Here is a 255,533-nt window from a genome sequence, read left to right as displayed (position 1 = left end):
GCGGTGGACTATTTTATTCCCGATCCTGCGGACAGAATGGAAAGCAGTCGACGTCGCCCAAAACACGTCATCTCGGATCCTCCCGATCCACTAACGGTGCTTCTAGGTACTTCAAGCACTGGTCACCGTTCTCGTCGAACCCGTCGCTTGCGACGAAGGGCTCGACGAGTAAATTAACTCTCAGACACAGCCCACTGAGTTTCTCGCCGGATCTTCTCAGTGGGTCGCGTTTCCGATCCGGTGGCAGATTCTGCGAAGCACGGCTCTTGCTAGGGTTCGTGTTAGCAACGTCGTCAGGTTTGAGCCCCGTGAGCTCATTTACTCGCCCGGTAACGCTGATATGATCTCTCAAGACCATCAGCTTAGATAGGAAAAAAAAAATAATGCTACCTGTAGGTATATGTACGCATTTTAAATTGAAGAAGAGTCCATACTTAAAATAACAAAACGCACTAAAACAAAAAAAACACATTCTATAACATTTGTCAAATTATGTGTTCGACTTTCCGAGGGATGATTATTAAAATAAACTTGGATTAGAAAAACTTGTATATTAAAGTAAAAAATCAATAATCTAGGATACAGTGTCACTTATGACAAGGGTATCATGACAACGGATTTGCGTATTACAGCGCTCTCTAGTGACGGTTTTAGGAGTGGGAAAAAACAGGGTGAACATTCCGCCCACCATGAACTACAAAAGTTCATAGCCAACAATGAGGCCATCAAATTTTACATGTACAATTAACATCTCCATGAAACCGTAACATCTTAATCTAATAGTAATCAATAAAGAACTGCTCAACATGAACTAAATATAAACTTACACATTAAAGAAACCATAATAACGACAAAGTTCAGTCAAGGGTTGCTTTTAAACAGTTCGTACTTACTTACAACTAAACAATAACAAAATACTTAATAGCTGATGCATCCAAAGATACATTTAAATTACATACATTGCATGAAATATCTACAGTTATTCAGGTAAGTAATGTTTAAAAGCGATAGGCAAAATGCAAAGTTTGGAGACTGGTCTTACAATTTTAGATTTCTTACATTTGATAGTACCCTTGTGACATTATCTGGAAGTCAGTATGCTCTGGTACGACCTTGACCATTCGATACATCTTAACTATGTCCGCTGCGAAACATATAGGATAAGTACGCCATTTCATAATTATGTGTCGTAACTCTGGTTGAAGCCTTGGACCTACCAATAAATCATTGTTCAATGACTTGCCGCTGGTACCCTTACACGAAGCGTCGAAAACAACGCCGACCTTCGTTGTACTTTTGTCCTCGCGAACAACCAACTGCATGATGAGGTAGATAAACGCATCCTGGCTTAGCAGCTTCTTGTTTGTCATTAATTACTTCTATATGATTCATAGCCAGGTGGCTACATTTATTACCTTGGATTATTCTTGCTTCAAGAATGGATTATTTTCAAGTTTCTTCTTGAGCAAGTGGATTGTTGTCGCGAAAAGGAAGACCTACAACATAACGACCCAAACTGTCCCTAGTTGTAGTGGATTCAAAGTATCTTTCACAGGATTCTTCTTCCTTGGATAAAAGTGGATGATGCTAGTCAGTTTCAATCTCCCAGAACTGACGCAGCAAATCATTGATTGAGTTGTCAAGGGTATGTGCGCTAATAATGTAAGGAGTATCCCCACTAACTTAAACTCGTCCCGACAGGATCCATCCCAGCTGTGTATTTTGAGCTGTCAAGGTTCCAGGTGGATTTCTCAATATGCCTTCTGACAAAACCTGACCATACACATCAGCGCCCAGTAGAAGATCTATATTGCTTGGTGTACCATATCCTGGATCAGCCATCTGCAATTGCAACAATTCCGGCCAATCCTGTAATTGAATTTTCTGTGAAGGAAGAGTGGATGTTAGGCAGTTTAAAACATAGGCTTGAACGGGATAGCTAAAAGAGTTATATGTGGACTGTACTTTAAATTGAACCATATGTTTTACTGAAATACTAGATTTTTCTCCTCCTAAACCAGATATGGTACTTAGAACTGGCAACCTTCAAAGCTGCAAAAGTTGAACTGCGTGTTCACTAATAAACGAGGCTTGAGAGCCCTGATCCAACAATGCCCTAAGTGTGTGATACATACCCTTGTTGGATACATAAACTAATGCGCTAGCTAACATTACTTGACTACTTGATCTCATTTCACTGTTAGAAAAATGGCTGACAACACGCTCCACGTGATCCGCTGCCTGCGGTTCTTGTGCTGGCTCCCGCTGTTGATTAGTGGGCTGACTAGGACCCGCCAGGGTCGGATTGTGAGTGCCGCCTTCCTGGTGCAGCAGCGAGTGATGACGTTGGCCACAGCACCGACAAGCCGTGCGTCGTTTGCACTGTGTTACCGAATGGTTAGCTCCGAAGCAATTGAAACACAGTTTTCTCTTCTGGATGAAGTCCCGGCGATTCCCGATGGCTTCTTGTACAAATTTCTTGCATTGATAAAGCAAGTGATGTCCCGAACAGAATGGGCAGGATACAGACGTCGTCACGCTGAACACCTTCGGTTTATCCGCTGCATCTTTGCCTCTAAACTCTCTTCTTTGGTTTGGTTCTAAAAACTCGAGTGCTCGATATCTTGATTCCAGGAATGATTGGAACTCGCTTAGTGTAGGCAATCGATCAGCCTGTTCGCTTAGTTTTTGTTCCCATTGTTTCTGGGATTCATTACCCAATTTTATTGTGATGAGATATATAATCAGGATGTCCCATGTCGATACAGGTATACCAAGGTTAGATAAAGCGTGCAAGCAATCATTTGTCGTATCGAGTATTTGTTTAACACCGTTGGATGACTCTGAAGATAAAGCCCTTTGGCCCACCAGCCTGGCCAGAATGCTGTTCGCGATGTAACGTTTGTTATTGTACCTTTTGTTTAATAGCTATATTCGTTATTTTCGCATCCCAATATAACATTCTGGTGATTTTCTTCAAACTAACCAGTGTTGTTCCAATAATTGCAATCTCGTTTCGATATATTCCCTTGTTATTCTAGACGCAGGTGACTTTTTGAAATTAATCTTTGCCTTAAATATCTTATTTTGAATATCGGTTTTTTAATATAACTGTCCGGGCCCATTCTTCACATTCACTAGTACTTAGCAACGAAATAGTTTTGTGTTAATTACGGTTTGTAACATTCTTTGCACTTAAAATTGTTGTTTATCATTAGTTGTTTTCTTATCTGGCTCGTATTGGACCATGTTCGACTTTCCGAGGGATGATTATTAAAATAAACTTGGATTAGAAAAACTTGTATATTAAAGTAAAAAATCAATAATCTAGGATACAGTGTCACTTATGACAAGGGTATCATGACAACGGATTTGCGTATTACAGCGCTCTCTAGTGACGGTTTTAGGAGTGGGAAAAAACAGGGTGAACATTATGATTGAGCCGACATTTTGAAGTGTGAGTCAATATTTTCTTTACTTTTTAAGGTTCGTCGCTTGATGTGCAATAATAGCACATTCTAAATCGAACTTAAAGTCTATTTTCGCTTGCAAGTAAAGCTGTAAATCCGAAATTCTTTGTGCACGTGAGGCATTCCTCTTTTGTAATCATATTTCACGACACAGATTAAAATTAAAGCAGCTAGTGAGATATTTGTAAAAACAAGGCTTGAACTTCGATGGCATGAAACTAGCTGAAAATATATTAAACAAAACTCCACAAACCGTAACAGCAGAATATACAGTCCAGTGAGATACAGTGATACCGCTAGACTCTGATAACATGAATATTCGTTTTTATTCCGTTAGTAGGAAACCGTAGCTTATGGCGTACCTGAAGCTAAGCGGTAGCTGAAACCACCAATCGTAAAGGAGGTCCTCGAGCAACTTCGTATAGAAACGAGACTGTCGACGATTTGCTACCAGAAGGTTCTTAGTTACTTTGGTCACATTGCTCGGCGGCCACCAGACAACCTTGAAAGATTGATTGTGGTGGGCAAGGTAGAAGGGAAAAGACCCGCCGGCCGGCCACCAAGCCGTTGGTCGGATCAGATAACTGCGCTCACTGGACTCTCTGTTGCGAACGCCCTGAGAGAAGCCGAAAACCAAAGCAAATGGAAGCTGATGGTACAAAGAGCCACGAAGGGCTTTCAGGGACACGACCTTCAGCAATGAAGTATTCGACTAAGAAGAAGAAGAAGACGTTTCAATAATGCAGACAGATTCAAATATACAGGAAGAAGTGTAATAAACTAAAACAAAATTCACAATCTGTTCACAAATGTGGAAATTGTATGCGTTTCAATGTAGATAGAGAGCGCACTATCTTATATAATAACGTCAGAGTTCAAGAGCGCGATAACAATTATATAACAATACGTGTAGCAGAAAATTGTAAACCGCAGAATGTTTTTCGGCAATATCAAATACGCACATTACACAATACAGAAGTGGGATCAATTAATGACGTCTTAATCGCCCTAAACAAATGCTTTCGGAGCCTCTGAATACACTCTCAGCGCTTTTAGGAATCTAATTACTGGTCACTGTCAAGAATTCGACGTGTAGTTTAATCAATGGATACAAGCTACTAAGTTTTTCGCCGGATCTTCTTGGTCGGTCGCGATTCCGATCCAGTAGTAGATTCAGCGAAGCACTGCTCTCGATAGGGCAAACTCTTTTAGGCTGAGCCTCCTGAGATCGCCTCCTAGTTAAATTAAACCCAGAATAGCTACTGGCAGGTAAGTAGGCAAAAAAAGTGATTGATTACATTCCTCAGTAAGCTTGAAAGACACTGAAAGAATGTAAACTAGTCCTGAAGCTGATATAAAAAATAAAATATTACTAAAAAGAGAACAAAAAATACTTTGCATTTACTGAGTCGTGCAAAAATACTTGACGATTAGGTTTCGTTAGCCTTAAAGATAGCAAGCAGTCAGTCATATCCCCGTCAGTTGATCTTTAATTGATGTTCCATTACGTGCATCGCAAGTAAAAAGATGGTTGTGTTTTTATAATGATTTTTATGCAATGATATCTTTTTTGAATCACATCTTAAATGCCCCTGTTTCCTACGATAGGACGCGTATATAACATTTTAGAATAATAATGAACATACTGCCATATAATTCAACTGTGTCGATAAAGGAGAAAAAGAAGCGTCACATTCCTGGAGTGATTTAAAACTTTTTTGTGTCGACCAAAACGTATTTCATAATTACTTTCTTTGGTGCGAGTCGCAAACATAAATCGTGGTCGTGACTTCGATGTGGAACAAAATCGTTAAGATGCTTCATTTTCTATAATAGAAATCTAAAATACTAATAATATAAAATCATTTGTTAATTAATAAGTTAAAATGACGAATTAAACGCATGATGGGTTTGTGATAACGCCTATTTAACGCGGACGTGCGAGAGATATGGACCTATAGCTCTCTTGCAGTCTTCTATGCTAAGAAACATACATACGCGCGAAGCTGGAATAGTCCTTTAGGCCACCAGCATGGAGTTAATAAGTTAAAATATGCACTAACTCTATGGCCACCAGCGAAACGGTAGGGAAAAAACAAAAAAGAAACAAACATAACATCGATCGTAGGTACCTTGTGTTTTTTCTACTTATTCGCTCTTAGCCTATGGGGCTATTCCAGCTACGCCCTGACGGGTAGATGAGTTCACGGGCTCAGCCTAAAAGAGTTCGGTAGCCCTAGCAAGAGCAGTGCTTTGTAATACCAGATCGGAATCGCGACCCACTGAGAAGCTCCGGCGAGAAACTTACTGGGATGTGTCTGTGGGTTAACTTACTCGCCGAGTCCTTCGTCGCTAACGACGGGTTCAACAAGAAACTACATCTTCTTGATTTGTTGAAGAAAAATAATTTAATAATATGAATTATGAGAGACAGCATCACGCTCCATGTTTTGATCAAACAGGGTGAGTTCTCAACTTAGTAGGATAATAAACGAAAGGTCATACACATACGTCGTCAAGAAACGGCGCAGGTCAAGGTGATCGACCCAAAACGCGATAAGCAAAACTAGGTCTTCTGTAAACTTTCATAAAGGTTAACTCCGCCTGTATTCAACCCCCCTATTTACTTGGCAACTTTGTTGATCGTATGTTTATTTATTTTTTACGAACTGTAGGAAATGTTTTGACATGAAAGTTTATATAACACCGTGACTTGATCCGGTCATCATTCTCGTCGAACCCGGTGTCGCGGTGTGAAGATTCCGCGAGAAACTCAACGGGCTCGTGCTACGTGTTAGGTTTCACGTCGTACTCTTTGACGAGTTCGACGAGTACATATATATAAGTATAAGAAAGAATGAGATATAGATATCCAGGTGCCAAAATGATAATCTTATCGTTGCCGCCGCTGACTACTCCCCGAATCCTGATCACACAGGAGCCAGTAACTGTCGACGCCCTAGACACGTTCTTACGGATCCATCAGATCCAATAACCCTTGCATCAGATACCTTTAGCTCTAACACTAGGAGTAGATATCCCGGTAACCGTACTCGTCGAACATGACGAAGAGTTCGTCGTGCAACCCTAAACATCAGCCTAAGCTCAGCGAGTCGCGATTCCGATCCGTTAGTAGATTCATTCGCGGAGCAGCTACTCTTGAGTTGTTAGGTCTCCATTGGAGGCGCTCAGGTAACTGTTAGCAAATCCCACCCCTCCTGGTTGAACCCTTGCTCGCCCACCTGTCCTGGTAAAACTGGAAAGGCCTCCGGGCCACCAGTAATCTCTCAAACATAAAAAAGTACCAAAAAAATATTAACTAGCTCGTTTTCTAAAAATCACGAAGAGTAGAGAGAATAGATCGTATGTTATTGCGCATTCTCGAAGTAGCTGCCCTTGAGTTGTCAGGTTTCCTTCGGAGGCGCTCGGGCCACATTGTTGACAAATTTTACCCTTCCTGGCTGAACCTTAGCTCGCCCAACTGTCTTGCTGAAACTAGAAAAGCCTTCGAACCACCAGTAATCCTTCCCTAATCTACACTAATATATAAATCTACAGTGGTTTTTACGGATGTTACGTTATGACTACTGAACCATGCATCCGATTGACTTGAAACTTGGTATCCATGTAGAAAATACATATACTTAATGGATAGGCTAATATTTATATGAGTGTTGGACTCCCTAATAATAATAACAATAAATTATAATGTTAATTTTAAATGCCCAGCGAAGCGGGCGAGTACGGCTAGTAAATAAATAAAACTTTTATTTTAGTATCGGCCTCGATTTTTGCGAGTTGCCAATTAAAGCCACTTTGATGGTTTAATTTCGCGTTTATTATTTGTGCCTTTCTTTGATTGCTTAGGCGCGAGCGACAATACGGCCTATTACCAGGTGCTAAATAGTTACCGGAGCTCATGGACATCTACGAGATAAAGGTCGCCACAGATAGAAAAATGATGAAAAGAAAATTACATATTACGACGTGGTTATTTGAGGTAATTTTACTCAGAGCAATTAAAAATTAAGATACTCAAACAAAAAATAAAATAAAAATACAATATTATAACCTTTTTTTTTAACAAATTTATTTTGATTTGTTAAGATTATTGACATAATTATTGACATGGTAAAACGAACTAATTGTACGTAAAAATAAAAATTATAACAGTTATTATTAACGTTCAATAACGCATGAGATTAAGTTGTTTTCCACAGCGTCAAGTGAATTTCCAAGTTTCGGAACACACTCGTGAATTGAGGTCGCTTTCACTGGACACACATTGCTTGTGCAAGCCGCATTTTAAAATAACCATTATATCTTGAGCTCTCCCTCTTGTGACTTTTATAGTATTCTGATGCTACATAAACTTGGATGAGCCTTAAAGTTTATAGAAAATAATAGTTTATGAAATTATACGTAAATCATGTCCTTTCATTAATGAGTTGATAATATTTTATTTTATTTAATTTAGCACCAACATGAAGCATTGTAGAATTCAACAATTTTATCTCAGTTATTATGAACTGGCTGATATGCACATCAATTACGTGAATAAGCAAAATTCTTAGAAAATCGAAAATGTTAATTGTTCCAAAAGTAAAAAAACACAAAAAAAATCGTATTAAATTTCTATATATATTTTGTTGTAGTACGTAGTAAGACTTCACAACTCGGAGTCTGCTATCCATCTGGGGGTATGATGTCAAAGTCTCAATAAAATGGTATAGCCGCTTTCCCACCTTTCAAATCGGAAGTCATGCCTGCTCCAGACCTAAAATATACATATTAACAACAGCTAAAAAAAATCAGTACAGTGAAACATAAGAAAAATGTTTCCATCAATAATTTATAATCTAACACGCGAAAACCAATGGTAATGAATGCGTGCTAAGAGCATTGTTAGAAGTATTTATTATCTTTAAGTACAGCAGAATTCGTAAGCAATTCTTTGTCTTCGAGATCAACAACGGTTTCATACTCATAGGCGCGAAGAATGAAAGACGAATTCTAATTGTCTTCTGCTTAGTGTTAGACAGATAAGATAACATGCTTTACTCATTGGTCGGATTATAACAGTATTTTCTCGGTTTTGGCGAGTCGTAGACATAATTAAAACTAGTTGTAGTGTTTTATTTCGCTTTTTTTAAAGATCATATTATTTCAGACGTCCGAATACTTTATAGTTTTTGTGGTAGTAGGCTTAATAGTAAAATATAAGTTTTAAATATGATCGGTTGATGTCACTGTATAGCCCACTCGTCGTGGCCGCCGGTAACTACATACCCGATCTTGCAGACCGAATGGTAAACAGTCACGTCGTTCTAAGCACATCATTTCGGATCCTCCCGATCCACTAACGTTGCTTCTAGGTACCTCAAGCACTGGTCAGTGTTCTCGTCGAAGCCGTCGCTTGCGACGAAGGGCTCGGAGAGTAAATTAACCTACTGAGTTTCTCGCCGGATCTTCTCAGTGGGTCGCGTTTCAGATACGGTGGTAGATTCTGGGAAGCACTGCTCCTGCTAGGGCTAGTGTTAGCAACGTCTCAGGTCAGAGCTCCGTGAGCTCATCTACTCTCTTGGTGAATTTAGTATGACCCCTGGAGATCACTAGAATAGGGACGGAAAAAAAAGCACTGTTGTCAGTAATTGTTATCGTTAAGTTAAAAAGTCCGGTGATAAAACTAAAGCTTAATCGAAAAGCCCTTAATATTATTCGTTGTTCGAATTAAAAACAAAACTTAGTAACTTCAACATGAAATAAAAAATCAGTAGCGGGTAGATATAGATTTATCTATTCACAGAGTTTGAATCTTAGTAAATGACCACCATTTTACTGAGATTATATTTCATCTCATGTCATCTCATTTAATTTCATCCCAGTTGATTAATGTCTCGAATTAATCATCTTCATTTCATTTCACTCCATAATATCATTTTTCATAAAAATATGAATATACATTAAAATAAGACATGACCTAAAGGTCTCAGTTACCACGTCATAAAATTCCTTAAAAAAAATCACAGAGTTTGATACAAAACGACAGCTGTTGATTTTGAGCAGCCATTTTGAAAAAAAAGTTCGTGATCTTTTAAAGACCGAAATAATTCAATTGTAATTAAAATGACGAGTTTATCATTAGTGACCGCTTAACTATTTGATTTTAGTTTAAACTCTAATCGATATGACGAACCTTATCAATGCATGGCTCCCATGATCCGCTTGAAAAAATGACGAAATGTTTTCCTTTACGAATATGTACACATCTTGGTATATTTTTCGTACATTTTGAATCGAATCCTCACTCACTGTGGCTCACTTTCATTCAAGTAAGACTTTTGCAATACGCGTAATGACTAACCATTTTGTCTTGGCCCATCCTTCTTGGGTTTTATTAAATCGCTTATGTTACAACTTGCCTTAACCGAAAAAGAAATAGGAAGATATTTTACGTCCACCCGTTGTTAATTAGGTAAAATATTGAATAAATAAATACCAGAAATATTGTTATTTAGAGGGAAGTTAACTGGTTTATTGATGTAAGTCCTCTAGAATATCGATACGTTGATGACACATAATAATGTATTTAATTTTAGTCTTACATCCTAACACTGAGAATCTCATATTCCCAACTCATTTTAATTTAAAAAGTTGTACGGTGCAGTTTTTTTTGCATGTGTGTACCCAGAAGTTCAGGGCATGTTGGTTTTTTTAATGTATTGTTTAATATGTTTAAAAGGATTTTAAATATATTGTTTATTATGGAATCCAAAGCATCGATAGATTTCTTAATGTTGATCATCTTCACGGGCGTTAGGTACGTATTTATGGACATTGTTTTTAAGAAAAACTGAGGTTGATGGAATATCCGTCCTAACTGAAGACACAGTGACCACAGATAATACACTTTATATATAGAGCAGTGATACATCTTGAAGTGTTTTTATTATTGGCATCGGTGGCATAGGGATATATGACCATATGGTTCATCTGATGGTGGTCAAAAACACAGCATATTATCAAAGGTACTAAAAACTTTGTGGATATAGTAACTAACGACCAAAACCATAAATAGATTGAAGTAAATATTTTATAAATATGCTCAACGCATCGACGACGCGCGCTATCAATGGAGGTCATCATAAACTGGACCTTGCATACAATCGTTGGTTGGGTTTTACCAGACGTATGGTTTATAAAGCATGTTTTGTTATTGATAGCGTTTTGTGCTGAATACAAATATGTGATTTTGCGGTTTTCTACTGAATCTGCGGTCGCGATGAGGCCCCGAGACTGAACGAATGAACATTTGTCTCATGTGTGTTTGCAAACAGAAGTTGTTCGAGATTCAGTTAGTCCTGATCGCACAAATCGTTTTTTTCAATTTCCATAGAGTTATTGTTTGAATTCGGAACGTCATAAGTGTCAACGAGCGACGTCCGTCATGACACTTCCCCCTTTTCAATTACAGCCGCCAAGGGCGACACATCGATTTCATATTTCTTAAAAATCATATATCTTTAATTTGTCACCTATGGACTAATAAATATACCAAAACAAATAAAATATACAGTCCACTCTCATCTACCACAATGCAACAGTTATAAAGGGAGCTAGCTACTTGTAAGCCACACGGCACACAACCAACGGTATCATTTGTACAGGGTTTTTATCTTTTCCTAATTCGAGCATGTACTTATAATGGGCAAGCCGAAATTCAAATCCTGGAATCGTGTATTAATTTGAAAATAAATGTTCACGATTGACTTCCGCGCTGAAATAATAAATAACATCGTGTAATAAAAATCAAACCCGCAAAATTATAATTTGCGCAATTACTGATGGTAGGACCTCTTGTGAGTCTACACGGGTAGGGACCACCATCCCGCCTATTTCTGCCGTGAAGCAGTAATGCGTTTCGGCTTGAAAGGTGGGGCAGCCTTTGTAACTATACTCAGACATTAGAACTTCATCTCAAGGTGGGTGGCACATTAACGTTATAAATGTCTATGGGCTCTCCAGTAACCATTTGGCACCAGGTGCGCTGTGAGCTCGTCCACGCATTTATGCAATAACAAAAAAAAAATTACCGAAGTTAATATTTCGGTACCGAAAAACGAAAGACGTGCTCACGAACGTTTGCGAAATTTATAAGTTTTGCGTGATTAGATACCTACTTGCTATGCGCGGAATTGGACACGCTTTCAGACAACACCAAAGTGCGCCACGTTTGTAGTCAGTAATCAGGAATAGGCAGGAAACGCTAAATAGTCATGCGTATCAATTTGGGTCTAAACAATCAAAACATGGAATTTATGTCTCAGGGTGAATATCGTTGCGTTATCCATTGGCTCATCAAGTGTTTTAAACAAATGAACATAATGATGAGAAGGTTGAGGATAGGGCAATAAAAATGACGGAAATGTCAATTAGAGAAATGCTAATTGTGAAGTGCGGAGTATGCAGACGGAATATTATTACTATAATTATCATTGTTTCCTATTGATAAATCAAATGAACTATCAATGAATTATTTGATTTTTTAAAATAGCTGAACGAAAACCAATCTTTGATGGGTGTTCAAGCTCACGGCCCCCCAGGGGTTACCAGGACCTATCGACGTCAATAACATAAATCTCGCCACTCTCCTCGAGACACGAGTTCTAAATCTCAGTTTTTATAGTACAACGGCTGCACAACCTTTCCGACTGGAACGCATTACTGCTTCACGGCAGAAATAGGCAGGGCGGTGGTTACTCGTAGAGGCTCACAGGAGGCCGATGCACCAGCTAGACCAGTAAGGTCTTGCGGTGTTTTGAACCGTTACGCCATATATGTGATATCATATACAAAGAGCGCTTTAAAGTAAAAATAGAAGAGTTTTCCATATAGAGAGTATCGCAGGGTGACAGGCGCCGCGGCGCCGGGAGTGTCGCGTCGACGTGGCGCCTCCGCCCTCGGTCTGGAGCGACCCCTACCACGGGACGGCGACTCGACAAAAATACTTTCATAACTCGAAAAAGATTCAATAGAAACACAGGCTGTATTAGAATTGCACCCGAAACCACAACGCCTATAACGTTACTACGCCAATATGCTGTTTAGAGCGTGGACTATTTTTGTGTGCTAGCTTCAATAAAAACTAGATTCAGAGCGAAGGATTTTTATTTCTTAATCTACAACACGTGCGCTTACGACCAGATTTTTTATGCAACTGCAACTAACTCTGTTGCCATACTTATTAGTGTGTTCCCACATTTAAAAACAATCAAATAAAATTTTATGTTTAGGATTGCCCTAAACACGCTTATTATTTTCGTTTAGAATGCATACTATTACTGCTAGTGTTAACAAGTCCTTCTAGGCTTAACCCTGTGAGCTCATCTATCAAAGCGCACGTAGTTGGACCCTTAACGCGGCTACCAACGATTAGATAGGAAAACAAAAAACTTACAAATTCTCCTGTATAAATGAGTACCATCATCATGATCACACTTTTAACAAAGACCTCATGGGATGCCTTTAAGCAATATTCAAATTACTGGGGGCAGCGCCTTGGAGTGGTTCAGCCATGCTCCTGTCGTTGCTCACGCCCATGAGCATTAGTAATAACTTACCGCGTGGCCGCCTTCTAAGGCAATAAAAACTAGTAGAGTACAATTCGCAAACAATACAGAAAGTTATTCTACAGAAAACACAAAAGAGACATAAATTCATACCTATATTTTTAGAAGGCTGCCGCAGACCTCCCCTTTGCCTGATACATTGGTTCCCACGCTCATGTTTAATTAAGTATAGTTGCACGAAATACAAACTCATTAACCCTTAAATGGGGAACGGGGCTTAATAAAAATCATAACAATTCTACTTTGATATAGTTTAGCAATATAAAATATAAAAATAAAAAAGAACATAAACTGACTAATTGATTTGGTGGTCCTGCAGTAAACGCCTTTTACTGTTGCACTGAGGGTCGTGGGTTCGATTCCCACATCGGACTTAAAACCAAAAATCAAAATCAAAAAAAATTTATTCAACATAAATGAAAGTATATACTTGTTGAACGTCAAAAAGAACTACCGCCAGTTCACAAAAACTAGCCTCCGTCCTGAGAAGAACAAACTCAGCGGGCATGTCTTTTTTTTATATATTACATTTTTTTTAAATATTCATTTCACTCACAAGAGGTCCTGCCACCAGTAAGAAACGTATCTAACTATGTTTGTCAGTTTCTGGTACCTTTATCACAGGAAATCCTAATTCGGGCCCAGATGACCGTGCGTGATTTGTTGCCATTTCTTTATTATTATTTATTTAAAAACAATTAACCCTCTTAATATTAAAAATATTAAAAATTACTTCATACAACGAGTTTTCGTGAAGCACGTCCAGTTGTTATTTTGAAAGCGATAGTACATCATGTCTTTTTCAAAACACAGATCGCTTGATTGTTTTGTGGTATATTGTGGTTTATATAATTTATTTTATTTGATATATGTATTTTTTGTCTATGTATTTTGTATGTATGTATGTCTATCTATGTACTTATTTTGGTAATGTAATTATAACCTAGTGTTTATTTTCACTCATATCTACTATAATTCTTTATATTATCGCCATGTATTAACAGTATCACAGCTACGCATTTCTTGAATCTTTCACTTCATCAACGAGAGTTAACTGGAAGAGAATGCTTGCATGGCGTTAATTTCGCCTTTGTATAATGTTTTTGTGCAATAAAGAATTTACAATCAATCAAACAATACGTTAGTCGAAGATAAATTTCAAAAATTATAATTTTTCATTAGTAATCCGAATTCATGCATATAGTAGGGGAACAACCCTCTTGGAACCTATAACACTTTTATTGGGAACATTACATACATGCAGGGCAACGCAAAATCGATAAAATTAACATTTTTTTCCAACGCAACCGATGCGGGTTATAGTTGTCTGCCGTGTAGTAAGATTCGTGTTATTTATTAATCAAAATCAACGACACCATTTATAATATCTAGGTCAGATAATTTAATGACGTTATGACTTTTACTTCAAGGTTTCGTTTTCTTATTTTTTTTCAGTATGGCAATCGGGTTCGTTGTTGCCATTGTTGCCAGCTGCGATGTTAAATCAATGAAGTAGGAAACCTATGGAAATGAAACGTCAACCAAAATTTCGTGCCACTGTGACGTCATCTGGCCACAAAACATGGCGGCTTTAGTGCTGTACAAAAGATTTCAATGTTATCAGGTTTTATCGATAAACGTTCTTGGCTCATTTTATTTTAAATATTGTTGAGTATTATTTATTTGTAGAATTTATACTTATAGGGAAGTAAGTAGGTATATTGTTATGTGCAAATATGATATGATTTAGATGGGTGAAATCTAAGACAAGTTCGTCCTTCGAATTTGCCAAGTAAACGATATGATGATTTTTAAAAGTTGCTACACTGATTTTATAAAGTTGTCGTTTGTCGCAAAACAAAGATATGGCGTAGTTCAAAGCCATCAGCCCATTTCTAGCATGCTAAATGTTATCGTATTTTGAGTACGTGTTTTTCTTAGACTATTACAATCTATTTTAATTGTTTTGCTGACTCTAAAGTCCGTAACATACTACCGCAGCGCACCCCAAGGAAGGTGCGCCGCACCATTTGAATCACTTTCGCTTGAGAGTGATTCAAATTTTAAACTTATCAAGGGACCGCGTGAAAAAAAAAACACCTACAGAACATTTATTCATTAATTACAAACGTCATTCCTTGTGACTTCCTCTCTAAAATCACTTAATTATTAAATATTTAACAAATTTACAATAGTGTTTTACTCACTGCGGAATAAAACTATTTTATTTAAATAGTTCCGAAGAGATTTTGTCGGTAGCCTTTTTCCCGAAATATCTAAACAGAATGTCTAAATATGTTTTGATGACATATTTTAAAGTGGTATATTTATGATTAGTGTCATGATCAATAGATTCCGACCGAAAAATGGATTTTTCGGATGAGGGCTCCATAATGAATTTAAATACATATAGATAATAGTTTTAGGGCATCGACTTTCTTGAGATCCTATAAAATACGTTTTAATTATTATTTTTGTATGTTTTAAGCATGATAAATTATGAAATTTTATTTAATCAATCATATTAAATCGATATCAAAGTCAATAAATAATGTACAACCCAAAACAGACGGCCGAACTGACGTGACAATGACATTTGGCGCGCTAAACATGGCGGATTTTCGGCCTCATTAGACGGAGACGGAGATATTTACGTATATTCATGTTTCATTTTATGTACGCACTGAAATACTGTTATATTGTTTTCCTGCGAGTTAAAGTGCTGAGTAAGAACGAGATAGATATATGTTTATGTATGTGCCTTCAAAATGGGTGCTATTTATATAAGCAATTGTACGTATAGAACAATATGTCGTGTCCCTACTATATAGGTCTATGTGTTAAATAAATTGAATATTTCTCAAAATAAACATATCGAAGGGTGAAAGGATATTTGGGTTAAGCGACATTTTGCTTAATACCCGACATTTCTTTTTGTAATTAAAAGTGCGTTTTATTTGGCATTAGCATCAACAGTTCGGTGTTTCTAATTGAAATTCAATTAAGTTTATTGCATTCAAAATGGCTGAAGAAGTTTTTGTGAAGTGTTATAATATTTTTTCCAAAGTTTAAACTTTAAATGGTCTCTTCTGTAAGTTTGCAAAAAATGGTTGAAACAGAACGGAATAGAATCGAATTATTATAAATATTAATTCTCTATTGCAATTAAATCGAATGATATCTATTTAAATGAAACAAGATCAGACGGTATGAAATAATGTCCCAGTAAAAGTCAGTGGACTCTTTGAAACCGAGAAGTGGTGGTTTATTTTCCCACACTTATGGGCGTGGGTGGGTTCCACAGGTGTTGAACGGTTAATACCACCACCGTTATTAATTACAGTAAACGAAGTAAAGCCTGAAGATGCTTTAAACTAACGAAATCAAACAGTTCGCACAACTTGGCAACCCGCTTTTTTCCCCCTACCTATTCGCTGGTAGCCTAACGCCCGAAATTAATAAGCTATCTCAATCCCTTTTTAGCTATCTAAGATTGAAAACGCAATCCTATTTTCGTTAAAACTGTGCCAATAACCAATCCACAGATCGAGATTGCAATCTTGCAACATGTTCAATCTTTGGGAGGACCGATCCCAGATTGCGGATTGCCTTCGGTACGTAAATGACAGTTAGGGTGTGTTAATAATCGATCTTTCCATTTTGACGTTTGTTTCGATCGGGCGAACAATCTGTTTTGCAATCCAAGAAATTGCTATCCCAGCTACGCTTGGACAGGTAGTTAAGCTCACGGGCTCTGTTGGAAGGTCGTGATGCTGTCCACATATACTTGTCTATGATGCACTGCATTTGAATTTGTATTATTTTCTTTTACTTTTGATGTGCGGCGTCATTCTGTATTATATTTTCTCATAAACAGTAAACACAATGTTTTCAAGTATTATTTACGTTTTAATTAATTGCTATAGCCGCTAGTCCACCTTATCAGGCTCGATCTGAGAGAATTTGCTAACACTAGCCCTAGCAAGAGCAGCGCTTCGCAGAATCTACCACCGGATCAGAATCGCGACCCACTGAGAAGATCCGACGAGATACTCAGTGGGAGATCCGACGAGAAACTCAATGGGTCGCAATCCGCGTTCGCTGCCGTTGCAATGTACCTAATTGATACTTCGACCAAAAATACATTAGACAGATTACTTAAAATTACGTTTCAGATATGGTAAGGGGAATGCTGGACGTTGTCTGTGTGTAGTAGTTTTTCAGGAAAGACGAAACAATTGCTTGATTCACTCTATGGTCCATAAACGACCAGTCGATTTGAAAATTCGTCTACGTCTATCAGGGGACCGGCTGTCCGCGACAGTCGGGGTATCTCCCGTCGACGTAAACCCGAAACATCCATCGACTATCCAAAGGTCCGACTATCCGACTATCCGACCACGACGTGGACATCAACGCGTGCCACTCTCATATATCCTTGAAACGCAAAGGACTTCGATATACGGAGCGCTAAAAACGTTTTCATCCTAATTTTTTTTTGTTGCTTAGATACACTCAACACTGCAATTTTATGGGTTATCTGTATCTATGGGTTAATTTATTCGTAAAGCCTTTCGTCGCGAGCGACGGGTTCGCCGAGGACGACGACTGGTGCTTGAGGTACTTAAAAGCACCGTTAATGGATCGGGAGGATCCATAATGACGTGTTTAGGGCGACGTCGACTGTTTACCATTCGGTCCACAGGATCGGGTATGATTTAACGCTGATCACGCTCTAGTGTGTTGAATGATTGAAGTGCATTAATATCGGGGAGTGCTACTTCAGGAGGTTTCTCGGTATCTTTCAAGATATGGTCAACACACCAACTTACGTCGAGGCCACACACTCCGCGTCGCATCCACAATCAAGAAGTGACAACGGATTGTACAATTTTAGACCAAACATGAGTCACCCGCAGCGGTGATTCTGCTTCGATAGCGCGTTAATAGAATTAGCACTCTACAGCGCTTTAAAGCGTAAACGATACGAATATAGATGAAAAATCGGTCGACTTAATACACTGTACGACTGGTGTGTATCAAAAAGTTCGCTAGGGTTACAATTCTAGCAGTTTTTTGATATAAGTATGTGATCTCAGGGCTGTGTGCTGATCTGTCTAATATCTTTTCAAAGTTAGTCACGACTATTTATATATCCAAGCTACGCGTTATAAAGGAAACAAAGATAGATTATGTACCGGAAGATCATTTAGCGTCATTTCTGTTTAAAATAATTATATAGTACCAGTATTCTTATCAGAAGATATTTTTTTTGCAAACGCCGTTTGATACTACTGCAATCATATAATTAACATTATTGTATCATTTGAATATTCTAAATATATGCAATTAATTAGGAACAAATTTTTTTTTTAATGCTAGATGGGTGGACGAGCTCACAGCCCACCTGGTGTTAAGTGGTTATTGGAACCCGTAGACATCTACAACGTAAATACGCCACCTACCTTGAGATATAAGTTCTAAGGTCTCAGTATAGTTACAACGGCTGCCCCAGCCTTCAAAACGAAACGCATTACTGCTTCACAGCAGAAATAGACAGGGTGGTGGTACCTACCCGTGCGGACTCACAAGAGGTCCTACCACCAGTAATTCACTAACTAATTCAATCCAATAACCAAATTCACACTTTTACTTGGTGACTTATCAAAACGTTAGCTGTTGTTCCCCTGAAAAATAAGGATGGCGTAATTAATGCGTTCGTTTTTTGATTGATTGATTGATTTAATTTAATTGATTCTGGAACATTGAGGGCGACGGTGTGAGATATCGATTTAAAGATGGTCCTAGCTAATCCCAGCGCATGCGACGTCCCGCACTGACTCATCAAGAACTGGCGCCAAACGATTTAATGTTCGTTTTGTGAACGAAGCAGTTTCTCTGAGGCATTAATTACTGAAAACGCTTTCGTAAATTTCTTACAGTGCCCACTGTCAAACGTTGGAGACGATGTGAGTCAGCTTTCAAGAAATATACTTACTTTAAACAAACAACAATAGTAGTATTTTAAAACTTACAACTATTATATGTATTCAGGCTGCTTGTGATGCTAATGATAATACAGAGATTTAGTAATATCATATCTATATTACTTTGATTATGACGTGTATACAATCAAAGCTATATTAATATATATAAATCTACAGTGGTTTTTACGGATGTTCCGTTATAACTACTGAACTATGCATCCTATTGGCTTTGAAACTTGGTATCCATGTAAAAACTACATGTACCAACTTAATGGATAGGCTAATATTGATATGAGTGTTGGACTGCCTACACCAGTCGCGGGGCGTTAATGATGAGAATCTTTGTGGGGGTGAGTAATAATAATGTTAATTTTAAATGCCCAACGAAGCGGACGGGTACAGCTAGTTATTAATAAAAACTTTGTTTTCATGTAAATGAAACTTAAAAATACTTTTGGAAGTAATAACGAAGGGAAGATCTTCCATCGAGCTGGTGTAATTTCGCGCGACGGTTCGAATGTTGTTGTTCAGAACTTGTATAAAATAATGTGCAAGCTTATCTTGAAAATGTCGTAAGCGATATTCAGGCATCTGTCAAATATCTTGTGTTGTATGATAGCTATCGATCACCACACACTGTTTCAGAATATCCCTCATCTTGAACCATTCTCGTATTATACACAATTTCCCGCTTAGCTTCTCACCGGATCTTCTCACTAGGTCGCAATTCCAATCGGGCGGTAGATTCAACGATTTGCTGAGGCAAGTCCTATCATCCAAGCCCCGTGAGCCCGAAGCTCCCGGCAGATAGGTAAAGAGTAATGACAGATAGGCCAACAAACATTGAAGTATTAAAATAAAATGAATGATTCATAAACCGAAAAACAATATTTTTCTCAGAACGTTGTTTTTCGAAGTTCTTGAACGTAATTAAAAAAAAAAAACATATCCCCACACAAAGCACAGGTGTACAAATAATGAACAGCATTCACAGAAATACAATAATTATTTGGCATCAGGGAAACGTTTTACAAGAAACCTGGTAATTAGGTCTTGCGATTTGTCGCGTCGTTGCTTACGAGGTGATTCATTCATGTTTACAAACGTTATACAATACTAGCTGCTCATAAAACTTTCTAACTACTATGAAAATGTTACATCAGTCCTACGATTAACAATAGTGCCAATAATAAATATACAAGCAAGCACTCAAAACGGTACTTAAAATATTACACTAGCAGCAAGGTGTTGCTGTTTTATTTTCCTATCTATGTTGATATCCTTGAGAGGCTATTTCAGCTTCGCTCTAACATGTAAGTGAGCTCACGGGGCTCAAACCGGGGTGTTGCTAACACTGGCCCTAGCAAGAGCAGTGCTTCGCAGAATCTACCACCGGATCGGAGTGGCCTCCCGTAACGCGCGAAAGAACGTGGTTTTAACTGCCGCACCAGAGAACAGTTCGGCATGACGCCTTTTAAGCCGCATAACGCAGTCAACGTGTCAATTTAATTTCAAAAAAACGCGTTCATACACATTTATCTTGCTTTTCGTCTTTCTTACGGAAACTTGAGGCTATTATTGAAGATTTAAAGGAAATAGTACTAGGGCAATCAAAAAGTAGTGAGAATGAGATACAATAATAATATAATAACTATTGATAACTTAATCGCAACATTTTCTTGAGTGACTAACCTTGATGGACGGCTGCAACGATGTTCGTCTTCCGTGCTCGTTCTCCCTACTCGAAATTGACAAGGCCCACCTTGCGACAGTGGACTTTTTTAAACAGAGTTATTTAATAAAGGCTCGCACTTCGTTTTTCTCCATTTTCGAGAACACGCTCCGACACGAAACAAACAAATGACTACATTCAGAAAAAAACAAAAGAGAATCGAAGGTTTTTTTATTAATATTACAAATATGTATCTGAGCTATGCCTGCCAGTTTTTTTTTCATCCAAGAAGTATGTCGTTCTTACTACTTTTTGATATCCATCCTCGTATACCGAACCGCTTACTTAAAAAAGGTAATGCACATTTCTTAACCCTCAGACACAGCCCACTGAGTTTCTCGCCGGATCTTCTCACTGGACCGCGTTTCCGATCCGGTAGTAGATTCTGCGAAGCACGGCTCTTGCTAGGGTTCGTGTTAGCAACGTTGTCAGGTTTGAGCCCCGTGAGCTCACCTACTAGTTAAGGTTCCGCTGATATAGCCTCTCAAGGCTATCAGCTTAGGTAGGAAAAAAAAGCGCATTTAGACTAGTATCGTCTCTAGGTGCGTTCCGAAATAGATTCAATTAATAGTTGTTAGACGATCGAGTTTCTAATGATTCATTCGCACATCAACATCCGACCTTGTACCTTTAACTTCAAGGTGCTATTTTCAGGTCAACCGTTCTGGGTTCTCAATAATCGTTCCTTTTTTTTCCCACCTGAGCTGATAGCCTTGCGAGGCTATTTCAGCTTCTCCTTGACGTGTAGGTGAGCTCACGGGGCTCAAACCTGACGACGTCGCTAACACGAAACCTAGCAAGAGCAGTGCTTCGCAGAATCTACCACCGGAACGGAAACGCGACCCACTGAGAAGATCCGGCGAGAAACTCAGTGGGCTGTGTCTGAGGGTTAATTTACTCGTCTAGCCCTTCGTCGCAAGCGACGGGTTCGACGAGAAAGATGACCGGTGCTTGAGGTAACTAAAAGCACTGTTAGTGGATCGGGAGGATCCGAAACGACGTGTTTTGGGCGACATCGACTGCTTTCCATCTTGTACGCAGGATCGGGAATGAACCTTTCCAGTTGTTAATCGAAGGAACTCGTGTGTTGTAGCCCCGGACGAGCTCAAGCTAGTCTTAAATATTGATAGATAATTTGTGGATGCTAATGCCCCGTTCATTTCTTCCGCGAAACGGCCTTCGGACATCCGTGGCACCAATGCGATTGAAGCTTCAATCTTATTTTTCAAGGACAACAGGACATTCACCTCTAAAGTAATCATTTACCACAGCCGTTGTACAAAAGAAACATCGACCTCATGTCTTAAGATGGGTGGTGGTCGTGCCTCTATCAGCTCCGGTAACCATTTAAAAACAGGGCAACCGTGAGCTCGTTCACCGAACGAAGCATTTAAAAAATTAATAATAGTTTAAAAAAACTAACATAATACGCTTTTATAGAAAATCCAACAAAATAAAATTTCGCTTAAAACATATAGCCTGTCACCCCTAGAAGTATATAATATGCATATTTGTAACGAAACCAATGTGATAGCGAGCTTACCGAGCCAGTGACCGGAGGTCGACATGTCCAAAACAATGTCAAGGCGGATAACCTGAACCGATAACACATGCTCCACACTACACAAATTATCTTACATAGTTTAACGAAATTAAATACATTTTATTCTAGATTTGGGCTTATTGAATGCGTCATTGCTATTTTTTTAGCATAACGATATTGGTTTTTCAAAGTTTCAATTAATTGTGTTAAGTACGTTTAAAGCTTAACAGTCCACCGAGTTCCTCGCCGGATCTTCTCAGCGGGTCGCGTTTCCGATCCGGCGTGAGCTCACCTACACGTTAGGGTGAAGCTGAAATAGCCTCTCAAGGCTATCAGCATAGGTAGGAAAAAAAAGGGAAAGCTTAACACGTTTTAAAGCTTAATATTAGCTTCCATCGTTTTATCGGTTCTTTTGAAGTATGTGGGCGTGTCCACGTATAAATTAGCCATTACATATTAATGTGGAAACAAGGAGACGGATTACTTAATGTTAAGTTGTTACCTGTTTTTTTTTTCTTTCTTTTTTTCTTGGATGGGTGGACGAGCTCACAGCCCACCTGGTGTTAAGTGGTTACTGGAGCCCATAGACATCTACAACGTAAATGTGCCACCCACCTTGAGATATAAGTTCTAAGGTTTCAGTATAGTTACAACAGCTGTCCCACCCTTCAAGCCGAAACGTATTACTGCTTCACGGCAGAAATAGACGGGGTAGTGGTACCTACCCGTGCGGACTCACTAGTGGTCTTACCACCAGTAGGTATGAAGGATGAAAACCAAAATGTAGGTATGTACATAGCAGCTTCGAACCCGATCGGAATTTAGTCTTTAAGTACAAAGTAATTGAATATACAATTAGTAAACGGTATAAATAAAATATGTATTCCCTACAATACCGACATCACTGGTGGTAGGACCTCTTGGGAGTCCGCACGGGTAGGTACCACCACCCCGCCTATTTCCGCCGTGAAGCAATAATGCGTTTCGGTTCGAAGGGTGGGGTAGGCGTTGTAACTATACTGAGACCTTAGAACTTATATCTCGAGGTGGGTGGCGCATTTACATTGTAGATGTCTATGGGCTCCAGTAACCACTTAACACCAGGTGGGCTGTGAGCTCGTCCATCCATCTAAGCAATAAAAATAAAAACATCTAAATACTTTTATTTACATTTTTTAATATTGACAGAATTCGTCTATAAATAATACATGTGCTGACATCTGTTGTCAAGTTTGTTTGATGCAAAGAGCTTTAAAATATATTATACAATTTAAGTTTAAAAAGTGCTAGCTGAATTAATTTGGAAATGATAATAGCATTTAATAAATTTAATTAAAATCAATTTTAGTTTGCTACGTGTTGAAAATATTTTGTAAATACAAATTACGAAACAAATTACAATTTACAAACATTATTACACTCTTTTTTTGCTAGGCGTGTAATAAATAAAGGAAATATAACTTTAGTTCACCCCCAATTGCTCAAACGTGAGCATCTCGCCGTGACAAATCAGAAAAATAGTTTTCTAGATTGTTCCACAGGGCCGTTGCGTCATATTTATTCATTCGAGTTGTTTTCATAAGTTTTCACGAAACGCTGGCATCTGTCCCAGTGGTTACGAAGTTGTATAATATTAAACCTAAAAACAGAGACATAAAGCTGAAATTACGAATTGGTTCGTTGGAACATCCAATCGAATCTTGCATAACATTTTACTCAGAAATCTGGGAGCAAGAAATACTTTATAAAGAATGGATATTCACTGTACGACAGATTATTTTGTGAAGGTGTCAATTTATCGAATAGTAATTCGACAAGATTATAAATTGTACACCTAGTAAGGAAGAATTCGAACTAAGCCATAGACACAACCCACTAGTTTCTTGCCGGATTTTCTCAGTGAGTCGCGATTTCGATCTGCTGGTAGATTCAGCGAAGCTCTGTTCTCGCTAGTTTGTGTTAAGTAAAAAAATTAAAAAAATTACAAGATACTAGTGACACATGGTCACGATACGCTGTGACTATTTATTGCTAGCTCTATGAAAATATCGTGTATTTAAAATGAACAAATTTTTATCAAAATATGGGCAGGTTTTTTTTCCAATAAACATACAATTAAATAATGTAAAACATGTAATTAAACAACAATACATCAAAGCTATTATCTTATGCACAAAAAGTTCTTGTATGAACAAGGGAGTCTGGAAGATTTCGCTTTGAGCAGTAAGGTCGCACATTTTAAAACTGTTGTCCACTTTAAGCACTAACTTACACCAATGTTAGCAGTGCGCTACAGAGAGTTATCTATTACATTCTAAAATGAAGAATGAAATAAAACATACAACATAAAGTCATAAACTTTAACGGCTTAGAATAATCGAGAAAAGTAATCCACTATTGAACAGCATCCTTTACTATTCATTCACTACATGTCAATCGGTTGTTTCATTCAAAGACTCCGCTTAAAAATGTCAAATTATGTGTGACAAGGACGTTGCGATGATAAAACGTGCAGCTCGCGATGCGGTAGGTGAAATATTCGTGGAAATTTCGACATTATCAGATAATGATCGTGGCTTTTTTATGCGAAGACGGCCGAGCTGGCTCAAGGTCTTACCGGAGCCCGCAAACTCCCCGACCCTAATCCAGATAACGTCAGGTTTTCGGGAAATAGAAGATTGATTTTTAAGATTAAGCCGATGATCTAGATATTTAGCTTTAGCCTTTATTTCTGCAACCCATTCGTTTGGAGCCTCTGGGTCTGCGGAGGGACTTCGGTTCCCTCTGTGTTTTGTACCGTATGTTCCATGGGGAGTGCTCTGAGGAATTGTTCGAGATGATACCATTATCTCGTTTTTACCATCGCACCGCCCGCCACTGGAGTAGAGTTCATCCATACTACCTGGAGCCACTGCGTTCATCGACAGTGCGTTTCCAAAGATCTTTTTTGCCACGTACCATCCGGCTTTGGAATGAGCTCCTCTCCACGGTGTTTCCCGAGCGATATGACATATCCTTCTCCAAACGAGGCTTGTGGAGAATACTTTACCGTAGGCAGCGGCTTGGCTCTACCCCTGGCATTGCTGAAGTCCATGGGCGACGGTAACCACTCACCATCAGGTGGGCCTTATACTCGTTTGCCTCAAAGGCAATAAAAAAAATTTAAAAAAACTCGCTTACGACCCTCCCCTGCACTAAGCACTGTCAAGTTTCAACAATCACTAAGAGCTTTCTCAGAGTCAAATCTTTTCTACTACCATAAGCATTGTCTTTAGTTTATAGCTAACAATTTAATGTATGCGTTTTTTCCTATTTCGGTTTTGAACATTCTAAGATTATGCTGCTTATTTTTTATATGTTGCTGTCTTATTTTTTATGGTTGAAGGATTACTGGTGCTCCGGAGGCCTTCCCAGTTTCGCCAGGACAGGTGGGCGAGCAAAGGCTCAGCCAGGAGGGGTGGGATTTGCTAACAGCTGCCCGAGCACCTCCGAAGGAGACCTAACAGCTCAAGAGTAGCTGCTTCGCGAATGAATCTACTACCGGATCGGAATCGCGACCCGCTGAGAAGATCCGGCGAGAAACTCAGCAGGCTGATGGATGGGTTAGGTTGCACGTCGAACTTTTTGTCGAGTTCTACGAGCACGGTTACCGGTGTTACTGTCTGTAGGGCTTACGTTCCGTGATGTTTTACGGCATCGTGCGGTTAGATTTGGTTGTTATTATAGGCTATGATTTTGTGGTTATAGTTTATAGAGGCTTACATAAGGCATACATACGGTGGATTGCCATTACTGTTTCGGTTTGAAGGGCGGGGCAGCCGTTGTAACTATACTGAGACCGTAGAACTTATATCTCAAGGTGGGTGACGCCTTTACGTTGTAGATGGTCTATGGGCTACAGTAAACACTTAACACCAGATGGGCTGTGAGCTCGTTCACGCATCTAAGCAATAAAAAAAATAAAAAAGTCAGCAATGCAAGAACCAAGGGCAATGGGCAGAATCAAGTCGCTGCCTACCTGCTACTGTTGTTCATACGGGTTCTTTTTTTATTTGCTTTTTATTAAAATAGTAGACATACATACTTGTTGTAGGTTGATTGTACGAGCGTCGTTTATCCGATGAAGTTGATTGTTAATATCGTTGTTATTATCAGGAAAAATATTTTTTTTAATTCCAGCAAAAGACGATGAGTTAGGCGCTTCTACTGGGAAATTTTCATACATTGGGCTATGTATATATTTTCGTATATTCACGAGCTTCGTTCGTTAGAAGCAAAAAAAATATTAAATTTAACAGCGAATCCGCGCTAATAGATGTATGGCTCTAATAAAGAATGTAAAAAATAAAAAAATAAAAAGCAGCGTATCTTCGTGAATCACATACGAGATACGTAGGTAAACGTCAAACTAAAAGTTTTTAGTTCACTGTCAGCCTGCCAACATTCAGTTTCTCATTACTGGAACATATCTTAATGAATTATAATCTTACTAGATTGTAATGACTAAATGTGCTTTTAATTCATCTTTAATTTAATTTTTTTTCCAGAGTTTTTTTTTTAATTCCTATCAAGGATTCGTTTTTTTTTCTCTCCACCTAATCGTTAGTAGCCATTTAAACTAGAGATGAAACGGATAGTGGTTTAGCCGGATACCGGATACCGAATATTGGGCAAGCTGCGAGATATTCGGCCCTTTTGGAAATATTCGTGCTCGTTCGCGTGTTGTCGCACGTAACGGAGATCGCGACGACGATTTGGTATTCATTCACCACAATTTGCCACTTGTTAATTTTGAGTATTAAACAGACTAATTAATCAAACAATCACTTTTGACGTGCGATTATAAAAATAAAAAGCTGTCTATAACCTATAGTGGTATTATTTGCCTTTTGTATAACCATGAGATTTTCTTAAATTTTACTATACGAAATCCGGCAGGATAGTGAAAACATGGCCTGATAGGCCGGATACCGGATAGTTACAGGATATCCGTTTCATCTCTAATTGAAACCAATGCACCACATTAGGCTTAAAATCTAGGGAGGGGATATAGTATAACTATTTTACATGATCCCTATATCGTAGGTATATACCTTTAGAAAAGGACTTTTTCCTGTGAAGTTGATTCTAATTATTTGAATATTTAAAAACTAGTTTTTATGAACACGACGGAATGAATGTGTTAAGAGGAAATCTGAAAGTGGCCCCTGTGACAGAGAAGTTGAGAAGCGCTTGTTTGGGATGGTACAGGAGCAATGAGAAACCAATAACAAGCCATCTAGTGGCCGACGCCCGTAAACAGGACGCGTATAGGAGAACGACTTAGCTCGCTTTATCCATTTCCTCTCTCTATGGTCGAGTGGTTCGGGAGAGACTGTAAATTTTTTCCGCCTCGCTTTTTCTAAATTAGACAGTTAACAGATTGTAAACAGCCTAGTTGCTACGTGGAGGAACTCTTTATTCCAGGACCACTCTGTCCGGTAAACGGTCTACGGTATGCGTAAAATACGTCTCCGACACCATATTTCTAATGCCTCGATAATGGATCTATCTCTCTTTAGTGTCATCTAGAATTCGACCCAATAGAGGAAGATTGAAGAAACCGGTTTATGCACCAGCCTCAGTTTTGTGTTACGGGACATGGTGCATAATGTTTTACTGGTGGTACGGCTTTTTGTGAGCCTCCAAAAGTAGGTATTAATTACCATTCTGCCTATTTCTGCCGCGAATTAGTCTCGCGTTCCAGTTTAAAAATCAGTTTAAGCTGCTGTCATATTATATAATACTTCTTTCTCATATCCGAAGATAGATATTGCTAAGTACTGACTGAAGAGACAATTGTACCGTGATATTATTCATCCATCATTATTCTTCATTCATTCATTCGGCGCAACATGTTTTCTCCTTCCATACTCCTCTATCATATACCGTTTCTTCGCTCACTCCCTTCTTACACATATCGTCTTTCACGCATTCCATCTATTTCTTCTCAGGTCTACCTCTTCCTCTATATCCTTCCACATTCATAGTTAACACTCTCTTACCAACCTTATTTTCATTTTGTCTCATCACATGTCCATACCATCCCAAACGCGCACTTCTCAACTTTTCTGTCACAGGTGCCACTTTCAGACTTCCTCTAACATATTCGTTCCGTATTCTATCCATTCTCGTTACTTCACACATCCATCGCAACATTCGCATCTCTGCGTGCAATCGCCTTTCATCCTGTATTATTTATCCCTCCATCTGTACATAAAACACATTTTCCACTTTCGTAGATTTGAAGACGATTAATATTTGAAGTGAAGAACAATGTTGGGTTTTGTAAAAAGGTAAGGCTTGGATCCAACCCTCCGAACAGCACCGCTAGTTTACAATATACTATAAATATATAATTCGGAAATGGTTCCTAGGTTGAAGTTGTGTTGGACTGCTGGCGTTAGGCCAATACTACACCTATACGTTTTGGGGTTCTTTATAATCGAAAAATACACTTTTAATTTATACTAAGCCTAAGCTCCCATCGTCAACTAGTCGTGAAATTGTCGTTTGTGAGATGCTATAGGGAATCAAACCGTTCTTATTCTGAATGTTATTCTAATAGCTGTTTCATAGTTGTTTTACAAACAATATCATCTTAACTTAATGATTTTTCGTATGTCATATCACTCTTGTCAGAGCGGTCGTGGTCGTCATCCAGCATCATTGCTGTGGGCAGATATGCGCCTCACGAGCAATCGCCACTCCTCCCGGTTTACGGTGAGTCTGGTACACTCATGCAAACAGCCGCCAACTGCCGACTTGATCTGGTCGGTCCATCGCATGGGCAACCTTCCACGCGGTCTGGTGACTTCTACTTTGCCCTGAACGACAAGGCGCTCTATGAAGTCATTTCCTCGCCGGGAGACATATCCAAAAAATGACAGTATGTAAAATTCATTGAACCCTACAATAAGTCAAGGAATTCCGATGTATTAAGCAATGCCATAGGCAAGTAACCATTTCTAAGGTAGCTCGCATATTCACGAACGAACTCCACGATGAAGGGATAATAACATCGCGTAATAAAAATCGAAACTCATAAGCATTTAGAAAAAACATTCCAATCCTAATTTAACATGACCGTGCTTGGTGCTTGCTAATTAAAAAATGCTTAGATCGAAGAATAGATTCAATTTGTAGTGGAACCTATCATAGTACAGAAGATATTTTACAGAAACTTGAATCGTGATTTACAGGATAATATAAGTAGGTACTCACAGAGGCGAGCTCAAAACAAGTTTTAGAACTGCCGATCTACCGTGCAATGACTTACGCTCGGCAGAACTTCGGCAGATCTCATTTCTTTCATAACTTTATTCATTATATTCATCACTGTTTGGAAATCGGCATTTCGATATTGTCAATGAAATTTCACGATGCTGGTACTGATTTAACCTTTTAAGATCCAGAGTTCACATGTATTGGACTTTTGTTTTTTTACTGACAATTCCACAGTCCACAGCGTCTATAAATTCACTAAATTAGCTAGGACTGTTGCATATGTTACAAACTTTTTTATAAAAAGTCTTAGGACCGCAAAGGGTTAAAACAAAAGTCCTTGGGTTTTCGAAGTGGAAGTCACAATATATACTCGGTGTAATACGATACTGCGATGATATAATAACAGAATATATACGGAACACAAGAAAATTTCAATTTCGGACTCAACTTGTTTTTTTTTTTTTTTAATAATCCTGTGTTGCTACACTGCTTTGGGTTTGTTGATTCATGCGGCATTGAAAACTTTGAGAGTTCATTTGTTTTCTTACTATACTATAAATGTGACGTTTATCGTTTCTCAGCTAAACGACAATCAGTTTATTCGATATTATTAAGTTGCAGTAGAATGGCCTCGAGCAGGGAGAGATGGCGCGACATCGTGAGACGCATCAAGTCTGCCCCTTCCAACACTACATGACGATCACGACCACTCTGTCAAGAGTGACACGACTGAGAAAAAGAAGAAATTATGTTGCTCATTAATAACTCATCTCATAATACAAAATGTGGAGAGCCAGTAAACTGTAGCCACAAATCTCACAATCTACAGCAGACGGCAGTGATGCTGCGGAAAAATAGCTGCTTCATTATACCAGACTTCAAAGTCTCAAGTTGGGCAACTGGGGTGAAAGCCCCGGGGTCACAAATTCAAGCAAACACAAGTGCACACTAGTAAATATATTTTCCTTTTCCTTCGATATTCCTTTTTTTTTGCTGTTTTACTTAACGTTAACGTTAACTACTACACTAAAATTTAATTTCAGTTCATTCTTGTCTCCAATTCTATTATTATTTATGTACGAGTGTGTTTGTTAAATACTAAAAAAATCTACGTGGTTTCACAATAAATTATTGATTGGAAAACTCGACTGAAAAAAATTGTTCATTTTATTTGGAAAATAGTTTGAGGCGAGGGGGCCTCCGCTCCTCTGTTATTGCCCCGAGGCCTCCAGACCTCTAAATTCGTCCGTCTGGTAACACAAGGTGGGCGACGAAACAGAGCCACAAAACAGAACTGTTAAATAAATATGATACGATAATTACAAAAATGTTGATTGAATTTATTAATTAAATGATTATTTGTGTGAATTTGAAAGAAATTTGCGGTTGGTTAATCTCCAAATAAACGTAATATTATGTAATTCATTGCTACCTTTAAGAAATTCGAAACCTGAAAACTTGCGATTTCACTAAATGCAATTAATGTAGGCAATCCTTTATATCGAAGGGTGAAACGCGATTTAGTTTAGGCGACATTTCGTTTAATACGTGACATTTAGGTATATTTGTAATTAAAGATCCTTTTTATTTGGTACTAGCTTTTGCCCACGACTTCGTCCGCGTGGAATAGTTCACAAATAAATATGAAAAATTAAATGTATATTTTTCAATATTTGTGAGAGATTTTCTTAATATTTGTTTCCGTAAGAACCTTGTACAGAGTATTAGAAAACTACAAAAAAAAAATAAGCCAAATCGGTCAAGCCGTTTTCATGTTATGTCGTGACAACGGAAAACGGGTTTCATTTTTATATATATAGATTAGCAACCACAATTCGATGTTTTTAATTGAACTTCAATAAAGTTTACCGAATTCAAATAGCTGAAAAATTTTTTTTTGTTATTAATTTTTTTTTTTAACAAGTTTTAAACTTTCAATGGCTCTCTTGTAAAGTTTCAAAAATATCGCTTAAACGAAATACCCTTTCACCCCTCAATATTTATTTTAAAATATCTATTAATACGATGCTTATTCCACCTTGTCCGCATGTACAAAGATTTTAGGAATTACTACACATTTGTTAAGTTCCGAATTTTCCTGAGAATCAGTGACCTCAAACTTTTGCTTCAGAAACCTTTTTTATTGCTTCGAAGGGTGGACGAGCTACCAGAAACCAACGCCATCAACAACGTCGTCAACAACACGCCACCACTCATCTTGAGACATGAATCCTAAGTTTCAGTTTCATAATACAACAGCTGCTCCACCCTTCAAACTGAAACGTATTACTGTTTCAACAGAAATAGGCGAGGTGGTGGTACCTACTCGTGCGGACTCACAAGACGTCCTACCACCACTATGTAGATAAATGTCACTATAGACATATGAAGTTAGTGAAACAGTGAGCCGAAATGATCGAGTCTACATATCTTTTGGATTTTAATGTGAACTAGAGGTCCCGCAGTAGTCGAAATTCGACTATAATTAATTGAAATTGTAAGTTTGTACACTATTATGATTGTATTTTATACTTCTATAATTTCAAATTTCGCCACTATAAAAAATATTAACAAAGATAAACAATATTAATCTATTCTCAATTTGACAAAACACGCCAAGAACAAAAGTTTGACAATAAATAGTATGCATACGTGTGTGCGTCAAATACATGGTATGTAGTGTGTGTAATGTTTTCTTTATTGATTTAATGTATCTTTTATGCCTTATTTAAAAAAAATATTAGCATTGTGCACTTCTTCTCTATATTCTCTATAAGTGTGGAAAATTTCATACTCCTCCGTCCGCACAATTTTCGTAAAAAGGGACATAAAGTTTTTGCTTCACGTATTAATATATAGATTGTGTTTTAATACGAGCTAGAAACTTAACTGAGACATTTTAACTGTGGCTGTGAACTTTGAAATATGAAAAACTACGTGTATTTTAATTAAATTTCATCTTTCATACGAAATTTATTTATTTTAATAGTTATACCAACAAAGTTCGTCAATTCAGAACATTAGCGAATTGATTTGGTAACACTAGGGCAAGGCAAGCAAGGATAGTAGTGCTTTGCAGAATTTACCCCTGGATTGGAATCACGAGCCACTGAGAAGATCCGCCGAGAAACTCAAGATGGAAATCTGAGTAGAACAACAATTAGTAATTTCCAATTGCAAATATGAGAATGCCATGCTAAAATTCCAAAATCCAATTATCAAAGTAGGTACTTGCTTCACTGATATTTAAAGTATTTATTATCATTTAAATTATTTATATATAAAGTACATATTATATTTAAAAAGAAAACAATTTTTTTCTACAATATTTAGTAATACGTATCTTGTAATAACAAAACGTTATGTGAAGGAAGTCAATAATGTCCATGACCTTGAGCTCACCCCTCAGATAACATTCAGGGTTGACCGATACAAACTTTACTGGCGCAAAAATTAAAATCAATATATTCACCAGATTATAGTATACATGTGTATCGCCCTATCCGAATCGAGTGCATGATTTCTTCTCGACAAAATATGACAGGATTGTGGTACTAATGGTAAGTGGAGAAATTCGGAGGTCAATGATGAAGTGAAATTAGTGGTATGACGAGATAGCCAGGGCCACATAATACATTTCTTGTATAGCTACATATGTAACATTGTCGTGGCCTATAGGATAAGACGTCGAACGACGTGTTCGAATGCCAGGCGGGTACCAATTTTTCTAATGAAATACGAACTCAGGAAATGTTCACGATTGACTTCCGAGGTGTAGGAATAACATTGTGTAATAAAAATCAAAATTATAATTTGCGTAATTACTGATGGTAGGATCTCTTGTGAATCCGCACGGGTAGGTACCACCACCTCGCCTATTTATGCCGTGAAGCAGTAATGCGTTTTGGTTTGAAGTGTGGGGCAGCCGTTGTACCTACTGTAAACAGCTGAGATTTAGATTCACGCCTTAATATGGGTGGCGGCATTTACGTTTTTAATGTCGATGGTTAATCACTTAACACAGAAGTCGGCAAAGTGCGGCTCTTTGACCTCTTGAGAGTGGGTCTGGCACAAATATCCTACGGGCTTACCCGGCCTCTAATATTATCCGGCTATGGACGAAAAAGCCGGTTAATAGTATGTACCCCTGATGTCGATTATTATAATATATTACCTAATCGAAGCAGTATATAATATAGCATTTATTTTATGATTTGCAATAATAATTTCATGTAAAAAAATGCATTATTTCAAAAAAAAAATCTTTTTAATATTAAATAATTCTTATGCATTATTATAAATGAAATGTTAACACAAAAAATATATTTATATTGATAAAATTTACTACATTTACAAACAGATTTGGCTCTCAATTTTTTTAAATCGTTTTAATTTGCGTCTTTGTCTCTGGCTAATAAGTTCGCCGACCACTTAACACTAGGTGGGTCGTGGGCTCGTCCAACCATTTAAGCAATTAAAAACTACAGTCAAATTTCGATTGAATGGGCTATCGGTATTTTGTCTAATACATTAAATTCTATAACACAAAAATACATTTATGTTGATATTAAGCGGCGCCGCGGCGCTTGTAAACTGCTACCATACGGATGTTTTGTTCAGTATGTGGTGGAGAAACGAATAATTTAATTATATAATTATTTCGTTAATTTCTAATTTCAGGCTTTTAAAATGAATTATTAACGTATATGTTTTAAATTTCGTTTTTTTACCATTAAAACCGAGTACTACATACCATCTATATTTTTGGTCATTTATTTGAATCACACTTAGCAAGAGATGTTATATATATTTATTTATTTGTAATTAAAAAAAGGTACTAATATTTATGTTTAGATAATTCACGAAACAATGGAGTGCTCACTAAAGTGAATAGCGAATATCCACTCATTAGATTACCTAAAACGGGACTAATTTTATTGCAACAAGAAAATCATACAATTTGTACAAGCCCTGTTCTTACATTTGCCACCCTTATCGATAGCAATCAAAATACTCCCCAACCCAACCCTCTAAATTTGCCCTCATTCTGAATTCCAGTGAAGACCAGACAGTAAAATTCAAATTAATATGTAATAACAAAACACAATTAAATGCTTATGTTCATTGTAGTTTTTCATTAATTGTTAGCTATTTTTTTAATTATATTTGCAATAAAAAATTACATCGAAAAGTATAAAAATCATCTAGCATCTCAAATATTGAGTATATGATCTAGTACATGATGAATATATTAAGTGTATAATCTATGTACCTACATGATTAAGCTGAGTGTTTTTATTAAAATGTGATAATTTTGGAGTGTAGCGGCATCTATCAACAATGAGTCAATGTTAGACATTCTACTAGACAATAGGTGGCGCTCATATAGACTAAATAAAAAAATGGGTTAAATAAATTGTGAAGATTTAATCTACCTGAAAATGACACCAACAAACCAATCAAGTCAAATTATTTTGCATTATAATAACATAGACCTTTATAGTAGACTGTCCCAGCTGATGGGGAGGTGTTTAAATTACTAAAAAGCAGTCAAACCCGACAGGCAAAGGCACATCCTTACAACCAAATCTTTTGTAATAAAAGTGGGGCGTGTGCTATAAAAAGTTTAATCGAAAATGAAATGAATAAGAAATAAACAAGAAAAATGAATATTTTTTAAAAAATTGTGGAAATTTACTGATAGCTTATTGAACTTTTTAGTCGAGTCATGGAAACCATATTCAACAATTTCGGTGCATATTCGTAAATTATCTACTTTACCACATACAAAATAAATAATTAGTCATGATTTTTACACGTTTAAGACTAAAAAAACAGTAGCAAAAATATTACCTTAATAAATAACGGGAAAGCCAGGAACAAAGTTGTACGAATTGTTATATTTTGTCAATTTTTTTTTTTTACTAATTTTCTTTTTGCACAAGACTACAGAGGTGGACTAAAAGCTTAAAACCTTTTCTACCAGTCACCCAAAGTTGGTAAAGAGAGTACTTTGAAAGATGCATTGCTTTTACTGAAAAAACCTAATTCATAAAATATATAACGCATACATATACACAGGTCATACAGCACTACATATATACATCCATACATTCCACATATATTCAATATTTATAATATATTTATGACAAAAAAATTATACAAAGTAAGTTTACTTATTAGATATTCCTGCCAATTCATTAAGCAAAAGTTGCCGAACCCTTCATTTGAGAGATATGTACGTGATCAGTGATCATCTTGACATTGAGAGGAAGTAAAATTCAAATTAGAGATGTAGGTGGGACAGTCAAGTAATAGATTATTAGAAGAACGCAGAATATAATATGCGAAAAATGTAAATTTTTAAAGTACCGTACTTACTGTGCATGTACGTCAATATCGCTGACGTAAAGCGAGAAAATTTATTTTTAAGCGTTAAGTACAGACGTGGTCATCCTTGCGGAGATTTAAAATGAATCAAAAGCAGCTATTATGAAGGCGGTCGGGTTTTTAAAAAAGGTTTTTCATGTCAAAATAAGAAGGATCAAAACTTGATGATGATAACGATAATCTAATAACCATTTTACTGATATTTTATTTCACATCATTTTTTTTTTTTTTATTGCTTAGATAGGTGGACGAGCTCACAGCCCGCCTGCTATTAAGTGGTTACTGGAGCCCCTAGACATCTACAACGTAAATGCGCCACCCACCTCGAGATATAAGTTCTACGGTCTCAGTATTGTTACAACGGCTACCCCACCCTTCGAATCGAAACGCATTACTGCTTCACGGCGGAAATAGGCGGGGTGGTGGTACCTACCCGTGTGGACTCCCAAGAGGTCCTACCACCAGTGATAACCAAGAGGTCCTACCACCAGTGATATTCATTTCCATCTACATAGTTTGATTGAATATTCTATCAATTGATTATAGTCTCAATTCAATCAGCTTGAATTCAGAAGATCAAGTTAGGCCACAAAACACCAAACAAATTGTTATTCAGCCAAATCTGTTACGCGTCATAGTATTCAAAAAGATTACTAACAGACAATCTCGAAAATCGACTAATGCTCAATCACTCGTGTTGACATCTCGGAGTAAGCGTTTCATACTTCAGTGGTCTGGCAGCATTATATGTTGTCTATGACTCTTTTTATTTGACGTCGACCTGCGACATCCGGCCCTCGCAAGGGTCCTTTTTCAAAGCGTACGCCATTGCTGGCGTATGGTAGTTGGTTTAATAGAACAAAATCATAAACCATCTAAAATGGTGAGTAAGGAAATCAGTTTTAGTGACCAGTAATGTATCCCGGTGAATGTTTTCATACGTTTCACGTGCATATTTTATTAATTTGACGGAATAGTTACTGTAAAAGTTCTGCTTTGTTCGGGTCAGGTCTTTGTGAATTGGATGACGTTTTCAAGTGATGTGGTGCTCAAAGTGTTCGTACCGAGACTTCAACAATCACTCATCTCAAATATAATTAAACATCCTAAACCTTTACAATATCATAAGTGTATCTAAGTGCTAAATGTCTAAAATCTAACATCTGTGTTGTGTCAGCATGATGAGCTATTATTTCGTATGTGCAGGTGAATTTCACGGTAGACGAGATCCGTGGGATGATGGACAAGAAGCGGAATATCCGCAACATGTCTGTGATCGCCCACGTCGATCACGGCAAGTCGACCCTCACGGACTCGTTGGTTTCCAAGGCCGGTATCATTGCTGGCGCGAGAGCTGGAGAGACTCGTTTCACTGACACGCGTAAGGACGAACAAGACCGTTGCATCACCATTAAATCTACGTAAGTAGCTTCAAAAATACATATTGCCACATGGTGCACCGAACGTCATTGCCCTTGAACTTTTATGAGGTTAAGTTAACGAAAAATCTCGTTATAAACAAATTATTATTGCTTTAATGCAAAAGACCACATGAGTACCAGCTACGTCGTTTTAAATAACATATAACGTGCTTTTATAGTAGCTGATGTGTAGAAAAAGATTTCTTAGAAATGGTTTTTATTTACGAAATTTGCAAAGGAAACCGACAAAGTTAGACTACACTGTTAGGTTAAGTTAGAATGGTTTTAGTTATCACATGAAATACACCACGATAGAATCAGGTCAGTCATTTTCTTACTTTGGGGTTGCAAAAGTGATTAAATTTCATAAAATTTTAATAATGTGTAGTAATTAAGTAACATTTTACCAACTAATCATGTTTAAGGAAAAGACAAATAATAATACATTAGTAATGTTTTGTTCAACACTTGGATTTAATTTAATAGCAAGTTTACTGAAAATTCTCGGATCTAAATGATGAATGTTCTTTACCATTAAAAGACTGATATGAATATTGAAGATCTTTTAGAACGGCCATCTGATGAATCATAAAAAACTAAATTTGGGAATATTAAAAAGTACCATGAGTTTAATATCACGCAATTTATTACCAGGGCCATCTCTATGTTCTTCGAGCTTGAAGAGAAAGATTTAGTATTCATCACAAATCCTGACCAGCGTGAAAAGAGCGAGAAAGGTTTCTTGATCAACTTGATTGACTCACCTGGACACGTTGATTTCTCTTCTGAAGTAACAGCTGCACTCCGTGTCACTGATGGAGCCCTTGTTGTTGTTGACTGTGTATCTGGTAAGTTGAATATTTATTTTAAAAAAATAAAAAAATATTGAATTCTTTCTTATTGATTTGTTAATGACCAGTAATAGAAGAGTCCTTTATGCTATTTCCATTAAGATTTGAATATGACTTAATATGAAATTACTTAGAGCTTCCTTGAAATGCTTGAAAAATCTGATTCAATAGATATAGTCGTCAGAAACTCAAGAGGTCAGTTTTCAATTAACATAAATTATTCTACTCAAAAAGGCACTCATTGTAAGCTGAAAGCTCAAAAAGTTGTATCAAAATTTGTCTAGTCAGTTTTGCAGAGTCTAACAAAAAAACTTAGTAATGTTAAAATATTATAATGCAATTTAATTTTGTGTAAACCAGGCGTGTGTGTACAAACCGAAACAGTACTGCGTCAGGCTATTGCCGAGCGCATCAAGCCTATTCTGTTCATGAACAAAATGGACCGTGCTCTTCTTGAGCTCCAACTTGAAGCTGAAGAACTATACCAGACCTTCCAGCGTATTGTAGAAAATGTTAACGTCATCATAGCCACATATAACGATGATGGTGGTCCCATGGGTGAGTACTTAAAATAATAACTTCCTATAAAATTTTCTGCAATAAGCACAAGATCCTGTACAGTTTCCTTGAGTTTGTTCTGGCATTTTCGGGAGTTTCTATAAATTTCAAATAACAAACTGTTGATGGTCACAACTTTTGTTGGACAACATTGAATCTTTTGATATCATGTTTTGGACACGTGACAAGACGCGCGATAGACGCTAGCGTGTAGCCATCAAGGTCATAAACGGACGCACCTGTTATCTCTACAATTTATATTATGTAGCCATTAAACTTACATTTCACTTTTTAATTTTATTAGAATTATAGAAACAATGCATTTGTGCACAGAAGTAGGTTGTAAAAATTATGTTTTATTTGTAATCCAAAATTATAAACTAATAAGTTGAAGTTTATAAATAATAACTAGAATTAAACTCAATAAAAAATATACTGACATATGTGAATCCATAATGAATGGCATTTAAAGAAAGTTATGGGCTTTAAAGGCAGTGTCTTATCAGGCTATTATGTTGATGTTCCAAAAGGTGGGTAATTTCAAAGCAAATACATGCTTATAGCATGCACTATCAGATTCCACAATAAGGGGGATCATAAAGTAATAAAATAAACCTGTGAAGTAATAAATTTTGCATAAATATGGATGATAGGATGTGTATTGTAAGCTTACATATGTGCATATAGACCCTATTTAATGAATTGTCTTTGGGTTTGTAAACTTTTCCACCAGGGACTCCATTATATAATGCCATTGAAACTTTGACTTCATGTCTCGTTTTTCAATGACACACAAACGCATTCACAATTTGATGTCGTTGCCTGGTGGATTTAACACCAGATGGGTCCTATCAATGCATTAAAAATATTTAAAAAGTTTTCTTCAACAATATTCTTGTTACGTTTGAAAGACAGATCCTACCTAATTGTATCTCAGTATACTCAAATTTGCAAACCAGGACAGCCAAGCCAAAATTCACAAAAGCTCTGCGTCAAGAATGGGAATATAAAATTAAAATGCATTTTGTCTAAATCAGGTGAGGTGCGTGTCGACCCTAGCAAGGGCTCTGTTGGTTTCGGGTCTGGTCTTCATGGGTGGGCTTTCACCCTCAAACAATTCTCTGAGATGTATGCTGACAAATTCAAGATTGACCTTGTCAAGCTTATGAACAGGTGAGGTTTTACTTAAGTAAATATCATTGTACTGACAATCATAAACTGGGTGTATGTAATACAACAAATGCCCGCTGAGTTTCTTGCCAATTCTTCTCAGGACAGAGGCTAGTTTTTGTGAATTGGTGGTAGTTCTTTTGACATTCATCAAGTATGTACTTTCATTTATGTTGAATAATTTTTTTTTTATTTGATTTGATTTCATAATGATTCTAGAATTCGAGATGGTAATTTGGATTTTTTCCTATTAATTGAATGCTAGATTCTGTTAAAAAATATTAAAGGGTCCTTAATCTGTTGTCACAAAAATTAAATAACTGGAAATTGAAAAAATGGAAAAACTGTATTTGCTCTATAAAACTTGCAAGAAAGCAGCTAAACACTGTGACGTAGTTGAAGGCGGATGACGTCATCATCCAAGCACGACTACTGTATTGCAATATTTATGTAATTTGGAAATGTAATTCCACTTTTCAACTATTTCAAGTAAAGTTCACAAACTTCTGCACGCTGTTTTTTAAGTTATATTATTATGTAACAACAAAACATAACAATTTAAATGTTTTGACAGAGACCTATCATTTTTTTAAAACAAATCATATGCTTTGAATCCAATTTATTACTAAAACAAACTGTAAATTCGAACCACAACATCCACACATCTTTGCAATAAAAAATAATGAAATAAAGAGCTGTAAATCTCTAAAATAACAATAAACAATCTTACAAGTATCAGCACCTGCTGCTTAGAACAGCAATATTTTCCAGAAAATCTTCTGCAAAGAACTTTCAAACCTAAAGGGCAGTTGTTTTTAATGTAGAACAAATAAATGTTTAATAAAATGAATGAAATTTACATACCGAAAATAATTAAACTTATACCTAAACTAGTATAATACTCGTTATTATTAGTATGATATTGTCCCATTGATACTGGGTACTGTATTTGATACTATACACCAGCGGCAGACCGGGACAAACATCAAACTCTCCACATAGATTGGTATATTGTTCTAAATGAACTATTATGCGATGAGAGTTGAGACACACAAATAATTATTATTGTTAAAATTATCAGAATACGAAAGTTAATCCAAAACTTTAATGATCAGTCAATGTAGTCATGTCAGTGCTTCTGCTCTAAACAAATTGCACTATAAATTTTGTAAAATAAAATATCGACTGGAAAGTCCTAATAAAGAGGATTCTTATTCAAGCATGATTATACAAATAATAATAGACAAATTTAAATAGGTTATGGGGAGAAAACTTTTTCAACCCTCAAACGAAGAAGTGGTCAAAACAAAAGGATGATGACAACAAACGTTCATTTTGCATGTACGTTTTGGATCCTATCTACAAGGTGTTCGATGCCATCATGAAATTTAAGAAAGAGGAGATTGATGATCTCCTTAAGAAGATTGGGGTCACAATCAAGCATGAGGATTCTGACAAAGATGGCAAAGCTTTGCTGAAGGTAATGCATCCAAAACTGTTGACAAACATATTTGATACATCTTGATGGAATAGATATCATATTGTTTTGTAATTGTAAAATAAATACAGCTTAGTCCCAAGTGTTGCCAGTTGCTATGTGTATCAGCTTCTGGGTGTCAAAGTGGACTGACATTATTATAATTCTTTCAGGAATTGGTTGCTAGTTACATTAACTTGTGACCCCATGACAGAAAGAAACAACAATTTTAAACATTTTATTTTCGCCAAATAAGTGCATAACACAATTAGCTTACATAAGTAAAGTCATTTTTAGAAACAAGCATTTTTTTTTTAAATGTATGTATTACTATCTTCGTATTTATATTGTAGGTTGTGATGCGCTCTTGGTTGCCCGCTGGTGAAGCTCTGCTTCAGATGATTGCCATTCATTTACCATCACCTGTAGTGGCCCAGAAATATCGTATGGAGATGTTATACGAGGGACCCCACGATGATGAAGCTGCCATTGGTATCAAGGTAAGATATAATTCAAGTTTTCTGAATTTGATTTTTATTATGCTAAAATTTTATTTTCATCAAAAAAGGATACTGTTAGATAATCACCATTTTCTTTGCAACAGAGCTGTGATCCTGAAGCCCCACTGATGATGTACGTGAGCAAGATGGTGCCGACCTCCGACAAGGGTCGTTTCTACGCCTTTGGACGCGTTTTCTCTGGCAAGGTTGTTACCGGACAAAAAGCTCGCATCATGGGACCAAACTTTACACCTGGAAAGAAAGAGGTATGTATATTTCGAAACAAAGAACCATATACGTTTTAAATATTGAACATTTAGTCAGTCACCTATGCTTCTGCCTAAACGTGCCGCACTATAGTACGAATACATGTATTTGTATTTGCACAATGAGAGTGTTGGCGGACGGTGGAAGTAGAGAAATAAATCAAAAGTGTCTAAACGCTACATAGGACCTCTATCTTTATGTCCAAGGACTGTATGCTACGGCACTAATGATACAATTTTTACAATACAAAATAAAGTCAATTGAACCATTGAACTGAATTTTCTCAATCTTGTTAATCTTTTGCACAGGACTTGTATGAGAAGACTATCCAGCGTACAATCCTTATGATGGGACGTTATGTTGAAGCTATTGAGGATGTGCCCTCTGGTAACATCTGTGGTCTCGTTGGAGTCGATCAGTTCTTAGTCAAGACTGGTACCATCACCACTTTCAAGAATGCCCACAACATGAAGGTTTGGAACATTAATTTTGTTATCAATTATATATAATACGTCTTCATAGTATAATATATAAGTATAGATAGATAAGTAAACAAAACCATCCAACACTATTTATACATACATAGATTTGAAGTAATATGAATTGTTCAATTTTAGTCTTTTAGATTATTCTAAATCTGTTTTTTTATATAGGTGATGAAATTCAGTGTATCACCAGTCGTGCGTGTCGCTGTTGAGCCCAAAAACCCTGCTGATCTGCCCAAGCTAGTAGAAGGTCTTAAACGTCTGGCTAAATCTGACCCCATGGTGCAGTGTATTAATGAAGAATCAGGAGAACACATTGTCGCTGGTGCTGGAGAACTCCATCTTGAGATCTGTCTTAAGGTAATAAAATTTTAAAAAGTAATAAATTAGGATATCAATGATGAAAAATGTCTTAGATTTGATTACACATTCATTGCTCTCATATAATGTATTTGAAGATATTTTCCAAATTTAAATGTTCTGGTTCTGATTTATAAAATATATGATACATTGAAGCAAATGTTTTACAGGATCTTGAGGAGGACCATGCTTGCATTCCAATCAAAAAGTCTGACCCTGTCGTGTCGTACCGTGAGACCGTAGCTGAGGAATCGGACCAGCTCTGTCTCTCAAAGTCGCCCAACAAGCACAACCGTCTGTTCATGAAGGCTCAGCCCATGCCTGATGGTCTGCCAGAGGACATTGATGAGGTTAGTAATTTTTTGAGCATTTGGTTGAGAAAATTTAAGTATAGTGACAATCTATTAAAAATTCTACAATAGAAGAGCCAAATGAAGAAAAACAATATTATTTGGTTTTAATACAATAATTATGTTCTATTTCTTATTCAGGGTCGCGTAAATCCCCGCGATGACTTCAAGACTCGCGCTCGGTATCTTACAGAAAAGTACGAATACGATGTTACCGAAGCCCGTAAGATTTGGTGCTTTGGCCCCGAGGGTACCGGCCCCAACATCCTGGTGGATTGCTCCAAAGGAGTTCAGTACCTCAATGAAATTAAGGACTCTGTTGTGGCTGGATTCCAGTGGGCCGCTAAGGAAGGAGTTATGGCTGAAGAGAATTTGCGTGGTGTTAGATTCAACATCTATGATGTAACACTCCATACTGATGCCATCCATAGGTGAGACAGCTTAACATATAAATTAATTAAATTCTTAAGGAGGGGTGGGTGTAATTTCTTGATAAAACAAAATATTTATGATATAGAAGTAGATAAGATAACAATTTTTAATATACTGATTATATAATGCAAGATAAGAGTTTCGTATCAATATTTTTTCACTTTGTTGTTAAATAATTAATAATAATAATTTATGAAATTTGCAGAGGTGGTGGCCAAATCATTCCAACAACTAGAAGATGCTTGTACGCATGTCTGCTAACTGCTCAGCCCCGTCTCATGGAGCCTGTATATCTTTGTGAAATTCAGGTATGTTTCAAAAGATAATTTCGTATCTAAGAACAATTTCCACGTCATATCCTAAGCGGGTTGTGTTTTCAACAGCAAATCCGCCTTTCCGTAACGTGGTAGAGTAATAGTTCTTTGTTTTGGTGTTGTTGGTTTCAAGTTCACAGTGCCTGAATAGGGGATCTGACATTTAACATTAAATTGTAACAAATTCTAGTATTGACTTAGATCCTTTGACTTTGCTATGATAACTATTTTATTGAGTCTAGAAATGATACAACCCATTCTGTTTGCAGTGTCCTGAAGTAGCTGTGGGTGGTATCTACGGTGTGCTGAACAGACGTCGTGGTCACGTTTTCGAAGAGTCCCAGGTGGCAGGTACACCTATGTTCATTGTGAAGGCCTACCTACCTGTCAATGAGTCGTTCGGTTTTACTGCCGATTTGCGTTCCAACACCGGCGGACAGGCCTTCCCGCAGTGCGTATTCGACCATTGGCAGGTCCTCCCTGGAGACCCATGCGAACCTCAGAGCAAGCCCTACAACGTTGTACAGGTAAATGTTATTCACAACTTATAAACATTTACATTACAAAAACTGCATATGATGACTGTTTGAACATAAAAGAGCAATTGTTAGTGTTGACTTGTTTTTGTGAATTTGTTTAAAATCTTCATAACCTTTAAAAACTGCCAGACATGGACCTTTTCTTTATATCTAAGAACTGTATGCTATGGTGCGACTGATATAGTCAAAATTCAGTTTGATCTAAATTTTCTAAATAAATATATACAAGTAGAAAATATATAATAGAATATCTATCAACTAAGTATTGTTTGTTACAGGAAACGAGAAAGAGGAAAGGATTGAAGGAAGGTCTCCCAGACTTAACTCAATATTTGGACAAATTGTAAACTACATAGTTAAAGCAAATTAAAAAACGTATCTATACGGAAAGCGCTTCACGCATGTTTATTTTCAACAACACATGTTCCGCATCATGTTAAAGCAGACGCGCAAGTGAGACAACAGCTAAATATGTCACATTCAACTAAATAAATTATAAACCAAACTATATCGTTTTTTTGGTATGACATTGTTATGTAGATGCACATGATCTACTTGTACTGTAATTATTATTTTAAATTATATTTTTTTTCTATTGTAAAATTCTTTTTGTATTTGATCTATTTGACTGTTACGGTCACTGGAGATGAGGTAAGTTTATATAATTTTGTGCCATTTCTGTCAATAAATATTGTTTTTTATTGATAAGTTCAAAACTGCTAACTTAAGTGGCACGGATCTAGAATGGTAATCTTGATGTGTCCAAAATTGAATTTGATTTACTATTTTAATAGTAAGCTATGTTTTTTTATACTTAAAAAATCACTACAGCGATAAATTTATTTTAATCCTAAGATTGGCGTGGGGCAAAATTGAAATGACTAATTTCATTGAAATATTGACAGAAATGGTATTTTTTAATTTAATGTATTTTTCCAAAATATTAATATTCTATTCTTTCTAATACAGGATTTCGGAGATTAAAGGCGAAACGAAAATGAGAAAAGTAAGTTCAGAACTTTATTCTTTCTGTTTGCTTTATTGTACCTATTTTAGTAAACACCCATATAGTATATCATAATATCCAATTATTATTTTGTGAACACTCATTGCACGGTACTGTTCAAAGATACAGAGTTAAGACCTTCCAAAAAGGAAATGTTATTAAATCACTAAAATAATTGTAAAATTTCAAAAAAGATTCAACCGAGAATTCCACTAGTCCATTTTATGAACTTAAATTTTATTTCAATTACTATTAAATGGCAGGCAATTTAATTTTTAAAATTGTTAAATTGCTGCTTTTCTCTTTTTGAAATTTAAACAAAATTAATAATTTGTCACATATAGGAATGTTAACTGTGTTTTTTTTTTAATTCCGTTTTTGAAGTTAGTTTCAAAATAATTTCTATGATGAAAATTTTTCACAGACCTGTTCTGAATTTTTGTGTGGAAAACAAATTTATATTGCTGATTTTTATAAATTTTAAGCAAATTGTATGTGTGTAAACAAATATACTAATTTAATTTATTTTTTTATTTCAGTTTGTCATTTTGTCATCATATCCACATGGCACGGGGAAGGTAAATAGAAGTTCATAAATTTATATATATTTACTTATAAAAGAAGTTACATTGACGAAAATACTATTATGATGATAAACTTAACTTGATGCCATTGTGAGAGTTATTTACAAGCTCAACAGGACTGAAATTTATTCCACTTCTAACAGACTAATAAAAAGCAACATGATGTTATTAAATGTCTTTTTTTTTTACAGACTCCAATAGATGTCCAATCTTTCAAGAGCACCGATACAAGGTAATTCACTCCTAATTACATTGTACGTAGACTGAAAGCCAATTAGCCAACTACCTATTTGAAAGCTTAAACAAGGTAAATGTTGTTACCCCATCAGAAATGACATGGGTGCCCCATGATAGGGAGTTTGCACCGTCGCCGATTAGCTCCACCAATGCCAGGGGCACGTATGCTAATAGTGCTAGTAGTCTTGGCCGTCATTTAGTTTCCAATCTTTCTAACTGCATACCTACAAATTTGAGTTAACTTTTACGCTATAGAGAACGTTACGATCCGCACTAAGCACACAAATCTAGTGTTTCGTTCGAGTCAATGATGATAAAACTACGCCTTAATGTCACCGTGACGGTTATTACAAGCTCAACAGGACTGAATAAAGATTTTTTTACAAGAGTTAGAAATTTTTAATTTCACCATCTAATAAAGTTTCATTTTTTGCAGTTCTTTATTTGAAGAGACCAGTCTGTCTTCGTATAATGTCATTTTCAGGTAAGAACGTTAAATATAATGTAGTCGAATTTAATTAAAAGAAATAAATTGTTAATGATGAGAATAATCACAGACCTGTTCTGAATTGTTGTGAGGAAAATTAAAATTAAAATTCTGAAACTGACGATTCAGTAAAATTGTCACTTATGAATGAAAACAAAATCTCAAATTGTTCTTTCTCTCGTTTCAGGTTGATTGCCGTTAATAAAACAATCTTAAATGTATGTACTGGAAGTTAAATAAAAAAACATCAAGCATTTTTTTTTGTTTTTTATTGTCCCAACACTGCAGCAAGTAACAAGCTGGTATCGCTCCGTGGCTTCTCAAACCAGAGCTTTCGTAGACTGCGTTTTAAGGATTTTTAGAGCTTTCGAAGACAGGTCGACAATACTGTTAGGTAGGTAACTGTTGCTCATGGATATTGAAAATAACTACTATCTGTCAAAGGAATGCATCCTAGGTATTATTTAAAGAAAAGACAATATTGCTAAGTTCCGATCTTACTATTTAGTAATTTGGTTTTTAAACAATTTATTTAAATCTATTTCATTAAGCCCCCCAATGAGTTTTACCGAGATCAAAGAATGATTTTTTCGTACTGAAACCGCCGGTGTTTCAAACCGGTGTGGAGGAGTGAAGTTATATGATTTGTTTTACTTTGCCTATTTAGTGTTTTTTCAGGTTTAAATGTGTAATAACGGTGGTTTATTAACTGCTTAGTATTTGAAAGTTCACAAATGTGGGAAAATCAAACAAAGCCGCTGTACGTAACTTCTCAGTATCCTCCAAGTCTACTGAAAAAGTCTCCGTAAATGACCACCACTTTACTGAGACTGTTTAATAGGTGGTACCTATCATTTTTTATTGCTTAGATGGGTGGACGAGCTCACAGCCTACTTGGTGTTAAGTGGATACTGGAGCCTATAGACATCTACAACCGAAACGCATTACTGCTTCACGGCAGAAATAGGCAGGGTAGTGGTACCTAGGTACCAGTGCGGACTCACAAGTGGTCCTACTACCAGTAAAAAATACCATATATCATTTCTCTTCATATTATTTTTCATAAAAATTAGAATATAAGACGACCTAAAGATCTTAGTTCCCAGACCATAAAATCCCTTAAAAATCTCTCCTCTGAAGGCTTCGTCGGCCGGGCTTCCTCTGGTTGGCGCCGCGAGTCTGGTTGTAGTGTTAACCGCGGAAAACCCCTTGCGGACCCCGGGTGGAGATCGGATGTCGGGTCTGAGAGTGCAGGGGTCTTTTAGTGCGTTAGGGCTCTAAAAATATTCTTGGGCCCGCGGTTCGCAGTCACGGACCACTCCTACATACCCCGCGCGCCTCTTAGGGCAGAGACTTCGTAGGAGGATCAGCGCCTGGCCTGAAAAAAAGAATCTTCGAGAAAGCTGCGCGACACTATACCCTATAACTCTTATCGTGGCCACCTCTGTCTATATTCGGACCAGGCGGATGAGCACCACTGAGACCAAAACAAGTAGTCTGATCCTTCCGATCCATTCGGTGCTATTAGGCTTTTCCGAGTACCGGTCATCTCTCGTCGAATACAACGAAGAGTTCGAGGTGCACCTAGACCACAGACACAATCCACTGAGTTTCTCGCCGAATCTTCTCAGCAGGTCGCGCCTCCGATTCAGTGTTAGATTCAGCAAAGCACTGCTGTTGGAAGGGTCAGTGTTAGTAATTCCTTCAGGTTGATCTCGTGAGCTGACTTACTCGTTCTCGTGTAGTTAGTATGGCCTCTTAGGCTAACAATGATTAAGTACGAGCAAAAAATAATATGTACATTATATAAAAATAATATTTTGAAAATAAATTTTAATTACGTTGATTTTTAAATGAATGCATGTTAAATTAACTCTGTTAGGATTATCTAAGCATATTATTTCAAGCAAATATACTTTTCGTTAGATTGATTGATAGTACCTCACCACAAATAGCAGCATTTTCATAGGGTAAAGTCGTTGCAGCTAACACGCACAATTTTGTTTTATTATTAAATGTATATTTGTTCCGACTTTAACTAATGGCGGCTCATTGACCGTTTGTTCTGTGTAAGTGCATATATTTTGAGAACTGTAATTAAATCGATCATCTTTTCCCAAATACTTAGGGAAGTCTTACTTTAGTCACTCACGTTACTGATAGTAATTTATTTATTTGCATTGTATTTCATTTCATTTGACTTTTACCTAAAACACATCTTGGTCTTTATTCAAACCTATATTCCCTTTGCCAATGAAATCAATTGTCACGCTGACAAATCATAAAAAATGAAGTATTTAGAATACGTCAAAGACATTCAAGGTCGCGACTTTGCGCATGTTTTATAAAAGCTTTTGAAAATCCGCAATCTAAATTAGTCCCGTCGATTAATGTTGAATAGCGTGTTGCGGCAGAGCTCGCGCTACATTAACAAAATGGTGCCTCAAGTAGTCTTCGTGTTGGGAGCTCCTGGCTCTGGTAAAGGTACACAGTGCTCAATGATTTCCAAAGAATATGATTATGTCCATTTGAGTGCAGGCGATTTACTCCGAGAAGAACGCCAGAGGCCTGGTTCAGAATACGGAGAAATGATTGAAGAAAAAATTCGTAACGGTGAGATAGTTCCGGTGGAGGTTACTTGCTCCTTATTACACAAGGCCATGCAGAAATCCGGTAAAGAACGTTTCCTCATAGATGGCTTTCCGCGTAATCAAGATAATATGGATGGCTGGGAGCGCGTCATGTCCGACAAAACCAAGCTACTTTTCGTTTTGTTCTTCGAATGTTCGCGTGAGATATGTACCGAAAGATGCTTGAGACGCGGCGCTGCAGGCAGTGGACGAAGCGACGACAACATAGAGAGCTTAAAGAAAAGATTCAACACATATCTGAATGATACAATGCCAATCATCAATTATTACGATAAATTAGGTCTTGTCCGCAGGATCAATGCTGAAGAAGAACCTGATCAGGTGTTTGACAAAGTTAAAGTAGCATTTGACGAGATTAAGCTGAAATGAAGCAATTTGTAACTATAATCTGTATATTAGATCAATTGCCCTGCAAAGGGTTTGTATTAAATTAGTTATTTATGTATTTATTTGAAATTAATCATTAAGCTATCTAGCTATTTAGCTATCAAATGTTATGAAGTTGAAAATCATATCAAAATATAAACAGCTATGTAACCAAGCTGATCAAAGTTAATTGCATTAAATAAAGGCCATCCACAAATTAGATTATTTGTATTGATATATGAGTCGTCTATTATCAAAGGTGGCAATCTGTGCATTTCGACAAAAAATTTTTATTGATATTTCAATACAGATTGATTTGAATATAATCGTCTCCTTCAAAGAATACGGTTCAAAACCTGCATTAAATAAAGGTTAATACTTAACCTGTTATTTATCTAAGATGTCGTTCAGAAGAGTTTTGTGACTGCCAATGGTATACAAAGTCAATAATTCGTTTTTCTGATTTACCAATAATTATCCAAAAGTCACATTGCCGGCTTTGATAATAGTCGACTCATATGACAATGACCATATTACAAAATTAGAACTATTAAGAAATCATTTGTAGAATGTTGTTCTTTTAAAAATATGTAATAATAATCAAACTAATAATTTTTATAGTTTGTGGTAAAGAGCAAGGTCCTTGTGGTTAACCTTGCCTAATTTATTTACATTTACATTTTCATATGTTTAATTTGACACCGACCACATCTGTGACAACAGAAGAAACAGCACTGAACATGTAATTAGCATGCAGTTTTTTAGTTATATTTGTTATATAAGCATTTTATCTAGGTGACTCAGCATTACAATTTTATATAAAAAATCTTAGTGCAATTGTGTAGTCATTTTTTTTCTACCTATGCTGGTAGCCTTAGGGGGCTATGCCAGTGTCTCTGAATGAGTAGGTGAGCTCACAGGGATCTAACCTGAGGATGTTGCTAACACTAGCCCTAGTAAGAGCAGTGCTTCGCAGAAACTACCGATGGATCAGAAACGCGACCCACTGAGAAGATATGGCGAGAAACTCAGTGGGCTGTCTGTGGGTTAATTAATTCGCCGAACCTCGAAGGCGACGAATCGTAAAGGACGGGTTCGATGAGAACGCTGACTGGTACTTAAGGTACCTAAAAGCACCGTTAGTGGTTCAGGAGGATTCGAAATGACGTGTATACAGTCACCAAAGATATAGTGGAACATCTATTTAAATTCCATAAGAAAAAAGTATAAAATAAATTCAAGAAACACTGAATTTTGTACTCAACTTTGTTTGTAAGGAACAAAATTGTTAGAATTTTTTAATTTTTAAAGAAATAGATTAAGTTAAATTTATAAAAAACTGTTGTTTATGTTATCTGTGTGTATAATTTTTCTTATTACCCAGAAAATTATTTAAAAAAATTACTACTACCCAGAAAATTATATATCAGGATTTGAAAAAATGATGGATAAATACATAAATAAATGGATAAAACCATACAATGAAAAAAAAGGGAGATTTGTCTTAAGGTTAGCCGGTTGAAAAGGAGTTCCTTTTGTTACATCTGTTTTGTGTTTGTATTAAGTAATGATTAAATAAAAAATAAAGAATCAATATAAAATGATGAAACGAATCATTAATAAATTTTTTATTGCCCCTGTGTAGGCAGACGAGCATACGGTCCATCTATTGGTGAGTGGTTATCATTGTTACTGGACCATAGATTATACACTTAATATATTTGAGATACTGGACGTCAGCCATGCTAGGGGGAGAGCCAAGCCGCTGTCTACCGAAAAATGTGAATAAAATTAATATTGCAGATACATTTTTGAAATATTAGTATAGAAAATATATCACTATTGTATTGTTTATTGGAAGTACATATGTATATAATTATTTTTTACATTCTTATTATAAACAAAACATTTGTTGTCAGTTTTTTGCCTCTTTTTTCATTAAAACACTTTTTCAGTCTAGTCTTTTAGCCCGCAAACAAAATGTGCGTTAAGGAACTCTGTTCTAAAAAATTCAAAATGGATCAACGACGAACATTCATTGTAAAAAAACTTAAGCTATGCATTTTTTTCATACTTTAGTTACATAAGTGTATTTGTATAGGATTTCATTTTAAATCAGTAAGCCATTAATTATTAAGTAATTCTTAAAACTTGATTTTCAGTGTGCTGTTTTTAAGATATTCTGTTATATTAATATTTAAAAATAAAATCATTAGAACTACTATTAGAGTTTGTTACCGCCAACGTTCTCCGTAAAATACAGTTTCGTGGTCACAATTCTCAGAAGCCTTATTAGTCGACATTTGATTATTGTATTATATTTACTACTGTGTTAATTTCTATAAATCAAACCGTAAAAGTAGTTTTAATTAATTCTTCGATTAAATATGTAAATTTAATTAAAATTCTAATAAAAAATGTATTCCTGGTCTGTTGTCATCATATTATGTAGTAGGTCAATGTGATGTTTCTATGAACCACACATTCAAATAGTTTCGAGATGTCGTATGATTAGAATGTCTCAATATTTAAATTTTCAACCACTACAATCTGAATTAACAATTGGTACGACACACAGGTTATGATAATTTTACACAGAATTTCCGAAAATGGTTCATTTTTATCATCGCATATTCTAAGATTTAGAATCTGCATCTTATACCTACTTACTTGTGCACGTAATGTAATTTATTGTTGAAAATAAAACTTAGTGATGAATATATTCCTGTGTACTTATTTTTTTTTTATTACCTACAAGTGCTTCCATTCTTAATACAGTACTTAAATCATTTTAGTTTTAAAGAGTCCGTTGAAGAGTTAATATTACCTACCTACTGAGTTTGCTATGATTCCCACTCTCTTTTCTACTGTTTAACATAAAATTTTCCTTTCGTAATCAACGACTGAACTCTGATTATCTTCTTAAGCAGGATTAATTTTGAGATAATTCAAGGAATAAGAGCAGTCTTATTGTTAATAGACGGGTAAACGAACGTTTTTAACGTTCTCGATAGCGTTAAAGTTAACTCAAATTTGTATGGAGTTGGAACGTATGTCTACGTTTGCCGCTAAGGTTTGTTCCAGCTGCATATAAATTTGACATAACTTTTACGCTATCGAGAACGTTAAAAAACTCGCACTAAGCATACAGGTCTCAGTTTCATTTCCATATCAACGGCAGTGTCAACTTTTTCACGCCGGAGGCGATCACTGCTTAGCGATAAGAACGAATAGGCAGGGTGACGATATTGTATAATTATTTTGCATATGTTTCTCATCAAACGTAAGCTTAGCCTAATTAAATGTGTGACAAGTAATACAGTCGGATAAAAGTATAAATGTATTTAGTTATTTTTTTACTCCGTTATAACCGTAAAGTTTTGAAAAGAGTATTACTCATCTCACCTAATTATACCATTAAAGATACTAAATATCTATTTAAGAACCTAGGAAGGTAGGCTAGCATTTTTGGCCTCACGTCATATTTTGGATCTCAACTTCTATAAATAGTAATGTTGGCTGGTTATTTTGTTTTATTTCTTAAAACGCTAATAGCTTAAAAGTCTTCATGGTGATAGTCGAAAAAAGTACATAGTTAAATTGCGTTAAAAAAAAAACAATTAAGAATGAAATTTTTTTAATGACAAACCTGTTGTCGGTACTGCCTACTGTAAAAATCAAATTGTCGCGTCATCGGAGGAGATTAAGTAACAGTTCGAGTCACCTTTTTAAAATACGTACACAATGACGAGCAATTTCCTCTATCATCTAATCAATCTAGTTCTATTGAAACAATAATTAAACTAAATGTTCTTTAAAAAACTGAACACGACAATTACAAAGTATATACAGTCGGCATCGCTGCGCCATTTTGAGAAGGCGACACGACATGAGAACCCTCTCATCGTGGCCGCTGGAAACTACATACTCGACCCAGTAGACCGAATGGTAAACCGTCAACGGCGCCCAAAGTACGTCATTACGGATCCTCCTGATCCATTAACGGTGCTTTTAGGCACCACAAGCACCGGTCACCGTCCTCGTCGAACCCGTCGCTTGCGACGAAGGGCTCGACGAGCGAATTAACCCACAGACACAGCCCACTGAGTTTCTCGCCGGATCTTCTCAGTGGGTCGCGTTTCCGATCCGGTGGTAGATTCTGCGAAGCACTGCTCTTGCTAGGGTCAGTGTTAGCAACTCTCCGGTCTGAGCCCCGTGAGCTCACCTACAAACGTTAGAGCGAAGCTGAAATAGCCTCTCAAGGCTATCAGCATAGGTAGGAACAAAAAAACAATTACAATAATTAATTGTTAGAAAACTAGTTAAGACGTTGAGCGCCATATGTAAAATCGAGTATTTTCATTCAGGCCGCGGTATTCACCGGTGAGCCTAGTCTTACTGAACCGTTAGGGCCATGAAGGTCACTCGTGAGCCACGTGAGGGTGTCCAACGTAAACGCTTCCTACAAGCCACTGATTGCAGCTATCATACTTAGAAATAAGGTGACACTACAAAACTTGCTTGCGAAGGGCTCGACGAGTAAATTAACCCTCAGACACAACCCACTGAATTTCTCGTCGGACTCCGACTCTTCTCAGTGGGTCGCGTTTCCGATCCAGTGATAGATTCTGCGAAGCACGGCTCTTGCTAGGGTTCGCGTTAGCAACGTCGTCAGGCTTGGGCCCCGTGAGCTCACCTACTAGTTAAGGTTACGCTGATAAAGCCTCAACGCTCTCGCTTAGGTAGGAAAAAAAGCTTACAAACAAAATGCGTATGGAAGTGAGCCGCGGGCCGAACCCTTTGTTTTCAAAACGAATACAAAGTTGTAGTTTTTATCAAGATTAAGTATTGCCTTTTAAAATATCTTAAAAACTCGACGGTAAAAGTCGCTAATTTTTACCTTCCGTGCAAATTATCGCATTTTATAAATTTTAGAATGAGCATGTCAATTTGATAAAAAATACTGATTCCCTGATTATGGCTTGGCTTGAAAGGTATAATACTACGTTAGGCCCACCTGTGGGCCGCATGGCGTTCAACGTGTTTAGGTTCGACATGCTTACGGCCCAAAAAATACATATTAATAAAATGACAGGCTATGTTTGTCATTTCGTTCCTTAAACTTTTTCATATAATATATAATTAAATGTGTGTATTATGGATGCAGGCAGCGCAGGACCGGTCTTTGTGGCGACGGTTGGGGGAGGCCTATGTCCAGCCGTCCAGCAGTAGACGTCTGTGGGCTAATAAGAAGAAGAAGAATATTATAAAATTGATTTTTTTATAAATTCGACTTTGACAACAATGGCATCGCTAGAAACTAATTCACATACAAGATAGCTGATCAACAGTTGCCGGAAACACTTCCAGAAATTATTTAACATATTATGTAAAAAAAATGCATACATAAAACACGTTTCCATCGTACATTTAAGTTAAGATTATTCATTCGGATCCGCGACCGTGTCGTGCCGGCCCTCAACGCTGGGGTGCGCAAACTAAACGCGATCGGGGGCTGTGATCGGCGCTGCTTCATCAGATCCGAAATGTCAGAAATAATATAATGAAAATAATAAACGAAACGTAAAAGTAGTCATATTTTTAAGTAATACTAGACGACCCGGCAGACTCCGTAGTTATTCATTCGGATCCGCGACCGTGTTGTGCCGGCCCTCAACGCTGGGGTGCGCAAACTAAACGCGATCGGGGGCTGTGATCGGCGCTGCTTCATCAGATCCGAAATGTCAGAAATAATATAATGAAAATAATAAACGAAACGTAAAAGTAGTCATATTTTTAAGTAATACTAGCCGACCCGGCAGACTCCGTAGTTATTCATTCGGATCCGCGACCGTGTCGTGCCGGCCCTCAACGCTGGGGTGCGCAAACTAAACGCGGTCGGGGGCTGTGATCGGCGCTGCTTCATCAGATCCGAAATGTCAGAAATAATATAATGAAAATAATAAACGAAACGTAAAAGCAGTCATATTTTTAAGTAATACTAGCCGACCCGGCAGACTCCGTAGTTATTCATTCGGATCCGCGACCGTGTCGTGCCGGCCCTCAACGCTGGGGTGCGCAAACTAAACGCGGTCGGGGGCTGTGATCGGCGCTGCTTCATCAGATCCGAAATGTCAGAAATAATATAATGAAAATAATAAACGAAACGTAAAAGTAGTCATATTTTTAAGTAATACTAGCCGACCCGGCAGACTCCGTAGTTATTCATTCGGATCCGCGACCGTGTCGTGCCGGCCCTCAACGCTGGGGTGCGCAAACTAAACGCGGTCGGGGGCTGTGATCGGCGCTGCTTCATCAGATCCGAAATGTCAGAAATAATATAATGAAAATAATAAACGAAACGTAAAAGTAGTCATATTTTTATGTAAAACTAGCTGACCCGGCAGACTCCGTAGTGCCTCGATCGATAAATAAAAGACCTAAACTTTTGTATAAAATAAACTTTAACAAAAACAAAAGGAATCCGTCAGACGGGGGACACATCAAAGAAAAAACAAAATTGTTTGTTTTTATATAATTCCGAGCATTTTCATATTTTTTCACATTTTAAACCTTCTCTAGACTTCCACGAATAATTCAAGACGAAAATTAACCAAATCGGTCCAGCCATTCTCGAGTTTTAGCGAGACTAACCAATAGCAATTCATTTATAAATTATTATACATATAGATTTGTGACTCACGTAAAACCGATGAAAATACTATAAAGTTCGACCTTGCCTGTTTCCGCCATGCTTTTTGGTTCAAATGGTTATAGCCGCTCCATCATCCCGATTATGATTTCAACCACATGTTTCAATGCGGGTGATGGAAATCATGTTTGGATTCCTATGGTCCCTGGTCATTTATTACTGGGCTGCGAGTCTATCTGACAATCTTATGGAAAGAGGAATTTAGTCGAACATCTTAGTATGCGATTTAATTTATAGAAAGCTACTGATGTATATTAATATTTTATTTATTTATTGCTTAGATGCTTAGATGGGTGGACGAGCTCACAGCCCACCTAGTGTTAAGTGGTTACTGGAGCCCATAGACATCTACAACGTAAATGCGCCACCCACCTTGAGATATAAGTTCTAAGGTCTCAGTATATATAAATATTTATAAATGTTTCCTTTTAAGTTTGTTCTTATATTTTTCTAAACCTTTGTGATGAAACTTGGTAGTTTTTCTTCGTCCTTCAGGGGTTTCTTGGCTTGTGACAGGTGGTACCTACGCGTATGTAATGAAAACGTGGCTAAAATAGTAAATAATAAAGCAACATATTTCTAGTGCGAATTTATTTCCAATAAACAAGATAAATGCAGTCTTTTACACATTTAGATACAAAAGTAAGTACAATGGACATTTTTATTTAATGTGAAAAATATATTAAAAAAAACGATACATTAAACAAAGGAAAAATAATAATTTAATCAAAGATTATTCTATGCGCATATAGGTGTTTGTTCTTAAAACAACATTTTGTGAGAACACATTGTGAGCACCATTGTTTTATTGAAAAAAAAAAAACAATGTTATTTGTTCATCTGAGATGAAAGATTACTAGTATCATGTCAGTTTTTTGATACGTCAGAACGTCCACAATTTTACGCGGGATTTCTACAATAATAAATGAAGTCTTAATTCCGTCCGACAAACATCTTAAATTCGAATAGCACGTTAAAAACCAAGTACTTTTTAATTTACTTGTTCAAAAACTTTGGTAAAAAGCGTTACTGTTAATTTTATATAGGTGATTTTTAAGGTCGATTTTTTTAATGAAAATATGTATGCAGTAAGTAGCATTTTGTGTGATTGTGAGTGGATTCACCTGTTTGAACTATGAGTGGATGTCTACAATCGTAGTCTAGCTTCTGTCAGTCTTGTAATGAATGGATTACTTTGTTTACTTTTCACTGTTTTACTTGTTTGTGCTATTTTAATAGATCACATATCGGCACTGATTAACTAATTCCAGTTTTACAAAAAATAGTTTATAGGGTATAATTCCATCCCCTTCAATCCCACTACTGTAAATCTTATGGCCAGGATCTCCAGCGTACACCACGCGAAAGCATTAAGCAATGAGGTTCAGGTACTCCGAAAGAAAACTCATATTGTGTTTAGTCAGAACCTGAGAACTACCATATACTAAGAAGCGTTTAGAATTGGGCTTAAGAGCGTCCAAGCTGTTCAATTTTTATATTATCATCAATATACCAAAAACACGGGAGTTTCCACCATAGTCCCTAGATTTGTACATCAAATCATAGCGGATTCGACGCTTAAAGAATCTCACGTCCATTTCGATCGGTTTAGAACTTGTGAAAATTTAAATATATATAACTATAACATAACATATAAAAAGTAAAATTAAGAAACTTCTCAGATATTATGTGCGAAACATCAAAAGCATAAAAATTGCAAGCATCTAAAATTGACAATTTACCAAACCAATAACGTACTCTGTATTTGTATTACTTTAATTATATAATTATTATACTATAATTAATTATTGGCGTTATTAAAGTATGACGCGGGTTATGGAATGTTTTTAAAACAACTTTTCCTATTTGTTCGACTAATCTGTGCACTAATATAATTGACACAGATTTCGTTCTAAAGCTTACATATACATAAATAGTTATAAAGTTCATTTAGGAAAGTCGATACAAAAGCAATACCGCTTCAGTATCCAGGAGGGTAGTTTTCGTTTGTATCACATTGCGCGCGAAACAGCTCAGCTATTATATTTAAAGGCGCGTATCAGGAACATGTAGCTGTCTCTTTCGCACTCCCAAGACTAGATAGATTTCAAATTTTCTATCTTACTCAAATTTAAATTACTTCAAGTAATCATAATATTAGAGGAAAAACTTTTTAAAACCTAACACACCAAATTGTAGTATTTTGAACGTGGCGATGCTATAGTATAACAGTATTTATGTTTAATATGCGTTTTAAATAATATTGTGCATAGACCTGCGCCATATTGTGACGTCATAGCTGTCAAATCGAAAAAAGTAGGTAAAGTCAGTAAAAAGGTAGGCATTTTTAAATATTAATTTATAATCTAAATGTTCGAGTTTGCCAATTCCACTCATGCCACTGCTTGAGTAATTATGATCATCGTCGCCCATCCTTAGATTATAGTGCCCCGACAGTATTGCTTTTTCATGTTTAATTTACCTCGACCAGTACTCAATATATCAAGAAAATTCTAAGATGTGTATGGTTCAGTAAGACAAACATATTAATAGTCTTAATAATTAAGGAAAAAAATCCCAAAAAAATAGAAGATTTTTTTTTGTTGTTGTCCATACTTTTTTATCGAACTTTGACAGATCAAGGTCATTGACGTGCACATTCTTATTTGAAACTCACTATATATAGTTGTACATAACTACATTTCAATTTTAGTATATACATAATACCAAATTAAATAATTACTACTGGGAGGCAAAATACATCATTATTACTTTGATTAATATAGGCAAATTCCTTATCCCTAAAAATTACTACATTACATGTCATTGTATATATTAATGTTATTATCACATTAGTGAATTATCCGGTAATGTAAATGTTACAAAATATTCAGAGAACGCAAGTTTTTTTATCTCTTAAAAAAAAAAGATTTTATTATAATAGAATAGGCACTTTTCTTTTGAATTTTATTTAATAATTAATATATTTAATAAAGACAAAAATTTTGGAATGCGTAGTTTTTTATGTTTCTGTATCTTGCAGCGATGGGGACAAGTTCAGTTTACAGTAAATACAAGGTACTAAGGGTAATTAATACTTTGGTTAAGTGTAAGAGTGTCATTATTATATCGAGGGGTGGAAGGTTATTTGGTTTTTAACGACATTTTGGCATCTTTATTGGAGAGCCATTTAAAGTTTTAAACTTTGGAAAACCAATTTGGAAAATATATCATAAAAAAAAAAAAACTTCAGATCTTTCAATGGAGTAAATACAATTCATTATTAGCAATTTCATTAGCAATTTTTTTTTAACAATCACTCCACCTCTGGTTCCGTCCTAAGTTCGTAAAGAACTTGTGTTACAGGTATCAGGTAACGGAAATAAATGTAAGATTTTTATTATACACATACATATATTTAATATACATCCATAACCCTGGGAAAGACATTTTTATATTTATATTTATCATACAAATATCTTTCCTTGGCGGGATTCGAACCCGCAACCCCCTTGTGTAGTGACCATGTCACTTACCACTATACCAGACGGTCGTTAAATTGAAGTTCCATTAAAAACATCGAACTGTTGATGCTAATATCAAATAAAATGCACCTTTAATTACAAAACGTCGCTTAAACGAAATAGCTTTTCACCTCTTGATATATTTAAACCGTGAAGACGCAATGGAAAGCGCAGACCGCCTCACATGACACACGAGGTCGTTGACTTCTGACGTCATCCGATTTCAGATTTCATTGCGTGTTTTGAGAATGTTTTGAGATCGGCTCAAAACAACCGAATTGTATTATAAAGCGCTTTAAATTATTGACCCCTATACGGACATGCCCGCTGCTGCTGCATAGAACACGGTACAACACACAGACTGCTAGTGTGTCTAATATTAAATATTTATTTTATTATATTCCTAGGTTATAAGGTTTTTGGCAATGCCGGCTAATGACTTCCGTAACAGCCTCATGAAACCTACCAAGACGCTTGTACATTGTTATACACAGTGTGAATTACTGAGTACATTACATACTTATATTATTTATCAGCCCTGTAATTATAATAAAATTAAGTATAATATCTAATCTGTAGCTTTTTCTTGACTCAACAAATACATATGTAGTGATAAATAGCCTCAGGTTTGAAAAAAATTAAAATTCAAATTAAGTTTACAAAAAAAAGAGCATACAAACATCACACGTTACCTGAATGCAGATTTATACCAATGTAATATTTTAATTACTTTATTTCGAGTTGTCAATAACATGTTATAGCGTTGTGTGATATAAAAATAGCTTCATTAAATCACACGAAATCTCTAACATTGTATAATTGTAAATGTTATTAAAATCAATGAAAAATATTATGTGATGTTATGTTAAATATGCGTAAATACTGAATAAGTCTGTGGTAAAATAAATTAAGGTATTATTATATAAGAAAGAAAAAAAAAAACACAATTCTTTAAGTGTGTGCTCAACACGTTACACATATTAAATCAGAGTTTTCGACATTAAACTATGTTTAATAATTTTTTATTTATTTTTATTTGACAAATTAATACTCTTTTCAGAGTGGTAAATATTTAAAGCAGACATAGCAGAGCCATATTTACAGCACGCTATCGACACATAACGAAAAGCGCATACCTAGCTGTTTTGCTTTTAATTTAATATTTAAAAGAATGTATTTATTGTGGTCATATAATTTATATATCGACGCTTGAAAGGCAAACGTGACTAAGCGACAATAACTGCTTTGTACATAAATGATAGGCAATACCCATATTCGATGGGAACAAAACATATATTTCTAGGTCTATTAAAATCATTTCAATCCAACAGCTACTAGCTAGATCCTACTACAGCTAGATTCGTTAAAATAAATTTTGTTTTCAGGTATTTCAACTTTAAATTAGTCTACGGTAAAGTTCACGCATTGTCGCTTAGTCACGTTTGCCTTTCAAGCGTCGATATGTAGTTTACGGGTATATTGTGTCTGCGATGGATACTATATACATTATTCATACAAAAGCCGTAATATTAGCTTATTTTACGGAAGGATAGCATATAGCACACGCTATTCAACTACATTACAACGATAAGCAGCTTAAAACTGTAATAACGGTGGTTTATTAATGTTAAAAGTATGTGGGTAGATAATATATATGTATATATTTTATTCTTTTAGGAATCGTGGTAAATTACTTTAAAAATTTGAATCTGTTAGCGATGGTGATCTCGATGATGATTGGATCGGATCTAGACTGCCATTGCATCTTCTTCTTAACGAAAGCGTTAGAAGAGGATAGACGATAATCTTGTGTCTCTGAGGTACACGAACACATCATATGTGACATAGGGGGAACGCGAGGAGTGAAATTAAGTGATTTGTTCTATTTTGTCTATTTAGTGTTTCTTCAGGTTGCAATGTGTAATAATAACTGTTTAATATCTGTGCAAAGTGCACTAATGTGGGAAAATGAAACAAAAGCCGCCGGACGTAGCTCCTCGGGATCCTCTAAAAAGTCAACTGAAAAAGTCTTAGTAAATAACCACCATTATACTGAGATTATATTTCATCCCATCCCATACCATCTCATTTCATTTAATTTCATCCCAGTTGATTAATGTCTCAAATTAATCATCTTCATTTCATTTCACTCCATATTAACGTTTTTCATAAAAATAAGAATATGAATTTAATATGAGAGATGACTTAAAGGTCTTAGTTACCAAGTCACAAAAGCCCTTAAAAAAAGCCGGTAATGAGCTATTTAAATCGAGGCTAGTTCATACGGATGCGGGTTCATTTTGTTCTTTGGCGAAAGACAGGAACACCTCTTCCAGGGTGGTCTCCGTGACCGAATAGTCCTCCACGAGCCCGGGGAAGTTGGCCTTTAGTTCCTCGAGCTGAGCGAAGAGTTCCGAATATTTCATTGTTTCGTTTATATGATAGTGCAGCATCGTCTGTGGGCAAAATAGAGCATTTAACATTTGATTTTAGTTACATGCAATCGCGCAATTACTTGACACACTTTTACTACTACTACTACTACTACTGCTACTACTGCTACTACTGCTACTACTGCTACTACTGCTACTACTGCTACTACTGCTACTACTGCTACTACTGCTACTACTGCTACTACTGCTACTACTGCTACTACTGCTACTACTGCTACTACTGCTACTACTGCTACTACTGCTACTACTGCTACTACTGCTACTACTACTGCTACTACTGCTACTACTACTGCTACTACTGCTACTACTGCTACTACTGCTACTACTGCTACTACTGCTACTACTGCTACTACTGCTACTACTGCTACTACTGCTACTACTGCTACTACTGCTACTACTGCTACTACTGCTACTACTGCTACTACTGCTACTGCTACTACTGCTACTACTGCTACTACTGCTACTACTGCTACTACTGCTACTACTGCTACTACTGCTACTACTGCTACTACTGCTACTACTGCTACTACTGCTACTACTGCTACTACTGCTACTGCTACTACTACTGCTACTACTGCTACTACTGCTACTACTGCTACTACTGCTACTACTGCTACTACTGCTACTACTGCTACTACTGCTACTACTGCTACTACTACTACTACTACTACTACTACTACTGCACTGTTATTAACATTAAAGCTAGTAGTAGTAGTAGTGTTACTTCGATTGCTACTTGTACTACTGCTTTTAGGAGAACGGTGGTCAAATCAAATCACGTGGACATTAAATTTATTGAAACGCGTCAAAATATGAAAACAGGGAAGGCGAGTCGTGGAAAAAGACATTCGCAAACTTCCAATTAGTTCGCAAATGTATCCTATGCAATTGTTTCAGAGGAACACCACCCCACCTTGTGCTCGTCCTTGAGGGTGCAGTCGAAGGACTGGTGCAGCACGCCCTTCAGCCGGTCGAGTTCACCCTTGGCACCGTCCACTTCTGAAACACAAAATTATAGCTTCGTAAAATTTCAAGTTAACAGTATACCGAACATTGGATCAACTCCCAATTATTCGATAAAAATGTCAACCTTGTTTAACGATGAAAAAATTATTAAAAAAATTATATTTTTATTTTATTTATTGCTTACATGGGTGGACAAGCTCACAGCCCACCCGGTATTAAGTGGTTACTGGAGCCCATGGAAACCTACAACGTAAATGTGCCACCCAACTTGAGATATAAGCTAGATTATAAGGTCTCAAGTTACAACGGCTGTTCCACCCTTCAAGTCGAAACGCATTACTGCTTCACGGTAGAAATAGCCAAGCCACGCTATTTTACAATAAATCATTTTTTCTTACACTATTTTTAATTCAAATTTATTAAAGTTAATTTTTTATTTTTGAATTGGTTTTTCTATAAAAGCGTATTTTGTTACATTTTTTTAAAACTATTATTTATTTTTGATATATATAGTATAGTGTAATGGCGGCGTGCGTGCTGACCGTCTGCGGCTGGTGCGTGCGCGATCTTGAGCAGCAGCGCGTGTCCGGCGGCGTGCGCGGCGCGCAGTGCGGCGCCCGAGCCCAGCGCGCGCACGCCGCCCGCCGACAGGATGGCTATCGACGAGCACAGCGCGTCCATCTCGTCCATGCTGCAAGCGCGCAACAATATATATTTTACTTTTTACATTTTCTTTACAATTTTTTTTACAGATATAACCAGTGGTCGGAGTAGGTGGATTGATTTTATATACTTGCGTCAAGATATTATAATATTGACATGCTATTTTATCTATAAAGATTATTTTTTAAATTGAAAAAAAAAAAAAATTATCCTCATCTGATACAATTTCTATATTTATGAGATAAAGTAACAAAAAGCCCTGTCTAAGTTTTGTCTCATACTGACAAGCGTCATTTCTAATTCAACAGAAAGGGACAAAATACGGAGTAAATATTGCAAGGCGTTTTAGTATAAAATAAAATACTGATTTCTTTCACCATTAGCTAGCACTGGTAGCGTAGATTAATATTATTAATACGTTTTTCACCTTAAACACAGATGCATGCTAATTTAGAAATTCCGGAACAAATATCACAATAAATACGAATTTCCGGTATTTTGGAGGTATATCCATATTATCCTTTACGTTTGACGTCAACGACCTTAAATCAATCTACCTACTCCGACCTCTAAATATCACTTAAATTAAAAAGCAATTTTTTACAGACCTCAAAAAATCAGACCATGTATCTAATCTTATTTATTTTAAATTGAACATTATTAATTTATTCGGTATTAACACAAATACATCATAATAAAGACTTGTTCACTAATGCCTTTGACATAAGAGCTCGAATGAGGTTTTCCAAAATTAATATTATTATTATTCAATTTTATTAATAATTATGACATTACTAGCCGTACTCGCCCGCTTCGCTAGGCATTTAAAATTAACATAAATATTTATTTTCATTATTATTATTTAAAAAAATATATATTAGGGAGTCAAACACCCATATAAATATTAGCCTATCCATTAGGTACATGTATTTTCTACATGGATACCAAGTTTTAAGTCAATCGGATTTTGGTTCAGTAGTTATAACGGAACATCTGTAAAAACCAGTCTAGATTTATATATTAGTATCTATAAAAGTATAGATTACATAGTTTAATTTATCGTAAGTGTTTATTGTCGAGGAAATAATAAATGGAATATCTTTTTTAATTTTTTTTATTGCCCTTGTAGACAGACGGGCATACGGCTCTCCTGATAGTGAGTGGCTACCGTCGCCCATGGACTTCAGCAATACCAGCTATGCCTATCGTTAATACATAGTTGGCATTATTTAAGTAAGGAGTAAAGTTGTCGGGTGGCATGTGACCTGTGCGAGGAGATGACGACGGCGCGTCCCCGGTGCAGCGCGCGGCGCAGCGCGGCCCACACGCGGCGGCGCGCGGCCACGTCCACGCCCGCGGTGGGCTCGTCCAGCAGCGTGACGGCCGCGCCCGCCGCCAGCGCCGCGCCCGCCGCCAGCCGCCGCTTGCAGCCGCCGCTGTAGCCCGACACGGGCCGGTGCATGTACTTCTCCAGCCCTACCCAACATATGTATATTAGTAGTCGCCCACTTATAAGTTTGAACACTATTAGGGTTCTATTGTCAAAGCTACAATAATCACAGATTTCGCCAAAACCATACTATAGACCGGGGGCGCCCAAACTTTTTTCGTCTACTGCCCACTTTGAGAATAAATTATTTTGTAGCGCCTCCATATTTTCAACTACTTAAAACCGCTATAGCGAGAACTCAGTCGGTGTCTAAAAGTCCTCCTAAATGAAATTACAATTCGCCACCAAAACCTCTACACAACGGCCCCATTTTTTTCTGGGTCTCTTACAGCCCCCCTTTAGGCCTGCAACGCCCACAAGGAGGCGCTATCGCCCACTTTAGGAAAGGCTGCTATAGACAAATAATATTGAAGACAAACATTAAATCTATTCTCAATTGGACCATAGACTTTAACAATAAACAAAAGAATATATATCCGTGTGTATGTGTGTCAATTAAATGGTAATGTGTGTAATGTTTTATTTATTTCTTTATTGTATTTTTAATGCATAATTAAAAAAATATTAACATTGTGCACTTCTTCTCTATATTGTCTATAAGTGTGGGAAATCTCATATTCCTCCATCCGCGCAATTTTCGTAAAAAGAGGTAAAATTTTTTTTCCTCATGTATTAATATATATTGATTATCCATATGTTCGATAACGAAAATGGATTAAAAATCTAGAATTAACCATAGCCTTAAATAAATAAATAAAAATTAATTAAAGCGAACCATAATTTGTAAAATTGGGTCAATTAGAATAATTAGCGTAAGAATAAAAAAGATCAATTTTTATTCTCACACTTTCACCTAAGGGGTTAATCCAACTACGTTTACTGGTGGTGGGACCTCTTGTGAGTCCGCACGGGTAGGTACTACCACCCCGCCTATTTCCGCCGTGAAGCAGTAATGCGTTTCGGTTCGAAGGGTGGGGCAGCCGTTGTAACTATACTGAGACCTTAGAACTTATATCTCAAGGTGGGTGGCGCATTTACGTTGTAGATGTCTATGGGCTCCAGTAACCACTTAACACCAGGTGGGCTGTGAACTCGTACACCCATCTAAGCAATAAAAAAAATAAAAAAAAAGATGTCTCCTAACTACGTTTGTTTTGAACAACAGATTTGTAGGATACGATTTAGTGGTGGTAGGACCTCTTGTGAGTCCGCGCGGGTAGGTACCATCGCCCCGCCTATTTCTGCCGTGAATGCAGTAATGCGAGTGAAGTAATGCGTTTCGGTCTGAAGGGTAAAGCAGCCGTTGTAACAATATTGAGATCTTAGAACTTATATCTCAGGGTGGGTGGCGCATTTACGTTGTAGATGTCTATGGGCTCCAGTGACCATTTAACACCAGGTGGGCTATGAGTTCGTCCACCCATCTAAGCAATAAAAAAAATAACGAACATACGACAGTTTCTCTGACGCTACTGACCTACGATCTGTATCCAGGACGCGACCTCGGCGTTCACGTCGACGACGTCGAGTCCGCGCAGGGTCAGCAGCAAGGCCAGGTTCTGGGCGCCGGTCAGGAAGTCGTCCAGCCCGAAGAATTGTGGGCAGTAGCCGAGGGAACGGAGGTACTGTTGGCAAGAACAACAATTGGAATTATCGTATGCTCGATCGAGTGCTCTGAGGAATTGTTCAAGATGATTCCGTCATCTCGTTTTTACCATCGTACCACCCGCCAGTAGAGCCCAACCGTAGAGTTCATTCATACTACCTCATCCTACACATTTTTGTATTTGTGTCTCTTACCTATCGTTTTTTTCCGTTGCATCCGGTTTGACATCACAACGATTCTAAAGAAGTTTTCACTTCAATAATTTGACACCACAAGGACGACGCACGGCGCCTCAACGTATTGACGTAGGTATGTACAAACCGTCGGCGCCGTGCCGCCGCCGTCGAGCCGGGGTTCGGAGGAGGGCGTTTGTCCAGCTCCAGCCCCTATGAGGAGGCAGTCTCCTCCCGGTGATGGTCACGGGGCGACCTAAGGGGGTTGAGGCTGCGCCGCACGCTACCGTCACTCTAGCGCGCTGGCACCAGGAGGACGGGACGGCGCGTCGGCGGCTGCGGACTGCGATGCGGTCCGCATTTTCGTCGTCGCTGTCGTCGCCGAACATACTGTTGAAGAGCAACCCGGTCGGCGGTGTATCGCGTTCCGACCCGGCAGGCTGGTTCTGGCCCAGCGGGGTATCCCGGAACACCAGCGTCACCGCCCGGGCGGCCTGGTAGGGCCGCCGTACCGCGGAGACCGACGTCGTTGGTCGTCGACTATCGCCTCGACGACCCGTCGGTCGGGCGTCCTCGGGGTGGCGCCGCGTGTCTGGTTGTAGTGTTGACCGCGGGAACCCCCCTACTCTGAACGGGTTCTGACCCCGGACGGAGATCGGACGTCGGGTGTAAGAGTGCAGGGGAGTCGTTTAGTGGGTGGGCCCTAAAATCCTTGGGCCCGCGATCTGCTCTCAACACCTGCAGATCGTTGAGTCTCACATACCCCGCGCGCCCCCTAGGCGCGGGGACCTCGTAGGAGGTTCGGCCCCCGGCCCGAGAAAAAAAAAAAAAAAAAAAAAAGGTATGTACAAACCGTACAGTAATTTTACATAATTTTGAAATATACATGAAAATGTCCTTAATTATTTTTTTTTGGCATTTGTATGCAGACGGTCATAATCTGATGGCGAGCGGTTCCTGTAGCTCATGGACATCAGTAACACCAGGGACGCATTCATGTTAGCCTACAGCTGAATACTCTGTCTCCACAGATCACGTTTAAAAAGAGACATGTCACCGCGCTCGGTAAGCACCGCAGAGCAGGGTCCATTCTTAAGCCGAATGGTACGTGGGAAATAAGATAACTGGAAACATAAGCGTGGATGAAAGTAGCAGTACCATAAGGGTATGGATGAACTCTGCTCCAGTGAAGGGGGCGGTACGATAAAGAGATCATCGGGAATCGGATCATCAAAAAGAGAGACAGAAAGAAAGAGAGAGAACCGAAGTCTCTCAATAGCCCCAGAGCTTACAATGCTCAAAGTAGGCATTACATTTTATGCAAGTAAGACATTTCTATAGATGGCAGCATTGCGGCATGATATGTTTTATTGAAACGGCAACACTGACCGGTCCGACGCTGCGCTTCAGGTGGTAGCCGTTCGCGAAGATGTTGCCTCGAGTGGCGCACTCCTCGGCCGTCAGCATCTTGAAGGTGGTAGACTTGCCGGCTCCGTTCACGCCGAGGAGGCCAAAGCATTCCCCTGAAACCACACCCCGATATTGTAAGTATTTCCGTTGGGGATCCTTTTTTTCCGATAGTGGACCGAACCTCATGCGAGGCTTCTGCGCCTAGGGGATGCGCAGGGTATGTGGTAATTGATGGTTTGCTTAAGTTGAAGCAGACCGCGGGTCCAAGGATGTTTTAGGGCCCTACGCACCAAACGACTCCCCTGCACTCTTCCACACAACATCCGATCTCCCGTCCGAGGTCAGAACTCGGTCAGAATAGGAGGGGTCCCGCGGTCAATACTATAACCAGACTCCCGGTACTACCTCCAGGACGCCCAACCGACGAGTCGTCGAGGCGAACCGTTGGTTATCCTGGAATCAAAATACAGATACGCGTTCCTTATTAATGCGCACCTTTCTTAACCGAGAAACTGACTCCTTTGACGGCGTTGCAGGACTTGCCGAAGATCTTGGGGTACCTCTTGTGCAGGTTGTCCGCTAACAGAACGTCCTTGATTTGATTGCTTGCTGCGCACAAAACAAAATGAAAAATTAGAACTTCTCTCGTAGAAAACTTTAAGCAACCGGGCCCCGGTAACAAAATGTATAATATATATAACTAGTCAGGTCATAAGTATTGTCACACAGTAAAAACTTTTCTTTTAGAATGCTGGCCACAAAAAAGTTTATTGAATTCGAATTTCGAATTCTTCATGAAAATAAAAATAGTATACATTTAGAATTTTACTCATTTTTAAATATGGAGTGGACGCTTAAAGAAGACCGTGTTGCAGTTATTGCGTTGCATCGTTGCGGTTACGCGCCAATTCAAATTTTTAACATACTAAAAATTTGAATATAACCAAAAGATTCATTTATCGTACCATCAAACGATACAATGAAGACTCTAGTGTAGATGACAGGTCAAGAAATGGTCGCCCTCGGTCTGTTAGGACTCCAGCAGTGATAAAAGCTGTGAAGGCGCGAATTCAAAGAAATCCCAAACGTAAGCAGAAACTGTTGGCCCTTCAGATGGGGTTAAGCAGAACCACGGTGAAAAGGGTGTTAAATGAAGACTTAGGGCTTCGGGCATATCGAAGAAAAACAGGACATCGTTTGAATGCTCGTCTAATGGACCTGAGACTGAAGAGATGCCGCGCTTTGTTGAAGCGGTACGCGGGAAAAAAATATCGGGAAATTATTATTTCGGATGAAAAAATTTACCGTAGAAGAGAGCTACAACAAACAAAATGATAAGGTGTACGCACACAGTAGTGAAGAAGCGAGCAACCGTATTCCGCGTGTCCAACGAGGTCATTTTCCATCCTCGCTCATGGTATGGTTGGGAGTTTCTTATTGGGGCTTAACAGAGGTACATTTTTGTGAGAAAGGTGTAAAAACGAATGCAGTTGTGAACCTTGTGGAACCTGTTTCTCATACCATGTTCAATAACAGGCACTGGGTATTGCAACAAGATTCGGCGCCAGCTCATAGAGCGAAGAGCACACAAGACTGGCTGGCGGCGCGTGAAATCGACTTCATCCGGCACGAAGACTGGCCCTCCTCCAGTCCAGATTTGAATCCGTTAGATTACAAGATATGGCAACACTTGGAGGAAAAGGCGTGCTCAAAGCCTCATCCCAATTTGGAGTCACTCAAGACATCCTTGATTAAGGCAGCCGCCGATATTGACATGGACCTCGTTCGTGCTGCGATAGACGACTGACCGCGCAGATTGAAGGCCTGTATTCAAAATCACGGAGGTCATTTTGAATAAACTTTAGTGCCATAAGAATCTATGTTTTGTTAAGTTCATTTTGGTATATGAATGGTTACATAATGAATAAACTTGTTTCAATTATTTTACATTAAACATGTGACAGAATTTATGACCTGACTAGGTATAATAACTTATTCGATTACATATGACCCTACTATAACAAGGTACTTCTACAACATAATAAAGAGATTCTTACAATATATTATGGGAATAACTGGTGGGAATAACTTTTACTGGTGGTAGGACTTTTTGTGAACCCGCACGGGTAGGTACCACCACCCTGCCTATTTCTGCCGTGAAGCAGTAATCCGTTTCGGTTTGAAGGGTGGGGCAGCCATTGTAACTATACTGAGACCTTAGAGCTTATATCTCAAGGTGGGTGGCGCATTTACGTTGTAGATGTCTATGGGCTCCAGTAACCACTTAACACCAGGTGGGCTGCGAGCTCGTCCACCCATCTAGCAATAAAAAAATAAATAAAACGTACGCAGTGTGATCGCCTTGCTGACGTAAGCGGCCTCGGCGCGCACGAGGTCAGAGGGGGAGGCGGCGGGGGGCGCGGCGGGGTAGGCGCGGTTCATGAGTGCGTCGAAGCAGCCGTTCAGCCAGCCCCGCTCCGAAAGGAGCACCAGGCTCTGCCGACGTCATTTTCGTATCGATATGGTAGGTGGCAGCACTAGATATTATTGAAGCGGCACTTCTTTGTGCACCGGAGCAAATATGTAGGTCGAATTTGTCCGATTTGTCGAAAAAGCGGAAATATAGATCTCTCTACCCTATCTCTTAAGTTGGACCCAACTATACACAGTATAGTAAGTCTCATTAATATCGGTTCATTAGTTCAAAATTTCATCACAGACAAACAACGATACCCGGATTTTTACGTATAGAGATCGATTACGTTTTTATTTTCAAAGCATTGGTAATTTAAATGTAATAGTTGGTATCGGAAACCATCATAATATGAATGAGTTATTGGGGAGTGCGGTCGACATGATAAGACTGTTTATGAACATTAAAAAACTTACCATTAAAAAGGCGAACTGAACGAACAGCATTATAACGTAGCGTGTGGGAGCGATGTCGTTGAAGCATAGGTAGCACGTCGGATCCAGATCCTTTGAAACTGTTTTAATGAATATTCTTTTAATGTGTTTGATAAGGATTAAAACAGGAATAGAAGTGGCACTTCTTTGGGTGCTACGAAAATTTTCAAGGTCAAAGCGATTATCACATTTTAATGTCGATTTATTTATCTCAAAAAGCATGGAAAATATATCTATTATAGTATAAAAGAAGAAGTTCCACTTCTGGTGGTTGTCTATGTAATATAATTTTTTTAGTGCAAGTCTTCGAACTATTACCTCCCACATTTGAGTATAACATTACCTTGAAACTTCCAACTACTGAGTTTAACGCTAACCATATTATATATAGTTTAAACTCACGTACAAACATAACAAATATACGTTAAGCTTTGTGACGTGCTGCCCTATTTGAAACAGAATCGCAGAATCCCGGGATGGCGGCGTCTCCTTAGTGCAGCCCTGTACATCTCGCCACTCAAACGAATGTACAGTGAATGCTGCGGTTACCGAAGCCGGTCGCCAGTCGAGGCAACAACACCGAGACGAACGCATGTCGCTCTGCGCTCCGCCTATATTCAACACGATTCAACACGATATAACCGACCAGCACCTATAACTTCATTAACACAGTACCGGTGGTCATCTGTCTCCCGATGGCGATGGAACAGAACTCCGAGTCCAGTTTGCACATGGCGTTGTTCACGGCCCGCATGCCCGCCAGCACGCTCGCCATCATCACGGTGTGCGGCGGGACCACGTAGTTGATCACCGAGAACACGTAGTAGGTGACACCCTTCGCATCATCGAAGATCGTGTAGTAGACGCTCACTGAGGGCGTGAAGATGCCTGAAGAAAAACGAAAAAGAAAGTCAAACAAGAGATATAGTTAATACGCTTTTATTAGCTTCAGACGTATGTATGGTAGTATGTATGTAACTGTAGGTAACAAATCACCGAATCACCAAATATCACCGAACTGTAACGGAATCTTTGAACATGATTTTGACCCCCTTCAAAACATCGGATAAACTCGAAATTTGGCATACTTATTGACCGACAAGCAGTCCGCTCCGGTTCCGTTCGGGTCTTTAACAAATATTTCAACGATATTTGACGTTGTTTTATTTTTTTAAATAATAATTACACTTATTGCGGCTTAACTATAATAGTTAGACATATGCTGTCGCGACGATTTTTGTAAATAATAATGTGTTCTACAAAGTCGTAGTACATTATTTTATGCTATCATGAATAGTTTTCGCAGGGCACGCGATTTAAAGAATATTTTAGGTAATTTTTTTACACCTTGGGTTATACTATTACAGTTTTAGCAAGGATTCCTAATTAAAAAAAAAAAGATTATAGCCTATGTCACTCCGGAATAGTGTAGCTTCCAAACAGTGAAAGAATTCCAAATCGGTTCAATAGTTTCGGAGCCTATTCAAAAACAAACAAACAAATCTTTCCTCTTTATAATATTATTAGTATAGATGATAATTCAATATTTTAAATAGTTCGATCCGTTATCCTTACTAGGATAATCAGTATTAGGACAAACTTCTACTCGTCCCCAAATTTTATCTGATCAGCGATAGATGTCGCTGAATCCAAAACACAGAAGCTCTGAAGCTTGACTGCCCCCATATGAACAATATAAAAGCTTGTGTTCAATGGTTAACTTACGGTCCTATTTATAATAGAGTTATAGGAGTGTTATAAGTCTGTTGTGTGTATACTGTCAAAGGATTGTTATTGGTAATGGTCTGATAGAGTTAAACCACTCAATAACAGTTCGATTTAGAATTAGCAAGGCCCCTTTGTGACATCGAATGATATGTTAGTATACATATATCGGTTTGAAGCGGGGATTCCCAAGCCATTTCGGACAAGAGATCCCAAAATGAACTTATACCTCAGTCGAATTACTTTAAAAATTCTATCTCTAGTTTTTTCTCTATTGAATACAGAATATTTACTAATTTAAAAACATTGTGTTTGGTTAAGTGAGGACACTTAAAATTATTTTCTCACAAATAAATTAACAATAAATAGAGAGAAAATTCAGTGAGTAAAAATACAACAATGGTCTGTGCCACGGAAAGGGGAATGCCCACTCTCCATAGTGTCCTAGGCCCAAGATGGACATCAAATATTACTATAAAAATGTACTGATTCAAATTCTTAAATGTATTGGATATCTAAAAAATATATTGAAATTGATGCCACTATTATAAAAAATATAATAAAAATAAAAACTCGTTTTGAGGTTAATTTTCTATATAAATAAGTGTCGGATTGTGAGATACTTCAAGAACTTTTCTTTTTCCTAATTTTCCTAATGTATTTTTATCCAATAGGGTATAAAAAACAAACTTAATTCTTTAAATATCTATATTTTCTTCATCTTCATACACAATTAGTATCATCTAAAAATAGCAAAAGAGAGCATATACACGGTTTTAAATCTCGGTCAGGGTAAAACCACAATTCACACAACGTTTTTTAGTCGTAGTATGAAACGTTATTGATAAAAGTAAAATAAATCGAAGAAAAATCAAAACACATCCATTTTCTACGCAAGCACAACACCACGAGCACCAAGCGAAGTGTCAGTCAGTCAGATTAAATTCAGTGTTGTCAGTATAAAGAAAAATAATTACATGAAATTCATATATCGATTTTTTTTTTAAATAACCGATAATTGATTTATATCTTAATCTTTTTTTTACGAGTAAACATTATTTTTTATGTTTTTGTTTTAGTTGTACATATTTCAATAACAATACTAGTAAAGTTTTTTTTATCGCTTAGATGGGTAGACGAGCTCACAGCCACCCTGGTGTTGCTAAGTGGTTACTCGAGCCCACATACATCTACAACGTAAATGCGCCACCCACCTTGAGATATAAGTTCTAAGGTCTCAAGTATAGTTACAAGTTAAAGTCCAATGGGTATGTCTTCGATGTTATTTTATGTGCATAAAATCCATTAAAATCGATTGATTAATGATAATACTTAAAATGATTTATTTATATGTTTTATTTATGTACTCAAAATATTTACTTTATACGTAAAAGGTTTTGAAGCTGGCAATATTTTTCCCGCAAAAATAAAAATCCTTGTTTTTTCAATAGAGTTACTTTTTTTAAACTACTTATTGCTTCGATCAATAATACTACTAGATTCGCGATTAGCGCTTCAAAAACGGCCCGAAAAATAAGACCACAAATAAATTTGTGGTCTTATTTCAAATTAGTATGGTCCAATCATAGCCAACACTAAGACGTCAAAACGCTGCAATGCGCGTTCAAAAACTGAGTAAAAAACCACCGTAACACCAAGGTTTTGGAAGGAATATCTTTTTTTGGTAAATTTATATTATTAAGTGTTTTTCATAAAATAAGAAACACAACTATATTGTAAATAAAACACAATTTACGAATATTGTAATTGTTTGGCCAATGTTTGCAACAAGGCACCAACTATTGTAACAAACATCACCTATTCTTGGACAGGGAATGCATAGAGTAGTTTTGTTATTTTATAATGTTATTTTTGTTTGTAGATTTCCTAGTAGCCCCTTGTCGCTGTGCACAATGGATATATATTGTCGCGAAAGAAAGAGAAGAAATATAGAACCCTTATAAAAATTCTAGAATTGTTCAATGGTGGTGGCAAATCAATGCAAAAAAGTATTAAAAAAACTTTATATGTATGTGTAAATGTTTTAAGCGTATATGCTGAAAAGGACTTGTTTTCTGGGGGAAACGAACACAGCCATAAAATAAGCCTAAATTAAACTGATTATAGAAAAATTCATTGATATAAGATTACATTATATTTGTAAAAAAGAAACCGCTCATATAAAAATGACTTCTAAAAGACAGCTTTATAACAAACTGAATCTGTTTAAAGGTAATTAAACCTACATTATTGTTTTAATTACTTCTGTATAAAGAATACGTGGAAAACATGTTTCGTGTTTCCTTTCATTTTTTTTTTACTTTATTCAATTTTATTTTTTATCACCTATTTGTTGTAATAGCGGCAATGTAAAATATTATCTACTACTTTTTTCAATCGGTCAAAAATAGTTGCGACCATACAAAACAAACCTAAAACAAATATGTATATTCTGCAACTCTATGTCTTTCAATACTTACTGTGTTCTGAGCATTGAAATGTAATACCAAGAACCACATCTAGTTCCACAATACAATAAGCACGAAATTTTAAACAAATATTTTTAACCTTATAAATTAGGCTTTAAGTATCATTTTAGAATAAATATTTTTGTACTGATGACTTTTTATGTTCAAGTGACATTTTAAATTTATTCCATAATATTCTTTTTCTGACGAAAGGACCTAAATACATATATTTTGCAATGGTAATTAAACTTTATGTTTAAGTATTAAGGTTTATAATAAACTGAAGTCGTTAACATTATTAAACTTTTTTCTAAGAAATGAAGATGTTTTCGTGTCGGCAAACGTGGCCACTGGAGCGTCTTATTTTTGTTCCTGATCCTTAATCTAGTACTATTATTGATCGAAGACTTATTGTAAACTATAGTGGCGCTTATTTGCAAGAAAGTAAATGCATATTTATTTATGACAAAATCAATGCACTAAGTATTTTTTCTATAATCTATTGTCCGCTTTGGGCCTAAAATGGGCATTCCCCTTTTAGTCATTCTTATAACTATACTTATAACTAAGTTGGTACAAATAAGAAAATCTATACAGTATCTTGAGAGTTTTAAATAAGAGAATGTGTTAATTAATAGGGGTCTATTTTTACTAGATCTTGCCGAACCCTTAATATCAGTTTACAATAATGTCGACCACTTTGAGAATCCTTTGTTCCAACCATTGATAAGTATGTATTATTACGAATACTAAATATGTTTGTGTATTATTTCGTTTCAGCGTATCATAAACACCGGCCATAGCCAATTAAGTCGATGATCTGGTGATTTAATTAAAATTGAAAAGCATTGTGTTTCTTGTCACTATATAGATTATAGACTGTATAGCTCTGTGTGACTATATAGCGTAGTAGCGTAAGAGCCCGGTCACCGTCCTCGTCGAACCCGTTGCTTGTGACGAAGGGTTCGGCGAGTAAATTAACCCATGGACCTTCTTCTCAGTGGGTCGCGTTTCCGATCCGGTGGTAGATTTTTTTAATTTATTTTTTTATTGCTTAGTTGGGTGGACGAGCTCACAGCCCATCTGGTGTTAAGTAGTCACTGGAGCCCATAGACATCCACAACGCAAATGCGCCACCCATCTTGAAATATAAGTTCTAAGGTCTCAAGTATAGTTACAACGGCTACCCTACCCTTCAAACTGAACCGCATCACGAACCGCATCACTGCTTCACGGCAGAAATAGGCAGGGTGGTGGTACCCACCCGCGCGGACTCACAAGAGGTCCTACCACCAGTAATTACGCAAATTATAATTTTGAGGGTTTAATTTTTATTACATGATGTTATTTCTTCACCGTGGAAGTCAATCGTGAACATTTGTTGAGTATGTATTTCATTAGAAAAATTGGTACCCGCCTGAGATTCGAACACCGGTGCATCGCTCAACACGAATGCACCGGACGTCTTATCCGTTAGGCCACGACGACTTCAAAATTTTGATTTGACGAAGGACTGCTCCTGTTAGGGCCAGTGCTAGCAACACTCCCTGTTTGAGCCTCGTGAGCTCACCTACACGTCAAGGAGAAGCTGAGATACCCTTTCAAGGCTATAAGCATAGGTAGGAAAAAAAAGCGTAACAGCACCCTTAGCGGCAAACGTAGGCAGACGTTCCAACTGCATACAAATTTGAGTTAACTTTTACGCCATCGAGATTTCAAAAAACTAACTAGGCATACATGTCACGAACCACACTCACCGAATATAATAACGATGGCGGATAGCACGATAGTGGCCGACGTCTCGTTGAAGTGGAAGCTCACTAAATATATTAACGCGAAGAAAGCCATAGCGCCGAGCTCCAAGATTATGAAGAACGTTACTGAAAATAAATATATTTATATATGTATATGATACGGCATTATTTTATATTATATATATATAATGCTACGTGAAACAAAACAAAACGGTGCACGTGCAACTTGGTATACGCGAAAGAAGTGAAACTTCTCCTTCGATGTGTATGTACTATTGTGGTTTTCTTCATTTTTCATCCTTAAATCAGATTGCTCTTGTAATAGGGAAGGCTGTGTATAAGAGATGTGACATCTTCAATATTTATATTACATATATTTAAAATAGAATAAAAAATACTTAAAATAGAAATATAAATACTCGTTGCCAACGCTCGCGCTGGCCTGTAACAGATATATTATGCATATGCGTTCGAGTGCCACACATTCACTCTCGCTCTGTCTGTTTCTATTCCCTCTCCTCAGGAGCGTTAAACGTTTAAACCAACCTTGTTGGAAGTTGCATTAGAAGTTTCACTTCAAAAAACTTCATTTCACGCTTCAGTAATAATATTAATAAAATCATTTATTACTCTTTCCAGTACTCCCAAGAGGTTCAAGATCCCGAGGTAGGCCCAAGAAACGCTGGTTGGATATGGTTAGGGAGGATATGGAGGAGAATAACTTCAGTCAGAAGGATGCCGAAAACCGGGCAAAGCGGAGGAGTTTAAGTAGGAAAGCGGATCGTGGCATTAGACCGGGAAAACGTTAGGAAGAAGATTACGTTTTCTAGTACTAGATCCTTTTGGTTATTCATGCTAAAAAATAAGATAAAGTCAGATAAAGGCAGATAAAGTCATGGCCTCTCTGACGTGATGTAACCCATTAACAACACTTCCTTCAAGCGGCATAACAGCAATCCCACTATCCAAACTATAAGGGAGAGTTGCCTCGCGTCTAATTCAAATAAGAATAGGAACTAGAGGGAGAATACCGCAGGACTTGCAAGTCGTACTTACACAAATTTTTTTTTTGAAGGGGTTTTATAACCTCGTAATACAAGACTTTTAAGTCATGTCTTATTTTAATTTATATTCTTATTTTTATGAAAAATAATAATACGGAGTAATATAAAATGAAATGAGATGATATGGGATAAAATATAATCTCAGTAAAATGGTTGCCATTTACTGAAATGGTTTTCAGTGGAGTTTCTGGAGGATTCCGAGAAGTTAGGTCCAGTGGCTTTGTTTCATTTTCACACATTTATGCACTCTCACAAATATTAAACAGTTAATAAATCACCGTTATTACACATTTAAACCTGAAAAAAACACTAAATAGACAAAATAAAACAAATTACACAACTTCACCCCTCGCGTTTCAGCCAAAAATTTGTACTCACGCAAGAAGCCAGGCTGGTTGATGGTCTGGTCTCGTTCGACGGTGGCCGCGATGACCAGCGTGGGGACGACCAGCGCCGCGGTGCAGACGGCCAGGTGGAACAGCAGCGTGGAGGCCCAGTGCAGCTCCGGCGGGCAGCCCGACATGACGTGCGTGTGCCGCGCGCCCGACTCCCGCTCCGCACACGGCAGCGACACCGCGTTTATGGTCGTCGATAGAATCGCTGGGGAGTCGAGTGTTTATTGTTAGAAGCTGATGATGACACTGGAGACGTGGCCTAAGTGACGTCAATGATGGTGTGATGTCGGGAAGGCGCGTGGCGTGATGTTGTTGGGGGGGGGGTCTGGGCTCGAGGCGTGTTGGCACAAGACATCGTTCTCTTTTGCTTGCGGCAGTCGGGACGGACGGACGTTCACATCGTTGCACAATCGTTGTATTTTATTACTGTCGAAGTTATTATTGTCAAAGTTTAGTTGTTGTCAAGATTTTGTTGCATTCTGTTAAATTTAGTTAATTTACGTTGTTAGTTATAATTAAAGTGATTTCTGTCTAGGTTATATACTTTTTTTTTTTAATAATAAAATTAGGGTGCTTATAATATTATTTTTTTATTTATACTTTATGCACAAAACAAAAGTCGTACACAGGCGGACTTAATGTATGACTTAATGAGTCTTTGCCGAGTATAAATATTCAAAATAATTTGCATAACGATGCATTCGTGTTGAGCGATGCACCGGTGCTCGAATCTCAGGCGGGTACCAATTTTTCTAATGAAATACATACTCAACAAATGTTCACGATTGACTTCCACGGTGAAGGAATAACATCGTGTAATAAAAATGAAACCCGCAAAATTATAATTTGCGTAATTACTGGTGGTAGGACCTCTTGTGAGTCCGCGCGGGTAGATACCACCGCCCTGCCTATTTCTACGTAAAGCAGTAATGCGTTTCGGTTTGAAGGGTGGGGCAGCCGTTGTAACTATACTGAGACCTTAGAACTTATATCTCAAGGTGGGTGGCGGATTTACGTTGTGGATGTCTATGGGCTCCAGTAACCATTTAACACCAGGTGGGCTGTGAGCTCGTCCACCCATCTAAGCAATAAAAAAAAACTGTACTATTGCAAGTGCCATAATTACAGGTAGACTGAAGTCCGATAATCTTTTTTTTAAGGGATTTTATGACCTGGTAACTAAGACCTTTAGGTCATGTCTTATTTTAATTTATTTATATTCTTAATATTATGAAAAATGATAATATGGAATGAATAAAGATGATTAATTTGAGATATTATTCAACTGGGATGAAATGAAATCATATGAGATGAGATGATATGATATGAAATATAATCTATTCTCAGTAAAATGGTGGTCATTTACAGAGTTTTTTTTCAGTGGACTTTTTGGAGGATCCCGTGTAGTTACGTCCAGCGGCTTTGTTCCATTTCCCCACATTTGTGCACTTTCACAGATATTAAACAGTTAATAAACCACCGTTATTACACATTTAAACCTGAAGAAACACTGAATTGACAAAATAAAACAAGTAATTCAACTTCACTCCTCGCGTTCCCGCCAAAAAGACAGTCCGATAATCTGAGCAGAAAAATCTGTCTACCCTCTACCTAGATAGTTTTTGTAATATGAAGATAAATGAAAATGGTACTCACTGAAAACCACTAAAAATATCCAAAGGAGGACGACGAAGACTTGTTTAGTGTCCTTGGCGGAGTGCGCGGAGGAGGGTGCGGCCGCCAGCTCCGCGCGCACGGGCTCGTTGAGGGCGGTGAGCGTGCGCGCGCCCGCCGCCGGCGCGTGCAGCGTCGCCAGCAGGTTCGTCAGGACGTTCACCGATATCGGAGCGGCGTGCCGGATTGTCGTCGTGTACAATGCCTTCAACGACGAAAACGTATATGAAATCTTGGGTATAGCCTTTTTTATTACTGTAAACTGGGAGACTATACGTTGTAGATGTCTATGGGCTCCAGTAACCACTTAATACCAGGTGGGCTGTGAGCTCGTCCATCCATCTAAGCAATAAAAAAAATAAAAAAAAGACTAGCAAGCGGTTCATCTGTTAATACCAATGTCGTGGCGTGCAACCTCTTTGACAGGGCATAAGACCTACAACGACGGTCCATCTGCTAATACCGAGGTCGTGGCGTTCGACCTTTTTTACAAGAAATAAGACCAACAACGACCAGACATATACTAAGAAAGACACAAGGACTCGAAAAGAAACAAAAGAAAGAAATGGAGCGAGGGCGGACGTGACTACTGGAAGGCAGTACTTTTACTGCCTTCCTAAAAGACGGACACGAAAATGTCCGCTGTGCATAATGCTGTCCCACCCTTCGAGCCAGCACGAATGACTAACAGTATGTACTCCTGTGCCTACTTATAAAGACGTGGTAAAATATTATAAAGCAGAGGAATGTGAAGTTCTTATTTTTTATTTTTACAAATTAGCATTTTTAAAATTCGATGGAGTGAATATGTGTGCTGGTACAAAGGTAAATCTTTAACAAAAAAAAGCACTGAACACTGGGTAATTTTCCATCAACTCGGTTTATACTCGACGATGGTCCTTCAACAGAAATCGAATCACAAAATGTAACACATAATCTTACTTAGTTTAATTTTGAAATTAAATTCTGGCAATACTGGCTAGGCAGGAAGCCGATTGCCATACTAAAAAGAATATAATATATATCTTAATTAAATACCTTTGCATGTGTGGAATTAAGTTCAACGCCGAGAACGTATTTAATGTACTTCATTGGATCATCCTTGGCGTAGCCCAGTGTTGCTGGAAATAAAGAAGAAAAAAGTTGTGTTTCATTAAAGTTTTTCACTGTTATCGATTCTCAACGCGTATGCCAACATGCCTAGCTTGACAAACAAGTTCGAAGTCTAGTCGGGGTCAAGGAGCCGATGTGATTCTTTTATCGCGAAAATTGAGCACGAGTAATTTACTTAACGGTAGGCAGCGGCTTGGCTCTGCCCCTGGCATTGCTGAAGTCCATGGGCGACGGTAACCACTCACCATCAGGTGGGCCGTATGCTCGTCTGCCTACAAGGGCAATAAAAAAGGGTTTATTAAAGATATTGATGATGTGTATGGGCATCCGTCCACACGTGTTCTACCACCAATAGTAATTTTTTACTGTTGGTAGGACCTCTGGTGAGTCCGCACGGGTAGGTACCACCACCCTGCCTATTTCTGCCGTGAAGCAGTAATGCGTTTTGGTTTAACTATACTGAGACCTTAGAACTTATATTTCAATGTGGGTGGCATTTAAGTTGTAGCTATGAGCTCCGGTAACCACTTAACATCAGGTAGTACGTGAGCTCATGCACCCGTCTAAGCAATAAACCAAATAAATTAGTAATACTTGTATGTCTACATCAAAGTCACTTACTATTGACGATGTCTGTATTTTCCTCAAACTTGACGTGCGGGTAGGCGTCAGTGATCGCTTTGAAGTTGACTCCCTCTTGGTTCACGTTGTACAAAGCTTTGAGGCCGTCGATGTCCTTGTACAGGTCGAGGGTCATGGGCGCGCTGACGTCGGCCCGAGTGGACCCGTAGTCGTGGTTCACGGACTCCGTGACCAGGCCGATCACTAGCATAGGTATCAGGACTTGCTGAAATTGAACGTGATATATCACAGGTCTAGAAGCGACTGATTGTCACGAGTGAAATTGGACGTGGCGACTTGAGACACGTGGTCGAGAGTCGATTGGGTTTGAATAGTAGAATAGTAGTTATATAATAGAATCGAGATATCGACCTGAAATAGTGGCCTAAAAGATAAGCCGCCCGGAGTGCTCGTATTCGACGGTGTCGGGGTTCGAATCCCGCGGGCGGGTAGGTACCAATTTTTTAGGAAAATACGTATTACGTATTGCGCTGAACTAATTTTAAGGGAAATAGATTTTTTTTTTTTATTGTCTCACAACTTACAGGAAAAATCTGACGCGGATCATTTCCCAATTAAATATAAATTAATCTTAAGCAATCAATCAAATGTAATCAGATCTTAGTAATATAATTTTTTTTATTTTTGTTGTTAATGCACTGTCGATTGCACCTATAATTGAGGTGACATCTGCCATGAACTTTTGTCAATTGGTCAATGTTTTGTATTGATGATCACTTTGTTGGTGCACTTAATAAATAAATAAATACATTTGCGTCTTTACATATTATTGCGTATTTTTATGGTAGTGCGTACAGTAAGCCCGCACAGGTAAGAACCGCCATTTACCTAGTTCTGTCGCGAAGCAGTAGTGCGTTCTCGTTTGAAAGTGTAACAGCCGGTATACAATCGTTAGTCTCAAGGTGGGTGGCGGCATTTACTTTGTGATATTTATGGAAGTTTAAATACAAGTGGATCATGCATTCGCCTAGTGTGGGTCGGTGTTGACTGTTGGAACCGATGCGACCGAGTCGAACGTCAGGGTGACATTGACGTGGTCTATTAAAAAGCACTCACCAGTAAGAAAAATGAGAGTTTCTTGGACATTATGTAGTTGAACTGCCTTTTCATTAGGACATTGAATTGTCTGAGGTACAGGGGGAAGCCGGTCAGCCTCTTACTCTGCGGCTCCTGGTAGTCTGGGAACAAAACGAGGAATTTTTTTTCCTACCTATGCTGATAGCCTTGAGAGGCTATTTCAGCTTCGTCCTAACGTGCACGTGAGCTCACAGGGCTCAAGCCGGAGAGTTGCTAACACTGGCCCTATCAAGATCAGTGCTTCGCAGAATCTACCACCGGATCGGAAACGCGATCCACTGAGAAGATCCGGCGAGAAACGGCTATGTCTGTGAGTTAATTTACTCGTCGAGCCCTTCGTCGCAAGGGGTTCGGCGAGGACGGTGACCGGCATCATTTCAGATGTATAATATTATAATGAACAAAGATACGAACGGTCCGCAGTTTCGCTGGTGTCGCCGTTGGCATCGGCGAAGGTCGTGTCGACATCGCTGCAAAGTCTGAAACAAGATCAATCAAAATTTCACAAGCCGGTAATCAATTAACATCAGGTGGACTATGAACTTATCCAACGATCTTAGAAATAAAAAATAAAAAAAAACATAAGTTTACTGTATCCAAATAGCTGAACATGTTTTTTTGTAGCGATATTTTTTCATATTTTAAACTTTAAATGGCTCTTCTGTACATTTGGAAAAATGTTGCCTAAATCAAATAGCCTTTCACCCCTCGATATGTTCTTATGAGAAAATAAATATATTTTAAACCTAAGACCGATGGTACAGGTCTGAACCAACTGATTATTGATACTTTGTGTATGTTTCAGTAAATTTTGAGTGCATATTTTATTTTATCATGTGAGATATCAAACCAATTCCTAAACGCATTCAACACCTGTCATTCTATAATAAAATGTAGCTATCTCGCTCTTTACCCAACTTCCTTCTTGTCTTTTTCTTATGTATTCGGTTAAGTGTGCGCTCATATTAAATAATGCTTATTAATTAAGTGTTTTAATCCATATATGAAACTTTGTTATCAAATAGATTAGAAGATTTTTAAAATCCGAATTCAATTTTTTGAAGTGAAACTTCTTTAGAATCGTTGTGATTTCAAACTAGATGAAACGAAAAAATAAGTCCATAGAGACACAAACACATAAATGTATAGGATTCAGCCGGCGAGAGAATGAGATAGAACACATTAGACGTTCTCGGTGTCCTCTTTGTGCAACTCTTCGTAACATCCCCACTATTGACTAATAAACATTGTCCATATGTATGCTTCTGTATAGTCAGTATATCTATATCGATATATATAAAAATGAATTGCTGTTCGTTAGTCTCGCTAAAACTCGAGAACGGCTGGACCGATTTGGCTAATTTTATTCTTGAATTATTTGTGGAGGTCCAGAGAAAGTTTAAAAGGTAGATAAATGAATGAAAATGCACGGAATTAAATAAAAATAACAATTTTGTTTATCCTTTGATGTGTCCCCCGTCGGACGGATTGCTTTTGTTTGTTTTAAGTTTATTTTATACAAAAGTTTAGGTCTTTTATTTATCGATTGAGGCATTACGAAGTCTGCTGGGTCAGCTAGTCTTATTTATAAATTTCACTTCTACCGTGTGTGACGTGCACACACATATACTTTTTTTTCCCTATCAAATCTAAGAACTCACTTCAGGAATACTTCCTCCAGCGTAGAGATGCCCACGCCAATGGAGTCGATGCCCCATTTAGATCGGTTCGACTCTAACGTCAGGAAGAGGTCCGGGAACCTGTGGGCGTGCGCGGCCGGCAGACTGTACGCGAGCGTGTTCAGCGACTTCTCCTTGAGGGTCACTTCGGGGACCAGCGACGCGACGGCCGCGGTGATGGCCGCCTCGTTGGGCAGCCCGATCGTCGTGAACGACAGCCGATATCCCGTACCTGGAAATATATTTTTGTTTAATTAAGTTAGGCACTGAATGGACAGACTGGAAAGGCCTACAGTCAGCAGTGGACAATGGACAGGCTGAGATGATGATGATGATAATTAAGTATAACTAATAAAAGGACTGGACATTAATCAGAGAGGCCTATGTTCAGCAATGGACAGGCTGAGATGATGATGATAATTAAGTTTACTATAGATTAGTAATTAAATAAAAGGAATTATTCTTACAAGTGGTCCCACAGTAGTCGAAATTCGACTATAATTCTGTCTATAATATAGATCTGTCTATAATATACTATAATATATGTATAGGTTGTGTTATTTGTACCGACTTGTTATAAGAATGACTAATATTTTTATGTGGTAACGGACCATTATTGTATTTTTATTCACTGAATTTTCTGTCTATTTATTGTTAAATTTTTATGAGAAAACGATTTCAAGTGTCCTCACTTAACCAAACGCAACGTTTTTAAATTAGTAAGTATTCTGTATTCAATAGGCATAAAACTAGAGATAGAATTTTTAAAGTAAGTAGTGGACGTTTCAGTGGTCGAAATTCGACTATAATAATAATTGAAATTATAAGTTTGAGCATTATCATGGTCCTATTGTCAGAGGTTTATTATATTTCTATAATCACAGATTACGTCAAGACTACACTATAGGCAAGTAGTATTGAAGATAAAAAATATTAATCTATTCCATAGTGTGTGAAATATTTTTTTATATTTTGATTTAAGGCTTCGTCAAACAGAAAGCGTAATTAGCGCGCGTCAGACCGCTAAACCGACGCCGCGCTATGACGCCGAGATGTGCTGTACTACTATGGTAACATACCGTCAAACAGAGCCCCAGCGCTATAAGTACGCAGCGCTATGTCGCGGCGTTAGGACGCTTTGACGTCAGGCGTTGTAATTTTTTACAAATTTTATTTTAGCGTCGGAGTTAATGTGTATTAAAATACTAGATAATGTCCGAAAAAATTATATAAATAGTTAGAAAATATCCATGCTTATACAATGCCACATCTGAATCACTCGATTTCTTAATAGTTTTAAATTTTCACACTGCTATCGAAAGGCACTATGATTTGGCGAATGCGTTGCGTCAAGGAGCGTTGGGCTCATCTAGTCCATTTGTGTGACATGAAAAGAGCGCGACGTTAAGTACGCGACGCTAAATACGCGTTCTGTTTGACGAAGGCTTTAATGTATTATTAACGCATAATTAAAAAGAAAATTAGTATTATGCACTCCTTCTCTATATTCCCTACAAGTGTGGGTAATTCCATATTCTTCCGTCCGCGCAATTTTCGTAAAAAGGGGTACAAAGTTTTTGCTTTACGTATTAATATATAGATTTAGTTACAAGTTAATTATTACATGGGCAGAGTTTCTAATCGGTTTGTGAACCCTTATTTGATAAGCAGCGTGAGTGAGCATAGACAAAAAAGCATACCGATGGCCTTCTTGAGGTACATGGTGGAGGCGTGGCAGCGCAGCCGGCCGTGGTGCAGCGCGGCGGCGCGGTGGCCCAGCGCGTCCGCCTCCTCCATGAAGTGCGTGGACAGCAGCACGGTGCGCGACCCTCGCACGCTCTGTGGGACAACGCAAGATACAGTCGCCACAGAGCACGTGGCGCGCGGAGACCTAGTCGTTAGTGAACAAATGGCTGGAGACGAGGGTCCCTTTCTATGCACTAATAATATCGTTACGCCGGTAAGGAAATACAAATCGAACATACTCGACTTGTAAGGAATGTTTTCGACAATTCTAGGGATGTCGTCTCGACTATAAAAGCGTTGCAGAAATGGCACGTAGTCAGTTAGTAATCTGAGCTATTGGATAATCGGATCACCTGAAGCGAAGCGGAAGAAGTGAATTAAGAATTTTAAAGTGTTCTAAGTGCTAATACAGTTTTAATTCGTACGATGGTAGAATTTTTATTTATCCCGAAACCCGGCGCGTAACAATATCGATATTTGGTCAAGTTCGCTTAAAATGGTTTCTTTTTTTTATTGCCCGTGCAGGCAGACGAGCATACGGCCCCCCCGATGGTAAGTGGTCACCGTCGCTCGTGGACTTTAGCAATGCCAGGGGCAGAGTCAAGCCACTCTGCCTATCGCTTAATACTCTCCACAAGCCTCGTTTGAAGAAGGAGCTCCTTCTGCTAAGCGAATTATTTTGTCCGAGTCCATTATTATGTGATCCCTCAGAGGAATATATTGTACAAGACTAGTCAAACAGTGCACTCACAAGCAACAGGTCCCACAGGTTCCTCCTGGTCTCCACGTCCAGCCCCGACGTGGGCTCGTCCAGGATGAGGACGTCGGCGTCGCCGGCGAGCGCGCACGCCAGCTGCAGCCTCCTCATCATGCCGCCGGACAGCTCGGAGCTGTTGCTGTTCGCTTTATTCGCGATACCCAACTGTTCGAGAAGAGCTTTCGAAGACGCTTTCGCTTCTTTGAAGGATGTTCCCCTGAGCTAAACGAAAAAAATAATAATTGCAAAGTTATTTATGTATATGTATGTGTACATATATATATGCATATGTATTTCACTGGATTGGTACACCGCGCGTAGTTCGTTTCCAAATAATTCTTGTCTGGAAGAGATCTCTCTGCTCTTAGCGATAAGACCGCCAATTGTACTTTTTGTGTTTAATGTATCGCACTGTTTATTTGTTTTTTGGTGTACAATAAAGAATACTCTCTCTCTCTCAAAGTTAACTACTGTCAAGTAACGAATTTCTTACATAAAGCCTTTGTACGATAAGGAGTTGGATGGCGTGCTTTAACCGCCTTACTGCAATCCTTATCCTCCCTGAGTCGCATTCTTCATGTCTCAGGGTTGTCCCATTATCCTTCCATCTCCATTTCCTCCCATTATCTTTCTCCGAGATGGGTGGACGAGCTCACAGCCCACCCGGTGCCAAGCGGCTACTGAAGCCCATAGACATCTACAACGTAAATGCGCCACCTACCTCTGGATATAAGTTCTAAGGTCTCAGTATAGCTACAACGGCTGCCCTACCCTTCAAACCGAAACGCATTACTGCTTCACGGCAGAAATAGGCAGGGCGGTGGTACCTACCCCAGCGGACTCACAAGAGGTCCTACCACCAGTAAAACGTTTCGCCATCTTCCTCTGTTCTCGGCGCTGTATATGGCATCGTAGACGGTGGTATCCAGAGTAGTGCAGATTTTGTCGGACCAGCGCATTGGCTTGCGGCCACGAGATCTCTTGCCTATAATGTTGCCATCCATCAATTTTTCAAGTTTGTCAGCGCTCTTTCTGGCAACGTGACCGAAGAACTCATATATCTTCTTGAGGCAGATGGTAGAGAGCCTGGTTTGGATATTAAGCTGTCTTAATATGGATGTGTTATTCCGTTAAGCTGTCCACGGGTTTCGTAGCGCCTTCCTCCAGTACCACATCTCGAAGGCATCAATGCGGTGGCCATCAGCTGATTTCAGAGTCCACGTCTCAACACCATAGAGAAGGATTGAGAGCATCAGAGTTCGGACAAGTCTTTTTTTGGTTTTAAGAGATATTTTTCCTGTTCTATGGAGTTGAGACATGGCGCTCTTTGCTATGCCTATGCATAATAGACATAATTAGAATTAGTAGAAGAATCCAGAATGATCTAGAGCGATACAACAACTAAAGATAGTTACCATAGAGAAGAACATGACGTGTTCGAGCACGGTGAGGTCCGGGAAGAACAGGTTGTGCTGGGGGCAGAGCCCGAGGTGCTTCCGCACTTCCCTCTGCTGGGAGGCAGTCTCCGTGCCGTTCACGTACACCTTACCCTCGGTCGCGCTCATCATACCTGCTCATTCCATTTAGGTTTATCATCGCTAGAGAATGTGCGAAGCCAAAAATGTGATGCACCGGTGTTCGAATCCCAGGCGGGTACCAATTATTTCTAATGAAATACGTACTCAACAAATGTTCTCGATTGACTTCCTCGGTGAAGGAATAACATCGTGTAATAAAAATCAAACCCGCAAAATTTTAATTTACGTAATTACTGGTGGTAGGACCTCTTGTGAGTCGGCGCGGGTAGGTACCACCGCTCTGCCTATTTTTGCCGTGAAGCAGTAATGCGTTTCGGTTTGAAGGGTGGGGCAGCCGTTGTAACTATACTGAGACCTTAGAACTTATATCTCAAGGTGGGTGGCGTATTTGCGTGATGTCTATGGGCTCCAGTAACCACTTAACACCAGGTGGGCTATGAGCTCGTCCACCCATCTAAGCAATAAAAATAAAATAAAAAAAGGGGCGCGTCGCGACACCACAGAGCAATGACCTCGCGCGTTGGCTGACATTATTGTATGTAATATGAAATCTAGTATACATCAGTTATTAGTATCTATAAAAAGTGGCATGTGGCATGCTCATACTATCAATACGCATAGCTTTGAGGATCGAAGAAACTTACTTATAACTTAACCTAGGCAGACACGACCCACTTGATGGTGAGGCAGCAATGCCTAGTTACTGCCTACCATTGAGTACTCTCCGCATACTTTATTTGAGAAGGACATGTCACAGCGCTAGGGGAACATCATGGAGATCATTCCAGAGCCGGATGCTACGTGGCTCACAACTGTTCCCGAGAGTGTTGCGGAGAGAGCGCGGCAGATGGCGCCACTCACCGGTTATGATGGACATGAGGGTGGTCTTGCCGGCGCCGTTGTGTCCCAGCAGCACGGTGATCTCGCCCTTGTACACATCCAGCGACACGTTGTCGAGGGCTTTCTGATTCTGGAACACCTGCTCGAAAACAACAATCATTACCTACCAATACACGGAGGGTTCTGCATTAGCAAAGGTATTACTGATGGTAGGACCTCTTGTGAGTCCGCACAGGTAGATACCACGACCCTGCCTATTTCTGCCGTGAAGCAGTAATGCGTTTCGGTTTGAAAGGCGGGGCAGCCGTTGTAACTATACTGAGATCTTAGAACTTATATCTCAAGGCGGGTGGCGGCATTTATGTTGTAGACATCTGTGGGCTCCGGTAACCACTTAACATCAGGTGGACCGTGAGCTCGTTCACCCATCTAAGCAATAAAAAAAGGTGTCTCTACCATAGCGCCCTCTAGTAAGCGCGCTGTTATGATACCCTCCGGTTCCCAGCTTTGCTTCCATCACTTTTCCCGAATAGCATCAGCACTCATGATCCTGCATTCGAGAACAATCCCCTTCTATCCAGTCAGTCCTATTCCAAATTCCAGACGGCACGGTTTCCGATCATTGTCGTCGTAATTCTTTATACTTTTATCTTATTACTAGCTGTACCGGTCCGCTTCGTTGGGCATTTAAAATTATCATTATTATTTCTCACCCCCACAAAGATTCTCATCATTAACGCCCCCGCAACTGGTATAGGGAGTCCAACACTCATATAAATATAATCCTGTCCATTAAGTACATGGATACCAAGTTTCAAGTCAATCAGATGCACGGTTCAGTAGTTATAACGGAACATCTGTAAAAACCACTGTAGATTTCAGGTTTGGTCGCCTGTGCATTAGCTACAGGCCTGAGTCTCGAGGTGGAGCGTCCAACTCCCCCCCCCCCCCGATCCGGGACAGAGAGGGCCTCACCTTGGACACGTTGCAGATCCTGATGCCGACCTCGGCGTTCTGCGGCGGCTCCTCGAAGAACTTCTTGTCGTTGACTATCGGCACCTGCTCCTCGGCGTCCGAGTCGACCTTGGGCCCTATTTCGTTCTTCGTCCAGTATTGTTTCTGTTGTGGATCAATAAGTAAGTATATAAATAATATTTTAATAAGCAAATTAAAGGAGACGGCTCATTTCTGCCCCAAGTCGTTTCAAGTTTATGTACTTAATTACACCCGGAGACCTAAAATAGTTATTTCATTAAGATAGCATATCACTACATAGTATAAATGAAAGTCGCTTTCTCTGTCCCTATATCCCTATGTATGCTTAAATCTTTAAAATTACGCAACGGATTTTGATGCGGTTTATTTTAATGGATAGAGTGATTGAAGAGGAAGGTTTATATGTATAATAACATCCATTAAATAGTGGAGAAATACTGTTATTTTTGAGGTTTCTAATGTGATGTCGTAAATCAGTGATTCTCAACCTTTTTTTGTTGCGGCACATATTTAACGATTTCAAAATTTGGCGGCACACAAAAAAAAAGATAAAAATTATTTACTTACCACAACACTCTGCATAAATAGTATATCAAAAAAATTTAATATACGAAATAAACTAAAATATACTATAATATTTTTTTTGTGGATTTAAACGACGGATTTGACGGCGTTAACGATATTTATGTTATATAGCACGTGCAGTAGGAGTGACTCACACAAGCCAGGTGCGCCGGCCGTGTCGTTCCACTCGTAAACAACAGCTGCAACAGAAGTGACTCATAAGCCAGCTGCGCCGGCTAGTATAAAAAGGCGGAACGTGCCTTGAAATGAACATTCGTTCGACTGCGTTTGCCCGGTGCACTTACTACGTTGTTACGTTGTGTGATTCAGTGACTGTTGTACGTACTGGTTAAAGATTGGATAAGTGAAAGTGAATTAAGTTATCATATTGTTGATTAAATCAGGAATCAAAAAGTGACCTCCTTTTACTTGGTGTTTAACAAAATAATGTCTACCCTCAAGCTTACATATATATTTATGTTTAAAATATTTTTCTTTTAAAATGATATAATTTAATAATATTAACATTACATATTATATATTCGCAAAATTTGGCGGCACACAAAAGTGGCGCGAACAGTGGTTGAGAATCACTGTCGTAAATAATCAATAATAAAGTTTCATGTTTCCGAAGCGAAGCGAGGGCGGGTCGCTAGTCATAAATAAGTATATAAATAACAGTTTAATAAGCAAATTAAATTTCGTTTTTATTTATTTCTTCATTAGGCACATGAGTGTATTATCTATCCGTTTGCTGAAGTTATGATAGACCATACACAATCCCCAATCCCTTCAAATAACTCATCATCATATAAACCCTTGATCCAATAGTATTCAGCTAACATTATTAATCAATCAATCAATCAATAAAAATTTTTTTTTTTTTTTTTTATTGCCTAGATGTGTGGACGAGCTCACAGCCCACCTGATGTTAAGTGGTTACTGGAGCCCATAGACATCTACAACGTAAACGCGCCACCCACCTTGAGATATAAGTTCTGAGGTCTCAGTATAGTTACAACGGCTACCCCACCCTTCGAATCGAAACGCATTACTGCTTCACGGCGGAAATAGGCGGAGCGGTGGTACCTACCCGTGCGGACTCCCAAGAGGTCCTACCACCAGTGAACATAAATGAAAGTACACACTTGTTGAACGTCAAAAAGAACTACCGCCAGTTCACAAAAACTAGCCTCCGTCCTGAGAAGAACTGGCAACAAACTCAGCGGGCATGTCTTCTTTTTTAAATATTCATTATTAGCAAAGTTTTGTTACTAAAATATTAAAATGTTATCGGTGCCTCTGTTATTACAATTTAAAAATTACACCGAAAGCTATAAGATGTTATATAACTCGATCATGATTGATTATGGTTTATTCTACTATATATTAATGCTTACCTTAAACAAGAAGTTCCAGGGTAAAGCTTGTCCGTACTTTCCGGGTCTGACCAGAGACAGATACCAGTTCAGGAAGAAGAATATGAGGATCTGGGCCAGCATCATCAGATAGCTGACGAACACGGAGTAGCTGACGGCCGTGTGAGACTTCATTATCGACGACACTGTGATCGACTCACCTGTATGAAAAATATGTGGAAAATTAACATATCAACAGATTCTTTTTATCCTACCTATGCTGATAGCCTTGGGAGGCTATTTTAGCTTCACCTTGAGGTGTAGGTAAGCTCACGGGGTTCAAGCCGGGAGTGTTGCTAACACTATACACCGACGCGGTGTATCGTATCTCGGCCGGCCGACCCGGCAGGCCGGTTCTGGTCCAGCGGGGTATTCCGGGTCAACAGCGGCGTCGTCTGGGCGACCTGACGGGCTGCCGTACCGAGACGGCCGACGTTTCAGAGCCTTCGATTCCCCTCGAAGGCACCGTCGGCCGGGCGCCCTTGGGGTGAGCCGCGCCGTCTGGTTGTAGTGTTGACCGCGGTACCTTCCCTTACCTCATCCGGGTACCTACCCTTACCTCATCCGGGTTCTGACCTCGGAGGGGATCGGACGTTTTATTAGCCAAACCTACACCAAGTATTAATTGTAATTTATGTTGTTACTGTTTGATATTTTTATTACCTGCCCTGCAGTGGACAAAAAAAAGCTTAAGTAGTTTATCATTTTTAAAGTATTGGTACATTACATATTGTTATTTGATAAAACCTAATCAGTTTACATGGCAGTGGGGCCCCATTTTTTAATTTGCCCCAGGGCCCTTGGTTACCTAGCTAAGCCACTGGCTTCACCCCCGCAACCCTGGGTGTCCCGATGGATATTTATTCTTAGTTTTGAAGATAGCCTTGCATTATATTTGAAAATATGAACCAAGTAATCTGTGATAAATTTACTATCAAACAATCAATTTCATACCAAAGCCGTTTATATATTTCACAAAATCAGTCACTAAATGAAAAATGTTAATTTTTTTCTTATTTATCTGATTGAGATGAGAAAATTAACTAATCTAAAAAAAAAGACACTAGAAAAGTAAAAACTGAAATATCATTTTAAACATGTATTTACATTTATGGTCTTTTTAAAGATACTAGTGGTCCCGCAGTAGTCAAAATTCGACTATAATAAAATGGAATTGTAAGTTTGTACACTATTATGATTGTATTTTATACTTCTATAATCACAAATTTCGCCAAGACTACAATATAAAAAATATTAACAAAGACAAACAATATTTAATCTATTCTCAATTTGACCACAGACGTCAAGAACAAAAGTTTGATAATAAATAGTATGCATGCGTGTGTGCGTCAAATACATGGTATGTAGTGTGTGTAATGTTTTCTTTATAAATTTAATGTATCTTTTATGCATTATTTAAAAAAAAAATTAGCATTGTGCACTTCTTCTCTATATTCTCTATAAGTGTGGAAAATTTCATACTCCTCCGTCCGCGCAATTTTCGTAAAAAGGGATACAAAGTTTTTGCTTCGCGTATTAGATATAGATTATAGGGATGGGAAATTATATAACCAACTTTATTTGCTTCATACATAACAATATACATTTTTTTGTAGGTACACTTACCATAAATCATTGTGATATTTAATTTCAGCAAACACAATAACATCCAAAATGTTATTATACTCACCTTGGAGTATTATATAAATAATTCATATCGAAGTTTACAAGATTTGAACGACTTCTTGGAGGGAGCGCTAAGAGTGAAGTTGTGTGATTTGTTTTATTTTGTCTATTTTGTGTTTTATCGGGTTTAAATGTGTAATAACGGTATTTATTAACTGTTTAATATCTGTAAAAGTGCACAAATGTGGGAAAATGAAACAAAGCCGCTGGATGTAGCTACTGAAAAAGTCTCAGTAAATGACCACCATTTTACTGAGATTATATTTCATCCCATATCATCTCATGTCATTTCATTTCATGTTTTATATTTCATAATATATATATATAAGATTAGGCTGTATGGTATGGATACCTTTGCCTTTCCATTTGGAAAAATAAAACTACTAATAGCAACCGTTTCCGTCCAAGACGCTCAGCTCGTCCAGCAGCCAGGCGAGCGGCACGTGCGGCAGCAGCCCCGTCAGCAGCCTCAGCGCACCGGGCATGGTCAACCCCCGCAGCGCGTGCATCGGGTATGCCAGCACCCCGTACGCGATCACCGACACCGACGCCACGTATTGTGCTGAAATAAACGAGGGTAAGAGCGGAGTGAGCGAAGAAATGGTATATGATTGAACGGTCGGTTCGTTATTTTGTTGTCTATTTTAATGTGTGAAAATTAAAAGAAAAATTCGGGTGGCAGCGTTTTGTGGTTGTAGCCGGTGGCCTGTGTGCGGTAATCCTAAATAAACCACATTCAAGCAGTTCCTTTAAATAGTATTTGCTAAATATACTTTACAGATCTCAAAATGTTAATATATTATTTGATAAGTTAGGGGGGGTTTGTCCGACTCAGAGGGGTCGCCGGTCCTACGTATACCGGGCGGACGCCGGACGATCGCACGAAGAGTGCAGGGTGGTCCTTCAGTAGGACCCATTGCCAGTCTCCCTTTTTTTTTCTCCTACCTGAGCTGATGGTCTAGAGAGACTATATCAGCGTAACCTTAACTAGTAGGTGAGCTCACGGGGCTCAAACCTGACGATGTTGCTAACACGAACTCTAGCAAGAGCCATGCTTCGCAGAATCTACTACCGGATCGGAAACGCGACCCACTGAGAAGATCCGACGAGAAACTGAGGCTGTGACTGTGGGTTAATTTACTCGTCGAACGACAACGATGACTGGTGCCAGTCTCTCACCGATCGCGGTCTTCAAGGTCACACAGTCAGTCGACAACGCAACGTGACGTCACAAATGTCACGTCATTATCTCGGACACTCACTGCTTCTGACGATGTAGCTGCAGACGAAGGCGGCCCCGACGACGCTGACGAAGTGCAGCAGCAGGCCGACGCACAGCAGGGCGGCGGCCGCGCGCGTCTCGAACAGCGCCACGTCCGCCGTGAGCACGCCGCACACCACGCCCGCGTACAGCACGCCGCCCGCCAGCACGTTCAGGAAGTGCGACGCGGTCAGGCTGCTCGACGACACTCCGACCATTTTCATTAGTTCCTGAGGATTTATTGCTTAGATAGGTGGACGGGCTCACAGCCCACCTGTCTGGTCTGCCCCTGGCATTGCTGAAGTCCATGGACGACGGTAACCACTCACCATCAGGTCGGCCCGATGCTCGTCTGCCTACAAGGGCAATAAATAAAAAGAAAAAAAGACCTGGTTAAGTGGTTATTGGGGCCCATCTACAACGTAAATGCGCCGCCCACCTTGAGATATAAGTTCTAAGGTCTCAGTATAGTTACAACGGCTGCCTCGCCCTTCAAACCGAAAGGCATTACTGCTTCACGGCAGAAATAGGCGGGGTGGTGGTACCTAACCGTGTGGGCTCACAAGAGGTCCTACCACCAGTAACCACCACCTTACGGACCGCAAACACTACATGGTGAATCGGTGGTCGAATCGGTTTAAAGGCCGAGTGAAACTGACTTTACCCAAACGAGAACTGGCATGTTGAAGGCAATTGTTTACATGATTGAAGTGTCACTGGTGGCCCGGAGGCCTTTCCAATTTCACCAGGATAAATGGGCGAGCAAAAGCTCAGCAAGGAAGAGTGGGATTAGCGGCCCGCTAAGAAGATCCGGCGAGAAACTCAGCGGGATGATGCATGGTTTAGTTGCACGGTTGCTGGGGTTCCTAAGTCTGCTCCTAGAGTTAAGAGCTGAAGGCGTCTAATACAAGATCTGATGGATCCGCGAGGACGTGAGCGCGTGTTTTAGACTGTTTCTGATACTCAAATATCTTTTTAAACAGCGCTCCTTTCGTCACCAGAGCCATTCTATAATCCGGCAGTTTGCATTTTAAGAGGAATTATATTCACGGTGAACTGCTTCGGCAAGAATCACACGGTGATTTTGCAGCGTTGTGACGTCACTTCAAGTTTGAAGCCTAAGCAGTGCAATTGTTTTTTTAAGGGATTTTATGACCTGGTAACTAAGAAAGACCTTTAAGTCATGTCTTATTTTAATTTATATTCTTATTTTTATGAAAAAAATGATAATAAGGAGTGAAATGAAATGAGATGAAGATGATTAATTTGAGACATCAATCAATTGGGATGAAATAAAATGAGATGAGATGAAATATAATCTCAGTAAAATGGTGGTCATTTACTGAGACTTTTTTAGTGGACTTTTTGGAGGATCCCGAGACGTTACGTCCCTGCGGCTTTGTTTCATTTTCCCACATTTGTGCACTTTCACAGACATGAAACAGTTAACAAACCACCGTTATTACACATTTAAACCTGAAGAAACACTAAATAGTAGACAGAATAAAACAAATCACACAACTTCACACCTCGCGTTCCCGCCCAAAAAGTCCTCCAGTGCAACGGTCGAAGGTCAGTGTGGCGAGTGCACTTACCTGTATGCCGGTCGCTCGCTCGTTCAAAAGTCTCGACATGAGGAACACGAACACCAGCAGCAGAGACAGCTGACAGATGCTTGCTATGCCCGTCGTTATATTCGGGTCGTTGTTCTTCCGCGAATAATACGGGAACTCTTGCATGGACATGTCCTGTCGAAACGGTGGATGCTTATAGACATTTAATACTGGTTGGGGTCAGTATCTTGGCTAAATAAGTTTTTTCTTTTTTATTGCTTAGATGGGTGGACGAGCTCACAGCCCACCTGATATTAAGTGGTTACTGGAGCCCATAGACATCTACAACGAAATGCGCCACCCACCTTGAGATATAAGTTCTAAGGTCTCAGTATAGTTACAACGGCTACCTCACCCTGCAAACCGAAACGTATTACTGCTTCACGGTAGAAACAGGCAGGGCGGTGATACCTACCCGTGGTTTTCGTGTTAGATAGCCTATTTATTGAGGAAGGCTATATGCTATATAACATCACGCTAAGACTAATACAAGCGGAGCACCAATAAATAATGTTTCAAAATCGGGGTTTTTTCCCCTTTTGAGAGCTTCCACTGCGTGCGCTGCAGAAGCGGTTAAAGTTTCGCTAAAATAATGTATTATAGAATTGTTCCCCTTTAAAAGATTTAAAAAAAAAGTATGTGACAGCATATGTTTATATGTTAAGGTTGGCTCACTATAACATTTTTTATGTTATCCAAATTTGTTCTGAAATAAAGCATTATTTGTGAACTATTTCACGCGAAGTCGCAGGTAAAAGCTAGTTCTTAAAGTTCTAAAAGCTAGTTTCAGAAGTCGTCGTGGCCTAAGCGATAAGACGTCCGGTGCATTCGTGTTGAGCGATGTACCGGTGTTCAAATCTCAGGCGGGTACCAATTTTTCTAATGAAATACGTACTTAACAAATGTTCACGATTGACTTCCACGGTGAAGGAATAACATCGTGTAATAAAAATCAAACCCGCAAAATTATAATTTGCGTAATCACTGGTGGTAGGACCTATTGTGAGTCCGCACGGGTAGGTACCACCGCCCTGCCTATTTCTGCCGTGAAGCAGTAATGCGTTTCGGTTTGAAGGGTGGGGTAGCCGTTGTAACTATACTGAGACCTTAGAACTTATATCTCAAGGTGGGTGGCGCATTTACGTTGTAGATGTCTATGGGCTCCAGTAACCACTTAACACCAGGTGGGCTGTGAGCTCGTCCACCAATCTAAGCAATAAAAAAAAAAAAAAAAAAACTGGCCAGTTCTAGTGTAGACACACAATACGTATTGTTCCGCTGTGACTAATCGACGCCCGTTTGAAGCCAACAAAGCAGCAAGGCTTTTTGAATTTCAAATGATTTCAACCATGACCTATATGTGTATGTCATATTACAATTTGGTCATGTATTTGATGACTTTTGAGAATAAAAACAAAAATAACCACTGTAACTTGATTATATTTCAACAGTATTTTATTTTTTCAGGGCATAAACAGGTAAAGCGATTTCACGGCCTACATGTCATTAAGTACCCTAGTCATCACAACGTGTCTGTCACCACTGACCATCAGCATTGAGATCTCTATCTCAATTGTATAGTAATTAGGCAAATTTCTATATTTTTTCGGGTTCGATTTTTATTATACGCTATTTATCCTTCATCTTGGAAAGCATTTGTGAACGAGAATCAAGTACGTACTTCATTAGAAAAATTCATACCCGATTGTCAGAAGTACGTCATACAAGAACATTAGCCATTCTCACATTGTGTACGCTAAACATTACATCCGCTCTGACATATCGTATTACGTACGCGTTATCGTTCAGTGAATACAATAACGACTATTTTGCTTTATCCAAAACATTGGCGTGTAGAAGTTCTGCTAAATAGAAATTCGATACTACTTTGTTCATTTGAAAACGAATAAAAGTAATGGAAGACATCATTATTTTAGTTACATATTTTAATATAGTATTGTAGATTGAATACCGAATATCCCATATCATCAGCACGGTCTGTCATCAGTAATTACGATAGTTAATTTAGTGCGGGCTTCATTTTTATTACACGATGTTATCAGTCATGAATTTACGCCTAGGCCCGTGAGGCTCGGGCGTGATTTGAGGGGCGGCAAAATTATATTGTTTTTATAAAACTTATAAAGTTATTTTAAATTTACAATAGAAATGTTGGTACAAGATTTTAAAAAAAATCTAAGATTACGGATGGCCTTTTTTTTTTTTTGTCAGGAGGAAATCGCCGGACTTCCGCCCTTCACTGGGGATGGAGGGCGGGGCATGTCGGAGTCGAACCGACTAAAACCTCCTGTCTCTCAACAACCAACGTCCAAACCTCGCATGAGACAAAACTCATGAAAAGGCAAAGGGGGGAAAGTGAAGCGTTTAGTGCGGAGCACATCTCTCCCATCACCCTCCCCCTCGGGACGCCGGACTGGCGGTCGTCGGCGCCACGACCACCAGCCCTCTCGGTCGGCAGGCTATCCGAAGCCCGCCTAGATGGCGCCGGTTAGAATGGTTTATCCTACGGAATACCCCGCTGGGTCAGAACCAGCGTGGGTTGAGGATAGCCGGCCTTCCATCACCCGGATGCTCATGCATAAAACGCGTGCAGAGCAGCTTGCACGTCGTCTTCTTAGGCCCCCTTCGCCGGTCCCCAGGCCGACATGTGAGGGGACCCGAAACACTTAGAGGGCCAGGGCTTGGGCGATATCCGCCTCCCTGGCCCCCGCTCGACGGCGGCGGGCCTGTGCGTCTCTCACACGCCCCGCCGCCTCCTTCTGCGAGATGGTGCACTCGCAGAAGTCGAGCATCGCCTTCCACGACTCGTCGTCACCGAGCATCGATGCCACAACACTCGGCAACGACAAGTCGTTAAGATTACGGATGGCCTAAATCCATCACATTGAGATTCTATTTCTTCATAGTGAGAGTCACTGAGAGTCATACGTTAAGATTTGTTCAGTACGTATTTAATTATATACATTTTTTGCCTGCCTGCGGGATTCGAACACCGGCACGGTCGCATCGCTCGATAAGAGCTCACCGAGCAGCTTATCCTTTAGGCCACAACGATTTAAATAACAATGTTATCACAAATTTTATCTATATATTATTAATACGTGAAGCATAAACGTTGTACACTTTTTTACGAAAATTGCTCGGACGGAGGAGTATGAAATTTCCCACACTTACAGAGAATATCGAGAAGGAGCGCAGAATGAAATTTTATTTTACATAATAATATATACTCTTTTATTTATTAAAATCTGTTGTCAAATTGAAAAAAAGATTAATATTATTTGTCTATAATATTATTTTTCATAGTGCAGCCTTGGGGAAATCTGTAATCATACGTAGTACATAATATCTCGATGGTGATCATAGAAGAAAATATAAAGTCTATGACAATAGAAGTGCAATAAAATTCAAACTTATAATTTAAATTAATTACAGTCGAATTTCGATTGCTGCGGGGCCACTAATATAAGTAGTAAGATTAGATTTTATATTGTATGTATTTAATATTATTTATCTAAAGTGTAGTCTTGGCGAAATCTGTGATTATAGAAGTAAGTATTTCACAATAGGACCATAATAGTGTACAAACTTATAATTTCTATAAATAATTATGGTCCAATTTCGACCGCTGAGCGACCACTAGTCTCAATAAAAGTCCATTGACAAGTAAAAGCATGAAAAGCATCGATTTCTAGTAATAAGTCGCGCACAGCTTTTCATCGCGTCGATCGCCTCGGAAACCTTGCAACTGGATAAATAGTTTGGAAACGAATAGAAGACAAAAACATACAAACGACCATTCATTTTTATTTATATAGAGGACGGTAAGACCTGAGATTGAGATATAGCCGCGTCATTTAAGCTCCAAACGGCATACTTAGTAAAGTTGCAGATAGATGACTGCAAATTAGATGCAATTCAGAAGAACTTACTATATTAATGTCTTTCCCGGTCAGCACCTCTATGTAACTGGTGTCGATCGTCCACTGTAAAGCGGTGAATTGTCTGTATTCAGAGCCTGGTGAACAGAAATGTGAAATTGGTGAAATTAATTTCAAATAAAAATTAGTTTTAAAACATTCAACTAGCATATGCAATAAAAAAATTCAATAAAAAAAAATTCAATTTAAAATCCACCTTATGTAAGTAGCCGCACTAAAAAGCGGAAAATATTTGATTATGTACGGTTTTTTTTTTCTTTTTCTTTTCCTACCAATTCTAGTGACCTCGACGGTTATACTAGATTCAGAGAACGAGTATGTGAGCTCACGGGCCTCAAACCTGATGTTGTTGCTAACACAAGCCCTAGCAAGAGCAGAGCTTAGCAGATTCTACCACCGGATCTGAAACATGATCCACCAAGAAGATCCGACCAGAAACTCAGTGGGCTGTGTCTATGGATTAATCTACTCGCAGAGTCCTTCGTTGCAAGCGACGGTTTCGACAGGAAAGTAGGATTCGCTAAAATTTGCCGCTGTAACTATACTTGAGACCTTAGAACTTATATCTCAAGGTGGGTGGCGCATTTGCGTTGTGGATGTCTATGGGCTCAAGTAACCACTTAACACAAGGTGTGCTGTGAGCTCGTCCACCCAACTAAGCAATAAGAAAAAAAAAACTAGTTAAGTTTGACTGGTTTATCAAATTTAAGTTTTGTAATAGAAAATATGAATAGAGTTATCAATTAAGTAGGTAAATTATTCGTAAAAAAATGATTTTGTTTTTATTAAATTAATAATAATTGGTGACTATACACAATTTCTTAATACAATTTGTCTTTGATAAGTGTGATAAATTACCGATTTTATCCAACATTTTGAAGTGGACGAAAATCATAGTTATATACGAAAGTAACTAAATAAATAATTAATCATATAAATCATACACATACACGCGGGGATAATAAAAGCGTCTGACAAATAGTTGTGATTTTTCCGCAAAAACGAGTGCCGAATTCGTAAGGATTTATGATTTTAGCATTACAACTCTATACAGTAAGCTGTCGTAAGACATTCAACCGTAGTTTTGATAAAAATAATTTCGGCGGTGCATGCACAATGTCCATATCAATTAATCTACTTAATCTACAGTAGATCTAGTAGATCTTGAGGCACTCTTCTTCTGAGTCTTCTTGTAGTCATTAGGTTGTCCATTAAAGCATGACAACTGTACGCTTATTTTCAATTTTATTTGTGAACTGTTCATTAACAAAACAGTTTCCGTAACAATTACGCTCGATGATAATGATTCGAATCATTTTTAAATATAATCGTAATTAGGAGGGCCAGTTGTCATTGGTTTTCGTCAGAATATCTTGAGATCGCGTGAGCGGTCGTGATGTAACTTTGCCCTGTTATATAACCACAAGGATCAAATACCATTTCAATTAAACATTCCTATCATAAGCTCACCATTCTTGCGACGTGAATTAGTATTATGATAAAAATGAGTAATAACAATAAAAATGAGTAAAAACAATAAAAATGAGTAATAACAATTTGTAATAACAATAACAATTTGTAATAACAATAAAAATGAATAATAAAAATATAAATAATGTACTTACTAAAAGCCGAATGCGGGATCAGTCTGCCGTCCTTAGGATATATGAGGTCCGTGTCAAATTCCCTTTTCATGCGTATTGTATAGACAAGATTCTTCGGCCACTCGTCTGATGACATGTCCTTGACAAAAAAAATCAATATATATGTATAAATGCTTCCAAATTTACAATACATAAGCTCCAATACTTTAGGTGTAACCTTCACTTGAGTAGGTCTCGTTAGTAAATCATACAAGTTGGAAAATAAATACTTTTTAAATTAATTTTGTTTTCTTGTTTCTACCTAATCGTTGATAGCCTAAGGGTATATTATATACTACAGGTAAATTAAATGACCCATTTTTCTGAATTATGAATAATCCTAAATTAGCACACTTGAAATTTATTGATTTCTACAGATTAGCTATAAGCATAATTTGATTTTTTTAACCAATAGCTTCTATCAGATTTGACTATGAAACCATTAAATTTGTTATATTTTTCTAAATTAGTCAATTATTTTATATTATTATATATTTTTTGCTTGGACAGCCCCACTGGTGTTAGGGTGTCACCAGACCTCATAGATATCACAAGGTAATTTCCACCACCCATCTTCATGACGTTTAAGTTTCAATGTTTTTATTTTTTTTATTGCTTTTATGGGTGGACGAGCTCACAGCCCACTTGGTGTTAACTGGTTACTGGAGCCCTTAGACATCTACAACGTAAATGCGCCACCCACCTTGAGATATAAGTTCTAAGATCTCAGTATAGTTACAACGGCTGTCCTACCCTTCAAACCGAAACGCATTACTGCTTCACAGCAGAAGTAGGCAGGGTGGTGGTACCTACCCGCGCGGACTCACAAGAGGTCCTACCACCTGTAAAAAATATGTATAAATAGTAGTATAGTAAAAATCAATGTATAGTATAACGGCTCTGCAACCAACACATAGCTGGTTTGCTTTAATTTTTTCAACCATCACTTACATAACATAATTTGGGGGTTAAAGGTTATTTGATTTAAGCAACACTTATCTTTCTAATTAAAAGTCCGTTTTATTTGGTATTAGCATAAAAAATTCCATGTTTTTAATTGAACTTCAATTATGCTTACCCCATCCCATGTTTTTTTATCATGATATTTTTTCAAAAATGTTTAACTGTATATGACTCTAGTTGCAAAAATGTCGCAAAACCAAATAAACTTTCACTACTCTATATTACTTTGATTTTGGGTTGCATATATTTTAAAATTTGATTATTCTTTCTCATAAGTAAAAATATCAATAGCCATAAAATGACATAATAAAGATAACACATAAAATTAATATTTTTGTACTTACTTTGAAAATGACGACTGCATCTTTGTATGGGAGGGAATAAGCCATCTGTTTGAAGAAAGACTCATTTTGTATCGGACAGTAACCCCGATTGAAACCACCTTAAAAATATTAAAAAGATCTATAAGATCCTGAATAAAGAAACTCGTTTTCAAAAGCCATAGATATAATTAAATCAATTTTTTTACAGCATAAATCTAATGATATCAATCAAAGAAAAGAACCATAAAGAAAATTAATGTTGAGGTTTAAGGTCCAATGAATTAATGAATATATATTTAACTAGCTGACCCGGCAAACGTTGTGTTGCCTTAGATAAGATTTCTAGGGAAATTCTAGTCTAATATATAAAATTCTCAAAAACCTCATTCAACCACATAATATAGTAAGCAGCACGTAACTTGGCAAAGTTTTGGTGCAGTGGGGGTAATGTCGCGCATAGTGTACATTGCAACAAAAAAATGGTCACTTTTATTGCCCGCTTATAATATATTATTATGTTAATTTTATTTTATTAAATTTTTTATTTGCCATAATTTATTTTTAAGCCTGTGTGCTTAGAAGAAAGTTAAAGAAAAGAGAGGAATTCGTGAAGTGTATTAGGTGTTATAAATAAAATACAATTAAAAGTTAAAAAGTTTATTTAACAAAATATACTTAATACAGGGTGGCCCATAAGTCCTTTGAAAAGTAAAATTTGAATAAAACGAACAGGGCGCGCGTGAGCGGTGCAGGGGAAGCGGGGGGAGTAACTTCGGTTTCTGGGAATTTAGTCGCGATGGAGCGTTTTACCGGAGCGGACCGTGCGTTTTGTGTGCGCGAGTTTTATAAAAACGACAATTCGGCAACCGTTGCGCGGCGTAAATTTCGAGAACACAAAGGTTTACACAACTTTGACGACACTCCAACTCTTCAAACGATTAAGAACTGGGTTGCTAAGTTCGAGGAGACCGGTTCGACGTTAGATAAACCGCGGTTGGGTCGCCCAAGGACGTCACGTACGGAACAAAACATAGACACAGTGACACAGTCTATTCGCGAAAATCCGACACAGTCAACTCGTAAGCGCGCCAGAGCATTAAACGTATCCAGGACATCGTTACAACGGATTTTGAAGAAAGATTTACATATGCACCCTTACAAAATTCAGTTGGTTCAAGAATTAAAGGAAACTGACGGTATTCAAAGACAAAATTATGCGAATGAAATGTTGAATCGGTTTACTTCCTTCAATAACATAATGTTCTCTGACGAGGCTCATTTCCATCTTAACGGGCATGTTAGTAAACAAAATTGCCGCTATTGGAGCCCCATCAATCCAAAACTTAAGCATCAGAAGCCCTTACATAGTCCGAAAGTGACTGTTTGGGCCGCTATGTCAGCCCATGGTATCCTAGGGCCTTACTTCTTTGAGGATGGCAGAGGGCGCGCAGTTACTGTTACGTCGGAGCGATATGTGGCTATGATCGAAGAGTTTTTCATACCAGAATTACAAAACTTTTCAGGCTTTAATGCCAGGACGTGGTTTCAACAGGATGGGGCCACTTCTCACACCTCTAACACTGCTATGCCCGTTATCCGTCAACTTTTTCCTGGCAAAGTTATCTCTAAGAGAGGAGACATTTCCTGGCCTCCACGTAGTCCAGATCTGACCCCGATGGATTTTTTTTGTGGGGCTACCTTAAGGCTAAAGTATACGACACAAACCCGCGGTCAATTGAGGCCCTAAAAGAAAACATCCGCAGAGAAATGACAAGCATTTCAGCAGTGACGTGCCGCGCAGTCATCGACAATTTTAGACGTCGTTTGCAAGAGTGCCGTGATCGCAACGGATTACATTTAGGAGATGTTATTTTCAAAAAATAATTCCCGTTTTTTAAGCTTTTTATGTAAATAAAAATTTAATTCATAATGTAATTAGTTTTATTTTAATAAATTTTTTTTCATATCAAAGGACTTATGGGCCACCCTGTATTAAAAATTATGTGTCGCCGTCGTCACTATCATTTTCTAATAGTGCTACCCCTTGGATTAAATTTATGGTAGGACCTGAGCTGATGGAAGGAGTTGGCTCCTCATCGTCGACATAACGAAGAGTCGCTGTCGTCACTGGCGTAAATAATAAAACGCTCAGTGACCGAATCGACTATAATTATGGTCATTGGTATTTGGTCCTGGCATTGCAAACAAATTTAAAACAATAACACTCGTAACAAAAACTACATTTAAAATAATAATAACAACTCGTAACAAAAACTCAATATAAACAAAGGGTTCTTACAACTTTAGTAGGCACATGTGTAACCGGGAGCGAACGGAACGTGGACGCGGTACGGGAGGGGAGAGTCGACTGACTCACCAATCGCGCGCTCGGAACGGTGCTACGTCTTTCCCCGCGTCCCGCTTGACAACCAAAGAGACCTAAAAAACGACTTCTGCGCATCTAGCGACTCTTGCCAAGTTACGTGCTGGGGACTATAACTCATTATAACAAAAAAAAAAATTATAAAAAAAAAATGTTTGGGGTGAACAACCCTTATCACTTAGGGGTATGAAATATAGATAGTAGCCGATTCTCAGACCTACTGAACATACTATTGATACACAAATAAAACTAAAGAAACATGGCTGAAAAATGTATAGATTGTAAGACAGGAGACCGGCTTCGTCCTCATCCCTACTACGTGATGTTTGCTGGATGAGTGGTGACACCTGGCGGGGATAACTGATCGATTGATAGTTGATCAGTAGTCGACCAGCGAGGGCAGGAAATCAAATTGAATTAAAAAAAAAACATAATTAAAGGAACTTGAAATTATAAACTCTGAATAAGAATTTATCATACTACAATTATAATATTTGATTGCCATCTTGCAACCTTATTGCGGATCTGTGCATAGAAAATAAAAAATAAAAATCGGGATGGAAAAATAGGGGTTGATCGTATAAGAGTGAAAATTGAGAGTAATATATATTTTTTATTTAAGTCATGACAAAATAAAAAATAAAATCTTGCCAAAAAATTTAAAATTTATAATTAACAAATAAAAAATAGGGGTTGATCGTGGAGGGGTGAAAATTTCAGAGTAATATGAATTTTTTTATTCTAAGTCATGACAAAATAAAAACAAAATTCTTGCAAAAAAATTTCGTTTTTAATTAGCAAATAAAAAATAAGGGTTGATCGTAGAGGGGTGAAAATTTAGAGTTGTATGTATTTTTGTATGCTGTATCATAAAAAAATAGAAATTAAAAATTTTGTCTAAAAAATAAAAAATAAAATTTAGGGGTGGACTACCCCTAACATTTAGGGGGATGAAAAATAGATGTTGGCCGATTCTCATAGATACCGGATAAGCACAAAAAATTTCATCAAAATCGGTCGAGCCGTTTCGGAGGAGTATGGCAACGAAAACTGTGACACGAGAATTTTATATATTAGACTAGCGACCCGCCCTCGCTTCGCTTCGGTAACATTAAAACACACAAGAAACCAAAAAAAAAATTTTTTTAAAAATTAAAAAAAAGTAGCCTATGTTCATCAGGGACAATGTCGGCTTCTAATGGAAAAAGAATTTTTCAAATCGGTCCAGTAGTTTCGGAGCCTATTCGAAACAAACAAACAAACAAATCTTTCCTCTTTATAATATTAGTATAGATTAGCAGTGACGGTTTTAAATTATTCAGAAATTTGGTACAGCTCTGTCTTAGTGGAATTCTTCTGACTTTTTAAGCACTATCTATTTACACTAGTGTTATGCTTGCATATTTTCCTACTTCAAGTAGACTCAGCGGCATTCACATTGTGAGGTCATGAGCTTCAGTAACCTATTAATATAAGGTGGGCCGTGAATGTGTGGGTTGCCTACCCATCTAGTGAAATAAAAAATAATCTTTATTAAAGCTATTCATAAACTTTTATATAATTTGGTTTGTCTAATTTAATGAATAATAAGTAACTTACCTGAGCAAATTATTTTCTCTATGTGGAATTTCTTGGCAACTTGGTCCATGAGTGTTTTTGTAAGGTTCGTTTCTGGATAATAATGAATGCAGTTTGGACGTTCAACATTCTTAGAATGATATTCTTGCTGTAAAATAAAAGTTTGCACCTTTTTGCATGAAATAAAATTTAAGTGCTACAATTTTATTTGTGTTTTTTTGCCATTGCAGGCAGCCGAGCATACAGTCTATCTGATGGTAAGTAATTACCACTACTTAATAAATGTTAGTAATTTCTGGGGCACAGACAAGCCGCTGCCCACTGCTGAGGATTCTCCATAATCCTCATTTGCAGAAGGAAATATCATAGAGCTCAGGAAACACTGTTCATTCCAGAGTCAGTTGGTAAGTGGCAGAAAAAATCACTGCAAATGCAGTGTGGATAAATGCAGCAGTCCAGAGAGTATGGATGAACTCTACTCTGATGGCGTAGTACATAAAAAAATTGTACTAGGCTGAAGTACAATATAAATAAATTGAAAAGTAGTACAGCTGCATTAATTAAATCATTGAGTTGGTTCATTCTTGTTTTGAGTCTGATTTACAAACATACAGTAAAGCACACTTGCTAATTGGCTTAACGTATGTTTTAATATTGTAGTATATATATATCTTAACATCGTTCTTCAGCATTAATGCTGACTAGTTTTCTCCCAAGTCTGACAAAATAACTGCTAATCTCGTCAGGCTGTAACTAAATCTAAATGCTTTTCTTATTTTAAAAGTTTGCGTAGTATAGAATACTTACGTTGTATTGAGCTGATGACACAACATGATCGGGAGGTGTCTTAACAATATTTAGAGCACTGAATAGCAAAATCAATGCTATTGGCGACAGAAGCTCTACAGGGGTGTGAAAGTACCTCCTCATACGCACCGTGAGGTGTTTCCACATTAATACCTTAACGGAATGGCAATCCATCCTGTTAGACACTTAGTTTTTCGAATACACGAAGTCCGCAGAAATCCTATGTGGTCCTTAGTAAATCATTATTATTGTCCTATAAGTTCTAAGAATGAGTGATCAACTGCTGAATTTATTATTTTTATCTTCTTCCTATGAACATACTTATTAACTCTTGTTTTAGAACATTATTCACGATTGAAAATTTTAACGACACTTGCGAATTGTGTTACTCAGTATTACCGACTGACGTTGGAAAAGAAAACTTAATGGTATCCAAGATAAAATTTAGTTTTATTTCTTGGAATTTTGGCAAACATCGGTCACTGTCCAGTGTCCGCGTACTGTCACTTGAACTCGTTATTGATTCGTCTATCACACAGTCAAAGGGAATGTACCCCATAAAGCCTAATTTTAGTCACACAGCCAGAAGCCATATGTGTTGTTTAGTAATATTACGTTCCGTATAAGAAAAGTAGGTACTTTGCATAAATAAAATAAATGTATTGTAGTATGTAAAGAAATGGAATTAAATGAAGTGAGATAAGGCAGCTTTGTGTTTAGCATCAAGCTGGCAACGGGTCATAAATGTGATTATTGCAGCTATTGTTCATTTTAAGCGTATGCATTCCTTTCAACGGCCTCTTTTAAATGACGAACCTATCAGAGATACCTATCAGATTAATGAAACGCTTGTTAAGTTTAAAAAATGTTGTATTTGTATCTATAATCCCTCAAATAATCTTTTATATCTCTTTAAAATCTCTTAACATTTTTAAATACATTGTAAAAGAAATAGGCAGGATGGTGATACTAACCTGTGCAGACATACAATACGCTCTATTATCAATAAATACCCATGGGCGATGGCATAGTAGGATACTCATAAAATGCTCCTGTCTATATTTCATATAACACTAATTGGGGGCGCGGTTGGATTAAGAGAAAAATTGTGTTTTAAATATTTGTAAAAACAACAATGAAGACAAATGTTTTTATTTAAAATGCTTACAACGGAAATTGGTTACAATGCACGTTTTAATTACATTTTCTAGATTGGAATCCGGTATCGTAGATTTCGGGATCCATTTCACAACCAAATATTGGGGGATTCATGCAACTCTGCTCGCAGCGAAGTTTCTCTGAAAAGTTATTTTGGTTTTCGCCGCAGCCGCTGTATATGAACTTCACGCATTCGTTACGAAACGGGTTAAACGCCCACCTGTTTAAATGAAGAAGGTTAGTAAGGGTGGAACCTACTAGAATTAAACAGTTCTTCAATTTATTTATTTTTAGCATTGTGCACTTCTTCTCTATATAAATCTTTTAAAACTTTATTAAATTATTAAAAAAAAGAACACCTAACCTAAAATCAATTGCATAAAGCTAATATTACTGTTGTCAGTACACAGTTTGGCGTTGATAAAAAACAAAATATCACATTTGAATTTAGAATTGGTTGTTCTCGTATGTATTTTCAGTGTGCTATCTTCATCACACCCATAGATCAAACTTCAAAACTCTTTTTTGAGAGTACGCTCTAGACTCTAGATGTTATGATTATTTAGTTAAGAGTACCAAAATCATTTTATATTCACAGTTATGAATTTTCTCATGGAGAAAGTTTCGATCGAATAACTGGCTGCAACGTTCAGTAGATTGTACTAACGCTAATTGACAAAATTTTGAATAAGATTCATGTTTTTTTAAATTTTAGTCGGTTAGAAACTAAATAATGCGATAAAATAACAAAAAATAGCTCTAATTATGGAATGTTTACCATTTTTTTTGAGTCTTCACTCTGATATATCACCAGTAAATGTGTCATCGACCTTAATTTTTTTTTCCAACCTCTTCTTGTAACCTCGAGGGGTCAACCTAGATTCGACCCTAATACGAAAAAGAAGCAACGTTAAGCTTACAAATTATTACGCATGTTAAGTTATTACCTGGTTATGTTTTTTTCACAATACCCTCGTTCTGGTATTTCATAGCAGTAGTCGGGTAGGCCGATATTACGGGGGGCGTAGGACCATGGTGGAGCTAAATCAGAACTACCAGGACCCAAATCTAAACAAAAACATAAAGCATCTATTTTGGGTTTGTTTTAGACGACGACGAAGATGACGCCCTTTTTTTTTAAATTTAGCTATTTTACGTTTAACGTGTTCTAATACAAAGATGTTCAATCGAAAATATGTATTTCCCTCAAATCAACGACAGATTAACTCAATGCTCTGACCGTCTGGGTCAAGAGGCGGGCGAAATGCCAACTTTTTTTTTCCTTCAAAATTGGTATAGTGTTTGTATTCAATGTATTTTGAAGACAGACACCCAGTTTCTAATCGATTCTTCTCGGTGTTGAAATTGTATTACAAATCGGCGGAAAGGTTACGATCATTTGAAAGCGCCGGCAAAGTCATACTTGAAATTAAGCATTTTGATTTTGCTCTAGTGCTGGTCGGTGCAATGGTAGAAAAGAGAAAACACGATCACTTTAAACCTAATAGTGCAACAATCTAATTCATCACGACAGGATTACCTAACGATAAAACGTGTCTTCTAAATATGTTTCCCTTCACTGCCCTAGTGAGTTTTAAAAAGCTTGCACTACATTTGGTTCGGTTTGAAAGTATTGAAAAACATTTTTGAAGAAACGTTTAAAAGTAGTATATAGCGTTAATATCCTAGTTGTGCTGATGTTATGCACGACGGTAACTTACGAAAGAGACCTTTGTCTGTTGTCTTTAAAATGTTTAACAATTATTAAACCTTTCCAAAGACTGGACCCGCCGGCCTCTGGGTCGTACACGTCTTCTTTCCCTTTCGTTGAGTTCAGTGTCTTCTTGTAGTTGTCTAGCCACTCAGCCCACTGCTTCTGAACGACAGGCGACGGAGTCCAACCGCCCCAACCATACACAACATTTCTATTGAGTGGATCTTTAATATACTTTTTCGGCAAGTTCCCTGTAAGCATCAAAATCTACATCTAGTTGTTATTAACATTGTAAATAGGTCTATTTTACACAGAGCATAGTTTCTGGAATTACTGAAGAGATTCTAAAAATCGGTAGTAGTCAATAACATTTTATTTACTGCATGAAGTTTTTATTGTAGAAGTTATTCTTAAATTATCTGTAATAAAGCGACGCTATTTGAATTTAACACTGAAGTAGGAAAATGGAATTTAATAGCTGTGTTTGACAGCTGAAAAAATAATAAAGAGCACCTATACAGGGTAGAGGTAAGGAAAGTGCTGTTTGGTAAGTAAGCAGTTGCAAGTTATTGTTGGAAGACTCACCGAAATAGCGCTAGTGTAGGAAGTGGAAATGATATGCGGATAAAGCAGTTTTAAACAGAGTGTAGTGTGCTCGATTGAAGTGAAGTGTGGTAATTTATGACGCTGTTTTTTAAATCTTTCCATTTGCTACTACAGCGCCACCTTAATTTGCTCCATTTCGGCAATCCATTTTTAATACTCTGAGATGGTGCTCTTAACTTTTTTACTTCATTTCCCTCTTTATGATAACTATATTGTACATAGATAATACACTTAATAGTTAAGAACATTGTATACTGGTTGTTGTAAAACCATTAATATTAAATAATAAATAATCGTAAACCTGATTGAAATTACTAATATATACACACCAAGGAGTTCAGTGTGCTTAGTGTGAGTTTCTTAATGTTCTCGATAGCGTAAAAGTTAACCCAATTTTGTATGCAGTTGGAACAGCGCCCCTAGCGGCAAACGTACGCAAACGATCCCATTCCATACAAATATTTTGGGAGTTTACTCCCCAAATATGAGCTAACTTTTACGCTATCGAGAACGTTAAAAAACTCTCACTAAGCACACAGGACCTGTTTTGAAAATATAATACCAAGCAATACGAGTGTTATTAGTAGGTATTTATATTTACATATTATTATATAGTAATAGGTTTTTATTTTATTGATTAGATGGGTGGACGAGCTCACAGCCCACCTGATGTTAAGTGGTTACTGGAGCCCATAGACATCTACAACGTAAATGCGCCACCCACCTTGAGATATAAGTTCTAAGGTTTAGTATAGTTACAACGGCTGCCCCGCCCTTCAAACCGAAACGCATTACTGCTTCACGGCAGAAATAGGCAAGGCGGTGGTACCTACCCGTCCGGACTCACAAGAGGTCCTACCACCAGTAATTACGCAAATTATAATTTTGCGGGTTTGATTTTTATTACACGATGTTATTCCTTCACCGTGAAAGTCAATCGTGAACATTTGTCAAGTACGTATTTCATTAGAAAAATTGGTACCCGCCTGCGGGATTCGAGCATCGGTGCATCGCTAGATACGAATGCACCGGCATCTTATCCTTTAGGCCACGACGACTTATGTAAGAAGACGAAGGTATGTAAGAAGTATCTTATGAGAATAAGAATCGATGCTAATTTTACGGTACGTCGTACGAATTGAACGTAAGTAGGTTAAGGTTCAAAATTACGATTCGATGAAATCGAAAAAGTCAAGTTAAACGGTAGTTTTTTTTTAATGCTTAGGACGAGCTCACAGCCCACCTGATGTTAAGTGGTTACTGGAGCCCATAGACATCTACAACGTAAATGCGCCACCCATCTTGAGATATAAGTTCTAAGGTCTCAAGTATAGTTACAAAGGCTACCCCACCCTTCGAACCGAAACGCATTACTACTTCACGGCGGAAATGGGCGGGGTGGTGGTACCTACCCGTGCGGACTCCCAAGAGGTCCTACCACCAGTGATTACGCAAATTATAATTTTGCAGGTTTGATTTTTATTACACGATGTTATTCCTTCACCGTGGAAGACAATCGTGAACATTTGTTGAGTACGTATTTCATTAGAAAAATTGGTACCCGCCTGCGGGATTCGAACACTGGTGCATCGCTACATACGAATGAACCGGACGTTTTATCCTTTAGGCCACGACGACTTAAATACTAAATAGGAAAAATATATATTAAAGTTTCATTCCTGTTAAATGTGCTTTTATCTGACGAAATAAGCTTTTTTTCCTTTTAGGTTGATGATGAGTGGTTATCGTCACGGACCTCAGCAATGCCAGGGGCACAGCTAAGTCGCTGCCTACCGCTGAGAACTATTCGTAAACAACCCTTGGGAATTACCGAGGAGATGAGTTCCTTCCAAAGCCGAATGGTACTTGGTATAAAACTATGAAAACACACTGTTGGTAAACGCAGTGGTTCTAGGTAGTATGGATGAACTCTGCTCTGATTGCGTGCGATAGTAAATACGACTTGATGGGATCATCCCAAACAATTCGACAGAGAAGTACTTATGGAACACACGGAACAAAAGAGAGAGAGAAGCGAAGTCCTTGCGTAGATCAATAAGTTCCAAACTATCCGTGAAAATGTTATCGACAATTCGAATGGGATGCCAATACTAGTAGCGTCATCTGTCGTCTTATAGTAAAAAACGGATATTGAAACAACTAGTACCTACTATCGGGAATGTTTCGGGAAATTGTAGACATAGTCGACACGAATATACCGTGACTATAGGTGATCGAAGTACTATTTGAGATGAAGCGACAGTCAGATATCTTGTGCCCAGTTCGTAACACAAAAAAAAAACAAAAACTTAAATGAATTATAACATGAACTTATAAAGAGTTTGTGCAGCTCCGATAGATTCCTTATTGAAATTATTATAACGAGGGGAGGCGAAATTTTTATAACTTTACAGGAGAGCCATTTACAGTTTAAAATGTGGATAAAACATATAAAAAGAAAAAAACTTATTCAGCTATTTCAATGGAGTAAGCTTAATTGGAATGCAATTAAAAACATCGAACTGTTGATGCTAATACCGAATAAAACGCACCTTTAATTACAAAGATAAATGTCGCGTATTGAGCGAAATTTTGCTTTTAAACTAAATAGCCTTTCACCTCTTGATACATAATATTGAAGAAATAGAAAAGTGCCAACGAAATAGAATAATAAAAAAAATAAGAAATAAGAATATTTTGTATAGTTGGAAATTTATTACAAAAAAAATTACTCCACCCGGTCCCCCGATTCCAGACGGCCTGCTGGATCCAGCCGCTCCTTCAAATCCGCCAGTTCCCCACGGACCTGAAGCTCCACTCGGTCTACTGATTCCACCCCAAGCACCAGTGCCTCCCGAACCACTAGCTCCTCCCGGTTCTGTTGTTTCATCCGCTCCTGCAGAACTACCCGGATCGCCAGCTTCACCCGGACCAAAGCCACCTGGTATATTGGCTTCATCCGAACTTCCAGCGCTACTTGATCCAAAAATTCCACCAGCCGTTTCACTAGGTGCATTTGTTCCTGGAGATCCACCTGATCCGCTGGCTTCACCCGGTCCCGTTATTCCACTCGTTCCTCCAGAGCCTTTGGATTCACCCGTCCCTCCAGAACCACTTACTCCGCCAGATACCCCTGGTCCAGTAATTCCACCTATCCCACCAGAACCACTTGATCCACCAGGTAAGCCCGAACCAGTATTTCCATCAGATCCACCCAAACCACCAGGCTCATCTGGTCCACTAACTCCAGGTTTTTCACCTGCCCCTACAGAGCCACTCGGTCTACCAGTTCCACCCGGACCTGTAACTTCACCTTGTCCAGGTTTTCCACCTGCTCCTACAGAACCACTCGGTCTACCAGTTCCACCCGGACCTGCAATCCCACCCGGCACAGGTTTTCCATCTGCTCCTACAGAACCAGTAGGTCTACCAGTTCCACCCGGACCTGCAACTCCACCCAGTCCAGGTTTTCCACCAGCACCTACAGAACCACTCGGTCTACCAGTTCCACTCGGACCTCCAATCCCACCCAGTCCAGGTTTTCCATTTGCTCCAGCAGAACCAGTAGGTCTGCCAGTTCCACCCGGACCTGCAATCCCACCCGGCACAGGTTTTCCATCTGCTCCTACAGAACCAGTAGGTCTACCAGTTCCACCCGGACCTGCAACTCCACCCAGTCCAGGTTTTCCACCAGCACCTACAGAACCACTCGGTCTACCAGTTCCACTCGGACCTCCAATCCCACCCAGTCCAGGTTTTCCATTTGCTCCAGCAGAACCAGTAGGTCTGCCAGTTCCACCCGGACCTGCAATCCCACCCAGTCCAGGTTTTCCATCTGCTCCTACAGAACCACTAGGTCTGCCAGTTCCACCCGGACCTGCAATCCCACCCAGTCCAGGTTTTCCACCTGCTCCTACAGAACCACTCGGTCCACCAGTTCCACCCGGACCTGCAATCCCACTCAGTCCAGGTTTTCCATCTGCTCCTACAGAACCACTAGGTCTGCCAGTTCCACCCGGACCAGGCTTTCCAGGTCTATGTTTAGTAGTCGCACCCGGTCTGGGGGGACGTGTTGTAGTAGTTCCGCCACTACCACAGCATTCCGTACATCCAAAGGATAACAACACAATGGTAACAGTTATCAGAATGAACATTTTATGTGAAACTTATCCTTATTTTAAAAGGTATCCTGTAAATTTATCTAATTCCAAACACATTCCACAGTGATTCCATAAAACAATAATTAAGTAATGTTACTAATACGACGCCCTTAATTAATATTTGAAAACAATCAAACATTTTACGATGCAGGCTTATTTCAACTGTAGCAACAAACTCTAATTAAAACGCCAGTCACTAATAACATAGGTTAATAATCGTATTACCGATTTTCCGAAAAATATTTCAAACTTTCTTCCTCTCAAACCTGAAAACCTTTCACAAGAGTAGTTGTAAAGGATCTGATGAATTCTTCGAATCTCTCTGAAGATAGCACGAAATGGTACGACACGATTGACTGAGTAAATCGAAATGCAATTTTGTGAGATTTATTTTGAAAGTACACCGAGGGAGCAAAGAAAAGTTATAAAAAAGTGCCAAATTTAAAACGCGTCGCTTTTCAATGCGTTTTTATGTATGCTATAACAGCTATAATATGTTAGTAAATTTGAACGAATATATAGAATATTCCAACATCAGTAACAATGGCTCGTGCGAGAAGGAAGTGCGCCGGAGAATTGGTATGGCCAAGAGTGCCATGACTCAGCTCGGAAAAGTCTGGAGGGATCTGGTACGGACTCTAGTCTTCTCGATTTTTTCGTATGTTGCTGAGACCTGGTCACTGAAATCTGCAGACCGCAGGCGCATTGACTTCTTTGAGATGTGGTGCTGGAGAAAGATGCTGCGTATTCCGTGGACAGCATTTCGGACCAACGTATCAATTTTGCAAGAACTGAAAATTTCCTTGCGGCTGTCCTCCGAGTGTCTTCTCAGAGTCCTTGAGCACTTCGGTCACATTGCACGGAAGGATGGTAGCAATCTCGAGAGGCTCATCGTGACTGGTAAGGTAGATGGGAAAAGACCTCGGGGGCGCAGCCCAATACGTTGGTCCGACCAGATCCGCACCTCTCTTGATTCCACGTTTCACAACGCCCTCCACACCGCCAGAAACAAGAATGGATGGAGAAAGATCGTGCATGCGAAGGTGATACAAAAGGATGGTCACGACCCTCAGCAATAAGGAATACGACGCATGGAGGAGGATATTTGAACGTGTCAGTAATTATGGTCAAAATATAAGTACTTAAAGTGTATTTCGAATCATGCTTTATTGCTCTTTTAGGTTATTAAAGCGAACTTAAGATAGCGTTATTCAGTCGTCTTCATCATCAGCGTCTTCATCTGCTTCTTTTTGCTGTTCTACGACTTCGACCTGGAAAAAACAGAGTCAATCAATAATAATAAATAACTACATAAAAAAAACTAGCTGTACCCGTCCGCTTAGCTGGGCATTTAAATTAACATTATTATTTCTCACCCCCACAAAGATTCTCATCATTAACGCCCCCGCAACTAGTGTAGGGAGTCCAACATTCATATAATATTTTTTCATATAATTATTATACCGGAACATCCGTAAAAACCACTGTAATTTATATATTAGTATATAGATACGTATATATATATATAGCATAGTTTAGTACTTTAAATCATCAATCACTACATAGTATAAAACAAAGTCGCTTTCTCTGTCCCTATGTATGCTTAAATCTTTAAAACTACGCAACGGATTTTGATGCGGTTTTTTTTAATAGATGAGTGATTGAAGAGGAAGGTTTATATGTATAATAACATCCATTAAATAGTGGAGAAATCAATAATAAATTACAGTTTCCGAAGCGAAGCGAGGGCGGGTCGCTAGTGTTACTATATAAGAACAACATTCTCATTTAGACTATGTATTTTTTTTCAATTGCTTACCTCCGCTTCGGTTGGTTGTAGTTCCAGTTCAGCCTCCTACAAGAATACAATTGTAAGTCTGATTCTTCACTTTAAGCGAAACAGAGGTTTTATTTGAGGCTAGTCTGAATAACTGGTACATAGTCAAAGTTGTTAAACGATAAAAAAAATTTTTCATTAAATTTTATAAAAAAATATATATTGAGAAACGCACAAAAAGAAACATTCAATAGTTTTATTTGGACTTATTCATATTTATTGATTTTATTTTAGTCATCGTTTATCATCATGACCAATTTTAGATCTCAATGACGGAGCCCTCACATACGTGGTAGGACCTCTTGAGTCCGCGCGGGTGAGTACCACCACCCTGCCTATTTCTGTCGTGAAGCAGTAATGCGTTTCGGTTTGAAGGGTGGGGCAGCCGTTGTGACTATACTTGAGACCTTAGAACTTATATCTCAAGGTGGGTGGCGCATTTACGTTGTGGATGTCTATGGGCTCCAGTAACCAATTAAGCAATAAAAAAAAACGTTAAATAAAAACCCCTCACTCACCGCAACCGACTCTTCTTTGATACTCTGGACTTCCACGTAGTCATCTCCGTATCCAACCGGGAAGAGAGCGAGACAGTCCCTTTCACCAGACTCAGCGTCAGCGCTGATGTAGCACGGATTCAAACCCGCAAGCTGGAGCAGCGGGAGACTGCGTTTGCGCGAGACCATCAGTGCCAGTCTATCTTTACTGTGGAAGGTGGTGTTACTGGTATTACATATTCCCGATCCTGCGGATAGAATGGAAAGCAGTCGACGTCGCCCAAAACACTTAATTTCGGATCCTCCCGATCCATTAACGGTGCTTTTAGGTACCTCAAGCACCGGTCATCGTTCTCGTCGAACCCGTCGCTTGCGACGAAGGGCTCGACGAGCAAATTAACCCACAGACACAGCCCACTGAGTTTCTCGCCGGATCTTCTCGGTAGGTCACGTTTCCGATCCGGTGGTAGATTCTGCGAAGCACGGCTCGTGCTAGGGTTCGTGTTAGCAACATCGTCAGGTTGAGCCCCGTGAGCTCACCTACTAGTTATGGTTACGCTGAAATAGCCTCTCAAGGCTATCAGCTTAGGTAGGAAAAAAAGGTATTACACAGTCCTCTTTGTCTAATCCCTTTTAAAACCAGCTCTAACATGGTTTTAAGAAATTATTTTTGTAGGTGCAACAAAATTAGAAACTGCGCGATATTTCTTTAAAACTATTCAGATCGTAATGCTATTATCGCAATAGGCTTGGAAAATAGCATTCAGAGGTTCGCAAAGTATCTCTTCTTGAATCATTACTGAGAGAATAAACGTCACTCTTGATAAATAATTCATTTCAATGATGTATACATACGATGCATTATACATAATATATATGTATGAAATGCAGTGCTCCAGATCATTGACTGCAGGTACCTCGATGGGCTTATTACTATTATTCTGTAATTCACAAAATATCCCACGCAGAATCATCTAATATTTTATATGAGATATGAGTTCTAAGGTCTGCTGTTCTAACGGCTGCTCCGCCCTTCTAACTGAAACGCATTACTGCTTCACGGCTGAAATGGGCAAGGCGGTGGGTACCTACCCGTGCGGACTCACAGGACGTCCTACCACCAGTGACTTAAAATGTATATAAATATTTAATCATTCGTACTGTCTCCTGAGTCGCTCCATTTTGTCGTATTGTTTGATTGTATATGCGATGTGCTCTGCCGTGAATGGATCATCGCCGACGAAGACGCCCGTCTGCAAAATCATATTCAAGACTAGCTGACCCGACAGACTTCATAGTGCCTCAATCGATAAATAAAAGACCTAAACTTTTGTATAAAATAAACTTAAAACAAAAAAAAGGAATCCGTCCAACGGGGGACACATCAAAGGGAAAACAAAATTGTTATTTTTATTTAATTCGGAGCTTTTTCATATTTGTCTACCTTTTAAACCTTCTCTGGACTTCCACAAATAATTCAAGACCAAAATTAGCTAAATCGGTCCAGCCATTCTCGAGTTTTAGCGAGATTAACGAACAGCAATTCTTTTTTATTTATATAGAAGAAGAAGACAGAAGATTTTTCATAATAAACAATTAAACAATAATAATACATTATTTTATGTAATGCCTTATTTATATTAAATAAAAATAGTACTTTTGTTTTATCTGGTTTCTTTAGGTCACTTCTTTCAGGTTCAGTTAAGTTTGGTTCCTTTTTAGAGAAATATTTTAAGAGCCGACTAATAATTATTGGTAAGTGGTCTGTCTCCCAAACACGAATTAGAGAAGCTCATAATTTCGGGTCGCATAGAAGGCAAGCGGGTCGTGGGCAGAACATCAGCCAATTGGGCAGATCTAGTTAGGAAAGAGGTTGGTAGTGGTCTATAACTTGGGGTCCATGCCACCCATGACCGAACACCGTGGAGTAAAGTCACGTGTGATCCTCAGCAGTAAGGGAACGATGAAGGAGAGAGGTATGTTTTTATGAACGAAGCACCGTTTTGGCACTCATTTCCGTCAAAGAGCCGTCAAGATTGCTTTTAGCCTTATACACGACGGTTAAAGAGCTTTGACAAAAAGCCCGCAGCGAAAGTGTTAAGTTACAAGCTACAGCGGGCGAAGGCACGAACGTGTCCAAAAAATTACTAACAGCGAGTATCTCGTCCGCGTACTGATTCATGACGTCCTGCACGTCTTGTCTCTTGTCCACGCTGAACATGACCAGTACGTGCGGGGGAAGATGTTCGGATTCAATTTCCGACACTTCTTGAACGACCTAATTGAATAAATCGGTATGTTACAAAGATTATATTATAATTATTATGTCCTCTATGCCAATTGTGTTCTGGATTATGATTCCACGAGTTGCGAGCTCTATTTCATTTTATTGCGCTCAAGGATCGACGAGCATAGGGCCCAGGTGATGACGTCAGTAATGCCAAGAGTGTCGTCGGTACCGTCATGCTGGTCCCAACAACTTGAAAACTCATCCTAAGCTTGCTGATGTTCATGAATAATGATTGCCACGTCATGAAATTGGCTGTATGGTCTTCTGCCTTTGTCAGCAATAGTAAAACCGTCGATCACGCCACAATTACCAAAACATTGCTAGCAGATTTGGATCTGTGAGTATACCGGAAGCTACGTACGTACATCACTCGTTTACTGGTGATGGTCGCGAGTCAGGTAGGAGGAACCACTGTTCTGTTTCATTTCTACAGACTACGTCATTACTACAGACGTCTTAATCTCAGTGAGTCTCAGCGACAATCTTCGCAGTGAGTCGCGTTTCCGATCCGGTGGTTTCTGCGAAGCACTGCTTTTGCTAGGGTTAGTGTTAGCAACGTCGTCAGGTTTGAGCCCCGTGAGCTCACCTACTTATAAGGGTTACGCTGAAATGGCCTCTCAAAGCCATCAGCTTAGGTAGGAAAAAAAGCAGTCATGCTTTCTTATTTGACGGTTGGGACAGCAGGTGTACAGTCCTAGAAGTTGGGGGCAGAAGCTACAGTGAGGTATTGTGGTCAAGTAAAAGCTGTTGGACCTTGGGGTAGAAGTACGCTATTCCATTTGCTTTCGCCATCTCGTTAAGTGGCGCATACAGCCCTGGCACCAGCATGCCTCCCGGAGGTATGTACTCTTCTCCTTCAAAGGATACATCAGAATGGAATTCTTCCTCTTCTTCGACTTTCTCTTCGGGCTGTAAAACTATCTGCATTAAAATTCTAGCATCACAAAGTCGTATTAACGAAGTCCAATGTATTAAAAAAAAAAGGTTTCAACAAATAAATTTTTTATCAGAGAAAACTTTTAAAAGAAGTTCATAAATTGCTTTATATTTACATTGTTTTATTTATATTAACGCAAATCTTGTCAATGTATTTATTCACCATCCAACGTAACTGTAGCAAGATTGGTTGATGTAAATTTTATTTGGTTATTATTATGTGTGCATTTCACACATGTAGGATCATATCTAAAATGTAGTTACTTTTTGTTATTTCAATTGTTAATGAATGTTGGAGGGGTATTGAAATCCACTAAAAATACACTTAAATTCATTCATCATCACTATTGCATTTTATAACTTTCGGAAAACATTTCTGCTGATGTTTCGGCGTAACATTAACCTCGGCTTCCATCATCATCTGCAGTCTTGGTTTAGTTTGATATTAAGCAATTATTAAAGCCCACAATAACAAGTGAATTCCCAAACAATACCACAACTATGTACTTCCCAAAATAAATAGGCAGGAAGGTGGTACGACTTCTTTCTTGTATCTTCTATATCGTTCCCTCACCACTGAGGATCGCGACCACATGCGACGTACTTCCAGTGTGCTGGACCGTGGGTGGCATGGACTGCATGGTACAGACTACCACCGAATGCTTCTCTTGCTGGATCTGACCATCTAGCTGGTGTTCTGCCCACAGCGCGCTTGCCCTCTATGCAACCCGTAATTATGAGCTTCTCTCATTCATGTCTGGGAGACCGCATGATGTGTCCGAAGAAGCTCATAACACATTCCCGGCAGATGGAAGAGAGCCTTTTTCGGATGTCTAGCTGCCTTAGAATGGACTCGTTTGTTCTCATGGCAGTCCACGGTATTCGTAGCATCCTCCGCCACACCCACATTTCAAAGGCATCGATCTTTTTGATATCCCGGCTTTTTATGCACCATGTCTCCGCCCCGTAGAGGAATATGGGATAGATCAGTGCCCGCACCAAGCGCATTTTGGTTTAATATCGGATGCTACGATTTTTCCAGATCTTCTCGAGATTGGTCATCGCACTTTTAGCCATACCGGATCTTCGGCGTATCTCCCCCGTGCAGCCACCCTCGGATGTTATTTGCGAACCAAGATATATGAATTCCACTACTTTCTCGTAACCACTGAGTGCATCAGAACGTGGAAGAAATTGCACTCTATCTATTATCATTATTTTGGTCTTGGAGTGGTTGATTTTAAGACCGAGTTTAGCACTTTTTTCCTCCACACGGTTCAGCAGAATTGCCATTTCCTCTTCATCTGATGCAAGCATGGTAGCGTCGTCAGCGTATCTCAGGTTCATGAGTGTTTTTCTCCGCTCACGGAAATACCGCTGTTCCAGCCTTCAAGTGCTCTTCTCATTATATATTCGCCGTAGATATTAAATAATTTGGGTGACAGAATGCAGCCCTGACGCACTCCACGTTCTGTATGGAAGGGTTTAGATCTTCGATTATCCAGTTTCACGAAGCAAGAGCCATCAAGGTACAGATTCCGTATCAGCAGTGTGAGATGAGAAGGAACGCCCATATCAATTAACACACCAAACATGCTACTCCACTGAACACAGTCAAACGCCTTCGCATAATCTATAAAGCATAGCACCAGAGGCTTGTTAAACTCGCGAAATTTCTCAATTAGTACTCGGACGTTAAAAATTTGCTCGCGAGTCCCTTTTCCAGCTACAAAACCAGCTTGTTCTCTCGGTATCTGGTGGTCTATGAAAGCTGATAGTCTGCTGTTTATTATGCAAAGGAGTATTTTACTCGCGTGGGACATGAGCGACAGAGTTCGGTAGTTTTCACACTTCGCTGTGGAGCCCTTCTTATGAAGTGGTACTATTGCAGATTTTGTCCAATCACTGGGCCATTGGCCTGTTTTCCAGATCTTGGTACATATCTGATGGATAATGTTTATCCCTTCTGAACCGAGACTTTGAAGCTTCGCTGCCGACACGCCATCCGGACCAACCACCTTGTACTTAAGTTTTTGTATTGCATATTCAACCTCAGAAAGTAGTATAGGAGGCTCTTCCAGGTGGTCACACTTCACGACTTCTGTACAAAAATCGAATGTAACCAAAGAAATATGCCTTACCTGAACTTCTTCAGTAGTTACAGTTTCTGCTTTCTCTTCTCCTTCTGTTTCCTCGCCTTCTTCCGGCTCAGGATCAGCTGGCAACTGTGAAGCAGGATCACATATTATAATTAAAACTGCCAAATTTCTTGTCAACAACAAAACAACAGAGAAACCTAATCTATACATCTATACATATAAATAAAATTGGAGTGTCTGTTTGTAATATAACCGCTTTTTACTACATGCATATGAATATATATACGGTACATACACCAAAATAACATTTTTGTCTGTCTGTCTATCTGTCTGTGTGTGTGTTTGTTCCGGCTAATCTCTGGAACGGCTGGACCGATTTTGACGGGACTTTCACTGTCAGTGCTGATGATATAAGGAGTAACTTACGCTACTTTTTTTAGACTAGCTTCGCCCCGCGGCTTCACCCGCGGTACGACAATAACCGCAAGTAACATCGCGGGACTCAACTATCAATAATAAAATTTAATGTTTCCGCAGCGAAGCGAGGGGGGGCGGTGGGGTCGCTAGTATATAAATATAATCTAAATATTGTGTAAATGTGACAATGGTTGTTTCGGGTCATCCGTAACCCATTTTCAGTAATAACTGATATACTTATAGCTTTCAAATTTATCATTATTCCATAATTAGTTATTATAAGGAAACCTCCAAACTTTAAGTTTTTATGAGTATACAAGCTATAAGGCCTTCTATAAACGCACTTATTTCAATTTGCAAAGAGTTATTACTTTCAGCAATATATTTAAATGCTAGTAAATGTTGGAATTTGTACGATACCATATAAAATTTTGTTCTGAACTAAACATTGTCATCTTATTTCTTTAGGGGCTGAGCAAATGTAATCCACATTTTGAACAGCAGATTTTTTGATGATGTAATTGACCGTTGATAATAAAACTTTAAGATAAAATAGTTCACTAATTAAGAAGTATCGCTTGCGACCAGTGACCGCGGACGATTACATCGCTATCGGCTTAGATTGGGTGCAAACCTCAATTTCTTAACAATTCATAAAAACCTCAACAGTAAGAAAAAAAATCTGGTCGTAACTTGTTTACAGCAACAATATAAATTCAGTTATTGATTTTTTTATTTTTTATTTTTTACCCGCCGCGCGGATATGGTATATGGGAGTTGAATTTTTACTGGTGGCAGAACCTCTTGTGAGTCCGCACGGGTAGGTACCACCACCCAGCCTATTTCTGCCGTGAAGCAGTAAATGCGCTTCGGTTTGAAGGGCGGGGAGCCGTTGGCAACTATACTTTCAACAGCTGTTTTTATTTAGTTTAAGCATTGATTGGTGTTTGATGGTGTTGTCTCTTACATCTCACTTCGCGTTAAGTAGCCTCCTTTCGAAAAAAATGTTGAAATGAATAATGCGACAAGTATGATCTTATATTACCCCAGCTTGTATTCTTGCCATTCTCTCTTCGTCCTGTCGTTGCTTCTCGATCCTCTGTCTCTCCTCTTCTGCTTCTCTTGCTAAACGAGCCTGTTCTGCTGCCAATCTATCCCTGTCTGCTTTTTCTTCACGCTTAAATGTATATATGACCAGGGTTAGTTGCAATGACAGAAACTACAGGCGTCGGAGTGGGAATACTCCTACAACTACCAAAGATTTGCTGGAAAGACACAGACGCGTATCACCGTTATGCTATGAAAAACCGATTCACAGTAGGTAGGCAGCGGCTTGGCTCTGCCCCTGGCATTGCTGAAGTCCATGGGCGACGGTAACCACTCACCATCAGGTGGGCCGTATGCCCGTCTGCCTACAAAGGCAATAAAAAAAAAAAAAAAGTTATCGAATAGATTTTTTTTAATTTTTTTTTATTGCCTTTTTAGGCAGACGAGCATACGGCCCACCTGATGGTGAGTGGTTACCGTCGCCCATGGACTTCAGCAATGCCAAGGGCAGAGCCAAGCCGCTGCCTACCGCTAGCCAAGCCGCTGCCTACCGCTAGCCAAGCCGCTGCCTACCGCTAGCCAAGCCACTGCCTAAAGCTATTTAGTAATTTAGTTCAGTAGCTATTTACCAATTTCTGCATCTTAGCTTCGTATCTGTCCCGACGCACTTCTCGCGCTGTTTTACTGATGGTCGCGTATCTTTCAAAGGCTGGTATTGGAGGAATTTGTTTCTCCGGTGGTACGTCCTCCTTCGGCTCAGGAATCTCTTCGTATAGAGCGTAACGCAAAAGTTCTGTTTCGATAAGTTCAATAATTCACTAGAGTAAAACTGATTTGCTTGACTGAATTAAATTAATTAATTGGCCATAAGAAAAAAATAATAATCGCCCCGAGCAGTAAACCTAGAATAACTTTTGATTATTATTAATTAAATATTCCTAGTACATACCAATGCAAAAGGTCTACCAACTCTACCTTACCACCATTTAGTAAAAAATAGGAATAATTAGCCACATAAAACTCCAAATAGTTCGGATACTTTTTTTGTAGTTTTTATGTGAAGTTTTGAAGATTTATGTGTCTTGTTTAAAATTTTCTTGAAAATACGTTTATTTTCTCTAGATGGACGAAAACGTTCACGGCCATTTTGGTGTAAAATGGTTACCGGAGCAAATAGAAATTACAAAACGAATTCTACCAACTAGGACCTCTTGTGAGTCCGCACGGGTAGGTACCATCACCCTGCCTATTTCTGCCGTGAAGCAATAATGCGTTTCGGTTTGAAGGGCGGGGCAGCCGTTGTAACTATACTTGAGACCTTAGAACTTATATCTCAAGGCGGGTGGCGCATTTACGTTGTGGATGTCTATGGGCTCCAGTAACCACTTAACATTCATAAATGAACTGTCAACCTGCATATTCGTTTTTATAAAAAATCAACGAACACACTGTCGTATTTATCATAGCAGATACACCCTACGTTGCCCGGGTCATGATGTTTGTTAGAAGTATCCTATATATCGATCTAGGTTCTAAGCTATATATGCTCTAACATCTATTTTATCTAAAGCTCTAATAAAAAAAAGTACTAACTGACAAAATCCCTGTTGTCCGTATCGAACATCTTGAAGAGCACCACCATAGCCTCCCCGTTCATGAGCGCGTGGAGACACGCCTCGTTCGGGTCCACGTCGCTCATATACAGGGCTTCCTTGACGCCTGCTTCGGTCAATTTAAACGTCTCTTTAGCTGCAACCTGAATATCTAAGAAATATATTAATTGATATGTCAACTACTTTTACTTTACTTTCAATGACGCGTTTTTATTGTCATACTATTATTATTTTAGGCGTTACGATTACGTAAAGTTAATGTGGCTCTTTGTAAGGAGCCACAAAGAGCCACGAAGGCCTTTCAGGGACACGACCTTCAGCAATGAAGTAGGCGACTAAGAAGAAGAAGAAAAAGAAGAAAGTTTATGTGGCCTCATGGACAGCTCGGCGAACAGTCAGACGCTGTAGAAGAAGTTTATTACATCCACGACTCATCATAAAATATATACACTAGCTGTACCGGTCCGCTTCGCTGGGCATTTAACATTAACATTATTATTTCTCACCCCCACAAAGATTCTCATCATTAACGCCCCCGCAACTGGTGTAGGGAGTCCAACACTCATATAAGTATTAGCCTATCCATTAAGTACACGTATTTTCTACATGGATACCAAGTTTCAAGTCAATCGGATGCACGGTTCAGTAGTTATAACGGAACATCAGTAAAAACTACTGTAGTGTTATATATTAGTATATAGATATATATTTATGGTTGAAGGATTATGTACTGATAGCCCGGAGGCCTTTTCAGTTTCATCAGGACAGGTGGGCGAGCACGTTCCAGGAGGGGTGGGATTTGCTAACAGCTGCCCGAGCGCCTCCGAAGGAGACCAATCAACTCAAGAGCAGCTATTTTGCGAATGAAACTACTACTAGATCGGAAGAATACAATACATCGATCGAGTTAGTCTGTAAGCAGACTTCCGATCAACTGTTGTTTTTCGCTACAGCATAAAATGCTTCAGACTTATAAGATAGGCAATGAAAATGCGGCCATTTTAGACAAACAGTTAACATGATCTTTGAAATAGTTGTTCTATGAATCGACGAGTGATATGAGCTATTAGTTCAGTGGTCAGCAACCCGCGGCTCCTGGACTCCTCTCGGCTGCGGCTCTTCCGCGAAATGTTTTAGTTCAGGCACGGAATATTATTACTTATCACCTTGCTTTGCAAGAAAACGAGTAGACATTTTTGAAACACAAAGCTATAAAAATATATGTTTTTCCTTTTTTTATTGCTCGTGTAGGCAGACGAGCATTCGGCCCACCTGATGGTGAGTGGTTACCGTCGCCCATGAACTTCAGCAATGCCAGGAGCAGAGCCAAGCCGCTACCTACCGTTGAAAAAGAAATTTTAAAGAAAAAGTAAATAAAAATGTTAAAGAAATAGCTCTTAGAATAAATTATGATACAATTGTGTGTTATCTATATATATGTACATATGCGTTAGGGTCTTTTGGTTGACAAGCCTGCCGACAACTGTATTCGTATTATACGGGAAAAAAACAGGTGTTTGTTGATTTTATAAAGGCAATTTGAGGTCCGGTGAAACCGCGCGACCAACAAGTAGTAAATGTTCCCAAAAACCTAAGCATACTGTTTTTGATGGGGTACTTAAAAAAAACGAAACTTACTTATCATATCCCATTTTTCGTATAGATCATAATGTGCTTGATGGCAGTGCGGCCAAAATAGGATGAAATTGAACCTCTTCACATGCCTCGCCATGCGTTCCGCAACACGCTTCTTGCGTGCCGCTAGAGTTAAGACACGTAGTCTTTCTGTGGCCTCTTTGTACTCTTCTTCCAATCTCAAATCCTCTTGGATCTTCGCCTTCGAAATGAACATTAAAATAAATTTATTATTTACTAGCGACCCGCCCTCGCTTCGCTTCGGAAACATTAAAACACACATGAAACCAAAAAATAAATAAAAAAAAGTAGCCTATGTTCATCAGGGACAATGTCGGCATCTAATGGAAAAAGAATTCTTCAAATCGGTCCAGTAGTTTCGGAGCCTATTCGAAACAAACAAACAAACAAATCTTTCCTCTTTATAATATTAGTATAGATATAGACTAGCTGACCCGGCAGACTTCGTAGTGCCTCAATCGATAAATAGAAGACCTAAACTTTTGTATAAAATAAATTTAAAACAAACAAAAGGAATCCATCCGACGGGGGACACGTCAAAGGGAAATCAAAATTGTTATTTTTATTTAATTCCGAGCATTTTCATATTTATCTACCTTTTAAACTTTCTCTGGACTTCCACAAATAATTCAAGGTCAAAATTAGCCAAATCGCTCCAGCCGTTCTCTGGTTTTAGCGAGGCTAACGAACAGCAATTCATTTTTATATGTATAGATATATTAATATCAATTTAAATTTAATTATTATATTAAGCGCATGCCCTTTTATTGTCTTTATAGCCGGACGAGTACATGGCCGACCAGTGTGCTTAGTGCGAGTTTTTTAAAGTTCTCGATAGCGTAAAAGTTAACTCAAATTTGTGAGCAGTTGGAACAGCGCCCCTAGCGGCAAACGTACGCAAACTTTCCAACTCCATACAAATGAGTTAACTTTTACGCTATCGAGAACGTTAAAAAACTCGCACTAAGCACACTGGTAGTGAGCGATTACCGTGACTTATGGACGTCAGCAATGTCAGGGCTATAGTCAAGCTCCTGTTAATGTCGTAATACTGGTGGTAGGATGTATTGTGAGTCCGTACGGGCAGGTACCGTCACCCTGCCTATTTCAGCCGTAAAGCAGGAATGCGTTTCAGTTTGAAGGGTGGGGCAGCCGTTGTAACTATACTGAGACCTTAGAACTCATATCTCAAGGTGGGTGGCGGCATTTACTTTGTAGATATCTATGGACTCCGGTAACCAATTAACACCAGGTGGGCTGTGAGTTCGTCCACCTATCTATGCGATAGATAAGAAATTACCAACCGTCTTCTAAGGCTTGTGTGACATGAGCTGTCAACCTCATTTATTCATTTTGATTTAGTTAAGGGATAAATTACCAAGTTTAGTAGTGAATTAGAACAAGCAATGAAATAGGATAACTTGTGATACTAACACTACAGTTTCATAATGAAGGAAAGCTAAAAGTATGTATTTAATACAAACAGATTCCTCGGGCAATAATTCCGTGATCTCTTGCTTCTTCCTCACGATTTCCGTGTCTATTTCCCGCTGCATGAGCCCCATCTCTTCCTCTATGATACGGCACAGCTCTATTCCGTTGGCGCCAAACATTGCTCTTGTTAATTTGCCTTTCTATAGAAGAAACGGGATTGTTAATAGATTAAATCATCTTTAGGCAGGTGTTGTACGGTTTATTTTGAGTACAAGATGGAAGTCGTTAATTTATGCGCATAAGGTTTATATTTTAGTGAGTAGTTTCCTTTTTTTCTGCATAGATAGGTAAACGAGCTCACAGCCCAGCTGGTGTTAAATGGTTACCGGAGCCCATAGATATCTACAACGTAAATGCCGCCACCCACCTTGAGACATGAGTTCTAAGGTCTCAGTATAGTTACAACGGCTGTCCCACTCTTCAAACTGAAACGCATTACTGCTTCACGGTTGAAATAGGCAGGGTGGTGGTACTTACCCGTGCGAACTCACAAGCGGTCTTACCACCAGTAATTACACAAATTATAATTTTACGGGTTTGATTTTTATTACACGATGTTATTACTTCACCGTGGAAGTCAATCGAGAACATTTGTTGAGTACGCATTTCATTAGAAAAATTGGTACCCGCCTGCGGGATTCGAACCGGTGGTGCATCGCTCGATACGAATGCACCGGATGTCTTATCCTTTAGGCCACGACGACTACAAAAATTTGCCCTAGGCTTTGAGGCTCTCCATAGATAAACGGGGCTTATTATCACATTAGGTTGTTTATATCATATAACACGTATATAAAACACCGATAAAGAGAAAAGCAATAACTTACAAATATGAATAGAAATACGGGTTCACTTTTATCTTTAAATCTTGATAAAGCAGTGATGTTATCGGCTAAGGCCTAGGAAGTGAAAGTAATTATTAGTAATTAGGAAAAGATGCCCGATATTCGCTACAATATTTTCAGGATAAGATTACATATAAAAAAAGTTCAGAACATCAAAGTTCGGGTCGTCAGTCTACCGGAAGATTTTGCTCTTTACCACAAAATAAGTAAATAGCAGTAGGTAGGCAACGGCTTTAATGTACGCGTGGTGTTGCTAACATCTATGAGTGACCATAAGCACACTTACTACTTTCTGGTGAGGTATGCTTTTCTGTTTACATAGGCTATAAATTTTTATAAATTTCGCAAATTGTATTAAATCATGTTATATTTTCTTCCAAATTATAACATACAATCACCAGTTGCTCTTTGACCTTTCAAATAAGCGTTATCCTAACAGAGCAAGTTTGCGCGAATTTTATTCATAGGGATACGTATTTATGATATCTTCACGTAACTTTTGTCGAAGATTTGTACCTATTGATGATTTATGAATTGAATGTTCTACATTAAAAATCATGTATTGACTAGAATATGTTGATCGACTCGATAAAACTGACGTAAATGCATTAGAACATTTTCTAGAACCTTTCATTCTCACAGCGGCGGTTGGCAATAGCTACTCATTGTCTGCCTTAATCAATTTTAAATTTTTTTTATTGCTTAAATGGTTGGACGAGCTGACAGCCCACCTGTTGTTAAGTGGTTACTGAAGTCCATAGACATCTACAATGTAAATGCCGCCACCCACCTTGAGATATGAGTTCTAAGGTCTCGGTATAGTTACAACGGCTGCCTCACCCTTCAAACCGAAACGCATTATTGCTTCACGGCAGAAATAGGCAGGGTGGTGGTACCTACCCGTACGGACTCACGCGAGGTCCTACAACCAGTAAAAATTAAAACTTAATAATTAATTAAAATAATTGTCCTATTTAAAGTTTAGTTTTAGTAAAGTATTCCCGTTTATCACATTTAATTTAGCTATAATACAATTAAAATAAATCTTAATATTGTCTAGTGTATTTTTTTTTTTATTGCTTAGACCTGTGGACGAGCTCACAGCCCACCTGGTGTTAAGTGGTTACTGGAGCCCATAGACATCTACTACGTAAATGCGCCACACACCTTGAGATATAAGTTCTAAGGTCTCAGTATAGTCACAACGGCTGCCCCACCCTTCAAACCGAAACGCATTACTGCTTCACGGCAGAAAAAAGCGGGGCGGTGGCACCTACCCGTGCGGAAAAAAGTTACTTACTTTGACCATCGCGATTCGATCTTGTCCGATTTCCAGTTTCCCCTTCCTAATAGCGTTGCCCGTGGCCAGACAGAACCCACAGAACTCAGAGTATACTTCCATACCTAGTATTTATGTTTTATTTATTTACGATATATTTCAATAAGCATTGAATATTATAGACAATTGCACTCATTCTCTATCGATAAGCTATTGCCTGAGCCTTTGGACAGTGAGAGATAAAAAATAGAGGTCTTAATAGAGTAAGATTTACGGCTAAGGTACCCTTTGAAGCAAAATGAACGATGGCTTCGCGAGATGAGGCTTGGTACCAGCTTTGAGGTGTCAAACTTAATGTTAGAATTGAAGAATTAAGCAAGTCATGAGACGATGTCTCGGACCGTGACTGGTCTCTTTGTAGACACTACCGAACCCAACCAAGACATATAGGCATAGATAAAATCATCAACTTCATATATATATATATAATGGTAAAGGAACATTACCTATCCGCCTAGTGTTGTTTGTTTGGTTATGCTCCTTACTGTTAATTTATGATGTGTATGTAAGTATATTGGAATATAAATCATATGGTGATTTCATATTGTGTTTAACGGTATATATATATATATATATATTTATTGTATCTATGTATTTTCTTTAATAATGTGTTGTCAATAGTACACAGCAATATATCTGCTATATCTTTATCTGTCCAGAATTTCGAGTAATTAAACGGTTGTCTGAAAGAGATCTCGCCTTTAGCGATAAGACCGCCTATTGTACAAACGTATCTGTTTGTTGACTGTTTTCTGATGTTAATTGTGTTTTGGTGTGCAATAATGTTTTCTCTCTCTCTCTCTCTCTCTCTATACTAACAAATGAGCTGATCGTAATGTGCCCGGATGAAATTCTCGAACTCTTCGTCGTTTTCCACTGATTCCTGAATAGAGACTTGTCCTTTACGTGCCATTTCTATGTAATTATTCTATCTAGTTATATACCGCACTCAACTTCAGCCGAATGACAGACATCAGAACTAGACGCAGACCGAATTAAGAATATATATTTTCTTAAAATAGTTTTCATTCTTAATTTTATAATAACTCGAACACTTTTCGCTTCGTTAATGGATTTTGTTTGTTACGGAACTATTAGTTTAATTAAAAAAACGGAATTATTTTTTGTATTAGCAATTGAAAACCACTGATTGATCTAACTGATCTCAAGACGTGGTTGCTGTAATTTGGTCTTATCATCTCGTGAAACTGCGTCCTCTGGAACGCTGTATGAACTATGTAGGTAGTAGACAAAAAAACTCCATATTTATTTAATCGACGGCCAAGATTTTAAAGGGTTGGACAGCCGTCGTAACTATACTGAGACCTTAGAACTTATATCTCAAGGTAGGTGGCGCATTTTCGTCTATGGGCTCCAGTAACAACTTAACACCAGGTGGGCTGTGAGCTCGTCCACCCATCAAAGAAATAAAAAAAAAATTGAAACATTCAAATATTTTACTATACCATTTATTGAAAAAGTCATACACAAAAGTTTACTACAAGTAATAAAAAAATATAAAAAATTTACGTTGTTCTTAACCTAAATTTTTATATCAAATTAAATTCGGTAGCTAAAAGAAATAAAAAATATCACATTCACAATTAAAAAATGAATACTTTGGCACATTTTGGAAATTGGCTGCGGAAACATAATGTCCGAACCTACGCGATCATGCTAACATATTAAAAAAATACTATACAATATGTGTTTGTTTGTAAAAAAAAAAACAATTAATTCTAATAAGCTTCTTCGCGCTTAAAATCTACGATTACAATTAAAGACTGGCATATTATGTTACTTCATCTACGACGAATCTGATCCAAATATCTCATTCATTGCGTGACATCTACATAAACACGGTTTCTTGAGGTTTTTGTTTTAAATTTTCTTGAGGTCATGAATTTTATGGTTTCTTGATTAATTATTGAAAGAAGTATTTATTAATAAAATGATCGAACATGTGTGCCTCGTGGTTTTACCAGCGTCAAATTCACAACAAAATTAAATATGTTGATTTTCCCGGGCCAAAGATTTTTTTTATGTCACACTGGTCCTTAAATGACCCGTCAACTTGCATATTCGTTTTTATAAAAATTCAACCAACACACTGTCGTATTGGTCATAGCAGATACACCCGACGTTGCCCGGGTCTTTAGAAGTATCCTATATACCGATCTAGGTTCTAAGCTATATATTATGCTCTAGAATCTATTTCATCTAAATATATTATGATATAATTTAATTTTGTTTATTTTTGTTGTTAATGCACTGTCGATTGCACCTATAATTGAGGTGACATCTGCCATGAACTTTTGTCAATTGGTCAATGTTTTGTATTGATGATCACTTTGTTGGTGCAACTTAATAAATAAATAAATAAATAAAATAAATAAAGCTGTACAAAATTTATTGCGTAAAAAAATATTTAAAAAGGGTTTATCCAACAATATGCCTCTTGGATATGAATTACCAAAATGAGTTGAGCTACATACACACGACTTTTATAGCCGAAAGACGGACCAATAAACACGGGTCTTGCCCATTTTCACTACAGAGATCCGTATAAAGGGAATATTTAGGATGCAAAAGCGTTATATTTTGTGAGAAAGATTTTTTTTTCCAGGGAAATCTAAACTACAGTACCCGACGTTATCTATTGCACATCGTCTATTATACGTAGCCTAAAATAACCGATCCTCTTTTCATAGGACGGTGTGCAATATTTAACGCCGGGTACTGTACCTCCGAGCTATTGCAATTTCTACATATACGAAATCACGGAAACTACTGGTATTCATGATTATTTTAATAAATGTTTTTTTTTTTTTAATATATTATCGTATGAGAATGGATATGAGCATTGTTTAGGTTTATATTTTGGAGCGGTACGGCAACAGTCGCCATTGCGATTGAATGATTTCTCTTTGATTTTCCAAATTTTGAAGGTTGTTCGGATCTGAAAACGAAATTTTATATAAATTACTAAACAACAACAGAAATTATTAAATAGGGCGCCATTTTTTAATATAACATTTTAGTGTTGGCAATATAGCGTTTCAAATACAAAATTAAGGACTTTTTGGCGGGAACGCGAGGAGTGAATTTGTGTGATTTGTTTTATTTTGTCTATTTAGTGTTTCTTCGGATTTAAATGTGTAATAACGGTGGTTTGTTAACTGTTTAATATCTGTGAAAGTGCACAAATGTGGGAAAATGAAACAAAGCCGCTGGACGTAACTTCACGGGACCCTCCAAAAAGTCAACTGAAAAAATCTCCGTAAACGACCACCATTTTACTGAGATTATATTTCATCCCATATCATCTCATCCCATTTCATTTAATTTCATCACAGTTGATTAATGTCCCAAATTAATCATCTTCATTTCATTTCCCTCCATATTACCATTTTTCATAAATATAAGAAAGTAAATTAAAATAAGACATGACCTAACTAACGGTCGTAGTTACCAGGTCATAAAACCTCTTTAAAAAAAAAAAAATTAAAAAATTTTTGAATACAGAATGTTTACTGGTGGTAAGACGTCTTGTGAGTTCGCACGGGTTGGTACCACAATCCTACCTATATCGGCTGTGAAGCAGCAATGCGTTTCAGTTTGACAGGTGGGGCAACCGTTGTACTGTTAAAACTGAGACCTTTATTGCTTAGCTGAGTGGACGAGCTCACAGCCCACCTGATGTTAAGTGGTTACTGGAGCCCATAGACATCTACAACGTAAATGCTCCACACACCTTGAGATATACTTCTAAGGTCTCAGTATAGTCACAACGGCTGCCCCACCCTTCAAACCGAAACGCATTACTGCTTCACGGCAGAAATAGGCGGGGCGGTGGTACCTACCCGTGCGGACTCGCAACAGGTCCTACCACCAGTAATTACGCAAATTATAATTTTGCGGGTTTCATTTTTATTACACGATGTTATTCCTTCACCGTGGAAGTCAGTCGTGAACATTTGTTGAGTACGTATTTCATTAGAAAAATTGGTACCCGCCTGCGGGATTCGAACACCGGTGCATCGCTTCAACACGAATGCACCGGACGTCTTATCCGTTAGGCCACGACGACTTCACGACCTTAGAACTCGTATCTCAAGGTGTGTGGTGCATTTACGTTATAGATGTCTATGGGCTACGTTGACCATTTGACATTAGGTAGGCCGTGAGCTCTTCCACCCAGCTAAGCAATAAAAAAAATTCATTAATTTAATTTCACTTCATATTATCATTTTTATATAAAATATAAATTACAACAAGACTTCACTTAAAGGTCTTAATTACCAGGTCATAAAATCCCTTTAAAAAAAAAAAGAGAGAACATCCTATTTCTTATTAAAATCAGTTACGAAGGTAGGCACCTACCCTTGCTGATCATGAACTTCTGCACGGAGTCCTTGAAGGCCGTGGCCGGCACCGCCATGTTCACGTACGGGTAATACGCGTTCTCGTCGTTCTTGGCATTGCTCACAATTATGCCGACCACTTCTATGCCGCTGGTCAGACGAATTATTGGACCACCGCTGTAAATTTAATCATTTTCTTTTAGTTATTTTTTTTCCAATTTATTGAGTATAACTACAATTGTTAATCTCACTTATATTATAAACGCGAAAGTTTGTAAGGATGTATGTTTGTTCTTTTTTTTATTTTATTTTATTTATAAGGCACACAATACACATACACACACTTTCTTTTACGCAAAAACTAATTAATGGATTTTAATGAAACTTTGCAATAATATAGGTTACTAGCGACCCGCCCTCGCTTCGCTTCGGAAACTGTAATTTATTATTGATTTCTCCACTATTTAATGGATGTTATTAGGTATACAAATAAACCTTCCTCTTCAATCACTCTATCTATTAAAAAAACCGCATCAAAATCCGTTGCGTAGTTTTAAAGATTTAAGAATACATAGGGATATAGGGACAGAGAAAGCGATTTTGTTTTATACTATGTAGTGACACATAAGAATAGCACATAGGCTATAAAGATATAGTGTGAATTACCAAAAATATAACGACAAGCGTCAAGAAGTAGAAACAAAATCTGCCATCTTATTTTCATAATCAATATGATAAATTAGAGTTCCCGAAACGAAGCGAGAGTGGGTCGCTAGTTATTTATAAAAAGAAAAAAAAACTTATTTCTCAATCTACCCTACTAAGAATGATTTTGCAATCGAGCGATACGACTGGTCCGGAGTTCGAATCTCGCGGGCGGGTACTAATTTTTGTAACGAAATACCACCTATTAGACAGTCACAAGTGCCACGATGAATGAATAAAAATCAAAATTCGAGATGATCCCCTCATCTCCTTTTTATCATCGCACCTCCCGCCATCGGAGCAGAGTTCATCCATATTATCTGGAACCGCTGCGTTCATCGACGGTGCGTTTCCAAAGATCCTTTTTGCCACGTACCATCCGGCTTTGGAATGAACTCCCCTCCACGGTGTTTTTCGAGCGCTATGACATGTCCTTCTTCAAACGAGGCTTGCGGAGAGTACTTTATGGTAGGCAGCGGCTTGGCTCTGCCCCTGGCATTGCTGACGTCCATGAGCGACGGTGACCACTTACCATCAGGTGGGCCGTATGCTCGTCTGCCTACAAAGGCAATAAAAAAAAACCGCAAACATTACATTTTACGCAATTACCGGTCTGAAAATGGCACCTATGACAGAGAAGTTGAGAAGTGCGCGTTTGGGATGGTATGGACATGTGATGAGACGAAATGAAAATGAGGTTGGTAAGAGAGTTTTAACTATGAATGTGGAAGGCTTTAGAGGAAGAGGCAGACCTAAGAAAAAATGGATGGATTACGTGAAAGACGATATGTGTAAGAGGGGAGTGAGCGAAGAAATGGTATATGATAGAAGAGTGTGGAAGGAGAAAGCGCCGACCCCAGGTGACTGGTGTAGTGTGCAGCTCACCTAACCTTATATTTGTAACTGCACACACTAAATTATAACAGTATTACACGAATTGTCGACTTGAACAGTTCTCTTTTATTTCACCTACAACACTCTAATACATGGCGACCCTTAGCCAGCAGTTAAAATTTTGCAACATACATAAATTACGAGAGTAGCTGAATAAATTATGAACAAATACAATGATGAAGAATAGAAGTTTGTGAAGACGAAAAGAGGAAAGAAGATTTTCAAATTACCGAAAATGAAAAAAAAAAAGAAGAAAAAAATAAACCCTCACAGAAGATTGATTTAGATGAAGCGATGAGAACAATAGAAAAAGACAGAAAAGGGTGTTGCTGCCGGGAGCCGGGAGAATGCTCAAGCCTTATGATGAGAGGATACGCAGGGCGCCGGGAGATAAATTGTACGGGTCCGAGATGGAGCAGCTAGGAGTCAGTTCGAGTCCAATGCTGAGGAGTTCATTCACCCATGCTACGTAAGACGTCATGACCTACATATACGTTGACAGTAAATACGTGCTTACTGCAATGTAAGTTTTTGTTCTGATATTGTAATTTTTTTTTGTTATTATAATGTTTTTGTTTATTATATAAATTTTATATGATATTATTAAGTTCATGCGAAATTACTTTATATTCAGTTTAAGGAAATTATGTCAGAATGATAGAATATTCTAATTGTGCTACAAAAATGTCAGACTCATTTGATATTAAGACTGCAATTTCCCTGTTGCCGGTAATGAATGGCCAAGAGCAGGTGACAAATAAACTTGTCGATGGTATTCTTTTTTATAGTTCGCTCATCAATGATGACAGTAAAATTAAATTAATAGATTTCGTATTAAAAACACGTCTCTCACCTAGTGCAAAACTGCGCCTTAAAGCTAAGTATGCTGACATCGAAAGTTTGGTAGGAGATATTCGCGTTTATTTAATAATAAATTTAATTTTAATTTAATAATTTATATAAACACTCAGGCGATCAACGCCAGCGTCAGCATTTTCGCGGACGGCCGATGAATAATCAGCGTGTACAGCATAATACGCAAGAGTCTAATGTCCAAGACAACTTGCGCAACGATAACGCAAATAATTATGACAACTTAGAGTTTTTCGCACCTAAACAGTGCACTCATTCTATTTTTAGTTATAGTAATTTTTGTGTAATTAATGTCAACTTAAAAATAGTAATATCGATCTTAATTTATTAATCGATAGTGGAGCTAGTTTATGTGTACTTAAGTATGAATGGTTGTCGCGACATAAGAATTTATTGAATTTAGTAAAACATGATAAGATAATTATAAAAGGAATTAGTGGTAATTTAGAGTCTATGGGATATATTTATTTAAATATTATAATTGATCATGTGAATTTTCATCAGAAATTCTACATTTTTGAGCATTTATATTGCGCCGCAGAAGGTATACTAGGTCAGGATTTTTTCGAGCGATATAACGCGGTATTAAATTACAAAGATGGTACAGTGACTTTAGAATCCCAAAACGAGTCTGTTAGTGTTAATGTTAATAAAAGTACGTTTACAATTCCACCCCGTTGCGATGTCATCAAATACATCCCGACGTCACAAAACTGTGATTGCGTCATTTTGTCAAAGGAAATTTATAAAGGCGTGTACACAGCGGGTGTAATATCGAAGCCACATAATGGACTTATTCCTGTTAGGATATTGAATACAACGGATAGTTCGGTTAATGTAAACACTTCAGAATTAACTATTAGTTGTCTAAATAAATTTTATGTTTGTAAGTTTGATGACGATTGTTTGTCGGTTGATAGAGTTAGAACTTTGCTCACTACTTTGCAACTACATACATATCTGAATAAAGAGGAGCAAAGAAGCATTGAGAACATATGTGCCAAGTATGCAGATGTTTTTCACTTACCAGGCGATACGCTCACAACAACTAATTTAATAGAGCATTCAATCCAACTTAAGGAAAACGCGTCTCCATCATATGTCAAGCCTTATCGATTGCCAAAAGCATTGAAAGGCGAGATACAAAAACAAATAGATGAGATGATTAAAAATGATATTATAGAGGAATCTATTTCAGAGTGGTCAAGTCCTATTTTATTAGTACCTAAAAAGACAGATAGGACAGGAGAAAGGAAATGGAGACTTGTAGTAGATTATCGTCAACTTAATAATAGGATACAGGATGATAAGTTTCCGTTACCTAACATCACTGAGGTCCTAGATTCGCTATCAAATAACATCTATTTTTCAAAATTAAATCTCAGTCAAGGTTATTATCAACTGTCATTAGACGAAAAATCTAGAAAATATACTGCATTCACAACAGACAAGCAGTATCAAATGAAACGATGTCCAATGGGATTAAAGACATCCCCAAGTGCCTTTGCACGTCTTATGACTATAGCAATGTCAGGGTTAAATTATAAATCATGTTTCCTCTACCAAGACGACTGTATTGTGGTAGGTAACTGTCTTGAAACGCACAACAAGAATCTCATCAAATCAGTAAATTTGAAATTAAATCCATTAAAATGTGAATTTTTGCGTAAGGAAATAGTTTATTTAGGTCACAAAATTACTTCAGAAGGTATATTTCCCGAACCATCAAAGGTGACATGCCTGCAAAAATACCCTGTACCACAGAATGTAGACGAAGTCAAGAGATTTGTTGCATTCGCTAACTATTATAGGCGCTTTATTCCAAAATTCGCAGAAATAGCTTATCCTCTGAATGCGTTATGTAAGAAAAACGTACCGTTTGTGTGGAGTGACGAATGCGAGAGATCATTTTATAAGTTAAAAGATATACTCATTAGTCCGATTGTACTTGACTATCCAGACTTTAGTGACAAAAATACTTTTACGCTACAAACTGACGCATCAAAACTTGGATTAGGCGCCGTGCTGTCTAATAGCAATGGCAAGGTAGTCGCGTATGCCAGCCGTAACTTGAAACCAGCTGAGATGCGGTACCCTGTGATTGAGTTAGAATTACTCGCTATTGTTTGGGCAGTTCGACATTTTAGACCTTATTTATACGGGAAAAAGTTTTATATAAAAACTGACCATAAGCCATTGATTTACTTATTTAATATGACCGACCCTTCAAGCCGTTTAACTAAGTTTAGATCATATCTTGAGGAGTACGATTTTGAAATCAGCTATGTCTCAGGACGGCACAACGCAGCTGCAGATGCATTGAGCCGGATACCTATTACATCCAACAGTTTAAAGGAAATGCAACAGCATGTAGTATCGGTCATGACAAGAGCACAGGCTCGTAGGTTACGTATTGACTGTGACAATAATAACATGACTACGGAGGTATCCTCTACTCCAAGGACTGATCAACCTAAAGTAGTGGAAATCCTCAAACGACCAATTGACGGCGTTGAATTGATTCTATTTTGTAATAAAAATACATTAAAACAGATAGAAAAATTCAAACATTTTACTAGTGATAATGGTAACTGCAAATTCGTGCCTGAAAAATCAGCAATTTTTATAATTTCTCAATCGTCTACCGTAAGTGTGTTAACGAGAGAATTACAACGTTTTTGCAAGCAAATCAAAATAAACGAGCTCGTAATAATTAAAAGCAAACGCTATGAACGACTTGTAAACAATTTTGTAAAGGAAATAAGCCATTTGAAAGATTTTCCCAAGTTACTTGTCATTAAAGATGTGACAAGTATTACTGACAAAGACACAAAGACTGTGATCCTAAATGACTTCCACCTGTTACCCACGAGTGGCCACGCGGGGGTAAACAGAATGTTAAATAATATTAGGAAGTATTATTATTGGCCAGGAATGACCAATGAAGTAACAGAATACGTAAAGACATGTAAAAGTTGTCAGATTCAAAAGCATTCTAATAGACATACAAAGGAGCCAATGGTTATCACATCCACGGCATCCACTGCTTTTGAGAGAGTTAGTTTAGATTTAATGGGGTCATTAGATGTAGATAATTTTAAAGGATAATAAAGCATAAAGATAATAAAGCATTCATAAAAATAATACAAAGAAGTTTGTAACTTAAAATATTGTTTTATTGGATTTTTGTTAGTAAAGTATGAAATTTAATAATATTTTGTGTAATTTAGTTTAAGTAAAAACAAAAAAAAAGGAATCATATAATAATATCTTTTTTTTTTAGAAAGGGGGGAGGTGTAGTGTGCAGCTCACCTAACCTTATATTTGTAACTGCACACACTAAATTATAACAGTATTACACGAATTGTCGACTTGAACAGTTCTCTTTTATTTCACCTACAACACTCCAATACACTGGGAGAAGGGCGTATGGTGATCCCGCGTGGGTAGTTACCACTAGTCTACCTATAGCTGCCATTATACAGGTGAGACTTCGATCTAAAGTATCAAGTTTAGCAAGCAACGTAGTTCTCGTTGTGTTCTCAGCCTTAACACCGGGCGCGTCGTGAGATCGTTCATTCCACTGTGGCGGTAGCCATCATACAACGCAAGATATTTGATAGATACCTGAATCTCGCTTACGACATTTTCAAGGTAAGCTGGCATATACACAAATTCCGAACAACAACATTCGGACCGTCGGTCTACCGAGCAATATCACCCGTTCGGTGGAAGATCTTGCCTTTGTCGTAAGCCTCCACAAGTGGTTCAGTCATCGTAAAATGGGGACATCACGCAACTCAATAAATAGTTCGGTGTGAATGTGGCTACAGTACGTTCCCGTATGCATTTGGCCTGAGCCCCCTTAGATGCCGTCGTCCAGCCGGAATACAAGGAAAATAAAGCATTGTATAAACACACTGGTTTTTACTGGTAGTAGGACCTCTTGTGAGTCCGCACCGGTAGGTACCACCACCCTGCCTATTTCTGCCGTGAAGCAGTAATGCGTTTCAGTTTGAACGGTGGGGCAGCCGTTGTAACTATACTTGAGACCTTAGAACTTATATCTTAAGGTGGGCGGCGCATTTACGTTGTAGATGTCTATGGGCTCCAGTAACCACTTAACACCAAGTGGGCTGTGAGTTCGTCCACCCATAAAACAAACACACAATATAAAATTTCCCTAAGTCAGTCAAGCCCACTATCCTACAGAACAATCGGTGTTGATTTTGGCTCATCCTTACCTGAACCCAGACTGCACACAGCACGAGGTCTGAATCATCGACGGCGAGACGTTATTGACGTAGCCATTCGTCATAGTGGGCACCAGCGAGTCCACGGAGTGCTCACTGTAATATGGGAACCCGACCGCCATCACTTGCTCCCCTGTGGGACGGGATAGACCACGCTATATTAAACATTAATAAAAGCAAAACATTAACTGTCCCTTTCACACTCATAAGCTAGACCGCGCGAGAGAGAAATGGGCAGACTTTTCTTGATGCGCATGCAGTGTGACGTCACACCACGCGCTTATTCACAAACACTACACAAGCGCAACGTGTGAATGTGTTGAACGCGAACTACATAAAAGGCGCAGTGTCTATGACAGGTTATTTTCGTTACGGAATTTCTTGATTCAGTCGCCGCGCTCAAAGCCCGCGATAAAATCTATGCAATAGCCTAAAAATAATCGTTTCGTTTCATTTCGTTTCATCCAGTTTGAAATCACAACAATTCTAAACAAGTTTCACTTCAATATATACTTTTTAATCACAAAAGTTTTATTTTTACCCCCCAAAATTTCATTTTACCCCATTTGGGGTTATTTTACCGCGGTTCCCCGACCGCTGCACTATACTATAGCGTAGTCTGATAGCGACTTGACTTGAAATCTCCTATGTGACGTTTTGGGCCAAAATGATTCGTCTTTTGGCATTAAAAGTGTACAACATCCAAAAATATTCGAAATTGAGTTAATATGCGTAAACATTTGGTATCACCAGTATTTTTCTAATAAATACTGTCAAAAGAGCGTAAATTTGTTTGTTTGTTTTTTTTTTGTTTACCTATGTTTTGATTACTATTAACAAAATTAATACATAATTTTACCTTACTTTAAAAGACAGATAATGTAACTGGTAAAAAATAAAAAGTAAATGTTGCAAAGATGATTAATATTATTTTAAATATTAAGTTAAACCTTTAAAACACTCTCCTGTGAAATTAGTAAGTTTTGAGATTATCCAGTTTTAATGCGAGAAGACGATATATGAAAGTTATTTTGAATTTTGAATACCTATACTCGGCAAAGACTCCCATGTGCATATCTTAATATTTCACTTGATTACGCGTCAATCTTAAAAAATCCTAAGTGTCGGTTTGCATTTTATTGTAGACCAAAGTATCCTATGTGCTAAAAAAATACTTTAATATTTTTTTTCAGGAGGTACATAGTTTTATTAGATTTTCTTGAAAACTACATTTATACACATAGGAGATTTCAAATTTGCTTCGACGATGTCCTGCTTTTTTTTATTGCTTAGATGGGTGGACGAGCTCACAGCCCACACGGTGTTAAGAGGTTACCGGAGCCCATAGACATCTACAACTTAAATGCGCCACTCACCTTGAGATATAGGTTTTAAGGTCTCAGTATAGCTACAACGGCTGCCCCACCCTTCAAACATTCACGGCAAAAATAGGCAGAGTGGTGGTACCTACCCGTGTGGACTCACAAGAGGTCCTACCACCATTAATTACGCAAATTATAATTTTGCCGGTTTCATTTTAGACGATGTTATTCCTTCACCGTGGAAGTCGATCGTGAACATTTGTTAAGTACGTATTTCATTAGAAAAATTGGTACCCGCCTGCGGGATTCGAACATCGGTGCATCGCTACACACGAATGCACCGGACGTCTTATCCTTTAGGCCACGACGACTTCTGGAAGACTATATCAGCTTTACCCTAGCGTGTAGGTGAGCACACGGGGCTCTAACCTGACGACGTTGCTAAAACTAGCCCTAGCAAGAGCAATGCTTCACAGAATCTACCACCGAATTTAAAACGCGACCCACTAAGAAGATCCGGCGAGAAAATCAGTGGGCTAACACAGCAATGATACAGAATGACAACCACGATCGCTCTGACGAAAGTGGTGGTACCTTTCCAAGCCGGATTGTCGGAGAGCTTGGCCACCTGCAGATGCTTCCATTTCGCTGGGCTGGAGTACAGCACCGCCAGATCGTAAGGCCGATCCTGGACAGTTCGGTACACCACCACCGCGTGCTCCTTGATTCCTTGGCAGTATATTTCCACTCTCCTATTCGTGTACTGTGCAAAAGTATGTCTTGTGAGCTGATATGGACAAACTAGTTCAGGCCCTATAAGGGGTCAGCGGAACCCATACACACCATCTCTGGAATGCACTAAGTTGGGCCGTATCTGAGTAAATGTAAAATATTTCTGTCCTTAGATGGCTTGTGGAGAGTAGGCAGCGGCTTGGCTCTGCCCCTGGCATTGATGAAATCCATGCGCGACGGTAACCACTCACCATCAGGTGGGCCATATGCTCGTCTGCTACAAGGGCAATGAAAAAAAAAAAGATGGCGACCCAGGCAGGATTGAATCTGTAACTACATTCCGATGGATGTCCTATGTTTTAAACCATGGTCGCTCCGTGACAGAAATAGACGAAAGCTTGTTGATGGATGGTAAGCAGTTACCATGGTTACTTTTTTTTTTATTGCTTAGACGGGTGGACGAGCTCACAGCCCACCTGGTGTTAAGTGGTTACTGGAGCCCATAGATATCTACAACGTAAATGCGCCACCCACCTTGAGATATAAGTTCTAAGGTCTCAGTATAATTACAACGGCTGCTCTACCCTTCCAACCGAAACGCATTACTGCTTCACGGCAGAAATAGGCAGGATGGTGGTATCTACCCGTGCGGACTCACAAGAGGTCCTACCACTAGTAATACAGTAATGTTGCACTATTACTACTATAACTTTTGTTTTACAGCTCCGAATACTAGTCTTTTTAGCCAGACTTACACGGGGAAAATGTATTTCATAACATAATTTACAAACTAGATCAGTCAATCAATTTTTTTTTTATAGAATTTCAACTATGGATTGTGTAAAATGCTACAGGGGTATATGAAGTTTTCAAGCATTTCTTGTGGAGAATTTGGTAAAATCTGCTTGTATTACTGATAAGAATTATTCTTTGGATATTATAGGAAGCGAAGCTATTAAAGTATTGCCAGACTGCAATTCTAAGTTCCTCACATTTTTGGCAACACTTACCTCGTTGAGACAATGCGAGCAGGTGATGAAGTATCCATCTCCAAGATACACTCCGGAGCCCCAAGTGGAACCGCAACGTACCAATACGGTCATTCTGTCTATAGTGTCTGCAATTTAATTTAAATAAAGATCACAATTTTATTCTCTATAAATAAAAAAAGTCGCCAAATTTTTTTATTCATTGGTTAAAAGTCGAATTCAACAGGCTAGAAGAATGTGTAGTACATTCTGTGTGTAAGTTTGCAAAGTTTTAATTATCGTTTAAAATCAAATACAACAACAATTGACCGACCGAAAAAATACAAAAATAATCGAGAAAAAACCTAAAATAAGGGTTCCTAATGACGTAGCTGTTTTTTTACCGAATTTAATTACTCTTTTTACACGCTTTATATTAGCTTCACTTGTATGTATGTTTGTAAATGACTCCTTTAGACGCGATTTTGACCCACTTTAAACGGCCAGATTTAATTCAAACTTTGTAGATTTATCGAAGACCGATGACTATTCAATATAAAAAAAAAATTTAAAAAATTGAAATTCAACTAAGAAATGAAAAATAAATAATACTTTAAGAAAACTAAAAAACACGCTTTATATAAAATTCAACTAAAAAATAGAAAATAAATTTTAATAAATTTAAATTGAAAATAGTGTAAAAAAATATATTTTATTGATATTTTTTTCTTTACGTATATTGTTGATAAACTCTCCAACAATACCAAATAAAATCGTTTTTTTTTTTATATTAAATTACTGTGTAACTATAAATTTTGACTAACAATGTCGAAAGACTGAACGGAGTTGTATTGTCTAAATCTAAATGACGTAATAACATACTGAAATTGTTAGAGTTGAAAATAAATCAGAACTCACTAAGAACTGTCATCAACGGATCCCTGGTCCGAGGTCTCGCTAGGTTGGCCATGTCCATGTTTAGTTTCGCGGACAGTACTGTCATCAGTGGCGCCACCAGAGTCAGACCCACCCATTCACCCCGACACCAAGACACACTGCACGCCACTATACCAATTAAACTTAACCTGGAAATAATAATATTTGGTGGTTTTTCCATTTACGAGTGTCGTAGACCAACACTACTTTTACGCTTTATTTGTGGACCGTTGGTGACAATCGGCTTTCAAGGCGACTGTAACCACATCTTTAGTGACAAGTGCTCTCCACTTTAGTGACAAAATATCTACACTTTAGTGACAAGTGATCTCCTCTTTAGTGACAAATGATGTCCACTTGTTACTATGCGTACCATGTTGGCTATCGACGACAAATCATCTTGGGGTCTGATGAGAAACGTTCGTCACCACCAAATGATCGAGATTAATTTACGCATCATCTATAGGTACATTAGCTACTTTCAAATGTTTTACTTAAGCTACTTCCAAGAAAATCGCCTTCTCATATTTTTTATTGCCCCTTTAGGCAGACGAGCATACGGCCCCCCTGATGGCGAGTTGTTACCGTCACTCATGGACGTCAGCAATGCCAGGGGGAGAGTCAGGCCGCTGCCTACCTACCATTATCACAGTCATCTAGGGATGCGAAAGCTGATGCTGATGTACTTACGATTTGCCAGTAGCGAATACAGCGCCACCCTCGGACCCCAAAGAAGTGGCTGCATCGGTCAGGATCAAGGAGGGCCGAACCCCGACCTCGCCGCAAATGTATCCAATAGTTTCCGAATTCAGGAACGCCTGATCGACGAGGACGTACTTTAGTTAACGGGGGAAAGGGGGGGGGGGGGGGGGGGGGCGTTGTACTATAAAAACTGAGACTCGGAACCAATGTGTCTTGCTTTTACTGGTGGTAGAACGTTTTGTGAGTCAGCACGGGTAGGTACCACCACCTATTTCTGCCGTGAAGCAGCAATGCGTTTCGGTTCGAAGGGTGGGGCAAACGTTGCGCTATAAAAACTGAGACCTTAGAACTCATCGGCATTTAAGTTGTAGATGTCTACGGGCTCCGGTAACAATACCAGGTGGGCCGCGAACTGCATAGCCATAAGGTTTCTCAATATTTGGTTTGCAGCAGATATAGACAAAACGTAGCGACCGACTCGGGACTTACAGGTCTGATTATCTTCATTCAAAGATATAATTTATTATTGCAGTAGATGCGAATGACCCTTTTACCCGTCCACGCGTAGCTGGACTAGCCTCTCAGGTTACCAGCGGATAGGTAGGATAGGTAGGAAAAAAATATTCTTTTACGTTAATTTTTGCATTTGATACTTGAATTAAGTGCACGATGTTCTGGAAGTTTCTAGTACTTTATTTGTCGTAGCTCACCTCGCATCCGAACGGCGTGGAGCATACAAGCAGCTGCGATCCTCGCACTGGCGGAGGATGCACGATGTCCAGCAGACTCGATAGTGGTCTCAGTGTTTTGAATTCTGTAGTAGTTTTTTTAATAAGTGTCTTTAACTTACGCCGTCAAGTAATTTTTTGCCTTCAAAATACACTTTGGAGCCTGAAGATCGACCATATTTGAGGCCGTCAGCGCAAAATTGGCCTAAGCTTACCTGAGCTTACTATAGTAAGTATGGAAACAATAAGGTCTGAATTTATCTTTACACTGCCTCATAGGCAAAAACAAAACGCGCAAAAACAAAGCCGTCTGTTATCTATGGGCGAACCTAGGGATAGGACGGTTTTGCATCAAAATTTATTATGTTTTAAATAATCGGCCCATATCGTTGTCTAAGATATTTTTTCCCTACCATTTCACTAGTAGTCTAAGACTATTCCAGCTACTCACAGACTAAGGGGCTATTCCAGCTACTCACAGACCGGTAGGTGAGCTCACGGATTCAACATGAGAGAGTTTGCTAACACAAATCCTAGATAAAGCAGTAGTTCGCTGAATCTATTTTTTTTATTGCTTAGATGGGTGGACGAGCTCACAGCCAACCTGGTGTTAAGTGATTACTGGAGCCCATAGACATCTACAACGTAAATACGCCACCCACCTTGAGATATAAGTTCTAAGATCTCAGTATAATTACAACGGCTGCCCTACCCTTCAGACCGAATCACATCACTGCTTCACGGCAGAAATAGGTAAGGCGGTGGTACCTACCCGCGCGGACTCACAAGAGTTCCTATTTGATTAGAGGTTTAGTTGATTTTCCATAAAAAAATTTATATTGAATTGTCATCGATCCTTTTAAGTATGCCAAATTTCAAGTTAATCCGACGTTTTCAAGGGGGTCAAAATCATGTTTCAAAGATTACGTTACAGACATACTACGTCTGAAGCTAATAAAAGTGTATTAAAAACAGAATGTGATGATATGAGAAATAAAATAAAAGATACTTTTTCAATTTTCGAACAATATGATGTTAAGGTAGCCAGTAAACTACGCATTTCGTAATTATTACTAATTGGTAAATAAAATCAGCTCTAAAAACTTTTTGGTCAATTTAAAAAAATGACATCAATGACATATAATGACTTGTTCAACTATTTGTAAACGAAGCACTAGAGTTGCCGGATAAGCTAGATATATGTGTATGCATTCTAAATATGCCTTGTGAATGTGATCGAAAAACGAAACGTAATTATTACAGATATTATGATACCCCGGATGGATGTGACGTAATGAAAAAGGTACAATATATTTTCATTTTGATAAAAATATATTACAAGGAATTGAGTCTAAGCATGGGGCTCATGTCTCAAGGAGGGCGGCAATATTCGCTTTTTTCCTTTTCCTACCTATGCTGATAGCCTTGAGAGGCTATTTCAGCTTCGCTCTAACATGTAGGTGAGCTCACGGGGCTCAAACCGGAGTGTTGCTAACACTAGCCCTAGCAAGAGCAGTGCTTCGTAGAATCTCCGGGGCGGAAACGCGACCCACTGAGAAGATTCGGCGAGAGAGTCAGTGGGCTGTGTCTATGGGTTTCATATTCGCACTGACGACTACGGGTTCGGGTAACTTATGATTGGAAATTATATAGATAGGACAACTTATAATTGGAAATTATATAGACAGGAGACTTATAATTGCAAATTATATAGACAGGAGATTTTTTTATTGGAAATTATAATTTGCGTAATTACTGGTGGTAGGACGTCTTGTGAGTCCGCACGGGTAGGTGTCACCGCTCTGCCTATTTCTGCTGCAAAGCAGTAACGTGTTTCGGTTAGACGGGCGAGGCAGCCATTGTGCTGTTAAAACACATATCTCAAGGTAGGTGGCGGCAGTTACATTGTAAATGTCTATGGGCTCCGGTAACCACTTAACACCAGGTGGGCCGTGAGCTCGTCCACCCATCTAAGCAATAGAAAAAACTATTTGTGCATTTGACCTCGAGATATATAATTCATTTACAGACGCTGGTGACCACCCGTTACGGAGTCATAACAGGACTGATTATGTCCACATATGATGTACTGATGTACTCTCAAGCAGCCGGCTTCAAGGCAGTTATGAAACGGTATTTGTGTTACATACTAACCAGCGGACACGACAGACATTTTCCTGTCCTAAAACCGAAAATTTCAAACATTTTTTACGATAAATAAAAATTAAAATAAAAACATTTTTTTTTGTGGACCGAATTGTAAATCTAAACCATTCTCAAATTCACTGGAACATCCACAAAAAGAATCATCAAAATCGGTCCAGCCGTTTAGCAGGAGTTCACTAACATACACAGAGACCGAAGAATTATATGTTTAACATATATGTATTAATTTAGTGAAATTCGACCACGTTCAATCCCAATTTGGATTGAACAGTTTTTTTTTATTGCCCTTGAAGGCAGAAGAGCACACGGCCCACCTGATGGTTTTTTTTTTTATTGCTTAGTTGGGTGGACGAGCTCACAGCCCACCTGGTGTTAAATGGTTACTGGAGCCCATAGACATCCACAACGTAAATGCGCCACCCACCTTGAGATAGAAGTTCTAAGGTCTCAAGTATAGTTACAACGGCTGCCCCACCTTTCAAACCGAAACGCATTGCTGCTTCACGGCAGAAATAGGCAGGGTGATGGTACCCACCCGTGCGAACTCATAAGAGGTCCTACCACCAGTAATTACGCAAATTATAATTTTGCGGGTTCGATTTTTATTACACGATGTTATTCCTTCACCGTGAAAGTCAATCGTGAACATTTGTCGAGTACGTATTTCATTAGAAAAATTGGTACCCGCCTGCGGGATTCGAACACCGGTGCATCGCTCAACACGAATGCGCCAGACGTCTTATCCGTTAGGCCACGACGAATTGAGTGGTTACCATCGCCCATGGACTTCAGTAATGCCAGGGGCAGAGCCAAGCCGCCTAGAACTCCGTCAGGTAGGTAAGATAGGTAGTTTACACTGTAGGTAACGGCATATCATGCCGGTCCTGTATTCCTCTGCCTTCAAGGTCAAAAAGCTTCGATGTGACTACCGCAAATTAGTTATCGTTACAAATAACTTTGTTTTCCTCTGTTTGTCAACCGATATTCTATTATTATTTGGTAGCTAACGACGTGTTTTTGGTTTATAAATTAGAACAGCCTATTTTTCATATCCTGACAAGAAAGTATGTAATGCATAAGGTTACTGGTGGTACTACCCTCTACTTCTTTTCTATTTCTGCCGTGAAGAAGTAATGCGATTTGGTTTGGGTGGGGAAGCCGTTGTACATTAAAACTGAGACTGAGGACACATGTCTTAAACCGGTCATCGTCCCCGTCAAACCCGTCGCTTGCGACGAAGGGTTCGACTAGTAAATTACCCTCAGACACAGCCCACTAAGTTTCTCGCCGGATCTTCTCGGTGGGTCGCGTTTCCGATACGACGGTAGATTCTGCGAAGCACGGCTCTTGCTAGGGTTCGTGTTAGCAACGTCATGAGGTTTGAGCTCCGTGAGCTCACCTACTAGTTAAGGCTACGCTGATATAGCCTCTCAAGGCTCTCAGGTCAGGTAGGAAAAAAAATAATGTCTTAAGGTGGATGTCGGACTTTAAGTTGTAGATGTCCTTGGGGTCCGGTAACCGGTTCACACCAGGCGGGCCATGGGCCTGTCCATCTATGGTAAGCTATAAAAAATTTGGTGTTTTGTTGACTTTTGTACTGTCAGAAAAGAAAAAAAAAGACTGGCTGTGAGAGTGTCACTTGGCCGTTTCCTACACTTCTTCACTGCACTCTGTATAATCTTAACTATAGTGTAAATTCTGTATAATCTAAACTATAGTGTAAATTTTTTAGGTACATGTTGCATACGATACCTCTCGGCCTGATGGGTGCTACTTTCGCTCTGGTCGCCAATGGAGCGCAGATACTCAGGGAAAAGGATGACAGACTGAATTATTTCTTGGGTAAGTTTGGATAAAGCCCTAATAAATCATTCAAGGGCTTTTTTACATATGTAATCGAGCCCACAGCCTAACTGATGTTCAGTGGTTACCAAAGCCAATACCGCCCCAAATCTTGAGATTTGAGATCAAATTGGCTTAACCTCCTCACATTTGGACCAAAATTATGCCTCCTCTTTTAATAAGAACATTAATGTACACAAAGTTATGTGTTATAAAACTTTTGAATGGCCGGTGTTTTAATTTTCCCATAGTTATTAGGGGTTCGGATGCGGAACATTCATTGTTTGTAAATTAATTGCATTTATTTCTCTATCTAGGTGGTCTAGCCTGCGGTCCAATTTTAGGACCATACATCGGTTCTTACCATGCCGTTCTTCTGGGAGGAATATTTCTTGGAGTTGTCGGTATGGTAAAGAAAGACGGCGTCGACTGCGGTCACGTGTTCATTCCTGATGTACCCAATCACATGAACACGATTAGGAGCTGGAGACATGATTTTACTCTACGCAAAGATCCGCTTGACGGTAAGATTGTTTTGGATGCCTTCAGAATACTTTTGTTTGCTTGTAGCCTTGTATTTGATGCTACGGCGCATTATTAAGATCCCAGGTTAGCTTGCGAAGTGACTTTTGGGCAAATGCACCAGTGATGAAATCGTTTAATCACATATTTTTTACTTTTGCGACCTGTACCTGTATTGTAGAAATCAACACAGCCGAGGATAGTCGGGAGTGGCATAGAATAATCTAGGAGAAAGTTTTATAGGGGGCCAGGACCCTCAGCATTGAGGATTATCGACGCAATTAGGAAGGACTGGTGGTAGGACCTCTTGTGAGTCCGGACGGGTAGGTATCACCACCTGCCTATTTCTGCCGTGAAGCAGTAATGCGTTTCGGTTTGAAGGGCGGGGCAGCCATTGTAACTATAATGAGACCTTAGAACTCATATCTCAAGATGGGTGGCGCCTTTACGTTATAGATGTCTATGGGCTCCGGTAACCACTTAACACCAGTTTCGTCCACCCATCTAAGCAATAAAAAATAGGGGGAAGAGGATTTATTGTGCTAGCTAGGTTAGGAACGATCTTTGCCTGTTTCTGCCGTGATACAGTAATGCCTACCGTATTAAATTAGTGGGATAGCTTTTATACAATAACAATGTTACTTATTCTGTGAAGTTTAATACCAGTCGGATTTTGATTTGATTTGATTTGATTTGATCAAAGTCTGTTTATAGCGGATTGGGTTCGCTTATGAGTGAAGGGTAAAGACTGCTTTTTTTTAATTATGTCCCTTCGTTTCAGATTTAAAACATACATGCGGGAAGTAAGCAAGGCACGTGAAGAATGAAATGTTCCGAAAAAGAATTCAATGGAATAAACGTGTCGAATTGTTGGTTTATTAAATGTATTTATTCTAGGGCCCTTTAAGTACTTTTTCATATCATTACTTTAGTAACACATAGGTAAGTTAAAACAATATGGCTCTGAGGAATGGGTTGAGATTATACCATCATCTCACTTTTACTATCGCACTGCCCGCCACCGGAGTAGAGTTCATCCATACTACCTGGAGCCACTGCGGTCATCCACAGTGCGTTTCCAGAGGTCTTTTTTCCCACGCACCATCCGGCTATGGAATGAGCTCCCCTCCACGGTGTCTCCCGAGCGCTATGACATGTCCTTCTTCAAACAAGGCTTATGGAGGTTATTCAGTAGGCAGCGGGTTGGCTGTGCCCAAGGAATTGCTGACGTCCATGAGTGACGGTAACCATTCACCATCAGGTGGCCGAATTCCCATCTGCCTAAAAGGGCAATAAACAAATATTCATAGCGAATATAAGTTGACATTGAGTTAAAATTTGCAATATCTAACTCCGTTTAGCAGAGCACGAGTTATCCAAAATATAATTTGAGTTTTAGTAACACGTGTGTTCATTCTAGTTTTGAATTATAATTGTCCGTGCGTCTAAATAGATACTTATATGGTTAATTAAACGTAGCACATCGTTTGACTGCAATATATGTCAAAGGTTCCCTACGCGGCGCACTGAAATAATTATCTCAATTTCTGTCTGCTGAGGCACCGGAATATCTAGTTGACTCTGGGAAAGACGAATTCGAAGATAACGTAAAATGGGGGAATTGGGACACTTTTTAAGTTCCACATTGATTTTTATCGTTTTAATGAGTTACAAAACTTTGATGACTAAATTAAACTATTTAATATACTTAAACACTAAATAAAAGTCATTTTCAGTTCAACAAAGTTAAATCTCGCAACTCAACAAAAGTATGGTGACATCCCAGATTTGTCCCTGTTCTAACTCTAGACTCTATTCCTCCCAATCTACTGTACTGAGAATAAATCTATTTCTAAGACATCACAAAAGACTAAAGATACATTAAAAACAAAAGAAGGCCAAGTTAAGCAATCCGGGCGTTGAACTACGTGGCAATCAATGGGTTAATTAAACCTAATAATAGATTACCTAGGCTGCATTAAAAGTATCGGGAATGGAATATTTCCGCTGTTCCTGTCATATTAAAATCTTTTTAATTGAAAACTCCTTGGTTTTAAAAATCGAATACCATTTATTTATTTAAAAAAAGATTCTCGGTCTTGTCACGAGGTGTTGTCAAACTTGTTTAGTCGTTGAGAAAATGGAATTGACTCGAGAAAATTCAAGAGCGATGATTTATTATGACTTTCGAAGTGGTTTAGCACAAAAACAGTGTGTTGACCGGATGATTTCTGCATTTGGTGATGAAGCCCCATCCAAAACCACAATTTATCGCTGGTTTGCTGAGTTTCAACGTGGACGTGTCAAGCTCACTGATGATCACCGTCAAGGTCGTCCAAAAACTGCAGTTACCCAAGAAAACGTTGATGCTGTGCGTAAGCTGATTGAGGAAGATCGACATGTGACATACCGCGAAATTCAGGCAACTTTAGACATTGGCATGAGTTAAATACAAATAATCTTGCATGAACAATTAGGTGTAAAAAAGTTGTTTTCCCGATGGATACCGCATTCGCTCTGTGAAGAGCAAAAAGCGGCTCGCGTTACTTGGTGCGTCAGAACTCTCGAAAGATTCCACGCAGGATCCTCAAATGCTGTATACAACATTTTATCAGGTGACGAATCCTGGATATACGCGTACGAACCCGAAACAAAAAACCAGTCACGAGTTTGGGTGTTCGAAAATGAGTTAAAGCCAACAAAAAATTTTCGTTCACGGAGTGTTGCAAAAAAAATGGTGGCCACGTTTGTCTCCAAAACCGGCCATGTTACGACTATTCCTCTTGAGGGACAAAGAACGGTTAATGCAGAATGGTATGCTAGCATTTGTTTGCCACAGGTCGTTTCTGAACTCCGTAAAGAGAACTGCAACCGCCGCATCATCCTCCATCACGACAATGCGAGTTCTCACACCGCGCACAGAACAAAAGAGTTTTTAGAGCAAGAAAACATAGAATTATTAGACCATCCGCCATACAGCCCCGACCTAAGCCCCGACCTAAGCCCTAATGATTTCTATACTTTCCCAAAAATAAAAAATAAATTGCGTGGACAGAGATTTTCATCACCTGAAGAAGCTGTGGAAGCCTACAAAACGGCCATTTTGGAGACTCCGACTTCCGAATGGAATGGTTGTTTCAATGATTGGTTCCATCGTATGGAAAAATGTGTCAAATTTCGCGGAGAATACTTCGAAAAGCAATAAATACATTTTTAAATAGTAATGTTGTGTCACTTCGTTAATTCCCGAAATTTTCAGTGCCGCCCTCGTACTAGTGGTAGGAGTGTGAGTCCGCATGGGTAGGTACCACCACTCCGCCTATTTCTGCTGTGAAGCAGTAATGCGTTTCGGTTTGAAGGGTGGGGCACCCGTTGTAGCTATACTGAGAGCTCAGAACTTATATCTCAAGGTGGGTGGCGCATTTACGTTGTAGATGTATGTGGGTTTCAGTAACTAACACCAGGTGGGCTGTGAGCTTTTCCACCCATTTAGATGTACGTGAGCAGACATTATCTCCTAAACGTTGTTGAGTGGTTAAAGGAATCCATGTTACGTTTTTTACTGGTGGTAGGACTTTTGTGAGTCCGCACGGGTAGGTACCACCACCGCTTATTTCTGCCGTGAAGCAGTAATGCGTTTCGGTTTGAAGGGTGGGGTGGCCGTTGTAACTAAACTAAGACCTCAGAACTTATATCTCAAGGTGGGTGGCGTATTTACGTTTTAGATGTCTATGGGCTCCAATAACCACGTAACACCAGGCGGGCTCGTCTACCTATCTAAGCAATAAAAACAAGGAAAAAAGCTTGGAGCACTTTTTTTTTATTGCCCTTGTAGGCAGACGAGCATACGGCCCACCTGTTGGTGAGTGGTTACCGTCGCCCATGGACTTCAGCAATGCCAGGGGCACAGCCAAGCCACTGCCTACCGAAGCTGCACTTTTCAGATGTATACTTTTTTGTTTTGAGCTATTTATTCTCGGTGTTTGCCGTGTTACCTTGGTCGCATCCCTCGAGATCGATCAGGACGAATACGGAGAGCAGAGAATGCCCCAGGGACGTTTGTTCGTCCTCGCCAGCCTCGCGGTGTCCTATCGACCAGTTGTAAAAGACATCGGACGCGCAGCGGTCGACAACCGAACATTGCCATATATGACATATCCTGGAGAATGTTATAATTAAATTATACAAAATATAACGGGAATAATGTTTTTAATACGCTTTTATTAGCTTCAGACGTATGTATGTTAGTATGTAACGGAATCTTTGAACATGATTTTGACTCCCTTCAAAACGTCGGATTAACTCGAAATTTGGTATACTTATTAAGGACTGATGACAATCCATACTAAAAAAAAATTTAAAAAATTGAAATTCAACTAAAAAATGAAAAATAAATAATAGTTTAAAAAAACTAACAAAATACGCTTTTATAGAAAATCCAACTAAAAAAAAGAAAATAAATTTTAATAAATTTGAATTAAAAATAGTGTAAGAAAAAAAAAATTGTAAAATAAATAATAGTTTAGTGGGATTTTCTATAAAAGCGTATTTTTTTGTTTTTTTAAACTATTATTAATTTTTATTGATTTAATCTATTTTTATGCATAATTTAAAAAATATTCACATTCTGCACTCCTTCTCTATATTCTCTTTAAGTGTGGAAAATTTCATACTCCTTTGTCCGCGCAATTTTCGTAAAAAGGGATACAAAGTTTTTGCTTCACGTATTAATATATAGATTTCTGTTACTAAGCGTCTGGATTGCCTAACTTTGCCTTCTTTTGTTTGTTAATGTACGTTTTAGTCTTACAAATAGATTCATTCTCAATAACATCGGATTCGTTTTTCCCGGATTCTACTAGATATACCGGTGCCTTAGTAAGAGGATCGAAGAAAGAAATCGAAATAATTACTTCAGTGCGTTGCGTAGTGCATCGGTGACCTACACTACAGTCTGTGGCGATAGCCATCATACAACACAAGATATTTGATAGATGCCTGAATCTCGCTTACGACATTTTCAATATAAGCTTGCATATATACAAGTTCCGAACAACAATATTCGGACAGTCTGTCTACCGAGCAAATATCACCCGCTCGGTGTAAGATCTTCCCTTTGTCGTATATCTCCCCACAAGTCAACGTGTTAACATTAGATAGGCCGTTAGCTCGCCTGTTGAATACCACGGTCCAGTGGCGGATTAAAGGTCCAGAGCGCCCTAGCCAATCACTTTATCGGCGCCCATGTACCGGCCATAAATGACCTTACTAGTTGTTTTTGCAATTACGATGACGTATCATCAAACCCTAGACTTTAGTAGACCAGGACCCTTGTACTTACGCTAATGCGTGAATGAAATATGACGTTATAACTGTGAAGGAATCAAGATGGACGACAGAAGGTTTAGATTATAGCTCAGCATTTAGTTCTTAATCGTCGATATGTTATTTTCTTTATTTGTTAAAAAACTAGACGATGACCGAGCTTTGCTCGGTTTTTTTTTTGATAACGCCATCTTGTTGTGTCTTTAAAGCGGTTAGTTGCCCTCAATTAAGAAAAATAGTATTATTATTCGCCAATAGATGTCGGGAAGAGTTGATTATTGAAAACACGAATAAAATAACATTTTCTGAAAATAAATCGTAGCTAGATCGATTTATCGCTTCCGAAATCCCCTGTATACTAAATTTTATGAAAATCGTTGGAGCCGTTTCCGAGATTCAGATTATATATATATGTATTAATATACCTACAAGAATTGCTCGTTTAAAGGTATAAGATTCTGAGCTCGCGCGCCCCTTGTAACTACACGCCCCTAGGCACGTGCCTTGTTTGCCTTACGGATAATCCGCCTCTGTCATTCTCACAAAGACTCACCTGCCCATCACCGTCCGTACTAAATAGCTGCTGTGCTCCAAGTCAGCCCCGTTTTGGGCGTGCCTATTTTTGCTGAGCACTTCCAGATTGTCGTAAACGTTCTTCTCTTGGGTGCTGTACTGTCCGGAAATGTAGACTTCTGGTAGTTCCGCGTAGAATTCGTCGTTGAGGATCAGTTTCCCTTTGGAGCGCTGGAATATTTCGGCTTCTTTCAACGGAGCTAGGATCGAGCCGTGAGTTAAGACCCAGCGGTCGAAGAACCTCAGTCCCGATGCTGAGACCATTACGATCTTCGCCTTTTCAGGGTCTTGGGTGAAGTTGTACGAGACCATCACACATTCGACGGCCACTTTTGGTTCATCCATGCTGCTTGTTCTTTCTAGAAATACAATTATGTTTTAATTACTTTTTATTGGCGGTAAGACCTCTTGTGAGTCCACGCGGGTGGGTACTAGCACCCTGCCTATTCCTGCCGTGAAGCAGTAATGCGTTTCGGTTTGAAGGGTGGGGCAGCCGTTGTAACTATACTTGAGACTTATAGAACTTATATCTCAAGGTGGGTGGCGCATTAACGTTGTAGATGTCTATGGGCTCTAGTAACCACTTAACACCAGTTGGGCTGTGAGCTCGTCCACCCATCTAAGCAATAAAAAAATGAGCAGACATTGTCTTTTACACGTTGTTGAGTGGTTAAAGGAATACGTGGATACATGACATTAAATCTCAATTCTATTGATACAAAGGATGTATTTACACAATAGATTCGAGGCAACAATAGTTAGGATAGTTAGGTGTACAAGAATTTTTTTGTTTTGTTTTTCGGTATAAAGTTGTGGCCTAAAACGACCGGTGCACTCGTATCGACCTCCTCCCGGTCCACTAGCAGTGCTTTTAGGTACCCCAAGCACCGTTCATCGTTCTCGTCGAACCCGGGCTCGACGAGTAAATTAATCCACAGACACATCCCACTGAGTTTCTCGCCGGATCTTCTCAGTGGGTCGCGTTTCCGATCCGGTGTTACATTCTGCGAAGCACGGCTCTTGCTAGGGTTCGTGTTAGCAACATCGTCAGGTTTGAGCCCCGTGAGCTCACCTACTAGCTCGGTGACGCTGATATGGTCTCCCTAGACCATGAGGGTAGGTAAAAAAAAAACCGTATTGACCGAAGCGATTGTGTCGGGGTTCGAATCCCGCAGGCAGTTACCAATTTTTCTAATTTAATACATATATAATGTTTACGAATCAATCACTACATAATATAAAACAAAGTAGCTTTCTCTGTCCCTATATCTGTCTGTCCCTGTGTATGCTTAAATCTTTAAAACTACGCAACGGATTTTGATGCGGTTTTTTTTTAATAGACAGAGTGATTGAAGATATTTATATAAGATTTATACGTATAATAACATCCATTAAATAGTGGAAAAATCAATAATAAATTACACTTTCCGAAGCGAAGCGAGGGCGGGTCGCTAGTTCAACGATAAAGGAATAACATCGTGTAATAAAAATCAACTCTATTTTGCCTATACAATTGAGGCATATTCTTGAAGTCTATAGGTCTATAGTGGCGGCAGTTACGATGTCTCCGGTAATCACTTAACATCAGGTGAGATGTGAGTTAGTTCACCCGTATACGTAATATTTCTTTTCTTTATCGTCAAATTTGTTCCTGAACATAATTACGTGTTTGGTGCATAATTTATCGAAGCATAACGTTATATCTACGTAAAGTAGAACATTGACAGTGTTATTGGCAGGCATGGCTTAATAAAAACATAAGTAAATTCTAAACAAACAAAACAATTGTAAATTATTTCAGAGGCGCCATTGTTATCATTGAGTGAATACAAACACTATACTTCAAGAAATTTTTATGTTATATTAATTTGTATTAATAAACTTCATTTCTGTTATAACTCTTCCTCAAATTTCACATTGACGCGAAAAATTTTCTGCCCGATACTGAAAATATTTTTTTATGGATTTCAAAAAAATGTTTTAAATACATTACGTATTATGTATGACTAACGTAATATATCGTATTGACATTTATTGCGCTAAAACACGCAATGGAACACGTGCAATGCGATTACAATAATAACAGACGCAGGCGCGATTCGATGAAAATACATCTTCTTGAGTACAGGGTGTGAACGAAATTACAAATTTGCTAGGACATAAACACACCCACGTAATGAGGCTTATTCAGCGGGTGGTCAATAGGATCGCAATTTGCGTTAGTATAAAAAGATGGAGTCGGATACATCCATCATTCAAACACAACCGCCTTCGGGGAAGGCGCTCGTATCCAGCGTTCTATTTACGAAATTTGAATTTCCTTTTTTTTATTACGACCCTTGTCAGCGCATCTACGAAGGTAAGTTTTTATTAAATGTTTTGTATTAAACAAATAATGTGATTCGTTATTTAAGCTAATTACAATGTGTTTCCGTAGTGTAGCGGTTATCACGTGTGCTTCACACGCACAAGGTCCCCGGTTCGATCCCGGGCGGAAACAGACCTTTTTGTTCATATTATCTCATTTTAAATAGTTTTTTAGTGTTTATACCTAACTCGCTTTATTTTCGTTGTTTTTTTTCCCTCTCTATTGACGGGGTTGAAACGGTGTAACCACTGCAGAAAAAGCATAATAATTTTGAGAGATAAAAGTAGTGATCAAAAGTTTTTGTTCGTGGTGACATTTCACATTTTTTTACATTAATTTTTTCCCTACTTTTAGTGGAACAATTACATAGTTTTTTTTTTGTATAACACGTCTACTGTTTTTATAATCGTTTAAAACAGATGCATTATTTAAGAAGAGTTACATGAGTTAGAGAGTATCTTTGTAAAATATTAAAGAAAAGACATTGTTTGCTTAATTAAAAAAAATAAGTAAAAAAGTTCCTTCGAGCCGGATTTGAACCAGCGACCTATGGATATCCATTTTCTTGCAACTACAGTCCACCGCTCTACCAACTGAGCTATCGAAGGCTTATGAGAACGTGCAAAATTTTTAATCGCATTATAGATCTTATTTAAGTATGCATGTTCTTTTATTTTTCTCTACCTATTCACTGGTAGACTAAGAGAATATTCCAGCTGTGTTCGGACGGGAGTTCTGTTGCAAGCTCGGTGATAAACCGCAAGCTGAACTTTATATCTATTTATCAAAACTCCTACAATAAGTCGACGGACTCATAATTAATTCCACCCATTGTCACAACACCAGCTACGTCGTTTTTTATCTACAGTCACGATTTAGTTTGTTTTCTAGTTTGAAATCGTATCTTAAATCTTGATTATAGCAATATTTAAAAAAAAAAAAAAAAAAATTTAAAAAATAATTGCGTTTTTTTTTAATATGCATTAATAGAATGTTTTCAAACTATATCTGTTGTTACTTGTTAGCTCGTGACGAGTACCAGGACTTGCCTATTTTTGTAGGTAAGTACGACCGCGTAATGAAATTGAATCTTATTTGATTCTCATTGTTGGATGCTCGAGTTTCTTGAATAAGTCTTCTAAATCGATCCTGAGCTTGTATTTCCTTTAAACAGGTTTTTTCTTAATTTTTACGTTGCGAACAAGTTAGCTTGGCGCGGCCATTTTTTGAAGTGTGAAAATCGTGTAGGTAAACATAAATAAAAATTTTGTACATTGCTCCTTAAAAATTCGTAGGCGTTAACACTCAGAATGGTGGTAGCATTCACCTTATATTATTTCAAAAATGAGTCCTAAGATCCTTTGCCTTTTCGCTATAATTAAAAAACAAACACACGTGTTGCTCACACGCGTTAGCCGCGAAATCGATTCTATCATATTCTATCATATTCTCTCATTGGCTATATCGTATCTCTATACCAGGGGTTCCCAAAGACGCAGAGTCTCCTTGCCACCCTCGGACGCGTTACCACCCGTCACCCCGATGGAAGTTAAAGACTTGATCAAAGACCTACGTCCTCGCAAGGCTCCCGGTTCCGACGGTATATCCAACCGCGTTATTAAACTTCTACCCGTCCAACTCATCGTGATGTTGGCATCTATTTTCAATACCGCTATGGCGAACTGTATCTTTCCCGCGGTGTGGAAAGAAGCGGACGTTATCGGCATACATAAACCCGGTAAACCAAAAAATCATCCGACGAGCTACCGCCCGATTAGCCTCCTCATGTCTTTAGGCAAACTGTATGAGCGTCTGCTCTACAAACGCCTCAGAGACTTCGTCTCATCCAAGGGCATTCTCATCGATGAACAATTCGGATTCCGTACAAATCACTCATGCGTTCAACAGGTGCACCGCCTCACGGAGCACATTCTTGTGGGGCTTAATCGACCAAAACCGTTATACACGGGAGCTTTCTTCTTCGACGTCGCAAAAGCGTTCGACAAAGTCTGGCACAACGGTTTGATTTTCAAACTATTCAACATGGGCGTGCCGGATAGTCTCGTGCTCATCATACGGGACTTCTTGTCGAACCGCTCTTTTCGATATCGAGTCGAGGGAACCCGCTCCTCCCCACGACCTCTCACAGCTGGAATCCCGCAAGGCTCTGTCCTCTCACCCCTCCTATTTAGCTTATTCGTTAACGATATTCCCCGGTCGCCGCCGACCCATTTAGCTTTATTCGCCGACGACACGACTGTTTACTATTCCAGTAGAAACAAGTCCCTAATCGCGAAGAAGCTTCAGAGCGCAGCCCTAGCCCTAGGACAGTGGTTCCGAAAATGGCGCATAGACATCAACCCAGCGTAAAGTACTGCGGTGCTATTTCAGAGGGGAAGCTCCACACGGATTTCCTCCCGTATTAGGAGGAGGAATCTCACACCCCCGATTACTCTCTTTAGTCAATCCATACCCTGGGCCAGGAAGGTCAAGTACCTGGGCGTTACCCTGGATGCATCGATGACATTCCGCCCGCATATAAAATCAGTCCGTGACCGTGCCGCGTTTATTCTCGGTAGACTCTACCCCATGATCTGTAAGCGGAGTAAAATGTCCCTTCGGATCAAGGTGACACTTTACAAAACTTGCATAAGGCCCATCATGACTTACGCGAGTGTGGTGTTCGCTCACGCGGCCCGCACACACATAGACACCCTTCAATCTCTACAATCCCGCTTTTGCAGGTTAGCCGTCGGAGCTCCGTGGTTCGTGAGGAACGTTGACCTACACGACGACCTGGGCCTCGAATCTATCCAGAAATACATGAAGTCAGCGTCGGAACGGTACTTCGATAAGGCTATGCGTCATGATAATCGCCTTATCGTAGCCGCCGCTGACTACTCCCCGAATCCTGATCATGCAGGAGCCAGTCACCGTCGACACCCTAGACACGTCCTTACGGATCCCTCAGATCCAATAACGTTTGCACTAGTCGCCTTCAGCTCTAGGAGCAGGCTTAGGGACCTCGGTAACCGTACTCGTCGAACTCGACAAAGAGTTCGCCGTGCAACCTAACCCATGAATCAGCTCGCTGAGTTTCTTGCCGGATCTTCTCAGCGGGTCGCGATTCCGATCCGGTAGTAGATTCATTCGCGAAGCAGCTACTCTTGAGTTGTTAGGTCTCCTTCGGAGGCGCTCGGGTAGCTGTTAGCAAATCCCACCCCTCCTGGCTGAGCCTTTGCTCGCCCACCTGTCCTGGTGAAACTGGAAAGGCCTCCGGGCCACCAGTAATCCTTCAATCATAAAAAAAAAAGGGTTCCCAAACTTATTTTTTCTACTGCCCATTTTGAAAAGAAATTATTTTTTAGCGTCCCCATTTTCTCACCTGCTTAAAAACCAATATAGCGAGATCTCACTCGCTGTCAAGAGTCCTTCTAAATGAAATTGCAAATCGCCTCCCAAGCCTCTACACAACGCCTCAATTTTTTTCTGGTTCTCTTACCGTCCCCCTTCAGGCCTTCAGCGCCCACAAGGGGGCGTTATCGCCCACTTTGAGAAAGGCTGCTCTATACGATAGCGATATAGGCTTATGTTTGTGCCTTTTTCGTGCTCACTCGTTGAATGTACCTTCAAAATGCCTTGGTGCAAAGTTTTCACTTCTAAAACCGGATAATCGATTCCTCACCGACCTCATCGCAACGTGATCAAATTACTCAATTAACAACGACCTACATTCTTAGATCTTGACGAGTGCATAGATAAATACCGTTTGTTTTTCTTCTATTTTTTTTTTTAAGTATGTCAATTGGTTTTTTGTATCTCCGTTGTTGCCAGTGTTGAATTTATAAAAAAATCTTCAATTATTAAATGCATAAATACATAAATAAATGAATGGTTCGATTTAATGACAGAGCTATGCCCGTACTATGAAACGCGCTTATGAATTTAAATAATTTGACTTTAAAATACTACGAAGCAAATATGTTTGTATGCTTTCGTATGAGGGAAGTGGTAGGTCGAAATGGGGGCGAATAGATTATACCAATTCAATTTTTTTCTTTTTCTTTAAGTGGGCATTCTAAGAAGGTTACATTACGATGTCACTATTAAATGGTGTGATGCGAATCTGTGGTGGGACCCTGGAGTACATATCGTGCGTTGTTTTTTTTATTTATTGCTTAGATGTGTGGACGAGCTCATAGCCCACCTGGTGTTAAGTGGTTACTGGAGCCCATAGACAACGTAAATGCGCCACCCACCTTGAGATATAAGTTTTAAGGTCTCAAGTATAGTTACAACGGCTGCCCTACTCTTCAAACCGAAACGCATTACTGCTTCACGGCAGAAATAGGAAAGGTGGTGGTACCTACCCGTGCGGACTCACAAGAGGTCCTACCACCAGTAAATATATAAAATATACTATAATAATCATAATAGATCCTCGTGCAGGGACCATATTATGACGACCCAAAGTAGTTGGGATAACACAGCTTGAAGTGAGCTCCCGTTAGTATTACAAGGCTATTTTATTAACGGCATTCTATTTATTGTGCGTCTCTTATCTATAACGGAAACATCACGAATTCCTAACGCTAGACAGTTAGCTCTGATGTAACTTGATATATACATTTTTTTTTCATGCATTTAGATTCGTATCGTTATGAATCCGGTTTCAGAAAAGCCTCGGCTGTGATTGGTTGGAATATGTGGCGTGACAGCCACACCTTTGAGCTTGCTCGTTTGTAGTCGAAATGCAATTCTAGAACGTTTCCGAAACATGTCCTCGGATCTAATCTCGTATATTTGTTTGTCAATGTTACTTATAATATATGTATGTATATGTTTTTGGGTATAGTAGATAATTGTTGTAATTCGCGCGTCATGTCTAGATGGTATCCTATTAACGAATACATATTTAAAAAAATCGGTTGTCTGTAAAGTCGGTTTACTGACGATAGTTGAACGTGACAACGTCGTAAGAAAATACTGATGGAATGGTTTCATTTTTCAAAAGAAAATTTTAATTTTATTTGTTTGATAGATATTTTGTATGGACAATTGACACATTCACTTTTCACTGAACTTCATACATGACGAAAACATGTAAATGTATTATTGTATAGCAGTTGTCCACGCGGATGCATCGCTCACTCAAGTAGGAGAGAGACAGATGAGACAGATGTCGAACGCTGCCGAACGCGGAGGCCGATTGTGTCTCTTTGTCGCTCGTTGCGCGCTCTCGCTTGCACTTCAAGCCTTAAATGGAAGGCCTCAATGAGTCATGGTTTTTCGTGCGTGCAGCCGACTCCATCGAATTATAAGACGTTGCCACGTCAAAAATGGACGAGGGACCGACCTCATAAAATCTGTAACTCACTCCAACATAAACGATCGCTCTCACTCTGCGAAACACCGTGCCACATGCCGTCGCATCGCGAGAGCATCGGTATCGCAGGATCCGACTGATGCATGACCACGACCACTCTGTCAAGAGTGTACGAATAGGAAGAACTATATAAGACGAGCGGTGCACTCGTATCGACCTACTCCCGATCTACTAGCAGTGCTTTTAGGTACCCCAAGCATCGGTCATCGTTCTCGTCGAACCCGGGCTCGACGAGTAAATTAATCCACAGACACATCCCACTGAGTTTCTCGCCGGATTTTAAATCTTAAAAAAAAAACCTATTTATTATATTACTAGCGGCCCGCTCCGGCTCCGCTCGGGTCTTTAACAAAAATTTCAACGATAAGTCGTAGTGCATTATTTTATTCTATCATCAATAGTTTTCGCAGGGCACGCGATGCAAAGATTATTTTATATTATATATTTTAGGTAATTTATTTACACCTTAGGTTACATTATTGGAGTTTTAGTAAGGATCCCTAATTTTTTTCAAATAAGATTATAGCCTATGTCACTCGGGAATAGTGTAGCTTCCAAACAGTGAAATAATTTTTCAAATCGGTTCAGTAGTTTCGGAGCCTATTCAATACAAACAAACAAACAAATCTTTCTTCTTTATAATATTATAGAAGTATAGATATGTATTCAAATTAATTGCTGTTCCTTAGTCTCGCTAAAACTCGAGAACGACTGGCCCGATTTGACTAATTTTGGTCTTGAATTACTTGTGGAAGTCCAGCGAAGGTTTAAAAGGTAGATAAATATGAAAATGCTCGGAATTAAATATAAATATCAATGTTGTTTTTTCTTTGATGTGTCCTCCGTCGGACAGATTCCTTTTTAAGTTTGTTTGTTTGTTTTAAGTTTATTTTATATAAAAGTTTAGGTCTTTTATTTATCGATTGAGGCACTACGAAGTCTGCCGGGTCAGTTAGTATTAGTTGACAATTTTCTGTTATCGTATCAATTTCGCGGTCCCCTGTAGTATGTATACAGAATTGGATCAGCGTGTTCGTGCGGAGCAATTTGCCGACCTTAGTAGCTCATTGCATCAATCCATTATTGAGATCGGTCGAAAGAAATCGGGGCGACCTCACCGCGGAGCGGACGACGACTTATGACGGGCCCCTCGGTTCATATCTCCTGTTCAAACTAGACTACGTTGGATTAGCTACTTTTATCGTGCCTCGTGAATTTTTCTCTCGATCATCGGATTAATAAAGCATTATTTTGTTATCGGATAGTGCTCTTCAGTGGTCGTTTTAAGAAGAATAACGATAAGTCTTTTTGTTGAATTGGAAATGTTTGCTCCATTAAAATTCAATTTAAAACTTGTCACTATTTTAATGTCATGTTTTTTATTGCTTGGATGCGTGGACGAGCTCACGGCACACCTTGTGTTAAGTGGTTACCGGAGCCCATAGACATCTACAACGTAAATGCCACCCACCTTGAGATATGAGTTCTAAGTTCTATAGTCATAACGGCTGCCCCGCCCTTCAAACCGAAACGCATTACTGCTTCACGGCAGAAATTGGCGGGGTGGTGGTGCCTACCGGTGCGGACTCACAAGAGGTTCTACCACCAGTAAATCATTGAATAATTATCTTACAAATAACGCATCGATAGAATACACCGACATTATAATTTCGTTCCTATGTGAAACAACAGCGGAAGTCGACTGCTTTGGAGCTTTGCCGGTACTTAACCAGCCAATTGAACTAACAGGCGTGAGTAAGCCTAGATCCTGTCTCGGCACATTATCGTTCCCTCGACGTGGCCTCTTCTAGTTTAAGAATTTCTTTGGTATCTACTTCTTACGTCGCTTTTTTGGAGTTTACTCCTTTAGAATCGATTTACATATATAGGCCCGGGGTATGAAAATTATGGGGACCAAAATCGTACTAGCATGTCACACGAAATGCGTTATGCGCCTGATTGGCTCCTGATTGCGTGATGCGTGCGCGCGCCAATCAAAATCGTACTAGCATGTCACACGAAATGCGTTATGCGCCTGATTGGCTCCTGATTGCGTGATGCGTGCGCGCGCCAATCAAAATCGTACTAGCATGTCACACGAAATGCGTTATGCGCCTGATTGGCTCCTGATTGCGTGATGCGTGCGCGCGCCAATCAGGAGCCAACGCGCGGCCGCGTTATCGCAGGTGACGCCGGGCTGCTGCGCCGGCAGTCCGCCACAAAGCCTCGTACTGATCGCGCGTTTCTCTCATTATTGTATTTTCATATATTTGTTAGTCGTTTGTTTTGTGTCTCGTTAATTTGTTAATAATCTGTAGTGTATCGTGTTGTCGTAATATAGAACTATTTCTCGTATTGTTTCGTTTAATTTTTTATATCCAGTAAACTCCAGTCGTGCGTCGGAGCGGACACACACACTTTTTTTTTCCTACCTAGCTGAGAGCCTTGAGAGGCTATTTCAGCGTACCCTTAACTAGTAGGTGAGCTCACGGGGCTCAAATCTGATGACGTCGCTAACACGAACCCTAGCAAGAGCCGTGCTTCGCAGAATCTACCACCGGATCGGAAACGCGACCCACTGAGAAGATCCGGCGAGAAACTCAGTAGTCAGTAGGCTGTGTCTGAGGGTGAAACGTTGCCGTAACGTCTGATGCTTATGCAATAGATGTTATGCGACTAATACTTTTGTGGAACGGATGTACCGTGACTCACAAACGTCTCCGAAACTTTATACGTTCCCAAAGTTGTCGCACGTCTGCTCAGAGCCGTCAACTTAAGGAGACATATTGTTACACTACGACAAATACAATAATTGACGGTCCTAATAGGCCGCATCCTGCGAGAGCCGAGCGCAGTCCAGTCAATGCTAACTCGCCAGTCTTGATGCGTGTCACATGACCGTTGCTTTGTTCCTTTTGGTGTTTCTAATCCTGTGCGAGATTACGTCGGCGGCGTGGGTCGTCGCTATACAGACGCAGTTTTGCGAAAATGTTTCAGTCGTTTTTAAAACGGTAATGATACACTCCTCGGGCTGGTTTCGTTCAGTGTCGGATACAGTGTTGATGGTATTCTGAATTCGTTGTGGTGCGAAAGTGTTAGCATTGGGACGTCAGTTGCGACGGACATGCCTGCGTTTCGTCTGGTGTCCAGTGTGAAAAAAAAGAGACAAATCACGTTTGATCAGCGGTCGAATCGTCCGAGTCGCATTATTTATAGACGTTAACGTTTTAGGTGAGTTTCGTTTTCAACTACAAAACTATGGTATTCCAAGATGTCGTTCTCTTTTAAGTAAGTTGTAATGAATCTATAGATTAAATCTCATTAATTGACGTAAAGTACATTAATTTGCTCTCAATTATGTTCACAAATTAAATAACTTCATTCAGCGATTTAGATTTAGATCGAGTAGTTCTCTTGGCTTAAAATTGCGACGAAAAACTTAAAAATGTCAAAATCACAATTAAAGCAATTTAATAGGAGCAAAAACCCTGGAAGAAAGGAGAGAAAAAAACCCCGACCTTAAATATTTACGGAGCAAATATATTGATACCAGCACGAATTGTAATTATAATTAGACGATAGCGAAAAATATTAATGAACTCCAAGTGACTCCAACCAAGGGTCAAATAGCTCGGATAATTTTTTAGAGGTTTTGGTGCTTGTACTTATAAAATAAGTTTAATAATGCTAATATATAATAACACTATAATAATACTAAAATTCTAGAGTAGCTGCATATAGTTTTAGTCTAATATTCCTATGATTATTAACATTTTTATCATTAAGCTCACCTTTGTCCGTGTATGTCTTGGAGGTTATGTTCAGTTCACAATACTAACATTTATTGATTTAACTGCGTTTTATTAAAACATTGTCTAAACAGTCTAAAGAATAGATTTCATGTTAGTCACAAATTAGTTTAAATTTCAATAAATTTCTAATTTTAATACACAGATTTGTTATCAACAACTGATAGAATGTTATTGTTAATGTTTATTAAGTTAAAAGAAGTTTTCCGCCACGTCAGTGATATCTCGCGGAGGTCTAACAAACTACGAGCAAGTAAGGAGTTTGTGATGTGTCTGTTAGATGGCGCTGTTTTCATTATTCTATCATTGCTCACTTATAATATTGTGAAACCAAATTTCATTATTATTTTAACAAAGCAAAGCGTTATTTTTTTCTTACGAAATAAATTCTTATACTCCACATTTTTCTCTCGACACTACGAATCCGTTTTAATTGAATTAGGTTTCTAATTTAATTACAATGGTTACGTTAACCATTATTGGAATAAAAATAAAACGTACTATTCGCAAGAAATTTAATTAATGGTATTCAATTTCTAACCTTATAGTAGATTAATCAATATTTCCTACCAGATGAAGTGGTAATTAATTGACTTTGTTATGAACAGACGAAGCCTGCAAAATAGAGTAAGACTACAAAGTTAATGGAAAGAAATTTCCTAAAAACAATCAATGATTGTTTATTTATGGTCTGAATCGTTTTATGCCACGTGAAAATAAAATTGTTCGATTGGAAATTTGTTATGGCTATGGTACAAATTTGATACTTTGCTAATTGAAGTTATATCGTGTAATGCTGTTTGGCCATTTACGTATTTTTTTGGTTTATTAGGACAGCTGGTGAACTGAAAGCCTTTCCATTTCCGCCCGGACGGTAGAGTTCAGCCAAGAGGAGACCATTTACATCGCCTGACGCTAATCACTATGACGTAGTGTCACACAGATATTTTATTGTTATGTCACAATTCAATTGGGCAGTCAGTTTCATAGAAAGGAACTAAAATAGACCTAAAATAAATAAATAAATAAAAATTAAAAAATCTTGATATATTCCGTCTAAATATGTACAGGGCCGAATTGGAAATAAATTTGATACTTTGACAAAAGCACACATGTGAAGAATCAAATGTTTTTCGCATTTCATAATGTCCTTGTAATTTCGCACCGTCATCGTTTTCAATCTGTTGTCAATGTGACAATTACCATAGAATTAAAAAAAAAACTAAGCTTCAAACTAATCACATTGTTGATACGCAACATTTAGCACTTATCCACCGCTCAGGGATTTCTGGTCTTGGAAGAAAATTCTGGTAAAAACTTACGTAAATACTGCTTAAGATTCATTCGCGTAGCAGGTGCCATTGAGCTGTGAGGTCTCCCCACGGAGGTGCCCGGGCAGCTGTTAGCAGATCCCATCCCTACTGGCTGAACTTTTGTTTCCCCCACCTGTTCTGGTGAAACTAGTCTCTGGGACACCAGTAATCCTTCCTGTTTTTTTTGCTTACTTGGGTGGACGGGCTCACAGCCCACCTGGTGTTAAGCGGTTACTGGAGCCCATAGACATCTACAACGTAAATGCGCCACCCGCCTTGAGATATAAGTTCTAAGGTCTCAGTATAGTTACAACGGCTGCCCCGCCCTTCAAACCGAAACGCATTACTGCTTCACGGCGGAAATAGGCAGGGTGGTGGTACCTACCCGTGCGGACTCACAAGACGTCCTACCACCAGTAAAGTAATATTTAAATAATCGTATTTATTACCTACATAAATAAAGCAGTCCGTGTCTTATATTAATATTAACCACGTTGTATACTGAAGCCGGTAATAGATTAAGTTTCGAACACTTTTCCTATCTTCCCTTTGACGAACAACAAGAAGAAATTAAATTCCATAAAAATGTTCAAGTTGACTTTTAAATCAGTTTCGTGATTCAATTAAAGCAATGTTTATTTTAAGCGGTGTTCTTTTCTACTGAATTACACATCAACAGTGATAGTGAGCTTTTTTTGCCTACCTTAAGCTAGTTTATGCTAACTTCGAGGGGTTATAATAGCTTCACCGAACGTGATAACTGAGATAATAGTGCAAAGTAGATCAGTGTGTGCAGTGCGAGTTTTTTAACGTTCTCGATAGCGTAAAAGTTAACTCAAATTTGTATGGAGTTGGAACTTTTAACTACGTTTGCCGCTAGGGGCGCTGTCGCACTAAGCACACAGGTGATACTTAACAATGTCCTATTTTAATGAAGATGATTTTGTTTACGTGAACATAAGAAAATCTTTAAATAAATTTATAACTAGCCCTGGGCCAGGTCTTGGCATTGTTGCTGCCCAAGGACAGCGGTAACCATTTACCATCATCATGGTTGGCTCATTCATCTATGTTGATAATAGACAATCTAGATTAAAAAACTCATTTTTCTTTTATCGTCGTGGTCTGGAAGATAAGACGCCCGGTGCATTCGTATCCAGCTATGCGACTCTGTCGGTGTTCGAATCCCGCAGGCAGGTACATCTAAGCTAAGGTACATCTAAGCAATAAACAAAATTCGAATAAAGAAAAAAGGGTTCATTATAAGAAATGAGGCATACTGAATTCGTTACTGCTAGAACAAATATGAATTCAAAATAATTTGAATTAATCTATTCTATTTTGAAAAGTAATCGTAATCTATTTATCGGGGACAAGCATACGATTTTATATTTGTACACGGATAGCACGTGGTCAGTTATTACAACAAAAATCTAAATATTTCGCAACATGTACAAACTCATGATTCAGAGTACGACTATAAAAAACAAACCAAAAAAAAAATAACAAAAAAGCGGTACCAAGTAAGTCGTTTAGGAAATCTCAAAATGCCACGATTCCATGATTCACGGGAGATCAGCTTCTGAGAATGACAGCGGAAACCGGAAGGCCCCAATTAAAACGGACCTTCTCTCTTCAATATTTGAAGTACCAGCGCGGTTTGCAAGTCCAAACGATTACCTCCATCGTGCTCGTTTCTGCTACGTAGCGTAGGTTCTAGAATATTGAGAACAGAGGCGGATTATCCGTAAGGGAAACTAGGCACGTGCCTAGTGGGGTATAGTTACAAGGGCCGCGCGAGCTCAGAATTTTTAAATGAATAAAGAAAATAACATATCAACGATTAAGAACTAAACGCCTGAGCTAAATGTCCTGGTCTATTAAAGTCTAGGGTTTGATGATACAACGTCATAGTAATTGCAAAAACAACTAGTTAAAATTTATATTATTATGATGGCCATTTATGACCGGTACAGGGGCGCCGATAAAGTGATTGCCTAGGGCGCTCTGGACATTTTATCCGCCACTGAGTGAGAAGGATTTTTTTATACCAGTGCGACTGATATTTGAATCTTATCTCAAGAGGCAGTAGTATTCAAATTGTATTGTATAAGGCTTTCGTGTGCTTAATGCGAGCTTTGAACGTTCTCGATCGCGTAAAAATCAACTCAAATTTGTTTGGATTTGAATCAGCGCCCCTAACAGAAAACGAAGGGAAGACTCGCACCAAACACACAGGACCATTTCGCGTTAGCCAACAGGCTAGTCTGCGTCTATAAGGAACCATTCGAACTTTTTGACGGGAACGCGAGGTGTGAAGTTGTGTGATTTGTTTTATTTTGTCTATTTAGTGTTTCTTCGGGTTTAAATGTGTAATAACGGTGGTTTATTAGCTGCTTAGAATCTGAGAAGGTGCACAATTGTGGGAAAATGAAACAAAGCCACTGGACGTAGCTTCTCGAGATCCTCCAAAAAGTCCACTGAGAAAGTCTCAGTAAATGATCACCATTTTACTGAGATTATATTTTATCACACATAATGTCATTTGTAAATTTAATTCATTTGTAATCATTTATGTTATGTCGCGATTAGTTTCCTTGGTTTTTTATTACTCATAAACTGTAAATAAATCAAAGCGGCGAATTATAAAAATCTTATTACTTGACGCTGGCTAATGCACAAACCCTGCGGGAGCCTAAAACTAAAGAAAAAAAAGAAGGAACCATTCGTGCAATCATACATGTTTCTATGTGGGCAACCGAATCACACTTTAACGTATATTAGTGTTATAGGATAATCGTTTAAATCGTGATAGATCGTGATAACGTTAATGCGTCTATGCAAAAAAGTTAAATTTAGCAAAATTGTGACTTCACAGATTATGATTCAAAGTAAAACTTTACAATAAACAAAAAAAATTTGGCTCAAAAAACCCAATAACAGAGACACGTATCTTACGTGTTATTTGAAGCTAGCTTTCTTAGAAGTACTCCTATTTCTAGGCTTAATTAATTTAAACATTCTATATACTGAGACAGCCTTCAAAAAGTTCAACATGATTCAGCGAGTGAGTCATCGGTGGTTATTACAAATCTATCTACGAGTACATATACAGGGTGTCCCGGAAAGAATGGATAATCCTGAAACACCTCATAGTAGAGCTATTGGAGTTTCGAAATAAAAAATAAAAAAAATATTTCGTAGGTAGCCAAATTAAAAAAAAAGTAAAAATATCAAATTAAAATTTAAGCTCAGATTAACTTTTATAAAAAAATACACTAGCTACTCATACGATTTCCTGCATATTCCTTAGTATATTACATGTAGAATATTATTATAAGACCAAAAAGTCTATGGATGTCATTTATTTGTAGCTGTTGTATATTCCAGAAACCCACAGCAGTATGGAAAACATCAACTTTTTTTTTAAATACGTAATTTGGGTACTACCTGAGATTTATTTATTTATTTTTTATTTCGTGTCCCCAATAGCTCTTCTATGAGGTGTTTCAGGATTATCCATTCTTTCTGGGACACCCTGTATATCGCGTGAAACAGTGCGAAATGACCCCTTCAAAGACATTTATTTACACTTGGCGAATTCTCGGTAACTACAACGAGAAATCCGCGTACAGTCATTGTGTTCTAGTTCTAAAAATAGCAAAACGTAAACCGCAAACACTTATGAAGAAATGGGGTGTGTACTGAGTTCTAAGTATGGCGCCTGCGTTGTAATGCGATATAACAGCGATTCCCAAACTTTTCACTTAGTCAAACACATGATCACACTCTTTAAAAATTCGCGCTACCCTTACGTACTGGCTACTGGTGGTAGGAAGTATTGTGAGTTCGCACGGATAGGTACCACCACCCTGCCTATTTCTGCTGTGAAGCAGTAATGAGTTTCGGTTTGAAGGGCGGGGTAGCCGTTCTACTGTCAAAAGTGAGACTTTAGAACTCATGTCTCAAAGTATATGGTGGCATTTATGTTGTAGATATCTATGGGCTCCGGTAACCATTTAACATCAGGTGGTTTAACATCATAACATAAGCTCGTAAACCCATCTAAGTAATAAAAAAATACTTACATGCAAAAAAATTTGATAATATTAATGGTAGGTAGATAGTTCTATACCTACCTACATTTAATAGATTTTATTATCTATTACGCGTAGTTATACAGTTATCATTAAGCAAACAGTTGATTTTTTACCCTATATGCACTCCAGAAATGCAATTCGCCCGGGTAGCCTTAGATCAAAATATCATTTAAGTAAGTCTCCAGATACACTTGACGGGGATTTGCGAAACATCAATGTGTCGTTGGACACGGTAATTGAGAACCGCTGGCCTAAGGTAAAATACCTGAAAACGATTCGTATTGACGAAGTTCATTTTTACGGCAATTACATGTAATTTATTATAATATAAATATTTCCGACTTTTTCACAAAATATTTCAATAATGAAGGATAAAGATCGTACGATTAAATAAAATCGCAAAACTTAAGTAAGAATTTACATTATTTACATTTTCATTTTTTTTGAATTTCGCAATTATTTTGACCTTGTATTGCAGCCGTCGCGGCGTCGCGGCGTCGCTGTGTCAATTCCCGCCTCTTTTTTTTTCCTACTTAAGTTGAGGTGACCGCGCCTAGGGGGCACGCGGCGTATTTGGGACTTTACGGTCTTCAGATGTTGGGAGCAGACCGCGGGCCCAAGGATGTTGTTCATGGAGACCCTACTAATACGATTTTCGATTTTGTCGGTTAGAAACGTGACCAAATGAAACATAATTCAAATAATTTTCTCGGAAGGACGCATGCAGCTAATAATCTTTTATCTGTTCTTTCGGGAATCACGTGTGTGTCACTTCCTGTGCTTATGATATTAAATTATTACACCATTTAAATGGTTCCGTATATTTTTATTTTATTAAACGTTTTCTTATAATCTATATTACATCTGCAGGGAATTCATTCTCCTGTAGTCGTAAGATGTCGGCTCCATAAAACAATATTAGATGGTACAAATATATTGGTGGATAGTGGATTCACATTGCTAACGTCCATAAGCTACAATGATCGCTCATTTATTAGGTTGGCGGTATGCTCGTCAGGCCAGAGCCATAAAACAATTTGGACGATAAAACATCATATTAGTCGAATCTTTGTATTGTTTGTTTATTCTTCTCCTAAAGTACGGAATATAGTTAAAAAAACAAACAATGAAATTACAGAAAAGCAACACGTCCAGACAACCGCCATTGAAAATAAAAACCGTTAAAATAGCCTTTAGATCTCGCTTCCAATCAAGACGTTTAATATTTTTATATTTTGGTTATGAATAATAACATGTATTAAGCTATCTGTCATATAGCATATCATCACGACTTAGTCTAGTACAGAGTAAATCATTGTTTAGAACTGTAAATTATCTTTTAATGGAATAAATGGCCCGACAAGTACACGGCTCGCTTGCAATTGCGCGGCTGCACACAACAATGTTTAGATAGACAATTGTAGTCTAATCTCAACTGTTTTCTGTTAAAGATCATCAATTCAAATCAGCAAGTGTGATTTCCGTCAGTAATATATTCATAATCATCATCATCAGCCCACATTTATATAATTCATTCGGCGATAATAATAAACCGGTATTTAGAAAGCAACTGATTTTTCTCTGTAAACTTTAAAGTTATAATATCTAGTTTAATATGTAATGAAAAAAACTTTGAAAAATCTAATTCTTAATGGACTTAAAATAGTGTAACTTAACTTTTATTATTAAAGACTATAAATTTCCTAACTCCTCGCTTCGAGTCGGAATCATTTCTTTTATAAATTAATTCGCTAAACTCGGCTGTCCATAATTTTACTAAGCTCTACAACTCTCTCTCTCTCTAACTACAAATTCAAGCTATATTGACAATAAACATATAAATATTGAACGTTAATATTTTTTTCCTCAAAATTTTCAATGTTTTCCGTGAATTTCCCTAAAATTGTCTTTCACGGAAATCTTGTCCTGGTTGTGACACGACTCACACAACTAAAAATAAATCAGTCGAGCAGTTTTCGAGTAATGTATTGTTTTCTGACCGCTTTATTTGTCACAGCACACACTTATCATCCCTGGCAACCCCGACTACTGATGCTTATAACCTGTGGGTCTTGTTCTCAATTACTATCTTGACCTAAAGGTCTTAGTTAGCAGGACATAAAATTACTATCAATAATTAAAACTACTAATATTATTATAAAGTGACCAATTCTATAGCTTTTGTTGTTTCTATAACACTTTTTGCATCGTGAATCTTTGCAACGTGAATGTCATGTCGCGTTTTTTGCGAGGATCGTCTGGATCGAATGAAATACTAGCTTAAATATTACGTTTCACTGCTGAAAGTCAAACGGGACTGGGGCAAAGATTAATTCCAACAAAATATTATAAATTCAATACGAGGACTAATAATTTGATTGTAGCGTATGACCATATACAACGGAATGTACCTAAGTTTTATTCCCGGCCAGTCTGTATCATTATTAAAGATATTTGGTTTTAAATGGATTTTGTATTGGGCATGTTAATGTCAGAGCCTTTATCTCGTTTCAGCGTCAAATAAAACCTTAGCTCGGGATAGTAGAATGTAAAACGAAACAGCTTGGCTTAGTCAATCTACCCATAGACACAGCCCACTGAGTTTCTGGCCGGATCTTTTCAGTGGGTCGCGATATCGATCTGGTGGTAGATTCGGCGAAGCACTTGCTATGGCTAGTGTTAGCAAATTCTCTCAGGTTGGGAATGTGTGCTCACTTACCCGTCCTCATGTAGCTAGAATAGTCCCTTAGGCTCTAGCGATCAGGTAGGCAAAAAAAATAATGAACGCACTACCACCTTGCTATTTTCTCCCATATAGTAGACATGGTCCTAGTAGTGGTAGGACCTCTTGTGAGTCCGCACGGGTAGGTACCGCCACCCGGCCTATTTCTGCCGTGAAGCAGTAATGCGTTTCGGTTTGAAGGGTGGGGCAGCCGCTGTAACTATACTGAGACCTTAGAACTTATATCTCAAGGTAGGTGGCGGCATTTATGTTGTAGATGTCTACAGGCTCCAGTAACCACTTAATGCCGGGTGGGCCGTGAGCTCGTCCACCCTCATAAGCAATAAAAAAGACATGCGTTCCACTTTGAAGGGTGGGGCGGTCGTTTTTACAATATCATTAAAACTGCGAATCCACATTCTTTATATTCGCATCTCTGGTGTCTTGGGTTCTGGAGACCACTTAGAACTGCCGCGACTTTGCTCATCGATGGTAAATAAAAGGAAATAGGTCCTTGCCATCCAGCGTTCGTATTTTATTTCCACCATATATGACATGATTGCTCTTAATGTAATATTAGCATTATGGTACATATAGAACCTTAATCATCATTCCTTATTTAAGATGGCGCCTATACCACAAGGTCGGTAGCTTCCGACGGCGCCAACTTTTTATATCGCTTGCTAAACACAAATAATATAACTATTACTAATAATTTAAGTTTTAGAAATCTTTAATACGTATATAGGATACTGGTTCGACTAATTTTCGATCAGGCTTCATTCAAATCATGACATTCTTTTGCGATATGATTCAAGATCAAGTTTGTGGTGTTTACATCGTTGTGGGTTTGAATTTAGATTTATATTCGATAGTTGTGAATTGTAAACTTTTAACCGTATTCCCGTGGTTAAACTATTTCATACGATCATTACGCCTCTAAGTCAACAGAATCTCTGCTCGCTTTTTTTTTTATGATTGAAAGTTTACGGGTGGCCCGAAGGCCTTTCCAGTTTCACCAGGACAGGCGGGCGAGCAAAGGCTCAGCCAAGAGGGGCGGGATTTGCTAACAACTGCCCGAGCGCCTCCGAAGGAGACCTAACAACTCAAGAGCAATTGCTTCGCGAATGAATCTACTACCGGATCGGAATCGCGACCCGCTGAGAAGATCCGGCGAGAAACTCAGCGGGCTGATGCATGGGTTAGGTTCCACGTCGACCTCTTTGTCGAGTTCGACGAGTACGGTTACCGGGGTCCCTAAGCCTGCTCCTAGTATTAGAGCTGAAGGCGTCTAATGCAAAAGTTATTGGATCTGATGGATCCGTAAGGACGTGTCTGCTCCTGCATGATCAGGATTCGGGGAGTAGTCAGCGGCGGCAACGATAAGGTGATTATCATGACGCATAGCCTTATCGAAGTACCGTTCCGACGCTGACTTCATGTATTTCCGAATTGATTCGAGGCCCAGGTCGTCGTATAGGTCAACGTTCCTCACGAACCACGGAGCCCCGACAGCTAACCCGCAAAAGCGGGATTGTAGGGATTGGAGGGTGTCTATGTGTGTGCGGGCCGCGTGAGCGAATACCACACTCGCGTAAGTCATGACGGGCCGTATGCAAGTTTTTCTCTGCTTGGCTGCCGAAGTGAAATTTTAATAAAACCTATGTATGTTATTTTTTATGTCTAAATATAAAAATATATCAAAAATATTCTAAATAATAAAAATATGCACCCAATCGTGCGTTTAAATGCCTGAAAACTATAATTTTAAGATCCGTGTGAGATTATATTAAAATTCTCTCTAAATACCCTTGGGAAAAAATGCAAATTCTGATGATCAGTACATGATAACAGACGGATGATGAAATCTTACACACTTGTAATTTTTCAGTAATAACATATACTAAACCGTTTACATAATTAAACTGCAAATTTAGATTTAATCTCATATCTTTAAAAGAGCAATTCTTGTATATAAATATATATATAATCTGAATCTCGGAAACGGCTCCAACGATTTTCATAAAATAAAATTTAGTATACAGGGGATTTCGGGGGCGACAAATCGATCTAGCTACGATTTATTTTCAGAAAATGTTGTTTTATTCGTTTTTTCAATAAATACCTTTATCGATAATCGATATAAACATAAGCTTTTTTTTATTGAAAGAAAATAACAAATAATATAATATAATATGATTAGGTAATTCGTATTTAAATATAATTTCTAAGAAAAACACAATTGACCAAAAAAAAAAGGTCGGTCATCCTCTAGTTTTAATAATCGTACAGAACCATTTCAATTAGTTTCATTAACTTCCAAGATGGCGTTTAGAAAAATGGCGCCTAGAACATTTTGAAGGTCGTATACTTCCGTAACTAAAGAGCGGCGGCGGCGCCAACTTTTTGTATCAAATACAATAAATACAATTCAAACAGACCATCAAATGTACCATTGCGCTGTAAAAAATCAATATTTGCAATTCTTTTTGTGTGAACATCGAGAGATATGTCAATATTTGAATCTAGTTTTGGATCAGACACAAGAACGAACTGGAAAATCTTCGCAGGCTGTTAATTTTATTTCTAGTTTGCTTCGCGTCATTATTTGTTTTATGTACAGCAAAAAAAATATAACATTTGTACGTTAATTATGCATAATGAGACTTTTGTTTGAAATACTTGTTGGTTTTGTTCAATTCAAAGCGCTTTTACATAATATATTTTTTTTAATTTTTTTATTACAATCCTGCCTACACCGTACATCTCATTCTTGAATACATGACGATCCTATTGATAGTCTCTTCAAAACATGAATACCATTGCCTAACTGAAAATACGAAATTGAAATATTAAAAAAAATGAGATAGACTATAAAATTACAATGTTCCAAAAATTTTAAATTGGTTAAAAAAAAGTATTTATGTCTTATCTTAACTGCCTCGAAGAGTTTTCAAAACGACTATGCTCAAAAAAACACTTAGATTCATTCAAGTTTTAACAATAAAAACCACTATTATAATCATGTTAAAATATTCACAATGAGTTATTAATTTCTCCGAAAATGTCCGAAGCGTGCCCAGACGATGACGCAGAACCAATCGCGATTTATAACACGTATTTAAAAAATAAAAACAACAGTTACGTTTTAACTGATGATCGTGAAAACATAAGGTTTGCAGCCCGATAGTTATTTTCATTCGAAACTCGGCCTAAGCTATAAGAGAATAACGCAAAGGCAGTGGAAAGACTGGCTCCTTCCGTGGCTCAAACGGCTAAAATTGATTTGTCTGCAGGGAATGTATGTAAGCTTCACATTAACTGACCGCCATATTGATAATGTAGTCCTTGTAAGTCCCATTTCGGAGCGCTTGGGGCGTTTTTGTAATGAAGTCATGAACCAACAGGGTTTTCAGTTTGTTAAAATATAGACTTTCATTCGTATTTCGTAACAAAAATTCGTAAACCGCCTTTTATTTCGAAAAGTAATTTGGTAAGTAGATTGTACTATAGCTATGTTCTGGCTGTTAGGCTATGTGCCAAGGACGTAAATTAAAAACAAATCAGCCTAGTAATTCGCAATTCTAAAACACAGATTTAAATGTATACTAAGCTTTATACTATGACTAGCTGTACCCGTCCGCTTCGCTGGGCATTTAAAATTAACATTATTATTTCTCACCCCCACAAAGATTCTCATAATTAACGCCCCCGCAACTGGCGTAGGGAGTCCGACACTCATATAAATATTAGCCTATCCATTAAGTACATGTATTTTCTACATGGATACCAAGTTTCAAGTCAATCGGATGCATGGTTCAGTAGTTATAACGGAACATCCGTAAAAACCACTGTCGATTTATATATTAATATAAATAGATAACAAACTTTCAGAGGTTTCAAAGTAACTGTCAAATGTTTCATCGTATTCGTGTCATAGATAATAAATACACAAACTTATATCACATAATACACAAACAAGATAGATGTTTAATAAAAATGTCTATTGTTCATACTAATTGGAAAAGTGCTTACATTAGAGACAAAAGTGCATTCTATTGAAATATTCATTTTCGTGCACAAACCAAACTAGGCTATGTACATAGTTTTATTGTAATGGTGAAGTGAACGCTTTAAAATAACCCTATTAATTATTTTTTAATATAATTTGATTAAGGTAGAGAGAGCCAGAAGGAACTAAATGCCAATCAATGGATTCAATCCTTGTTATTTTAACTACACTTAAAACGCACGCTCGCTATGGACACGGGAGTATTCACGCAAGATTTATGAATGAAATGGCTGTAGTGTGTGTACCAATAGATAAGTCATTGAAAATTTAATTTGCAGTGTGTTCAGTGTTAATAAATGTATGTCATACGTAATCTGTGATAGCCCTTGGAGCATATTTTTTTTGATTATATTCTTTTTTTAAATATTTATTTCACATATTCTACTATAATCTAGCGTAATTACTGGTGGTAGGACATCTTGTGAGTCCGCACGGGTAGGTACCACCACCCCGCTTATTTTTGCCGTGAAGCAGTAATGCGTTTCGGTTTGAAGGGTGGGGCAGCCGTTGTAACTATATGGAGAAAATAACTATACGGCGCATATACATTGTAGGTGTCTATGGGCTCCAGTAACAACTTAACATCAGGTGGGCTGTGAGCTCTTCCGACCATCTAAGCAATAAAAAAAACATGACTCGTTTTTTGTCTGTCATGAATTTTCCAGTTCACCGTGTTCGGAGCGTTTTTTTTTTGAATTTGTGCAGTCTTTCTCGTCTGACACTTACCAAGGAACAGCGTTTAATCTGTAGTAGAGGTCCCGCAGTAGTCGAAATTCGACTATAATTAATTGGAATTGTAAGTTTGTACACTGTTATGATTATATTTTATACTTCTATAATCACAAATTTTGCCAAGACTACACTATAAAAAATATTAACAAAGCAATAACAACAGTTTGACAATAAATAGTATGCATGCGTGTGTGCGTCAAATACATGGTACGTAGTGTGTGTAATGTTTTCTTTATCGATTTAATGTATCTTTTACGCATTATTTAAAAAAAATATTAGCGTTGTGCACTTCTTCTCTATATTCTCTATAAGTGTGGAAAATTTCATACTCCTCTGTCCGCGTAATTTTCGTAAAAAGGGATACAAAGTTTTTGCTTCACGTATTAATATATAGATGTATTCAGTCTGATTAGGTCACATGCGAAGGTCATTTTACGCCTATCGATTTGCCGACCGTTAAAGTTATGAATGCCATATTCGCAGTGTAAACATTCGTCGAATTTACATCAGCTAGTCATGTAATTGCATAATTACACGTCGTTGCCCGATTGCATTTGGCTAGGCGTGGCAATGATCGAGCAGCGTCTGATGTTGCGTCATGTAGAAAAATAAATGCAACGCGCTGACCGCGTAGACACAGCTAGACTAATGTTCGCCGAAACATCAAAAATTAGACCTTAAACATTGACACCTCAAGATTTAAATTCAGAATTTATATTACGTTTTCTCTTTTGATTTCTTATTGATATTCTGGATAAAGTAACTGAAAGTAATTAGTAACTTTGTGTAAAATAAATAATAATTTAAAAAAAACTAACAAACTACGCTTTTATAGAAAATCTAACTAAAAAATAGAAAATCAATTTTAATAAATTTGAATTAAAAATAGTGTAAGAAAAAATAATTTTATTGTAAAAAAAGCGTATTATATATAAGCGTAGTATATATAAAAGCATATTTTGTTAGTTTTTTAAAGTATTATTTATTTTTCATTTTTTAGTTAAATTTCAATTTTTAATTTTTTTTTAATATTGAATTGTCATCGGTCCTGAATAAGTATACCAAATTTTGAGTTAATCCGACGCTTTGAACGGGATCAAAATCATGTTCAAAGCTTCCGGTACATACTAACATACATACGCCTGAAGCTAATAAAAGCGTATTAAAAACACTAAAGCGCCGTCAATAGCTACATAAGAAAAATAAGTGCGTATCAATGTGCTTAGTGCGAATTTTTTAACGTTCTCGATAGCGTTAAAGTTAATCCAATTTTGTACGCAGTTGGAAGAGCGCCCCTAGCGGCAAACGTAGGCAAACGATCTCATTCCATACAAATATGAGCTAACTTTTACGCTATCGAGACCGTTAACTCGCACTAAGCACACAGCTTTGATACGAGACCGGAGTTTATTGTTTAAGTGTATTTTTTATGGAATATAAACTAATCCAATCAATATATAATAAAATATAATTTGGTTTAAATATTACATCCTCAGATTTGCGTTCATTTCTCCGACTATGACAAAGATTCTGTGAACATTTTCTTTGCTTTAGTTTGCTGATACAAAATTCGACTATTTTTGTGTTTGCGGCTTCATGGTATAGGCGTACGTTTAAAAATTCCGTGAGCTAGGCCGAGAACCGCTTTGGCCCCAAATGACGTCACGAAACGAATCTGCATCTGTGTTCAATATTTGTAAAATTACACTTTTTGTTTCATTCATCAAGAGAGTCACTGTTAATTTTTATTTATTTATACGTTATATATGCGCTAATAGTTGTTTGTTGTGTAAAATGAATAATTTCCATTACTCACGAATGTTATAGTTTAAAAAAAAACAGGTATTACACGAACATGATTAACGGGATTTTTTTTAATAGAACAAAACAAGTTTTCTAATCTACCTATGACGACTTTGTGACGTAAATTGTAAATATAAAAATATACCTACATGATATACATATTATTATAATTAAAAAAAACAAATGCGTGATGAATAACGATCAAACAGGTTCCGCAAAAAGTATGTAAATGTAAGATTTAATTTTGATATTTTTTTTAATGTCTGTTAACACCGATTAGCGGGTTACCAAAAATACCCTACATTTTTCCCAAAAACCATATTTTTTCGCGTACACAATGTGTTCGATTTTAGGACTGTATATCTTTTATTAATTATTTAAGTAATATGTGTACTTTTAAAACAAAACAAAATAAACTATGAAATTGGCAAACCGAACTAACATTTTTTTGTTCTATTGACTATTTTCGCTCTGTTGTCTATTGACATTAGAGCGAAAAAATATTACTGTCATTAGTCCTTGATATATGTGCAAATTTTCAACTTAATCAGAGATCTTCAAGTTTGTGAAAGTGATATTCAAAGATTACCTTACATACAAACATGCATTGGATGCAAGTTTAAGTACAAGATAGATACATAACGAACTATTAAAACGTGTTAAAAAGATTGTTAGTTAAGTTTTCCCGACAGGTGAAATAAAAAAAATATCACAAAACCAAATCACAAGAACCACCATATCAAACTCAGTAATCAATATTGTTGATTACTATTTTGGCTACGAAAAAAAAAAAATTTTTTTTTTGTTGCTTAGGTGGGTGGACGAGCTCGCAGCCCACCTGGTGTTAAGTGATTACTGGAGCCCATAGACATCTACGACGTAAATGCGCCACCCACTCTGAGATATAAGTTCTAAGGTCTCAGTATAGTTACAACGGCCCTACCCTTCAAACCGAAACGCACTACTGCTTCACGGTAGAAATAGGCGAGGTGGTGGTACCTACCCGTGCGGACTCACAAGAGGTCCTACCACCAGTAAGAGGTCCTTACGACCATCACTAGATTCTTTTCGGAGAGATGGAGGTTTTTCTTTTTTATTGCCTTTGTAGGCAGACGAGCATACGGCCCCCCTGATAGTGAGTGGTTACCGTCGCCCATGGACTTCAGCAATGCCAGGGGCAGAGCCAAGCCGCTGCTTACCGCTATCCAAGCCGCTGCCTACCGCTAGCCAAGTTGCTGCCTACCGCTAGCCAAGCCGCTGCCTACCGCTACATCATATTGATTTCCGTATTCGATTTGACGATGAACTATAACAATGATTCCGTAATAATTAATTGGTTCTCTTTGTATCTAAATTTCTAATTGATTAAATTGAATTTTTAGTTCTAGTAACTCCGAAATTCTTGGAAAAACCATTACACAAATTAGAATTTACAATGGAATGTTCCAGTTTAGTGAATGCGGTAGAAAATTTGGCATAAATAATGATTCAGCGTATATACCCATGACGTCAAGAGGGTGAACGGCGCCTCGTTTGCTCTCGACGAAATAATTCCATTGAATAAATCAGTAAGGCTATTTTTTTATTCCATTTATGCCATGTGGTTGACGGAGTCCGTTGACACCAAAAAACGAATGCATTATTATTGTGATACCGCTAAACTATCTTTAATTACTCAACACAATGATTCGCGATAGTTAAGCGTTTGGGCAGTTTTTTTTTAAATTATGTATTACTGGTGGCCTGGAAGTCTTTCAAGTTTCACCAGAATAGGTGGGCGAGCAAAGGCTCAGCCGGGAGCGGTGAGATTTGCTAACAGCTGCCCGAGCGCCTCCGAAAGAGACTTTACAACTCAAGAGTAGCTGCTTTGCGAATGAATCTACTATCGGATCGGAATCGCGACCCGCTGAGAAGATCCGGCGAGAAACTCAGCGGGCTGATGTTTAGGCTAGGCTACACGCCGAACTCTGCCGATATCGATGAATACAGGGCGGAAAGTACGAGCTATTACTCGTAAAGTTAGACGGAAATTAGTACAGATGGAAGATTTGTTTCACAGATTTACAATTTGTTTCGTCTAATGAATACCCTGAACATATTATTATCTAAGTTCTAATACTTTCATTTCATCCATAACTTATAAGCGGCAGAAATAGGCATGATACTGATACTTCGCCGTGCGGGTTTTTAAAGTTCTGCCAGCAGTGAATCGTCTTTCGGACTACTGACTCCAACCGAGAATCGAAACTCCTTAGTATAACAGTCAGATGCATCAACACTAAAACAACGAGGTGATCAAAATATAATATTATAATAATAATAAAATAATAATATCTTTTAATTTAACTCATTCATATCAACGGCTTGTGATGTTTCTACGAAAACGCTCCCCTACAAATTCATTTAACTTTGGTTCGATAAGTCCCGTGGCCTATCAATAAGGCTTACCTCGTGAGCACGGGATCACGTGTTTTGAGCACGGTATTCGCTCACTATGACACAATTTAATTACCTTTAACCTTGTGCTTATTTATGAGTCCAAGGTTTTTATACTATTTCAGCGATTCAACTGACACCAATGATGATGTCCTGATTTTCATTTTCGATTTTTTCGCCCATTTAAAAAGTTATCATAAATAAGCAATGGCTTAATCAAGCGTTTTTGATGAGCGATGGGATAGGTCAAGTGTCGCATCGCACTCTACCGCGAGTACCGGTATCGGTGACCAGTACATTGGTTGCTGCTAGCATTAGTGCCAATAGCGTCCAACAGTATCGAGAGTAGATCAGTAGATATGTAAAGGCGTGTCTAACGTGACGACAGTGGTTGGCGACGGCCTCGATAAGTGGACTATTGTGTTGCGCCGCTGAAATAAACCAGCGTCGTGATGCTGGTTTAAATATCTACGGGTCAGGACTACTTTGTTCTGGGAGGACCGAAGTTGTCATAAAAATCCACAGTTAGGTAGGTACAGATATATGGTATTGTACTATTCGAAGGAAGTATTTGTGAATGTGGTCTGCGTTGTCGACGTCGCCCAAAATACGTCATTACGGTTCCTCCTGATCCATTAACGGTGCTTTTAGGTACCACAAGCACCGATCACCGTCCTCTGCGAACCTGTTGCTTGCGACACAGAAACAGCCCCCTGAGTTTCTCGCCGGATCTTCTCAGTGGGTCGCGTTTCCGATCCGATGGTTGATTCTGCGAATAACTGCTCTTGCTAGGGCCAGTGTTAGCACCACTCCGGTTTGAGCCCCGTGAGCTCACCTACACGATAGGGGTGAAGATGATATAGCCTCTCAAGGCTATCAGCATAGGTAGGAAAAAAAAAGCGGTCTGCGTGAGTGAACGCCATATTTTTTTACTTGGCGGGCAAGGTCATGTGACATTAAATCTATACATCTCAGCTGAACAAGAACATAGGACTTCAATACTTATTTTTCCCGTACCTATTCGCTAGTAGCCTGAGAGGTTATTCCAGCTACGTTCGGACGGGTAGATGAGCTCACGGGCACAACCTGAGAGAAATTGCTAACACTAGTCCTAGCAAGAGCAGTACTTCGCAGAATCTATCACTGGATCCGAATCGCGACCCACTGAGAAGATCCGGCGAGAAACTGATTAGGCTATGTCTATGGGTTAGGTCACTCGTCGAACTCTTCGTCAGAATCGACGAGGACGGTGATTGGTGCTTCAGAGGCCTAAAAGCACCTAAAGAGATCCGACAAGACCATACTCTTAAAAGTAATTACAGGGGAATACAAGTTTCGTCAAGTGCAATCCCATTACGATGAACATCGTATTTTTTTGCATACAACAATATCTATTTCGTTCGATTGCAGTAACTCATTCCACCGTAATGTATGACGTGCCACTGTGCTTCCCGTTCTAAAAATAGAATCGCAGCTAATTATAAACCGAGAGAACGTTTAGCAATGCATCAACAATCGATCGTTACTCATCGGGCAACAGGAGTGAAATTGAAAATCACACCTACGCACTGACGGACGCACTAGAGGACTGGTATGCGATTTATTGCCAAATGAGTTAGGCGGACGACGGGCGTCATTCATTGCGTGAAATATGAGGAAAATCACATCTTTTCCGAGACAGTATGAACCGAACGGATACGTAAATTATGTAATTACGTGACCACGAAGCTGATTTTCGGAAAGGTCTCGTGAAAGACCAATAAAACTTAAACTTTGAGAAGTTTTACAATTTTTATTTACTTTATAATTAAAAAAAAATATATAAATATAAATACAAATTTGAAATATATTCAATAGCGCCGTAGACAATTCAAAGAACACAGCCAAGCTATTGCAATTGTTTTTCAATATTAATTGTTTCAATTAAAAGTTTTTGCTAACTACCCTGAAAATTTTCTAAAAAGCTGGATAACATTCAAATGTCAACAAAATATTGGCGTTATGGGAGTCCACAATGTACACATGATGCTCACACGAGGTATAAATTCATTTTAGTTCGAAGAATGAGACAACTTGTATTCAAAAGAATTAAAGGTTAACCTCAAGCCTCAATGTGTATGGCGGTCACATCTCTAACAACTACATGACATCATTAAAAAAAAACATTTAGTAACGTCCATGAGTGATCGCCTTCAGGTGGAAAGCAGGTTGACTACATTTTAGCAAAAAAAAAAACCTTCTACAAGCAATCCGTTTTCCACAACATTTTAGGCCATATATCTATTTACAAAGGCATTCTCTTGCCTAACACCAACACACAACAAAGTGCTATTATCATTAACCATATTTGAATTACTATTTACGTAGCATTATGATTCATGTTTCAAAAGCGAAATGTTGATACAATAGTTAATTCACGTGATTCTTTCAGTTTTTAGAACGTAACTTGCGTACCAGACTGTAGTGGTGTACGTATGAATCCATTTAATAAATATGCATCGAAATAAGAAGCGCTAATTGTATTGTCTTCTTCTGAGTCTGTTTCAATGATGAGTGTAGGTCTCTTCATATGCACTAGCATTCTTTTGGGTCTCTTGTCGTGCGCATCCAGTCCTTACCAGATATTTTGATCAGGTCAACTGCCCAGGTTACGATGCCCAGTAGAGAAGGTCTCCATTCCAGTACTTTTTAGCCCCACAGATAGTCGAGGCTAATTATAATTTTTTTACATAATATCTTGTAATAGCATATTGTGCGAATGGCGGGTAAGTCCCAGTACCCTGCTTTAAGAAGTCCCACATTCGAAGTATGGAACAAGCGTTATATAATACAAGTGAGACCGTACCTCATGTCCCAAGTTATGACATCTATGAGCTCCAGCAGCCATTTAACAGGTGCAATGGGAGCTGGTCCAGCCACCACACAAGTGTCTTGTCACAGTGTTTCTTATGTGGTATGACATAAGTTTCTACAAATGAGACTAGAAAGGAGTCTTAGATGTTTTTATTTTTTATGGCTTACTTGGGTGGACGAGCTCTCGGCCTACCTCATGTTAAGTGGTTATTGGAGCCCATAGACATCTACAGCGTAACAGCCGCCAATCACCTTGAGATATAAGTTCTAAGGTTTCACTTTTAACTACGGCTGCCCCGCCCTTCAAACCGAAATTTATTACTGTTTCACAGCAGAAATAGACAGGGTGGTGGTACCCAAACATGTGGAAAGGCACAACGTCCCACCACCAGTGAAAATGATAGGAAACGGCACAATTATAACTCTAGCATCTCCATGTGCATTGTTGATTAGACACCATTATGTGGGCCATGTATTTTTCTACCCACCTACCCATTAAAACCATTCTACCTTTTAGAGCAACCGATAGATAAAAAAATACCACTACATTTTTTCGTAAAGTCATGAACATGAACCTAGGTCCACTTGTTGCAAATCAGTTACTGGAACCAAATACATCCAAATAACATTAATAACACCCCCAGCGCCGAGAGATGGGATCGCCTCAATTGTATTATCTAACTGTTACCCTTCGAACTGGAATGTACCACAACTTCGAGGTAGAGTAGTCGAACTGCGACTGCATTCTGGTGACGCATTTATTGGAACCGTGTACTCTGTTAGTCCAATGGCTTGTAATCCCAATAACTGTACCACGGAATACAGGTGACTCCCACTCAGAGCCAATAATTTTAAGTCATTTAGGTTCCGGCCATTCTAATATATTGGTACCATACCACAGAAGTAAATGGAAAGTGGAATCTCAACAGCGGTTACGTTAAAAAATTATAAACGCAATAATCATTCGGACTGTTACTCTACCGTGCACTACTAGCAAACCGTAGGATCTCCCCTTTTGTAGACATCGTATTTAATGTAAGACATACATTCACAGACGTGAGTCAGGGAGTTTCTCGCCTGATCTTTGATTCTCTTTGATGATCTCGCAAATTCAGCAAAGTACGGCTCTTGAAAGGGCATATTTTAGTATTTTTTTCAGGCCGAGACCCGTACTCTCGCTTATCAACAAAGGTAAAACCAGAATAGACCCCAGAGGATACTGGCAGGTAGCTTGGCGTATAAATAAAAAGTACACACCGACTCGACAACGCAAATTCCCCACACGTTTAATTTGATGCAGCCTAAGAACGACTAATCACAACCGTCAACATCAACACAAGTCTATACCCACCCTAGTAATTAAACAGAATAATCTAATAATGGAATAAACAAACAGTTAATACACAGCACACCGCTGCAGCGTGACACCAGTCATATGATGAACTCGTGACGCTTGTTAGAAAATCCTCATAGCCTCGTCACTAAGCAAAGCTGTACTAAACCTGCTATTTGCCAAATACATTGAATTATTTTTTTGGTTTGGTTCAAAGAATAATTGTTTTATTATTATAATCGAAATCCAATCTTAACAAGAAGAAGCTCTTATTTCCTCCTTATGCCTTTAAGAGAAGAATTAGTCACAGGATACAGCGGCCCTGGCTTCTCCAACCATTGTCTCTATTTCTAACCCTAGCAGTAAAAGGTGGGTCTTCAACATCTTCATCACATTTGGAGTGATAAAATATTCTGATCCAATTTACCTAACAACCTATTATCATGCACGAGTCTTGACGACTAGCAGTAGAGAATGTTATGAATCCGAATAGTTTACGACCAGTCGTGCGTTTTTGTATAAAGGGCAAAACAGTTATATTGAAGTCGCAATTAAGAAAAATAAAACCTCAAAATACCATTGCTAAATGTGCGTTTCATTGGATCTCAATTATTCACTGGTGGACATACTAGTGTAGGTGAAAGTGGATATAAGAGCTTAACATTAAGTAAGCCACGAGGCCTTCGTCTATACTAAAAAATCAATTCACTTAAGCGTAGAATAGAGGGAGGCAATACCGTGAAGAATACTCTTTAACTTCTGTAATTAATCGGTATACCGACGACCCTGATGTTATTCTTCGCAACCTGCATTTAATTGCATTGCATTTTACTGGTGGTAGGACCTATTCAGAGTCCGCATGGGCAGGTACCAGGTCGGTGGCGCATTTACGTTGTAGATTCTATGAGCTCCAGTAACCACTTAACACCAGATGGGCTGTGAGCTCGTTCACCTATCTAAGCAATAAAAAAAAAATAAAAAAAAATAAAAATCCAACCCTATCTCGAAAATACCGTTACCGATATTCAGGCATCTGTCAAATATCCTGTATTCTTTAAAGTATCATTAAGGTGACCATATACAGTACCGGAAGACGTAGCGTGGGTAGGCCTCCCACAAGATGGGCCGACGATCTATTCAGGTTCGCGGGGATCCGCTGGATGCAGGCAGCGCAGGACCGGTCTTTGTGGCGAGGCTTGGGGGAGGCCTATGTCCAGCAGTTGGGCCTCTATGGGCTGATAAGATACAGTACCACCGAGGCGGACATCCGCGTCATAAAGCAATTATTCTAAAGAAATTAAGCCTCATTTAAATCTATATAACCACTAGAGAAGAAGGCACACTGTGATGGGAGACTACGGGAATCGATCCATCCAAAATTCCAGTACAATGCTTTTTTAGGGATTCATCTCACACACTACGTAGTTTGATAAAATAAAATAAAAACATGAAACTTTAATTTTTCTTGTTGCTAGTCTGTTATCGGTTGACCGGAATCGTGTAGTAAAATTTCAACGGATCTTTGCACTTATCAATGAAACTAAATAAAGCGTAACACATCTTCGCATTACGCAACCTTTCTTAATAAGCTGTTTTGCTTTTATTATTATTACTATTAATAAAGTTACTTCCTTCATTCCATTAATTATTGTTCATTGTTATTGTAAGTATTCCTGTGCGAAGTTTAGGAATATTTCGTTAGTTCAGGACGAGCGACGTGTGGCGGAGAACATACGAACTCTACCGAATAGCATTCCCTCGCGATCGGGCATGTTCTTTTAGTTTGCTGAAGTTCACGGGCGACGGTAACCACTCACCATCAGGTGGGCTGTATGATCGTCTGCCTACACGGGCAATAAAAAAAAAGGTGCGACTTGTCTCCGTCCTCGTCGAGTCCGTCGCTTGCGATGAAGGGCTCTACGAGTGAATTAACTCATAGACACAACCCACTGAATTTCTTGCCGGATCTTCTCAGTGGGTCGCGTTTCCGATCCGGTGGTAGATTCCGCGAAGCACTGCTCTTGCTAGGGCCAGTATTAGCGGCACACCCGGTTTGAGCCCCGTGAGTTCACCTACACGCCAAGGAGAAGCTGAAATAGCCTCTCAAGGCTATCAACATAGGTAGGAAAAATAAAAAAATGGGCATGTTCGCTCGATAAAGCGGCTCTTCTAAGCATTCCAAACAGTTTGTAAATCAAATTACTGATAATTAAAATTGTTTTATTGTAGACAGACCAGGTTACGGTCGAGCTGACGGTAAATAGTTACATGGATGTTACGTATTACGTAATACCAAGAGCACAGCAAGCATAGGCCTACTGCACGGGGCTTTCTAAGAAAATTAGCATCTGCACGCAGACCTACTAACATGTGTACTGGTGGTAGGTAGTAGGCCCTGCCTATTTCCGCCGTGAAGCAGTAATATGTTTCGGTTTGAAGGGTGGGGTAGCCGTTGTAATTATGCTGAGACCTTAGAACTTATATCTAAAGGTGGGTGCCAGCATTTATGTTGTAGATGTCTATGGGCTCCGGTAACCGGTTAATACCAGGTGGGCCGTGACCTCGTTCATCCATGTAAGCAATATAATATAAATAAAAAAACTAAATACACAATTTCCACGAAAAACATTTAACGCACAAAAATTAGAAATTTGGTACTAATAATACTAGTGATAGGGTGTGTATGGTATCTAATACTGCTGGGTACTACTTGCTATCTTTCGTCTATTCCTACCGCGAAACTACTTCTTTGATGGTCAGCTAAATCCACGTTCAGATATCTGTGGGTTCCTTTCAGTGCCTACATAACCCCCTCCTGCAAGAAGTCGTCAGTCCACGCTTTCCGGTACGCCATGCCATTCGAGAACTTTCGAGTCCTAGCGGCCTTCTATCCTTGGACCATTGCGTTCTGCGTACTACCAATCGCAATCCATCAGGCTATATCCTTGATTCACTTCTCATTCCTGATTCCAAATCCAAGCATAGGCTTTTCCGAGCTCATTATCCGTCTTTCACGTATAGGAAACGTATGCAATCACGAAACAGCCGGTTACCGTCCTCGTCGAACCCGTCGCTTGCGAAGAAGGGCTCGACGAGTAAATTAATCCTCAGACACAGCTCACTGAGTTTCTATCCGGATCTTCTCAGTGGGTCGCGGTTCATGTTAGCAACGTTATCAGGTTTGAGCCCCGTGAGCTCACCTACTAATTAAGGCTACGCTGATATAGCCTCTCAAGGCTCTCAGCTTAGGTAGGAAAAAAAAATTGAAACAGACACTCGAATATTTCAAAAGACGGTTCCGTACCGCCGTGTCACTATTACGTTTAAGAATTAGTATTAAAGTATACGCTTATACGAACTTAGTACATTCACTTTTACGTTTCGAACAAAAATGTTCGGCCCTCGCATTTGGCATTTTGCATTTAATTGTAGCTGTCAGGGTCGAGACTTCATTAGAGGTTTGAAATTGAGAACCTCTTTTTGATTTGCGCTTTCAAATTCTACGATTGTCTATGGATTACAGATTATACATGTTTTTTGTGACATAAATATGTAAGCATTATTGTGCGTCCAATTGAGTCGACTATTAACAAAGCCGTCAATGTGATTTTTTTACAATTATTGGTAAATCAGAAAAACGAATTATTGACTTTGTATTCCATTGGCAGTCACAAAACACTTCTGAATGACATCTTAGATAAATAACAGGTTAAGTATTAACCTTTATTTAATGCAGGTTTTGAACCGTATTCTTTGAAGGGGACGATTATATTCAAATCAATCTGTATTGACATATCAATAACATTTTTTGTCCAAATGCACAGATTGCCACCTTTGATAATAGACGACTCAATTATAGCCTTTTTTATTAAATGCGTTTCACCTTAAATCCAACAACAAGATATAGATTTTTCTCTTTTTATTACTATAGATGAGTATATGAGACCAAGGGCCAAGTGGTGTTAAGTGTTTCTAGTGATACTATTCACACATTCGCAAATAATAATTTGTCTCGCTTAAGAAATAAAACGCGATATTTACTAAAAAAAATTCATAAGCTCATGGCTTTTAAGAGTAACACATACTTGTAGGTCAGAAACTATTACAAAATTAAAAAAAGAATTGCATCAGTAATCGAAAAAATATAAACAATTAAACATATTATTTACAACGACAATACATATTGTATTTTAATATATTTATTCATTAATTTTGGTCACAAGCTATTAGGTTTGTAGTTACAGACATATCGTCTTCTCGCATTAAGACTGTATAATTTCAAAACTTACTAATTTTACAGGAGAGTGTTTTAAAGGTTTAACATGTGATATCTTTAATATTAATCATCTTTGCAACATTTACTTTTTATTTTTTACCAGTTACATTATCTGTCTTTTAAAGTAAGATAAAATTATTTATTAATTTTGTTAATAGTAATCAAAACATAGGTAAACAAAAAAAAACTAAACAACGCTCTTTTGACAATATTTATGAGAAAAATACTGGTGATACCAAATGATTCCGCATATTAACTCAATTTCGAATATTTTTGGAAATTGTACACTTTTAATGCGAAAAGACGATATATGCTCTAGTATTATATTTTTTAGTTTCCTATTCGAATGTGGCAAACGTATCGCTCGCTCATTATGCCACAGGTGTGTTTGTTGCGTCAGCCGTAAGTGGACAAGCCCCTCACCTCAGTTGAAGCGATGCACAGAACATTCCAATTTTTTGTCTAAGGCAGCACTTAATTATTTTTTTCATTTTGTACCTACTTACGTAATTAAGTAAATAATAGGTAAGCCTGTAAAGAATTTTTAAAGAAGTATAAACTGAAGAATTAAAATTTAAATTAAAACATTACTGTTTTCAATTTCATATTTGGGATACGACCTCAATAACTTTTAGTTTATTCTGTTCAACCTTTCAAATTTAGAATGCGGACTCAAATCCATAGCTTTAAGAATATAAATCCGAAAGTTTAGCTGTTTGTTTGTCACGCTTTCACGTCTTCATTGCTCAACGGATCTTCATGAAATTTTGCATATACTTTGTCAAGATTACAAAAAAAATGATATTGAAGATTTATTTTATCTAGAAAAAATTGACTATTCCCGATCTTTAAATATCTTTATCTACACTAGGACTAGATAAGCCGTGCGTTATAACTATCATATAAATATACTACCCATACATATGTTTTAGATAATACGTATGAAAATATTGCCGTCAAAATAATTGGCCGGCCGGTCAAAATATTTTAATGGGCCATTTCATTAAAATATTAGCTAACAATTTTTTTTGGGATATCCTTCCAAAATTCACAATCGACTATTTCGCTTATTACTTCTAATTAATACGTGAAGCAAAAACTTTGCATCCCTTTTTACGAAAATTGCGCGGACGGAGGAGTATGAAATTTTCCATACTTATAGAGAATATAGAGAAGAAGTGCACAATGCTAATATTTTTTTTAAATAATGCATAAAAGATACATTAAATCAATAAAGAAAACATTACACACACTACATACCATGTATTTGACGCACACACGCATGCATACTATTTATTGTCAAACTTTTCTTCTTGACGTCTGTGGTCAAATTGAGAATAGATTAAATATTGTTTGTCTTGGCGAAATTTGTGATTATAGAAGTATAAAATACAATCATAATAGTGTACAAACTTACAATTCCAATTAATTATATTGGAATTTCGACTACTGCGGGACCTCTAGTTACTTATAATATACAATTATATTCATTCATATTACGATCATTGGGAAACATGTATCATTCTCCAATTACATTACAATAAATGTGAGCTCAAAGCGCTTCTATCAACAGATTCGTTGTAAAATATAATAATAATAGGGTATGTGCTCAAATGAAAACAGCCTAATTTGAGCCACATAGCGAAACCCATAAGAGATAGCACTAGACACCATGACGTCGAGATAACGTTTACCCTATCTTTCAAATGAGGAAGCACTAGCGGCCCACGGTCACAAAAGTGAAGAAACAGTTCATTGGTAGAAGCTTCACATGACTCAGAAGTGATTGTACTAAGCTTGTTAACAAATTCGTTTGTTATCTAACAGATCTAAGAGATCTTGCGTCTGATTTTCTTAGAATTTTAAATTCGTTGTAGATAAAAGACATTATGTTTTATTTATTTATTTTCTTTGCATATCGTAATGCGTCCGGAGCAACCTCTTCTAAGTAGATCAAGTTTTAACTCAACACCAACAGTTCTATTGAGTCTAATTATCTTTCAAATTATCCGATAATGTTTATTCAAGAGAGAAAATATATGGGAAAACAAATTGAAATCAAAGTTGGTTGCATTCTTTTGCTTTTTGATGCAGTCAGCTTTTAAACCAATTGATTGACGATTAAAAAAACTGCTCTGAGTCTGTCTGATCTCAGTTCTATAAAATATTAATCGTTGATTAACCAAATCGGTTGTAGAGTAGTTAGCGGCCCTGATTGTCTCACCAAGGGTCGTGGGTTCTATACTAAATCACTTTTTTTCCTGCCTATGCTGAAAGCCTTGAGAGGCTATATCAGCGTTACCCTACGTGTAGGTGAGCTCTCGGGGCTCAAACCGGAGTGATGCTAACACTGGCCCTAGCAAAAGCAGTGCTTCTTCATCTACCACCCGATCGGAAACGCGACCCACTGAGAAGATCCGGCGAGAAACTCAGTGGGCTGTGTCTATGGGTTAATTCACTCGTCGAGCCCTTCGTCACAAGCAACGGGTTCAACGAAGACGGTGACCGGTGCTTGTGGTACCTAAAAGCACCGCTAATGGATCGGGAGGATCCGTAATGACGTGCTAAAACTTCTACAAAGTCGATACAACGCAAATTCACTTCTATATTACGTAAATATTTATTTTTCACTTTTTCATTGCTTTTGTGGGCGGGCATACGGCTCACCCGATGGTAAGTGGTCACCTTCGTTTATCGAAATCAGCTGCCTGCTTTAATAAGATTCATATCTTAATATAAGATACTGCATTTCAACCTCGAATTTGCTTTATAGTATTTATAATGGCACGAGTCATAATATTTGTTCAGCAATCGCTCCGAGCCGTTATCAGATACGGCTTAGAACGTAACACATATATGATTATGTGATCAGGGCATTTACTGATAAGAACGACGTGTGCATCTCATTCTTAATATCGCGATTCGACGAGATAAACGTTATCATTACGTGGCGGAAGGTCGGCAGCCTCTTCCCCCGGCTTTACAGATTTCGACGCCATCGAAAAGAGTATCTTAACTTTTAAGGGTCAGGTTTTGACCAGCAATAGCACGTACTGGTGGTAGGACTTCTTGTGAGCCTATTTCTGCCGTGAAGCAGTAATACGATTCGGTTTGAAGTGGTTACAGGGAGCCGATAGACATCTATAACGTAAATGCGCCACCAACCTTGAGATATAAGTTCTAAGGTCTTAAGTATGGTTACAAGGGCTGCCCCACCCTTCAAACCGAAACGCATTACTGCTTCACGGCAGAAATAGGCAGGGTGGTGGTACCTTCCCGCGCGGACTCACAAGAGGTCCTACCACCATTAATTGAACTATAAATAAATAAACCCTTAGGTTATTGTGTAATGGACCCTAATATTGAAATAGGGTTAAATTTATATACGATTTCCAGAAAAACATAATATGAGAATATAATCGAAGTGATCGAAGCTAATTAAACATGCGTTATTAATTATGATAATAATTATTAATGTATTATCAACAATTTTTATAAGATTTGTAATGTCACTTTTTTTTAAAAATGCAAGAAATAAAAGGCTTTTTATTTTTATTATTTATTAAGTATAACTTAAAAACTACTTGGCCAGGTCTGGATAAAATGGGATCGAATGAGAAGCATCAACTTGAAATTGAAAAAGAATCATCAATATTGGTAACAACAACAAAAAAAGAAATTGTCGAACTGATAACCTCCTCCTTTAGTGGAAGTCGATTAAAAACGTAGTGTCATAGCGTAGTATTACCTACTATAGTCATTAAAATATTATACATGAATTGGTCGCTTTAGTAATAGGCACGAATGGACGGCTAGGTTAGACTACGCTACACTATTTTAGATAATTTTATTTTACTACGAAATATTGTTCTTGCCTCGTGGAAATCGTATCGTAAATTTCATAAAGCTTTTGTAATTCATTAACCAATTATTTATTAATTCCGTTTACTACGAATTTATTTCAAAATCGATTTTATCTAACAATTATCAGTCCTAACTCTATCGATTTTCCATGACTATGAGTCAAACTTCTTCAGAACCATATTTAAATTTAATTGTTATTAAAAAGATTTTCCTCAGAAAAACAATAAACGCTCCGATCGGAAATATTTCACCTTTGGAATAATATTCTGGTCGTTGGAATCGATTAAATATTTTTCCGTGTTTGTTAACTAAGATTTATCTGTCCTGCTCTTGTACATTGAAAAACAATTACAGATGAACAGAAAATAAGACAGATTATAGCCTTAGTTAATCTATATATCTGACGTAGTGTAGCGATCTATATGTATGAGTAGATACAGATAAATGATATAACAAGGCACGAACTATGATATAGCAGAATTATAAGAAGTCATCCGCGATAGGAAAATTTGATACCGGTCATGAAATATTTCTTTTAAGCCGCTACCTGTGTATAATTTGTCACGGATCATTTAAATGTTGTAAAATACTGGATGTGCCCTTTGGTTTGGTTTGCAATAAATGAGCGACGTGATAATGACTACAGACGCTAAGTACAGCCGAAAAAATAACATTGCGCGATCCATCGCTTCGTGAAACAGAATACAAACAAATGTTTTCACACCTATAACATTGTTGTTATCATTGACAATTATTACAAAAAATCGACAAACAAAGTAAACATTTGTGAATTCACTGTAAAATATTCTAAATTTCTTCTAAAATTCTTGTCTACCTGATGATCGTCTGGAAGAGATCGGTCTTAGCGATAAGACTGCAAATTATACTTTTTTGTACTTAATGTTTTACATTTATTTACTTATTTTGTGTACAATAAAGCATACTTTTTCTCTCTTTCTCTCTCTCTCTCTAAAATAGAATAAGTTACCCTCAGACACAGCCCACAGAGTTTCTTGCCGGATTTTCTCAGTGGGTCGCGTTTCCGATCCGTTGGTAGATTCTGCGAAGCACGGCTCTTGCTAGAGTTTGTGTTAGCAACGTCGTCAGGTTTGAGTCCCGCGAGCTCACCTACTAGTTAAGGTTACGCTGAAATAGCCTACCAAGGCTCTCAGCTCAGGTAGAAAAAAAAAGAATAAGTTCTAGGTTCTACGTCACTATAAATTAAAAAATCGCAAAAAGCAGCATCACGCATTGCGAGAGCCGGCGAGAACGGGCCGTGCGTATGGAAAAAAAAAATAGCGTGTCACTCATGAGCAACTTTTTACGTTTGGAACTTGTAAGCTGCTTTCCACTGCGGGTGACGTGACGGGCCGCGGGCGCGCCGCCGAGCCCGCCAATCACGGCGGCTACCGGCAAGCTATATACGTGAAACTGACATCCAATTACCAAACCAAGTCGGAACTCCATACCGAACGCACGTACGCCTGTCGCATACAAAAAAACAGAAAAACCGCGTTCATTATAAATACGTTCGTTTAGTTGTGTGTTGTGTGAACATCTATAACGGAGCAGTGAGTAAATATTTTTGAAATATTCCCTACTTTTTTTTTCTTTCTAATCGGTGTTTGCGTCCATTTGGAATCGGTTTGTGGATTATCGGATTAGCTGGTCGTACCATGTAACGTAAGCTATTACATTTTGTAAGTTGTAATTTTTTTATTTAATTCAATTATCTGTTTGGTTCCATTTGGGCGGTTCACTGAGTTGTAAAAGTTTCAATTAAATTAATAATAATAAAAAATAAATGATTGAATTTAAGATGTCGTCCATATGTCTTATTGGAATTTTTACTTAATTTTGAAAATAAATTTCATCGATTTGCAAATCAGTCATGGAATTAAAATAAAAACAAATGTAAGAAAACGAAAATTAAACGAATCAAAATGAAAAAAAATATATTGTCATATCTCAAAAAAGTAAGATCGTTATAATTATGAATGTACCGTTACATCATTTACTACGATAAGTTATTGATTGATAAGTCGCGATAAGTGATAAGTCGTTCCGCGGTTATCTCATCGGAATTTCATCTCAATGTCGGCTTTCACTTTTGTACGATTAACGAGATAAGCCGTCTCAAAATATTGATAGAAAACGAATATGCTCAAAGCAATAGCTAAAACAAGATTAAATTAAATCAAAATTAAGTTAGAAAAGGCATTACATTTTATTTTTAGAACATCTATGTGAATCTGACAAGGGTAATTTTAATTACAACGATGGACGATCTTAGCAATTTCTCAGACGATTTAAGGATAAATGCTTACAATGTAAGGTTTTACTGTTCATTACACACAACCTGAATTCGAGACAATCTCCCGCGACTTCATAAAAAATGACTTAAGTATAATTGACAGTTTCGTCAGCTGAACTTTTTGAAGGCTTTATCATAAAAGAGTATGTTTTTATTTGAAAGTCTAATGAAAACACTAAAGCATTGATGATCTTGATATCAAATAATTGGTATTCAAAAAGAAAATTTGCTTTTGAAAATTATTTAGTATCAGTAAAATTGATTTTATAAATTCATCGCGCGTTTATTAAAATTTCGGTAAATTATTTCCGACATTTGAGTATTGGGTTAGCACAAACGGTTAGTTAACCGTCAAATTTTTTGTTGATTTTAACATAAAATCAATTTTAGTTATGTTCATATGTTTTATTCCAAAACAAAAAATTTAACGAAGAAATGAGGTAGTTTTTCTCGAATTTAAACATTTATTTATTTAATTTGGATTACATTTAATTAATAATAAATATCTCACATTTAAACCAAACACTTCTAATTAAAGTTACACATATGTATAAAATCTCCTTATTGTAATACTATACTAGATGAGCTAATAATTGAAAATTCCGTAATTTTTAAAAGAGGTAGGACAATTACTCTCAAGTCTTATTTGTCCCTTTTTTATTGCTTAGGTGCGAGAACGAGCTCACGGTCCACCTGATGTTAAGTGTTTACTGGATCCCATAGACATCCACAACGTAAATGCCGCCACCCACCTTGAGATATAAGTTCTAAGGTCTCAGTTTTTACAGTACAACGGCTGCCCCACCCTTCAAACCGAAACGCATTATCGCTTTGAACGTGAACTTCAGTCTCAATGTAAGCTATAGCCATAGCTTATTAAACAGCGTAGCAACGTCCATCGCTCGCACTGTGCATTTTATTTGAACATTTTTCTAAGCCGCACCCTCAAGTGGTATTTCTTCAACGAATAGACAGACGTGTTTCGTACTGTCTACATTTTTTTAAGTTTCAAACTTGTATTTTCTTTCCCATACTTAACCTTTTTAGGCTGCGATCTCCGTAATTAAACACTATTATTGTCTTAAGTGACCAAGAAAGCTCTCGTATACAAAACTCTAGTAGTCGTGTGTTAATCGCGAATAGAGCTTCAGAGCTTCGATGTTAAAGCAAGGGCAGATTTAAAAAAACACAGAACATGTTTTCATAACATTTTTATTTTAATTCTTGTTCTTTTTTTTTTAATTTATATTTTACATTGTTGCGGATTGGTCGGTCTGATGCTGGTGTGCGCGTCACTCTGCAGGTGCCGGCGGAAGATCAGCGCCGCAGTACCGATTGTTTCGTTACTGTTAGGCATTGCTGAGCCGGTAACCGTTTCCAAGCCTCGTTATTTTTCTATCTTTTTTATTTTTTTGTACCTAATTTATGTTTGGAATAAATGCTTATTATTTTATTATTATTATTACATAATTTTGAAATATAAAAAAAAACATTTAAAAGATTAAACATTTTATCCGGACCAAGGATACGCAGTCTTTAAATATCTTCCCATACATCTTATGTTACACGCATCCTCATATCAGTAATGTGAATCGATCAAAACTTTTTTTTTTCTACGAATACACTGATATACATCTTTGTATCAATACATATCTAATCTAATAAGCAGCACGGTTCACTCGCTGTTAAGTGATTACCAGAAATGAGGATCAAGTGTGTTGGCATCTGTATCCAACCTGTTTTATATAAAAAAAAAATTATTTTTTACTTTGTAACAATTCTTCCCCCTCCCTCTCAATTCCCTGAAATTCGTTTCAATCAAATCAGAATGCTCAAATTCAGGTTATATGTCATATTCAGAGCCATAAGAAGGCTCTACCATCCTATCTACTCTACCATCTTGTCTATTGCTGTTGTAAAGTCGCGCGTTATGATTCAAGGAGCAAGATCGAGAATTTGACTGCTTAGTATCAGATTTTGCCATAGATCAAGAAGATCTATCATCATCAAAACTTACTGGCAAACTTTAATGTTGACCAATACTAGAAGTTGGAATTGTGTGCAGTAGAGCAAATAGTAGAGTGCTGTTCAAAAGTATAGGTTTTGACTCTTTAAAATGCTACGCTGACATGGCAAGCAAGCACTGGAAATGAAACATGCTATTAACAATGACAGTAAAAGTATACAATAGACAAAAAACGTGAGATTGGATCGTAAGGTGTAAGTGTAAGCTATCGACTGATTTTTATTATTAATAAATTCAATAAAAAAAAAATTTTTTAAAACAAAAAACGAATATTTGGATATACGCACCATATACATACTTCGAGTTCACGTCATAAATAGGAAAAATGTTTTTTAATGTATCAAAACTTTTCCAACTATTAACCGGTACAAGGATGACTAAGTTAGAAAACTTTAAGTCTGATGGGAGGTCTTGTCGAGGAGTAAAATATGCATATAATGATTAATGGCGTCACGAAATGGTGCGAGAGAGATAGCGCTACACACTTGCTCGTTCTAATCAAATAAAACATCTTGTCTTTTAACGATTAATCGAGGTCCTATCTCAATGAAATGCTTAAAAACACATTCGTCAATTCAAAGTCTGTGAAATTTTAGCGCACACTCAAATCGAACTCTTGATAATTGATATTTTATTAATGTAGAGAAAGGTGTCAAATATCGTCTAATACAAAAGACATCAACGAGATACGATTTTTACGTTATTCTTCTATATGAAGAATGTATATTTTCAAAAAATTTATTTTTCATAGTAATAAATCTAATTCTTCGATATGATTGATATATTTTAGCATGTCTCAGTTGAGCTAAATTTTATATTATATATGTTAACTGGTAATCTACAGTGATGTGTGGTCGTACACGTAGGTGCCACCTGCCTATTCAGATCGTGTAAGTCATGAATTCACATTTAAAAGTTGGAGCAGCCGTTATGCAATTGAGGCTTCGACCTCATGTCTCAAGGGAGGCCCATTCACGTTTTAATTTCTAAAGGGTTCGCTGACCAGCCCGCATCAGGAGGGCCTTAACTTAACATAAAAGATATTTTGCATTTGAATTTCAAGACAATATCTTTTGAAACACAGCTCTCTTCCACGAACTGTTTTTGGATCAGACAGTAATACTTTACAATAAAAAAATATATCAAAAGGTCACTAATGACGTCATTTCGACCTAAGAACTGTATTAGATTATCGATATGAGCATAGTAATTCACCGAAATATTACTAAGATTTTTGGTTTTTGTTTTATTAAGAATGACGAAGAAAATGTTATCCTAATTAATATGTATTACATGACGTTTTTGACTAGTCACGGTTGACTGAGTTTTCTTTTTTTTTATTGCTAAGATGGGTGGACGAGCTCACAGCCCACCTGGTGTTAAGTGGAGTGGTTACTAAAGCCCATAGACATCTACAACGTAAATGCGCCACCCACCTTGAGATATAAGTTCTAAGTTCTCAGTATAGTTACGACGGCTGCCCCGCCCTTCAAACCGAAATGCATTACTGCTTCACGGTAGAAAGAGGCAGGGTGGTGGTACCTACCAGTGCAGACTCACCAGAGGTCCTACCACCAGTAAAAAACGTAACGCATAACGACGAACACGAGATAAAAGCCTTTAGATATGTCTATATCGTACAAAAACGTAATCCTAGGATGTATTTAGGATTGGAATTGTGACTCATAAAATAAGATTACACCACTGTTGTACTTTTATTTGTATTTTTTAAAATCTCCTTTGTTAAAATTTCCCCTTCTCTGTCATTCTCTTTTCCCTTTCTTACCGTTTTCTCTCTCACACCTTAACGCTCCACACTATTATCATACGTTCCATTATTAGAAATCCTACATTTATGTATGCACATATAGAGACATAGAGATAAGACATATGTATGCACATATAATCAATTGATTTATTAACATTACGCTATGCTATGACAGCAGTCGATGAAAATATAATGGCCTAATAAATAAATAAATATTTACTAACAATCACGCCACGTTAACTGGTCCCGTGATAAGTTCGTAAAGAACTTGTGTTACAGGTACCAGATAACGGATATAAATGTAAGATTTTTATTATACACATACATATATTTAATATACATCCATAACCCTGGAAAAGACATTTATATTTATCATACAAATATCTTCCCTTGGCGGGATTCGAACCCGCGACCCCCTTGTGTAGTGACCATGTCACTTACCACTACACCAGACGGCCTAATGATAATAAATCACTTCATTTATGCATGTCGGTGTTCGAATCCCGTGGGTATTTATCACTTTGTGTAATGAAGTACGTACTTAGCTCATATTCACAAACGAATTCCACGATAAAGGAATTGCATCGTGTAATAAAAAGCAAATACGCATAAAAAAAAGCGTAATTACTTTAATATAAGTATAATCTGGGACAATACTAACAATCATCTTCCCTTAGCCTATGGGAATAAGACTGATGTCATATATGTATTTACACATACTAGTGGTCCCGCAGTAGTCTAGGTGATCCGTACGTAAGGTCAATTAAAAAAACACGCATTCGAACCTAGAGCCTCGATCTTTTTTTAAGTAGGTAAAGATTATTAGACAGCTCTATAACACAAGCTAGAGTCGTAGAGATCTCGGACCACAATTCAGAGATTAATAAGTCGATAAATTAAAAAACATGACAGTGCTATATAATTTTCACGTCGATTATAAATAAATTAGGATACCGATATCCGAACGGACGATTCTTGATCCATTAAAAACGTTCAATTAAAAATGTCACGGTGTCATGTTACGCGGCAGGTGTTCAAAATTATTCAAATGAAAATTGTCATTAATTTAGTCTAATAGGTTTTTTATTTTATGTTTTCATTTTCGTCGATTTTAATGTTGGGCTGTTCTACCATAATGACGTCATCCAGGTTTTTTTTCCTACCTAGGCTGTTTTTTTTTTATTGCTTAGATAAGTGGACGAGCTTACAGCTCACCTGGTGTTAAGTGGTTACCGGAGCCCATAGACATCTACAGCGTAAATGCGCCACCCACCTTGAGATATGAGTTCTAAGGCCTCCAGTTTAGATACAACGGCTGCCCCACCCGAAACGCACTACTGCTTCACGACAGGAATCGGCGGGGTGCTAGTACCGTGCGGACTCACAAGAGGTCCTACCACCAGTAAAATAGCCTTGAGAGGGTATTTCAGCTTCACCCTAACGTGTGTAGGTGAGCTCACGAGGCTCAAGCCGGAGTGTTGCTAACACTAGCCCTAGCGAGAGCAGTGCTTCGCAGAATCTACCACCGGATCGGAAAGGCGACCCACTGAGAAGATCCGGCGAGAAACTCAGTGGGCACACCCGGGTCAGAGTCTCAATTGCTTTATACAACGGCTATCTTCCTTTTCAAACAGGAACGCACCCTTCCTTTACGATAGAGACGCAACATCAATATCATTCTCACTCACGGTATGTCCATTTGTAGATTTTCTGAAATAGCTGTACCGAAAATTATAATCTACAGGTCGAGCCCCAAGAAAACCACAAAGGAAATTAATTAACTAAACATAATATGTATTTAACGGATCTTAGAAGTGATTTCTATACAAGATCGAATTAAATACACACGTCTGGCTTAAATGAAGCCTCATTTCCTCAAACCGTTACAAGTTTCGCGTTCATACATTCTAAAATCTGCTCGTTTGTCCAATTAACAGCACATTAAAACGGAAAACATGCTTTATATCATACAGCTTAAGGTTTCTTTTTTATTATGATCATTCAGCACTAATTCAGGAAGCTATAAATCGCTTGAGTAATGAATTAAAAATTGAAATCATTCGAGATGTCTCGAAAAGTATACAACGCTGCTTCATATAAACGTTATTAAGATTAACAAACCATCGGATTTGAAATCTAATGTCTAGTGAAATCTCAATATAATCAATATTATTTTGTTGCAATAATTGTGAGTCCTCGAGAATAGGTATCACCGTTTTGAATAATCCTTACACTGTAACTTCCATCACAGATAATACACATAAATTCGTTATAGATAAGCAATGCTGGGGATTCAACAAAAATGTTGACGGGCCTCGACCACTAGATGGCTTCGCTTCGATTTGTTTCTCATTGCTCCTGTGGATAGCACTAACATATTACCTATCCTATATTTTATTTTTAATAAAGGATTTTGTAAATTTTCTACAACAAATAAGGACTTGTATGAATTAAATTTTTTTTCATTTTCCATGTTTAGTTACACAATAATTAAAAGCCTTAACTTTTTTTTTTTAACAGCATATAAGTTTAGGGGCGTCTGCTACAAGATGTTGCTAGTTGCCATACAAAAAAATATTTGTCATAAAGTATCGCAGTTTCAAGCCCTTGACTTCGATCTCAGATTTTGAAGTGCACGACGTTATTCGTGTATATGAGATCCCGTGCTCACTCAACATCGGATAGACCGTGTGCTATTCTGACCTTTAATAGCGAAAAACTTAGCTAACTCACTCCACGCTTAGTACTAAAAGGTATGCAGCGGAGTTTACGCTCGTTCCAGTCGTTTTCATGGCGACCGTGCACTCGCGTACATTTAAGAGCGAATACGCCGAGCTATACAAGCAAATGTACGTCGTTCACACGTATTCAGTTCTCATTGTCGTTGGTATTTTTGTAAAACGACACCGCGGCATTACGCGGAAATGCAGCGTTGCAGTGTCACAGACGCGAGCACGCGTTCCACCCACATTATACGTAATCGATTCTGGGATTCGATCATAATTTCGGGATTTTCAAATTAAGCGCATGTACATAATCGATTCTGTTCTAACATAATTTCGGGATTTTCACATTAAACATATTATGCATATAGCTTTTTTTTAAATACTATACAGATAATAAACATCCAGACAAAAACCAAGCAAACCTGTTCATCACACGAATGTTTGTCTGATGTGGGAATCGAACCCATGAACTTCGGCGCAATAGTCGGAGCTGATAACTACAGCACCATTGAGTCAGTCAAATGAGTATCTCATGTTGTAGTTCGAACCTTAAAAAACACTTATAATTTCATGAAATTATTAATAGAAGCAGTGATACGGAGTAGAGCTCATCCATTCGGAGTAGAATTCATCCGTACTGCCTGGAGCCACTGCGGTCATCCACAGTGCGTTTCCTGAGGTCTTTTTTGCCACGTACCATGCCCCCCCCCCGGGTTTTTCCCGAGCGCTATGACATGTCTTTCTTCAAACGGGGCTTGTGGAGAGTATTAAACGGTAGGCAGCGGCTTGGCTCTGCCCCTGGCATTTGCTGAAATCCATGGGCGACGGTAACCACTCACCATCAGGTGGGCCGTGTGCTCGTCTGCCTACAAGGGCAATAAAAAGAAGAAAAAAACGGCTTATTTGTCATCAATATAAAACAAAACAAGCCAACAACGTACTCATTTCTCAGGAGCTGAGAGAATCGTAATCCTCCGTTGAACCGGTTCAGTATATTAATCCGGCTGATGAGTCGATCCGGTTTTACGGTCGCCGGCCTGTCTCTTGCCGCGCTCATCCGCGAAACATCATTATAGTGGCGTAAAAGTAGCTAGCCAAGTTTGTAGCGCCGTTGATGCGTGCGGGCCACCGCTGTAACTCATTTTCATTTCGTTTCGTTCATTTGACGATCACACGTTTATTGTAAAGTCATTTTACCGACTCGCCCATAAGCAAATAACTCTCTGTCCTAGTAAAACTGGAAAGGCCTCCGTGATAACAGTAGCCTTTATGTATATATATATAAAAATGAATTGCTGTTCGTTAGTCTCGCTTAAACTCGAGAACGGCTCGACCGATTTGGCTAATTTTGGTCTTGAATTATTTGTGGAAGTCCAGAGAAGGTTTAAAAGGTGGATAAATATGAAAATGCTGGGAATTAAATAAAAATTACAGTTTTGATTTTCCTTTGATGTGTCCTCCGTCGGACGGATTACTTTTGTTTGTTTTAAGTTTATTTTATACAAAAGTTTAGGTCTTTTATGAAGCACTACGAAGTCTGCCGGATCAGCTAGTTTAAAATAAAAAGAACTCTCGAAATTCTGACTACTATGACGTTTTCTGACTTCCAAAAGTATATCTTCTCTGGATAAATTTCAAAATTAGATGTAAAAAGAAATGCAGAAGGAAATGACAAGGCTATGTGACAGTGATAATAAAATACATACACATAGGTCGCAGTGCCGTTAAATTCTTTACGACTAAATATATTTACGACATCATTTTGGCAATAAAACGTAGTAAAAAAAAGACTTTATAAAGAGAAAATACAAACAAAATATAAACAGCTTCTTGACAAACACGACTGCAAAACTATAAGATTTAGTCTTTTCAATGTCATCTTTGGAAGTTCGCTAAAAATAAAAATTCTCCACAATTCATATTATGAGATTTCACGACAATATGTTTTTGTTTTAATATTCTTATACAACTTATTGTTACACTCTTCTCTGCTGTTCTCACTCTTCTCCGAACGTTATATTACGCTAAAATCTATACATATAAAAATGAATTGCTGTTCGTTAGTCTCGCTAAAACTCGAGAATGGCTGGACTGATTTGGCTAATTTTGGTCTTGAATTATTTGTGGAAGTCCAGAGAAGGTTTAAAAGGTAGATAAATATCAAAATGGTCGAAATTAAATGAAAATAATAATTTTGTTTTTCCTTTGATGTGTCCCCCGTCGGACGGATTCCTTTTGTTTGTTTTAAGTTTATTTTATACAATAGTTTAGGTCTTTTATTTATCGATTAAGGCACTACGAAGTATGCCGGATCAGCTAGTTATTAAAGAAATTGATCTGAGAAACAAATATACGTTCCGGTGCGTAAATACAACGCAGTTGTAGATCGATAAATAGATTACAAACAACCTTAAAAATGTCAAACAAGAAATTAATACGCGCTATTTGTTGGGTACAAAATATTTATTATCCGACAAGTTTCTCAATGACCATAATATAAACTGTATGCGTTCCGTAAAAAAAAGATTCAGAAGTAAAAAAATCCACATTGAATGAGTTCGTAAACAAATACATTGCTCAGTGTAAAAGAGAGTTTCACACCAACTAACTTGGGACTGAATCGAACGATAGAATTAAAATATGAATAATCTTTGACAGTATAATTAACCCGCAAAATTATAATTTGCGTAATTACTGGTGGTAGGACCTCTTGTGAGTCCGCACGGGTGGGTACCACCACCCTGCCTATTTCTGCCGTGAAGCAGTAAAGCGTTTCGGTTTGAAGGGTGGGGCAGCCGTTGTAACCATAGTTATAATTGAGACCTTAGAACTTGTATCTCAAGGTGGGTGGCGCATTTACGTTGTGAATGTCTATCGGCTCCAGTAACCACTTAACACCAGGTGGGCTGTAAGCTCGTCCACTCATCTAAGCAATAAAAAAAATGTATATATATATATAAAATAATAGACATTCAGAAAATCGATTTCTTTCTAATCCAGCGTCACGTCTTGTTTAAGTTGTTAATTCAGCTCAAAAAATTATTTAAATCCATCGATTAAAATCACACAGAAACCTTAAAGCGCAGTGAAAGGCAATATCAACGATTAATATCTGTATATCTTAGGTAGATTTCCTTGAATCAAATTAATAACTTGTCAGCAACAGATTTGATCACTAAAACATAAAATCTTGATACACATTCTCTACGTAACTTTTAATACTAGAGTTTGCACAATATTTTATAAGGATACATTAATTTAAATCGATTTCCATATCATTCAATCAATGTTGGCTAACTAATTTTGTAAGGGGTTTTTCAAGAGTTATAAACGTAATTGAAGAATAATTTAAGCTAATTTTACGGTTTAATCTCGCATTTTCTTTATTATAGCTGTCTGTTATCGTTTGAATACTGTGCTATATATTGAGAAATTAAAATGTTAAAATAATATATAACTATACAATTAGTAGTCCGTGACCACGAAAACTGTAATGTATTCGAAACATCGGAACTAATCTATATATATATATATGAAAATGAATTGCTGTTCGTTAGTCTCGCTAGCACTGGGCGGCGGGAAATAACCCAGCCCCCGGATACAACCAGAGACCCGGAGCGGGACCAGTTGCCGTGAAGGACTAAATCCCTTCGAAATACAGATGTGGAAGGACGTGGGAACCCACCACAATTACATCCCAAGAGAGTCATGGACAGAGAAACATTTAAACTGTTTCAAGGCCATGACCACGACCCTCAGTAAACCGGCGCAAGGAGGAGTCTCGCTAAAACTCGAGAACGGCTGGACCGATTTGGCTAATTTTGGTCTTGAATTATTTGTGGAAGTCCTGAGAAGGTTTAAAAGGTAGATAAATACTCGGAATTAAATGAAAACAATTTTGTTTATCCTTTGATGTGAAAGGAACTTTGATGTGTAGTTTATACAAAAGTTTAGGTATTTTATTTATCGATTGAGGCAATACGAAGTATGCCTATATGCCTATAGTACACTATAAGTAAAAACGACAACACTAAACAGTAAAAGTAGTTATAATTGTGTGAAACCTACCTAGTTAGAATTCCGTGACACAAGTACATAATAATATTAGGTATAAATATTGAATCGAACCCAATTCGAAGAGTTCGCTTTGAAATTATTACTGGTGGTAGGACCTCTTGTGAGTCCGCGCGGGTAGGTACCACCGCCCTGCCTATTTCTGCCGTGAAGTAGTAATGCGTTTCGGTCCGAAGGATAGGGCAGCCGTTGTAAATATACTGAGATCATAGAACTTATATCTCAAAGTGGGTGGCGCATTTACGTTGTATATGTCTATGGCCTCCAGTAACCACTTATCACAAGGTGGGTTGTGAGCTCGTCCACCCATCTAAGCAATAAAAAAAATAAAGCCTCTTGTGAGCTCGCACGGGCGCACGGGTAAATACCATCATTTAGCCCATTTCTGCCACCTCGAAGCAGTAATGTGTTCCAGTTCGAAGGGTGGGTCAACCTTTACTTCAGAACGCAAACTTAGAACCCATATCTTAGGGTGGATGACAGCATTTACCTCGTACCTTTTTTATTCCTACCTAAGCTGATAGCCTTGATATTTCAACGTAACCTTAACTAGTAGGTGAGCTCGCGGGGGATCTTCTCAGTGGGTCGCGATTCCAATCCGGAGGTAGATTCTTCGGGCACTGCTCTTACTGAGACTGCTAGTGTTAGCAAATTCTCTCAGGTTGAGCCCGTGAGCTCACCTACTAGGTGTAGCTATAATAGCCCCTCACGCTAGCAGCGGATTAGTAGGGGAAAATAAATAAAAAAAACCATGTGAAAACTAACTAAACTAGTATGAATGAGCCCTTAGCGCATACGAACGATGCGATGCCATTGTGTCTACCGCAGTCACGTACACAAACGAAACTCGATCCACGCACACACGCGCCGATTAAAAAATACAACAACTCTACAAACACATACTTGCATTTTAACAATAAATGTATCATAGTTTTTTCATAGCCTTTTTTTTTGTATTCTATCATTAATTTATTACATCAAAAAACGTTTTTAATTCCTTGCAATCTAATTCCTTCTTATAGCTTCGTTGAATTTATGTCTGAAAATTTTATGTTTAAACGTAATTAATAACCTTTTTTTTTAATTTACAATGCTGTACAATAAGGTATCATCTACTTCAACTATACTTGACTTAGTTTATGCTTTACGATCTCTTTAGGGACGGGTGTATGGAATTATTTTTCATTTGTTAATTATTAATTTATGTTTGGAGGGTAAAATGAATTCGGTTATGTTTATTTCTTAGTTCCCTTAGCTTGGGAGATGAAATTAAGGTCAATGCGATAAGGCTGGAACCGATAAACGTACCAACGTTGATATCTATACTAATATTATAAAGCTGAAGAGTTTGTTTGTTTGAATGCGCTAATCTCAGGGACTACTGGCCCGATTTGAAAAATTCTTTCAGTGTCAGATAGCTCATTTATTGAGGAAGGCTATAGGTTATATAGCATCACGATAAGACCAATAACAGTGGAGCACCAATAAATGATGTTTCAAAATATTTTCACTTTCTACGTAAATGAAGTGGGGGGTAAAATTTAGCGTTATGCCAGAGTAACTATTCCACGCGGGCGGAGTCGCGGGCAAAAGCTAGAGTCACAACCTATACTGGAATGTAGAACGCATAATGACTTCGCGGTAGAGAATAAGAGACTGTGGTAACTATCCGTGCGGGCTCACAGCTATCAATGGAGATGTTAGCTAGTCTAACTGTATTGACATGAAGCAAAACCTGTCAATAATTAAGTAAATAAAACGTGTTAGATAAGAGATGGACACTGATACGAAAGAAACCTATGGAAGCAGGGTGGTATAACCTTGTCTCTTAATAAATAACCAATTAGATTGTATTTTCTTTAACCTGAAAAGTTTCTATGGGTCAAATAACACCTTCTGACACCAATAAGAATTTTAACAGCACTTTATTTAAATCGAAAAGAGTGTGCCAGTTAAATTTTTATGGAAATCATTGACCATTGTATTATATGCAAATATGTCTGAAATATTTGGTCACATGCATAAATGTTTCATCAGTCAGTTTCCTTGACAAGCATAGTCTAGTTTTCTTATTTCACATCTGAATTTAAAAGAGATATTATGGTTTAAGACAAACGCTTCGTTTCCCAAAACTGTATGTATCTACTTACTTTTTTATCTACGTACAAAATTACGAAACATCATTGTGTTGTTTGAATATATATATATATATATATATATATAAATTAAAAAAACACAGTCAGGGTCGTATAAATTTTAAATAAACTAAAAAGTGAATAGTCCGATACGTTTTGAACATCAAACAAACATTATACGAATCTTAAAACAATATTTGAATTGATATTAAGGATTTATATAAGTTTTAGTATATTTACATCGTATTACGCCGTAATAGTTTCTTCATTGCGGCTTAAAAAAAATGCTGTTTCGATTTTATTTTCAAATATACCTTTTTTTTATTTCTTTTTTTATTGCTTAGTTGGGTGGACGAGCTCACAGCCCACCTGGTGTTAAATTGTTACTGGAGCCCATAGATATCTACTACGTAAATGCACCACCCACCCACCTTGAGATATAAGTTCTAAGGTCTCAGTATAGTTACAACGGCTACCCCACCCTTCAAACCGAAACGCATTACTTCTTCACGGCAGAAACAGGCAGGGTGGTGGTACCTACCCGCGCGGACTCATAATCATTACAAATAGATTCATCTAAATACCCATTTTTATTACCTTTCAAGAATTGTCCTTGTTACGACTAATCTAGTGATGAATCTTTTCGAACCTCTTCCGAAAGACATTCTTATTGTTTATTTCCTTATTACTCTCTGCTGGGATGTAGGGCTCGAACCAAATCTTTCCATTTATATCAGTCTTGGGCAGGCTGTTCTAGCTCCTTCCACGTTATGCCCAAAACGCTTAGTTCGAAAATTTCAGAGTTTCAAAGCCTAACATTATAATACCTAAAAACTCATAATCGTTTTATCTCGTTATTACCTACTAGCGACCCGCTCTCGCTTCGCTTCAGAAACATTAAAACACACATGAAACCAAAAAAAAAAAGTAGCCTATGTTCATCAGGGGCAATGTCGGCTTCTAATGGAAAAATAATTTTTCAAATCGGTCCAGTAGTTTCGGAGCCTATTCGAAACAAACAAACAAACAAATCTTTCCTCTTTATAATATTAGTATAGATGATTTGAACCGTAATCAAAAAACTCTTATAAATTTAATATTACAATATTTAATATTATAATATATTATAATATATTATAATATTATATGAGCTTCCATTACAATCATTTTCACGTTAGTTACCCAAGTCTAAGTCTAAGCTAATAGTCTAAGCCGATTGATCTTCTAGAAACTTACCCTGAACAACAATTATACTCAATTAGATAAACACGTCCGAACGCTTCGCTCTGGAGTCAATGAACGATATTATCAAAAAAAGCCGCATAATTAATTTTACAAATTCGTTTTTAAGCGAATGAATCGGTAATAAAATCGTTGTATATCCAATTCATTGCATTACTACTACCACTTGTTTACAATTACGATTAATATTACAACCAAACAACCAAACATCTTCCTCAAAAATCATATTACGTAAATCAGTACATTTGCTGTTATAATACGTCATTTTGTACTTCCAACTTCCCATTATATTATAATATAACATATTATATAATACATATATATATTTGCGTATTTTGTATTTGCATTGTCGTATTAATTGTGTTTTCTATATTATTGTTTTCCTGCTATTTACAAATACACTCGTGACGCGCTAGGGTTTCCTCAATGAATTAACCTCGTTCGTCTGGGTGTCATATTGTTTTTGTATTTGTTTTAATTTAGACTAAAACAAGCTTAAAACTGGAAATTTAATGCATTTATTTTTATTTAATCACGTTATTTTGCGTTAATGTCAAGTTTACTGAAGTTTTTCGGATTAGAAAGATTAGATTGGTTCATGAGTGAATAGTCGATGTCAAACGGTGCGATTCCCGACTTTGAGCATTAAGTTTCGCTACGCTTCAAGTTTCTCTATTAAAAAAAATAATCTAACTCCGATTTGCTTAGGACCGAAACTATTAATAATTCACGATGAAGTAGAAATAACTGGATATGTCTAGTATCGTATCGTATTTATACATGGGTTACGTTACGGCAGGGTGACCCGAATACTGAGCTCTCGCGTTACAAACTCGCTCGCCGGCGACGCCGCGTCTACTTAGCGACGCAGAGACGGACGCACCGGGTCCCAGACCCCCCAGGAATGTTCTAAAGAAAACGTTTCGAATTCAAAGTAGTCATAGGCCTAAGTTTCAAATCGATTTAGTCTAAGAGAAATAAAAACTTCATCACGAATTTTGGTAATGTTTGGATATTAATGCATCAATAGTATTTAAATTATAATATTCAATTAGTAACTATAATTTTACGGGTGCAAAGACGTAACATAAAATGAAAAGGTTCAGTGGCTTGTGAAATTTAACTGATTGGTATGTTTTTTTTTAAATACAAAATTCTAAAATGAACGAAAATTTCTCAATTTTCCACACAAACGACACATGTATTAATTCAAATTTCATACTCCTCTCTCATACTCCGTCTCAAGTATAGTTACAACGGCTGTCCCACCCTTCAAACCGAAACGCATTACTGCTCGCCGCAATAAATATGAATTAGACATTCACATTTAATTTATGAGTATATTTTACTAATCTAAAACTCCTGTTCTGAGTACCGCCCATTCAAGTAGCTCTTAAACTATTTGGGGCAATCCTTTTACGGATTTTAAAACGATTTACCTCCTTGACTAGTCGGAAAGGTAAATGATCTGTAACATGTTTCTCTTATCGTCGAACTAACGACGTTGTGATGTGGACAATCGTTTCTCAAACATTCTAAAGTATTATTAGATTCTTAGGCTTATCTAAACGTGGCTTAATGAAACCTAGTAGTGATTTTCGGTACGTAGTCATGTATATACAGTGTGATATCCACAGTATATTCAATAAAAACTAACAAATGTTCGCCAGGTGAACGAAATTCGACCATAATCAATGAAGAATTAAGATTTATATTCGTTTATGTATTACAATATCTCATTGCCGTGCGGCTTGCGGCTTAGGATTGGCCGAACCGCTCGAAGGTGTCAAGGGTTGATGTCAATGAGGTGGTCAGTTGTAAAACTCATGCCAAACCCCTATGCAATATAATAAGATAACATACTACGCCGATCTCACATAATGTTGGATAAGAGTGAAAATAAAAATATTCATTTGTGTTTTTATCGACATTTTGAAAAAAAAAACTCTATTTCCGAATAAAGATATTTATATTATAGTTAGTAAACAAAGAACATCTGTTGACAAATTTAAAAGAAAGTGGTTTTTTTTTTTTTTACCTTTTTATAAATTAAATAGGTACTGATCTAAAGTGACCAGAGCGGGTAAAAAGAATGACCCTCGATCGGACCAGCCAAGTCTAGTATAAGCTGAACTTCGGTTTGCGGTTTCGGGTTAAGATTAATACGCTCTCAAGGGATATTAGATCCATTCGCGTTATATTTGCGTCTGCCTCATACCCCAAACGTATTAAAAATATTTTTAGAAACGACTACTTAGATACTGAAATATATGTTTCGATAAACTATAACTTAATGTAGTGTTTCTTATGTTACATTATTTTTGCTTTGGTTTATGTTGTGATTTTTATCTTGTTTATTTATCGGTTTTCGTTGGATTAGCGTTTTAGCCGTCACTGGTACAATTATTAATGTACAGATTTCTAACTATGAGCGCTCGTGATCACTCTTTTAATTAAGTATTGCGCTTTCAAAACATTTCCTTTGCATTTTTTCACATATAATCATTTAAAAAAAACTTATAGAATTATTTCACCTGCTCTACACAAAAATGTCTTTCTGAAATCAATAGCGACTTCGTGTTCTGACATGACATTCTAAGTGGCTGATCTTAATTATTCTTGACTTATTTAATACAATAGCAGTTAGTGGAAATCTTCAATAATAACTTATACTACACCGCCAGATTAATAGTAGCTTCGGATAATAGCCTAATACGTAGTATTATTTCAGTGAAAATCTATCTCTTCATTTTTGTCATTTTCGTCCGAAGCCTTATCAAGGATAGAAAATAAGGCTTTCTTAATGTAAAAAAGATCATTTTTACATTACGAATTCTCTAAAACGAATGAGGTGTTTATTATTTACCAATATGTCTTGCGAGTTTTTCTTTTAATGTTAACTGAGGAGCTAATTTGAAGATTTTTGATACCAATGCGATTGGTGGCGCCATCTAGTAACAGAGGGTCGAAATCGATTCGGTTCCTTGCAAATCTTTATTTACGTCAACACGATCAAGGCTTTAGAGTATTAAGTACGATTCCGATCCGGTGGTAGATTCATTCGCGAAGCAACTGCTCTTGAGTTGTTAGGTCTCCTTTGGAGGCGCTCGGGCAGCTGTTAGCAAGTCCCACCCCTCCTGGCTCAGCCTTTGCTCGCCCACCTGTCCTGGTGAAACTGAAAAGGTCACCACTAATCTTTCAATCATAAAAAAAACTTATTAGTATTAAGAAAGGTTCACACTGCTGCCTCTGTTCGCCCTACGACAGAATAAAGAATCAATCGGGCGCTAGTTACGACTTTAGTGCTCACCTTTCTAGTGACCGACCGCGTAATGACCGAATGCGAGAATACGGTTTAAGATATTCTCGTCGCTTCGAGAAACTACCCGAGTTGTAATGCAGCCGTAGCTCTGAATGGTCTTTTAAGGCGTATTTATTACATTGTAACACGTATGGAGGTACATACGCGAACTGCATGTGTGCGTGTTTCAAATTGCTACACTTCAAACACGTTCAAGACGACCGGGCGCTAATAATTATTACGATTTTACTAGCGCCGTATTAGCGTTTATTATAAACTTACAGTTTTGGACGAGAGCCAAATTTTAATGTTCGGATGTTGTTTTCTTCTTATTTATACGTAACATCACAAGCCGGAGACACGGAGACGGATAGATGACGATATTCATAGGTGGAGGTGGTCTAAGGGCTCCGGTAAAAACTTGACACTGTGTGGGCTGTGAACTCGTTCATCCAGTCAATTCAATTAAACCAGGGGGCGCGCGGAGTATGTGGGACTTGACGATCTGCTGATGTTGTAGCAGATCGCGGGCCCAAGGAGTTTTAGGGCCCTACCGCACCAAACGTCTCCCCTTCATTCGTATGCCCTAACCTATCTTTAATTTCAAAACTAGTTAAATTCATTCTATTATTTTTTATATCTTCCTTAATCTGTGAAAGACATTCCAGTGACTTTGTTTGTTTGTTAAGTTGAATTGAAACTTTATACAGTTTTATTTTGCTGCAAGTACTTCGTTAGAACGCGGCTGATTAAAACAAATTACGTATTTAATCATTACTAGATACTAGTTTTACAAGAGCTTAATAATTCATGAAAAAAAAAAACATTACTGCGAAATGATTTTTGAAAGATTAAGAGGTGTACAAATTTTATTTATATTTTATCTTCGTTCCTTCGAGCGTGACTCAACAAGACAATATATGGCTAATTTTGACAGTTTATTTGTTAGTTTGTCTACAATTTTTAATGAAAAAAAAACGATCTACACCGCGAGCCGCGCTCTCTAATATAGATGTGTTACTTGAAAGTGACTACAAGATAAGTTTTAGCTCGATATTAAAGCATTGCTATACTCTATTCCAATTACGAACTCCTTTATGACACTTCTTAGAACATAAGCCTTCACGTTTCGCATAATTTGAAATAATAATCATTTCTTGTTCATTGTCGTAAATACCATTTAAAAAATACACGATCAATCTAAATCATTGTACAATTAAATCACACACACACACAATAACATAATAATAACATCTCTCTCATGGGACTTCGTAAGTGGAATAAATAGATGATATTAATTTATCCCTAATGGGAAAGGCAAAGGACTTTAGCCCATACAGCCAGATCTTGTTCTTGGTAATAATTGGAGAATTTTGGTAGTTTTAAAGTAAGTGGTAGGTTTAAAGAAGTATAGTGACATTTTGTTGTAGTCGCAACGGAAACCGCAAATCTTGCTTCGTTCGTGCCGTTTGCGGTCGAGCTTCGAGTACAATTAGGTATTAGTGCTGTAAAAAGAGACGCATTTAGAAAACTCTGACAGAGAATTTTTAATTTATTTATTACAGTGTAATTTATGGTATTTTTTTATTGCTTAGTTACGTGGACGAGCTCAAAGCCCACCTGGTTTTTAAGTGGTTACTGTAGCCCATAGACATCTACAACGTAAATGCGCCACCCACCTTGAGATACGAGTTCTAAGGTCTCAGTATAGTTACAACGGCTGCCCCACCCTTCAAACCGAAACGCATTGCATCACGGCAGAAATAGGCAGGGCGGTGGTACCTACCCGCGCGGACTCACAAGCGGTTCTACCACCAGTAATTTAAGGTATCTTAAGATTAGGTATCGTATTGATTCGGACGTAACGTAATCTTTTTGCTTACGCAAATAGTAATCTGTACGTTAATCGAATAGAAATATTTAAATTGGACTTTTTGGCGGGAACGCGAGGAGTGAAGTTGTGTGATTTGTTTTATTTTGTCTATTTAGTGTTTCTTCAGGTTTAAATGTGTAATAATGGTGGTTTATTAACTGTTTAATATCTGTGAAAGTGCACAAATGTGGGAAAATGAAACAAAGCTGCTGGACGTAACTTCTCGGGTTCCTCCAAAAAGTCCACTGAAAAAATCTCAGTAAATGACCACCATTTTACTGAGATTATATTTCATCCCATATCATCTCATTTCATTAAATTTCATCCCAGTTGATTAATGTCTCAAATTAATCATCTTCATTTCATTTCACTCCATATTATCATTTTTCATAAAATTAAGAAAATAAAGTAAAATAAGACATGACTTAAAGGTCTTAGTTACCAGGTCATAAAATCTCTTAAAAAAAATATATTTAAATTTAAAATGCTTAATTTCCTGTGTTTCATTTAAGTATAGATTAACATTGAGCCACGTAAATTAAAATAACAGTTTTTTATTTATTTATTTAACAGTAGTTTGAAAGACGCTTAAGGCCTAATGATATTGGTATAGCTAAGAGTGATGTGTGATCATTTTGTGAATGATTTCAATATACCCATTTAAAAGTTTTGTTGTGTTGTTTATGAAATTTGTTAAACTAAGAATAAAAAACATTTTTCTTTTAAAAGTTCATTGAATTCGTTTATACTTAAGCTCCGAACGTAGTTTTCACAATTATTGAATTACTATTTAAATTCTTTTTTTATGCACCTATATTCTGATCCGTACGCCGCTGCCAACAAACGGTGGCGGGTTTTCATTAATTTAATTTCACCAAATCCGGCCCTGGCTCAAAATGTGACCGAAGTCGAACTCAAGCTGTCTCAAGAGCAAGTTCTATATAATGAAATCACGTTAAAGAACCCTATATTTAAACCGAGAAACGATATTTTATTAAACGTCGGCTTTGATCTTGGCTCGTGAAATAAAATACATTTTGTATGTTCACTTGGACGCTACATAATTAATTGTTGAAGCATTAATTTTGTGTTTCTGTGTCGAATAGTCGTTTCGGAAATTATTATGCTCAAATGTTTTAGTAAATTAAATGTTGACTTTACTAATGGTTATTCAACTAACAGAAAATAAGTAGTGAAATTAATGAAATGTCGACTGACTCGAGTATTTAAGAATGTTTTTTTTAAATTTAATTCCTCAACGCAACGCAAATCTAACGCAAATCTATTTGGTACTGACTGACCCGGCAGACTTCGTAGTACTTCAATCGACAAATAAAAGACCTAAGCTTTTGAATAAAAGAAATTTAAAACAAACCAAAGGAACCCGTCCGACGGAGGACCCATCAGAGGGAAAACTAAATTGTAATTTTTGTTTAATTCTGAGCATTTTCATATTTATCGACCTTTTAAACCTTCTCTGGACTTCTGCAAATAATTTAAGACCAAATTTGCTAAATCCGTTCAGCCATTCTCGAGTTTTAGCGAGACTAACGAACAGCAATTAATTTTTATATTATGTATAGATTAAAAAATTGTATAGTTTTTAGATGACGCGTATATTTGACAAACGGGTAATCACGTATGCGTCAACGATAGTGACAGGCCAGATTAGTAGTAAATAAAAAAAAGCGAATAATAATTTTCGGTCGCAAAAACTAAACTTTTTGTATCGCGACAACAATAACATACTGAATGGAAGCGCGTCTTTGATCATTTGAATGGATCGGACTGAATTATGACATCCTCGCCATGTTTCTGGACGCATGCCAGAAAACGTTTACATGATGTGTGCGAAGTGATAATAAACAAAGCGAATGTATCTCCGGTAGACGGTGACAATTTTACTCGGCCAGACGGTCGATGTTCGGAATGATAATCTATACATACATACATACATACATATAAATAAAATTGGAGTGTCTGTTTGTAATATTGAAATGACCGCTTATTTGTTCTGTTTGTCTGTGTGTTTGTTCCGGCTAATCTCTGAAACGGCTGGACCGATTTTGATGAGACTTTCACTAATAGGTAGCTGATGATATAAGCAATAACTTAGGCTACTTTTTTTAGACTAGCTTCGCCTCGCGGCGTCACCCGCGGTACGACAATAGCCGCGGGTAACATCGCGGGACTCAGCTATCGATAAAAAAATTGCATGTTTCCGAAGCGAAGCAAGGGCGGGACGCTAGTAAATAAATAAACAGGAGGACCGCGAGCCATGACACGCGATCTGACTTAGCTTGAGAATCTCACAATGTAATCTCAATGACAACTAATTTCAGCTTCGACGTCAAACATCAATTTAACCTGAAGGAAAAACGTTGTATCCCTTTTTACGAAAATTTCGCGTACGGAGGAGTATGAAATTTCCCACACTCATAGAGAATATAGAGAAGGAATGCAGAATGTTAATTGAGGATAGATTAAATATTGTTTTTTTTTATTACCTTTGTTGGCAGACGAGCATACGGCCCACCTGATGGTAAGTGGTCACCGTCGCTCATGGACGTCAACAATGCCAGGGGCAGAGCCAAGCCGCTAAGTACTCTCCATAAGCCTCGTTTGAAGAAGGACAACTTTTAGGAGTAGTACCTTTTAGGAATGCATTTGAACAGAGCTACACTCAGCATTGGGTGGACACGAGTTGAAGAAGAAATAGTGCCTTAATGTAGATATATAGATACCAAACAGAAGTCCCCTATGTTCCCTGCGATCATTAACGAGTTCTTCTTAATTGCGTTACATTGCGTGGTGTACAAAATTTTCTTTCGGGCGACCCCTTTTTCTTTTGTGACGTCACGGATAATTAAATTCACCTTCGCGAACGGGAGTTGCTTCCGTGCACCAGATATTGGCCTCGTTAGTGTCACGGGTTCAAGTCCGTTTGTTCGCCTGAGAGCTAATAAAATCAAATGTTGTGGGCAGTCAGTGGGCGTTCATTGTACTTATCGTAGCGCGGTCTCCATTCAAGAACTTTCCAATCGGGTAGACAGGCGATTTAAGGTTACAGGATCTTTAGACGTGGGCCGCCTCTAGGCAGTTTCACTGGGACTTTATTGAGGCTCACGACCAGGTGCGAATTAGATTAGTTACGGGGTAACTATCCAATAACGAGGGGAGGTGTTTTGTATATTCTTATTGTTTAATATTTTATGTCGTCATCATCTTACGAAGTAAGTGCGAGTGAGATGACAATATGTCCCCACTGCGGTCTTTAAAATATACAAATACACGTCAAACGTCCTTAGTGTTTTAAACAGAAACTAAAGGTCCCGCAGTAGTCGAAATTCGACTATAATCAATTGGAATTGCAAGTTTGTACACTATTATGATTGTATTTTATACTTTTATAATCACAAATTTCGCCAAGACTACACTATACAAAATATTAACAAAGACAAATCATATTCTATTCTCAATTTGACAACAGACATCAATAACAAAAGTTTGACAATAAATAGTATGCATGCATGCGTGTGTGCGTCAAATACATGGTATGTAGTGTGTGTAATGTTTTCTTTATTGATTTAATGTATCTTTTATGCATTATTTAAAAAAAATATTAGCATTGTACACTTTTTCTCTATATTCTCTGTAAGTGTGGAAAATTTCATACTCCTCCGTCCGCGCAATTTTCGTAAAAAGGGATACAAAGTTTTTGCTTCACGTATTAATATATAGATGTAATAATAATGAATACGAGAACAGCGGTAAGAAAAAACCCAATCGGTTCGTAATCATGTTAATTTAGAACCTTAATCATGAATTGATGAAACATGGAAACTCCCTAACCGCAAAACAATTCCACATTAACATCACAAACACACATGTATTTAGGGTCGATGCCCTATCGCGTCAATGAAAATGAATTTGTTAACCAAATTTATTAATTTGATTTAATTATTAAAAGTTTTACCTCAAAATAGATCCCTAATAGGTTTTTTTTAAAGGAAATAATATGAGAAACTAAACAAGTTTTAGATTGCATAATGAAGACGTTAAATAAGTTAAGTTTTGAAATTATATTATTTTTTATAATTTATATAATTACAACGAACTTTTGTGTAAAGAAAATGGATTCTGAAAAAAAACGCAGAAAGATTGAGATTGGCTAAGTATTTTCGTTACTAAAGAGTATGAGTAAGATTGAATTTTAAATCATATTCAACGAAATGCGATTTGAAATTAAATCAAATTTTACCTCACAATATTACTCGGGACTTTTTAGTATAACACACTTGGTGCCAGAATAATGTATTTATAAAAAAGATGTGAGGTGTCGGTGTCCCACCGGATAGGAACGAAGTTCCTTATTATAAAAATATTAATTTTAAGTTCTATTCGAGGTATAAAGAAAATAAAACTGGACGTTTCGCTACAACCCACGGTCATTCGGTAACGTGCGAAATTATTGTGGTACACTTCATTCACGGTTGTTTGCATAAGAGTTAGTGTATTGCGCAAACGAACGCTCTGAGATCGTGGTCAATGAATGATGAAAAAATAAGTTATTTTTTGTATGTTATTATAAAGTTAAGTCGTACTCTGTGTGCATTACTAATAAAAATCTTACGCTACGGACGTTTTTCCCGACTAGGGTACCCCTCCGCATCGTCCCAACTTCGTTCCAAAAAGTAGTAAAATTCCATCTTATACGTATTTATTTGTTATTAAGTCAGCATGGTTCACGGCTAATCGATAGACATTTTAAGGTTGCTTCCATTCGCCTCGAGACAAGTAAAAATGTTGAGGGCTTCAGAATAACATAACCTATGTTCGGAACAATAAAACTATAGAATTATTAAAGAGAGTCTGTTAATTAAAAAAGTTCTCGCAGGGTTAGTCGGAGTGTCGTTCCTTCTCCTGCGATAAAACAATCATGCATAGTATAAAATCCCTATATCTTAATATAATTTAGTCATCAATCTCATGGTATTTACGTCCTGAAGAGAGCTCTTTTTCTTTTTGTGTTCCAAAACACTTCCTCGAGATCGGAGCAAAAACTAATCGAAATTTTTCGCAATACATTAGAATCATGTGCTAACAAATTTTCTTTGAATACAAATTACCACCAGAATTATGTCATTACTTCGAATTTAGCCAAAAGCGTTAAACGCGCACGTTTGCCAGATGATTAACAAGAAAAAAACAAATCAAATTGACTTTTCAAAGAAGAATTGTCGTGTGCATGTTAATTTTTAAAAAGTACATTTTAAAATGTAACCACCTTGTTAGACACTTCATAACACATTGCATATCGTATGATTACATTATTTTTTGTTTACCCAACAAATTATTAAATCGTGTTTTTGGAGTTTCCCTTAATTGTGAATAGATTTTTAAATAAACAAAACCAAATCGCGATAATCAATATATTGAATGAAAAACTTATAATACGTAATTTTATTATGGTACAGGACAATAAGGAATATTATTAATGATAGATTAAAAGCGTGAAACAGCGTCTAAAATACTCCATAATTGTAATTATATTTATGATGATCATCGGATAATCTAATCTCGAACTGAATGCTCACTCTAATGCTCAAACAAACGCGATATTGTATCGCCAATGTGTCGTATATTCGACTCGTGAAAATCTTAAGTAGCTTTAAAATAATTTGAAGCCTTAAACAACGAACGTGCCGAGTCGTTTATGTACTAAAAGAAAAAAAGAAAATAAATAATATTTTAAAAAAACTAACAAAATACGCTTTTATAGGAAATCCAACTAAAAAATAGAAAATAAATTTGAATTAAAAATAGTGTAAGAAAAAATGATTTTATTATAAAAAAGCGTGGGGTGCTTTTTAGGATATTATCAAAATAACCCTTCTACTCATATCTGTTCATAAAATATTTATAACTACTGATACCATGCATGTCATCGGTCCTTAATAAGCATACCAAATTTCGAGTTAATCCGACGTTTTGAAGGGGGTCAAAATCATGTTCAAAGGTTCCGTTGCATACTAACATACATACGTCTGAGACTGAAGCCAATAAAAGCGTATTAAAAGCAGTAATGTCTTTCTCTTAATACCGCGAAGTACTGAATGTACATTGAATGGATGTTGCAAATTAATTACATAACAAAGCGAGCGGACGTAATATATTTTTGTACACTCATCGTAATGATTCATAGGTGCACACGGGGTGTCAAATAATCGCTCCTAAAAGGCAATGAACTTCTACCCTAACCGAAGAGGGAAAAAACGACAATTCCTAAGTTAAACATGTATCCATCAACCCGCAATGGACGCATACAAAATAGCGTTACATTGCGTCATTTAAATATACACCACCAAAACTGCAACGCTGTTTTCAGTGCTGTCTTTTCAGAACTACCAGCAATGAATCTTCAAAATTATATCACATTGTGTAAATGTAACAAATATAGGTAGTAGTAGTATTGTTAGCCATTTGTATGTATATATATAAGTAGGCAACTTTTTATTAGATTTTTTACACATTGATTATTCCGATTATACATTGCATAGATAGCTGACCGGTTTCTGGATGCCAGAGCTCATATGTGCAACGTGAATGCATCTCAAAGTAGAAGGTCAACTTCGAGAGATGAGCTCAAAATGTCACTTGCTTGTATCGCAGTTGTTCCAGTCCAATCCAGTTTCAATTGCTGCTAAATACTAAGTACAACACTTGACGAATGTAATAATTTTATGTGTACAATAATCCTCGTGCATCGGCAATAATTAGTCTTCTATCTACCGTAGATTGGCAGTGAGGCGCCACGTGTGAGTTTAATCAGAAGTTTTATTTGCTATGACTAGAGGTCCCGCAGTAGTAGAAAATAGAAATTCGACTATAATTAATTGAAATTGTAAGTTTGTACACTATTATGATTCTTTTTTCAAAGACTATTATACTTCTATAATCACAAATTTCGCCAAGACTACACTATAGAAAAATATTAATAAAGACAAACAATATTTAATCTATTCTCAGTTTGACCACAGACGTTAAGAACAAACGTTTGACAATAATTATATAGTATGCATGCGTGTGTGCGTCAAATACATGGTAGTGTGCGTAATGTGTTTATTATTGATTTAATGTATTTTTATGTACAATTTAAAAAATATTAACATTCTGCACTCCTTTTCTCTATAATTGTGGGAAATTTCATACTCCTCCGTCCGCTCAATTTTCGTAAAAAGGGATACAAAGTTTTTCCTTGACGTATTAATATATAGATAATTCTAAGGTATAGACGACTGAGAGACCCTCCAAACTGAGATCAGGCAATTGCACTTGCTCTGTAGCTTCAGCTTTTAGATGTCCCGAGTGTATTTATATAACAATTCCATTCATTGAGAGACAAGAGGAAAAATTACCAACGTCCGACACGTCACCTCTGTGGGCTTACAATATTTATTGCGGTTTTGTTTATTTTCGTATCAATGAATATGTGAATGTATTTGTAATGATTTTTAAAGCTATATAGCTTACATGTCACAGCAGCGTAAGCTAACACTTTGTCTAATAAAAGGAAAAAAGCAGAGTTACGTGTACGTACATATAAACATTAAATTTCAATTAAAAATAAGGCGTATTACAGGCTCGCGATTGTAGAGACGTCAACTAAATGACTCGCACGCAATTATTCAAAAAAAAAAAAACTTCAGAGGTGTCAAGGGACACCCGGATGGAACGAAGTTCCTTTCGATTAATTAGTGAAGGAATTGTAATTTTTTTTTAAGTTGTAATAATAAATTACGGCATTATGAAGAAGAAAAAAACAATACTATGAACTAAATTACTATTGTTGAAACACTATCTCGAGAAACTGTACTCATTACGCGGACCAATCGGATACGAGCAATGTCACGCGATAAGCGCCTACTCGTTGATTGGTCAGAATGACGGATCTAAAAAGTGTCGTGACAACTTTTCGTAAGAATTTTTTCCGTCTAGCCCCCTTTCACAACGCGCGATAAGGAACTTCGTTCCAAAACAATATTCATTTATATAGTCTGCGCTGTGCCTTAGACGGGGTTTGTTCATTTAGAATAAATCCATTTCAACCCTTTAGGCAGTCCTAGAATTCTGTAATGTACGATTATTAGTCCAATACCTGCAGACACCGGACCTGAAAGGGCTAAATAAATATAGTAATAACAAAAGTAGTGCTATCTGTTAAGAAGTATATCTGTTAATAAGCTATCGCTAATATACACGCAAGCCTTCTTGTTTAACTAAACAAATATTACATTCCATGCGCACGGGCTCGGCAGTTTTAAGTGATCCCTCTTAAGTCACAGCAGTTTTGAATGACATATACATATGATGTGGAGTTTCTAAATAATTCTTCAAACAAATGAAGGCATAATTACGTTGTGGTCACCCGAGAGGTGGCATTCAAGGAGGTGATTTCATTCAAGAGATTTTCGTTCAGTATTTATCTAATCACTGGTTAAAGTTTTTTTTTATTGTTTAGATGGGTTACGAGCTCACGGCCCACCTGGTGTTAAGTGGTTACTGGAGCCCATAGACATGTACAACATAAGTTCTAGGGTCTCAGTATAGCTACAACGGCTGCCCCACCCTTCGAACCGAAACGCATTACTGCTTCACGGCGGAAATAGGCGGGGTGGTGGTACCTACCCGCGCAAGTGGTCCTACCAGTAAAAAGTGTCAGAAATGTCATGAAATAGTTAATATTTCGGTGAAGATTCGTTTAGCCGCTTACTCGTTAACCGGATAGACGAATATAAATCGAAACATTCTACAAATCGGAATTTCCGTCTTCATTTATAAACCGTTTACGTTGATTGATATTATGTTATTAAAAAACAATAACTCATGCGTGTGAATAAGTTGTACATGAATCACAATGAAATATTGAACAAAATTATATATATTTCCTTATGTAACTAATTCGACGTTAATTTGTATTGTTAATTATTTATAAATGATTTTTTTTTAAAGTAAATAATATGATGCTAAACGCGGGAATCTATGAAGAGGTTTAATTTTTTAAATTGGCAGATTTGTGGTATGGTATTGTTAATTTTAGTGATACGATTGTGGTTGGCAATATCAGAGGCATAACCCAGCCGCTGTTTACGCGGATGCTGGCGACGACTGATGTCTAAGTAGATGTCAAGGAGGGGAGCTCATTCCAGTGTAAGATGATGTAACGCTCCAATAGTAGGGATTATGAAGTCGTTGTGACCTAAAGGATAAGACGTCCGGTACATTCGTATCTAGCGATGCACCGATGCTCGAATCTCGCAGGCGGGTACCAATTTTTCTAATGAAATACGTACTTAACAAATGTTCACGATTGACTTCCACGGTAATAAAAATCAAACCCGCAAAATTATAATTTGCGTAATTACTGGTGGTAGGACCTCTTGTGAGTCCGCACGGGTAGGTACCACCGCCTTGCCTATTTCTGCCGTGAAGCAGTAATGCGTTTCGGTTTGAAGGGTGGGGCAGCCGTTGTAACTATACTGAGACCTTAGAACTTATATCTCAAGGTGGGTGGCGCATTTACGTTGTAGATGTCTATGGGCTCCAGTAACCACTTAACATCAGGTGGGCTGTGAGCTCGTCGAACCATATAAGCAATAAAAAAAAAAAAAAATTTAACGCGAATTCGAAGGAGCTCTGTTTTGCTCAACGGGTGGTCCGATAATAAGCAGAAAATATAACGAGAAAACTTCAAACAATTCCTCAGAGCATTTCGTGTCGCGAGTTATAGTAATAAAAATTATTAACAAAACGTTTTAACTAAAAAATAAAATATTAAAATAAAACACGATGGAAATGATACGGTTGCTTTTGCTCTAACTCAAACAAGACTGTCAATTTAAATGATTTAAGGATTATTTTTCTAGAATACACGCTCAAACGAGTTCAAACGTTAACACGAGTTGCTGGTTGCTTTTAAAACGCAGTATTAAAAGATAATAACTTAATCATTTCTCACACACTGCAATTAACGAGACACGTTGAGAATGAAAAATGGCGTACGTCCGCTTCCTGTTCCGCTTCTGTCATATGAATATAATATGTATATACATATACATATGTGTATACACATATAACGCTGGAAAACTTACAGCAGGAAATAATTTGCTTGAGATACGAGTACTAAGCATACGTATCACAAAACAGCATCGAAATTGATTGTTGAAAGTGTGATGGCGATTAATATATTTAAAAACAAGCGCGTCTGGTGGAAACATCTCGCTGTCTCTCTCGCACGCCCGCAACTCAATTGCGATGACGTCATAAAACATAACTTCCATACGTTTTGTCATTGATAACCCTGCTAGATTTTAATTGTTCTTAACACAGTTTCACCGAGCGGATTTATAACAATCTTACTTCGAATTAACATATTTTTATGAACAAAGAAAAATAAGTATCTTTATCTGTAGCACCTTTCCCTTTCCGCACGGGTAGGTACCACCACCCTGCCTATTTCTGCCGTGAAGCAGTAATGCGTTTCGGTTTAAAGGGTGGGGTAGCCGTTGTAACTGTACTGATACCTCAGAACTTATATCTCAACGTGGGTGGCGCATTAACGTTGTAGATGTCTACGGGCTAAAGTAAGCGGGGCTGTGCGTTCGTCCAACCATCTAAGCAATCAAAAAAAAGATCTTGTTTTCTTCAGTCAAACGCGCGCTGTTCAATCATGCAACACTATTATTATGCCGTATTAAATTAATTCTCTAGTAAGTACTTAATCCAAGGCCCACCTGTGTGGTTCAACGGCTCCGAGCGACCAGTCCGTCTGGCCGAGAGCTCGCCGTGTAAATTTACACCTGTCAATTGTTAATCACAAGCGATAATCGACTTTAAAACCTGAACGAAAGCCTCGTTGTTATAACAAAACAGGTTATGTCGGCCATGCGCCATTTATTTATTTATTTTTGAACTGTATTTCGGTCTCGCGGTTCGCGATTAATGTTATATATGTGTGTGTGTGTGTGCGTATACTTTTTCGTTTTCGACTATCGCGGTGGGCTCAGAGATTGTGATTAATTGACACGATGTATTTACTATAGAGTAGGTACAGTGATTGCGTGAATTTCGTATGTTGAATCCCATTGTCTCATTCATCATTTTAAAAATCGTACAGTATCTTTAATACAGCCATTCTCTGCTCCATAATTAATCTAAATTCGACCACAATAACTGACATTATAAGATTTAGTTACATTTAATGCTCTAAAATTTGTCTTTTGTGTTAAAGTTAACATTTTAGATAAAACTCTACAATTTCCAAAATTTCGTTTCTATCGATTGATTTGAGGCTTTTTAAGGCTACAAAATAAACAAACGTACAAAAGTAAATCGATTGATAAGCAAAAGAGGAATTGATATTGATTGTTTTGTATTCGCCTATGAATATACAGAAATATTGCATCTCTTATTTTCAATAGAAAACGAATGTGTTGTTATTACGTAATTGCGTAGAATGAAATGCAAATATGTATTAAGCATTATAAAAGCTATCTCGCAGAAGGAGGCGGCGGGGCGAGTGAGGGAAAGCTCTCCTCACTACGCAGAAACCCGCCGCCGCCGAGCAGGGGGTCGGGACCGGGGTCGTATCCGTGACCTGGCCCCCTAAGAGCTAGGGGTCCCACCCGTTTTGTGCGGGGAGGGACCCAGACGTGGGGTGGCGTGCTCTGCACGCTCACCCGCAATAGGAAGCCGGGTGATGGTAGACCGCGTTCCCCCGACCGCTCTGGGGGAAGGTGTAACGCGGCGCCATCAAAGCGGGCTCTCGGCCCGCTGAACGAGGGAACCGGTGGTCGTGTCGCTGGCGGCCACCGGTCCGGCGTCCGTGGGACGGTGGGATGGATGTAATGTGCTCTGCGTCAACCCTGTCCCGCCGTTTCAATAGCCCCGACTGGGCTCCGGCCCGGTCCGAGGTAGGGCGCCGGTTGTGAGCGGCAGGAGTTTTTAGTGAGGTTCAACTCCCACATACCCCACCTGCCGCGCGGGTGGGGATCCGGCGATTTTCTCCTGTGGAAAAAAAAAAAAAAGCATTATAAAAGCTATTATTGTCACTTCAATAATATTTTACCGCAATATTTTTTTCAAACGTCGCTAGATTTTTTAAATGACGTTGAGGGTTGACTGGTAGACACGAGAGAAGTATTTAATTTTGTTCATTAACACTGGCTCTTTCAGGAGCACGCCTGGTCTGCTGCCTACCGCCATTTTAATAAAAACTTTCATATCGAACCAGCTCAAACCGGGAATTCATTCATTCCGCGTCATCTAATGCTTCAATATAAGCTGTAAAGACATAACAAGACTCAGTTTTCTTGGTAAAAATCTTGTAAATTGTTGCAGCCAATATCAGCTACATTGTATTCGTCTACTATTTTATCGAGTAGAATTGTTGATATAATTAATTCAGAAGGTGATTTATTGTCACAAAACAACACTCAGAATCGAATTAATTTTCGTGGTATACAAATTAATGACCCTAATACTATATAATAAGCCATATGTATGCGTGTTTTAATTTAAAAGTAAAATAACAAGATGTTTCCCGAAACATCTGTATCTCTGTGTTCGTTTGGGACCTCTGGGTCTACAGTTCTCTCTGTCTTTTGTAGTCTATATTCCATGAGGAGTGCTCTGAGGAATTGTTTGAGAAGATACCTCAATCACCTTTTTGCCTCATACCATCCGGCTCTGGAACTAAACTTAACTGGTGGTAGGACCTCTTGTGAGTCCGCGCGGGTAGGTACCACCACCCTGCCTATTTCTACCGTGAATTAGTAATAAGTTTCGGTTTGAAGAGTGGGGCAGCCGTTGTAACTATACTTGAGACCTTAGAACTTATATCTCAAGGTGGGTGGAGCATTTACGTTGTAGATGTCTATGGGCTCCAGTAACCACTTAACACCGGGTGGGCTGTGAGCTCGTCCACCCATCTAAGCAATAAAAAAAACCTCTATAGCGGTGTTTCCCGAGCGTTATTACATGTCCTTTTTTCAAACGAGACTTGTGGAGAGTGCTCAGTGGCAGGCAGCGCCTTGGCTGTTCTCCTGTCTGAGAGAGTGTTCGGCGGCAGGCAGTTGGCGGTTCTCCTGTCTAACGTCCAGGAGCGACGAAAACCATCAGATTGTCTGCCTAACGAGGACAGAATATATATAAAATAATAATATGTGACTGCATTAATGACACGTTCTATATATATTAACTTTGGCATAATGTGACTGACAAAATTAGCAAGTTTTAAAACCAGGTTAACTATGCGACCTAATTGTAAGGGCAAGAAAACCCAAGAAACGTTGTCTTAATGTCATTAAATTTAAACGTTAGGATGCAAAATCAGTAAAAATTTACGGTAAGGCACAGTCAAGTATTTCATTAACTTTGCTGCATCTTAAGCCCTACAAATCTAAAATTGCTTTTTTCTCTACCTAATCGTTAATGGCCTAAGGGGCTATTCAAATTACGCGCGGACCGGTAGGTGAACTCACGGGTTCAACCTGAGAGAATTAATAACACTGGCCCTAACAAGAGCAGTACTTGGCTGAATCTAATACCGGATCAGAATTGCGAACCACCGAGAAGATTTGACTAGAAACTCAGTGGACTTAATTAGGACTGGTCTTTTAACAAATAGGAAGCCAAGCGTATCCATAATGTACATAATTATCAATTATTAAAAATGTATCAAATTAACTGTCATTTTGAAGTCTATTGGTATAAATGAGAGCGACTAATTCTTAAAATCCAAAGAATTGGTAACACCAAGAAAGAAAAAAATCTATTGCAAGCTATCGCGTTGCTAAAAGCAGTGCCACTGTTGTATCTATCGGCAGCTTAATTCCAAACTGATATTGAACACATTTTGGTACATGAGATCGAACGAAGTCTTTGGAAAAATGGCTGTTCTGATAGTTGAGAATCGTTCGTACCACTTCTTAGACTCAGAATTTGCGTTTGGATATATTTTCAATAAGGCAAATAACTATTACGCTACAAATATTGCAACATGGCCCTACAATGTTGTATGCGTTATGATTCCCTACGAATTCACTGCGTAGCGCAATACTGAATTGACCCGATCTATTTAAAGCACAATTGATGATTTCTCAGCATTAAGTACATCCAAGACTATGACTTGTATTCTGGCGATAATTTTAACGCATGTTTCTAAGAAACAAAAATCCTGTCTCATAGCTTACAATTTTGTGGATTACAAAAAAAATTAACACATTAGCCGTTAAACAATATAGCCTGCTTCAAATGCCTATTAGCTTGGATAGCCACAGCAGATGGACAGTGACTTCGTTGATCTATCGAGGCGCTAAGACAATATTTACCAATTTTATTCAGTATTGTGATTTTATTGGTAAGGTCATTGTATCTGCATAATCAAACTACAAGTATAGTAGCTTATTAGTCTGGTGCTCACTAAAAGCACTACTTTAAGTATAAATTTAGACTGGTAAGAGCTCAGCGCGTAAATTATTTCATAAGGCATGAGACAGAATGCTTTGTCCCTTTCCCACTGACGTCATTATTCAATTTAGTCCGCATTGTGTCCAACACGAAAACAGATAGCTCTGTGGTTAGCTTTTTTTTTGAAGTAATTACGCGAATGAAATGTTTATATTCAACACGCCAACCCAACAACAACATCGGCTATTTCCAGGCAACGCATCCAGCAGCTACATAGTTGCGACCGTTTAAATCAATCATTCACAATTATGTACCTGCTTGAAGCGGGTTCGTTTGTATGGAACAGGCTTTTATTGACAACGCTAGGCGTTCGATAAAAACGGTCAGCCGCCGTGGAAAACTGTTGCCGTAACTCGTCCAGTTTGGCAGGAAAGCCGCGGAGCATTCTAGAAACGGCTACGTCCTTTAGCTTTTACCAGCCTAGTGAATTAATTTAATATTTCTGCTTAATACACGGCTTAATAAACATTAATTACACTCTCTGTAGACAATTGTATGTAGAACGCTGATACAATTATGTTTTAAAAGCACTAAACTAAGTCAAAAGAATGTAGTGCGCTCAACTCAATACAATCGTGTCTACTGCATTTGTAGTGTTTGCATAATCGATGCATATTGTAGAGAGCAGTGCCAACGTCGCGGTCAGCATAGGCAAGTTGTGTGCAAATTATAATCGATTGTGCATCTTCAAGCATCACCTCAGTTCGATAGTGACTAACGTTTCTGGAATTTGTATTAAAAAGCTCGTTTATAAGCACTATCGAATATGAATCTATATATTAATACGTGAAGCAAAAACTTTGTATCCCTTTTTACGAAAATTGCGCGGACGGAGAAGTATGGAATTTTCCACACTTATAGAGAATATAGAGAAGAAGTGCAGAATGCTAATATTTTTTTTAAATAATGTATAAAAGATACATCAATCAAATCAGTAAAGAAAACATTACACACACTACATACCATGTATTTGACGCACACACGCATGCATACTATTTATTGCCAAACTTTTGTTCTTGACGTCTGTTGTCAAATTGAGAATAGATTAAATATTGTCTGTCTTTGTTAAGATTTTTTATAGTGTAGCCTTGGCGAAATTTGTGATTATAGAAGTATAAAATACAATCATAATAGTGTACAAATTTACAATTCCAATTGATTATAGTCGAAATTCGACTACTGCGGGACCTCTAGTTAACAAAAATTCGTATGTTTCGCTATTTCGTCACGCCTAGCCTCCGAGAGATTATGAAAATCGATTTGAATCGATTTCACGTGCAATTCGAACGATCTCTCCGATTGAAGTTAAGCTTCCTTGCATTCCACGAGTCTAGTTCTCGCCTCGTCCAGGATTGGTCAACGAGTGGGTTGGTCGAGTGTCTCGGTGTGTGTGAATGTTGCGAGTGCCTTGTAGACAACGAGGCGCGTTCCATTGACTTCAGCTCGCGCTGTTCATTTCCAACACTATTTTACTTTTAAACATGAATCGATAAACACTAATCGAGTTCCATAACTATTTTGAACTCTTATATTGTAACTATTGTTACAATTATTTATTGTTACAACGTTGTAACTATACTGAGACCTTAGAACTTATATCTCAAGGTGGGTGGCGCATTTACGTTGTAGATGTCCATGGGCTCCAGTAACCACTTAACGCCAGATGGACTGTGAGCTCGTTCACCCATTTATGCAATAAAAATAAAAAATTAACATATCACGCATGGTCATCCAGTCCCAATTTAAAATTCCCTTTGTTATTGGTACCAGTGATTGACCAACATACTAATATACATAAATACATACACACATATATAATAAACACCAAGACAAGGTTCAATCAGCACCACCACTAAGATTCTTGTTCTATCAAACCATGAAAAATTGTTGTAAAAAATTTGTTGCAAAAAAATCGATTACTATGCAAATGTCGTAGTACAAACAATCGGAACGTTGAGATTAAATACCGGTCAATTAACGGGTCGAGTTGGGTACTAAAATACACGCACAAGAATAGCGTTACGTTGGATTGGCACCAAACATTTGACGAACAAAGATGTTTTATTTAATCAAATCTAGAAACGACCCACCCTAATAGATTTTAGTCGTGAAGCACACGAGCACATAGGATACTAACGTGAAACTAACTAAGCTCAGAGATACCACGACGCATTTAAATACTGGATATCCTATACTTTAACCATAAGTCTTTGCGTTGTTCATTTCGTATGTCTTTTCTAGATAACCACAGAGGAAATCTCTAGTTTAAAAATGTTAAATATAGTAGTGTCTTTTATAGATTCATATTCATATAATATAGAAGAGTAACTATGTTTATGAGTGAATCATTGATTGGTTTAGGTTTCATAAGAACATAGTACTCGGGACTGCTAGGATATCCTCCTTTAATCCGTCTCCAACACACCCACCAGCTCAATGTAGGTCTCTTACCGCCCTCCCACCCACCTACTCACTGTAGGTCTTTTCGAATGCACCCCATTCATTTCGGTCTTTTGCCTTTCGCAGCCAGCCTCTATCAGTCACTTTGACCAGGTCGCCGGTTGATTATCTGCCCACGTTACGACGCTAAGCTGTAACATAAATTTCAGGGAACAACGTCTGGCCAGCCCGCTGGTATAACATAACAAAGCAACGTAAAACTCTCTGTCCCGCATCTAATCTGTATCGTTAATACCTTGCTCTTGTTAACAAAACACATGATACATAGAGAAGCTTGAGCCGCCAGTACTTTGTACATCATTCAGCGCTAATTAAATGCACGTGCTGATGCATTATGTCCACTTATGGCTCAAGCATCAAGCCTACGATTAATTAGCTCGAGTTCATCATCTCCAATTAAAAACAATACACGAGAGATTATTTCGTTTGTTGCTTAGATGGTTGGACGAGCTCACAGCCCACCTGGTTTTAGGTGGTTACTAGAGCCCATAGACATCTACAACGTAAATGCGCCACCCACCTTGAGATATAAGTTTTAAGGTCTCAAGTATAGTTACAACGGCTGTCCCGCCCTTCAAGCCGAAACGCATTACTGCTTCACGGCAGAAATAGGCAGGGTGGTGGTAACTACCCGTGCGGACTCACAAGAGGTCCTACCACCAGTAATAAGAAAATATATCAAGTTTTAATGGTACTCTCCGAGCGATATTCATTAGAACATATGCGTTGCGCAATATTGTTTAACGTAATTTAAAAAAAAAACTGAAATAAAAAAATACTAAAATGCGAAACTTAATGTTAGATTTTTTCGAAAAACTTTATTAGTTATTATTAGTATTAGTTTTTACGTTGCACCGAATGCGCGTTTGGAATGCTTGGAAGAACTAATCTATACTAATAATATATAAATCTACAGTGGTTTTTACGGATGTTCCGTTATGACTACTGAAACATGCATCAGATTGACTTGAAACTTGGTATCTATGTAGAAAATACATGTACTTAATGGATAGGCTAATATTTATATGAGTGTTGGATTCCCTTATAATAATGACAATAAATAATAGTGTTAATTTTAAAGGTCCAGCGAAGCGGGCGAGTACGGCTAGTATACTGATAATAATACTCTCGTACGTAAAACGTGTTCACAAATATTCATAATTTTTTATTCATAATTCACGGCAAAAAGCGTCTAAAAACGTTAGCTAATTAGAGAACATCATCATTTTAATCCTCGCCTTTCACAAGCTGATTCTAGACGTTTCGGACGCTACAAAGTCGTCGACAGCTGCGTATGAAGACGCAAATTCACAACGTCACAGCACAGAGCACTGCGTAAGATCATTTTCAGTCGCAGTAATTCCTCGTTGACCTAGTTTTCGCGAAGGCACGTGGTTAATTGCATTCGATTGGTGGATCGGTGGCGTGTTCGTCACGCGACTACGACCTAGCCCCGCTAATTGTAAACGCTAGTTACAAACCCTTTAGTGGAATTACATTAAATAAAAACGATTTGCTTAAAACATAACTAGCATATTATTATTACATAGTAATTATTATGTATTTCAGAGAAAAAAAAACTTAAAATTTTGTTAGTTAGTATTAATTATATATTTTTTTCTAATTTTTTTCGCATTAAAGAGTAAGATATTTAAACTGTAACTTTGATTCCACGTCTCAACCGGAACGTTTTACTGGTGGTAGGACCTCTTGTGAGTCCGCGCGGGTAGGTACCATCACCGCGCCTATTTCTGAAGTGAAGCATTAATGCGTTTCGGTTTGAAGGGTGGGGCAGCCGTTGTAACTATACTTGAGACCTTATAATTTATATCTAAAGATGGGTGGCGCATTTACGTTGTGGATGTCTATGGGCTCCAGTAACCACTTAACACCAGGTGGGCTGTGAGCTCGTCCACCCATCTAGCAAAAAAAAACCTGGGTCGTAGGGTTCGCGTCGCGCTGTCTATAGCATTCGTACGCCCACGCCAGTAATTCAAGCAGGGGACGTTTCAAACAAATCTAAACTACGTTCTATTTGCCAGCTCCCTATTATCTATCTAGAAATCAAAACAAATTATTCAATTCGCACATAAACGCACTTACTAATGAACGTTGTTCGGAGTTCGGATGTTTTATTTAGACAACATTACACAGTCGATTAAGTGTTGCAAGCTTTGATGACTAAAATTTGCAGTGACGTTTTATTTTTCTTTTAAATTGTAAATTATATTACGCTGGCTCGCATTAGCTTGCGATGGCTCATAAGGGTTAAAATTTAAAGCAATTGTTATCCATGTTATTGCCAGTTCCAATGCATGAACGGGGTGACTCTCGTAAACAGAATTCATATTAAGTAACGGCGATTACATTTTTATTGCTTTAGAAGGCAAACGGATATATTTCTCAGCCACGATGCCTGGTCACCGTCACTGATGGACATCGGAAATGCCAGGAGCACGGCTAAGTATTCGCTTATTAAGATTAATAAAATATTTTAATGGGTCTGTTAAAATTAGGCAGTTCCGGAGCGCGTACTTACTATGCCTACCTCTGACTGCGTTTAGAAAAATAACCTTAAAATACATAGAAGTCTCAATGACATTGCGATACCACGTTCACGAGACACACAGCCCGCAATGCGATAAACACATGTAATTATCTTATTATACCATAAGGCCTTACAACAATAACGCTTAAGTCGACGGCGACTAAGCTTGGAAAATTATAAATAATTACCATAAGGGTTATAAGGACGCCGGCTTGCATCATTACGATAAGTCATTGCCTTTGGAACCTTCCACGATACAGCTGTACGGACGACTAGCATTGTTATTCTGTTGCTCATACTCCTTAAATCGTTTCGCAAACCAAACATGAACGGTTCACACTAGTAGGAAACGAGATTCAATGCTTAGGCTCAGAGTTACATTTTTTTTGTTTTATTCAACAATAAAAACTTATTAATAATAATAAAACATTTATTTCAGAAAAAATCCATAAAATAACTTTCTTGCTTTTCCACTTTCTTGTTTGAATTGGGCTGTTTAAATTCTGTGGACAAGCTGACTCGATAGACATTCTGCTGCCAGACTACAAAAAAAAAACGCCTTCTGTCATTTTTAACGCGATATGTCACAATTTTAAAATTAATTTATTTATGGTATTTTTAAACAAATCCTCTTTATTTTAATTCGTTAATTTTCCAACTCAAAGCTAACTATATTATTTTGTTGTTATGTATTAAGTTTTATATCATAATTACGGTTAAATTAGCGATCAAACATATGAGAAACGTACATAAATAACCTAATATAAGTGTGTTGTATGTTTCACCGGATCATCTCAGATATATCTTAGAAGTGTTATATCTAATCTACATTCGCTTATCTATCATTTAGTCGTATAGCTTATTTTGACATAAGTACCTATGTCAAAAGACCTATAAACATCCGAACTGAATAAAATGATTTTGTAAATCAACAACATCAACAGTTTTAACCACACGTCGGACGCACAGCTATTTATTGTAATCAAAACTATTAATTCAGACAATGCACGATATCGCTAGCTGCAATCGAATACTATTGTTGACGGTAGCCTTCGTACTGACCTCTGCGTTACAAACGACCTCACTAACAAATAATAAATACACTACAAATTCACACGTACACACACGCGCTTACCAATTTCTTTTTATTAACACTAACAAATCAATTTTCACACTTAGCAGAACGTCTCAAAGTTAATAAACATTCATCGCGACATAGTATACTAAATAATATTGATTACCTAATTGGATTATTAATAAAAAAAAATTTAATTCAACCAATTGAAATCGAACTTGTAAAGTTCGCTAAAATTGCTCATTCACGTCTAGGTGTTCTTAATAAAACAGCTAAAACCTTTACGAAATATAGTTACGATAGGACTTATGCATATGTCATTGGTTGCAGTAGTAGAAATAGTAAGATCAGGCTCGGATTACGTCATTGGTTGCCGACATCTATAATAGTGGCAATTTCATTACTTTAATTAATATGGCGAGAGAGACTGGTCAAGGAACTTAAAGCGGTGCCGTACAGTCTATACTAAAAGACCAGTTTATGTTGACCCTTTATAAGACTACAGTTAGTATTAATTAAAATAGAAAAACGATTTTATTACAATTCACGTGGTTGAAATAGAACGAAGTCGCAATGAACAGATAATATAAAAATGTGTTTATTCCTTAATATTATAAAGGCCTAAGACAGAGCAGTCTTCGTAAAAAAAAAAAAGTTGCCTTATTAAAAAAATCTTCAGAGGAAATTGATACGTGTCCGACAGAAAGCAGTCTTTTTATCCGGTTTGAAGGATAGTTTTTTTTTCGTTAATATGCACGTCGACGCATCTTGGGCGGTAGCCGTCTAGCAGTCTAGCTCAGTCGCTAGTGATTACTATGCGCGCTGTGAGCCAAAGTGCGTGAACGCGCAAATTACGTGCAGAATAGTGCGTTCACTCCTTAGAAACTGGTAATCTCATGTAATATTGATGAATGCCTTATTCGACGCACGCAACTCAATGATTTTTTATTTATTTTTTTAAATACAACGTAAAACTTTCGTTTTCAAACTAAATCTTGTATTTTAGTTTGCGTGACCGCAGCGATTTCGACAGATTGGAATCCAGCCAATTTGATATAAGAAGTAGTTTATAATGAATTTTATAAGTCGCACAACGACGACCTGTGGATGATAATAAACTTGGATAGTTGCCTGACAGACTGATAATAAATTATTAAAAAAATTAATTCGTAGTTGATATTTTTATTAATGTAAAACGAATCATTTATTTAGGTCCTATGTGCGTCCGCTGGTTCATCCAGGATCATATTTAGTATAAATATTCTAAATACTGAAATAGGAGTTCCGCTAATAATGCCATTTCAAATTTCAACAAAATATTTTTTTATTGCCCTTGTAGGCAGACGACCTGTATTTTTCATACGGCCCACCTGATGGTGAGTGATTACCGTCGCCCATGGACTTCAGCAATGCCAGGGGCAGAGCCAAGCCGCTGCCTACCGCTAGCAACGGGGTCAAACATAGGCTAGCACTAAAAAGTATCGTAATATAATCTGTAACAGACACACTTCTGTAACAGTAAGTAGGGTTTAAAGTCGTAAATCCCAAGAACAGATAAAGTCCGGCTAAAATATACAAGGCATGTTTCTTAACGTACCGGCCGTCGGCTTTTCGGCTCCAGCTTTAGTCTTCGTGCTCGTAAATACACGTTGCTCACGATAACGAGACACGTAAGGAGGGACGCCCCGAGCCGCACTGATTCATATTACCCTAACAATAATATAGCATGAAAATTTATAGTATGCAATTGGAACAACAGATATGTCAATGAATGAGAATAGACAACTTCAGCTCTAACACTAGGAGCAGACTTAGGGACCCCGGTAACCATACTCGTCGAACTCGACAAAGAGTTCGGCGCGCAATCTAACCGCATCAGCCCGCTGAGTTTCTCGCCGGATCTTCTCAGCGAATCACGATTCCGATCTGGTAGTAGATTAATTCGCGAAGAAGCTGCTCTTGAGTTGTTAGGTCTCCTTAGGCGCTCGGGCAGCTGTTAGCAAATCCCACCCCTCCTGGTTGAGCTTTTGCTCGCCTACCTGTTCTAGTGAAACTGGAAAGGCCTCCGGGCCACCAGTAATCCTTCAATCATAAAAAAGTGAATGTAGATTTTAGTATATTCGCTCATATAACCTACGTATTTAACCGAATAAATAGTTCAACGCAAATCAAAATAAATTCTTGTTCCGTTTAGTAATATCGCAATTAAATAAAGAAACTATCAAAAACACCGACTCAAATATTGCATCAATTTGAACCGATAAAATTAATATTCATGGCTATTAATAAATATCACAGTGATTACGCATTTCTGTATCGTATCAAAAGTAGTACAGGTAGACACCATTTTCCCCTTCACATGGTACCTACGAGGCTTTGAAATGTAGAACGCAAATTCATTTTCTAGTACGAGATACGCATTCGAAGCGTTTTAAATCATTACGAACATGATTAAAGATACTTAATGTACAGTATAATTGTATAGTAATCTATGGTGTGGGTAATTACAGAGATGGAGTTGAATTTAGTCTCGGGACCATAGACACGTTTTTCTTGGTACGCAAAGGGATTCGTGGATTTTAAATACAATGTATATTTTTTACGGTAATTTTTTTTTTACTACCAGACTAGTGATCTATATCATTAGCAATATGCTAATGCAACTATATCCGGCTTTGTAATGAGCTCCCCTCTACGATGTTTCCCTAGCGCTATGACATATCCTTCAAACGAGGCTTGTGGAGAACATTAAGCTGTACGCAACGGCTTGGCTCTGCCCCTGGTACTGCTGAAGTCCATGGGCGACGGTAACCACTCACCATCAGGCGGGCCGTATGCTCGTCTCCCTACAGGCAAACGTTACAATCCGCACTTTTTTATTGCTATCAAAATCACTAATCAGATGTGTTTGTGTCCTTATCAACAGTTACCATCGTTCATAGACATACACAATTCTAAGGCGCTTCTCTGAGGCCCTAAATGCGGCCCTGCTCTACGGTCAAGCCGCCTTATTTGATAGCCGCACTATATTTACTCTTTACGACAGTTCGCTCCGCATTAATCGTCGTCCACTCACTTTACACTTAACGCCGGGTGGCCGGGGCCGGTTCCAGCTAAGCCTGAATTAAGGCGAATTCCTAACGTGCCTCTTTTTTTATTGCTTAGATGGGTGGACGAGCTCACAGTCCACCTGGTGTCAAGTGGTTACTGGAGCCCACGTAAATGCGCCATCCACCTTGAGATATAAGTTCTAAAGTCTCAGTATAGTTACAACGGCTACCCCACCCTTCAAACCGAAACGCATTAGGTATTGTTTCACGGCAGAAATAGATGGGGTGGTGGTACCTACCCGCGCGGACTCACAAGAGGTCCTACCACCAGTAAGACCTCTTTCGATATTTTTCATAATTATAAATTAGAATACGGATTTAAAGAATTTTATCATACACTAGAGTGTTTAATTGCTTGTCTTGTTTGCGCAAATAAATTTTCGACTTAACAATGGCTAATCAACTTAGGAATCCTTTATTAAAGCATTAATATATTTTTCTCGTCGGCAGCCAAACTGCGTATATTTTAGTTTCATTAAAACGCATACCAAACTTCGCCTTAAGTGCAAGATAAAGGCTAGTCGGCGCGCACCAAAAGCGGGATTGCGCGTAATCGCTTCACGTTGCAACACCTGGCTATCAAACGGTCTTGCCGCCTATTAATCCTCGTAACACTTCCGATATTCTCGGGTCGACATAAATTATTCGGGCGGCAGCTAAATAGTTCAATGTTTAGCAACCAATTTGCTATTTCTGACTCAGGGCAGCGGAGTCGAAGGGCGAGATCGTCTTTAAAACTTTAACCTCGGGGTAACAGCTGAACCGTTGTCAATAACTCGACGAAAAACACAAAGCTCGTATTGGTTAAAGTCAAGCCTTGTAATAATAAGTGTTAATAGTAAATATATTGCGGTAGGCAGCGACCTGTCTCTGCCCCTAGCATTGCTGAAGTCCATGGGCGACGGTAACCACTCACCACTCACTAGTGGGCCCAGGGCCGGATTTAAACTTAATGCCGCTTCTGGGCACCGGAAAAACATCCGGACCAATAATGGAATTTTACCTAAACTTATAGTTTATATATTTTATTTTTCAAAATTAATATAATTACTTTATTGCGGAAACTCTATGATATGTCATATATTCCAAAAACATAAATATATATTTGTTTATTTAAAAAATATATAAATTTTGACTAAGGGTGATTCATAATTATAATACATAAAAAAATCTAATTAAATTTCTTTAATTAAAGAAAATAGAAAAATCGATTATTATTTTAAATCTCCAAGGAAATAAATTGATTAAATCATTTTGATTATTATTTTTTACCAAAAGTGCCAAAATTATAATTCACAAATAATGGATTACCTGAATTTCTTGAATTATCAATTAAAAAGAAAATTATTAATTATTAGAATTAATTATTTATATTGTGCAATCTTGACAAGACTCAAAAAAAAAATTGCCCCAATTGCCCCTTGTCCACCACTGAGTGGGCCGTATGCTCCTCTGCCTACAAGGGCAATAAAAAAAAAAGTTATGTTAATGTTTAAATGATTATTGTTGCAGATGCATCTAAGTTCAGTCCAGTTCGCGTGGGCCGCACTGGTAGCGCTGGCGGTGAGCGCGGCGGGAGCTCTGCCCTCGTCGGCGCCGCACCACGTGGAGCGTCGCTCCTTCTTCACCCTCGAGTGCAAGGGGGTCTTCGATGCGGCAATATTCGCGCGTCTCGACAGAATCTGCGACGACTGTTTCAATCTCTTCAGGGAGCCTCAGCTGTATACACTTTGCAGGTCAGTTACAAATCAAAATAACTTCCTTAAAAAAAAAATTGTGACGTTTTTCAGTTTCCCGTTAGCAAAATGGCGCTGTTAGTTCTTACATATTCCTTAGACAAGTCGATATAAGACAAATTATTTTTTTAAATTCTAATACAGCAGCCATCTCGGGTTTCATTCGTATTGATGTTAATGTTTTTATTCCATTTTGGGGCACAGGAAAGACTGTTTCACGACAGATTACTTCAAGGGTTGCGTGGAGGTGCTACGCGAGACTGACCAATTAGACTTATTCAAGAAATATATAAAACAAATACACGGGGCTGACCCGGGGATTTAGGTACATTATGGTTTTGATAATTATCTTTCCTATGCACTACTTAACTCCACTTTCTAAGCTTAACGATTTAACAGCACGCTGGTATCTTATTGATTTTTCTAACACTATTTTTCGGCACTTAACAAATCAGGTATGTATTGGCAGCACTTTTCTATTCTGGCAACACAAAATGATACATTTAAAAAAGTTCAACATTATCAATTGTAACAGATAAATGATAACTATCTAGTAATTTGAACAATTTGTAAAGAGAAATATCAATATTTTCAAAGATATGCTATAACACTGGCGCCATTATGACAGTGTCAAATAGATATGAAACTTTATCTTTGGAAAGACCGGATTTTCAATATTTATATGTTTTATTTTCTAGCATATCACATTATTTCCTAAAATACATTTATAACTAAATATAGTTTTAGATTGTTCTTAAAAAAGAATTGTTAATTTAAAGTTCATATATTGAATGTATTTCCATATGTGTATATTTTTGTTTTTGAGAAGTTTTGTAGTTATTTTATTGAAAACTTTAGTCAATACAAATTTAAGTTAGTAAATATATAGGTATGTATTGAAACTAATAATCGCATGTTCTTACAGTATGTAATCCTCAATTTATTTTCAGACAACTTTATATTTTATTCATACTTTTTCTATTTTGTCTGATGCATGTTATCTGATATTTTCCGAAGTTCAAAAATATTTCTTTTACATTTATTTTTAGATTTATCTAGTCATTGATGATCGATAGTAGTCTAACTTGATCGTCAGTAACATGATTTATTATTTCCTGAATTTCGCCTACAAACAACTTTATTTTCTCTTCAATACTATCCGCTTATTTACCCTTTTCAAAATTGAACTATTCATGGAAATAAAGTCTTATTTTGTTTAATTAATTTCACAGGGCGGAATGCTTTACAACACCCTACTTCAAGGGATGCATGGAGTCTTTGTACCTCTACGACGAGAAAGAACAGATAGATCAAATGATCGACTTCGTCGGCAAACGCTAACGCACACAGCCAAAATTTTCGCGCCAACAGTCAACTGTCAAAAAATTTGACATATAACCCGACCGCGTTCAAAAACCCGGTAGCCATTAAACAAAAAACGCAACGGTATACACAACTTCACCGCTTTGCATAAAGCAGAGACGAATAAAAAATGCCAAGTTACAATTTTGACGTCTGCTTTCTATCCTCAACGTATTCTAGTCTATATGCGACGTAAATTTAATTATATTTACGTACGCAACTAATTGTAATGTTATCGTAAGTATTGTATAGGACATATTATGTATTTTATTAATATTATGTGTTATTAAGTGTTGTAAGCTTTTTGAGGGAGTATAAAGTACATTCAAGGTCACCTCCTAGGTATTACTAAAATAAATGAAACTAAACAATTTGAGACAGTCACATTCTGGTTTCGATGCTGGTCATCCTCTTAAATCTGTCTCGTTAAAATTCCGACTGAGATTTTTCACAATTTTTTTTTAATATTATAATAATTGAAACGCATTCCAAACGCAGTATTTTAAATTATTAGTGTATTTTTGACAATTTCATTTGTTAGGCACAGTCTCTTTTGGTATTCATGTAAAAACCTTTAACCTTGTAGTTTAATTAATGTAAAATTCACTCAAGTGGCTTGTATTAATGACTGTTAGTTACGTTAATCGCCTTTATTAGTTTAAAACACATTACATCTTATTTAATTTCATTTTACGTTGTGAACGTTCGACATCTTGCTTCCTTTCGAGGGCATAGACAATCAATCATGTTAAATTTACATAATCGATCTTGACCGACGTCGACTCAAAAGCGATACCAGTGACGTCCTGTGTAACATCTATATGCTTGATCGGTATAAGATCGATTGAATTTATTACACACAAAAATAAATTAGATACTAAGTATTTAAAAAAAAAAAGATTTATTTTTATATACTTTCAATCTATCACATTGTTACTCTTTTATTTATTCGTATTTTTATGTAATTGAGGGTTCCAATGTGTACCCAGTCTGTAATGTATTTCTCTTTTTACGTATAAGTTGCGGTTTATACTTACTTTGAAGTGTATTTTAGTTCACAATCTTCCTTCTCTGTTTTAGAATCTCATAAATTTAGTTTTGTTTTTATTTTTTTATTTTATTTTCATCTAGCGTTTCTTAATTTGAATAAACTATGTCGCAATCTTTGGTTCATGGATCATCAAGCCATATCCGTGGCCGATTTATAGAATACAAAAAAAAAATGTATTAAAAACGGTGCCAATGTGTCCAGACACTAGTTAGTTAGTATAATTATTATGTAATCACAAAAATGTTACTTGTATATTGAAATTTATTAATTGTATTTAAAATGTATGTTAATGTAGATGAAAATTTTTGTATTTGACTATTGAATTGAAAAAATTGAAAAAAAAAATTAATAATAATAATCAACCAACAAGAAACGCTACGGGTTCTATTGAAATATATACGTAATTCCTTTGAAAAATCAATGTTTTTTTTTTCTAATCCCCCGCAGATTCTACCTTATCTGATGACGTTTAGCATCACATGCTAGCTGCAGTATCAGTTTATCATTGCACGTTTTAAACGCGTGAACACACTGAATACACAAAAGTGTGTGTGTATAAATACATACACTCGTAATATTGAGATATTTGTGACTTTTTGCAGGTTATGATTTAATATATCGTCGCTGTCAAACCAAAATCTGCTATGTGCAAAAACTCTATTTTGAATTAACGAGTAAAAACATTTTCGTATAAAATTTTATATGAAGGTGAATTTTTAACAACTATATCAAATGAAAGCTTTAAATAAATATTAAAGCTATAGACACATAACAGTTTTTTTTATACGGTAGATAGGGCTGTGAACTATACGAAAAGGTCAAAAAGTTAAAATCTCAAAAAGTGCACATGATATAGCAGATTTTGGTTTGACAACGACGTGATCTTTAATTTATAAATTAATATAGTGTTCAGTAGTGCAGTTGTGATATTATGTCGTGAATTTGTGAAGTATGTAGCCTACTTATTATATAGGATGAGGTAATTGTTAAGACATAAAAAAAAGGATCCCACACATACATTTCAATGTTCCAATATATTGTTGTGGCGGCAGCCATCACAGAACACAAGATTTGGCACATGCTTGAATATCGCTTACGACATTTTCAAGCTTGCATATTATTTTAAATAAGTTCCGAACAAAAACATTCGGAGCGCTCTGGGGACGTCCTCACGGATCCATCAGTTTGGTTAGTGAGTTTTTTAACGTTCTCGATAGCGTAAAAGTTACAAATTTGTATGCAGTTGGAATAGCGCCCCTAAAGTTCCAAATACAAATTTGATTCAACTTTTACGTTATCGAGAACGTTCAAAAACGCGCACTAAGCGCAGAGATTCAATATCTCTTGCATTAAACGCCTTCTGCTCTAACACTAAGGAGCAGGCTTAGGGACTTTGGTAGCCTTTACTCGTCGAACTCGGCAAATAGTTCGACGTGAATGAAACCCATGCATCAGCTCGCTGAGTTTCTCGCCGGTTCTTCTCAGTGGGTCATGATTCTAATCCGGCACTAGGTTCATTCTCTAATCAGCTGCCCTTGAGTTGGTAGGTGTTTTTTTTAGCATTTCAGGGATGATGGTTTCGTGATGATTCGACTCGGTAGTGCAGTAGTTAGCGCGCTTGACTGTTGCGCCGAGAGTCGTGAGTTCGATTCCCACATCGGGCAAACATTCGTAATGAACAGATTTGTTTGCTTTCAGCTGGGTGTATTTGTTTTTGTTTATTTATTTATATCAAAGTTGATTTCGCAAAAACAAAATTTAATTCAATTCAATGCTGTTTGTAACCGTAAAAACGGATGTACAAAATTAAGCACAGGTTACTACTATGTTAGAATCATAGAGGAACATTGTTGGAATTCAGCTTAGAGAAACATATTAATTTCTATCTCAATATTTTATTTTATTTTTATCTGACATTAGACTTCTATGAAAACTACTAAAACTACATATAAATTTTACATATAAAAAATAAAATAGGGATGATAATTTAATGAGGATTTTAGGAATAAATCAAATTTCATAAATTATTCTATATTTTTCATACATTCTATATAAATATTTATTTATAAAAAATGATACGATACATATCACAGACAACATTCAACTAAACTATAATTTTCTAACCAAAACACAGTAGTGGTTCACTTCATTTCAGTCCAGAGGTAATTAGAATCAATTATAATAGGACTTAATGTTGAAAGAGGGAGTCGCCTTATATTGAATCTGACCCCACCTCATATTATCATACCTTTCAAACCACTATATAGTAACAGTTACTTGGCGATGAAAACAAGCAGTACCGTGGTACCAAACCCTCCAAGGACTAACGCAGTCAGGATATTAAAAAAAAAACCATTTTACTAATTCTAAATTAAAACTCTGGAAGAATTCATTTAACTATTATCACGTAAGAATAATGGTATTTTTTCGATATATCAAATGTCAACTCTCAAATAACATTGATGTTGGCAACAACTATCTCATTTTTCGTAACGTATATTTTTACTGTATACAAAACCCAAAAAAATAGATTGTAACGGTCTATGGTATTTTACTAAATTCTTCTATATTCTAAATTCAAGCATCAGTGCCTGTTTGACAAAATTGACGAAAAATACTTTACAAAAAATAGATTCGTCTTTTACGGCTTCAACATACTTTTAAGGCTTCAGAGTGAGATAAATACTAAAAATACACGCTTTATCAAGAATCAATGTTTTCTGCATCAGGACCTTAATCCAGCTAACGGAAGTTTCTTAAGATGTTAGATACGACAACGATAGTTCAATCAAAGCCCAAGTGTTTTAGTAAATTATATTTTTTCCCTTCACGAAGTTCTTGTCCTGAGGAATAGTGATATCAACCGACACTGCCTCAACACCTAGACTGATATATTATGACGATATCAGAATATCAGAATATTATAAGGGACAATAAACTTATTCTTGATAATAATAGATTGATTAGACTGAGATTAACATGGCCTTTTTCAATAACTGGCTGAGGTTGATATTGGTTTTAAGATACAGTTGAAGCCACAGAATCCGCATCAGTTATGTCAGAATGTAGAGCATAGACCAATTTTGTATCCTGTTTAAGTATTTATTAAAAAAACTTAATTTCATTTTATTAAGGACTTTAATCATTCACTGCACGGGCGCGCCAGCAGAGTTCATCAATCATCATTGGTTAACTACAGAAAATCTCTGGTGCGACTTCAATAAGTTTTGTATATAAACACACATTTGAACGTGGATAGAATACCAGAGATATGATTTTGTATAATGGAAACTTCGCTGATTTCATTAATCTCCAATGAACGTTTCCACCTTGTTTATAACTATTCATACCTATATATGGAATGATCAATCGATTAAAAATTATTATTTTTTATTTAATATTAACGACCAACGGGTTTTGTCAATAGCCGTGACGGCATTATGTCGCTGAGATAAGGTGAGCAAATTATTAAATTTTGATAACGATTTGTCAAATAAATAAAAAATCAGTTTTGACAACAAACTGAAAAATAAAATGGCGTCTAATGCAATATTTATTTTCAAACAGTCTTTAATCATTTAGTTAAAAATATATATTTGCTTTTATTAATACACTATGACACTTTAAATTCTTTATACAATACATTCGGAACCATTGTTCTAATATTTCTTATTTAAAAATCACAGTTGACTGGTTTCATTGAGATTATAAAAATATTGTATCACTCTTTTAACTTTTTTTAAACTACTCATGTACGAAAGAAACGGAAATTAATTAGCTAATGATATGGCAACACTAATCTGTCAAAACGTAAGATGCTATGATTTAGCGGGAAATTTTATGATTTTGTGAACGCACGTTATTCGCTTTAGAAGAATCATTCAGACATGTAAAACTACTTTTACAATTTAATCTTGCGATTTGATTTCATTTGATTTGACATTTGAACATTATGTTGACCACCGTCAAATTTTTTTAATCAAGGTATAAAACTATTGAAATAGTTTTATTTATATTTTGACCATTCCTACTTGAGGCCATTCAGAACTATAATCCAGCTCATACCACGAGACCATAACGATTCCAAATTCTAAGGTTTATTGTTGTTTTATAGTCAATATAATTAAACATACTATTATATATACACGATAATCTAAATAATTTCGTATACAGGATGTGTCTATCGAAAAATATTATCATTCAAAAATGTGAGCATGTTGCTTACAATACATATCGACGCTTGAAAGGCAAACCTGACTAAGCGACAATGCGTGAACATTACGGTAGATTAATTTAAAGTTGAAATACCTGAAAACAAAATTAATTTTAACGAATCTAGCTGTGGTAGAATCTAGCTAGTAGCTGTAGGATTGAAATGATTTTAATAGATCTAGAAACATATTTTTTTGCGCATCGAATATGGTTATTGCCTATCATTTATGTACAAAGCAGTTATTGTCGCTTAGTCACGTTTGCCTTTCAAGCGTCGATATAGACGTAAGGTTTTGCGTTAGTGTCAAAAAGGAATGTAATGAAGTGCCAATTGAATACCATGCGAGTTTGTGAAAGAAACCGCCTTCCGCCTAGGCGATGGGGGCGGTAAGCGGGTACGGCGAGCGCCTGTGACCTCTCTTGGGCTGGATTTATATTAGTGTCTCTTGTATGTACGTGTGGCGACTCACTTATCCGCCGCTACTTGGGCTACCGCCTTACAATTCGTCAAAATCGCTGTCGCTTGTGATTTTAGACCATCACCAATTATTGTTGTTCAAAACACGTTCGGGGATATATCGATAATCTTGGAAACTGCGAGCAGTACATATTCATACTCACTGTTTTACCCATCCTTCGTGTCAGTGCCTACCCAATACATTTAGTGAAGCAGCACTACTAACTACTGCTTCTACATATGTAACTG

The 255,533-nt window shown here is 37.9% G+C and overlaps 8 protein-coding genes, 2 long non-coding RNA genes and 2 other non-coding genes across 16 annotated transcripts; 6 read left to right on the top strand and 6 right to left on the bottom strand.

The window, feature by feature from the left end:
- Positions 1–7,538: 7,538 nt before the first annotated feature.
- LOC149500889 (uncharacterized) lies at positions 7,539–9,210 on the bottom strand. Its single transcript, XR_016324655.1, has 2 exons — positions 8,760–9,210; positions 7,539–8,247 (listed from the first exon to the last, which is right to left on the bottom strand). It is a non-coding gene; the product is annotated as an uncharacterized LOC149500889 (long non-coding RNA).
- A 27,604-nt stretch (positions 9,211–36,814) lies between these two features.
- On the top strand, positions 36,815–45,344 carry eEF2 (eukaryotic translation elongation factor 2). The gene is made up of 15 exons (XM_028171679.2): positions 36,815–36,900; positions 37,224–37,438; positions 38,093–38,286; positions 38,650–38,847; positions 39,885–40,020; positions 41,275–41,497; positions 41,848–41,994; positions 42,099–42,260; positions 42,570–42,734; positions 42,915–43,106; positions 43,277–43,456; positions 43,598–43,887; positions 44,094–44,196; positions 44,472–44,729; positions 45,020–45,344. The coding sequence occupies exons 1-15, from the start codon at positions 36,856–36,858 to the stop codon at positions 45,086–45,088; spliced, it is 2,577 nt and encodes an 858-aa protein (XP_028027480.2). The 5' UTR covers positions 36,815–36,855; the 3' UTR covers positions 45,089–45,344.
- LOC114240979 (uncharacterized) lies at positions 45,253–47,310 on the top strand. Its single transcript, XR_003624534.2, has 6 exons — positions 45,253–45,392; positions 45,711–45,747; positions 46,287–46,325; positions 46,523–46,563; positions 47,005–47,052; positions 47,243–47,310. It is a non-coding gene; the product is annotated as an uncharacterized LOC114240979 (long non-coding RNA).
- A 1,804-nt stretch (positions 47,311–49,114) lies between these two features.
- Dak1 (cytidine/uridine monophosphate kinase Dak1) lies at positions 49,115–52,792 on the top strand. The gene has a single exon (XM_028170143.2). It carries the CDS (start codon positions 49,446–49,448, stop codon positions 50,073–50,075), a length of 630 nt encoding a protein of 209 aa, XP_028025944.2. The 5' UTR covers positions 49,115–49,445; the 3' UTR covers positions 50,076–52,792.
- An 8,971-nt stretch (positions 52,793–61,763) lies between these two features.
- LOC114239465 (phospholipid-transporting ATPase ABCA3) lies at positions 61,764–110,107 on the bottom strand. The gene is made up of 32 exons (XM_089735396.1): positions 109,606–110,107; positions 108,820–108,946; positions 104,859–104,956; positions 103,534–103,651; positions 101,900–101,985; positions 97,929–98,081; positions 96,335–96,563; positions 95,467–95,634; positions 93,369–93,547; positions 91,384–91,527; positions 90,430–90,547; positions 89,446–89,600; positions 88,025–88,252; positions 87,228–87,366; positions 85,510–85,759; positions 84,263–84,327; positions 83,828–83,949; positions 82,751–82,976; positions 82,055–82,137; positions 80,999–81,221; positions 79,326–79,547; positions 77,887–78,009; positions 72,612–72,824; positions 71,919–72,016; positions 71,378–71,525; positions 69,525–69,638; positions 69,009–69,142; positions 67,318–67,465; positions 65,656–65,866; positions 64,270–64,418; positions 63,675–63,760; positions 61,764–62,764 (listed from the first exon to the last, which is right to left on the bottom strand). The coding sequence occupies exons 1-32, from the start codon at positions 109,777–109,779 to the stop codon at positions 62,588–62,590; spliced, it is 4,908 nt and encodes a 1,635-aa protein (XP_089591522.1). The 5' UTR covers positions 109,780–110,107; the 3' UTR covers positions 61,764–62,587.
- Positions 110,108–110,726: 619 nt separating this feature from the next.
- On the bottom strand, positions 110,727–112,756 carry LOC149500888 (uncharacterized). Its single transcript, XM_089735049.1, has 3 exons — positions 112,534–112,756; positions 111,711–111,831; positions 110,727–110,983 (listed from the first exon to the last, which is right to left on the bottom strand). The coding sequence occupies exons 1-3, from the start codon at positions 112,736–112,738 to the stop codon at positions 110,800–110,802; spliced, it is 510 nt and encodes a 169-aa protein (XP_089591175.1). The 5' UTR covers positions 112,739–112,756; the 3' UTR covers positions 110,727–110,799.
- A 5,637-nt stretch (positions 112,757–118,393) lies between these two features.
- LOC114240060 (uncharacterized) lies at positions 118,394–133,516 on the bottom strand. The gene is made up of 14 exons (XM_028170505.2): positions 133,275–133,516; positions 131,957–132,028; positions 131,120–131,269; positions 129,618–129,816; positions 127,960–128,130; positions 126,996–127,159; positions 126,365–126,496; positions 124,945–125,028; positions 122,621–122,776; positions 121,730–121,855; positions 120,739–120,830; positions 119,599–119,785; positions 119,063–119,098; positions 118,394–118,514 (listed from the first exon to the last, which is right to left on the bottom strand). Exons 1-14 carry the CDS (start codon positions 133,374–133,376, stop codon positions 118,455–118,457), a joined length of 1,731 nt encoding a protein of 576 aa, XP_028026306.2. The 5' UTR covers positions 133,377–133,516; the 3' UTR covers positions 118,394–118,454.
- Positions 133,517–134,766: 1,250 nt separating this feature from the next.
- On the bottom strand, positions 134,767–172,023 carry LOC114240486 (peroxisomal leader peptide-processing protease). The gene is made up of 11 exons (XM_028171059.2): positions 171,764–172,023; positions 160,199–160,577; positions 158,316–158,479; positions 149,773–149,876; positions 149,051–149,178; positions 148,343–148,509; positions 147,467–147,573; positions 146,319–146,487; positions 144,394–144,535; positions 137,697–137,854; positions 134,767–136,272 (listed from the first exon to the last, which is right to left on the bottom strand). Exons 2-11 carry the CDS (start codon positions 160,561–160,563, stop codon positions 136,187–136,189), a joined length of 1,590 nt encoding a protein of 529 aa, XP_028026860.2. The 5' UTR covers positions 160,564–160,577; positions 171,764–172,023; the 3' UTR covers positions 134,767–136,186.
- On the top strand, positions 150,888–155,127 carry LOC114240499 (NADH dehydrogenase [ubiquinone] 1 alpha subcomplex subunit 11). Its single transcript, XM_028171069.2, has 5 exons — positions 150,888–151,093; positions 151,820–151,923; positions 153,689–153,798; positions 154,116–154,322; positions 155,102–155,127. The coding sequence occupies exons 1-5, from the start codon at positions 151,010–151,012 to the stop codon at positions 155,125–155,127; spliced, it is 531 nt and encodes a 176-aa protein (XP_028026870.2). The 5' UTR covers positions 150,888–151,009.
- ITP (ion transport peptide) lies at positions 162,455–251,032 on the top strand. Of its 5 annotated transcripts, none has more exons than XM_089735399.1 (4): positions 162,456–162,577; positions 247,979–248,202; positions 248,407–248,527; positions 249,435–251,032. In XM_089735399.1, the coding sequence occupies exons 2-3, from the start codon at positions 247,979–247,981 to the stop codon at positions 248,525–248,527; spliced, it is 345 nt and encodes a 114-aa protein (XP_089591525.1). In that variant the 5' UTR covers positions 162,456–162,577; the 3' UTR covers positions 249,435–251,032. The 5 variants fall into 5 exon arrangements, with proteins under 5 accessions (XP_089591526.1, XP_089591525.1, XP_028026887.1 ...); XM_028171086.2 differs by lacking the exon at positions 162,456–162,577 and adding an exon at positions 170,829–171,203; XM_028171080.2 differs by lacking the exon at positions 162,456–162,577 and adding an exon at positions 202,706–202,856.
- TRNAV-CAC (transfer RNA valine (anticodon CAC)) lies at positions 162,646–162,718 on the top strand. The gene has a single exon. It is a non-coding gene; the product is annotated as a tRNA-Val (tRNA).
- On the bottom strand, positions 163,106–163,194 carry TRNAY-GUA (transfer RNA tyrosine (anticodon GUA)). Its single transcript is given in 2 exon segments — positions 163,106–163,141; positions 163,158–163,194. It is a non-coding gene; the product is annotated as a tRNA-Tyr (tRNA).
- Positions 251,033–255,533: the final 4,501 nt, after the last annotated feature.

This window comes from Bombyx mandarina, chromosome 19 (genome assembly GCF_030267445.1).
Source record: "Bombyx mandarina strain Sakado chromosome 19, ASM3026744v2".
NCBI classification, from domain to species: Eukaryota; Metazoa; Arthropoda; class Insecta; order Lepidoptera; family Bombycidae; genus Bombyx; species Bombyx mandarina.
The sequence above is the reverse complement of the archived record's forward strand: the minus strand, read 5'-3'. Positions and strand labels throughout refer to the sequence as shown.

Excerpts from the sequence above, each read along its gene's own strand:
- LOC114240060 (XM_028170505.2), bottom strand. The coding sequence starts at position 133,376 with ATGGAAGTATACTCTGAGTTCTGTGGGTTCTGTCTGGCCACGGGCAAC. Across the intron at positions 121,856-122,620 it reads TAGCGTACTTCTACCCCAAG|GTCGTTCAAGAAGTGTCGGA; the intron begins GTCCAACAGCTT and ends TTATTCAATTAG. Across the intron at positions 119,786-120,738 it reads ATGGAGCGACTCAGGAGACA|TAAAGATAGACTGGCACTGA; the intron begins GTACGAATGATT and ends CACCTTCCACAG.
- ITP (XM_089735399.1), top strand. The coding sequence starts at position 247,979 with ATGCATCTAAGTTCAGTCCAGTTCGCGTGGGCCGCACTGGTAGCGCTG. Across the intron at positions 248,203-248,406 it reads CAGCTGTATACACTTTGCAG|GAAAGACTGTTTCACGACAG; the intron begins GTCAGTTACAAA and ends TTTGGGGCACAG.
- eEF2 (XM_028171679.2), top strand. The coding sequence starts at position 36,856 with ATGGTAGTTGGTTTAATAGAACAAAATCATAAACCATCTAAAATG. Across the intron at positions 40,021-41,274 it reads CTTGTCAAGCTTATGAACAG|GTTATGGGGAGAAAACTTTT; the intron begins GTGAGGTTTTAC and ends AAATTTAAATAG. Across the intron at positions 43,457-43,597 it reads TGCCAGAGGACATTGATGAG|GGTCGCGTAAATCCCCGCGA; the intron begins GTTAGTAATTTT and ends TTTCTTATTCAG.
- LOC114240486 (XM_028171059.2), bottom strand. The coding sequence starts at position 160,563 with ATGGATGAACCAAAAGTGGCCGTCGAATGTGTGATGGTCTCGTACAAC. Across the intron at positions 148,510-149,050 it reads GTATTCGCTACTGGCAAATC|GTTAAGTTTAATTGGTATAG; the intron begins GTAAGTACATCA and ends TATTATTTCCAG. Across the intron at positions 137,855-144,393 it reads TGTGTGCAGTCTGGGTTCAG|CGGTGGTCCAATAATTCGTC; the intron begins GTAAGGATGAGC and ends TTAAATTTACAG.
- LOC114240499 (XM_028171069.2), top strand. The coding sequence starts at position 151,010 with ATGCCTTGTGAATGTGATCGAAAAACGAAACGTAATTATTACAGATAT. Across the intron at positions 153,799-154,115 it reads CAGACTGAATTATTTCTTGG|GTGGTCTAGCCTGCGGTCCA; the intron begins GTAAGTTTGGAT and ends TTCTCTATCTAG. Across the intron at positions 154,323-155,101 it reads ACGCAAAGATCCGCTTGACG|ATTTAAAACATACATGCGGG; the intron begins GTAAGATTGTTT and ends CCTTCGTTTCAG.
- LOC114239465 (XM_089735396.1), bottom strand. The coding sequence starts at position 109,779 with ATGGATTGCCATTCCGTTAAGGTATTAATGTGGAAACACCTCACGGTG. Across the intron at positions 108,947-109,605 it reads TGTCATCAGCTCAATACAAC|CAAGAATATCATTCTAAGAA; the intron begins GTAAGTATTCTA and ends TTTATTTTACAG. Across the intron at positions 104,957-108,819 it reads AGAGAAAATAATTTGCTCAG|GTGGTTTCAATCGGGGTTAC; the intron begins GTAAGTTACTTA and ends AATATTTTTAAG.
- Dak1 (XM_028170143.2), top strand. The coding sequence starts at position 49,446 with ATGTTGAATAGCGTGTTGCGGCAGAGCTCGCGCTACATTAACAAAATG.
- LOC149500888 (XM_089735049.1), bottom strand. The coding sequence starts at position 112,738 with ATGCTTACAGGGAACTTGCCGAAAAAGTATATTAAAGATCCACTCAAT. Across the intron at positions 111,832-112,533 it reads CGGGTCCAGTCTTTGGAAAG|ATTTGGGTCCTGGTAGTTCT; the intron begins GTTTAATAATTG and ends GTTTTTGTTTAG. Across the intron at positions 110,984-111,710 it reads TGTGAAAAAAACATAACCAG|GTGGGCGTTTAACCCGTTTC; the intron begins GTAATAACTTAA and ends TCATTTAAACAG.